General features: G+C 44.3%; 1 protein-coding gene and 1 non-coding gene across 8 annotated transcripts; both read right to left on the bottom strand.

The window, feature by feature from the left end:
* Positions 1-13,225: 13,225 nt before the first annotated feature.
* Positions 13,226-13,383, bottom strand: LOC115931794 (U1 spliceosomal RNA). The gene has a single exon (XR_004068245.1). It is a non-coding gene; the product is annotated as a U1 spliceosomal RNA (small nuclear RNA).
* Positions 13,384-39,639: 26,256 nt separating this feature from the next.
* Positions 39,640-152,479, bottom strand: SHLD1 (shieldin complex subunit 1). Of its 7 annotated transcripts, XM_063702445.1 has the most exons (4): positions 146,006-146,136; positions 127,754-127,935; positions 47,625-47,702; positions 40,398-40,531 (listed from the first exon to the last, which is right to left on the bottom strand). In XM_063702445.1, exons 1-3 carry the CDS (start codon positions 146,104-146,106, stop codon positions 47,656-47,658), a joined length of 330 nt encoding a protein of 109 aa, XP_063558515.1. In that variant the 5' UTR covers positions 146,107-146,136; the 3' UTR covers positions 40,398-40,531; positions 47,625-47,655. The 7 variants fall into 7 exon arrangements, with proteins under 7 accessions (XP_004061828.4, XP_063558514.1, XP_055228510.2 ...); XM_004061780.5 differs by lacking the exons at positions 47,625-47,702; positions 146,006-146,136 and adding an exon at positions 152,382-152,479 and having other exon boundaries at positions 39,640-40,531; XM_063702444.1 differs by lacking the exons at positions 47,625-47,702; positions 146,006-146,136 and adding an exon at positions 152,181-152,326 and having other exon boundaries at positions 39,640-40,531.
* Between the last annotated feature and the right edge of the window lie 127,526 nt (positions 152,480-280,005).

The following is a 280,005-nucleotide window of genomic DNA, read 5'->3' as shown; positions in this document are numbered from 1 at the left end:
GTAGCTGGGACTACAAGTGTGTGCCCCCATGCCCAGCTAATTTTTAAAATTTTTTGTAGAGATGTAGTCTCACTCTGTTGCTCAGTCTGATCTCAAACTCCTAGCCTCAAGCCATCCTCTGGCCTCGGCCTCTCAGAGTGCTGGGATTACAGGTGTGAGCCACTGTGCCCGGCCCAGCTCTCCCTCTCTTTCTCCCTCTCCTCCAGCTGACTTTCCTTCCATTTATATGCACTCAGTCAACTCAGAAAGAGCACCAAATAATTTTATATTGCCATATAAACATGTTACTGTCTGAAACTGTAAATTACTAATGGATGAGCTAGTCTCACCTTAATCTTTTTGTCTTTTAGAAGGCATTTTATCCTGCCAGTTATGAAAATAAATATTAGAAAACTTACTGGAGTTGGTCTCACTCCTCAAAGTACAATGGAGGCAGGATACACAGTTAATTTTGGAAAAGACAAAACTTTTGCAGAAATATGACCCAAGGGGCAATGTGGTATTACAGGCCCTACAGACTAAAGTAGAAACCTCAGGTACTATTAGGCCCCAGTCTACTGGAACATGGACCAGTTTCCAGCCTAGAGGTAAAAGAGGAACTAAAGAGGCATCCAGAAGATCTACCCAATTACAGCCCAACAAGAGAGTGAAGAATGGTCAGGTTGGCTGGGCACGGTGGCTCACGCCTGTAATCTCAGCACTTTGGGAGGTGGGCAGATCACATGAGGCCAAGAGTTCGAGACTAGCTTGGCCAACATGGTGAAACCCCATCTCTATTAAGGATACAAAAATTAGCCGGGCATGGTGGTGCACGTCTGTAATACCAGCTACTAGGGAGGCTGAGGCAGGAGAATCACTTGAACCTGGGAGGCGGAGGTTGCAGTGAGCCGAGATCACACCACTGCACTCCAGTCTGGGTGACAGAGTGAGACTCTGTCTTAGGAAAAAAAAAAAAAAAAAAAAAAAGGATAGTTAGGGCATCATGAAGGATGGGAGCTGCCTCCAGAGAAACAGCTTAGCCATTGAAAAATGAAGCTGAACCCTTTGATTCTTGAATTTACCCAAGGACTTAATGAAATTGATAGCATTCTTCAAAGCTAGAGTGGTGGCTTGTTTACATAATAATGTAGTGTTTTTATTGCAATGCTTAAACACAGTTTTGGCAGTGGGGTTGTGGAGAGAGAAAGAAACAGGGAGAGTACGTAAGAGGCAGAGTGTAACACGCAAGCTCCTGCCCTCTGCTGTGGGTAAACCCACGCAGTGGTCTTCATGGATGCTGCTGCTTCTTGCTTTGAGGAAAAAGGATACATAGATGATCATGCAAAGCTCAAAGCAGGCACTGAAATGCCAAGTCAGACAGTGGCCCGCAAAGCTTTCCTTTCCCTAACCTCTTTTATACTTCTCCTGATCCCTCTAGATGTAAGGAAGACACCAAGAAAACTTTGGGAGATAAGGAAGAAGTAACTCAGAGACCATGCTCTGTCTCCTTGTCATCCTGTTGTAAGCATCCAAATGACCCAGATTACATAATCTGCCTGCCCCATGAGTACCTAATTAACATCCCACCATACCAGATCCAAAAGTGAAGAGGTAGTTTGCACAAAATGTGCTATTAAAAAGTGCTATTGATGCTAGGAGGCTCCAAACCAATATTATTCCTGGAACCATTTCATAACGACTTGTTCCTGAAGACATCCAAGGGGACAGAGTCCATGACTGGAATTTCAGATCCAGTGCAGAGGTTCCCCCAGGGACACTGTTTAATTAAGAACCTTCTCAAGATCCCTCAGTTTATAGCCTGTGGGTTGTGGCCCCTAGTGGGCCGGTTCTGCTCTGACTCTGTCTGGAAACAGTACCTCTCATGATAACATCGAAGTGGACATTTCTGTGAGGACTGCAAAGTGGGTCGTGGGTTGGAAGGCCGTCCAGAGCTCCTGGGAGGAGGGTCTTGTTTATCTCTGGACCCTGACAGCATCTTGTCTAACCTCCGGGATGATTCCCTGGATCAGGATGTCTGCATTTCAGCTGGTTAAGGATCTTGTGGCATCACTTGACGGCTTCTACAGGTCTCATCTGTCCAAAACTAACACGTTTTGCCCCATTCCTATGGGCTCAGCCTTGCCTGAGTCTCAGAACCTCCCTTAGACTCTGTTAAGGGAGATACACAGAGTTCAGCCCCCCAGAGTTCAGTATCAGGTCACATTTGTAGGTGGTCTGGCCCCAACTGGAGTCTGAGTTCTTGTAACTAGTCTTGTTTCTGATTCATTTCTGACCTGTCCCCAGCCACCTCCACTGCAGTCCAAGATTGTGTAATGTATGGTGAAGAGTTTGAGACCTCAGGTCAAATCCCATTTAGGCCACTTACCAACTGTGTGATTGTGGAACAAGTGACTTAACTATGAAACTTGCCTTCCTCATCTATAAAAGAAGGATAACAATGCCAACCTCAGAGGCCTGGCCTGTGCAGGAAATGAGCTAGTTTTTGTAACCCCCTACTACTGTGCCTGGCACACGGTGGCATTCAAGACATGGCAGCTGCTATTGCGATTTCAAAACAATAGCAGCTTCATTGACATGTAATTTATACACAATGAAATACTTCCCTTTAAAGTGTAAAATTCAGTACTTTAGTATCTATGTAGAGTTATACAACCATAGTCACTGTCCAATTTCAAAAAGCTTTTCATCATCCCAACAAGAAACTCCGTATTTATAAGTAGTTACTCCCTATTCCCCCTCCCTCAGCTCCTGGCAACCGCTGATGAATTTCTGTCTCTATTGATTTGCCTATTCTGGACATTTTATATAATCATATAATATGTGGCTGTTTGTGTCTGGCTTCTTTCACTTAAAATAGTATTTTCAATGTTCATGCCAGTTGCAGCATGTATCAGTACTTCATTTCTTTTCATAGCTGAGTACTGTTTCATTATGTGGATATACCACATTTTGTTTACCCATTCATCTGTTGATGGACATTTGGGTTGTTTCTACTTTTGGGCTATTTTGAATGATGCTGTTATAAATGTTTGTGTACAACTTTTGGGGCAACATATGTTTTCATTTCTCTTGAGTGTGTACTTGGGAGTGGAATTGCCAGGTCATATGCTAACTTGTATGTTTAACTTTTTAAGGAACTGCCAAAGTGTTTATTACAGTGGCTGCACCATTTTACAGTCCCATCAACAACATATGAGGGGTCCAATTTCATTATATCCTCACTAATTATTCTTGTCTGACTTTTTGATTATAGCCATTCTAATGGATATGAAATTATATCTCATGGTGATTTGTAATTCCCTAATAGCTAATAATATTTGCATCTTTTCACATGCTTATTGGCCATTAGTATATCTTCTCTGAAAAAAATATATATTCAAATCCTTTTCTCATTTTTAAATTGAGTTATTTGTCTTTTTATTGCTAAATTGTGAATTGTTTTATATCTTTTGTATATGTCTCTAATCTGATATATGATTTGCAAATATTTTCTCCCACTTTCTGGTTGTCTTTTCAATTTTTTCATGGTGTACTTTGAAGCACAGAAGTTTTAAATTTTGATGCCATCCAATTTATCTACTTTTTCCTTGGTTGCTTTTGCTTTAGGTATTATATCTAAGAAATCATTGCTTAGTCTAAGGCTCGAGATTTTCTCCTATGTTTTCTTCTAAGAGTTTTATACTTTGAGGTCTTATGTTTATGTCTATGATCCATTTTGAGTTCATTTTGTATGTGATGTAAGGTAGGGATACAACTTCATTCTTTTGCATATGGATATCCAGATGAGTAAGCATTATTGTTGAAAAGAATATTCTTTCCCCCTTGAATTGTCTTGGCACCCTTGTGCCAATTTTACATAAATGTATGTTTTTATTTTTGTATTCCAATTCTATTCTATTGACCTATATGTCTATTCTTATGCCAGTACCACACAATCTTATTTACAGTAGCTTTGTGGTAAGTGTGAGTCATTCAACTTTGTTCTTTTTTTTTTTCCCCAAGACTATTTTGGCTATTCTGGACCCCTTGAATCTCCATACAAATTTTAGGGTCAGTTTGCCTATTACTGAAAAAAAAAAAGGGATTTTAATGGTGATTGCATTGTAACTGTAGATCAGTTTGGGGAACACTGCTATCTAAGCAATATTAAGTCATATGCTCCATTAACACAGGATGTCTTTCCATTTATTTAGGTATCATCTAATTTAACAACGTTTTGTAGTTTCCAGTGTAGAAGTCTTGCATTTCTTTTGTTAAATTTATTTTTAAGTGTTTTTTTGATGTTATCGTAAATGAAGTTATTTTCTTAATTTCCTTTCATTGCTAGTATATAGAAATGCAATTGACTTTTGTGTATTCTTCTTGTTTCTTGCAACCTTTCTGAACTCGAACTTATCAGTTCTGATAGTTGTGTGTGTGTGTGTCAGTGTGTGTGTTTGCATTTCTTAGGATTTTCTATATACAGAATTGTGTCATATGCAAATAGGTATATTTTTACTTCTTTCTTTCCAACCTGGATGCCTTTCATTTATTTTTCTGGTCTAATTAGCCTACGTAGTGCTGCCAGTAAAATGCTTAATAAAAATGGCAAGAGTGGACATTTTTCTCTTATTTTTGTTTTGTTCCTGATCTCAGGGGGAAAGCTTTCAGTCTTTTACTAGTAAGTATGATGTCAGCCACGGGCTTTTTATAGTAGTTCTTTGTCAGGTCAAGAAAATTTCCTTAGATTTCTAGTTTGTTGACTTTTTTTTTTTAAATCACAAAAGACTGTTAGGTTTTGTCAAACGCTTTTTCAGTATCTATGAGATGACCACGTGGTAGTTTTTTTCCTTTTATTCTCTTAATAAGGTATATCATGCTGATCGATTTTTAAATAATGAATAAGCCCTGCGTATCTGGGATAAATCCCACTTGTTAATGACATCTAATGCCTTTTATATATTGTTGGCTTCAGTTTGCTAGTACTTTGCTTAAGCTTTTTGCATGTGTATCATAAGTACATTGGCATTGTCTGGTTTTGGTATTAGGTTATCACTGGCCTGACAAGGTTGGGAAGTGTTCCTCTTCCTCTTCACTGCTTCTTCTTCTTCTTTTTTTTTTTTGAAAGAGTTTGTAAATTATTCATTTTAATTTTACTTTAAATGTTTGATGGAATTCACCCATGAAGCTATCTGAAACTAGGCTTTTCTTTGGGGAAAGTTTTAAAATTACTAATTGACTATTCTTTTCTTGGTATAGATCTGTTTGGATTTTCTATTTCTTCCTCTTCCTTTTTTTTTTTTTTTTTGTTTTGAGACAGAGTCTCGCCCTGTCACCCAGGTTGGAGTACAGTGGTATGATGACTGCTCACTGCAGTCTCAACCTCCTGGCCTCAAGTGATTCCCTCACCTCAACATCCCAAGGAGCTGGGACCACAAGCATGCACCACCATGCCCGGCTAATTTTTTCTTTTTTTTTTTTTTTTTTTTTTTTTTTTGTAGAGACAGGGTTTTGCTTCTTGTCCAGGCTGGTCTCGAACTTTTCAGCCCAAGTGATCTGCCCGCCTGAGCCTCCCAAAGTGCTGATATTACAGGCATGAGCCACCATATGCAGCCTAGGTTTTCTATTTCTTCTTAAGTCCGGTTAAGTAGTTTTTGTTTTTCTTTGAATTTGTCCATTTCATCTGTTTTCTTATTTGTTGGCATACGTTTACTCATAATATTGCCCTGTAGTCACCTTGCCTGACCTATCAGTAAGCCTATGACACAGCTGATCATTCTCTCCACCTTGAAATCCTTTTTTTACTTAGTTCCTGAGACACTGCACTCACCTGTTTCTCTGAGCTCTTCATTTCAGGTTCTTTTGTTGTCTCCTCATTCCCCAAATCTCTAAACATCAGAGTGTCCCAAACCTCAGCACTGGACTTCTTCTCTTCTCTATCCATTCTTCGTCCTTGGTGCTCTCATCCAAACTCTTGATTTTAAGTATCATCATTAATTAGGTGACATCTTCAAGATTTATAACTCCAATTCCAATTGCTCTTCTGAATTCTGGCTCAAATATGCAATTGCCTACCTGACATCTATACTTAGATGTTGCATATCCATTTCAGACCTCACCTGTCCAACACTAAACTCTTGATATTGCCATGTGAATGTGCTGTTCCCTTAGACTTCCTCATCCCAGTAAATGGTGTCTCCATAATTTCAGGTGCTCAGCCACAAACCTTGGAGTCATTCTTAACTCCTCTGTCCTCTCATATCCAATAGCTAATCTTTTTAAGAATCCTGTGGACTCAACCTTTAAAATATGTCCAGAATCTGGCCACTGATTTCCACCTCCATTGACTACCACCACTGCCACAGGTCATCATCAACCCTCACCTACACAATGAATGGCCTCCTCAGTGGTCTTCCTACTTCTGTCCTTGTCTCTTTACAATCCGTCCTCCATATAATATCTAAACAGAGTACACTAATGTCTTTAGTCAAGTCATGTCATTCCTCTTCTGAAAATGCCCTCAACAGCTCTCGTGTCACTTATGAGACAGAGTCTTTACAGTGGCTACCAGCCCTTTACAGTTCAGCTCTCAGTATGTCTCTCATGTCTCCTGCTTTCCCCCTCAGGTACTCTTCTCCAGGAACACTTGCCTCTGTGCTGTTCCTTAGACATGCCAAGTATTCTTCTATCTCAGGTCCTTTGCACTTACTGTGCCCTCATCCAGGGCCAGAGATTCTCATGCTCCTTCCCTCCCTCCTTCAGGGATTTCCTTCAATGCCACCTTTCGGTGTGGCCTTCTGAGATTTTCTCCCTCTCCCTTTGCCAGCATGCTCTATCCTTTCTTCTGTTCCATTGTTCTCCTAAGCACTTACCACCACCAGTAAAACACCATGTATGTTTTAATTGTTTGTTTCCTATCTCTCCCACTAGAGTCTAAGCTCCATGAGGGCAGGAGTTTTCGCCTGTTTCATTGTGTACTCTATTCCAAGCACCTAGAACAGTACCTGGCTCATAGTGGCTTATATGATGGTTCCCATATCTGGCTGTGCTTCGTTCATTCATTCAACAATATGCATATTGCATGTGCATGAATGAATGATGCACAACCAGGTATGGGAACCACTATTAGGGAGGGCATTCAAACAGCATGAGGGTAGGTGGTCTACTCCTGGGGCCAAAATTATGATATTGTGTGATTTGGGGAAAGGGGTACTGAGTGCCTACTGTGTGCATGACACTGTGGAAGACAAAACAAGACATTGACCGGACCCTGATCCTTTCGATCAATTCAATTTGACAAGTGAGCTCCTGCAGAAAGTCTGACATTGTGCAAGTTGTTGGGATTCAGGGACAACTAGGACACACAGTAACTGCCCTCAGTGAGCCTGTCAAGAATTCAAAGAAGCAAATACATTATTATAATACATGATTATGAGTGCTTCTTTGGAGGAAAATACAAAATACAAAATTGGGCCACTAGATATTTCAAAGGTTGGCAGGGGCCCTCAAGGCTTCCACTGGAGATGATTTTTAGCTGGCTCGTAAGTAAATATATATCAGAGAAGCTTATTATTTCATAGGATGATGAGTAACATTAAAGACAAAACAGTAGTTACAGGAAGTGTGCCACTCATCTTTGAGTTGCCTCATACCAGCTTGAGAGAGCTGATTGCTAAATTTTCAGAAACTTCAAGAGTTGATTAACATCATGTTGGTAGCTTGAACTTGGCCATGGTGGGAGAATACAGCACATAAACCAGGTGCATATTTATCAGGGTTTCCCTGCCAGCACCTACTCAGTGGAGCTGTTTGCTAAACATTTACCAGTGCACCGCTGAGCATAGGACAGATGTGTTCCCATGGTTTATACCATGGGATGGTCATAGCAGCTGTCAGTTAGGGACAATACACCTCGGCGATGGAATCTGAGCTGGGCCTTCCTGGTGGGCAAGACTTGAACATCCCAAAGTGAAGATACTGGGTGGAATAGAATCCCCCCAAAATTCAAGTTAATCTGGACCCTTAGAATGTGATCTTATGTTAGAAATAGAGTCCTTGCAGAGGTCACTAGTTAACGTGAGGTTATATTGAATCAAGACCTTAAATTCAACAACTGGTGTTTTTATATGAAGAGGGAGATTTGGATACAGAGACGCAGAGGAAACCCAGGAAAGAATGTCATGTGAAGAGGGACACATGGAGATATGTAGCAATTAGGTTGGTGCAAAACCAATTACCATTACTTTTAATGGCAACAACCGCAATTGGTTTTGCACCAACCTAATACAAGCCAAGGAATGCAGAAGATTGCTGCCAACCATCCGAAACTGGGAAGAAGCAAGGAAGGATGCTTCCCTGTAGGATTCAGAGAGAACACAGTCCTGCTGAAACCTCGATTCTTGATTTCAGACCTCTAGCTTCAGAACCGTGAGAGAATAAGTTTTAAGCCACCAAGTTTGTGATAGTTTGTTACTGCAGCCCAAGGAAACTGACACAGAATTGGATGAATAAGGAAAAAGAGGTGGGGATGTAGAAGGCATGCCCAATGGATGGGGAAGGATAAGAACCGTTCCCATGTATTGAGGGCTTCTATAAGCCTCCTCCATTCCTACGATGTGCTTCCTGCATCTTAAACATCATTTCTGTGAATCCTTAAAATACTCCTATGAGGCAGAGTTCATTATGCTCGTCTTGAAGATAAAAACAGCACAGTTAAGAGATGTTAAGCAGATTGGACATGGTGGCTCACGCCTGTAATCCCAGCACTTTGTGAGTCGAGGCAGGTGGATAACCTGAGGTCAGGAGTTCGAGACCAGCCTGGTCAACATGGTGAAACTCTGTCTCTACTAAAAATACAAAAAAAAAAAAAAAAAAATAGCTGAGTGTGGCGGCAGGCAGCTGTAATCCCAGCTACTTGGGAGGCTGAAGCAGGAGAATCACTTGAACCTGGGAGGCAGAGGTTGCAGTGAGCCGAGATTGTGCCATTGCACTTCAGTCTAGGCAACAAGAGTGAAACTCCATCTCAAAAAAAGAAAAAAAAAAGCAATTTGCTCAAGGTGACACAGCTATTTATGACAGAACTCTGATTTGAAACAACCTTGTTGGCTTTTAATGCTCACATTCCTTCCTCTGCCTGGTTGATGTTCTCTCCCAGGTGGGCAAGAACCATCTCAACAATCTCAAGTGATGGAGATGGAAATGAGATATTAAAATCTTCAATGTCTACATCAAGGATGAAGGACAATGAGATTTTAGGGCCCAAGTAGAGTTCAATATCTTTTGCATTGCAAAGATCACCTCAACCTGGTAGAAAGATTCGGAAGTCATTAAAGAATAACACTTCAAGTAATCACAGACATGCTAAGAAAAACTCTATAGGGGAACTGAGACCCTTTGTATTGGAGGAAACCCACCATCATGTTAAGAAGAGATAGAGCAGCTGAGGTATATGTTGATTAAAATCTTTTCTCCCCCCAAATGGTGCCTTTTATGCAGCATTGCAGTCAAATGTCACAGTTAAGGGAATAAAAATCTGGTTACTAGAACAGCAGGCCACAGGGAGACAACATTGTGCACATTTGTACACATAAGACAAACTTCGACTGTGAAAATGTTTCCAACAGAGTTAAAAGGGAAGAATCACATCAAGCGACTGTGGTGAGTATTGCACTGCATTCAGGATATATTTAATGGATAAAAAGCCAGTGACTAGCCAGGCACAGTGGTGCATGCCTATGTATAGTCCCAGCTACTCAGGAGGCTGAGGCAGAATGATGGCTTAGCCCAGGAGTTCAAGGCTGTAGTGCAGTGAGCTATGATCTCATTTTACCATTAGGATTTCATTTGAATTTGTATATGGATAAGGGTGATCAACCAATTATGTAATATAAGGGAACATTTCTAACACAGGTGCACTAGTTAAATGGGAGGAGCATATAACTATAATTTTCTGAATTCCTCACCTTACCTTGTTTACAAATACGTAGCCTACATATGGGATATGATTTTTCTCATCTAATTACTAAATTTATTAAAAGTCTAACATTAAAAATGATGACATTTTACCTATTTTTTTTTAATTATGGTGGTTAGAATGTTTTAATCTGTGATTCTAACTCTCTGGGGTCTGAAGTTGGCTTAGCAACAAGAATTGGCTTCCATTAGGCCCATATCTCACTGGAGTATTCAACAGAGAGATAAAAAACTAGTAGCCCGAGGGCCAAGCTTGGCTGTCACTAAAGCGAGTTATGTTTGGCTCTTACTGGTTGTGTTAAACATTTGAATTCAAATGCCTTTAGTTGAAGTTTGACGACACTCTGTCTCCACCACTCTTTATGGTCTCACATCCAGCCCAGTGCCCATAGTTTGTCATCTAGGTGGCCCTTGAAAACCTTTGCTTCTGCTATCGTTGAAGAGAATGCTTTGTTGGACTATTTTTCCCATATTTGCAGAAATATTTGTTATTTTGATTATGCTTCTAATTCCTACAGAAGGCATATTAGTTATTCATACTTCAGGGTGAAATAGTTCAGTTGGATCGCTGTTCTCTTCAAGTCTAAAGTCCAGCCTGGAGAATCCTGGAGTTTTTCTGGTAGGGAGTGTGTATCCTTGAAGCTTAAATGATTAAGGGAAAAGGGTAAGCCGAGACGGACCAGGTAGAAGGAAACTTTGGGTGGTCAGAGCACCAGGCCAGGAAAGAGGGAGTCCCCACTGATGACCTGATGAGTAGTGTGGCCATGAGAAAATTCCTTCCCAGCATTTCTGGACAATTTATGTACTCTTCTACATCCCAAATTCTGAGACAAATCAGTTGAGAAAATGGAAAAAATGTATTGCAATTCTGCGAGAATTAAAGCTTAACAATCAGCAGAGGCCCCAGTGGTTTGAGAGATTCATCGAGGGATCCACTGAAGGCAAGATCAACTGACACAGCTGTTGAAGGTTGAATCAACATTTCTGAGAGCAAGGCAGGGAGCACATGTAGAGAAGGTGCCATGGGCTGATCAGTCTGCCTTGCTTATAACTGATACCCTGTTAAAAGCATGTGTTCCTGGCCCTGTCTGCTGCTAACTGGGAGGCGTTCTTGCAAATAAAATAAATATTAAGAACTTTACACTTTTTAGGTCAGGTGCGGTGGCTCACACCTGTATTCCAAGCACTTTGGGAGGCTGAAGCAGGTGGATCACCTGAGGCCAGGAGTTTGAGACCAGCCTGGCCAACATGGTGAAACCCTGTCTCTACTAAAAGTATAAAAATTAGCGGGGCATGATGGTGGGTGCCTGTAGCCCCAGCTACTGAGGAGGCTGAGGCAGGAGAATCACTTGAACACAGGAGGCAGAGGTTGCAGTGAGCCAAGATTGTGCCACTGCACTCCAGCCTGGGCGACAGAAAGAGACTCCATCTCAAAAAAACAAAACAAGAGAAAGTTTTAAAAATAAAATTGAAAAAAGAACTTCGCACTTTTTATAGCATACTTTACACAGACCCTAAGAGTGATGTTCCAAGAAATAACAACTTTTGGAAGCAAAAAAATCTATAAATTGATGATTTTGAATTGCAATTTCTATGTAATGCTGTTAACTTTGCTGGGCTAGATTTGAATGTTAGATTATTCAAAAACTACTTAGTAATGTTTGCTAGCCTTTGACAAGGTTTGGATATTTGCTATAGGTTATAGTTCTTTGTAAATACTACTAGATAGAATATTTCTTATTTATTAAAATATGTTAAATCTAGGCAGGCACGGTGGCTCATGCCTGTAATCTCAGCACTTTGGGAGGGCGAGGCAGGTGGATCACTGGAGGCCAGGAGTTTCAGACCAGCCTGGTCAACATGGTGAAACCCTGTCTCTACTAAAAATACAAAAATTAGCCGAGCGTGGTAGGGGGCACCTGTAATCCTAGCTACTCGGGAGGCTGAGGCACAAGACTTGCTTGAACCCAGGAGGCGGAGGTTGCAGTGAGCCGAGATTGTGCCACCGCACTCCAGGCTGGGCTAGAGAGCCAGACTCAGTCTCAAAACAAACAAACAAACAAAAAATGTTAAATCCAGAATAATGAGTAAATAACTTCTGATTTCTCATTTCCAAGTTCTAAGTATTAATATTTATTGAGAATTTGAAAACACTACAAAAAATGAGAATATAAAAAGGTGAGTAAGAGTCTGTTTTGAAACTTTGCCTCAGGCCAATCTTGTTCCTGGAGGAAAAATAATGGTCTCCAGGAGGCATGGGTTTCTACCAGGAAGCGAAGTTATTGAGTAAATGTCACAGGCTAAAGAAGCCACAGGGATTTGCTCTTGTTTGTCTATCTCCCGGGTTCTCAATTTCATCTAGAAACATCACTTGACTTTTATCTTGGCTGACAAATCAGCTCATGTACCTAAGGAAGCTTAACTGAACGTGGCAACCCGAGCTGCTGTTTTGGTCATGGAATCAGATGTCTTTTACTATTCTGAGGCCCAAAGAGCCCAGGGTGAAATAGCAGGATCTGCGGCTTCCCATGTGCCAACTGCATGTTTTCCAGCCCATACCAGTTCCGGTGGAACAAGATGTGATCAACCATATCAGGTTCTCTAAGAGCAGTGATCGCTCTTTTGAGAAGAAACTATTCTTTACCACCATTGTGATGAATTGTGAGACAAGTGTCTCCGCATCTGATGCCCTCTCATCCCGGGATGCTGGCAAGCAAAGACAGAGAAGGAATGAAATTTATCAGGCACATGTTTAACTTCTCACTTCGACCCAAATCAAAATGGAAGCCTTCTTCGTTGCTTATCAAAGCCCATAAACCAACAATATTGAGGTGTTTTCTAGCAAGGACAAAGTCGGAAAAAAGCTCATGTCTCTTATACTTTAAGGAGTATAATAGACAATGATTGGCCTCTGTTCTGCAGCCTTTTTAAAAAAAAACAGGAGAGCTGGGCGCGGTGGCTCATGCCTGCAATCCCAGCACTTTGGGAGGCCGAGGTGGGTGGATCACGAGGTCAGGAGATCGAGACCATCCTGGCTAACACGGTGAAACCCCTTCTCTACTAAAAAAAAATACAAAAAAAATTAGCCAGGCATGGTGGCGGCTGCCTGTAGTCCCAGCTACTCGGGAGGCTGAGGCAGGAGAATGGCGTGAAGCCGGGAGGCGGAGCTTGCAGTGAGCCGAGGTTGCACCACTGAACTCCAGCCTGGGCGATAGAGTGAGACTCCGTCTCAAAAAAAACAAACAAACAACAACAACAACAAAAACAACAAAACAGGGGATAGTGAGAACATACTTCCCACTGCCGCAAATTATGCAGTTGCATTTCCCACATTTGGGGAAATCACAGGATCAGCACCTCCGGAGTGCAATGGAACCTCACCCTGGGAAAACCACCTTCATGATCATGGTGTCTCCCCTGCCAGGTAAGGATCTGTTCCACTCACGTTTTATGTGTGTGGCCAGAGGAGGGAAAAATTAAAATTAAATTTTCTTTCTAGTCTAAAAGGACCACTCATTTTGATATAACAAGATGTGTTGATTGTTATATCATGAATATAATTAGATATAGATGTGCATGCAAAGTTTAGATCCCGTAGCTGTGGATGATGTAGATGGAGTGGATGATGTAGACGGAGTGGATGATGTAGACGGAGTGGATGATGTCGATGTAGTTGACATAGATATTGTAGATGCTGTAGAGGTAGCTGTCGATTACGTAGATGCCAATGTAGAGTAGATGGTGTAGATATATACACAGATTTAGATAGAGTAGATGCAAATATAGATGCAGATGTGCATGGCATAGCTGTAAATATGGATGCAGATGAGGTAGGCGACGTAGATTAGGATTTCTCAACCTCAGCACTATTGATATTTTAGGCCGGATATATCTTTGTTGTCAGGGACTATCCTGTGCATTGCAGGATTTAGCAGTATCCCTGGGATTTAGCAGCATCTCTGGCCTAGATGCTGAGGGCATTTCTTCCCCCAACCCTGAGTTGTAACAATAAGAAGTCTTTCTGGAAGTTGCCAAATGTCCCTGGGCAAAGTTTCTCCAGTTGAGAACCACTGGTACAGAAGGTGTAGATAAAAATGTTCATGTAGATAATGATGTGATATAAGCATAGGTATAGGTGATGTAGATAGTAAAGATGAAAATGTAGCTGTAGATGATAAAGCTGTGAACACAGATGTAGGCAGAGTATGTGTAAATATAGAGGCAAATGATGTTATAAGATACAGCCTATAGATAAATGATATAGCTGTAAACATAGACATAGATGACGTATTTGATATAAATAAGATAGATGTTATAAACTTTATGATCTGGGCAGAAAAATATAGGTGCTGATAATGCAGATGGCATTTCTTTGACCCCCTTTTGTTTTGTCTTGTTTTGTTTTGTTTTGAGATGGAGTCTCGCTCTGCTCCCAGGCTGGAGTGCAATGGCGAGATCTCGGCTCACTGCAACCTCTGCCTCCTGGGTTCAAGCGATTCTCCTGCCTCAGCCTCCCAAGTAGCCAGACCAGCCTGGCTAATTTTTGTATTTTTAGAAGAGATGGGGTTTCATCATGTTGGCCAGGCTGGTTGGTCTGGAGTGAGCCACTGCACCCAGCCTGACCCCACTTCTGGAAAAATTTCCAGACTGTGGATAAGCAGCGTCCTGTTAGGAATAGTTTAAGCACAGTATAGCCTGGAGACTGAGAGACTGCCCAGGTGACCTATTAAGGTTCTTTTTGATGAAACCTCCTGATCCTGAGATATCACAATTTCTATTAAAGGCTGATACTCAGGGTGAAAAAGAAAAAAAAATGAATGATGAAAACCAGCAAGACATGAGACTCAAAGATATCCCTTCATTAATATAAGATCACATGGGAAACCTCAGATGGTCTTTCAATTCCTTCAGTAAATCTTAGTAGGATGTTCATACACCAGACAAAACTAAGCAAGTGTTTCTGCTTTCCCCACAATCCCAGCCTCTTACAGACATCCCCAAGTTGCCAACTCACAACTAGCTGACCCACAGTTTAAGCAAATTCTATCCATGGTCCTGAAGGAACCCGACCTATGTCCCAGAGAAGAGAAACATTCTATTCTCCCAAGGTCATGGTTCTCTACCAATCCCAGACTCAACACATTTAGCAAATTGTAAACCTCTCCAAATCATTTTTCAGGACCTGCTGAAAGTGCATTGGCTGTGAACTGTGGCATTTCCAAAGATCCAGGACATTTGCTGAATAGAAGGAAATGAGAGTTAGTCAATTAGTCAGCATTTATTCAGTTATGCCAGGGCTGTGGTCAGGGTCTATGGGCTGCTGATGAGTTTTCTGGCAGGGTTGAAAGAAGATTAAACCTGAGTGACTCTGCAACATGGGTGGAGAGTTATTGAGCAGTAAACAGTGAAATAAGCCACCTGTACCAATTAGAAATCTGGTGGAGGATGTGCACCTCCTGACTGATTCTGGGAAGAATTTTTTTTTTTTTTGAGATGGAGTTTGTTGCCCAGGCTGGAATGCGATGGTGCGATATTGGCTCACCACAACCTCTGCCTCCCGGGTTCAAGCAATTCTCCTGCCTCAGCCTCCTGAGTAGCTGGGATTACAGGCATGCACCACCAAGCCAGGCTAATTTTGTGTTTTTAGTAGAGACAGGGTTTCTCCACGTTGGTCAGGCTCGTCTTGAACTCCCGACCTCAGGTGATTCGCCTGCCTTGGCCTCCCAAAGTGCTGGGATTACAGGCGTGAGCTACCATGCCCGGATGATTCTGGGAAGATTTATGCTGGGCTTTGAACGAATGATGAACAGGAAGTTTGTCCACAAGTCTGGAGAATGAGAGTGGACACAGTACAGCAGATGTTTTGGGTGCCCTGCCCGTGCCCCCTCGGGCCTTAGCATTCTGTGCCACAGCACCTGACTTTCAACTGCCAGCATCTGCCTCTTTGCCCGAGGGCTTTGTCTGGTGGCCAGAGCTTGCTTTGCCCATTCACACAGCAAGCTGGAAGCACTTGGAAATTAGTGCCCTCCCAGTTTCAGTCTTTAACAAAAGATGGATGGGGACTGGTGTTTAAATACCCTAGCCGCCTTACTCCTTTTGCAGGATAACTTTGAAGCTTACAATCTGCACTGGCTCCAGTAGGCTTAAGTTCCAGATGCCCACAGTGGTAACTTGCTTGATAGTGTACCTTTTATTGCTTCTTTCCCTCTCCTGTCTCAGTTCCTTGCTTTCCCACTCAAATAAACTACTTGCACTTGAATTTGTGCCTGAGAGTCTATTTCTGGGGGGAACCTAAGACACACAGGCCGTGGATAGATTCTCTGAAGGTCCTTCTGGCTCCTTATTTTCTATCTTGATATCCATTAAGGCAAACAGAAAGCAGAGAAGGCAGGATCTGCCAAACTTTCTTACCTCAGCCCAGAAAATTCAAGGGCATCTTTTCCTGGCAACGAAGAAACTCTGTGCCTTTGGGAGCAGCTGCCACAGTGTCAGCTCTGGCCTCATGTTACTTAACCACAGACATCAACACCTCCCCTTATGGAATTTGAGAGGCATCAGAAATACACTGAAAGAACAATGGCAGAATCCTGGCTGTCACCTCAACGCATCTCTCATGTTCCAGTTCATCTCTGTCCCAGTCTGATACATGGCAGCATGACATACTTTAAAGTGCATGTCTAATCACTAATGGAACCCTTGGAGAAGAAGTTTCCAGGCCCCTGGAAGCTAACTGCACACTAAGCATCTGAGCAAAAGTCAAGTGGACAGATTGATCTTTGGTTTTCCCCCAGACATTGGGCCAGAAGGAGGCAATCAGTGAACTAGCGAGACAGAAGAAGAAATTCTTTCCCCTTCAGTGAGGTTAAAGCCTTTGCAAACTCAGCACTTAGAACAGTGCTTTTTGTGGGGGGTGTAACTCATTTGAGGAGTGATAGGAAATGCCTCCATGTTTTGCAGAAATAAATAACTGCCAGGCACAGTGGCTCATGCCTCTAATCCTAGAATTTTGGGAGGCCAAGGTAGGAGAATTGCTTGAGCCCAGGAGTTCAAGACCAGGCTGGGCAACATTGCAAGAGCTCGTCTCTACAAGAAATTAAAAAATAAAAAACTAGCCAAGCATAATGGCTCATGCGTGCAGTCCCAGGTACTCAGGAGGCTGAGGCTGGAGGATTGCTTGTTCCCAGGAGGTCAGAGGCTGCAATGAAACGTGATAATGCCACTGCACTCCAGCCTGGGTGACAGAGTGAGACCCTGTCTCAAGAAAAGCAAAACAAAAACAAAACTGTTGGTGATGTCTATATGCTCACAGAAATTCAAATGGAAAGGTGAAATAGTCATTTGAGGTTGTGGGGGTTACTTAGCATCCTAATGCCCTTCCCTCTGTGATGTGGTCATGAAGGCAGGCAGGATCTACTTCCCACTATAGAAAGGAGCCGAGCCAGATGCCCTTTCACTGGTCCCTGGCCACTAGAGGACAGTCATATTATCTAGTCTCAGCAAATCAAATGCTCCCACCCAGGATGAAGGGGTGGCCTGCCCCTCCACACCTGTGGGTATATCTTGTCAAGTGGGACAAGAGACTGAGAAAAGAAATAAGACACAGAGACAAAGTATAGAGAAAGAACAGTGGGCCCAGGGGACCGGCACTCAGCATACAGAGGACCAGCACCAGCACCGGTCTCTGAGTTCCCTCAGTTTTTATTGATTACTATTTTCACTATTTCAGCAAGAGGAATGCAGTAGGAGAGCAGGGTGATATAGTGAGAAGGTCAGCAAGAAAGCATGTGAGCAAAGGAATCTGTGTCACAAATAAGTTCAAGTGGAGGTACTATGCCTGGATGTGCATGTAAGCCAGATTTATGCTTTTCTCCACCCAAATATCTCAGTGGAGTAAAGAATAACAGAGCAGCGCTGCTGCCAACATGTCTCGCCTCCCGCCACAGGGCGGTTTTTCTCCTATCTCAGAATAGAATAAATGTACAATCGGGTTTTATACCGAGATATTCGGTTCCCAGGGGCAGGCAGGACACAGTGGCCTTCCTCTTTCTCAACTGCAAGAGGCTTTCCTCTTTTACTAATCCTCCTCAGCACAGACCGTTCACGGGTGTCAGGCTGGGGGACAGTCAGGTCTTTCCCATCCCACGAGGCCATATTTCAGACTATCACATGGGGAGAAACCTTGGATAATACCCGGCTTTCCAGGGCAGAGGTCCCTGCGGCTTTCCGCAGTGCATTGTGCCCCTGGTTTATCAAGACTGGAGAATGGCGATGACTTTTACCAAGCATACTGCCTGTAAACATTTTGTTAACAAGGCACATCCTGCACAGCCCTAGATCCCTGAAATCTTGATTCCATACAACACATGTTTCTCTGAGCTCAAGGTTGGGGCAAAGTTACAGATTAACAGCCTCTCAGGGCAAAGCAATTTTTCAGGGTACAGGTCAAAATGGAGTTTCTTATGTCTTCCCTTTCTACATAGACACAGCAGCCGTCTGATCTCTCTTTCTTTTGCCTACACCAGGACTTTTAATTTAGACTCAGGGATAGTTTAGAATTTCAAGCAGCCACGGCATCTGGCTCCTGTGTTCAGTTGTGTTGATGTCCAGCAGCCAGAGTGGCAGCAGAGCCACAGTTAGGGACATCCTACCCAGACTGTCCCTGAAGCATGGCCTAGGCTGTGTCCTTGCTGCCTGGCCTCCCTCAGAGCCTGCCTGATTTCAAAACCTGGTTACCCATCCTGTCAATTCTGTTAGCCACCTACTATCCTTCTATTAAAGTCAGCCAGAATCCTCTTCTGTTATGTGCAACTGAGAACCCTGAGTGGCATAGAAATTGATATCCCATATACACAGAGCTTCCTCTGGAGGTCAGAGACCTGGGCCCTTGTCCAGGAGGCATCTAGATAGTTGTGGGGGCTTTTGTCTCCATCCCTTCAGGGGCTTGACTGCATAGTTGCTGAGATTATTTTTCTGTTCTATGATTTTTCTATGATTCTTCCTAAAATGTTGGCCAGTGAAGACCCAAAGCTACCTGAGCTTCTGTAGCCTTAGTGGTGACGAGTATGGAAAAAGATGTCATTGTGTGACAGCCACAGATGGGTCTGGTCCAAATCAAATCACTTGAGTATCTCAAGTCATATTCAGTTCCTCACTTTCCCACTATGCCCACTATATGTCTGCATAGGTCCCCGAAGAAATGAATGTACCTGGTAAACACTGCTTTGGCACATCAAGGGCAAGAACATCCATGGTTCATTTAATAACATGCACAGATATCTGCTCAATGAATGGGCCCATTGGAGACAAAGAGAACCAGAGATGATAAGACAGTGAGAGTGACTGGCACTTTTTTAATACGTGGTAATCTAAACAGTTCTGGCGCCCTGGCAAAAAGTCTGGGGAATGTAAATGTGCCTCTAATAGGCATAGATAATGGGCATTTTTAGGGGGAAGAAGTAATTTGTTTTTAAGCCACAGTCACACTGTGGCATAAAGCAAATGCATGGAAAAACTGCTTGAAGCAATATGGGTCAGGAAACCTTTTATAGTTAATGGTAAACCAATCTATTTGGAGAGCGGCTTAAAAACAGCTTTTAAAGGAGAGAGAGACTACTATAGTTTGGCTTAAAAGGTATGTCAACCAAATGCAAAATCCTTGTTTGAATCCTGATTCAAACAAACCAACTGTAAGAAGGCATTTTTGAGACAATCGGGGAAAATTGAATATGGACTAAATATTAGATGATGTTCAGGAATTATTGATTATTTTCTTGGGAGTATTATATTCTGGTTGTTTTTAAAAAGTACAAGGCTGGGCACCATGGCTGATGCCTATAATCCCAGCACTTTGGGAGGCCGAGGCGGGCAGATCGCTTGAGCCCTCTCATGAGTTCCAGACCAGCCTGGGCAACATGGTGAAATGCTTTCTCCACCAAAAATACAAAAAATTAGCCGGGTGTGGTGGTGCATACCTATAGTCTCAGCTACTCGGGAGGCTGAGGTGGGAGGATCACTTGAGCCTGGGAGGCAGAGGCTACAGTGAGCCAAGATCACACCACTGCACTCCGGCCTGGGTGACAGAGCAACAACAACAAAAACATACTTATCCATTGGAGATACATGCTGAATTTGCAGCTGCAATAAAATAATGCCGTAGATATTATTTTAAAATACTCTAGCGCAGTACTACTCAAAGTCTGAGGATTGGGGCCAGTTTGCAAATTGTGTGCTCTTGGTCTGTAATAAGTGCAGAAATTGACAACAAATATTTAGAAATGGCTATAGTACTTTGACATTGCCATGGCATCCAAGTAGTGAGTGGTGGACTCTAATGAGAATAGAACTTAGTTTGGGTGTTGTCAAACCTGCATGGTGTGTTATGTGTGGCTTGGGTGTGAGCTGTGTGCTGGTATTGGTCCATGGCAGATCGGAAATTGAACAAAAGAGTCCTTAGCTTGAGGAGCAGTGTCTTGGCGCGCGCACGCACACACACACACACACACGCACACACACACACACACACACACACACACACACACACACAGAGGGAGGTGGTGGTGGGTTCTGCTGAAAAAGAATGGCAGAAAGCTGATGGCTGTTGAACGTAGGTGATCAGTACATGGAGTTCATAATACAATTCTCTCTATTTTTGTGTATATTTGAAAATCTACATTATTTGGTATATTGAAAAGTTTTAAAAATCAGCCTGTTGATGGAGATATTTAAAAATATACATTTTAAATGCATATATTTACATTGAAACATACTGTGTGTGTGTATTTCAAATAAAATAACGTAGAAATGACACATAGAACACACAGCTCCCGGGGTATTATACATAATGATTCAAGTAAAACTTTCTTATTTTACAAAAGAAGGCTTAGGTAAACAAACAATGCCATTTGCCAGATCATGAGCTTGGTGAGCTTTTATTATATAATAAACTCTAATTACATAATAAACTTTTTGAAGCTATGGATCTGGTGAGATACAACTTCTGTGTCTCCATAGCACTCCACCCATGATACTGCAGAATAAACAGTGCCTATTAAACATTGGTTGATAAACAAACTCAGGAAATGAACTGTTATGGACAGCAGTTGAATTCTCCGTGCAATAACTCCACACTGCTCAATTAATTTGAAAATTAGTTTCCCGAATCCACCCTCTTAGAGATTTGTCACAGAACCTTTAAGCCTGAGGGGGACTGGGAGCTTTGTTAATGTCCTCATTTGCAGACACGGAAATGAAGTTCAGAGGAGGTAGATGAGCCTCACTGGACACCCTGCTTGTTAATGGAAGTGCTTTAGCCTCTCACACCTGCAACTGGACTCTTCCTTCCACCATGATGTCTTTCAGAAGGTACGAACCCATCTCCGACACTGGCCCCTTGCTCTTGGTTTTAAAATTATAGTTTCAGTTGTAGGTAAGAGAAAGACGTTGTCAAGCTGGCTCCACCAGGAAGCTGAAAAGGAAGCGCGAATACAGAAAAAAATTATGTCTTGGTTGCTATTTACCCAGCACTAGTCTGTGCCTGGTATGGGTGGTATAAGCTCTCCAGCCTTCAAGAACTTTCTGCCTGTTCAAGGAAGGCAGATGTACACATGTTAACAGTTAAAGGACAGTCCTGCTGTGTAGCAGTTAAAGTGCAAATGAGTAGTTGGGTAGAGTCGTGGGAGCTAGAGAAGGAAAGGAATGTTTTGGCGGGTCCAGTCTCAGAAATGTGGAGAGGGCAGGACATCTGGGTTCGATCAGTGTGGACCTGTGGTGGGGCTTCCTTTTGTTGGCATTAAGGAGCTTTCTGTGGGGGGATGAGATAGGATACCCTCGGTGATTTGGGAAAATCAACGTGGTAGCAACAGTGCACGGAAGAGGTTGTAAAGGGGAGAACTGGCAGCAGGGAAAACCTTCAGGAGGTCCTTAAGGAGATGAAAATGATGCAGGTGATGGTGTTGGGAAGAAAAAGACAAGGCAGGTGTAAGAGGTTGTGTGTGTGTGTGTGTGTGTGTGTGTGTGTGTGTGTGTGTTTGAGACAGGGTCTCACTCTGCCCCCCAGGCTGGAGTGCAGTGGCATAATCATGGCTCACAGCAGCCTCTGTCTCCCAGGTTCAGGTGATTCTCCTACCTCAGCCTCCCAAGTAGCTTGGACTACAGGCACACGCCTCCGAGCCCAGCTAATTTTTTGTATTTTTTTGTAGAGTCAGGGTTTTGCCATGTTGCCCAGGCTGGTCTCAAGATCCTGGGCTCAAGCAATCTGTGCACCTTGGCCTCCCAAAGTGCTCTCTGGCTGGGTGCGGTGGCTCACACCTGTAATCCCAGCACTTTGGGAGGCTGAGGCGGGCAGATCATCTGAGGTCAGGAGTTCGAGACCAGCCTGATCAACATGGAGAAACCCTGTTACTACTTAAAATACAAAATTAGCCGGGCGTGGTGGCACACGCCTGTAATCCCAGCTACTTGGGAGGCTGAGGCAGGAGAATCGCTTGAACCTGGGAGGCGGAGGTTGCGGTGAGCTGAGATCACGCCATTGCACTCCAGCCTGGGCAATAAGAGCAAAACTTCGTCACAAACAAACAAATTTAAAAAAACCACTATATACTAGGTGCTGTTCTGAATACTATATAGATGTTCCTTGATTTAATATGAGGTTATATCCCGATAAATCCATCATAAATTGAAAATATCTTAAGTCGCTTGATTTAGAATATTTTCAATTTATGATAGGTTTATGAAACTGTAATCCCATCAAAAGTTGAGGAGTGTACTGAATGATTTCATGCCATTGTAAAGATTAAAAACCTTAAGTTGAGCCATAAGTCAGGAACTGTCTGTAAAAATCTGAACTCATTTGTGCCTCCTGAACTAAGCACTATTGTTATTCCTGTTTTACAGTTGAGGAAACTGAGGCACAGTCAGGTTAAATAACATGCCCAAGGACATACACTAATAAATGGCCAAGTCAAAATTCACACCCAGGCAGGCCGCCTCCTGTGTCTCAGCTCTTAACCACCACTTCTTGCTGTATACAGTGAGACATTTAGAAGTAAAAGTCATAATGAATCCACACTTCGTCAAGCCTGAGTGACTTAGAAAATGTTAGTGCCATGGATAGATTAGAGGCATCAAATGAGAATATTAACTTGTGGGAAAGAGGATACATTTGATTTTCTATACATTTTCTTTAAAGTGACAAGGACACATATGAGTAGAATGTTCCATGGGAAATTAGAGTTATATAGGATAGAAACTTGGTAAAGACTTGAAAATTGGCAGATGAATAATAGCTGGAGTTTTGAGGGAAGATAAATTCAAAAGAATGATGATATGGTTTGGCTGTGTCCCCACCCAAATCTCATCTTGAATTGTAGCTCCCATAATTCCCACGTGCAGTGAGAGGGACCAGGTAGAGATAATTGAATCATGGGGGCAGTTTCCTCCTTACTGTTCTCATGGTAGTGAATAAGTCTCATGAGAGCCGATGGTTTTATAAATGGGAGTTCCCCTGCACAAGCTCTCTTACCTGTCACCACGTAAGATGTGACTTCGCTCCTCATTTGCTTTCTGCCATGAGTGTGAGGCCTCACCAGCCATGTGGAACTGTGAGTCAATTAAACCTCTTTTCTTTATAAATTACCCAGTCTCAATATGTCTTTATTAGCAGCTTGAGAACAGTGTAATACAAATGGCAAGTGTGAAGTTGAAGACTATGGAATTGCTAGTTCTTGGCTATTTTGACCAACAAAAATAGCGGTTTCATACGGATCAAGCAGGGCTCAAGATTGTGCTTCAGGGAAAAATGAGAGGTTGAGGTCAGGAGGGAGAGGGACTGCTTGGGAGACAGACATTCAACAGGGAGTGGGGAAGATTTAGATCACACCCTTTTACATTATTCATTTTTAGATTACATTTTTGTTTATTTTTGAATAGGCGAGACCGACATATAGCTGATCATTCAAAAAGAGATTTTTATCTACCAGCATTACCACCTGCAGGCAACAGAATCCACTGTAGGGGTGAAGGGAATTTTTCTTCCCCTGCTTCTGAAGGTTCAATAATTTGGGTCTGTAAAACAAACAGACAATAGACAGATTAATAGAAGAAAAGGCATATAAATTTATTTACATGCAAATGCACAGAAGCCATACAAAATATGAGACTCAAAGAAGAGCCAGATGACTGAAGTTCTTATACCATATGGAAAGAAATACGAGCTTGGGGCTCCTGGGGGTAGGTGGTAGCAGGTTATGGGAGGGTGAAGGGAAGAAAGGCAAGTCAAGCAAAGCCTGTCTTACTATGCAGATGAAATCTCTCAGATAGCAGTCCTGAGAACAAAATAGACGGCAGCCTGTGGTAAAGGTTTCTCTGTCAGACCTTTAAAAGTATCAGGCTGGGCATGGTGGCTCACACCTGTAATCCCACTGCTTTGGGAGGCTGAGGTGGGAGGATTGCTTGAGGCCAGAGGTTCAAGACTAGCCTGGGCAACATAGCAAGACTCCATCTCTAAAACAATTAAAAGAAAATTAGCTGGGTTTGGTGCCATGTGCCTATAATCCAAGCTACTCAGGAGGCTGAGTTGGAAGGATGACTTGAGCCTAGGAGTTCAAGGTTGCAGGGAGCCATGATCATGCCCCTGCACTCTAGCCTGGGCGAGAAAGTGAGACCCTAACTAACATAAATAAATAAACAAAAATAAAAGTGTCAGACCACCAGTCTCATTTTCCTGTGAGTTACTCTTTCCTAGATATGGATAAGAGAACCTCAGAGAAAGCCTGTGCCTGCATCTCCTGTTTGCTTTACTAATGTAGATAGATGTAAATTTCTTTTACAGGAGGGTAGCTTTTTCAGAGCTATTCCCATCTGCAGCTTTTCTGAATAACCAACTTGAAATATGCCAAAGAAGTATATTTTGGGGTGGCATATTTTGGTTTCCCACACCACTCTAGCTAATTTAAGGAAGAGGGATTTGCTAGAAATGCATCAAAATGTTGAAAGGGCTACAGGAATAAGCTATAGGCTGGGATTATAGCAACAACTTTCCAGCTCACACCACAGAACTAGAATGGCAAGGGAAATGTGGCTGCCTCTGACTTCTGTACGAGGCTTCCTTCATCCTGGTCAGGAAACCACCCTCACCCTCACCAAGCCCTGAATCACACCACCTCTGCCACAGTCAAGAAGCTGTTGTTGCCACCCCTCCAGAAATATGCTATTTCCAATTGCCTCAGCTTCAACAAAATGGATGCCCAAATGCCCTGCCTGTTTCTTCACAGGTCATCTCTCAGCCTCACACTTGTGTCTGGTTGGCAGAGCCAAGTCCTGTGTGTACAGCACATTGACAGGGGAAGCTGGGAAAGGTGTTTCCCAAGGCTGGGAAATATCTAAATGTGGAAAGGTGTTCAAAAATATGTGAGCAGGCCGGGCATGGTGGCTCATGCCTGTAATCCCAGCACTTTGGGAGGCCAAGGCGGGCAGATCACCTGAGGTTGGGAGTTCAAGACCAGCCTGGCCAACATGGAGAAACCCCATCTCTACTAAAAAATACAAAAATTAGCTGGGTGTGGTGGCGGGCACCTGTAATCCCAGCTACTCAGGAGGCTAAGGTAGGGAGAATTGCTTGAACCTGGGAGGTGGAGATTGCAGTGAGCTGAGATTGTGCCACTGCACTCCAGCCTGGGTGACAGAGCAAGACTTGGTCTCAAAAAAAAAAAAAGGAAGAAAGAAAAAGAAAAATATGTAGCAGATCCAAGTGATAGATGTTCATAAAGAAATATTATTGAAAAATATTCTCAGCAAGGCACAGTGGCTCACACCTGTAATCCCAGCACTTTGGGAGGCCGAGGTGGGCAGATTACCTGAGGTCAGAAGTTCGAGACCAGCCTGATCAACATGGAGAAAACCCATCTCTACTAAAAATACAAAATTAGCTGGGAGTGGCAGTGCAAGGCTGTAATCCCAGCTAATCGGGGGAGCTTAGGTAGGAGAATCGCTTGAACCTGGGAGGCAGAGGTTGTGGTGAGCTGAGATCACGCCATTGCACTCCAGCCCGGGCAACAAGACCAAAACTCTGCCTCAAAAAAAAAAAAAAAAAAAGAAAAAGAAAGAAAAATATTCTCACCCTTTGTGGGAGATCATTTTAGAAATGGCTGCCAATGAATCATGCCTCCTTGTGTTACATGCCCGCGTGTAGTGCTTTCCCATAATGACTCTGAGTATGGCCATGTGACTTGCTTTGGCCAATGGGGCATGTGATGTAAGCAGAGGCTTGAAAAGTGCTTGTGTGGTGGGATATGCCCTCTAGGAACTCTACCTCCATGTAATGCCCCAGTCAACACCAGCCCTAACTACCAGAAATGCAAACAAGGCCATCTTGGAGCATTCAACACCAGGTGATATAGCAGATGACTGAAACTGCATGAGTGACCCCAACTGCTCAGATGAAACTGGCCCAACTTGTTGACCCTCAACATTTTAAAATTAAACTTTTTATTTTGAGATAAATGTAGACAAATGTGCAGTTGTAAAAACTGACAGGGATCTTGTTTATCCTTTACCCAGTTTCCTTCAATGATATCATTATGCAAAACTGTAGTATAATATCTACAACAAGGATATTGCCGTTGATACTGATAGCTCTTATGCCAGTTTCTCCATTTTGACTTGTACTCACTTGTGCATATTTAGTTCTATGCAATTTTGTCACATATGTGTAAGTTTATGTATCCACTATCATACAGAATAGTGATATCGGTGATTTTTACAGTTTCTCTATTTTTGAAGAACCAGCTTTTGGTTTCACTGATTTTCTTTTATTTTCTTTTTTATTCTTCTTCTTATTTTTTTTTGAGACAGAGTCTCACACTGTCACTCAGGCTGGAGTATAGTGGTGCACATGTGGCTCACTGTAGCCTTGACCTCCTGAGGTCAAGTAATTCTCCCTCCTCCGCCTCTTAAAGTGCTGAGATTACAGGTGTGAGCCACTTTGCCCTGTCTGATTTCCTGTATTGTTTTCTTTTTCTCACATTTGTTGATTTCTGCTCTTATTTTTATTATTTCCTACTTTCTGCTTACTTTGGATCTATTTTGTTCTTCTTTTTCTAATTTCTTGAACTAAGAACTTAAATTTGAATTTGTTTTCCTAATTTCTAATGCAAGCATTTAGTGTTATAAATTTCCCACTCAGCACTACTTAAGCTGCACCCTTCTTTAAAATGATGTATTTTTTCATTTTAATTCATTTCTGTGTGTCTCCCCTGCAACACTTTCAGACTTCACCTTTGACTCATGGGTTTAGAAGTTTGTTCATTTATTTAGAAGTGTGTTACTTAATTTCCAAGTGTTTGAAGACATTCCTGTTATATTCTGTTATTGACTTCTATTTTGATTCCATTTTGATTGAAGAAAATCTCTGTATGATTTCAATTATTTTAAATTTATTGAGGTTTGTTTTATCATTCAGGTTATTGTCTATCTTGCCGAATGCTTTTTGGAGGCTTGTACAGAATGTATGTTCTACTATTGCTGGATAGAATATTCTATAAATATCAGTTAAATCTTGTTGATTGATGGTGTTGTTCATTTCTTCTATATATTTGCTAATTTTATGTCAAGTAGTTATATTAATTGCTGAGAGCAGGGTGCTGAAGTTCCCAAACTATAATTGTGGAGTTCTGTTGCTTGGTGCATATACATTTAAGATTGCTTTGTCAGATTGATTGTTTCATAATTGTGTAATATGTTTTCTTTGCTTTGAAGTTCATTTTATATGATATCAATATAGTCACCCCTGTTTTTTGTTTATTTATTTATTTATTTATTTATTTAGAAATAGGGTCTCACTGTCACCCAGGCTGGATTGCAGTGGTGCAATTATAGCTCACTGTAGCCTTGAACTCCTGGGCCCAAACAACTTTCCACCTCAGCCTCCCTAGTAGCTAGGACTAACAGGCTTGTGCCACTATGCCCAGCTAATTGAAAAAATATATTTTTTAAGAGATGGGGTCTGGCTATATTGCCCAGGCTAGTCTCAAACTCCTGACCTCAAGTGATTCTCTCATCTTGGCCCCCCAAAGCACTGGGATTACAGGCACCACTCCCACTTTTTTACAGTGAGCCACTACTCCCATTTTTTTACAATTAATTAATGTTAGTGTAATATATATTTTTCCATTCCCTGAATTTAAACCTACCTGTTGTTATATTTGAAGTTAGTTTCTTTTAGACAGTATATAGTAGGGCCATGGTTTTTTGTTTTTTGCAGGAGGGGAGTATTCTGACAATATCTATACTGTAATTTGTGTATTTGGACTGTATACATTTAAAGTGATTAATGATATGTCAGGGCTTAAGTTTGCCATTTTAGTATTTCTTTAATCTGTTTTTTTATTTGCCTTTCTAGGAGTTACTTGAACATTTTTGAGGGTGTCACCTTGGTGTTTTATTTATATGTGTTTGCATAAATCATTTTGTATAGTTTTTTTTAAGTTGTTGCTCTAGGTATTAAAATCATACACATATTTTATTGCAGCATCCTATATTGACATTTTATCACTCAGTGACGTACTGAAACACTACTTCCATTTAGGTCCCTTTACCTGTGTGTATGGGAGGAAAAAATAAACTGACTGCTTTCTCCTACTCTACTCTCATACTCAACACACTACACACTTCTGTGATCAGATACGAGAATGTTTTTCCTTATACCAAGCAATTCTCCAGCAGACACCGAGTGTGCTAAAATTTAACTCAATTCTGACACTATTTACCTAGAGATAGCATCAGATCCTGCAGGTTAAGGGCCCAGTCACACAACACTGACCCCCACTTCAGACACCAACCTCATGCCCCACATTGTCACCTATACTTCTAGCTATGAATTGGGATTTCCAAAACCCTCTCTCTAGGTTTGATAATTTGGCAGCATGGCTCACAGATCTCAAGGAAACACTTACATCTACTGGTTTATTATAAAGCATATGATAGACCGGGTGCGGTAGCTCACGCCTGTAAATCCCAGCACTTTGGGAGGCTGAGATGCGTGATCACTTGAGGTCAGGAGTTTGAGACTAGCCTGGCCAACAAGATGAAAAAAAATACAAAAATTAGCCAGGCGTGGCAGTGCACGCCTGTAATCCCAGGTACTTGAGAGGCTGAGGCAGGACAATCGCTTGAACCCAGGAGGTGGAGGCTGCAGTGAGCTGGGATCATGCCACTGCACTCCAGCCTGGGGGACAGAGCGATACTCCATCTCAAAAAATAAAATAAAATAAAATTAAATTAAATTAAAGTATATGATAAAGAATACAGATCAACAGCCAGATAAGAGAATCATAGGGCAAAGTCTGTGGCAAGGGCTGCAGAGCTTCCCTGCCCGCTCTGGGTACATCATTTTCCTTGCCCCACCACGTGTTCAGCAGCCCAGAAACTCTCTGAACCCTGTAGTTCAGGGATTTTTATGGAAGCTTTATCATGTCTACATGATCTATTATTAACCCAGTCTCCAGCTCCCCTCCCCTTACCAGAGAATGGGAGGTGGGGCTGAAAGTTTCAAGCTTCTACTTATGGCTTGGTCTTTCTGGTCACCAGCCTCCATCTAGGAATCCACCAAGAGTTGCCTCAATAGAACAAAAGACCCTCCCATCCCCCAGGAAACTCCATGGTATTAGGAGCTCTGTGTCAGGACCTGGGCTTAAAGACCAAATATTACACTGCACTCCAGCCTGGGCGACAGAGTGAGACTCCATCTAAAAAAAAAAAAAAAAAAAAAAAAAGACCAAATATTAGAACAAAAGATGCACTTGGCATGTCTTTTGCTCAGGACTTTACAATGGTTTTAGCAGCTCTGTGTGAGAAACTAGAGCCAGAGACAAATATGTATCTTTTATTACATCACGATATCGTAACCTGCCTCTTTTTAAATATAATTACCTCAAATATTTCCTCTGCATCTATTAAGCACCACAATAGATGTTGTATTTTTTGCCTCAGCTATCAAATATGAGTTAAGAAGCTCATAAGGAGAAGAATAGTCTATTATATTTTCTTTTCTTTTTATCCCTTCTGTTTTCTTTCTTTTCTGAACTTCCAGTCTTCTTTTGGCATTTCTTTTCTGTTTGGAGAGCTTCCTTTAGGCATTCTTTAAGGGTAGGACTGCTGGCCACACATTGTCTTATTTCTCCTTCATTCTTAAAATACAGTTTCACTGTATGTAGAATTCATGGTTGACAGTTCTTCTCTTTCAGCACTTGAAAAATGTTGAGCCACTTCATTCTGGCCTCCCTGGTTTCAGATGAAAAATCTGTTCTCATTCAAACTGGCATTTGCCTATAGATAATGCATTCCTCCTTGGTTGCTCTTAAGATTTTTTTCTTTCATCTTCAGAAGTTTAATTATAATGTGTTTTGGTGAAGATTTCTTTTGATCGGTCCTATTTCGGGTTCACTTAGCTTTGTGAATCTGTAGGTTTCTGTCTTTCACCAAATTTGGGAAGTTTTCAGCCCTTATGTTTTGAATACTTGTTTAGCCCTCAAATCTTTCTGGAGTCTTTCTGGGGCTCTGAATGTTAGGTCTTCTGTTATTGTCTCGTAGTTCCTTCCTTCCCTCCCATCCTCTACCTCATCCATCTTCTCTCTGTTGATCAAATTGAATAAATTCAGTGGAATTGTCCTCAAGGTCAGTGACTTTATCTTTTGTCATCTCCGCGCTACTGCTGAGCCCACCTGGTGAGTTTTTAAATTTTGTTGCTGCGTGTTTCAATTCTGTGATTTCCATTTGGTTCTTTTTGTAACTTCTATTTATTTGCTGAGGTTTTCTATTTTTTCATGTTTCAAAGGATTTTATAATTGCTTACTGAAACTACATTATGGGAGTTGCTTTAAAATCTTTGCAGATAGTTCCACCATCTGATTCATCTCACTATCAATGTCAGCTGAGTGCCTTTTCTCGCTCCAGTTGTGATTTTCCTGGTTCTTGGTATGACAAGTCATTTTCAATTGTATCCTGGACATTTTGCACATTATGTTACGAGACTCTTGATTCTATAAAAATCTTCTATTTTAGCAGGCAGCTGCCCTGTTTAGGTTTATGGTGTCAGTTTTGCCTACTTTTGTGGGCTATAGTTTTAACGACAGTTGTGTTTTCTGAGCCTTCGCAGTGCTATTCTGGTCTGCTTTGCTCTTGGGGCTCTGCTTAAGCTCCTACTGGGTTGCTACATATGGTGCCTACAGAGGCAGAAGGCACTGCTCTAGGTTGACTGGTGTTATTATGTGGGTGTGGGGGATGCCCTAGATCGCCTTCTGCCTCTGCATGAATGGCTGAAAGACACCAGACCTGCTGGCACTGCTTGTGCAAGTGAAGGAGCCTACCTGCTGTCACCTGGTGTGGAGCAGTAGATGACCTGGCCTGCATGGGTTTCACTGTTACCACTAATACGGGCAGATTGAGCCCCCTGCTGCTGGTGGAGATGGGATGTGAAGTGGGTTGGCCTGTTTGGATTCTTCTGTTGCCACTGCTGCAGGGATACTGGCCTGCTGCTGTCTGTGGCTGTGGAGTAGGGGAGTGGTTGGAAACTCATTTCTGCTGGTGCTAGTGCTGTGAGCAGATTGGGTCCACCACTGCCACTGGGTGTGGATCTCCTCACTGAGCTCTCCTTTCCTGGTCCCTTAGCCAGAGGGAGAAGACCCCTTCCCCCTTCCCCCTTCCCTCTTCTTCTCCCTTCCCCCTTCTTCCCCCTTTCCCCTTCTTCCCCCTTCCCGCTTCTTCCCCCTTCCCCTTCTTCCCCCTTTCCCCTTCTTCCCCCTTCCCCCTTCCCCCTCCTTCCCTTCCCTTCCCCTCCCCTCCCCTCCCCTCCCCTCCCCTCCCCTCCCCTCCCCTCCCCTCCCCTTCCCTCCCTTCCCTCTCTTTCTCTCTCCTATGCCTGTCTGTGGTTTCAGGCTGGCTGGTGTCCAGGATATATGGAAGATAAAGAAAATCTAGAAAACCAACTGTCGGGTTATTCTTCAAGTCCTGAGTCCCTAGTCCGTCCATCTTCTTTCTGCCATTCAGAGTCCTTTTATGATTGCTGAATTCTTTCCGTGGTACTTGGTTGTGTTTAACAAGAAGCCAGAAAAAGTAAGTCTATAACATCTTCTCCTGAAACTGGAAGTTGCCTCAGGATTTTTACCAAATGCTTGTTGGTTTAAGCCAGGGGTTCCCAACCTAGGTCTTCCAAATTCCAGCAGCTTCTTGTGTTTTGGTTGTGGGTCTAGAAGATGGTACTAAAGGGGAGAGGAAAAGCTGAATAGAAGTAAACCATGATTAAATCAAGTTTTTAAAAGTGCATGAATATGTGTGTGTGCACAATTTTCTTAAAATAATGAAGACCTTTAAATATATGGTGAAAAAGAGAGAGGAAAAAGGAGAGGGCTTGAGGATATGAGATAGTGGGAAAATAATATGAAAATCAGGGCAGGGTTAGACATTTTTGCATACCGGGATTCTAACTAGAGCAACTGACAATTGCGCACCTGACATCCTAATGGTCCTCATGCCTTCTAGAGAAACAATGTAACAATAATTAATCAGGATCCCAGGAGGAGCTTGTAAGGGCAACCAGAAAAGTCCCACAGTTTGAATACACATTAATTACATCCTCGTGAAATAATATGTGCTTAAGGCATCTGACATTCAGCTGCAAATGCTGAAGGAAGAGGAGAAAATAACAAAGAGAGCAGGAATGCTAAACTGTGTGCCTTCGTCAGTGCACTGCCTACTGAGACAGCAGATGGAAAGGATTCACTTGGGAGGATTTGGAGAACTCTTGGTTCGGTTGCTGGTAAAACTGCTATCTCTGATGCACAGCTTTCGGGGATTTAAGAAAAAGGCAATGAGAGAAAAAGGCCTTTGGGTGTTAAACAAGCAAACAGGCCTGGTCTGGTCCACAAGCATATTTGCAGAGAGAATCATCTATCCCAAAGGGGCCATCATTCAGATGGCCTTAATATGTTCTTTCTCTGACTGTGACCTTGCTCATGAGGACTGAGTTCTCAGATACACAGGGAGGGTGATTTTCCACTAGAGAAAGAAAGCAAAGTGAGAGAGAGCCATGTACTGTGAAGTGACCTGACAGAATGAGAATTGAGAGGGGAAAAGGAATAAACAAGTATTTTGAGACAAAATGCATATGCCTATAATCCCAGCACTGTGGGAGACCAAAGCAGGAAGATTACTTTTGAGACCGGGAGTTCAAGACCAGCCAAGGCAACAAAGCAGACCCTATCTCTCTCTCTCTCTATTAAAAAAAAAAAAAAAAAAAAAAAAAAATTAGCAGGGCATGGTAGCATGCACTTGTGGTCCCAGCTACTTGGGAGGCTGAGGCAGGAGGATTGCTTGGACCTGAGATCAAGGCTGTAGTGAGCTATGATCACGCCACTGCACTCCAGTCTGGGTAACAGAGTGAGACCTTGTCTCTAAATAAATAGTTTGAAAATTTCATACATAGAAAAGTGGAAAGAATAGTGAACCTTCATATACTCATCATCTGGATGTGATAACTTGTTAACATTTTGTCATATCTGCTTTATCTTGTTTCTGTTGAAATATATTTAAAGTAATTTACAGATGTTAAGATATTTTAGTTTAAATATTTCAATATATATTTCTAAGAAATAAGGCTATTTTCTCACAAAACCACAATGCTTTTATCACATATTTATGGTATCTTTCACTCTAAATTTTAAATTTGGTCAGGTGCAGTGGCTGAGACCTATAATCCCAACACTTGGGAGGCTGAGGCAGGAGAATCACTTGAGCCCAGGAGTTCAAGACCAGCCTGAGCAACACCGTGAGACTCTGATCTATTTAAAAAAATAAGTTTAAAATTTTTATGTAGTTAAAACTGTTAATCAGGCATGGTGGCTCACACTTGTGTAACCCCAGCACGTTGGGAGGCTGAGGCGGGTGGATCACCTGAGGTCAGGAGTTCAAAACCAGCCTGACCAATATGATGAAACCCTGTCTCTACTTAAAAAAAAAAAAAAAAAATGCAAAAATTAGCCAGATGTGGTGGTATGCGCCTGTAATCCCGGCTACTCAGGAGGCTGAGACAGGAGACTCAATTGAACCTGGGAGGCAGAAGTTGCAGTGAGCTGAGATCTTGCCACTGCACTCCAGCTTGGGCAGCAAGAGTGAAACTCTGTCTCAAAAAACAAAAAACTGTCAATCTTTTATTATTTCGCATTGCTATCGGTTTTAGGAAGGCCTTTCTCATGCAGGACTATAAAAACACAGGTATATTGTCATCTGTAACTCTTATAGTGTTATTTTTTACATTTAGATCCTTAATCCATCCGAAATTTTTTCTCTGTGTATAATGTGAGGTAGGGATCTCACCATTTATTGGATATTTAGGTAATTCATCCTTTACCAGCACTTAAAAATGTTAGCCATAAATTTCCATAAATTTGAACACCTATCTTATTCTCTTGCTTAAAATCCTTAAATCACTTCACATTGTTCTTAGAATAAAATTCAAATTCCTTCCCTTGGCCTAAAAAACCATAGCCTGCTTCTGAAATTCATCTACCCGTCTGCCTCTGAGGGTTGTCCTCCAGCCACATGGGACTCCCTCTGTCCAGACACTTCAGCTCATCCCAGGCTGAGTTTGCACTAACTTTGCACATATTGTTCCCTCTGACTGGATGCTCCAGCCATTGTCTGCCTGGCCCTGTGACTCCTGCAGCTGAAAGCTCAAATGCCACTTCTTCAGAGTCTTCCTCACACCAGTCTGTCCAGAGTGGCCACCCCAGGCACTACCATGTCATTCTTTATTATCCCAGGGTGCTTCTCACTATTTGAAATGGACTTGCTTTTGTCCATCACCCCTCACTAGCAGGAGATCTTCCAGGTCTGGTTCACTGCTGCGGCCCTAGCTGTAGTAGAGATTTGGTCGCAGTCCTGGGATGACTACATCTAATCTGTGCTTTCCCATAGATTACATAGCACAAGCCTATATATTTACAATTTAAAAGTGGATTAAATGAACAAAATTAAATTTATAATAGTGCATGTGACATACAGGTAAGTAAAAAAGTATAAAAGTGGTGTACCCAAAAATGACTAAAGCTTGGAATTCAGTGGGATGAATTACTGAGTCAAAGATATCCTCTAGGCCAGGTGCAGTGGCTCACACCTGTAATCCTAGCACTTTGGGAGGCAGAGGTGGGTGGATCACCTGAGGTCGGGAGTTCGAGATCAGCCTGGCCAACATGGGGAAACCCCATCTCTACTAAAAATACAAAAAATCAGCTGGGCATGGTGGTGGGCACCTGTAATCCCAGCTACTCAGGATGCTGAGGCAGGAAAATCACTTGAACCTGGGAGGTGGAGGTTGCAGTAAGCCAAGATTGCGACACTGCACTCCAGCCTGGGCGACAGAACGAAACTCCATCTCAAAAAAAAAAAAAAAAAATCCTTTTATAATTTTGATAGAGGTTGCCATATTCTACTGAGAAAAGCTATAGCAATTTACATTCCCACTGAGAGTCAATCAGAGCATTTTTCTCTTCGCATCGTGGCCAGCACTAGATTCCTTTTAACTTTTTACAGCCCTACAAAATATAAGAATCAAGAAACAAAACGCAAAAACGAAGAATATCTCATTGGTGTTCAAAGTTGTAGTTCCTTATGTTTGAGTGTAGTGGCACGTGATTTCATGATCATTTTACATATATATATATATTCTATATATATTCTTAACCACCTGTTCATGTCTTTGGTCAACGCTTCCATTCGGTTGTTTTTCTAATAATTTGTACAACTTGTTTCTTGAAAAAGTTCCTCTGTTAGACGTGTTCTAAGTATTTTTCCTAGTTCTGATCTTGCGTATGGCTAGGCAGTTATTTTTATCAAATTTGTCCTTTATGATTTTTAGGTTTTGTGTCAGTCTTAGAAAAATCTTCCCTGTTCCAATATATCTATATATAGATATCTCTATTTATGTATCCATATCACCTGTGTTTTATTCTAGCATTTTTGTTATTTTATTTTTTTATTTTGAGTCTTTAATCCATCTAATATTCATTTTGATATGAGAAATAAGATGGGGAATCCAGCCTTTTTCACTCTCCCTCCCCCAATATGGGGAGCCAGTGACTAAGAGCAGTTGCTAAAACCTCCACCTTTTCCTTATGGGTTTGCAATGCCACCTTTGCCATATACTCAATTTCCATAGGCATTTATACCTATTTATGGACTGTACTCTTTTCTTTTGTCTATGCCTTTTTTGCTGCTTTAATTACTATAGAAGTAAAAATGTTTTCACATTTGAGAAGGCTAGTTCCTTCTTTTAAATTTTTTGGCTATTCATGCATGTTTAGCTTTTTAAAAGAATTTGCACTGTGGCTGCAGGGTAAAGAGAGGCAAAGGTAGATATGGATTGACCAGATGGAAGTTTCTTGCAGTATTCCAGAAGAGCAATGGTGGGAGACTAATGGAGTATGATGGATCACCTATCCCACTTGATGTGGTTTGGCTGTGTATCCACTCAAATCTCATCTTGAATTGTAGCTCCCATAATTCCCACGTGTCATGGGAGGAACCAGGTGGGAGGTAATTGAATCATGGGGGTGGGTCTTTTTCATGCTGTTCTCATGATAGTGTTAAATAAGTCTTGCAAGATCTGATGGGTTTATAAAGGGGAGTTCCTACACAAGCTCTCTTGCCCACCGCCATGTAAGACGTGACTTTGCTTCTCATTTGTTTTCAGCCATGATTGTGAGGCCTCCTCAGCCATGTGGAATTGTGAGTCAATTAAACATCTTTCCTTCATAAATTACCCAGTCTTGGGTATGTCTTTATAAGCAGCATGAGAACAGATTAATACACCACTGAATTCCAAACCTTAGTCATTTTCAGGTATACCACTTTTATACATTTGGACATATATGTTACCTGCACTATTACTAATTTTTAAATTAATTCAGTCCAGTTTTAAATTTCAAATACTAATATTAGGCTTGTCCTATGCAATACATCTGAAAGCATGGACTAGATGTAGTAGTTCTATTTTTCTAACATATTAAACTGAATAGATTACCAATTAAAATAAACATTGTTTTTCCATGTAGTATCTAAAATTATTTGTGCTACTAGCAGTTTGAGAAACACTGGTCACAGCAAACTGTTCTCATCGGTTCTCTACTTAAAAGGGGGCCTGGGCTGGTGGGTAATATCTGTTGCTTGATCAGGATGCTGGCTAGACAGGCAGGTTGTTTGTGAAAATCATCAAGGTGTTCACTTGTATGATATATGTATGTTTCTGTGTAATCATTATTATCCAATAAAAAGTTTTAAAAGCTTTAAAAAGTTTAAAAAGCTGGCCGGGCACAGTGGCTCACACATGTAATCCTAGCACTTTGGGAGGCCGATGTGGGAGGATTGCTTGAGGTCAAGAGTTCAAGATCAACCTGGCCAACACAGCAAGATCCCATCTCTATTTTTTCAAATAAATTATTTTAAAATAAAAAAGCATAGCTCTATTGTTTTATGCTAATTACTGGTAATAAGATCTGTTACATGGGCCTTTACATAGGTTATGCAAAGAAACAGACTAATGAAATGAGTAATAGCACATGAATTTAAGACATCGGTAGGAGTTCTCTTCTTAAGGGTTCTGATGTTTCTGCGCTCTTAGTTCTGATGTCTCACAAAGACCTGAAAAGAGCCACAGATGATATCACAGGCCAGTCATAACATGCATGAGATGGTATAATGTTGGTGAATTTATCTGTAGGGCAGAATTAGACAATAATGCCAAAGGCCAAAGCCTCAATATCCTTATCTGTTAGCCTTTATTAAAGATTCACAGAAATAAATGGAAAATGCCATCCTAACCTCACAGAGATCAAATTAAGCAGTGAGTTTGCAGGGAATCAAATATCTTGTATTGACCTGTCACAAACACTTATTCAGATGCAAGTAAACACATACCACACTCTTTTTAAACCTAAGGTGATTCTGGCTTTGAGACTTCTAAATTCTCTACTTTTGGGTTATCCTCTCACTGGGCACTCTTGGCACACATATTAATAAAGGTTATGAAATGTTTGACACTAAAACCTCATTGCCAAATAGAAGCTGCTGCTTCCCAACATGAAGATTCAAATAATTCGTATTTTTTGTCCTTTTAAAAACAACATAAAATAATCCAGTTTCCTTCTGTAGGTAGCCATGGAGACTAACTGCAAACATTGCAGTGACTGAGTCATACTAAAAATGATAGCATTCTTCAAGGACATCTATTAATATGCTTCTCATTAAAAAAACAATAAAGCTAGCTATCTTAAAATTTAATTGTCAGGTTTTCAATTATAAGTCCCCCTGGCTTCACGATTATTTGGGGGCCCGTTGAATAGGAAACGCCCATGGAGAAAGAAGCAGATGATTGCTTGTCAGAGGAAAACCTGAAGTCTTGTTTTCTCCAGTGTCTCTCAAAGACCTGTTCATTTCCTATTTCTATCATTTGGGTCTCCTTCCAGGGGGTGCCTCTACACTTCAATCTGGAACACTGTTTCTTACACCTAATCTCCCCAGCACTGGAAGCCTGAGTGTGAGTGTGTCATTCCTAACCTTTAAAAGGCTTCTCTCTCCATCCAAGAGTCCCCGGGAGACCTTCCTGAGATGGCACACTCACTCTCAATGTATACTTTAAGGCTGACCCGTTTGCATAATCCGCTTTCTGGAAAGCTTTTGGAATCTTAGGCCAATTAAATTTCACCTCAAGTGTCTCAAAATCTAGTTGCTCAGGGCTGCCAGCTTCTTTTGTTGTTCCCCCCAACCCAAAGGCAATATAACCCTTTTTGCCAGTGCAATTTGTTGAAAGCACTGCTGAGATAGGGATTAGCATGAGGCTTCCAATTGCAGCTTCAGAGATCCCGGTGCCAGGTGATGTAATTCTACCAACTGAGTCTCAAATGGGGGTTCAGGACACAACCCGCAGAGTGTAGCACCTGCCAGTGCAAACCTGCACTGGCTATTTAAAGAGCTCCCTGGTGAGGAAGGGCTCATGCCTGAAGGACAGGGACAAGGTGGCCAAGAAGTCCTGCTCTGGGCAAGCCTTTGCAAATGGAGCTCAGGGTGTTGGAGGCAAGGACAGGGCAGGGGTGAGGGGCCAAGCGTTCACAAGGTGACAGAGGCTGCAGGCAGGCAGAATACAAGAGAAAGTAGGGCCCCACCTGGGCAAAGGATTATTTATTCTCTTCAAACACAACTTGACAAGGCCACGTGGCATCAGCCTAGCGTAGCATAACTGTGCTTACATATACTGTGGTGGGTGGTGCACATTTGTTCCCTTCTCACCTTTCACATTTGCAATCTGATAAAAGACAAGAGATTTTAAAAAGAATTGTGAATTTTAGCTGTTATTTTAGATTGTCCAAATGTTCCTTCCACACCCAGTTAGTATGATAAAACATGGATTTCTAGCTTTGGAGAGGAGGCAAGGGTGTGATCAAGATGTGATATACTTTTCTAAACTGTATTTCAATCTTTATATTATTTTAGGACATGTATTCTCAATTACATGGTCTCAGTTTTACAACTTGATATAATTCCTTATACCTGATTCGGTGTAGAGCTTTGTATCCTTCTAAAACCTCATCTCACAGAAGCATGTTCTCTCAGGCTGAATTCTCCTAGAGGTAGACTCTGAGTCAAGGATTCAGATATAAGAGGTTTATTAAGGAAAGGCTCCCAGAGACACCAGTAAATAAACGGGAGGAGGACAGGGAAAGGGCTTAAGCCCAGCAAGGGTGTGACTTCATGTAATGTCCCAGCCTCAGGCTCATCTAAAGGAAAGGGAGTGCTAGAGCAGAAATTACTCCTCAGAGAATGTCCTTCCTTGAGGCAAGGGAGCTGGGCTTTTGACTCGTAGCCCAGTCAGTCAGTGGCCTTGGCCAAGAGGACGGAGAACTCCCAGACCCTGCTGGCTCTCCATATGGGCTGACTGGCTCCAATACCAGGTCACAGGTGCCAGCCTTTAACCTCAAAGCACTTAATTGGGATTGGGCACACAGAGCTGGCCAGAGACCCTGGGGGATCTGGGTGGCCACCAACACTGCTGGTCATGGCGCAGCACCTCCATTACTACCCTGCACACCGCCCGGCACCAGTTACAGGTCTTTCATTACATTCTGCTGCAAGAGGAAATGAGTAATATCTTTTGACAGTCCTGGGTTTGGCTTTTCATCATCCAAAGATGTACTTCCTTCCTCCAGTGGGTAGAAGTGGGTGTCCCTGCAATGCCTCTGTAAGACTGAGCAGCCGTCCCGGTTGAAGATCACCCGGGCCATTTGAAAACTGCGGAGGGCATACTTTTGGCTCTCCTGGCCTCTTAGTTGAGTGATTTTCTGAGACAGGCACTTGCAGACAGATGCAGAGAGTGAGTTTGCAGAGCCTGGCTGTGGATGGCCAAACATTTCATAGAATCTATCCAGGGATTTCCGAAGGCCATCGTCCTCTTCCTTCTCTGACTGGCCTTTCACAGCAGGGTCAAGCCAGAAGTTCTCAGAGGTCCAGGAGTTATTTTGTTCTATATTTAAGTTACTGGTGTCTGCAAGACAAAACATATTCCAATACTCAAACACACAATCAAAAATATCAGAAAGCAAGCCAAGAGCAGATGATGTCTATTTTCAGTTCAACATGCTTACTGTTCCTGAGTAACTGGCAATGGGAAATATCAGCTGATTTCAAAATCTGTTCTCACCATCCTGAGGTTATGCCACTTGCTTGCTCACAACGAGAACATATTACTTGTGTGGACCAAGGATTCTTAGCCCGATGTCCCTGTATAGAAATTCAGGGTGCCTGTGAACTTGGATGTAAAAAATATACATATATATTTATTTATTTTCACTAACCACAACCTGAAATTAAGCATTTCCTCCCATGATGAATGTAGGCAGCAAACCACAGTATTAATAGCAGTACCTGTAACTTTGTCACCAATAGATCTCAGCTGTTACAGGAAAAACTTGGGACTGTAGTACCTACCCCCAAACTGGGAAGGTGCTGAAAGACCAAAGAATAACTTGGACAAGTCCAGCTTGATGAGTAGTTGAGTTTACTAGGACTTATAACAGGGCACTCCTGGATGGCAGCAGGATAGCTCTAGAGATCCGTGCGTGTGCACGATGGGACTGTTTTCCTTGGTAGGTTCTCAGATTCTCTCCGGGATGTCTGGGTTCTCAAGGACACCTACTCCTCAGCTGGGCACCATGGCCTTGGCTCACTGCTCAGCCTTCAGGGTTCAAGCAGCTACATACACTCTTAAGTCACCTGGTGGGGGACCCACTACACACTACAACAACTATTTTCGTATCATATTATAGTATGTTGAAGGTGTTTTAAATTTTTATGCTATCACTATGCTATGGACTGAATTGTGTCTGCAAAAAATTCACGTGTTGAAGCTGTAACCCCCAACATGACTATATTTGGAGAGAGGGCTTTTTAGGAGGTAATTAAAGTTAAATGAGGTCTATAGGTAGAATCCTAATCTGATAGGATTGATACCTTATAAGAGGAGGAAGAGAAAAGGAGATCTCTTTTTTCTTTCTCTTTGCAAGCACTAAGGAAAAGCCATGTGAGCACACAGTGAGAAGGCGGCTGTCTACAAGCCAGGAAAGGAGCCCTCACCAGAAGCTGACCAGGCAGGCACCCTGCTCTTGGACCTCCACGCCTGACCCTGATATAAGCTTTTATAAATCACTAGCTTTGACATTTCCCTGCCCCTACGAACTCAATCAGTAGCTATAATAAACATATCTGTACTTGCCAATGCTGAAGTAAGGTGCATGGTACAGTGGGTGGAGCTTTAGGAAAGGAGGTAGGATTTTGGTTTGGGCCCTAGTTTTGCTACTAGCTGGAAATGACATCTTGGACAAGTCATACAACCTTTCTGGGCTTCAACTTTCTCAACTTTAAAATGAGGGTTTTACTAAACAATCTCTCTTCTAGAATGTCTATGGTAATGTAAAGATCAGAGAAATAGATTATCCGGAAGTTATCAGCACATTCTAAAAGAACATGGACATGTGTTCTTTGAGTCACACGCAGGCCTACACATGGACAAGCATTCATCCATTCAACACTTATTTATAGAAAGCTGATATTAAGGCAACTCATTACAAGTTGTTGAAGATATACAGATGGATGCTGAAGATCATGTCCCTCATCTGAGGTACTTGGAATCTAAGTAGGAAGAAGAGACATCGTTACAGACATTAAACAACTGAAATATAGTCACAGGATGTACATAGATATGAAATGATGTAGTGACATTAACTGGGACACTGTGGACTCAGTGGAAACACGCAGTGCAAAGGTAGCAGAATGAGTGCATGCTCCCTCTTCAGAGGAGGTGACCTGCAATCTTATTCTGAAAGGACCATGCAATGGAGAAGCAGGGCTGATGAACAAAAGGCCAGTGGCAAGAAGAAATAGAAACTAAATGTCTCCTTGGCTGGTTCCAGTTCTCCTCCTCTGCCAACTGGCCTTTCTTCAGCAGCCTGAGACCCAGCCTGGAGGCTCAAGGAGAGAGAGAACTCAGAATGGCCAGGGGGCACCCAAAACAGAGAACACGCTTTGTAAAAAATTCGATAGCAGGGATGGTATTTCCACTACACTAGTTTCCAGAAAGCTTAAAGCTATGTCCCAGGCCCGTCATTTTTTTTTTTTTTTTTTTTTTAAAGAATAGTAAAGAAACTTTCCTTGACCTTGCTATGCCCAGAGCTTTTACCCAAGTTCTTCCCAAGAACACTATCACTGGACTGAAGCCTCCAGGATGGGTGGAAGGGGAGGGAGACAGATGCTGGTCTCTTTCTTGTTCTGATGGCATAGAAGCAGCAGGAGAGGAGTTCTTGGCCTGTACTCTTCAGAAGTGCCAGGTTTGTGAAAACCAAGGAAGGACTGAGCTACTGTCCCAGAATGAAGGAGGCTAAAACAGCCATGACAGCCAAATGCAAAAAAAAACTTTTTTTAAACTTCATCTTTTCATTGTAAAGCACATTACTGGGGCAACTGGAGAGCTGTGAATGGGGTCTGAGGATTCGATGGTAGTAATGCATCACTGTTAATTTCTTGATTTTGATTATTTTATTGTTTTAGAAGAGAATGTCCTTGTTTGTAGAAAAATCAGGACTGGTGGCCTGATTTTTTGTGAGCAAATCTCAAATAATTCATGAAAAAGGGCTCTTTGTTTTAAAAAATTGTTTTAAAAAATTAAACCTCTGGGGGGATAGATGTAAAAACTTCCTTTGCTGGCCTTCTTTAATATCAAGCAACCAAATAAGAAGCCTTAGCTTGGGTAATTGCCTAACAAATGATGTTGCTGTTAGAAAGCTGAAGGCAGAAGGAGAGGGAATGGGGTCCCGTGATGGCAGGATGAAGGGTCCCTTCCTACCTTCTTCCCCGCAGATGACCTTGTCCTGGGTAGGGGTTGGGGGGTGGTGGCTGGAAGACAGAAGCTGGGAAGGGCCAATGGGGTGGGTGGGAGAGAGCGGGGGATGCCCACCAACAATACTGGGAAAGTTGAACCCTCAAAACTGTCCACGTATAATAGAAAACGCCAAGCAACATGGCACGTACTTGGTAAGTAAATTGTCAATGTGCTTTGATATGCAGGATTTAAAATTTTCATCTGTGTTTCATTTAATTTAAAAATTTTGAAATCCAGTGTCCACAAAAGAGGCTAAAAGCTAGCTGTCTCCTATACTTTTCATGCACATGTCAGGCAGTCTGCCAGTCGTCTTCAGAGAAACAACCCTTCCCCTTCAGAAGACCAATGACATACGGGTTGAGTCATTTACTATGTCAGTTATTTTGAATGCTGCCTGCAGTCCACTTCAGTTTTTGATTTCCTTTTAAAATTTGCTTTACTACCAACTATAAAGCCTCCTCTCTAATCATAAGGCTGTTGTAGCTTTTGGATGTCACCATTTCTTTGCCAGCAAATGCAGCTAATTGCTTTTCCTTTCCTGATGTGTCCATGTGTGGAAAGAAGGATGGCACTAGTCAGTTCGTGCTCAGTGATGCATCCTCCCAGTTACGTTCAAACCCCACCTTATTCTCTCTGTTGGTATATTCCAACCTTGTAGAGCTGTCAAAGGGGGATAGCAATGTCTTCAGGGAGAGTCTAGGGATGTTTTTGTGTCAGGGATTGCAAAGTGCTACTTGCACTTAGTGAGTGGGGTCAAGGATGTAAACATTCTACAGTGCGCAGGACAAACAAAGAATGGTCCATCTCCCAAATACCAATAATGTCCCCCTGCCCCTCCCCCCTCCCCTGGGTCAAAGGATGGATCTTGAAAGGAGTGGGAACTCAATGTTGACTCCCACTGCACTGTAATATGTTGATTTGCCTTGAGCTCCCTAAGAGACTTTTGCTGTTGGTCCCCATTCCCTGCACAGCACCCTTCTTGATGGTACCTATTCGAGTTACACATTTTCCCTTCTCAGATCATGAGATGGCTTTTTTACCCCACAACAATGGTTGAGGGGAAACACCATTGGCCCTGGTCCCAATGATTCCGGTATTATTTAAATTGAATGGAACTTCCCTTTTTATATATTTTCCATCATGAATAGGATTTCTTTAGAAATTTACAAGAAGAAAAGGAGCAGGGCAGGGCTTGATATCACAATGCTTTTGCGTGCATCCAATTGTTAAATTTTCTCTTTGCCAACAAGAAAAGGGATAACATATAGATACTTCAGATTCCTTTTGAGGTGAAGTCTTACTCTGTCACCCAAGCTGGAGTGCAGTGGCATGATCTCAACTCACTGCAGCCTCCACCTCCTGGGCTCAAATGATCCTCTCACCTCAGCCACCCGAGTAGCTGGGACCACAGGTGTGTGCCACCATGCCTGCCTAATTTTTTGTATTTTTGGTAGAGATGGGGTTTTGCCATGTTGGCCAGGCTGGTCTCGAACTCCTGGCCTCAAGTGATTTGCTCACCTTGGCCTTCCAAAGTGCTAGGATTATAGGCATGAGCCACCACGCTCAGCCTGATACTTGAGATTGTTATACACCTAAAAATACTTTTATATATTTAGGAATTGTAGGTGCTTATTTGAATTCAGAAGACAGTCAACTGGCATGGAGCACTTGAGATTAATAGTTGTGTTCTGCAAGAGATGCCATTAGCCTTTAGAAACCCAGATATCTAATGAGGGATTCTTCCAGAGAACTTTCCATGGCTATTTCTGTGGTTCATAAATGCACAGCAGGGTTTCATCTCCGTGAAACATTTTTGCCTTCAACTGTAACAAGTTTCTACTAAATAGATTTGATATTTAGAATTCTGCCTTCTGCATGCATCTGAATCAATAGCCACCCACCCACCCTGCTTGATTGTCCAGAGTTTCTTTTACTAGCAATTGCTGATTAAGAGGACCTATGTCTGGTTTCAAGGATGTTACAGAGCTGAAAGAAATCTAAGACTTTTTTTTTTGAGACGGAGTCTCACTCTGTCGCCCAGGCTGGAGTGCAGCGGCGCGATCTTGGCTCACTGCAACCTTTGCCTCCGGGGTTCAAGTGATTCTCCTGCCTCAGCCTCCTGGCTAGCTGGCACTACAGGCACCCGCCACCATGCCTGGCTAATTTTTTGTATTTTCAGTAGAGACGGGGTTTCACCGTGTTAGCCAGGATGGTCTCGATCTCCTGACCTCGTGATCCACCTGCCTTGGCCTCCCAAAGTGTTAGAATTACAGGCGTGAGCCAGGGCACCTGGTTTTTTTTTTAGACAGGGTTTTGCTCTGTTGCCCCCAGGTTGGAGTGCCATGGCACAACACAGCTCACTGCCTGAGCCCACCTTCTGGGCTCAGGCGATCCTCCCACCTCAGTCCTGAGTAGCTGGGTCTACAGGTGCATGCCACCAGGTCCGGCTAACTTTTTTCTATTTTTTGTAGAGACGGGGTTTCACCACGTTGCCCAGGCTGATCTCAAACTCCTTAGCTCAAGTAATCTGCCCGCCTCGGCCTCCCAAAGTGCTGGGATTATAGGTGTGAGATACAGCACCTGGCCAAGACTTAAGTTTTTAAAAATGAAAAAGTATCAGGATTTAAGGAAAGAAGGAGTATGTGGCTTATTAGGTTTCCTTCTATGCTGCTTGGATGGGAAGCTGTCCCTTTTTCAGGGCCCTGCATGGCACACTCCTAAGTTCCCAGGCCCTGCTTCCTTGGTTGGTCTGTTGGAGGCTCCCTGGGCTTGTGTGGCTCTAAAAATAGTCATGGGTCCCCTTTTAAACTAATGTTCATAATGGACTTATATGTTTAAAACATTTTAATTTGGCCGGGTGTGGTGGCTCAGCACCTTGGGAGGCCAAGGCGGGTGGATCACCTGAGGTCAGGAGTTAGAGACCAGCCTGGCCAACATGGCGAAACCCCGTCTCTACTAAAAACACAAAAATTGGCTGGGCATGGTGGTGGGCACCTGCAGTCCCAGCTACTCGGGAGGCAGGAGAATCACTTGAACCCGGGAGGCAGAGGTTGCAGTGAGCCGAGATTGCACCACTGCACTCCAGCCTGGGCGACAGAGTGAGACTCCGTTTCAACAAAACAAAACAAAACAAAATAGAAACAAAAACAAACAAACAAAACCTTTAATTTACAAATTAAATTGCAAATGGGAATATAAGATTTAGTTTAGACTTAGGTAAGTAGCAATACCAGTAAACTTAAATTACGTAACTTTTTGCAACCACAAATCCTGTAATATGCTGTACAGTAACAAGTGTTGGCATTATCAGTTGAACTGCAAATATAAAATGCTTCTTCCAATTAAAAAATAAAATTAAAAGAAAATTTTTTTTAAAGTCACAGGCATGAAAATGACAAGGTGAACCAGGGAGTAGTGGGGGATGTTCCAGTCATCAATGATCACTTATCAGCAACTCTTGATGCACTATTCATCTTATGACAGAAGTCAGACTTCAGAAGCCTCACCATGCCCTGGATAAGGTGCCTCCATGTGTGATACTATCATTTTTAGTATATGAGGGGCCACGGGCCATGGATCTGGGCTAGTCTGCATCTTCCTGCTCCACGCCTCACTTTTTTCTCCTTCATTCCTTCTTCTACCCCCTCACTACTGCCACCCATTCCATGCTCCATGGAGGAAAGGAGGAGGGAACAGAATCATTGGGTGAACAAGATTCAGTCCCACCTCCAGCCCAGCCCTATGGGCTGCATGAGAGTCTGACTAGCACCTACCACTCTGTCTGTTTCACTGCCTCCTTCGTAAATCTGGCTTCCTTCCTGAGCCTTGAAACAAACTTCTCTTTAGAATCTTTGCACTTGCTGTTGCTCTGCCATCGAACATGCTTGCTCCACATATCATGCCCTCTAGGTCTCTGCTCAGATGTTAATCAGTGAGGCCTTCTCAGTCAGAATGGGCCAGGTTATGCTGCCTAACAAGCAAGCCCCAAATATCCAGGGCATGAAACAGTAAAGGGTTAATTCTCATTACCCAGAGATCTGTGTCATACTACAAGTATACACATATACAAGTAGATCTGTTCATCCTCACCCTCACTCCAGAACCCAGACCAACAGAGCAGCTACTTATCTCAACATTGCCTAGTGACTGTAGCAGAGGAAAAAGAGTATGGGGAAATCAGCAGGGACTGGGACAGCTCTATTACTTCTGTTCATATTTCACTGGCTAACGTGAAGTCATATGGCCAAGCCTGATTTCAAAAGGATGAGGATGAAAGAATATCCTGTAGGGAGAGGCAGAGAATATTGGTGAACAATAATTCAGTTTACCATACATTTCCTGGGCACACTATTTCAAACTGCATTTCTCATATTCACATCAGCCAAGAGTTAGAAGCAACCCAGCTATCAACAGATAAATGGATAAATAAAATGTGGTTGGCAGGCCAGGTGCGGCGGCTCATGTCTATAATCTCAGCACTTTGGGGGGCCAAGGAAAGTGGATCTCTTGAGCCCAGGAGTTCAAGACCAGCCTGGGCAACATGATGAAACCCTGTATCTACTAAAAATACAAAAATTAGCCAGGCGTGGTGACATGCACCTGTAGTCCCAGCTACTCGGGTGGCTGAGGCACAAGAATCTCTTGAACGCGGGAGGTGGAGGTTGCTGTGAGCCAAGATCATCCCACTGTACTCCAGTCTAGGTGACAGAGCGAGACTCTGTCTCAAAAATAAAACAAAATAAAACAAAATGTGTTAGTATGTGCACACAATGAAATATTATTCAGCCTTAAAAAGAAAGGACACTCTGACACACGCTACAACATGAACGAACCCTGAGGACATTATGCTAAGTGAAATAAGCCAGCCACAATAGGAAAAATACTGTATGATTCCACTTTTGATGAGGTACCTAAAGTGGTCAGATTTATAGAGACAGGGTTGGGTGCTATGGCTCACACCTGTAATCCCAGCACTTTAGGAGGCCAAGGCAGGAGGATCACTTGAAGCCAGGAGTTTGAGACCAACCTAGGCAACATAGCAAGATCCTGCCTCTACAAAAAAAAAAATTAAAAATTTAGCTGGCCATGGTGGTTCATGCCTGTAGTCCCGGATACTTGGGAGGCTGAGGTGGGAGGATCACTTGAGTCCAGGAGATCAAGGCAGCAATGGACTGTGATCACGCCACTGGACTCCAGCCTGGGTGACTGCACAAGACCTGTCTCTTAAAAAAAAAAAAAAAAAAGAGTCATAGAGACAGAAAACAGAATGGTGGTTACCAGAAGCTGGGGAGAGGGGAAAAGGTGAAAATGTAGATTTAGTGTTTAATGGGTACAGAGTTTCAGTTTTACATAATGAGTTCTGGAGACTGGTTGACAACAATACAAATGAACTTAATACTACAGAACTATATGCTTCGAAATGATTAAGACTTCATGTTATGTGCATTTTATCATAATTTTTAAAAATTACATTTCTCCCACTCCCCTGAGTCTTGGCTGTCGCTATCTCCCTTCCCTGCCTTATATTTCTTACAAAGCTAATATCTAAAGTCCCACTCATAGCTTGATTGCCTTTCTTGGGTTTCTGTGTTCTGCTAGTTTAGAAGCCTTAGTAACTTAAGGAGGAATGCTTCTACCAAGGAACACAATTTTATCATAGCAGAAGTGGAGGCTGGGCGCTGTGGCTCACACCTGTAATCCCAGAACTTTGGGAGGCCAACGCAGACAAATCACGTGAGTTCAGGAGTTTGAAACCAGCTTGGGCAACATGGCGAAACCCTGTCTCTACCAAAAAAATACCAAAAAACATAAGGCCGGGTGCGGTGGCTCACACCTGTAATCCTAGCACTTTGGGAGGCCGAGGTGGGCGGATCACTGGAAGTCAGGAGTTTGACACAAGCCTGACCAACATGGTGAAACCCCATCTGTACTAAAAATACAAAAATTAGCTGGGCATGGTAGAACATGCCTGTAATCTCAGCTTCTTGGGAGGCTGAGGCAGGAGAATTGCTTGAACCCGGGAGGTGGAGGTTGCAGTGAGCTGAGATCACATCATTGCACTCCAGCCTGGGCAACAAGAGCAAAACTCTGTCTAAAAAAAAAAAAAAAAAAAAAAATTAGCTGAGCATGGCAGTGAATGCCTATAGTCCCAGCTACTCGGGAGGCTGAGGCAGGAAGATTGCTTGAGCCTAGGAGGTGGAGGCTGCAGTGAGCAGTGGTCACACCATGCACTCCAGCCTAGGCGACAGAGCCAGACCCTATCTCCAAAAAAAAAAAAAGTAGAAGTGGAGACTCTGCTATTATGAACAGGCAAATAAAAGGTGGTTGCAGTGCTGGCTAGGGTGTTTATCAAAGATCACCCTGAGCAACAGAGGCAGGGGACATAGTCTAGGGAATCCCCAGGCAAACCTTCTGACACTAAGGGGCAGGTTAGTAGATGACAGCAGCCCAACCCTGGCCACACTACTGAGGGTATACTTACATCAGTAATAAAAGTTTGGATCACTCTGTCACCTAAACAATGCAATCAGTCAAAGTTTTAGATTAAGGACAAAACAGATAACCGTGGCCTTGTAACTATTTTCATAAAAGGTCTTGAATGAAAAACAACAAACCTAATATCACCTAAATACATACACACACACGATTTGTTTATTATTTATTTATTTATTTTTGAGATGGAGTCTCGCTCTGTCGCTCAGGCTGGAGTGCAGTGGCGCGATCTTGGCTCACTGCAAACTCCGCCTCCCAGGTTCAAGCAATTCTCCTGCCTCAGCCTCCCGAGTAGCTGGGACTGCAGGCGTGCACCATCACACCCAGCTAATTTTTGTATTTTTAGTAGAGATGGGGTTTCGCCATGTTGGCCAGGCTGGTCTTGAACTCCTGACCTCAAGTGAGCCACCATGCCCGACCATTTGTTTATTTTCTATCTTCTCCCACTCAAGGATTTTTGTCTCTCTTGTTACCTGCTGTTTCCCCAGGGCCTAACACAGTGTCTGGCACATGGTAGATACCCAGTATATTTTAAAATTTGGATGTTTTTATTTGATGAGTTTTATTTTCATAGGCATAATAAACCTTTAATACACAATAGACCTCTTTCCTGTATGTTTAATAATTCCAGAGCCCAGGAACTTGGTACATTTGTGGAATGAATAAACAAATGAACGAAACAAAGGTAACCACTTCTGAATGAGAAACACAAGCAACAAAAGTTAAAAATATGAGTAGCCAAACTCCTCTCTAGTCCCAACACACATAATACTCAGGGATATTTCCTAAAGACTGACATAGTTCAAAGATTTAAAGAAAAAACTTTATAATAGCAATAAAAGTAAGGAAGTCTACACACTCTAATGAAAGTGATTTGAGGCCAGATGCAGTGGCTCATGCCTGTAATCCCAGCACTTTGGGAGGCTGAGGCGGGTGGATCACTTGAGGTCAGGAGTTAGAGACCAGCCTGGCCAACATGGCAAAACCCCGTCTCTACTAAAAATACAAAAGTTAGCCGGGAGTGGTGGCATATGCCTGTAATCCCAGGTACTCAGGAGGCTGAGGCAGGAGACTGTCTTGAACCCAGGAGGTGGAGGTTGCAGATCACACCACTGCACTTCAGCCTGGGTGACAGGGCAATACTCTGTCTCGAAAGAAAGAAAGAAAGAAAGACAGAGAGAGAGAGAGAGAAGGAAGGAAGGAAGGAAGGAAGGAAGGAAGGAAGGAAGGGAGGGAGGGAAAGGAAGGAAGGAAAGGAAGGTGATTTGAGCAACATAATGCATCTAGATCTGTACTGTCCAAGAAAGAAAAGAAAGAAAGAAAGAAAGAAAGAAACAAAGGAAGAAAAGAAACGTGATTTGAGCAACATCATGAATCTAGTGCCTCTAGATCTGTACTGTCCAATACAGCAGTCAGCCACTAGCCATATGTAGCATTGGGCACTTGAAATGTAGCCAGTCTGAATGGATCCATAAGCAGAAAAACCAGACTTCAAAAACTTAGGATGAAAAAATAATATTGTATTAGTCCGTTCTTGTGTTGCTATAAATAAATACCTGAGATTGAGTAATTTATAAAGAAAAGAGGTTTAATTGGCTCATAGTTCTGCAGGCTGTACAAGCATGGCGCTGGCATCTGCTAGGCTTCTAAGGAGGCCTCAGGGAGCTTTTATTAACGGTGGAAGGTGAAGCTGGAGCAGGCATGTCACACAGCCAAAGTAGGAGCAAGAGAGAGAGTGGGGTGTGAGACGCTACACTCTTAAACAGTCAGGTCTCATGAGAACTCACTCACTATTTCGAGGACAGCACCAAGCCATGAGGGATCCACCCTCATGGCCCAAACACAATACTACTCAGGGATATTTCCTAAAGATGTTAATTAATTTAATTTTAATTAAATTAAAATTAAATTAAAAATTTAAAAATGCCCCCCCCCCCACCAGGCCCCACCTTCCAACACTGGGGATTACATTTCAACATGAGATTTAGAGGGGACAGACATCCAAACGATATCAAATATATATCTCAGTAATTTAAAAATATCAATTACATGTTAAAATGAAAATATGTTGGATATATTGAGTTAGATAAAACATATTATTAAAATTAATAGTTTAGGTTTTTATTTTTTCTTCTTTTTTGTTTTATGTTTTAAACTATAGCTACTAGAACATTTAAAATGACCTATGTAACTCACATAATATTTTTATTGGACAACGGCTGGTGTAGACTTCTCTTTTTTTTTTTTAAGGAGACAGGGGTCTCACTCTATTACCTAAGCTAGAGTGCAGTGGCATGATCATAGCTCACTGCAGCCTCGAAGTCCTAGGTTCAAGGGATCCTCCCACCTCAGCCTCCTGAGTAGCTAGAACTGCAGGCATGCACCACCATGATGCCCGGCTAATATTTAAAAATTTTTTGTGGAGATGGGGTCTCACCATGTTGGTCAGGCTGGTCTCAAACTCCCGGGCTTAAGTGATTCTCTGGCCTCAGGCTCCCAAGTAGCTGAGATTACAAATATGAGCCACCATTCCTGGATAGACATTCTTTATAGTTGTGGTTTAAGAAAGCTTTGGTTCCAATAATCTTTCCTGAAGGTTTGTGTTGAAGCTCCCAGAGATCAGGTGGCATTCGGATGGCAGCCATGTTGATTTGTGCTGTGCTACAATGTCCCCCACTGTTAGAGAGCATGAGACGTCCATACTGGTTGGTCTGTGTGCTGTATTGTCCTCCTTGGCCAGCTGCCCCTGGAGACCACTCCTGCAAAGAAGCAAGGACCAGCCTTCCAAAGTGGCCCACTTGTCCCTCCCTTTCATACTCAATAATTATGGAGCATCGACCAGCCAAGGCACAGGTTCAGCTCAGTGAAGGATGGCCAAGTTCCAGGAGGCAATGCAGAGTAAAGCCGGATGAGAAGTAAAGCTGGGACTGGGCGCCAGGTGCGGTGGCTCATGCCTGTAATCCCAGCACTTTGGGAGGCCCAGGCAAGAAGATCGTGAGGTCAGGAGTTAGAGACCAGCCTGGCCAACATGGCGAAACCCTCGTCTCTACTAAAAATACAAAAGTTAGCTGGGAGTGGTGGCACACACCTGTAATCCCAGCTACTCGGGAGGCTGAGGCAGGAGAATTGCTTGAACCCGGGAGGTGGAGGTTGCAATGAGCCGAGATCACACCACTGCACTCCCACTTGGGTGACAGAGCAAGACTCCACCTCAAAAAAAAAAAAAAAAATTAAAACTAAAAAAAGCTGGGACTGGGAAGGCAAGTCATCCTCAGACAGACCAGGTCGAGGAAGAAAGTTACTTCAGGGAGGGGAAGCCCAGTGCTAGGTGCAGACATGAGAACGCCCAAGAGCCTACTGAGAGGTGGTCTGGAAGGTGCAGAGAATCCTTACAAGAGAGGAAGAAATGGGGTTAGGCTCTGGAGGGCATGGGGGCTAGACTAAGAAGCCAGGTAAACACTTCTGCTAACCTTTCAACTTCAGGCATTCCTTTCCATAAAAGTGTGCTCTTACTAGAGGGACTGGTACTCAATAGAGTGACTGGAAAGTTTGCCCAGGACAGTCGTGGTTTAGGCCTGTTGTCTCAGTTAATTATTATTATTATTATTATTGAGACGGGGTCTTGCTATGTTGCCCAGGCTGGTCTTGAATTCCTGGGCTCAAGTGATCCTCCTGCTCCGGCCTCCCAAAGTGCTGAGATTACAGGCATAAGCCATCACCCTAGCCTCAATGAATTATTAATGGCACCACTTTTCATTTTCTAGAGGGCCCTGGATCACACAATTTATTACATGTATACATGTATCATGACACATTATGCAACCTGGTGCTGGAGGAGTGGGGCTGATATACCTGGGTTAACAGTGGAAAATTCCTACCACACAGTTATGTCCCAGAGGGCTGAGATTTGATGCTGGAAATCATCCCAGTCCATGTTATAAACAATAAGGTGTCTACAGACTTTTGTTTTTGGCTAAACCTCCATGGATTTGTCCTATGACACTCCAAGTCAATCCTCCTTTCCTTTTCCCTGTTTTCACCACTGGCATTTCTCCCACTTCCTAGCTGTATAAACCTTTTGGTTACTGTCCAGCAAGTGAATTGGCCCTGATTCACTCTGAACCATCGGCACCTCGCTGGAGTTCTCTTTCTGGTTTAGTCTGGCTTTTCCCTGCTGCGTCGTGACACCAGGGTTGGAGTTCTAGGGCACCTTACATCCTATCTTATTACTTACATAAAATTAGTGACAGAAAAACAATAAGCTTAAGCTTCCTTTTTCCTAATAGCAACCCTGCCATCCACGATTCATATATTTTAGAATTTGCAACTGTTCCTTTAAAGGACAAAACCACATCCTCACAAAGTGAGAGTGTGTGGATATCAAGATATTTAATACAAATTAACATTTCAAAGGGATGGGTGGTTTGGTCAGGTGCTTTTGAAACCACAGTCTCTGTACTTGTTTATATCTGAAAGTTCAAACTGGATGAATCACCCAGAGGGCAAGTGGCATATGCTATCACCCTTCATCCTAATGACACACAGATGCCATGAGCAGAGGACGCGGTCCTCTAAGAGGCCACCACGGAGGAATAAAATGAATGCCGGAAAAAAAACAAAGACAGGTGTGTTTAGTAAATAGTCCTAAAAGTAGGCGCCAGGGCAATTTAATAAGACCAATGTTCTGATTTGTAAGTAATCTTCTACTTTGGCATTTTATATTTTTCTTGAAAAATTAACACAGAACTGTAACATCCAAGCTCACACCACCCCAAATTGGCAATGAACACATTGTCCCATTTGCTTCAAAACATTCTTCTTATTAAACACTTAAAGTTGACTGTTTCTTCACAGATATTATAGGTTGGTGCAAAAGTAGTTGTGGTTTTGACATTGACCAAAAGCCCCTCCCCCACTTTTTAAAAATTAATCTTGGCTCATTGCAATCTCTGCCTCCCGGGTTCAAGTGATTCTTGTGCCTCAGCCACCCTAGTAGCTGGCATCCAGCTAATTTTTGTATTTTTAGTAGAGAGGGGGTTTTGCCATGTTGGCCAGGCTGTTCTCAAACTCCTGGCCTCAAGGGATCTGCCCGCCTCGGCCTCCCAAAGTGCTGGGATTACAGGCATGAGTCACCGTGCCCAGCCCTCAGCCCATTTTTGATACCATATAAATATATACACACATACACACACATATATATGTATCCATATGCAAGAGTGTTGCTTTGTGTGTGGTAGTCATTTTAACTTTCAATATGCAAAGTTTTGCATTTTGTTTTCAAAATACAAAGTTTTGCATGCTACTTTATGATGTTTTACTTTTAGCCATTGCTGATTATGTAAAACTGCTCTATAGTATTCTAATATAGGAACATGCTACATTATTTTTCATCCATTCCCTTCTGATAGACAGGTAGGCTGTATTTAATTTTCACTATCACAAATAAGGCCTCAGTGAGCCTCCTGATAAATACCGCCTTGTGCACATGTATCAGGAGACTTTCTCCGGAAATACATCCAAAAGGAGAATTATGGAATCCAAGGGAATGTGCATTTTCAACTTGACTAGATCCTGCCAAATTGCTCTCCAAAATGGTTGTAGAATAACAATCACACCCCCACCAGCAGTGTTTGGGTTTTCCTGTTTCTCCACATCTTTGCCAAATTCTGATATTGTCAGACACTGAAGTTGTATCTCCAATTTGGGTTTCCATTTCCCTGACAACTTCTATGGCGGAGCTGCTTTTCATACAGTTAGGGGCCACTTGCGTTTCCTTTTCTGTGAACTGCTTATTCATATTCTTGACCATTTTCCTACTTTTTTTCACTCTCTCTTATTATCTTATTTCTTTTTAATGGCATACAAAATGAATTACACAGAAAACATTTTTGTCTGATTTCTCTGATTAATCTCACAATTAGATTATTTCCGTCTCTTACATGGAAAGCGATAAAAAGTAGGTGAGGGTGAAACAAGGACCTCCGGAGAAGCCACAGGGTTTGTTTTTGTTTTCTGAAGCAAAACAACCCTCACAGCGTCGGCTTATCACCACCAAAGGTGATACTGGTTTTCTATTCTATTTAATAAAGAAGTCATGTACCAAGCTGGATCCAAGAGCAGGGAAAATATCCAGCTCTACTGTGTCTTATTTTCCAGATAAGAAAATTGAGACCCAGACCAAGTCTCCAGAATCACTGGAAGAAGGGGTTGGCAATTAGAACACAGAAAAGGTCTATCTGCTCATTAATTTTCTTCATTAATATGATCTTCATACCAAGATATGCAATAATTAACAAAGAAAAAAAAAACCCTAATATGATCTTCATATGGCTATCATTTGACATCATTAGAACCAGAGCTGGTGATGATGGGCCGAGCAGGGGAGTTCGAGGGCTTCCCTAAAGGATTCAGATAATAAAAATTTAGGAACTACTGGCTTACGGCATAAAAATGATTAATAATCCTCTGTCTTCTTTTCCATGAAACTGAGGCTTACCCCGAGGCTTGTTTTAAAACAGCGTGGTTTTGCATTTTGCAATAAAGGAATAACCAAGTTAAAGGATCGGAACCTAACACTTTATAGCTAGAAAAGCCATGGGGAATTATCTGGATCAACTCTCCCACTTTCTGGACCTTGCAGCTTCAGCTGGAATAAAGCTATGGTTCCCCCGATCCCGTCCACGTGTGGGGAACAGCTCTCAGGAGGCAAAGCTGTCAGACAAGAGAACCAGGGAGGCAATTTCCTTCAGGAGCCATTTGGAGCCAGAAGCTTCACTGAAACACTTAAAACAATCATTCAGGGATGTTTTTCCCCAGTGGTTTTTAAACTTTCATTTCACACGGGAGGTTTCAGCAGAGATGGTAAGCAGCACTTGCGAGTAGAAAGGAAAAGCAATTGAGTTGGATCTTGGTTGCTATGGCAACATTGCTATTTTGATTACGACTGTTTACTGCGGCCGAGTTACATTAAATGTCAGCAGCTAATTAAGATGATGCTTCAAACGTCAACCTTACCCGTAAGAAAAATATAAGCACTTTAAAAATGACACCAGAGGGTTGCTTGATACATATTCAGCAGAGAGATAATTCCCCGTTTCCTGGGGAAGCAGAAACCTGATCCTTTTTCCTTCAAGACGAGATTGTGGGCCTCCCACAATCTGTCCAAATTAACAAGTCAATATTTGGTAGTTCTAAGATTTAAAGAGAAACAGAACAAGATTTCTATCAAAACAGAGCCAGTTTCAGTGTTGACATTTGCAATAAGCCTTTCCCAGAGAAGGTAACATCTGTAATAGATGAGGAAAGTCTGGCGTTTTTCCATATGCCATAGAAGTTTTGTTAGATGTGGATTTTTGTAAACAGATTTCATTCCATATCAAGTCGACATTAAGTATATCTATGAAGTCAGGGAATGGCTTGTAAACAAACACACTAGAATGTACTGATACAGCCGAGCACTTCCCTTTTAAAGTAATCACCCCAAGGGCCGAGCTCTTATTTGTAAAATGACATAGCTGAGAACCTGTTGGAGCCCCTTAGGAGTCATCTTCACTCCCTCTGGAAGCTTCTTATGAATGTCCTCATTGGTGACAAATCTCCATCCTCAGGGGACGGAATCTCCTTTTTAGAAACTGTTAAGAGGCATGAGGAGTGAAATCTGTAAATAATGTAGGTGATCAAGCAGGATAACATGGCCTGGGGTGAAAAGCAAGGTTTGTCTACAAAAGAAAATTGATTTTCTTATGTTACACATGCTGGTTCTCAAAGCAGTTTTCGCAAAGGTATTCTAACATCAGTTCTGTGCAATGCAGGCAACACAGTTTTACTTTCAAATATGTTACCTTGTAAGGTAGATTTAAGTTCTGGCCTTTGGAAAAGTTCATTGCCATAGATCAGAAATCTGGTTTTGTCCTAAGAGAAGAGATGTCTGTGAGCATGGACTTGGGAAGAAGCCTTGAGTTTGAGTCCTAGCAAGCCCTTTACTGGCTATGAGATCCTGGGCAAGTTACTTCACATCTCTGAATCTCCATGTCCTCGTCTATAAGATGGGGATAATAACAGCTCCTACCTCATAGGACTCTTGTAAGGATTAAATGATTTATTAGCAGGAAGCCCAGCACATAGTAAGTGCTCAGTAAATAAAAGATACTTTATAATTAGTACCTTAGTAACAAGAATAGTACCCACAGCAGAGCTGTTAGAGTATTAAGGTACTTGTTCTTTAACATCTGGGATTTTTCAAAGTGAATAGTGAATGCTTCTATTAATATATGTCTGGCCGGGCACGGTGGCTCATGCCTGTAAGCTCACCATTTTGGGAGGCCGAGGCAGGTGGATCACCTGAGGTCAGGAGTTTGAGACCAGCCTGGCCAACATGGTGAAACCCCATCTCTACTAAAAATACAAAAAATATTAGCCAGGCATGGTGGCGTGCACCTGTAGTCCCAGCTACTTGGGAGGCTGAGGCACAAGAATCATTTGAACCCAGGAGGCGGAGGTTGCAGTGAACCGAGATCGCACTACTACACTCCAGCCTAGGCGACAGAGTGAGACTGTGTCTCAAAAAAAAAAAATATATATATATATATATATATATATATATATGTCTACTACACAGTGATAGATATTATATCAAAAGGAAACTCCAGACAAACAAGCATTTATTTGTAACTGTAACTGGAAGGAACATCAGCCTTACCAATAGCTACTGCCCCATCCTGGCATTAGAGTTGAAGGGATGAATCATAGTGAACATTACCCATCTCACAGCAGGAGGACTATGATTATACAGAGGTCCCTGGTGCACCCTCTGCAAAGTAAACATGATCCTAGTGTGGGCAGAAACAGCAGGTGCCTCAGTGTGTGGGAGTGTCACACACAGAAGCCCAGGCTGGTAGAGCCCTCCAGCCATCCCCAAACACATCCCTCTAAGGGGGACCAGCACCAGGATGTGGGTGGGACTGAAATGACTCAACCTCCAGAGAGCCTGATGGTGGCAGTGGTTTTTGTAAGTTGATGACAGCTATAAATCAAGCAAAGAGCTTCAGGAAAATTTGAGTTAGTAAATACACTGAAGACGAGAAACAGGCAGCATTAAAAATAAAACAAAAAATTGTGAAAATAGGCAGAGAAGATCTAGAGTTCACAGAATGACTGCTGGCTGAGTCAGAATCACAGCGCTGAATTAAACAGGCAAGACAAGAAGGAAACACCATGAGATCAGTTATAGGAGATCACTCTCAACACCCATGCCTCCCATTTACACTTGAATTTAAGGAGAGCAAAGCTTTGAGCCTTCTCTCCTGAAGCACATAACACTGGAGAACACAGAAAACTCAAAGAAACCGGAAAAAAGCCACAAAATCTAAAATTTGCGTAATACAACTTACGCAGAAAAGGAATATAGACAGAAGAGAAGTGAAAACTGAGGCTAAGTGACAGAGAAAGATGGGTTTGGGATGCATTTGTGTTGGGAAACTTTCTAACATGAGTTATTAAGGGCTAGAAGTGAGGAATACATGGAATTGTATTTCCACCTTCGCGAGGATACCTCTAGTGTGGTCACAGAAATAGTTACTTATTTTTGACAAAAGAATATGGTAGACAAGATATTCTGAAAATCCTTCCTGTTACCAAACATCTAAAACTGTTGGATAAAATATTTTTGAAAAATCTTTTAAAATGTTTGACTGAGCTGGTAACAAAGCAAGGAAAGCCTGTAGAGACCAAAAGCGAAATGAGAATAGAAGTTCTGAGAAGTCTGCAAACCCTGAGCTGGTGTGTAGACCTAGCATGTCAGCTTCAACGTCCACACAGGGTTCAGGACACAAAGCCTAGGGCCATGGCAAGGTGGGGGTGCTTAACAAGAAATCACCACATAAAGCTGAGAGCCCTGAAGTTACGCCACCAGAGAAAAAGTGAACTAGAGAAAAAAATACACCTTGTAAAAGGTTATAGTAAAACAAAACAAACAAAAACTTGTCTTGGCCTTGGCTCTGGGCAGAGAGAGAGAGAAAAAAAAGAAATATCTGCCCCAAGATTTAACCTGATAAAAGAAAATAAAAGGAAAAAAAAAAAAAGAAAAAAACAGTTGATCATGAGCCAGAACTCACATGTGTTTGTGCTCAAATTGAAACTATTTTTGTGGTCTAAAAACCTCCAAGCCAGCTATTTATTTTAATATGGTTCCAGACTGACATGCCCTCATATGTCTAGTGAAAGCAAGTGTAAACCTTAGAGGGATGTACTTTCAACCAAACACCAAAAGAAACCATCCACACAGAGTTCCATTGAACATGAGCTCAAAATGCACAGGGAAAAAACAAATCTACCTTTACTGAGTGGGAGTAAGCAAAATGAGCCAGCAAACAAGGCCCATAGCGGCTTCAGATACTGGCGTTAACACAATCAGGATATAAGGCAAATATGCTTAATATGTTAAAGAAATAAAATGGGAAGTTGAAAGTTTGAGTAAGGAACAAGAGACTACAAAAAATGAACAGATAAATGAGAAAAATAAACAAAAAGCACAATGAGAAAATGTTAAATTACAGAAAAAGAAAAAATATAGTAATAGGTATTTATACCTCAGCAAATAGGTAAAACAAGACTAGAGTCCAGTGGAAAGATAATTAGAAAATAGAAATCAGAGTTGAAGATACTACCTATAATTTAGCATAGAGAGAGAGATAGAGAAAAAAATAAGAGATATGGAAGTCAAAGTGAGATGGTCCAACATGCATGTAATTGGAATTTCAGAAAGAGCTAACAGAGAGAACGAAGGAAAGGCAATGCACAATGAGACAACGAGTTAATGGGTGGGAATTTCTCAGAACGGATAAAGCACAAATCCTCAAATTTATTAATCACAATGTTCTGTAAGCAAGAAGGCAATGAAACAAGACCTTCAAAGTTCCAAGAAAATAATTACCAACTTAGGGACGTGCAGGCAATGGTGAAGGAGTTAAGACATCAGTCTCTTAACTGGCCAGATCGACCAAAATAATAAATGTCATACCCAGATTGCCCTTATATCCAAAGCTCATTTTCTAAAAGTGCTTGAAATAGACAATATTCATATCACTTAGGCTGATGTACAGAAATTTTATCTGAAGGTAGAGGAAGGAGCTACATACAATTTCAAGGTTTTCTATTCCTTTAGTGACACATCTGTTTAATTCACCAAGGTAGTCCAGCTATCCTTGAAACAGTATTCCAATGCTAGACTTTGATCTCAAATCACACGTGATCATCTTAAAAGTATACAGTTCATCTCCACTCTATATTTTGTTTCTGAAAGTTTCATTCCATAATAAGCCAGTTATGCAAAATCATTCAACTTCAAAGTTGTTCTAGGTTGGTTTTATAAAAATTGTAAAGGCTATTAATGTTTTGTAGACAATGTTCTCTTTCTCCATAGTCAACTATTTCCATTTGTTTTTTAAGTAACTTTATCTTCCTAACTCAGCTCATGCGTGCTGCTCTAATAGCCTCTGCATTGCACTACTGAGTGTGCAGCCATTGGCCCACAGACAAAGATATCTATTCCAAACACTCTTTTGGAAAAAAGGGAAAATAATTATTTCTACTCTTTCATGATATTCACTCTTTGAAGAGATCATGAGAAAGAAGCTGTTTAAGCTTCAAGAAAGCAGTTAAATGTTCTTTTAGTCAATAAATTATGCCAATCATAAGATAAACAGAGGCAGAAATTATGAGTCATGGAGTTATTACTGATAACATTTACTGCCTTATTAACATTTTAGAATTTTCTGTTATCTAAGGTTCTCCATAAATTTCATTTCACATATAAATGCATAAACCTAAAAAGGAATACAAATTTCAAGGATGCTATGAAGAAGAAAAAGAAACGAAAAATAACCTAATTATACTGGTCATTCTGGATGACTAAATTTTTTTGACCTCTAAGTGGCAAAACCTCAAATGCATTTGAAGCTTTAGCTCCTAATGGGGCCCCCAAAACACCCATGCACACAATAAATCTTTCATGCAAATTTCTGTTTTTCTATATTTTGATCTAGGTAGTGGTTATGTGGGTATACACCCACATATATAAAAATTCACCAAACTGTAACACATAAGATTTATGTACTTTACTATATGTAAATGGTATTCCAATTAAAAATATATTTATGTATACATAAGCATGTGCACACAAACACACATGCACACACTGTTTTCAGTCGCTGTTTTCAGTAAGTTATGGATGTGGCATAGAAATTAAGTTTTTTCAAAAAGATTCCTAGATGGTTCTCATTGGTAACCACTATCCTAAGGCTACTGAAACATGCCTTGACAAGACATTCACTAAATATTTGTTTCAGTGAATGAATAAATGAATGAATGAACAAAGAAACTAATAAATATCTTTTATTTATGGTTGTAGGTGTTCCATTGACTAAGGCCAGAACAAGCCCTAAGAATATTAAAAAAAAGAAATAGCAATCCAGATAATGTTCTAAGCACTTTAAATGCCTTACCTTATTACAACTCACAAAAGCCCTATTACGTAAGTTGATTCTTCTGGGTTTTTAGTTACAACCAACATAAATCACTTTGGCTGTTTCAAGCAAAAAGACATATTAAGGAACACATAGTTGACATCATTGTTAGGAGAGCTGCAGAAACGGACTTTAGGCCTAGCTTTTAGGAATTACTTCTTAAACCATTCAGCAGAAATGAACGGCCAAAGGGGCTGTTGCCTGGATCACTATTAAGAACCTAAAGAATTAGGAAGCTGCTGGTTCAGATGTTGCTCCAAACTAACAATCTGGAAGCTTCCCAATAAAAAAGCTGACTGTTAAATCAGGACGCTATCACTACAGCGACTAGTTCCAGAACGATGCTGCCTCTGCCACTATCCATACCAGCAAAAAATGAAGGTCCTATGTCCCATCTCTCATCCCACACAATCTAGATCTGAATTCAAAGGTTTATGGAAATGCATTTAGTTAACAAACCCTGAACACTAGCTTTGAGGGATTCTGGAAATGGAAAGTTTCCATTCTCTGTCAGATGAAAAAAAAAATCAAGCTAAAAGGGGGTTGGGATAGGTATTGAGTGGACTAATCAACAGATTCACAAATTATGAAACTGAGGCACAGAGATTACGAAACTTGTTCAAAGGCATGCAGCTAGCTAGTTAAGTGGCAGAGCCAGGATTCAAACTCAAGAAGTATGGCTCCAAAGACTAATAAAGCATGCAAGAAAATAACAATATGGTGAACAGGCAAGCTCATGGGGATGAAGTCTCTAGTCATACATACTTTTGCTCATAAATAGCAACTTCTAATTTACTGTACTCAATTATCCTGCTATTACCTCTAGGAATTAAAAGTCTCACAGTTTCTCATCTTCAAAATGCAAACAGATGTCATTAATTTACTTGAGCATTTTATTCTGGTCTAGAAAGTGTTCTCAAGTATTGTGGGGGTGCAGGGACAACCTGAAAAAGGTTCTTCCACCAAACAGTGACTGGAGACATCCATTCCCAGGCTTCAATAACCACCTCCTACTGCCAGCTCCTCACATTAGTTCCATGGCACAAATGAAAAGAATACTTAAAAGTATCCTGAAGTTATTTTAGGAGTTTCTAATGGAACATCTTACTAATCCTACATCAACAAAGTTTGGGAAGCTATGTTGGATGCAACAGAATGACAGTTATTTAGCCTCTGCTTTGGAAAGCTGACCATTCTATAAGCTTTTATGGTCTAGGGAGCTTGAGACTAAAGCTTGCGGTGTATTTTCTGTTATCTGAACATGTACTTCCACACATCTGTGGTATACTTTGGTCTGCTTTTCTGTCTGTCTGTCTATCTATCATCCATCTATCTATCTATCTATCTATCTATCTATCTATCTATCTATCTATCTATCTATCTATCTATCTTTCTATCTAATTTATCCATTCATCCATCTCTTCATTTACACATTCATCTCTTTATGACCCAGATATAAGAATAAAAACATTAAACTGTATCCAAAATATCAATATGTATAGGCTAAAGCTGGAGAGGAGTGAGAAGGGTCAGTTTCAAATCACAGGATAGAAATGTTGAATATTCCCCACAAAGGAGAATGTGTCAGCTATTTTTTAAAAGATTATAATTTTGAGCAGAAATCCTTCTAGGGGCAAAGCAAAGAGAAAATATTTCATTTGACATGACAAGTTATAAAATGCAAATCTGCCAGTTTTGGAAGGGTAAATATTTGCTGAAGATTAAGTACATGACAAAGGTACGTCATTAAATCTAAAGAAATTAAAGAGCTCAATTTAATATCACATGCATCTACTCCATTTCTAATAAGCATACAACCTCAACTAGCATGAGCCACAGTCCAATCTATCTCCATGGTGTAGGAGGAAATGATAGATATCTTCAGCATGACTTCCAGCAAGGTGAGTCTGAGTTAATTACTCCAGGAGCAAGTTAAAATGGATTTAGTTAAACACATGAGCCTGACACGGACGTCAGCCACATGCTGGACAAAATTTAATATTAATCAAATGCACATCAAACTATCAGTGACATGTACACAGAAGCAGGGCTGCTTAAAATTTATCTTTTATTTTTAATTATTTATTTATTTTTGAGACAGAGTCTCACTCCATCACCCAGGCTGGAGTGCAGTGGCGCCATCTCAGCTCACTGCAACCTCTGCCTCGCTGCAACTTCCACCTCACAGACTCAAACAATTCTCCTGCCTCAGCCTCCCGAGTAGCTGGGATCACAGACACCTGCCACCATGCCTGGCTAATTTTTGTAGTTTTAGTAGAGATGGGGTTTTGCCATGTTGGTCAGGCCGGTCTTGAACTCCTGACCTCAGGTGATCTGCCTGCCTTGGCCTCCCAAAGTGTTGGGATTACAGGCATGAGCCACTGCACCCTGCCAAAATTTATCTTTTAATTCATAACTAATTTTTATTTTTATCTACATAATATATACTCATAGCTTTTAAAAGTCAGATGAGACTAAAAGTCTTACAATGAAAAAGAATAGTTTTCTATTCCTTCCATTCTCCTTTCCATTTCCCATAATCTACCACTCCAACTTACTATTCCTTTTGGCTTTTAAAATCTTTATATGTCTAATTAATATGCTCATATATGATAATGTATCAGTTTTAGACATTATGTGTTGACATCCTATTACAGCAGGTAAGCATATAAGTCTCAGGCACACACATGCACACAAACTCATATATGCACAGATACGCAGGTGCTTCCCTTGCCCCATTCTCTAAATATGCTCATATCCAATTTTTATTAGAGCAATATTCAGTGTTTATACTATTATAACTATACAAAGATTGATCACTACTAAATGTACTATGTTTCATTTACTGTACAACGTTATTGTTTCTGTGGTAAATAGGTATTTTTTTTCCGTCTTTGCCTGCTTTGTTTTGTAACTACAGCTGATCCTTGAACAAGGTGGGTTTGAACTGTGCAGGTCCACTTATATGAGAATTCTTTTCAATAAATATATTGGAAAATGTTTTGGAGATTTGCAACAATTTGAAAAAACTTGCAGACAAATTGTGTAGCCTAAAAATATTTAAAAAAATAAGAAAAATTAGGTATGTCATGAATGTGTAAAATATATGTAGATACTAATCTATTTATGTTGTTAATCCACTGTTCACATGGTCTGCAAGGCTTCTGGTCAACAGTAGGCTGTTAGTAGTTAAAGTTTTGGGGAGTCAATGCGGCCATAAAAAGGAAGGAGATCATGTCCTTTGCAGGGACATGGATAGAATTGGAAGCCATTATCCTCAGCAAACTAATGCAGGAACAGAAAACCAAACACCGCATGTTCTCACTTATAAGTGGGAGCTGAATGATGAGAACACATGGGCACATGGAGGGGAACAACACACAGCGGGGCCTGTTGGAGGTGCGGGGTGTGTGGGGGGAGGGAGAACATCAGGAAGAACAGCTAATGGACGCTGGGCTTAACACCTAGGTGATGGGATGATGTGTGCAGCAAACCACCATGGCACACATTTACCTATGTAACAAACTTGCACATCCTGCACATGTAACCCTGAGCTTACAATAAAAGCGAAAGAAAAAAAAGGTTTTGGAGAGTTAAATTATTATTGCAGGTGGTGGGCGGAAGGGAGGCCAATACTCCTAACCCCTCTGTTGTTCAAGAGTCAACAGTATCCTAATTTTACCCATACCCTCCAATAGCCTCTCAATACAAATTTCCACATGTAGCCTGTTGCGACAGCTCCTCAGGACCCCAGCCCTCCCGGAGAATCTTCTGTCCTATTGCTCCAGTTGGCCTGGCTGCCCTCCAGGCTTGCTCCATAGCTGCTGACCTGGGCCCCACTCAGTTCCACTCCTATATTTCTTGTATGATTTCTAGGATGCTTTCCTCTGCCCCATTGCCCCATTTTCCATTTTTTTGTTTGTTTTGTTTTGTTGCAGATTTCTCCTGCTCCATCCTTGTCTCTGTTTCTTTGAAGTTCTTTATTTATTAGTCTTGGTCTCTATATTTTGTAATAGGGGATTTCCTCAAATAGCTGGTGATTTTTGGCTGTGAGTTCAAATCTAAGGGTGAGGCATTAAAATGCTCATTGGAAGCTCTTGCTATGGGTAGGGCTTATGGTCTGGGGAGTTTCATATAGGATGACTGAACTGTTTTTCCAGAGAGGGATCCTCCCACGTCCTGACTGGCCAGTGACAAGTAAGGATGGTGTTTTAGACAGGAAGGTCCAGGAGGAGAAGGTGGCATTGAATCAGAGACATAAATGCAAGGAGGGAGCGGGCAATGCAAATATCCGGGGTAGGCAGATTCCAGGCAGAGGAAATGGCAAAGGCCATGAGATGGGAACAGCTTTGCAAGGATGAGAGGCCACTGTGGCTAGAGCCATGGGAGCAAGGGGGAGTGCAGGAAGGAGGACGTGCACTTCTGGTATATGGAAACAACTTTCACACAGACCTGGTCAGGGACATTAAAAAGCCAAATATTAAAATATTCCATGATATTGTGTAAAAATGAATTGGAATCATTTTTTACAGTATTTGACATCAGACATGGAAAATCACTACTGATTTGCCTTTGTTTGGTTAATCAGGCAGGCTAACAGTTTTGTGCAATTATCTACTCTGTTCAACACTGAAGATTCTGAAAAATAAAAAATTGGTATCTCATAAACATTTACACTAGAGACTCTCTGAATAAGATATAAATCTGTACACATGTCTCAGCTCAACCAAAGGAAACAGCTCATGTTGTTGAGAAAAATCAAAAGCTTAAAAAAAAAAAAACCAGTTGTCAAGGCAATGAGAAAAAAAAATAGACAGAAAATAGTTTCTATCTCAACCACTGTTACATAGTGAAGCTGAATAACTCCTGGTCCTGTTTTGGAAGTTTTATTTAACCTCCGATCAGTCATGTTAGTAGATTGAGGCATGAATGGAGAATCCAGGGGCAACTTGCTAGCATAAAGCCCCTTAGGAAAAATGTGAGCTCTATGGTTTACAGGTGAAGGCAGGAGAATGATTTTCTTTCTCTAACAATTTTTCTGCAACTTTTCCAGTATAACACAATTTTGCAGAGAATTTCCATTTATCAGCTAGATACCAAATGGCTGTTGAGAGACCAGAAGGTCAAATAACTTGTTGGAGGATTTCCAGATCCTTCTCTTTGAATTTCTGTAATTTCAGAGAGTGACTCAGAGTTGACTTTAAAGGCCATCTGTGCTCCTCCACCAGCCCCCACTGCTGAAAGCCCTGGCACTCACATGCTGCCAAACACATCCTCAACTCTCTGCTTCCCAGTTTTCTTCACCTGGAGGACTCCAATGCTCCCTGGGGACGCTGTGCCCATCCCCTCCCCTAGGAAGCCTTCCCCAGTTCCCCAGGTAGAGCTGGCCAGCCCCCACCACAGCTTCTGCAGTGCTCAGTAGATGGTACTTGGCAGGTCTTACCTCCCATTGAATATCTGTGTTTGTTTTCTTATGGCACGGGGACTTCCCAGAGGCAGGGACCCTGTTCTAGCTATGGTCTCCTGGCACAGGGTGATGGTAGATATTTTTTAGTGAATGAGAATGAATGAATTAGTGTATAGCCCTAGCTTTGAATGTGAAAGAACAATCCCAAATCACCATCAACACAACTAGTGAGAAGAATCTGGAAAGCTAGATAGTACAAAGGGGAGGCAAATGTGTCTGTTCCCAGCTCAACCCCTAGCCAGCAGTGTAGAGGTAGACTTCTCTTATTTCCCAAACTGTGTCTGCAGAATACCACCTATGTTCTCAGGGATGGTTGTGGGGGTTCCATGAAAAAAAAGGACTCCATTTTCTAATAAGTTTGAGAAGGGTAGCCTGCTATCATCTGAATGTGTTCCCCTATTCATATGTTGAAATCCTAACCTCCAAGGTGATAGTATTAAGAGGTAGGGCCATTGGGAGATGATTAGGTCATGAAGGAGGAGTCCTCATGAATGGAACTCATAAAGGAGACCCCAGAAAGCACCCCTGCCCCTTCCACCATGTAAAGGCACAACTAGAAGGTGCCCTCTGTGAACCAGGAAGTGGTCTTCACCAGATGCTGAATCTGTTGGCACCTTGATCTTGGACTTCCCAGCCTCTAGGACTGTAAGAAATAATATTCTATTGCTTATAAGCCACATAATCTACAGTATTTTGTTATAGAAGCCCAAATAGACTAAGACACAGGGTGAAAAACATTAAACAGATCTTTACCAAAGACCTTTGCACAACAGTATCTAGCCCACAGAACTGTAAGAGGATAGGATGAGGCAATCCAGGCAAAGTGCTACTAAGCTTGATTAATACTAACTACTGTTTTCGTCACCATTACTCTTCTCAAACATCTGTACTTCTGTAGATTGTTTTTGCACATTGAGGACAAGTACTTTTAATTAAAAAAACAAAAAAAGAATGCTACTTGACTCAGCTCATTAGTCAAATTAGAATGCAACCCAGCTGGATGAGTTTGTAGCATTTTTTGCCTATATTATTATATAAATAATCTCTTTCCTAAGTTCTTCTGCATAAAAGTCACACATGCTAATTTCTCTATTGAAAAAAATTAACTTGGAAAAGTTATATTTGAAGAGAAGGACTCACAGGATAGGAGAACCCACTCCTGGAGGCAGGAAGACTCTTCCATAAACCTTTCTCCTGGAGGCAGGGAGCTCTGTTCCTTGCTAAGTCTTGACACCCTCCCGGCCTCCAGGAGAAGGCTCAGACAGGAATGGTAGCTCCCGATCTGCTTTCCCCAAAATTGAGCACTGTTCACTGAAAATCAGCAGAACATAAATATCACATCTACAAAGTAGGCAGATATCTGGATCCTAAGGGTCACAAAGCTGAAGGGAATCAAATGTAAATACCACTTGAAGTTTCGCCTCCTCAATGCCAATGACAGAAGTATTATCTGAGATGAATGGGGTTCCAGAAGAGAGGGTTATAGGACCACTTTAGGTAACTGAATGTAGGCTAAGCATTAGACCAAATGGAAATGACAAAGATGTGAATCTAAATTATGTTTCTTTTCTCTTTTCTGGACAACTATTCCGCCCCTCACCTGCCCCCTCTCTCTTTCTCTCTCTTTTTCTCCCTATCTCTGTCTAGACATGAATCCAAATTATGTTTCTTTTCTCTTTTCCAGAAAATTATTTTCTCTCTCTCTCTGTTTCTCCCTGTCTCTGTCTCTCTCTCTCTCTGTCTCTCCCTGTCTCAGTCTCTCTCTCTCTCTGTTTCTCCCTGTCTCTGTCTCTCTCTATCTCCCTCTTCCTACAGGCAGCAGGACACTCAGTTAGATGGACTCTGTTCAGGACAGACAGTAATTTATAGCAACATAATTAAGCAGAGGCCTAGAGAGATAATGCAAATGTCACATTGCCCTCAACCAGGGCAGAGCGGAACAAACAAAACAATGTACCCATTAAGGTCTTTTAAAGGTCAGGAGAAACAGTCTGTCACGGTTGCAGGAGTGATTTTTCTTCTTACCAATGGACAACCTCATTTAAATGAGTATTATTTCAATATTTCGGAAGTCCGAAATAATCTGTACACCAAACCCGAGTTGTGAGTTTACCTATATAATACACCTGCACGTGTACCCCTCAACCTAAAATAAAAGTTAAGATACTAAAAAACGAATAAATATTTCAGGAGTCTAAAGCAAAACTGGGGACAAGCTCAGAGGAGTCTCGTGGAAAAAAAGTCAAAAAGGAGAGAAGCCAAGGAGTCTATTTTAGGACTGTTTTAGGAGTCTATTTTTAGGAGGAAAGAGCAAGAGTACTAGCACTGTATGGTGTATGCACCAGGAGCACAGCAGCCCAGGAGCTCCAGGTCAGGAGAAGGAGGACACGTCAGCCATGCAACACTGGCCAGTCACCGCATGGTTCCAGAAATGTAAGCAACAGCACAGCCTTACGCAACTGCTCAGATACCCTCTACCTGGAAAAGCAAATCTTCTGTTATAATTCTCAGGAGAGGACCAGGATTAATGGGATTTTAAGATCTAAAATATGTTGGATACCTGCTTTTTTTCCCCATTTATTTATTTATTTATTTATTTATTTATTTATTATTTTGATTTCCAGCTTTTAAGTTCAGGGGTACACATGCAGGCTGAGCAGGTTTGTACGATCCCTGCTTTCAGGATGAGACTGAGGATGATTATATTAGTAGACTGCATGGTTTTACCCCGGAAGAATACTTTCTTTCGTGATTTGGAGCATAATGTATATACTAGCCAAACTAATCTTAAAAATTTAAGCAGTAGCTGGGTGTGATGACACACGTCTATAGTCCCAGCTATTCAGGAGACTGAGGCAGGTGGATCACTTGAGCCCAGGAGTTTGAGACCAACCCAGGCAACATAGCAAGATCCTGTCTCTAAAAAAGAAAATTAAATAAATAAAATTTAAGTGGTGAATAAGAGGAGCTGAGTTACAAATTATGGCTTACTATTTTCCAGCAAGACATGAAAGCCCCGATCTTAATCCAAGTTACACCTTTGTATTTGGAGTAAAGAAAATCAAAGTGGCAACACATGCAGTTCCACTCTGCCCGAGGAGCTTTTAACAATGTGGAGAAGTCTGTCTCCTGGATTCACTTCCATTATTCTCAAGAAATGAAGAGAGGCCCAGGGCAGAGGCTCATGCTTGTAATCCCAGCACTTTGGGAAGCCAACGTGGGCAGATCACTTGAGGCCAGGAGTTTGAGAGCAGCCTGGCCAACATGGTGAAACCCCATCTCTATTGAAAATACAAAAATTTGCTGGGCGCAGTGGTGCATGCTTGTAATCCCAGCTACTTGCGAGGCTGAGGTGGGAGGATCACTTGAAGCAGGTAGGCGGAGGTTGCCAAGACAGCTCCACAGCATTCCAGCTTGGGCAAAAGAGCAAGGCTCGGTTTCAAAGAAATGAAAAGAAAGGGTGGGGAACACGGGGCAGAGAGCATGAAAGCACATGTATTATAGGAAAAGCCAAAGAAGAAAAAAAAAATACAACAAAATAGTAAGAGCTTCCCTCTGTAGAAGGATTATGAGTGTTTACCTTTTTCTTCTTTGTGCTTTTTTCACATTTCCTAATCTTCTACAATGAACATGTAAACAAGAAAATTGAGAGAGAGAGAGAGAGATCAAAGGGATTCGGCAACTGAAATGGAGACAACTCCAGGGAAGCAACACAACTACTGTCACTTAAAAGCGAATATTTGCTGTTGCCTCAGGTAGGGCTTCTGTTCATCTTCCTGTTTCTTCAAGGCCACAGTCCATCACTTGTCCAGTATTTATTAAATGTTTGCCAAATCTGGCCAGTCACCGCATGGTTCCAGAAATGTAAGCAACAGCACAGCCTTTCATATCTCCTGAATGGAGATATGAAAGGTGGGCTGATGGCTTCAACAAACCTGTGGTCAAGGAATATTCAAAATAAATAAAATACCTAAAGTAGTATTAACCTCTAAACTATGCTCTTTTGATGATGGCTGTAAATTAGAGCTTACAGAGAACAGAAGCTAGAGGTGCTATAAAGACTTCACTGAGCCAAGAAACCTGAGTTGACCCCCAGAGGAGGTGGGGAGTTGGATAAATGCTTATGGTTCTTCACAAAAAGACCATGGCTAGGCTGAAGTATCTCAACAGTTTCTTTTGGTAGATAATAAAGTTCTGCTTAAAGACAATTAAATACTTGTGTGACCTTTAACCTTGGATCACTGTCATTTTCAATGGTCTGCACTGCTGTGGTGTTCCTTTTCTCATAAGTCAGCACGAAGCACCCACCTAGAGGTGAAGCACAGAAAGATGGTGACCAACTCTTCCTTAAATTATTGCAATGCCTTATTTTCAAACTGATTTTTTTTACTTTTTATTAAATTATAACGTGCGTATATCAAAGTGCCTAATGCATAATGTAGTCCCTAAAAAATTAAATAAATAAATAAAATTTAAGCGGTAATAAGAGGAGCTGAGTTACAAATCATGGTATATAACATTCATGGTATACTAAATCATAAGCTCTATTAACTTTCACAAACTGAATATACTCAGTATAATCAGCACTGAGATCAAGAAACAGAACAGCACCAGAACCCCAGAAGACCTCCTTCTGCCTCCTTTCAACTATTACCTTCTAAGACTTACCACCATTCTAACACCCACATTGCTTTTTTTTTTTTTTTTTTAAGACGGAGTTTCACTCTTGTTGCCCAGGCTGGAGTGCAATGGCGCAATCTCGGCTCACTGCAACCTCTGCCTCCTGGGTTCAAGCAATTCTCCTGCCTCAGCCTCCCGAGTAGCTGAGATTACAGGCATGTGCCACTACGCCTGGCTAATTTTGTATTTTTAGTAGAGGCAGGGTTGGTCATGTTGGTCCATGTTGGTCAGGCTGGTCTAGAACTCCCGACCTTAGGTGATCTGCCCGCCTCAGCCTCCCAAAGTGCTGGGAGTACAGGCGTGAGCCACCGCACCTGGCCACATTGCTTTGTCTTTTATACTTTATATAAATGGAATCATGCAGTATGTACTCTTTGCTATCTGGCTTCTTTCACTCAACCTTATATGCATACAGTGGCAGTTCGTTCATTTTCAATGATGAATAGTATTCCGTGATGTGAACACACTACCATTTATTTATCTGATAAAGGGCATGTATAGAGTTTCTAGTTAGGGCCGTTATAATGAGTGTTGCTGTGACTATTTCAGTGCATGTCTCTCCATGAACATACGGATGCATTTCTCTTAGGTACTTACCTGGGAGTAGAACAGTCTATGTATGCTCACTTTTGAAGATACTGCAAATAGGTATAACAGCTTATCTGAGAACTGAGGGCCCAGTTCTGCTTTTGCCTGCTTTTAGTCCTAATGATGGGGTTCTATACCAGATCTGTACCAAATCTTATCTTCTATCACCCAAGACTGAAAGACTCCCAAACCATTCTATTGCATCTACCTTAAAAATATTATCTTCACAGATATTGCCTGTGTTTTTTTTTTCCTAAAGAAGAGGCTGTTAACCAAGAAGGGTAGAATAAATTATATTGTAGTTCAAGGCAAATTCTATTATAAAGGACAAGCTGCCTAGCAAAACACAACTTATAATTACATTTAACTTCAAAATAAATCAAATTATTCATACAAACCCAACCACTCACTGGTAAATTAATGAAAAACATGACAGTATTGAGCTTTGAATTGCTTCTATGCAAACCCCCAAACTTAAATTTAGGTTATTAAGGCCGAAAAGAGGCAATTAATTTGCAACAAATGCATCCGTAAAAACCTGTTACAACATGGCTGCGGAGTTAATCTTCTCTAAGTTTATAAAGACCATCTGCCCAATTTTTTTGCAGGTTTTCCTTTAGACAATCCTATTTAGACAGTCCCTCCAGACTAATTGCTTTCTTGCTTTTTGAGGGGAGAGGGAGATTAGTATCTTTTTCCAATATCTCCAGTATATAAGCTTCATAAGAGCTCTGTTATCTCAAATGTTGAGTTTAATTTCCTTTCCAGAACATATTTGTCAGAACGTTAAACCTCAAATAAAAAGATTAGTGAGTAATAGTAGGGCTTAAATAAATTAAGGCTTGTAGGCTATGTTGCTACTTTCTGTTTCCAAAAGATAATCTTTTTTCATGTTATTAAACATCATTTGTGACCTTTAAAAAGAACTCCCTGAACTCATTAATTAATAATAAAATCTGGCTGGGCATGATGGCTCACACCTGTAATCCCAGCACTTTGGGAGGCCAAGGCGGGCAGATAGATTGAGCCCAGGAGTTGAGACCAGCCTGGGCAACATAGTGAGACTCTGTCTCTACAAAAATAATTCAAAAAATGAGCCAGGCATGGTGGTGCATGCCTGTAGTCTCGGCTACTCGGGAGGCTGAGGTGGGAGAATCACCTGAGCCTGGGGATGTTGAGGCTGCAGTGAGCCAACATTGCACCACTGTACTCCAGCCTGGGTAACAAAGAGAGACCCTATCTCAAAATAATAATAATGACAATAATAATAGAATCTGGCTAGACTATCACATTAGTGAAATGATATAAAATGACATAAAATCATGCCAATTTTCAATTTTAAGACCTGATAATGCCTATTACACATCTTCAAAATTACTAAATCGATTTGAAATGGTACAAACTACAACCAAATATATTTTACTTGGCACCATCAATTTAAGAAACTGCAAATCAGCACAATAAGGACAGTGAAATGAGAAGCAAAAGAATTGCAGAAAAAGAATAATTCCCCCAATATTACTATATTCCTTATGGTGACAGAAGGAAAAGGAAATTTGTTCTTCTTGGTACAAGACCTACTTCCATGCAAGTGGAAAGGGTGGCTGCTCTAATGATGGGGGAATGGAGTCATCAAGAAATGACTCCTTCCAGCGGTAGGAAATGGTTTGAGGGGCATGGAAAGGAACCTCATAGGCCCTTCCATGGCGCCTAGAGTCCCCATTCTGCAGGCCTTTAAGGTTACGATATGTTATAATGTATTATGACCAACATATTTATTCATTCAACAAACAGCTATGAAAGACCTATCACCTACTACACACTGTTCTAAGGTCTAGAGACTCTGTGATGACTAGCACAGATATGGCTCCTGACCTTATGGAGTTAAAGATCTAGAAGAGGAGGTAGAACCCAGGATAAATAATTATACAGATAAATTCTAATAAGTGACACAAAGGGTGTCCCCAGAGGAGATGACAGTGACTAAATCTAGATGTATGTTGAGGGGAGGCAAGTCAGGGAGTGACTTGGTTACATACAACATGCAATATAGTTAATCAGTGTTGAATATGCTGACTCTACTCTTTATAAGTAACACCACCTTTAACCAAGGAAATGATATTCATCGTATCTTTGCATCAGTCATTTCAATGCAACTAATTTTTTGAGCACTTGTTTTTATTTCAACTACTTGGAGGTACCACGAAGGAATGCAGAGATGACCATGGTGTAGTTTCTACCCACAAAGAGTGAATGATCTGGTCTATAGAGGAAGTGGTCCACAAATAACTGGCAAGACCACGGCATGAAGTGCACCCTAGTGAAGCACGCACTGTAATGAAGTACGTGTCGAATCAGCCGTAAGGGAAGCTAACTGGAGGCAAGGGAAATCTGCAGAGAGCAAGGGGATTCAGGCTGGATCCTAGGACTATATAGCATTTCTCCAGGCCTAGGAGGGAAAGGCACTCCTGGGAAAGGGAAGAGGTGTGAAAAGTTGAAAACAAGTGCAAAGGTCATTGTGTATTTGGTGAGCAGGCTGCAGACTGGCAGAATGGCAGGGGAGGAGGGTATGGGGACAGAGATGGGGGGCCTGTGGGTGAAGGCAGGTGGGCCAGACTGTGGGGGCCCATGACTCCAGGCTGAGTGGGGGCTGCAGACCGGGGGTGCCATAGGGCACTGTGCAGAGCTCTTCCACTTGACCTCTGGTCTATATCTGCTCTCCCCGTCTCCACCCTGCTCTGCCCTTGGGAGGCGGACTACATGGACTATGGCTGATGGCTGCCCTTGCCCTCCAGCTTCAGGTTGGGAGCCAAGAGGAGGCCTGGCAGGAGGTGGAAGGAGGGAGGAGGCAAGGGTGGACTATTTACGTCCTCGGATCCCTTCCTGGGCTGGTGGCATCCCTCCAGCAGACCCACAGCTCCCATCAGACAGCCCCTCCACACACCTGCTGCGAGCACGCACTCTCATGGTGGCGGGCCCCAGGCTCTGTGCTTTCCCTGTGGGTGCCCACGCCCACTCATGCCTTTGTACATAAGCTCTTCATTAAGCTCTCCTCACTTTACCTGGTTGGACTGTTTTATCTCTTCTCTGCCAGGACTTGAGCTGACACAGTCAAGCAGCAAGGAAATGGGGTGGGAGTGGGGGCTACTGAAGGCATTAGGGGCAAATGCAGAGAGGGAGGGTCTGGGAGAAAGAAGGGACTGGGGGATGGTAGGTGGTGATGTGGTGAAGGGGGGGATATGAGGGAGGGGCGATGACAGACTAGCCACAGACCACAGCACTTACGTGAAACCTATGTGTGCCAGGCCCTCTTCCCCAGGCTTTCACAGAATTCATTTAACCCATGCAGATTCTGTATGAGGCATCCTATTTAACAGATGAAGAAACTGAGGCACAGAGAGGCCAAGTGACTTGGTCAACATCCCAAACTAGTAAGTGGTGAAGTTCAGATTCAAACCCAGGCGAGTCCGGTACCAGAGTCATATTCTCAACTACTGCACTGAACTGACTACTCTGACTGAGGTCAAGGAGGAGGACTTCAGAGCTGGAGATGTTGGGGGAGGCAAGGGGCTGTGATGGCAACTCACAGGAAAGCCACCTGTGAGGACTGTCAAAGGAAAGCCACTTGGAGAAGATCTTGCTGTCCTATACAAACTGCCTCAATGACAATGCATAATCTTTTTCTTTTTTTTTTTTTGACAGTGCATAATTTTGTACAGGTATCAGAATGGCAGTAATCCTCAACGATTTGGATCCTTGTATTCAAACATATTACAATTAGCTCTGCTATAATAACTATGTTCCTAAGAACTTCACATTATAAAAAAAATCATATAAATAGCTATTTCAACATGGGAAAAGGAGGGCTGTGGTTACAGAGTTGATAAAACTAGATAATTTTTTCCTACAGGAGCTTCAACAACAAACGACTTAATTATATTTTGTTACCATCTGCAAATAATGAACAGCTTGATCAGACCAACAAAAGAGAAATAAAAGCAAAACCTGAACAGCACAGAAAAATAACCTGCAGTTGTATTCACACCCACTGATGGTAGAGAACAGTGCTTGATGCCAGCTGGCCTCCTACCACTCATACAGTACCTCCATGTGGCCCTATACCCATGTGCAGCCCTTCCTTCCTGTGGGCCAAGGGGCTCTCCAGTGGCACTCACATCCCAACCCTGAGTGGTCCAGAAAATTCAAGCCCCACTCCCCATGTCGTCAGTTGCATAATACTCAGTTCTGAGAATGAAAACTTACACTGTCAGGAAAATATTGATCAATATCATTTAAGGTCTCTTGCAGCAGATAAGATCACAAAAACAACCATGCTCTGGAAAACAAGGAGTGGTTGATAAATGTAACAATAGCACAGCACACCCTATTACTTTTTTCTTTTAGAGACAGGGTTCTGCTCTGTCACCCAGGCAGGAGCGCAATGGCACAATTATAGCTCACTACAGCCTTGATCTCCTGGGCTTAAGCCCAGCCTCCCACCTTGGCCTCCCAAAGCATTGGGATTACAGGCATGAGCCACCGTGCCGGCCTTGTTATTTTAAGTGGCATATCACCATCTTAATTCAGGTTGTCTTACAGCCACATGCCAACATGGCTATTAATGTCAGAAACTTCCACAGCAATCACTTTCCTCTCTTTACGGAAAGACAGAAAGGGAAAATGCTCCCTAGCCAGACCTATGTATTTTTCATTTGCACTGCGGGCTGTTAAATGTGCTAGCTTAACCAAGACTGTAATGAGGACTCCATTAACCAGCTCTTAGAAACGTGGTCAGCTAGGAGCCTGCAGCCACCCAGTGGGCGTTCAATAACAGCTACCAACTGTATTGACTGGCCTCGACCTGATTCTGTTGTTTCTGAATAGCCTCATGCTGGGTCCCACATATGTAAAGACAGGATGAGACAGAATGGTCCATTTCTGAAGCTGTTCACTCTGCGGCAAAGGCAGGTTGCTGCGATTATATGCATGCTCATTTTTTATGTGCAAGAGAAGGCAGTCAGCCGACAACACTTGTTAATGAATGATGTTCTATACCTTCATAGTCATAGAAACCAACAAAGGCTGAATCTATTTTGAATTATTTATTCTTTCAGCTTCCAACTGCTAATAAAGGAGTACATCTTCTCTTTGGGGTATAACAGGAGGGACTCAGTAAAGTAGTTTGGAAAGGACATGGTTTAGCTAAGCTATCCTGTGGTTTTGAAAAGGAAGCTTCGAGTGACCGTAGCAGTCAAAGTATGTACAGAAGTCACAAGAATTCATCCACAACTTTAGATTTGAAAAACAATCTAAATGTTAGGATTTGGAAAAAGCAGTATGAATTTTAGGATCTTCGAATAAAACTGGGAAGACACAAACTTCAATCCATGTTACAGAAAATTGGAGATTTTGTCATCAAATTGTTCCTTGGGTACATTTTTTTCCCTTAAAAATGCAACCTTCATCTCCTGAAGTTGAGGTTGGGAGCCAGGTTTGTCCCAAAAAAAAAAAAAAAAAAAAAACAACAACAACAAAAACATAGCTCTTCAATGATCATAGAAGAGAAATAATAATTAATTATTCATCATTTTGCACAAATTTCCTGAGCAGCTACTGTATGCCAGGCTTATTCTAGGTGCTGGAGATACAGGAGTGAATAAGAGAGACAAGCTACTTGCTCTGTGGAGCTTATATTCCAGTGGTGAAACAGACAATAAACAAATAAATAAGGAATTTAACCACAGGCAGTGATAAATGCCATAATGAAAGACAAAATAGAGGAAGGGGATAGAGAGCAAGGTGAATGGAGGCCCAGGTTGGATGGGGAGGGCAAGAAGGCTTCTTGGAAGTCACATCTGAGCAGAGATCTGAAGAAAGTGAGGGAACAGGTCTTGCTGTAGTGGAAGAACATTCCAGACTAAGGGACCAGCAAGTGCAAAATCCCGGAGGTGGGAGTGAGCTTATGTGTGAAGACCAGAAAGAAGGCCAGTGCGGCTGGGAAGAGGTGGGAGAAGCAGTCACAGCCAGGCAGGGAGAAGCCAGATCCTGTGGGGCCCAGAGAGCTGATGGAGCAGCTTGGATTGTGTCCTAAGCGCACTGAAAGGTTTTAAGCAGGTGGAAGTGACATTCTGGTGCTGCTGCTGGAAAGGAGACCAAGGAGGGCAGGCATGGGACTGGAGCCCAGGTACCAGGCTACTGCAGGAGTTGTGGAAGATGGTGGCTGGGGTTTGGGTAGAGTGGAGGAGGTGGTGAGACATTACTCTATTCGGAACACATTCTAGAGGTGGCCTATGGGGACAGATGCATGCGGCGGAGGAAGCTTGCCCATGCAACCCAGGATGGCTTTGAATGCAGCCCAACACAAATGTGTAAACTTTCTCAGAACATTATGAGATTTTTGGCTGGGCACGGTGGCCCATGCCTGTAATCCCAACAGTTTGGGAGGCTGAGGTGGGCAGATCACTTGAGGACAGGAGTTCGAGACCAGCCTGGCCAACATGGTGAAACCCTGTCTCTACTAAAAATACAAAAATTAACTGGGTGTGGTGGCGGGCGCCTGTAATCCCAGCTACCAGGAAGGCTGAGGCGGGAAAATTGCTTGAACCCGGGAGGCAGAGGTTATAGTGAGCTGAGATCACGTCATTACACTCTGGCCTGGTGACAACAGCAAAACTCTATCTCAAAAAAAAAAAAAAAAAAAAACAAAAAACAAGTCTATGCTAGACCAGGCACTATGACTCATGCCTTGGGAAGCCGAGTCAGGTGGATCACTTGAGGTCAGGAGTTTGAGACCAACCTGGCCAACATGCCAAAATCCTGTCTCTACAAAAAAATACAAAAGGGACTGAAGGCAGAGGGGTGGAGGGAAGAGGCCTGAGGCCTGAGGTCAGTAAGAAGTGCCTTGAAGAGCCAGCAGAGGAGGATGAGAAACAGCAGCCAGTGAGGGCAGGAGGAGAAGCTGAGGGAGGGGTCCCAGGAGCCAAGGGAAGAACAGGTGTCCGGGAAGGGAGGGATCAACGGTGTAAAATGCTGCTGCTTGGTCAAATACAAAGGACTGGGAACTGACCACTGGATTTGGAAGGACAAAAGACACCACAGTTCCATAACAATAGCAGTGGTGGAGTATATATGGGGGTGGGGGGTGGGGGGTGGGGGGGGGGAAGGCAAAAGTGTGACTGGAGTGGGTTGGAGAGAAATCGGGAAGGTAAGAGGTGGAGAGAGTGAGTATAGACAAATAAGACACATCTTTCATAGCCTTCTGCTATAAAAAGGAACAGAGAAACAGGGCAGGATCTAAAGAGGAACCTGGGGTCATGGATTTTTTTTTTTTTAGATGGGAAATATTACATCATCTTTGTATGTGGCCAAGAATTAGCCAGTCAAGAGAGAAAGATCGATAATGCAGGAGTGAGGGGTTAACGGTGGGTGTGAAGTCCATGACTAGGAGAGAGGAGATGAAGATTAAGTGGAGGGGCTGGCCCTAAGCAGGGCATAAACAACTCACCCACTGTAACAGTCTTCTTGGGGGCTGCTCCCTGCTTCTCAGGTACGATAAGGAACCACACAATTTGTCTCACTGCTGGGACTTAGGGACACAAGCACACACACTCACACGCACACACAAAGCAACACAGCTCTGAGCACTCACTTTATTCATTTATTTATTTTTAGTTAATTAATTTTTTTGAGATAGAGTCTCACTCTATAGCCCAGGCTGGAGTGCAGTGGTGCGATCTTGGTTCACTGCAACTTCTGCCTCCCAGGTTCAAGTGATTCTCCTGCCTCAGCCTCCCAAGTAGCTGGCACTACAGGCACCCACCACCACGCCCGGCTAATTTTTTGTATTTTTAGTAGAGATGGGGTTTCATCGTGTTGGCTGGGCTGGTGTCAAACTCCTGACCTCAGGTGATCTGCCCGCCTTGGGCTCCCAAAGTGCTGGGATTACAGGCATGAGCCACCATGCCTGGCCTTGAGCACTTACTTTAAATCTCTCAAGAAAATTAAATTAAATGAACAACTGAAGCAGTAAATGTTAGTTCACCTGAGTCAACACAAAGAACTTTTAGTTAACAAACTTTGCCTGGCCAGTCGCCTATGAGGTAGCCAGCATCCAGGATGGCTCCTCACCTCCTGGCACTCACACCCTCAGGTGGTCCCCTTGCATGTGGTCCCAGGGTTGGTCTGTATGACTGTTGAGTGCAGCAGAGGTGATGGCCCATCATGTCTGAGATCAGATCATGAAAGACTCCAGGGCTTCTGTTTGGCTGTCTCCCTCTCTCACGACTCACTGTGGGGAAGCTGACTGCCACAGTTCAAGGACACTCAGCAGCCCTGGGAGAGGCCCATGTGGAGAAAAACTGAAAACTCCAGCCAAGCGTCCGGTGGCAGTCTTCTCCGAAGCAGCTCTTCCAGCTCCAGGGAAGGTTTCACTTGGCGGCCACCTCATGACAGACCCTGAGCCAGAACTACCCTATTAAGCCCCTCCTGGATTTCTGATCCTCAGAAACTCTGATATGATCGATGTTTGTTGTTTCAAACCATTGAGTTTTCCAGAAATTTGTTATTACTCCCAGCTGATAACTAAATCCCCTATCCCTCAATATCCAGTATACTATAATCAAGTTTTTTGTTTTGTTTTGAGATAGAGTCATGCTCTGTCACCCAGGCTGGAGTGCAGTGGTGTGATCTCAGCTCACTGCAACCTCCACCTCCTGGTTCAAGCGATTCTCCTGCCTCAACCTCCTGAGTAGCTGGGATTATAGGTGCACACCACCATGCCCGGCTGATTTTTGTATTTTTAGTAGAAACGGGGTTTCACCATGTTGGCCAGTCTGGTCTCGAACTCCTGACCTCAGGTGATCCGCCCACCTCAGCCTCCCAAAGTGCTGGGATTATAGGCGTGAGCCACCACCACGCCCAGCCTTAATAAGTTTAAACAAACTATATTTTACAGGCTAAAAAAATGTTGGTCACAGACTTCCAGGCAATTTTTAAAGCCCCATGTTTAATATATTTGTCATTGGTGGATCTGTAAATTTTTATTTTCTCAGTTGATTAAGCACAGATATTAAAAGATTTTCCACAGGACTAGAAGTTGCTGCCTTAACATCCAATACTTAAGCAAACCGTGGATATCAAGGAAGGACTGGGAAGCTCTTTATTTTATGGGACTTTAGGGGAACTGCCTTCCTAGCAGGCTCTTCCTGAGCAGTCTGCTGGAAATTCTTTGTGTAGCTCTAAGACAGCCTAGATCTAGGACAATATATCAGGTTTTTAGGTAACAGCCTGGTTGGCTTTGTCATCCCTGGTCTCTTTCTCCAGAACACTGTAAATCAAAGGCCCAAGCTAAAGCTTGTACATCAAACCTAGAGACAAAAAGGAGAAAAGATCAAAGGAGACATAAATAAAACTTTTCCCTGTGAGACAGTATGGCAGCAGGCTAAGCCATCATTTAATATCAGTCTGAAATAATATTTTCCCTTCTTCACTTTGTGAACTTTGCCTGGTCTTTCACAACTATCCTTTTTTAAACCTTCTCATGTCAAACAACTCTGAGTTTGCCTGGTGAAAATGTCACTGTGGAAGAATTTCTTTTAATCTGAACATCTTGGAGGCTGGTTTCTTGGGTGTTCTATCACTGGGTGGTGAACTTCAAGAGGGCAGACACTGCCTTTAATTCACACTTCATCCCCAGGGGCTAGCATAGTGTCCAGCACATAGCAGCTGCTCATTGAATTTTTGCTGAAAAAATGCACTGAATTTGCTTTCCGTCAAGATCTACCAATGAATCAAAGAGTATCTGTTGAGTGTTTGTAGCATGGTGCAGGGAACCATCAGGGACATGAAGCTGAATGTGACACATATTTGAAGCATTTAAAAAGACTGGCTGGGCATGGTGGCTCACGCCTATAATCTTAGCACTTTGGGAGGCTGAGGTGGGCGGATCACCTAAGGTCAGGAGACAAGCCTGGACAACCAACATGGTGAAACCTTGTCTCTACTAAAAATAGAAAAATCAGCCAGGCATGGTGGCACACGCCTGTAATCCCAGCTACTGGGGAGGCCGAGGCGGGAGAATCGCTTGAACCCAGGAGGTGGAGGTTGCAGTGAGCTGAGATCGCAGCACTGCACGCCAGCCTGTCTGGGCGACAGAGCAAGACTCCTTCTAAAAACAAAACAAAAAACAAACAAAAAAAAACACTGTCAAGTCCTCATTATGTATCCACCAGAACTCAGTAATTTTTTAGGCACAACACAAAGGTGTGGCTGTCTTAGCAAGTTACATGATGATTTTATTGTTGTTTTTAAGAGACCGGGTCTCACGCTGTCACTCAGGCTGGAGTGCAGTTGCACCATCATGGCTCACTGCAGCCCTGGCTTCCTGGGCTCAAGCCATCCTCCTGCCTCAACCTCCCGAATAGCTACGACTAAAGGTGTACTCCACCATGCCTGGCTAATTTTTTATTTTTTGTAGAAATAGGGTCTTGCTGTGTTGCCCAGGCTGGTCTCGAACTCCTGACCTCAAAGGATCCTCCTGTCTCAGCCTCCCAAAGTGTTGGGATTACAGATGTGAACCACCATGACTGGCCTACATGACGTTTTAATATGACAATAGCCAACATGATAATAGTCGATGTTGTTCCTACAGTGCATGAAATCAGTAAGCATTCATTGAGTACTTCTTATATGTGATGAAAGTGAAGCAATTACAAAGGCAAACATTACAGTTAATAAGCAAAGTTTGGAATGAGAAATAACAGATAAGGGTAAGAGTGTGGTCACACCAGATCAATCTGGTTCAACTTTTACGTAACAAAGTTGTGAGTTGTTTTTCAGTTGTCACGGACCCTCAGGTCTCATAACCTGAGCATGCCCAGATGAACCAAGCATGCAACCATGCTTAGTTCCACTAGGGGGAACCTAAGTGCTCAGACCGAGGAGTGGGACTGAATTAAGAAGCAAACACTGGCGGGGCACGGTGGCTCACACTTGTAATCCCAGCACTTTGGGAGGCCAAGGCGGGCAGATCACTTGAGGTCAGGGGTTCAAGACCAGCCTGGCCAACATGGAGAAACCTGTTTCTACTAAAAACACAAAAATCAGCTGGGTGTGATGGCACACACCTGTAGTCCCAGCTACTTGGGAGGCTGAGGCCCAAGAATCGCTTGAACCCAGGAGGCAGAGGTTGCAGTGAGCTGAGATCATGCCACTGCATTCCAGTCTGGACGATGGAGCAAGACTCCATCTCAACAAAACAAAACAAAACAGAAGTGGACACTGCATGGCAGGATCCAGGATCCAATCAGATTGAGCCCTAGAGTCACCCCATGGTGGATTCCAGTCAGATCATGACCCCCAACATCATCACCTTATTGTAAGATCCAATCAATCACCTCATTCCAAGATCAATCCAGTCACCTCATTCACGCCTCATTACCATATGCTTATAAACCTCAACCCAGGCCCCCATTTGGGGAGACAAATTTGAGCATTTCCTCCTATCTCCCTGCAAGGACCAAGAGTTCCTGGATCATATGACCTACCTACCAACCAACCCAGTATGTGATTCCAACCCTCTTATTTCTTGGCAACTCTGCATTATTTAACCTATAAAATGGGGACAGGATCCCTGCCTTTACTTACTACAGAAAAATGTTAGACGACAAATCTAAGTAAACAGCCTCTGGCAATGGCAGAGTTAACTATACTAAAAATACAAAACTTAGCCAGGCGTGGTGGCAGGTGTCTGTAATCCCAGCTACTTGGGAGGGTGAGGCAGGAGAATCGCTTGAACCTGGGAGGCAGAGGTTGCAGTGAGCCGAGATAGTGCCACTGCACTCCAACAGAGCGAGGCTCTGTCTCAAAAAAAAAAAAAAAAAAAAAAAAAAAAAGAAAGAAAAAGAAAAAAAGGAGAAAAAGAAAAGAAAACTGGACAAAAAACAACTGCTTTCAGATCCTGGTCACAGTTAGTATAGGACTGTGATCACTGAGAGAAGGGACGCAAGATGTGCCTACAATTGCCCCCAGTGTTCTGCCGGAGGCACTTCCTAGACCACAGTGCAGGGAAGGGGAATCCAAACAGAGCACAGCAATCTCACTGCCTCACAGCAGTTTCCTCAGCAAAGAGACAGAGATCAGTTTCAGGTGCCTGGAATTTCTGAAGCTGAGTCCTGGAGATGAGGGAGCTAAACAGAGAAAGAGCTCCAGAAATCAGCATAGGGATTCTTTTGAGTATTTCACAGTGAACACTAAGTCATAATGCCAGGCACAGCCAGGGGAGCTGTGAGCTGAACAACTTCCAGAACTCACACAGGGCTGGGAGACATGCAAGTTCTGACAGCCAGAGTGAGATGACTGTTGAATTCCTGGGATATTCAGTACAGATCCAGAAAGGCTAAACCTTGGTAGCAAGCTAAACTAGCTACAGAGTACAGGCTATTCAAAAAATCTCCCTAGTGAGTTTAGGCTGGATGCAGTGGCTCACGCCTGTAATCCCAACACACACACACACACACACACACACACACACACACACAGAGAGAGAGAGAGAGAGAGAAAATATCCCGTGAGCTTAAAAACAAGTCTTGAAAGGATCGAGTTGATAAGCAAGTAATTTAACTGCCTGCCATAACAAACTTTGATACTTTTTATAAAAAGGCAGCAAAATACAGACACTCTACAATGTAATATCACTAAGTCCAGCATCTCATAATTACTAGACATGGGAAGAAGCAGGAAAATGTTACCTATAATCAGGAGAAAAATCAGTCAACAGAAACAGATCTTGAAATGATAAAGATGATGGAATTAACAAGGACGTGAAAGCAGCTAATATTATAAATATCCTCAAGGTTTTATTTTCATTTTATTTATTTATTGAGATAGGGTCTCACTTTGTCACCCAGGCTGGAGTGCAGTGGCACAATCTCGGCTCACTGTAGCCTCCATCACCTGAGCTCAAGTGATCCTCTTGCCTCAGCCCCCAAGATAACTGGGGCTACAGGCAGGCACCAACACGCCCAGCTATTTATTGGTATTTTTTGTAGAGACAGGGTTGCCATGTAGCCCAGGCTGGTCTCGAACTCCTGAGCTCAAGTGAACCACCCGCCTCGGCCTCCCAAAGTGCTGAGATTACAGGTGTGAGCTACTGCACCCAGCCTATCCTCAGGGTTTTAAAGGAAAACATAATGTATGACAAATAGGAATATCTGTGATAGTTTTTAAACTGGTCCTTTTATACTGTCAGGCATTTTAATCATAATATTAGTTCTTGAGTAGAATGCAGAATCACAGAAAAAATATGAACTGGAAACAAATCAGGAGAGCAACTTCCAGTTCTCGTTCTGCCACTATTTCACTATGGTCCTCAGATTTTCACTTGCATTTTCCAAAGCTCAGTTTCCTCATCTGTGAAATGTAGATATTGACCTCAACAATCTTCCTTTTTAAGACTCACACTGCCCCTTGTTTACCCACAGACAGTGAATCTCTCATGCACCCAAATTTATTCATTCAGCATTTCAGTAGAAAGCAACCTTTTATTTTTCAAATTATTGTTGGCAAACCCTGAATATGCGCAGTAGAACTTTACTATTTCTGAAGGGGAATCTTCAGTGACTCTTGGTTCTCTCTGTCCTGGCAATCTTTACTTAAAATAAAAAAAACTGTCATTCAAGGAAAATGTGTCTTTCTGGAACTACATTTACAATAAAATCACAAAATAATTTTTAAAAAATATAGAGTTGAAATTTTAAAATAATATTTACATTTGCAGTTAATTTCATGACCAACAATTCATGGGCTGTGTATTCTACCAGTTTATGCCATTTCTTTTTCTTTCTTTTTTTTTTTTTTTTTTCGTTTTTTTGAGGCAGAGTCTCACTCTGTCACCCAGACTGGAGTGCAGTGGTGCGATCTCAGCTCACTGCAACCTCTGTCTCCTGGGTTCAAGTGATTCTCATGCCTCAACCTCTGGAGTAGCTGGAATTACAGGCACACACCACCACACCTGGATAATTTTTGTATTTTCTGTAGAGACAGGATTTTGCCATGTTGGCCAGACTGCTCTCAAACTCCCGGCCTCAAGCAATCAGCCCATCATGGCCTCCCAAAGTGCTGGGATTACAGGCATGAGCCACTATACCCAGACCTCATTTCTTTTATATAAAAACAAATTCCTAAGTATGGGAATTCCTAAGACAAGAGGCTATAGGATCCAATAAAGTGGGATAATACTGAGAAGAGACTTTCAGTGGTTATGGGGAACTTTATGAAGATAGATCATGGGTTAGCAAACTTTTTCTGTATAGGGCCAGATAGTAAATATTTTAGGCTTTGTGGACCTTCAATGCCCAGTTACATCTTCTTCTTTTTAAAAATAATCATTTTAAAATGTGAAAGTCATTATTAGCTTGCAGGCTGTACAAAAACAGGCATAGGGTCAGAATTGGTCCACAGGCCAGAGGCTGCTGACTCCTGCTCTATGGTCTTATTTACACATCATTGGCCTCCACCTCACACTTCACTGAATTAGAATCTGTATTTTAATAGGATCCCTGGGTGGTTAATAGTCACATTACATTTTGAGAAGCACTGCTCTAAGGCAGTGGTTTTTCAGCGTGGCTGCATATTAAAAGCACTTGAGCTTTTACAAAATCCTGATTCCCAGGCTGCCCTCTATACCAATTAAATCAGAGCTTCTGGAGATGAGTCCTGGGCATCAAGATCATTAAAACTCGCAGGTGATGCTGATGTGCAGCCAAGGTTGAGCACAGTGGTTCAAGGGGCTCATTTAATGCAATCCAACAAGTGTATCTGCTAAGGAGAGAAAGCAGCTCAATTCTCCCCCAGGGCCGCTGTCTTGCAGGCATGAATGGCTTCTGGAACCACAGAAACCCCCAAGGAACATAAGTGATGAAAAAGAACACTGGAGCAAATTCTGGATGTTTCCTTCCAATCCTCTGGTGTTGTGTGGCATCAGAAGAAGTAATTTTGGGGCCGGGCGCAGTGGTTCATGACTGTAATCCCAGCAATTTGGGAGGCCAAGGTGGGCAGATCTCTTGAGCCCAGGAGTTCGAGACCAGCCTGGGCAACATGATGAAACCCATCTCTACAAAAAATACAAAAAAAATTAGTGGGTGTGGTGGCATGCGCCTGTGGTACCAGCTACTCAGGAGGCTGAGATGAGAGGATCACTTGAGCCTGGGAGGCAGAGGTTGCAGTGAGCCGAGGAAATTGCACCACTGCACTGCAGCCTGGGTGACAGAGTGAGACCCTATCTCAAAAACAAAAAAAAAGAAGAAGAAAAAGAAAAAGTAATTTTGGAAATAAAGTACTTGAAAGGATGTTAGCAATTTTACCTCAAAAGTTAAAATCTAGCTGAAAGTAGACAAGTCATTCATCTTTTTCAACTTTGGAATTATGTAAAAGAATTAATTCAATTCTATAGGGACTGTGCTCAGAAGAATTTTAAATTCTAGAACATTTAACAAAAAATATACAGATATTCCTAAATAAGCCACCACTGAGTGGTCAATATTTTTCTTTAAGATTCTTGGGTCCCATAAGACAATTTCACAGATGAAGCTTACTTTTGCCAGTGTGAGTAAATATTTAACACTTTCAAAGATGCTTCCTGGATTGATACCCAGGCAGCCATAAAGGAAAAGCAGTAATAATAGGTGTTCTGAGGGGCCGGGCGCGGTGGCTCATGCCTATAATCCCAGCACTTTGGGAGGCCAAGGTGGGTGGATCGCTTGAGCTCAGGAGTTCAAGATCAGCCTTGGCAACATGGAGAAACCCCATCTCTACAAAAAAATACAAAAATTAGCCGGGCATGGTGGCACACACCTGTAGTCCCAGCTACTCTGGAGGCTGAGGTAGGAGAATCGCTTGAACCAGGGAGGCGGCGTTTGCAGTGAGCTGAGACAGTGCCACTGCACTCCAGCGTGGGAGACAGAGTGAGACCCTGTCTCAAAAAAAAAAAAAAAAGAAAGAAAGAAAAGGAAAAAGGTGTTTAAGAAAAGCAGGCTTGTGTCTTAGTTTAAAAGCCACTTAATTCAGTTTTTTGTTTGTTTCATTTTTGCTCTATAAATGGAGGAAATAGTGCCGTAAGTATGTTACTATTTCTCTTGCTCTTTTCCAATATTTGCATTTTCTCCTCTTCCACAGAAAGGTAACAGAAGAGGCACTTCATCAGAGAATTAAGTTTACAAGCAAAAGAAAAATGTATTAATTTACTCCTTTAATACCAAAATTCTTCCAGACTCTACACACACATTGCCTTATCAGAGAAACCTATTCAGGCCATCATATTTTAATCACACCCTTCATCTCTAACACTGCTTTCCTTTCTTCACAGCACCAGCTGTTACAGATTTCTTTTAGTGTCTATATACCCCTTCTGCCCCTTCCAACCATGATCCTAAGAACTAGAATTATTTATTTATTTAGAGACATAGTCTTGCTCTGTCACCCAAGCTGGAGTGCAGTGGCACAATCTCGGCTCACTGCACCTCCACCTCCTGGGTTCAAACAATTCTCCTGCCTCAGCCTCCCAAGTAGCTGGGACTACAGGCACGTGCTACCACGCCTCGCTATTTTTTTTGTATTTTTAGTAGAGACAGGGTTTCACCATGATGGTCAGGCTGGTTTTGAACTCCTTAGCTCAGGTGATCCGCCTGCCTCGGCCTCCCAAAATGCTGGGATTACAGACGTGAGCCACAGCACCCAGCCAAAGAACTAGAATTTAAAAAGCCCTTTAAAGACCAGGCATGGTGACACACGCCTGTAATCCCAGCACTTTGGGAGGCCGAGGCGAGTGGATCACTTGAGGCCAGAAGTTCGAGAGCAGCCGGGGCAACATGGTGAAACCCCATCTCTACTAAAAATAGAAAAAAATAGCCAGGCATGGTGGCACACACCTGTGGTCCCAGGTACTCAGGAGGCTGAAGTAGGAGTGTCACCTGAGCCTGGGAGGTCGAGGCTGTGGTAAGCCATGATTATATCACTGCACTCCAGCCTGGGTGACAGAGTCAGACCCCGTCTCAATAAAAAAATAAAAATAAAAATAAAAAGCCCCTTAAAGAAAGGCAGAGCCTTTGTCTATTTTGTTCACTGTGTATCCCCAACCCTAGGAACAGGGTCTGCAGCATAGTAGATACACAATAAGCATTTCGCTAATGACTGAAGGGACAACATTCACAACCCTGCAAAGAAGCTAGCTATCAGGGTTCAGGTAAACAATCTAACATAATACGGAGAAACAGAAAAGAACTCTGCATTTGGTGAGGCATAATACCTGGTGAAAGTAATACACACGGCAAAGCTACTTCTTATTCATGATGATTTATTTTATAAAGTAAAGACACAACTGTACTGAGCTCCTGAGGACTTCTGGCTCTGTTGTCTTACAAGAGGCCACTCGTTCACTTGTTCAAAAATTGTCGGAATTTTTAGAAATGGAAAGAAGGACTCTAAAGTTTCATATATCAAAACCTCTAAGTGTCTGTTATTAATAATAGTTCTTACCATCTTCCAGTTGCCTGTTAAGCACTGAGCACAGTAATCAGTGCATTGTATACTAGATACATAAAAGTTTTCCAAGCAGTGGCCTATGGACTCATGCTAGGCCATGATGAAACCCTTACTAGTCCATGGATACGTGAGACAAAAACACTAGGGACTACAGAAAACTGATCTTTATTTTGGGATTAGGTCCCTCTTTCATTTTGAATGTTAAAATATCCTTTCTTTTATGAAATGCTAATAGATTTGTGGAGATAGTGGTATAGGTTGTTTTTAAGATTTTTGCTTGGCAAAATAAAAGGTCGGGTCCTCAAAAAAAAAAAAAAGAAAAAGAAAAAGAAGTTCCTAGACTAGGACTCACAGATACATATTATCCCACTTACCCTTCATAGCAATCCTATGAACTAAGTATTAGTAATCCCCATTTTACAGATGAGAAAATTAAGGCTTAAGAGAAAGTAACTCGCCTTCGGTCATACAGCCGGCAGGGGTGGAGATGGGATTTAGTGCAGGTGTTCAAATTCATTTTTTTTTTTTTTTTTTCAGAGACACGGTTTCACATTGTTGCCCAGGCTGGAGTGCAGTGGCATGGTCATGGCTCACTGCAGCCTCGACCTCCTGGGCTCAAGTGCTCCTCCCACCTCAGTCTCCCAAATAGTTGGGACCAAAGGTGTGCACCACCACACCTGGCTAATTTTTAAATTTTTTTGTAGAGACACAGTCTCACTATGTTCCCCAGGCTGGTCTTGAACTCCTGGGCTCAAGCAATCCTCCCTCCTTGGTCTCCCAAAGTGCTGGTTTTACAGGCGTGAGCCACCATGCCCAGCCTCAGGTCTCCAGCTTGAAAACACATTTTTTTGGTCTACCATTCTACTGCCAGAAGAGACCAGTCTGGTCCTAATACACTTAATGTCAGAGATACATTATTTAGAGAACTGGAAGAGAAGGGAATTAAAAAGCTGTCCTTTTTAATTAAAACTCCTGAGGTTTGTGTCTATTTTGTGAGATTGCACCTTTCTGGGGGCATATGTTTTCTAATCTGATAAGTAAAGTTTCCACTCTCAGTTGCTGGCTGTGGCTCTCCTGTCCTATGACTTCGCAAGATCACAGAAGGAAGGTGCTCTCTCCAAGAATTAAGGGAGTCCTGGAAACATCTGTCTTGGAACTGTCACTTATGGAGTCATATGACCTGGGACATCTCTCTGAGCTGTGGTTTCTGGTATGTAATTTGTAATACGTAATTTGTAATTTGTAATTTGTAATTTGGAGAGAATCCTGCCTGGCTGCAGGATTACTATATGGATCAAATACTTGGCATCGATCAGCCCTCAGTAAATGTCTGATCAAAAGTAGATGTATGAATGAACTAATGCTATATATTACTGTTGCTGGAAAATGAAGTGTCATATATGATATATTATTATTAGGTCATCAGCACTTCCCAGCATTGGATGATCATACAGGACGATCTTAAAGCCAGGACATCTGCAGAGTTAACAAAAGATTATATAACAGAATTATCTTTTTTTTTTTTTTTTTTTTTGAGACAGAGTCTCACTCTGGAGTGCAGTGGCATGACATCTGCTCACTGTAACCTCCACCTCCTGGGTTCAAGCGATTCTCCTGCCTCAGCCACCCAAGTAGCTGGGATGTAGTTACAGGCATGCACCACCATGCCTGGCTAATCTTTGTATTTTTTGTGGAGACATGGTTTCACCACACTGGCCAGTCTGGTCTCAAAACTCTTGATCTCAAGTGATCTGCTTACCTCAGCCTCCCAAAGTGCTGGGATTGTAGGCATGAGCCATCATGCCAGGCCTACAGAAATACATCTATTGGTAGGGGAAATAGAAAGAATCAATGGAACACCTGTATGTACCTACTGTTCATCCTTATCCCACTTAAAAAATATATGTGCAATGGCAGAGTAACGGAATATTTTAAGACTTAGAAAGACTCTAGGCAACTTAGGCAAATGCTCTCATTTCACAAAAGATAATTAAATGGCTGGGAAGGTCCCATAGCTAATTAGAGGCAATAATGAGATTAGAACACCTATCTCCTAATTGCCACCTAGCCTAATGCTAAGATCACTCTACCACAGTATCAGTCCCCTTAGTTACTCGATGTCTAAGGTGGTCCATTACTGAACAATACAATTTTTTTTTTTTCCGAGACAGAGTCTTGCTTTGTCACCCAGGCTGGAGTGCAGTGGCACGATCTTGGCTCACTGCAACCTCCACCACCCGGGTTCAAGCAGTTCTCCTCCCTCAGCCTCCCAAGTAGCTGCGATTACAGGCGTGCAGCATCACGCCTGGCTAATTTTTGTATTTTTAGTAGAGATGGGGTTTCACCATGTTGGCCAGGCTGGTCTCGAACTCCTGACTTCATGATCTGCCTGCCTCGGCCTCCCAAAGTGCTGGGATTACAGGCGTGAGCCACTGCGCCTGGCCGAACAATCCAATTTTTGACAAAGGTGTAGTATGTGATAAACTAGATATGCCAGAAAACTGAAATAACAATAAGACCTGAGTATGTGACATCACTGTGTACAGCAGGGTTTCATACCCTCAGCACTATCGGGCTAGATAATTCTTTGTTGGGTGGGGGAACTATTCTGTGCATTGCAGGATATTTAGAAGCATCCCTGGCCTCTCCCGACTATATGCCAGTAGCATCCTATAGCTTTAACAACCAAAAATGTCTCCAAACTCCACCAAATGTCCCCTGGTGGTGGCAGCACGGGGCAATGGCCACTGGTTGAGAACCAATGGTGTAGAGGAAATATTTAAGTTGTCTATACAACTGAGGAAGGATGGATGCAGTTGTACAATGTGGGGTAACAGTGGTTAGAAGATAATTCATCCAGCTAGAGCTGGAGCTGCAGAGCTTTGACTGTATTGGTTGTTTTTGGTGGCAGAGTGACAATAACCTCTGGAGCAAGCTGGACTACACAGAACTGGGGACCCACTTCAGGGGAGGCAGCCGGCTTTTCCTTTCAGGATGCTGCTAATCAGACACTTGGCAGTAGGGTGTGACATAAGGGGAAATGAGGATTTAACTGTGAGCTCAGAGCAAATACATCTAATTCTAAGAGTGTATTTAAGGAGAGCCATATCTATGAATGCTGTCAAGATTCACTCTAAACCACAGTTAGTATTTGTTTCATGGAATTAAAATGAGTTTCTTATTTTTGTGCAAACATGTACGTTAAGATCCTTTCCACTATTTAGTCATACATTTAGTTCTTTGGTGATTTTTAAAAGCTGTCCTTTTCATCACTTATGAGCATGGTTTTAGAAAGAAAAATCCACCCCCAACATTTCTCACCTCCTCTTATGAGAAATTATTCTTTTTTAGTTCTACCTCTGGAAGTACATTCTCATGAGGTATGTGCCACAACTCTGTATCTGCCACTATGGCAACTCATAAAAAATGCCACCCCCTTAAATTCCTTCATGGCATATTAATTTGATGTTCTAAAACAAACATTTTACTGTGAATTAATTCCTAACCGAGAATATTAACCCAACTAAACTGGCTTCTGTAACACTTTCACCATCTGTAAGAATGTTTCTTGTGCAAATAAAGGCGATCTTTTGTTACTTAGCAGCCATTAAATTTCATTAAAATATTTTCTGCTTAAATCCACTAAATCACTAATATTCAAAATACAACAATATAGTTACCAAGTTTGACTCCATGAATGAGAATATTCCTTCACCAAATGCATTAGATAAGCTGTCTAAGAGGAGATTCCCTGCAAGATTGTTTATGAGTAAAAACGTGGGTCAATCTAAACATCCATCAATAGACATCTCGTTAAATAAACTATAATCCAATCATACAATGGGATACTATGCAGACATTAAAAATATGAGAGAGCTACATGTACCAACATGGCAAGCTGCCTTATTATAGCAATAAGTGAGAAAAGGGCAAGATGCAAGATAATATTTTGGTAAAATTCCATTGGTATTTAGAAAAAAAGATACATGTGCTGTTTGTGTGTGTACAATATACACACGTATATATGTATGTATGTCTATCTATATTTATGTATATAGATCTGTAGGTGTGTATATGGAAGGATACACAAAAGTTATCTACAATAATTACCTCTGGGGAGAAGCATGAAGACCTAGGACTTTAACGTTTCTTTTTTTTTTTTGAGACGGAGTCTTGCTCTGTCACCCAGGCTGGAGTGCAGTGGCGTGATCTTGACTCACTGCAACCTCTGTGTCCCAGGTTCAAGGGATTCTCCTGCCTCAGCCTCTCGAGTGGCTGGAATTACAGGTGTGTGCCACCATGCCCCGCTAATTTTTATATTTTTAGTAAAGACAGGGTCTCACAATGTTGGCCAAGCTGGTCTCGAACTCCTGGCCTCGCGATCTGCCCACCCTGGCCTCCCAAAGCGCTGGGATTACAGGCATGAGCCACCGCGCCCGCCCTTACATTTCATTTTATACTCTTTTGTACTATTTATTTTTATAATGATTTTTTAAAAGAAAAGGATGATTAGCGCTTTATCATTAAAAATAGGCTAACCTTATCACAAGTGTCACAACAATGATACATATACCCACCTGGGGACCTTCATCCAAAGACTAGTAGCAGTAAGTCTACAAAAAGAAGAGAGATTTCCTCTTTCTAGCTCATTGCTTGAAATCACTTCTGGTTTCTAGGGAGCATAAATTCTGAGGCTATATTCTCCAAAAGGAAGTCGAAGGGGTACCTCTTTTCCAACAATGTTAAAGTAATTCTAGGGTTAATGTTTTGCCAAATTGGGAGATTCCACAGAAATATGTCCCAGTGACTCAGGAGGCTGAGGTGGGAGATCACTTTAGCCTGGAAGTTTGCAACCAGCCTGGGCAACATGACGAGACCTCAACTCTACAAAAAAAAAATGTAAAAACTTAGCCAAGCATGGTGGAACACACCTGTAGTCCCAGCTACACAGGAGACTGAGGCAGGAGGATGGCTTGAGCCCAGGAGTTCAAGGCTGCAGTGAGATATGATCGCATTATCAAAAGAGAGCAAGATCCCCAATTCAAAAAAAAGGAAAAAAGAGAAAGAGGAAGAAAGAGAGAGAAAGAAAAGAAGGAAAGAAGGAAGGAAAGGAAGGAAGGAAGAAGGAAGGAATGAAAAGAAAAGAAGGAAAAAATAAACAGGGTTCTGTAACTTATGAAACTGCTTTGAAAACTGGGATGGGTATTACGAGAAATTTTCAGAAGTTAGGAATTTATACTACATTTTCAGGTTTTTTTTTTAATTAGGATGATATAATTGTGCCAATTTTGAATCACAATTTGAGCTAATCATACATAACCAAAGTTGCCCTCAGCCCAGCACAAGAGAGGCGTACCAGGCAAAGGCCACCCAGGAGGGCAAAGCCCTGCAGGGCTCCAGCTTAAAGCAGTGGGCATGGGCCTGGCTCACAGCTACCAGCCAGCTGATTTCTAAGCCAGTGCATTGAGGAATAAAATGAGAATTCAAGGCCAAGATTGCAGGTACAGGTTACACGACCACTCACTCACTCTTCGGTGCTAAAATCCAGTCCTTCAGTGGAAATACATAATACATGGCATTCTAGTGGAGAGGGTGGTGACAGAGGGCTGGCAACCATCACTGCCACCACTCTGTTCACATCCCTTGGGTGCACAGAAACAACAACACAGGATGTAAATAAGAAATGTTGGTATCTTAACTGATCAGCGCATCACGGGCAGCCAAGGTGGTTAACAAAGCCAACTCTCCCTTCATTCTGCAATGACATGGTGATGCTGAATCTCTCTGTCCATGGCCAGAAGCAGGCGCCACTGCCCTCAACAGCTCCTGGGACAACACTGCAGGCCTCTGCTCCACTTCTATCAAAATTCTATTGTTTTGTTTATTTTAGCTTAAGCCTAATTCCTTCAGAACTTGGGAGGTAGTTTATCAAAACTGCATGCCTGACTGGTAGGAGAGGAAATGAACACAAGGCATTTATTGCAGATAATCCACTTCCCCACTGTAATACAGGAAAATGATCAGTGCTTCAAAACCATCACAAAGGATGGGGTAAGTGATAGAGGGACGGGAGATAAGCAAATGTTCTAGTTTTCAAATGGAAGGAAGAAGACACAATCCACAAATCCATATACTGTGGACCATTAGCATGATGCGTAAGCAACAGTTTTAAAGTTTGTGGGTGGAGATTCTCACTTATGTCAGCTACTATATGTCCACCCATCAGGTAGATATTATTGTCCCCATAAAACAGATAAAGAAACACCAAGTAAAAAATTATAAAGCAGCCAGATGTGGTAGCTCACACCTATTATCCCAACATTTTGGGAGGCTGACGCAGGAGAATCACTTGAACCCAGGAGTTCTAAACTAGCCTGGGCAACAGAGCAAGGCCGCATCTCTAAAAAATATTTAAAAATTTAAATCAAAAAACATGTTTAAAGCGATAATGCCCTTCAAACCCCAAAGGCTGTGCTTTCTCCCCATTCAATAGAGAAATGGAGGTCACCAGACCCAGCCGTCACTCCTGCCATATTAAAAACAAATTTAGGCCAGGCGCAGTGGCTCATGTCTATGATCCCAGCACTTTGGGAGGCCAAGGAGGGCGGATCACCTGAGGTTGGGAGTTTGAGACCAGCCTGGCCAAAATGGTGAAACCCTGTCTCCACCAAAAATACAACAATTAGCTGGGTGTGGTGGTGCACACCTGTAATCACAGCTACTCGGGAGACTGAGGCATGAGAATCACTTGAACCCAGGAGGCAGAGGTTGCAGTGAGCCGAGATTGCGCCACTGCACTCCAGCCTGGGAAACACAGCGAAACTCTGGCTCAAAAAGCAAAACAAAACAACACAACACACAAATTTAATCAACAGTTCAAGCATTTACATTCCTATTTTGTTGTCTGCCCCAAATAATTTACCTTTCCCTTTTTTAAGAAATTGAAAAATGTACCACTTATAGAATGGCCTAATTTCATAATATAAACAAACAAAAAGGATTAGGGGGCTCACGCCTGTAATCCCAGCACTTTGGGAGGCTGAGGCGGGCGGATCACCTGAGGTCTGGAGTTCAAGACCAGCCTGACCAACACGGAGAAACTCTGTCTCTATTAAAAATACAAAATTAGCCAGGCATGGTGGCACATGCCTGTAATCCCAGCTACTTGGGAGGCTGAGGCAGGAGAATCACTTGAACCCAGAAGGCAGAGTTTGTGGCAAGCTGAGATCGCGCCACTGCACTCCAGCCTGGGCAACAAGAGCGAAACTCCATCTCAAAAACAACAACAACAAAGGATTAAGACTTTGATTGATAAAGAAGATTAAGGAGGGGAAAACAGAATGTTACTGCAGCTTCATGACTGTTAGACCAAGAGTTGAGCATGAAGGCACAACCCTCCTAGGCCAAGATAGTATTATTCTCCTGGGAGACAAAAAGGGCATTTGGGGTTAGTATTGTAAACTCTTGTTTTTCCTTCAGCTGGTCACTGTGGAATGCTGCCAGGCCTCCTGCTGCCTGGACTCCACCAAGATTTCCTGTTCAGGGCAAAGGCTTTATTTTGCCACCAGCACACAGTTCTGTGTTAGGTAAACAAAGTGCTGGAGTCTTTGAATATGTAGAATCTCTTGGGTTGATTTGCTTTCCCCCTTGCCTTCAAACACTTCAAGTTTTCAAAGTCAATAGGAAACATCTCATGCAAAATTGAACAAGAGGCTCCTTCTTCATGCAAACTTTTGTTTGATGCACAGGCATAACTTTCCATGCCAGTCCTGAAATGGAAAGTGGCACTGGCATTCATGATTAGGTGACAAAAATGAATGACGGCCACCTTCATCAAGTATGATTTCTGCAATGGAATTTTTAGAGCACATATTATGTTAGGCCATAACTGAAATGTTCTTGTACGGTCACATATGAAGTCAAAGATAATGAACGATCACAGGATGTGGCAAACCCTGAACAAACAAAATTAGCCTGCAGGTGCCACAAGGTCATGTAAAAAACACACAGGAGCTAGATTTTCTTTTTTGTTTTTTGGGGTTTTTTTCTAGTTTTTTTTTTTACACTATACTAATGTCTTACACTAATTGTATATATATATATAGTGTTTTTTTGCAATATACAAATGTCTTAACAGTAACTATATATATACAAAGACCTATAGTAAGTTACTATATATATAGTAAGTACGGCTCATTGCAACCTCTGCCTCCTGGGTTCAAATGATTCTCATACCTCAGCCTCCTAAGTAGCTAGGATTACAAGCATGTGCCACCACGCCCAGCTAATTTTTTTTTGTATTTTTAGTAGAGATGAGGTTTTGTTATGTTGGCCAGGCTGGTCTCAAACTCCTGGCCTCAAGTGATCTGCCCGCCTCAGCATCTCAAAGTGCTAAGATTACAGGTGTGAGCCACTGTGCCCGGCCATACAGTAATGATATTGATCTCGCCATAAGACTGGATAACTTCCTTAATGATCGAAGGGGCAGAAGACAGGCCCTCAACCTCCAAATAGCAAGTCCACACCACCTGCTCTTTCGTCATTCTTGTTTTCGTTTTTTTTTTTAATCTTTTTTATTTTTTTGAGACAGAGTCTCACTCTGTCATCAGGCTGGAGTGCAGTGGCGCGATCTCGGTTCACTGCAACCTCCACCTCCCAGCTTCAAGCGATTCTCCTGCCTTAGCCTTCTGAGTAGCTGGGACTACAGGTGTGTGCGACCACGCCCAGCTAATTTTTTCTAATTTTTAGTAGAGATGGGCTTTCACCATGTTGACCAGGATGGTCTCGATCTCTTGACCTTGTGATCTGCCTGCTTCGGCCTCCCGAAGTGCTGGGATTATAGGTGTGAGCCACCGCGACTGGCCCTTGTTTTTTTTTAAATGTTAAATCTAATGCCTAGAATTCTGGAGACTCCCCTGAAGCCACAGGCTCCCACATTTGGGAAAGCTTTCATTCTTTCTATCAGATTTTCAAAAGGATCTACAGACTGGGCTTGGTGGCTCATGCCTATAATCCCAATGTTTTGGGAGGCTGAGACGGAAGGATCACTTGAGGCCAGGAGTTCAAGACCAGCCTGGGCAATATAGTGAGACCTTGTCTCTACAAAAGAATTTTTTTAAAAAATTAGCCAGGCATGGTGGTACTCATCTCAAGTCCCAGCTACCTGGGAGGCTGAGGCAGGTCTGCTAGAGCCTAGGAGTTCAAAGCTGCAGTGAGTTATGATCACGCCACTATACTCTAACCTGGGTAACAGAGCAAAACTTTGTCTCAAAGAAAATGAAAAAGAAAAAAAAAGATCTGCAATCAAATAAGGTGAAGAACAAATGTATTCACAAGGCCCCCTGGTCTTCAGGAATGCTGGATTGAAATACGGCCCCTCTTGAGTTGCTTATTGACCGTATATTAAAGGCAAGAACAAGCCCAGAACAGCGAGAAGGGAAGGCCGGGACTGGTAATCAAGCCAGATGGAAGCCAGAGCAAAATGGAACCCATTTAACACTTTGTCTTGGTCCTGGCCCTGCAGTGAGTGATGAAGAATTCTTGGTATAATCATTAAAAGAAAGCTCAAGAGGCCGGGCACAGTGGCTCACGCCAGTAATCTCAGCACTTTAGGAGACCAAGGTGGATGAATTGCTTGAGACACTGGGCAACGTGGCGCACACCTGTAGTCCCAGCTACCCAGGAGGCTGAGGTGGGAAGATCACCTGAGCCCAGGAGGTCTAGGCTGCAGTGAGCCATGATCACGCCACTACACTCCAGCCTGAGCAACAGAGTGAGACCCTGTCAAAAAAATGAAAAGAAAAAGAGAAATAGGAAGAAAGGAAGGAAAGAAGAAAAGAAAAGACATGGATATAGCTTGGAGGGGAGGTGGTGATGACATCGACGGCTAACATGGATCAGACACTTACAAAGCACCAGGTACTGCTCTAAGCACTTTGTAAGTATCACTGCATCTCATACTAACCCTAGTACCTTATGATGTAGGTACTAGTATTATTCAAAGTTTCCAAATGAGGAAAGTGTGGCCCAGAAGGATTAAGAAGCTTGCCCAAAGTCACAGAGCTACTGGGTAGCAGATCTGGCCCCAGGAAGTCTGACTCCTAACAGTGTCTCAAGAGACCCAATCCAGATAGAGGCCACCAACAGGAAAGCAGGGCCTGAAGGACCAAGGACATCCTTTCACAAAGCTGAGAAGGTGCAAAGAGCAAGCATGGTGGCTGGGTCAGGGAAATTGCAAGGAAAAATAAGCAGCAATACAAGGGAAGTTGGGATCTGGACATGCTTTTTCTTTGGATCCTGGCAACTTCCTGGGCAGGAGAAATTCCTTAAAAGGCCCTCACAGGACTCTAACTTGTTTCCAAATCCAAACTTATCTGTAAGATAGAATAATGGTATAATAATAACAATGGGTAATTTTTAAAAACAGTGTATGCATTTTTCCTGTGGTAAGTTTAGAACCATCATTCAATTCAATGAGTACCCACTGAGAACATCCAATGTAGCACACACAGTACTAGGCACAATGCTTTTGAACATGGAACTTTATAGTGGAGACTTATGTAACTTCCATAGCACATTAAAGACCAAATGTTAAGACATTTCCAAATGTTAAAATAGAGCACTCCTCCTAATTTTCCCATCTATGGGATACAGGGGGCGGGGGAATCAATCTCCCAGGTTATTCCTGTGAGAGTACTCTAATAAATTACTCTGTCTTTTGTACAGGGTCCTCTCCTCCCTGCTATATCTTCAGGAGCCACTCCCATCTTCCAGAGGAGCCCTGCCCTGTGCACACTTGAGCTGTGGCTTCTTCCTTCCAGTAGAGCCCATCTGTCCTGGCCTTTGAAGGAGTTAATCAAGCCATATGTCAAACATTTTCCATTCTCCCCTCTCCAGGCCACTGACAGGACTGCACGTCCTGGGGCCATGTAAGTAGTCCTGAGCCCTGAGCAATGAATTGTGAGTAGGATACTTGATGCTCGTTCACTTCCAGGGCAGAGCATTCAACTGCCAATGAGAAGCCCTTCGGAGTTCTCTTTTTGCCTCTGTAAGGCAATAGCAACATTCAAGATGGTGGCTGGGCCAGGCATGGTGGCTCATGCCTATAATCGCAGCACTTTGGGAGGCTGAGGTAGGTGGATCACTTGAGGTAAGGAGTTTGAGACTAGTCTGACCAACATGGTGAAACCCCGTCTCTGCTAAAAATACAAAATTAGCTGGCCTGGTGGCACACGCCTGTAATCCCAGCTACTTGGGAGGCTGAGGCAGGAGAATGGCTTGAACCTGGGAGATGGAGGTTGCAGTGAGCCAAGATCGCACCATTGCACTCCAGCCTGGGTGACAAGAAAGTCTGTCTCAAAAAAAAAAAAAAAAAGATGGTGGCTGTTAGGTCCCTAAACAACTAGCCCTCTGACAGTCCAAATGAGCATGAATGAGAAATAGTCTATAGTTTTTTAAACAACTTCAATTTGGGAGTTGTTACCACAGCATAATTTAGCCTTTCCTGATGCACAGTCTTTCAGTGATGCTCAAAATTTCTGATCCATAGTCATCACCTCTTCTTCCTTTTCAGGAGATATAGACATACACACACACATGTGCGTGTATGCATGCACACACACACACAGGTATAGATACAGATAAAGATGGATTTATACATAGATGTAATTTTTTTCTTGTCATCTCTTAGAGTTTGAGGTAGGAGAAAAGGGATGGAACTGGTGTGCCCTACAAGTCACCTTGATCCAATCTCTGTACATAAATTCTTTTTTTTTTGTTTTTTGAGACAGTCTCGGTCTGTTGCCCAGGCTGGAGTGCAGTGGCACAATCTTGGCTCACTGCAACCTCCGCCCCAGGTTGAAGCAATTCTCCTTTCTCAGCCTCCCGAATAGTTGGGATTACAGGCGTCTGCCACCATGCCCAGCTAATTTTTGTATTTTTAGTAGAGGGTTTCATCATGTTGGCCAGGCTGGTCTCGAGCTCCTTACCTCAAGTGATCCACCCACCTCGGCCTCCCAAAGTGCTGGGAGTACAGGGGTGAGCCACCATGCCCGGACCTATAAATTATTTAAATACAAAAAATAAATAGAAGTTGTAAAGAGCCTTTAAAGAAATCTCACAATTTGAATTTGGAAATAAACAGATAGAAAAGTTTTTTATAGGAAAAAAGGCACAAATGATGTCTTGGAGTATAAAAAGCAATGTGCTTTGTATGAACTTCCAAGACAGTGTGGGAAGAATCTTTGCTGTAGCTCAGGCAGCCTTGAAACTATTGACATGTTTGGGCTGCAATTATTTGTTGTGGGAGAGGGTGGCACTGTGCATTGTATCATGCTTAGCTTCATCTCTGGCCTTTATGCACTACATGCCAGTAGCACTGCCCCCTACCCAGTTGCAACCACCAAAAATGTCTCCAGACATTGCCGAATACCCCCTGAATGACAAAATCACTTTCATTTGAGAACCACTGCTCTAGCAATAATCACGTATGGCCTTAAACCCTTTCTTACAGAATTGGGTCACATTTTCCATTCAAAAGAGATTAGCTCTTTCATGTTTATGTACTGACACAAGTATGGTTCCAATGCCATACAACTGGGTCCAAGACAAATCATTCCAGGTTCTCATGTTTAGGTCAATGATACCTTACCACCTTTTCCAGAATTACTTCTAGGGTATGAATCTTGAGTTTGTAAGTATCCTTTTAAAAAGACTTACACTTCATGAAGGCAATTTGAAAGGAATATGGTACTGACCCTATAGTAAGAAGGCCATTCCCTATCTGCACATGCCAATCTCTCGTCAAGAGCTGAGTCAATTCCTTCACTCTTTGAATTTGAGCTGGCCTGTGATAACACAAGGCTGGGCGCGGTGGCTCACACCTGCAATCCCAGCACTTTGGGAGGCCAAGGTGAGCAGATTGCTTGAGCTCAGGAGTTTTGAGACCAGCCTGGGCAACATGGCAAAACCCTGTCTCTCCAAAAACAAACAAACAAACAAAAAAAATTAGCCAGGCATGGTGGTGCATGTCTGTAGTCTCAGCTACTTGGGGAGCCAAGATAGGAGGATTGTTTGAACCCGGGAAGTTGAGGCCGCAGTGAGCCAAGATGGTGCCAATGCACTACAGCCTCAGGGACAAAGTGAGACCCTGGCTCAAAAAGAAAGAGAGAAAGAAAGCAAGAAAGAGAGAGAGAGCGAGAGAGAGAGAATAGGGGAGGGGAGGGGAGGGAATGCAACAGAAGTGAGGCTAGCCTTTAATTTTTTTTTTTTCTGAGACAGAGTCTCGCTTAGTCATCCAGGCTAGAGTGCAGTGGTGCGATCACGACTCACTGCAACCTCCGCCTCCCAGGCTCAGGTGATCCTCCCATCTCAGCCTCCTGAGTAGCTAGGACTACAAGTGCATGCCACCATGCCTGGCTAATTTTTGTATTTGTATTTTTTTGTAGAGACGGGGTTTTCCCATGTTGCCACGTAGAGACTCACAAATGGTCTCAAACTCCTGGGCTCAAGCGATCCACCCACCTTGGCCTTCCAAAGTGTGGGGATTACAGGCATGAGCCCCCACAACTGGCTGAGGCTAGTTTTTAAGAGAACTGAGGGAGGCTGAGGTGGGCGGATCACGAGGTCAGGAGATCAAGACCATCCTGGCTAACCCGGTGAAACCCCATCTCTACTAAAAATACAAAAAATTAGCCAGGCACGGTGGTGGGTGCCTGTAGTCCCAGCTACTCTGGAGGTTGAGCCAGGAGAATGGCATGAACCTGGGAGGCGGAGCTTGCAGTGAGCCGAGCTCTTGCCACTGCACTCCAGCCTGGGCGACAGAGTGAGACTCCGTCTGAAAAAAAAAAAATAAGAAAACTAAAATGTTAGGCCAGGCGCAGTGGCTTACGCCTGTAATCCCAGCACTTTGGGAGGCTGAGGCGGGCGGATCACAAGGTCAGGAGATTGAGACCATCCTGGCTAACACGGTGAAACCCTGTCTCTACTAAAAATACAAAAAATTAGCCAGACGTGGTGGCAGGCGCCTGTAGTCCCATCTACTCAGGAGGCTGAGGCAGGACAATGGTGTGAACCCGGGAGGCGGAGCTGGCAGTGAGCCAAGATCACACCACTGCACTCTAGCCTGGGTGACAGAGCAAGACTTCGTCTCAAAAAAAAAAAAAAAGAGAACTGAGAGTTTCTACTTTTCTTCTCTTGGAAGGCTCACTCTTGCGACTTTCCCTCTCAGAACTCAGCCACCATGTTGTCAGAAGCCTGAGCCACATGGGCATGGAGAGACCATAGGTGGCCACTTCAGCTGACAGCCCAGCTGGGCTCCCAGCCGATGACTAGCATCAACTATCAGCCACGTGAATGAGCAGCCTTGAACATTCCAAACCATTCAAGCCCCCAGGTGACTGCAGCCCCAGCCAATATCACATGGACCATAAGAACCACTCAGCTGAAGCACATCAACCCACAAAATTGTGAGAGAGAACATAATGGTTGTTGTTCCACACCACTAAATTTTGGGGTAGTTAGGCAGCAAGAGATAACCACAACAAGGCCTCTGATTCAACTGCTGTTGATGACAGAGAACAGAGGGTCATATCTACATATATAATAGGCATAGAGCCTAAGCAGTAGCCCAGGAAATAGTGAACAAAGAGGCCTGGGACACTGGCAAGCCTAGGACTGCAGATATCAGTGAAATCAAGTGACTGGATGTTCGTGAGTAGCAAAGGCATTATAAATGTGAGTTATTAAACAAGTTAGACATGTCTCCAGTCACATATGATTTGACTAAACATACAATTTTTATTAAACAAGTTAGACATGTCTCCAGTCAAATATGATTTGACTAAACATACAATTTTACATGCCCATCACTGTCACAGATACTATAATACTGTGTCTAGTAAGTAAGTAGGGACAGTGTGCTGGGACTGGGACTATATGGGACTTCACACATATTCTTCTTCTTCTTTTTTGAGATGGAGTCTAGCTCTGTCACTCAGACTGGAATGCAGTGGTGTGTTCGTAGCTCACTTGCAGCCTTGACCTCCAGGACTCAAGCAATCCTCCCACCTCTGCCTCTTGAGTAGCTGGGACTACAGGCACTCGTCACCATGCCCAGCTTATTTTGTTTATATTTTGTAGAGATGGGGTCTCACTATGTTGCCCAGGCTGATCTTGAACTCCAGAGCTCAAGCCATCCTCCTACCTCAGGCTCCCAAAGTGTTGGGATTACAGGCATGAGCCCCTGTGCCCAGCCCACACACATTATTCTTAATCCTCACAAGAGTATAAAATGTAAGCATACTAATCATTCCCTTGCTCCCCTCTCCCTCTTTCCTTTCCTAATTCCTTTCCTTCCCCCTTTTGTTTTTCCTTATTTTATCAAGAAGAGTAGTTTTAAATTTTTAAAATCACAGCATCCATTGTTAGATGAATAAAGCTTCCTATCATTACTTTGGAGCAAAAGATAGAATCCAGAGCTCTGGGTCTGTTTTTCTTCCAATTCTTCCTAATATGCTGAGAGATATGCAATAATACTTCTCATTTTCCTGGCTAGTTACAAACAACTTCAGCTTCTCATGCCTGTTGAAGGTTGAGTTAATATTTGAAAAGTGATATGCCGATTTACAGTCTAAAACTGTAGACTGTAAAACTGCAGCCAATTATCCTTTAACTCACCTCTCCACCTTTTTTGTTTTTTTTTTTTCTGAGACAGGGTCTTGTCCTGTTGTCCAGGCTGGAGCGCAGTGGTGCAATTATGGCTCACTGCAACCTCCGCCTCTTGGGCTCAAGCAATCCTTCCACCTCAGCCTCTAGAGTAGCTGGCACTGTATGCGCATGCCACTCTGCCTGGCTAATTTTTTGTATTTTTTTGTAGAGATGGGGTTTCTCCATGTTGCCCAGGCTGGTCTCAAACTCCTAGACTCAAGTGATCCACCCGCCTTAGCCTCCCAAAGAGCTGGAATTACAGGCATGAGCCACTGCGCCCGGCCTCATCTCCCCCTTTCTAACTCACCCTGAAAATGTTTCAAATTCAAATTTAGGGAATTAGCTATGGGTTTTAAAGCAGAGATAAAGCAATGGAAAACCATAGGGTGCCTTTCATATAGACCACAAAAGAAAAAACTCTAGAGGGGCAACTCAAATCATAGTTTAGCAATTATCTGTTTCTTATTATGATTTTTCTATGCCTTTTTATAGTAATATATTAATAACATTAATAACTATGACCAATAGTTCAATTAAAAAAATACTTTAGATAATTTTGAGAGTGCTCACAGTAAGAAAACTCTGAGGTCTTGTAATAAACAGCTATAAAAATGTTTTGTCTAAGATCTGATTAAAATTTGGATTATTGCTCTTTTGCTTTGGTAAATGTATAACAACATTCTAATTTCTATTCCTTAAGTAATGATTTCTAGCACCACCCAGAATGTACTAGCTTCAACAGCTAATCTTTACATAGAGAATTCTGACGTGGAGAAATAAGTAGATATCTGCTCTTCCCGGAATAGATGATATTTTCTTTCCTTTTTTTTTTTTTTTGAGACAGAGTCTCGCTCTGTTGCCCAGGCTGGAGTGCAGTGGTGTGATCTCGGCTCACTGCAAGCTCTGCCTCCCGGGTTCCGGGTTCATGCCATTCTCCTGCCTCAGCCTCCTGAGTAGCTGGGACTACAGGTGCCCGCCACCAAACCCAGCTAACTTTTTTTTTGTATTTTTAGTAGAGACGGGGTTTCACCGTGTTAGCCAGGATGGTCTCGATCTCCTGACCTCGTGATCCACCTGCCTCGGCCTCCCAAAGTGCTGGGATTACAGGCATGAGCCACCGCACCCGGCCAATAGATGATATTTTTTGTAATGAGTTTGTTCATTTCTATTTGTTCTGTGTAGTTATGAAACTTATACAGCCTGATTTTTTTTTTTTTTTTTTTTTTTTTTTTTGCGAGACCAGAGTCTTGCTCTGTCACCCAGGCTGGAGTGCAGTGGCATGATCTCAGCTCACTGCAACCTCTGCCTCCCGGGTTCAAGCGATTCTCCTGCCTCAGCCTCCCAAGTAGCAGGGATTACAGGCACGTGCCACCACATCCAGCTAATTTTTTGTATTTTTAGTACAGAGGGGGGTTTTGCCATATTGGCCAGGCTAGTCTTGAACTCCTGACTTCAAGTGATCTGCCCACCTTGGCTTCCCAAAATGCTGGGATTACAGGGATTAGCCACCGTGCCCAGCCTATACAGCCTGATTTTATCACTTTGGTTTTGTGTGTGTGTGTGTGTTTTGTTTTGTTTTGTTTTTGTTTTTTTTGAGACAGAGTCTCACTCTATCCCTTAGGCTGAAGTACAGTGGTGCGATCTCGGCTTACTGCAACCTCTGCTTCCTGGGTTCAAGTGATTCTTGTGCCTCAGCCCCCCGAGTAGCTGGGATTACAGGTGTGTGCCACCACGCCTGGCTAATTTTTGAATTTTTAGTAGAGACAGAGTTTCACCATGTTGGCCAGGCTGGTCCCGAACTCCTGACCTCAGATGATCTGCCCACCTTGGTCTCCCAAAGTGCTGGGATTACAGGTGTGAGCCACCAAGCTCGGCCATCACTTTGTATTTTAAGTTTACATATCTTATTTTCCCAACTAGACCATCAACTCCATGAGCACAGGAATCCTGTGTTCTCACTGATTTATATCACCCTCAATCTGTAGCACGGTACAGAGAAAACAATTTTAAAAATGGTCTCATTCATTTCACTGATTAGACGTCTAATAAACATAGTATCTAATACAGTCTCACAAACATGGCTTTGCTTAAAGACACCCCAGATTAACAGGGATCCTTCATCATAAGATTATTTGTAGAATACAACATAGGAACACCTTTCAAATACAAATCAAAGCACTTTGCAAATAAGAAGGCATCTGTTGACAAATAGACGTGACACTCACAATGAAGAGATTATATAAGAACAGGATTCAATAATTTGCCTAAAATTATATCCAAAGTTAGCAGAAAATATATATTTTCATAGCAAATGCTAAGAAGTAACTCTATAGATACTTTTGGTCAGTGTTAATCCGAATAACTTCTCTGTAAGGGGCCTGTCCCAGGAAAAGTCACTTTTTTGCCTCGTACTGAGCAACATAAAGAAGTGGAAGTCTTAGACTCCTGAAAGGAACTCAAGAAAGAAGTGAATCCAGAAACCAACCCCAGTAGCAGCACTAGTTGTAACAGCAGTGGTTGTAATGACAGCTAGCCTTTGCTAAGTATACTCAGCTCCAGGTGTCTCACTCAATCCTCATGACAACCTACGAAGCAGATAGTGTTATTGTGCTCATCTTATAGATGAGGAAACTAAGAAAAACTGAAGTGCAGTCACTTGCTCAAGGTCAGAAAGCTAGCATGTTTAGCTAGCTATAGAATCAAGGTCAAAACTCAGACCAGTCAGGCTCCAAAACAAACAAACAATCAGAAAATGTAGAATGTGATTTTTTCTTTTTTAAGTGAGGGGAACATCTAAAACCAGAGAGAAAGGGGCAGCCTGGCGTGGTGGCTCAGGCCTGTAATCCCAGCACTTTGGGAGGCTGATGTGGGCAGATCACCTGAAGTCAGGAGTTCAAGACCAGCCTGGCCAACATGGTGAAACCCTGTCTCTACTGAAAATACAAAAAAATTAGCCAGGCATGGTGGCATGTGCTTATAATCCCATCTACTCAGGAGGATGAGGCAGGAGAATCACTTGAACCAGGGACGAAGGTTGAAGTGAGCCGAGATCGTGTCACTGCACTCCAGCCTGGGCAACAAAAGTGAAAGAAAAAAAAAAAATACCAGAGAGAAAGGAATACAATGATTAAATAAATAACATTGAGACAACTGGCTTCCATTTGGAAAACAATAGAGCTATCATCTTGTTTCATACTTTACCCTAAAATAAAGACTTCAAAGTTGAAAATTAAACTTTTAAAAATACTAAGAAATGGAGGTGCCTATTTATATAATCTTGGAAAGCAAGAATGGTTTTCCTAATTTTATGCTAAAGCAGAAGCATTGATTGATAAGCTTGACTATATAGGAATCTAAAATCTCTATACATCAAAAAAAACCCACAACGTGAGCCACTGTGCCTGGCCTAATGTGGAAATTTAAAAGGCAAGTTGCAGAACAGCATGTTTTTGTTACAGGTTTTTTGTTGTTAAAATCTCTACATAAACAAATGTACTAAAATACATAAATTTACATGCACATATTTATCCACACTAAAATATATTTATAGGTACATCAAAAAAGAATACATACAGACCTCCAAATAGCAAAAACAATTCCGAGGAAAAAAAAAGTTGTAGGACCCACACTTCCTGATTTCAAAACATAGCTACAGTAATCAAAACAGTGTGGCACTGTCATACAGACAGACATACGGACCAATGGAACAGGACAAAGACCCAGAAATAAACCCTTACTTATATGCTCAAATGATCTTTGACAAGGGTGCCAAGACTACTCAATAGGGAAAAGAAGGTCTCTCCAACAAATGGTGAGGGGAAAACTGCATATCCACATGCAAAAGAACAAAGTCGAGGCCAGGCGTGGTGGGTCACGCCTGTAATCTCAGCACTTTGGGAGGTCGAGGTGGGCAGATCACTTGACATCGGGAGTTGGAGACCAGCCTGGCCAACATGGTGAAACCCCGTCTCTACTAAAAATACAAAAAATCAGCCAGGCATATTGGCGCACGCCTGTAATCCCAGCTACTCGGGAGGCTGAGGCACATGAATCTCTTGAACTCAGGAGCCAGAGGCTACAGTGAGCCGGGATCATGCCACTGGACTCCAGCCTGGGCAACAGACCAAGACTCTTTTTCTATTTTTTTTTTTTTTTAAAGAAAAGGGCAGATCACCTGAGGTCAGGAGTTCGAGACCAGCCTGGCCAACATGGTGAAACTCTGTCTCTACTAAAAATTCAAAAATTAGCCAGGCGTGGTGGCACACACCTGTAATCCCAGCTATTTGGGGGACTGAGGCATGAGAATCGCTTGAACCCAGGAAGCAGAGGTTGCAGTAAGCCGAGATCATGCCACTGTACTTCAGCCTGAGGGATAGAGTGAGACTCTGCCTCAAAAAAACAAAAACAAACAAACAAAAAGATAAGAAGAACAAACTCAAAACCTTATCTTACACAATATATAAAAATTAATTCAAAAATGGATTAAAGACCTAAACATAAGCCCTAAAACTATAAAACTCCTAGAAAGCACAGAGGAAAAGCTTCATGACATTAGACTTGGCAATGATTTCTTAGACATGACACCAAAAGTACAGGAAACAAAAGCAAAAATGGACAAACTCAAGAACTTTTGCACATCAAAGGACACAATCAACAGAGTGAAAAGGCCATCTATAAGAAGGAAGAAAATATTTGCAAATCACATATCTGATAAGAAGTTAGTATCTAGAATACATAAAGAACTCCTACAACTCAATAACAAAAAAAATCAACCCAATTTTAAAAATAGGCAAAGGATTTCCATAGATGTTTCTCCAAAGATGGTATGCAAATGGCCAATAAACATGTGGAAAATATGTTCAATGTTACCAATCATCAGAAAAGTGCAAGTCAAAACCAGAGTGAGATATCACCTCACACCCATTAGGATGGTCACTATCAAAAAAGTAGAAAATAACAAGTGTTGTTGGCAAGGATGTGGAGAAACTGAATTGTGTATTGACCTGTAAAAGTGAATTGCATTTTTTTTTTGAGAGTCGAGTTTTGAGAGTTCTTTACATATTGTAGAAACTAGTTCTTTGTCAGGTATGGGATTTGCAAATATTTTCTCCCAGTCTGTGGCCTGTCTTTTCATTCTCTTCACATGGGCTTTCACAAAGCAAAGGTTTTTAATTTTTATGAGGTCCAATTTATCAATGTTTGGCCATATTTTTCAGTTCTATCATTTATATCATTTCTTTTTTTTTTTTTTTTTTTTTTTGAGACAGGGTCTTGCTTTGTGGTCCACACTGGAGTGCAGTGGTGCAATTACGGCTCACTGCAGCCTCTACCTCCAGGACAATAGCGATCCTCCCAGCTCAGTTCCCGAAGTAGCTGGGACTACATGAGTGCCCCATCACACCCAGCTAATTTTTGTATTTTTTGTAGAGACGAGGTTTCGCCATGTTACCCAGACTGGTCTTGAACTCCTGGGCTCAAGCGATCTACTGCCTCAGCCTCCCAGAGTGCTAGGATTACAGGTGGAAGCCACTGTGCCCAACTGACTTGCTTCTTTTTATAACTTTTATTTATTTGCTAAGATTTTCTGTTTTTTCATTATTTCAAGAGAACTTATAATTGATTGTTCAGGCATTTTTATAATGGCTGCTTTAAAATCCTTGTCAAATAAGGTATTTCTCTGTTGCTCAAGATGGCGTATAGTGGCACAATCACAGCCCACTGCAGCTTTGAACTCCTGGGATCAGGCAATCCTCTTGCCTCAGCCTCCCAAGTAGCTAGGACTAAAAGTGCGTGCCACCCTGCCTGGCAAATTTTTTTATTTTTTGTAGAGACAGGGTCTTACTATATCATCCAACGTGGTCTCAAACTCCTGGCCTCAAGTGATCCACCTGCCTCAGCCTCCCAAAGTGCTGGGAGTACAGGCGTGAGCCACCGCGCTCAGCCGTGACTGTCTTTTTTCATTCAAGTCGTAATTTTTTGGTTCTTGGTATGACAAGTGATCTTTAGTTGTATCTAAACATTTTGTCTATTACATTTAGAGAATTTTGGTCCTACTGAAATCTTTTATTTTGGCCAGGCGTGGTGGCTCACACCTGTAATCCCAGCACTTTGGGAGGCCAAGGTGGGTGGATCACCTGAGGTCAGGAGTTCAACACCAGCCTGGCCAACACGGTGAAACCCCGTCTCTACTAAAAATACAAAAAAATAGCCGGGCATGGAGGCAGGTGCCTGTAATCCCAGCTTCTCAGGAGGCTGAGGCGGGAGAATAGCTTGAACCCAGGGGGCGGAGTTTGCAGTGAGCTGAGATCGCACCATTGCACTCCAGCCTCGGTGAAACAGTGAGACTCCAACTCAAAAAAAAAAAAAAAAAAAGAAATCCTTTATGTTAGTATGCAGGTCCTGGCCTACTTTTGTGATTGTGGTTTCAATGAAAGTTTAATTTTCAGTGCTTTTGCTGTTTTTGATCTGTTTGATTTATCTGGAACTGCTGAGTTTCCACAGGCTCCTGCTAGTGCTGCCTGAAGGAATGGAAGATGTTTTCCCAGGCCTCATGCTCAGAGTATGGGAATCTCTAGGGGAGGAAGGAAGTTTCAGGCTCCCTGGGAGGAAGAAGGTCCCTGGGTTGGGCTGTCTGAGGTAGTGGGATCCCCTCTGCCAGTGCCCCCCAGCTCCCCAGTGAATGTAGGCAGGGGAGGGAGGCTCTGGCCCAGGGGAACAAAGAGGCTTCCCAGGCCAGATCATTTGTTGAACTGGCAGAATCCTCCCACATGTGCATGCTTGCCACAGAGCTCTCATTCAGCAGGGGAAGGAAGTCCCGGGCCCTCTGAAGGTGAGCACTTCTTCTGGCTACTTAGTGGCCTCCTATTAATCTCCCCCTCCCGGGGGCTGGGCTTTCCTGGTCATGTTGGATAGATAACCTGTCAGTCCTGGGGAGAAGGCCCCGGGCCACCTTCTTGTTGCTAGGTTGCAGGTTAGGATGCACCGGGTCTGGGTCACCTTCTTCAGTTGGGTAGGAGGACAGAAGACACTCGGACACCATATTGTTCCTCCAGTCCTGGGGCCCCAAACCAATTCACCTTCTTACTAAATCTCCAAGTTCTCCTTTGGTTGCCTCTTGCATTTCCAGGGTTCATAGTTGCTTAGCAGGGAAGAACAAGGAGAAATAGTTCCATGCCATCTTATTAGATTACAAGTTCCAAAAGTTTTTTTTTTTTTCAATTTTGTGATTACCTTTTTTTTTGGTTTTTTTTTTTTAGATCAAGTTTTGCTCTTGTCACCCAGGCTGGAGTGCAATGGCACAATCTCAGCTCACTGCAACCTCTGCCTCCTGGGTTCAAGCGATTCTCCTGCCTCAGCCTCCCTAGTAGCTGGGATTACAGGTGCCCACCACCACGCCCAGCTAATTTTTGTATCTTTAGTAGAGACAGGGTTTCACCATGTTGGCCAGGCTGGTCTCAAACTCTTGACCTTAGGTGATCTGCCCACCTTGGCCTCCCAAAGTGTTGGGATTACAGGTGTGAGCCACTGCACCTGGCCAATTACCCTTTAATGGTACTATAATTTCATCAAAAAAGTAAAATTTATATCCTTTGGTCTTATCTTTGCCAAAAAAAAAAAGCACAACTTTTATTGGCAAATGTATAAAGAAAAATCAGACATCACTTTTTCTTTTCTTTTTTCTTTCTTTTTTCTTTTTTTTTGAGACAGTCTCACTCTGTCTCCCAGGCTGGAGTGCAGTGGCTCGATCTCAGCTCACTGCAACCTTCTGGGTTCAAGTGAATCTCATGCCTCAGCCTCCCAAGTAGCTGGGATTACAGGTGCGTGCCACTATGCCCAGATAATTTTTTGTATTTTTAGTAGAGACAGGGTTTTTACCATGTTGGCCAATCTGGTCTTGATCTCAAGTGATCCACCTGCCTCAGCCTCCCAAAGTGCTGGGATTACAGGCATGAGCCACTGAACCCAGCAAAAAAATTAGACATCACTATTCATGTGTGTATTCTAGTCTGAAATCAACCCAGCTGGATAAATGAAAAAAGATTTCAAATTATATAATTCATGTGCAGTGAATATAACTAACGGTGACCTTAAGAGAAATTACCTCCTTGGATTTCAGTTGAGTAAAATAATCTCTGAGAACTTTTAATTCTACCTCGAGTAGGCACAGAACTCTGCAAAGAATAAATGAGAAAGGTTTAACACACATCTGGTACGTTTAAATTCTTTTTCTCAGTAAGGCTCAGGAAAGTATAACACGTAGCCACCAGAGGGCAGTAGACTCAAACACTGTCTGATAGCAAGAAATCTCCAGGCACCACCTCCAGGCCTAGGCTCAGAGCAGCTCTCTGGGTATTATTGGCTGAAAACATGCAATATTATTTTAACCAATTTTTCCTCAAACTCTACTTCTAAAATGGTGTTAGTCTGAGGGTCACTTCCTCATCTTATTTATACTGCATTTTACAATCCCTAATATTTTCCAATTTGTAAAAGAAAATTCTGGACAAAACAACAACTACTGAATATATTATGAAGAAATGGGGGTACACCTCTGTTTTTTTGTTTTTTACAATTTATTTAAATTTGCCCCTCAATTATATTATTTTTAAGAAGGAAAAAAACCTCACATACTTAAAATATGGAATACAGTTGTCTTAAGAAAATAGCTTTGAAAGCAATTTAGGGGTATCCTTAAAGCCATAATTGCATACATGGTTATTACAGAAATATTTGCTAAAAAAGAAACAACTCCACTAGGAACATGCTTTCTTCATGATGGGGAAATGTAGGAATAATATTCTATTCTCAGTAGCATTATATCTCCTTACAGCTGTTCATTTCTCTACTTGTTTTCTTTTCAAGGAAAAAAAGCCAGGGGCTTTTGAGAGAGACTAGTTGACTTTCTAGTCAAGAGTTAAACAAATCTGCAGGGCTTATGTAATAATATATGCTTTTAACTTAGAAATTTTATATTATCCTACACAGATCACACAGAGCTTTAAATTTTATGATAATTTTACAAATGGATGAGCAGGGCGCTGTGATAAACACTTGATCTCCATTTTTAAACCTTATCAAGTTTCACTTATATGTGTTTTTCATTTATTCATTCACCAGCCTTTACTGAGCACCTACCATGTGCCAGGAACTGACTGACCCTTATTCCCTAGTCACACCAGGGTCTAGGCGTAGCAGGCAGAAGCTGCAGGCATTGTGTGATTAGGCCAGGCAGTGGGCAAAACATGAACCTGGTCAGTCAAACATGGGGGACCCAGGAATGAACATAAAAGCCTTTATCCTTAAAAGTTATGTTCTAATAAGCTGGGTTTTTGAAACTTCAAGCATGTTACCAAAAGCCAACTATCAAAAACTCCAGGGAGCTAAAAGGTTGGCCAAGGGCAGCCACTCAGCAGACAAACAGCAACTTCAAGGGCAAAGAGCCAAGAATAAGAAGAGTTCTGGCACCAGATGAGAAAATTTCTTCTGGGTAGAAAAAGTGATCAAGGGCTTCACTGATTCCAGCAAAGGGAGTTAAAAATTCCTGACTTGTTTTCTTCCCTGGGTTTTCACATAAGAAGTTGGATCCTACCTGGTGTGAGAAATTTAACTGAGAAGGCAATGCCTTTGTGGGGACCAAGGCCCTTGGCCCCCTGGAGGTTTGTTGAAAATCACTGACATGAGGCAGATTGATTGATGGGAGAAAGGCATACAAATTTATTTAATGTGTATACACTGAAGCCTTCAGAATGCAAACCCAAAGATACAGGGGAAATTGTCCATTTTTATGCTTAGGTTCAATAAACTATGGACTTTGTTGTAGAAATAAGACCTTCATATTTCTACAACAGCAGAAATAGCAGTGTGGTCAGGAGGCACACATGAGAGGATCCTGCCAATTCAACAAATGATCTGGCTTGAGAAGCCTTTTTGTCTTCCTGGGCCAGAGATTCCCCTTCCCTGCCCATATTCACTGGGGCAGATGGGAGGCACTGGCAAAGGGGAATCAAAGTGTAGAAATATGATTGAACAAAAAAGGTAAGATCTAATGTTAATAGATTCAGTGGGGAGCCCAGCAAGGCCTGTCTGTCTAGATTCTTCTTGGCCTCTCTGAGCAGCACTCCTTCCTTCGGGGCATGGGACAGGACCTTCTCTGAAATGGGGGTCTTATCACCTACAGTCAAACAAGGTAGGTCAGATAATTTTTCTTTTCTTTTTTTTTTTTTTAATTTAAAAGAGATGAGGTCTCATTCTGTCACTCAGGTTAAAGTGCAGTGGCACGACTGTAGCTTACTGTAGCCCCAACCTCCTGGGCTCAAGCAATCCTCCCACCTCAGCCTCCTAAGTACCTGGGACTGTAGGTGCATGCTACCATGCCCAGTTAATTTATTTTATTTGTAGAGGCAAAGTCTTGCTATGTTGGCCAGGCTGGTCTTGAACTCCTGGCTTCAAGCGAACCTCCCGTCTCGGCTTCCCAAAGTGCTGGGATCACAAGGGTGAGCCACTGCACCCAGCCAGATAATTTCTTTATGGCCAAGTTTTACCCAGAAAGGCAGAGGGAAAATTAGAGTAATATTTTTAGGTTCTATGGCTGGTTTGGAGAAAGGGGGTTCTGGTTTCTATGACCCGCCTTGGGCAAGAGGGATTCTAGCTTGTATGGCTGGCCTTGGGTGGAGAATGAGACTCAGACAAGAGGGCAAACAAAGGTCAAAGGAAAACTTTTGCTTCTGAGGCTGCTGCAGAGACCTTCATTTTGGGGTACTGCTTTCTGAGCCCCAACACCTTCTCTCCAATTAGTGCACAAGTAGTTCAAGCTTCTTCCACAACAGGAGGATGGGAGAAATGGAAAGAAGAGCTCAGTGAACAGTGGGCACAATGCTGGTCCAGTGGACCAGGAGTCACAGTCACCCTGACAGGGTACCAATATCGGCTTGAAGATACTGACTTAGTAGAAAGATGCTAGCTCAGACTTAAAGAAGTAACTGCAACTATTTAAAGCTTCTTTTTTTTTTTTTTTTTTTTTTTTTTTTTTTGGAGACGGAGTCTCACTCTGTTACCCAGGCTGGAGTGCAGTGGCACGATCTCGGCTCACTGCAACCTCTGTCTCCCGGGTTCAAGCAATTCTCCTGTCTCAGCCTCCCGAGTAGCTGAGACTACAGGCGTGCACCACCATGCCCAGCTAATTTTTGTATTTTTAGTAGAGACGGGGTTTCACTGTGTTGGCCAGGCTGGTCTCGAACTCCTGACCTCAGGTGATCCGCCCACTTTGGCCTCCCAAAGTGCTGGGATTACAGGCGTGAGACATCGTGCCTGGCCTAAAGCTTAATTCTTAATGCACAGTATGTAATCATACCTAGATGTCTGCATTTCTTTAAAGGTCTGCCTTTGCAGTCAACCTGACCCAGGTTTGAGTCTCAGATTTCCACCAGTCTGTGGGTAACATTAATACGAAACGAGCCTCTCCAAAACTCTGTTTTCTCATGAGTAACGAGATCATAATAGGATTTACTTCTTGGGTGTGGCTGTGAAAATCAAAAGAACAACGTGTGTGAAATGCATAGCATGGTGCCTGAAATGTAAGTGCACAACAAATGGAAAAACCAGCCATCTTTTGGTCTTCCCTTGTGTATAGCCTTTATCTTATAAATACATAACAATGAATGAAACTAGTGACGGTGTCTGTTTGAAATGGGAGTCTTATGGCCTACGGTCTTTGGGATTGACTATTGTAATCAAGTTGTTTCCTTGTATTTTAAGAAGATACAGCTGAGTAAAAAGTCAGATGAATGCTTACTTGAAGAAGCCCTTGAGAGGAGCAATCAGGCCAGAACATGAGGTCACACTGCTGTGCACCTGGACTCGGCAGATAAGTGCCCCGGAGGTGTGGCTTGAGACAGTAACATGGCCAGTTTTTCAACTCAGTTGGGATTTCTTTTTAAAACTGTGACTGCAGGCAAAGTACACAGAAGTAAATAAGCCTCTTCCCCCATAGCACGTGCCCTTGAAACTTAAGAGTGAGAAACAACGAGAGATGTCACAGGTGGCAAATAACATTCTTGAGCTTTGAAAAATAATTCTGGGCCGGGCGCGGTGGCTCACGCCTGTAATCCCAGCACTTTGGGAGGCTGAGGCGGGCGGATCACAGGGTCAGGCGATCGAGACCATCCTGGCTAACACAGTGAAACCCCGTCTCTACTAAAAATATAAAAAATTAGCCGGGCGTGGTGGCAGGCGCCTGTAGTCTCAGCTACTCGGGAGGTTGAGGCAGGAGAATGGCGTGAACCCAGGAGGCGGAGCTTGCAGTGAGCCGAGATCACGCCCCTGCACTCCAGCCTGGACAGCAGAGGAGACTCCATCTCAAAAATAAAAAAAAAAAATTAAAAATAAACAAATAAATAAAATAATTCTATTATTATCCTCTCCAATGACTATTTAATGTGACACATAATTTAGCAGTACATATTGAAAGTTATAGAGAACTAGACTTTTTTAGTTTTAAAGAAGGGATAGAGAAGTTACAGTTAGTCTGCACAGAGGGTCACCCAGAAAATAGGAGTTGCCAGGTTACTACATGGCCTTGGGTGATTTTCTTCATTATCCTGGGATTCAACTTCCCCATGTGGAAAATGAGAGGATTAGCTGGGCTCTGTGGTTTTCTTTTTTCTTTTTTTTTTTTTAAGACAGTCTCACTTTGTCGCCCAGGCTGGAGTGCCCGTGGCGCCATGTCGGCTCACTGCAACCTCCGCCTCCCGGGTTCAAGCAATTCTCCTGCCTCAGCCTCCTGAGTAGCTGGAATTACAGGCTCACACCACCAACCTGGCTAATTTTTGTATTTTTAGTAGAGACGGGGTTTTGCCATGTTGACCAGGCTGGTCTCAAACTCCTGGCCTCAAGTGATCCACCAGCCTCGACCTCCCAAAGTGCAGGGATTACAGGCGTGAGCCACCGCACCTGGCCACTTAGTGGTTTTCGAACTCCTCCTGGTCCTGGCACCCTTTCTTTGGATGAATGCCTGCCTGGATGCACAAGGTAGAGCATCCAGGGCCCCACAAGCTCATGACCCCACTCAATCTCAAACTTGTAGTTCCTAAAGAGCTGTGAGGAACCACCAGCTCAGAGACTGTAACCTTCTCTAACTCTGTGAGCCTTAGTCATATACGCTTATGGTTTATCCTTCACACCTCAGGCCATACAATTAAAATTCACTGCTGCCTTCTAACAGCAGCATGCAAAGAGCTCAAAATCCGATTTTGGAGCTGAAAGTTCAGTCTAGATAGCTGAATCGGCATAACTCAATCTAGGAGGCTGGGCATGGTGGCTCTTGCCTATAATCCCAGCACTTTGGGAGGCCAAGGTAGGTGGATCAACTGAGGTCAGGGGTTTGAGACCAGCCTGGCCAACATGGTGAAACCTTGTCTCTACTAAAAATACAAAAATTAGCCGGGTGTGGTGGAGGGCTCCTGTAGTCCCAGCTACTCGGGAGGCTGAGGCAGGAGAATCCTTGAAACTGGGAGGCGGAGGTCGCAGTGAGCCGAGATCTTGCCACTGCACTCCAGCCTGGGTGATGGAGTGAGACTCTGTCTCAAAACAACAACAACAACAACAACAAAAAACCCAAATCTAGGAAGAGGCAACAAAAGCAGAGAAGCACTGCCACACAGAATACCCAAACCTTCCAAATAAAGCCCATCTACTTGGTATCTGATAAAATGTACCCAATTGTGTCCTCAGTTATTTCTCAGAGAATTGGTTCAATAACCATTGTTCCCTTCTTTCCTTTCCTCTCTGTACTCTCTGTATCTCAGGTTCAGTCTAGTGACTGGGTATTAGCCACTAGGTTGGATATCACTTAATGCAACTATAAAATGTCTTTAGCATTTTATGTATATATCTAAAATATACCCTGACTCCTATTTTAAAACTACAACACCACATCAAGAATTTGACAACTAGTATATAAATTTTATTTTGAGTTTTTTTATCTAAGAGCTTATAATTCATTCCTTTTGGAAATAAAATTTTATAGAATTCCAAAGAAATATGAATTATAGAGAGGAAGACAACAAATTTTTTTTACTCTTAAATACTAAATTCCTTGGATGAAATGCCTAAATACACAAGTTACAAAATGGGCTTTGAAGAGTGGGATGTTGACAGATCCCCAGAATAAGACTAAAGGTGCATTAAATCACTATTTACTTTAAACTTATGACTGCCTGCCAGCTATGGCCTTTAATCATCAAAGACTTATTGTGTTTAACATTCAATTTGCTGTCTACATGCAACCAATTTCCCCGACACTGCTCTTAGGCAGAAGTTCAAGTTTGAGGAAAGGGCTGATATTTCCTACATCTGTATTGTTAATGTCTAACAACGACTTCAGAGAAACTCCTTGTCCTATATTAGAAAGTACCTTGGATGCTCTCCAGGACAAAGGTTCCAGAGGGCGCAGGTGAGATACGCCACATGAGCTACCCAGAGTTTATCAAGCTCCAGCAGTACATGTGGGACTGGGCCTTCGGGTGACCTTTGTGATCTTGCTTTTGAGAGGTTTAACCAAGATCATCTGTTTCTTAACTCAGCTCTTCCATTCTGTATACTCTGTGCTTCCCTTGAGCCAAGCAGCAAACGAGAAAGAAAACAAGTATCTAACAGGCAGGGTGTTCAAGTCCAGCAGCAAGTCTGTACCCGGGACTAATTAATGGATTCAATTCAGCCATCTCTGGAGTGGACTGGAGTTGACCAGGGAGGAGGGGGCACATTCCAGAGAGGGGAACAATGCAGCTAAGACATTAACAGTTGGCTCAGCCTAAAAGCAAGCCCGACAGGACTGGCAGGCCTGTGTTAATGTGCAGTTGGACAGCAGCAGGGGCCTCTATTCAGCTCGTGTGCACCTGTACAGTCGTGCCAGTTGTTGAAATATTGCAATACTGCTGTATTGGTTATTAAATATTTTGAACAAATATTCCAGGCAGCAGATTACACAGAGTCCCGAAAACAAGGCAGAGGAGCTTTTTGATTGGAGCTGGAAGGAAAGAAGTAGTGTAAGATTGGCCGGGTGTGGTAGCTCACACCTGTAATCCGAACACTTCGGGAGGCCAAGGTGGACAGGTGACTTGAGGTCAGGAGTTCAAGACCAGCCTGACCAACATGGTGAAACCCTGTCCCTACTAAAAATACAAAAAAATAGCTGGGCAGGGTGGTGGGTGCCTGTAATCCCAGCTACTCAGGAGGCTGAGGCAGGAGAATCGCTTGAACCCAGGAGGCGGAGGTTGCAGGGAGCCGAGATTGCGCCATTGCACTCCAGCCTGGACAACAGAGCGAGACTCAGTCTAAAGACAAAAGTAGTGTAATATGACATCTCAAAGGGACCTAAACAGAAGAATGTTATGGAAAAGGTGTTCCAGGAACACTCTATATTTTTCTTTGTTTAGAAAGAGGGTCTCACTCTGTCCCGCAGGCTAGAGTGCAGTGGTACAATCATAGCTCACCGTAGACTCGAACTACTGGGCTCAAGCAATCCTCCCACCTTGACCTCCCAAAGTGCTGGGATTATAGGCATGAGCCTCTGCACTCGCTCTCAGGAAGCCCTGTTTGGCAGTAGCAGGTCTTCTGCCATATCTCACTAGGAAGGGCTGAGGGGAGGATTTTATAATCCTGCACCTGCCTTAAGTGAAAAGTTGTTTATTTTACCATCATTTCATGAGGAGTGGCTGGGTGGGAACTTCAGGCCAGATGGACTCTGTCTTTACTGGACAAATATAGCCTAGTTTTACCCATCTTTACATATCAGACTGGAATGACTAAGGCTTTTGAGGTTTTTCTAACACTCTCAGATTCTTATCAGCCCAATAGTTTTCTGGAAAGTGCTCTTAAGTCTAATGTCCTTGCTACTAATTCGCTCCTCCAGGGTATGAACGGTGATGCGGCAGTTGGGCACATAGCATAAGGACAGAGAAGCGTCCATCCAGTTTGGCTCCTAGGGAAGATCATTGGCATCTGAGTAAGGGCAGGCTTAGTCCAGAGGGGAATGAAGGTAGAGGCCATGTGCCTGGGAATGAGGAGCAATCCTGAGATGAAGAAGTGAGGAGGAAGGCAGGCAGCCCCTTCAAAAAGCCTGGCTGGGAAAAGCAGGGCAGGGATAGGCCCATGGTCAGGGGCAGCTGCAAGGTGAAATGGGGAATCCTTTACACAAGTTAAGCCTAAGCCTGGGCCCATGTTCTTGTAACTGGGTTTTGCAGTGGTCCTTGCTGCATCCTAAATCTAACGTCACCCTTCCTTGGCCTACTACTCTTCCAGGGGTTAGAACTGTGATGCTGACTCCAACCTGGAAGCTGGGACCTTGCTACCCACTGAGAAGGCACCTGCACACTGCCTGCCACCTGCCTGGATTTCTGGGTATTCTCTCCAGCGTGCCTGTTGCTGGGCTGTGCTGTGCCACCAGAAGACTACGCCACGCCTCCACTGTGAACCCCTTGCCAACTCTGTGTCTGGATTTTGACTGAAGAATTTGATAACAGATGATATGACTGAACTCTTACGGTCAAGCCGGGTGCACTGGCTCACACCTGTAATTCAGCACTTTGGGAGGCTGAGGTGGGCAAATCACTTGAGGCCAGGAGTTTGAGACCAGACTGGCCAACATGGCAAAACCTTGTCTCCACTAAAAATACAAAAATTAGCTGGGTGTGGTGGTGCACACCTGTAATCCCAGCTACTACTGGGATTCTCAGCTTCCCAGGAGTTCAGGACCAGCCTGGGCAACATAGTGAGATCTCATCTCTAAACAAAACAACAACAAAAAATTTTTTTTAATTAGCTAGGCAGGATAACACACGCCTATAGTCTTAACTACTTCAGAGGCTGAGAAGGGAAGATTGCTTGAGTCCAGGGGAACCACAATACTGCACTTCAGCCTGGGCAACAAAGCAAGATCATACCTCGAAAAAGAAAAAAAAAGTGAAACATTTCCTTTGGATTCAGTCAGCTCTGTCATTTGCTAAGTGACACTGGGAAAGTTTCCTAACTTTTCCAAGTTTGTTTCCTCACTTATTAAATGGGAATGATTTCCACTTCTCAGGTATGTGATAAGAATTAAAAATGGTGATGTTTGGGCTGGGTGTGGTGGCTCACACCTGTAATCCCAGCACTTTGGGAGGCTGAGGCAGGTGGATCACTTGAGGTCAGGAGTTCAAGACCAGCCTTGCCAACATGGTGAAACCACGTCTCTACTAAAAATATAAATATTAGCTGGGCATGGTGGTGCACGCCTGTAATCCCAGCTACTCGGGAGGCTGAGGCAGGAGAATTGCTTTAACCAGGGAGGTGGAGGTTGCAGTGAGCCGAGATTGTGCCACTGCACTCAGCCTGGGCAACAGAGTGAGACTCTGTCTTGAAAAGAAAAAAAAAAAAGTGATAATGTTTGTGAAATATTTAGCATGGAGCCTGACAGTATAAAACCTGACAGGTAGTAAATGCTCAATAAATGGGAGTGATCACTATTAATGTGCCCTAAAACACTGCAGTGTGGAGTATGCAGAGAGCAATTATCACACCCAGAGCCTTCCATGGGGTAGGATGAGTAAACCAATGTGAATTTTTTTTTTATGTTTACTTATTTATTATTATTATTATTTTTGAGTCGGAGTCTTGCTCTGTTGCCGGGGCTGGAGTGCAATGGTGCGGTCTTGGCTCACTACAACCTCCACCTCCTGGGTTCAAGTGATTCTCCTGCCTCAGCCCCCCGAGTATCTGGGATTACAGGCGCCTGCCACCACGCCCGGCTAATTTTTGTATTTTTGTTAGAGACAGGGTTTTACCATGTTGGCCAGGCTGGTCTAGAACTCCCGACCTCAGGTGATCCACCCGCCTCGGCCTCCCAAAGTGCTGGGTTTACAGGCATGAGCCACTGTGCCCAGCTAGAGGTAATTAAGTTTTGAGGGTGGAAGCCTCATGATGGCATTAGTGCCCTTATAAGAGACATGAGAAAGAGGCTCTCTCTCTAGGCCATATGAGGACACAGGAAGACGGTGGCTGTCTACAAATCAAGAACAGGGACAGCACCAGACACCAAATCTGCTGGCACCTTGACCTTAGACTTTCCAGCCTCTGGAGCTGTGAGAAGCCACCCAGTGTATGGTTTTGTGATAAAAGCCTGAGCTGGCTGGGTGCAGTGGCTCACGCCTGTAATCCCAGAGCAGTGGCTCATGCCTGGGATGACCACAGCGGGTGGATCACTTGAGGTCAGGAGTTCAAGACCAGCGTGGCCAACATGGTGAACCCCGTCTCTACTAAAAACACAAAAATTAGCCAGGTGTGGTTGCGCTCACCTGTAATTTAGCTACTTGGGAGGCTGAGACAGGAGAATCGCTTGAACCTGGGAGGCGGAGGTTGCAGTGAGCTGAGATCACGCCACTGTGCTCTAGCCTGGGTGACAGAGCGAGACTCCATCTCAAAAAAAAAAAAAAAAAAAAAATCCTGAGCTGACCAGGCAGTACTGCAGTGTGCTGAGCACCCCAGCTGATGAGGAATTGGATCTCCTGAGAGTCCACTCCCTGCCACACACTATGCCTCATGCACTACCTTGTACAACCTTATAACCTCCCCAACAAGGAGGTGCTGTTATCATCTCCATTTTACAAATGAGGAGACAGGTACAGAGGGGCTAAGTGGCTTGCCCAAAGTCAAACCAGGGGAAGAAGCAGAACCAGAATTCCAGCCAGGCTGTCTAACCCAGCACGACCACCACTACTACCGTGTAAAATGGTTGTCTTAGCGTTTGAGTACCCCTTCCCATGTTTAGACATGGGTTCCCCAAACAACCTTTTTGGCATAGAATATCCATATTTTTAACAAATACCCCTACATAAATATTTCAACATGCTCCTTATTTTTAGAGCTGTCAACCAATTCCAATTAATAACAGTTGCTTTTCTACAGATTAGTCAACTAACAGGCAATAAAAAGTAAAAACTGAGTCCACACTGAATTCCCTAAGGGAATAGAGCCATTGCCTTGAAGTATTTCAACATGCTAATACTTCTAAAGTTCTGTTCAAACTGGATATGGTTGCTCACTCCCATTATCCCAGCACTTTGGGAGGCCATGGTGGGAGGATCACTTGAGGCCAAGGGTTCGAGACTTGCCTAGGCAACACAGCAAGACCCTGTCTCTACAAAAAAATTAAAAAAAAAAAAAGCCATGTATGGTGATGTGAGCCTGTAATCCCAGCTACTTGGGAGGCTGAGGCAGGAGGATAGCTTCAGCTCAGGAGTTCAAGGCTGCAGTGAGCTATGATGGCACCACAGTATTCCAGCCTAGGCACAGAGCAAAACCCTGTCTCTAAATAAATAAATACATACACAAACAAAGTTCTGTTCAACTGCCTCCATTCACTCATTCTAAGAAATGCTGTTGCTACCCAGGGATGATGAACAAAATCAGTTTTAGGGATGGAGAGTCATGTAGAGGCAGCAGGATGGCAGGGAAAAAAGGGAAGGTTAAAGGAACTAAGATGTTAAGTCTAGAAAGGAAAAGGATAAAGAATTATCTAATTCTTGGTCAGTGATATGGTTTTGATTTGTGTCCCTGCCCAAATGTCATGTGGAATTGTCATCCCCAGTGTTGGAAGTGGGGCCTGGTGGGAGGTGATTGGTTCATGGGGCAGTTCCTCCTAATTGGTTTATAGCACCATCCCCTTGGTGCCGAGTTCTCATGAGATCTGGTTGTTTAAAAGTGTGTAGCACCTTCCCCCTCTCCTTCTTCCTCCTGCTTCAGCCATGTGAAGTGCCAGCTTCCCCTTTGCCTTCCGCCCTGATTGATGCCTAGCAGGTGCTGCTATGCTTCCTGTACAGCCTGCAGAACTGTGAGCCAATTAAACCTCTTTTCTCTATAAATTACCCAGTCTCAGGTATCTCTTTATAGCAGTGTGAGAATGAACTAACACAGTCAGGTACTAAATTAAACAGGAGACTTACTGATCCTGATTACTCTGTGTCCTGAAAATCAGAAGAGAATCCCAAACATATTTCTCCATAGAATTCTTGAAGGCAATGACAGTTACACGTCCTACCTGTAGTCATCACTGAATTCATCATCATTAAAGCCTACATTTTCTTAGTACCCACAATGAGTTCTTCTAAAAATATATATTTGGATTTGTTTTTTGTTGTTGTTTGTTTTTTGTTTTGAGACAGAGTTTTGCTCTTTCACTCAGACTGGAGTGAAGTGGCACGATCTTGGCTCACTGCAACCTCCACCTTCCGGGTTCAAGCGATTCTCCTGCTTCAGCCTCCAGAGTAGCTGGTATTACAGGCGCCCGCCACCACACCTGGCTAATTTTTGTATTTTTAGTAGAGACAGGGTTTCGCCATGTTGGCCAGGCTGGTCTTGAACTCCTGACCTTAGGTGATCCACCCACCTCGGCCTCCCAAAGTGTTAGGATTACAGGTGTGAGCTACCACACCCGGCCGTTTGGATTTCTTAATATTAACAACAACAACATTGACTGAGCACCCATCGATGTCAGAAAAACCATGCTAAGTGTCTTATAGGTTTACCTTAAGCTAAACCTGACTGGGTGGAGCAAGCATTCTGATCACCATTTTGTAGACGACTCTGGAGCTCAGAGGGGTTAAGGAACACACCCCAAGTCACATAGCCAGTAAGTGGCAGAGCTGAACTTTAAATCCAGGTCTGTGTGATAAACCCAGGGAATTAACCAAAACTAACAAGAAATAAATGAATAAATAAATAAGTCCAGGTCTGCGGGCCTCCAGACTCAGATCAGGTAATTAATATGAAAGAGAGGGCTTTACCACTAAAGATGGTCACTACCTACGTCAGGGAATTATCATTAGTTTAAATAATAGATGTTTCGGCAATCTAGTCAGGAAACCTTGTAGAAAGGTTGTTACTTAAATCCACAGCATACTTCATACAAGGAATGCTAAAGTCTCTGTTTTTATTACTCATCACACATAACAGGCCCACATTGCTATTTTCTGAAGTTTTAAAAGAACAAAACAAAAAAAAATTCCACTCTCTCTTTGTTGAACCAAATATTCCCCTGCTTCTGAATTCATTTTGAGGGAGATTAGAAAGAGACCTGAGATTAACAGCAACAATAACAAAAAGACATCCAGGAAACAGCTCCTTGTCATTGCTGTGCCAGGCAAGCTGTCCTTTGAAGTTCCTCCTGAAAGCTTTGCTTAGGTAACATGTTTTTCTGCCTAAGACAATGAAGCATTCTCAGAGATCTGCTATTGGAAGAGAGAGAAACAAACTATCACACACCCGTATTGCTGCTAGTTGTTTTTAAGTTAGTTTGTTTTAAACTCTGCTTATTACCTGGATCCACATCAGAAGAATAAGGAAAAGAATGGAATTCCAAAGAACTGAAAGCCTCGCTGTTGGCTTCTTGGCTGGGTCTCTGCAGGACGTAATCTCTTATGTCACACGCTGATGGCAGGTCCAAAGCACTGCTCTCCTCTGACAGGCTGCCTGAAGTGGCGTCCCTGGCTGCCATAGTCCTGCCATGGAAAAAAGAAAACAATTCAGTACAAAAGGCACCACATAACAGGATCCTTCATTGGAGACAGAGCTTGAAGAATTTTCTTTTTTATTTTTATTTTTATTTTTGTAGAGATCAGGTCTCACTAAGTTGCCCAGGCTGGTCTTGAACTCCTGGGCTCAAGCAATCCTCCCACCTCAGCCTCCCAAAGTGATGGGATTATAGGTGTGAGCCACCATACCCACCCAAAAAATTTTAAAGGTCAAACAACAGTGAAATCAGAATGATTTACAGTAGTCCCCCCTTACGTGCGGTTTTGCTCTCTGCAGTTTCAGTTGATCTCACCCAACCGTGGTTCAAAAATATTACATGGAAAACTCCAGAAATAAACAATTCATAAATTTCAAATTGTGCACCATTCTGAGTATTGTGATGAAATCTCATGCTGTCCCACTCCATCCCACCTGGGACATTAATTACCCCTCTGTCCAGCGTATCTGAACTGTACATGCTACCTGCCCCTTAGTCATTCAGTAGCCTTTTCAGTTACCAGATGGACTGTTGTGGTATCACAGTGCTTGTGTTCAAGTAACCCTTATTTTACTTACTAATGGCCCCAAAACACAAGAGTAGCGATGCCAGCAAGTCAGATATGCCAAAGATAGGCCACAAAATACTTTCTTTAGGCAAAAAGGTAAAAGTTGGCCGGGCACACTGGCTCACACCTGTAATCCCAGCACTTTGGGAGGCTGAGGCGGGTGGATCACCTGAGGTCAGGAGTTCAAGACCAGCCTGGCCAACATGGTGAAACCCTGTCTCTACTACAAATACAAAAATTTAGCCAGGCTTGGTGGTGGGTGCCTGTAATCCCAGCTACTTGGGAGTCAGAGGCAAGAGAATCCCTTGAACTCGCGAAGCGGAGGTTGCAGTGAGCGGAGACCGTGCTATTGCACTCCAGCCTGGGCAACAAGAGCAAAACTCCATCTCAAAAAAAAAAAAAAAAAAAGGTAAAAGTTCTCAACTCAATAAGCAAAGAAAAAAATCATATGCCTAGGTTACTAAGATCTACCGTAACAATGAATCTTCTATCCGTGAAATTGTGAAGAAGGAAAAAGAAATTCATGTTAGTCTTGCTGACACACCTCAAACTGCAAAAGTTATAGCCACACGGAGGTTGTAGTGAGCCGAGATCGCACCACTGCACTCCAGCCTGGGCTACAGAGCAAGACTCTGTCTCAAAAAAAAAAAAAAAAGTTATGGAGTTATGGCCACAGTACATAAGTGCTTAGTTAAGATGGAAAAGGCATTACATTTGTGGGTGGAAGATATGAACAGAAAAGTGTTCTGATAGCAATGTGTTGTACCAGAAAGCACAGAACCTACACAAAGACATCAGCAAGGATCCCCCGAAACAAGTGACACCAAGCCATTTACTGCAAGTAAGGGACAGTTACACAGATTCAAGAATAGGTTTGGGCTGAAAAGCATAAAAATTACTAAAGAGGTTGCATTTGCCAGTGAAGAAACTGCTGCAACATTTTTAGCAGACTTGAAGAAGTAGATTAAGGAGAAAAGATACCATACACAGCAAGTCTTCAACTGCAATAAAACTGGCCTCTTCTGGAAGAAGATGACCAATAGAACCTACATTCATAAAAGTGCAAAGGAAGCACCAGGGCATAAAGCATGGAAAGACTGGAAAGTACCAGATTAACTCTGGTACTCTGTGGCAACGCTGCAGGGCATATGATAAAGCTAAGCATAGTGTACAGAGCAAAGAACCCATGTGCCCTCAAAAGCAAAACCAAAAATTATTTATGCTTGTGTTCTAGCCATATAATCAGAAAGTATGGGTGACAGCTGTCTTGTTTATAGAATGGTTCCACCAATGTATCAATGGTTCCCAGAAGTGAAAAAATATTTGAAAGAGGAAGGGCTGGAATTTAAGGACATATTAATAATAGATAATGTACCTAACCATCCTGAATCTGTTTGCCATGAAAATGAAAATGCTGAGGTTGTATTTTTACCTGCAAATACAACCTTTTGCTTCAGCCGCTTGACTAGGACATCATTCATTTTCTCAAGGCCACATACATCTGCCTGGTATTTGATCACATTCAACAGCAATTGATGCAGACCCTAAACTGGAAATAATGTAGTGCTGGAAATCATTCACTATTGCTGATGCAATAGCACTCATCAAGTTGCAATGGATGAATTAAACCATGCCTGCTGGAAGGACTGACGGAGTGGAAGTTGTGAATGATTTTAAAGGCTTGCCTGAAACTGATAGAGGAATTAGGAAAATCATCCATGCAACAAGACAAGTTGATGGAGAAGGATTTGCTGATATGCTTGATGAAATAGAAGGACATACTGAAGGCCATTGAGAAGTGTTAACAAATGAGGAACTGGAAGAACTCTCATGTCCTCCACAGAGGAAGAGGAAGATGAAGAAAAAACTAAAGCAGAACCAGCCATGTGGACATTACTAAAATTCGCTGAAGTGTTTCAAACTGCACAGACATTAAAGCACAAAACTATGGCATATGATCCTCAGATGGAATGCAGCTTAAAATCGCCTACAACTTCGCAGCAACACTTTTGAGTTACAGAGAAAGGCAACAACCTCTGATTACAATGTTCTTCCAAAAGTTTTCATCAAAAAACACTATCAAGGATCCCCAAGCATTGAGATCTTCATGGCTCAATGATCCAGGATTGCCTGAAGCAGAGGATCCTCCTTCTGATGTAACCTCAGAAAGTCAATAGTAGCCGAACACTAACAGTGCCTGTGCCATTCACCTCCCTTCATCTCATCACATAGGTAATTCCTTTTTTTTTTTTTTTTTTTTTTTGAGAAGGAGTTTCACTCTTGTTGCCCAGGCTGGAGTGCAATGGCACAATCTCGGCTCACTGCAACCTCCGTCTCCTGGGTTCAAGCGATTTTCCTGCCTCAGCCTCCCAAGCAGCTGGGATTACAGGCATGTGCCACCACACCTGGCTAATTTTTGTATTTTTAGTAGAGACGGAGTTTTGCCATGTTGGCCAGGCTGGTCTCGAACCCCTGACCTCAGATGATCCACCCGTCTCAGCCTCCCAAAGTGCTGGGATTACAGGTGTGAGCCACAGTGCTCAGCCACGTAGGCATTTCATCATCTCACATCACCACAAAAAGAAGGGTGAATATAGTACAATAAGATATTTTGAGAGAGAGACCACATTCACATAACTTATATTACAGTATATTTTAATAACTGTTCTATTATTAGTTTTGTTGTTCATCTCCTACTGTGCCTAATTTGTAAATTAACCTGTATCATAGGTATGTATATATGCATAGGAAAAAACGTAGTACATATTGGGTTCAGTACCATGTGCCATTTCGGGCATCCCCTGGGGGGTCCGTAGTCCACCTCAAGGGTAAGGCAGGACTGCTGTACTTTCCCCTGCTATTGATGGTCATTAACTCGGTATTTGTTTACCCTGTTTTCTTCATCATGAGAAAGAAATGCTCTCAGCAGAAAAGAAACATTAATAATTTCAGCTGGAAAATAAACTGCATGTCAGAAAAGGGAATGGTTCAATCAGAGAGCACTCTCTCAATGAAATACCACACAGCACTGTAATTCAAGGCCTACAAGAATATTTGATAAGGCTGGGTGCAGTGGCTCACGCCTGTAATTCCAGCACTTTGCGGGGCCGAGGCAGAAGCATCTCTTGAGCCCAGGAGTTGAAGACCAGCCTGGGCAACATAGCAAGACCCCATTTTTACAAAAAATTTTAAAAATTAGCCAAGTATGGTGGCATGTGCCTGTAGTCCCAGCTACTCAGGAGACAGAGTTGGGAGGATCACTTGAGCGTGGGAGGTCAAGGCTGCAGTGAGCTGTGATTGTGCCAATGCACTCCAGCCCGAACGAGAGTGAGACCTGTGTCTTACCAAAAAAAAACAATTAGATGAGAAGAACTGTCCATGATACGTTAAATGTGGTGAGCATAGCCGCCTTCCAAGCAGTTGACCTGGGCTTGATTCCCAGCCAATGTGCCCACGTGCATACACACACATGATATATTCAATGTAAAAAGGTTCTAAAACATTAAGTAGAGTTTGATCCAGATTATATAAAATAAAATGCCATGTGTAAGATGTATGTGTAAGAAATATAGATAAAGCTAGGAGGAAAAATGTCTAGAAGGGTATATCCAGTGAATTAATTTCACTAGTTATCTGGGTAATATGATTACAGGTGATTTGCATTTTCCTCTACGGACCAAATATGCAGTCAGTCAATTATTTAATGTGACAGGCCTGGTGCCAGGCACTGGGAACACAAAGGGGAATGTCACAGACCCTTCCCTCCTAGTTTGGAGTGACCCAAACACAGACACATATCTTGTTAACACAGTGAGTTAAGACAGAAGAGCCCAGAAGGGGCAGGAGGCTTTCTGGAAGAGGTTCTCCCCAAGCGTGGGGCAGGCCAGCCATGGCTAGGGGAAAGTGTGCACTCAGGAAGAACCAGCTCGGACAAGCACAGTGCCACAGCGTATCAGGGGTTTAAAGTGAGTGTCAAGAATTGGCTGGGTGTTGTGGCTCAAGTGCTGTAATCCCAGCACTTTGGGAGGCCAAGGCGGGTGGATCACCTGAGGTCAGCAGTTTCAGACCGGTCTGGCCAATATGGTGAAACCTCTTCTCTACTAAAACTATAAAATTAGCTGGGCATGGTGGCATGCACCTGTAATCCCAGCTACTTGGGAGGTTGAGGCCCAAGAATTGCTTGAACCCAGGAGGCAGAGGTCGCAGTGAGCTGAGATCACACCACTGCACTCCAGCCTGGGTGAAAAAGCAAGACTCTGTCTCAAAAAAAAAAAAAAAAAAAAAAAAGAATTCGTCACTCAGTGAGTAAATGGGAAAGGACAAACTCTGTGGTCTCAGCTGGATGGCTATAGAGCCCTTCTCCTGTAGCCAGCTCTGGGAAGGCCTGGCTGCTATCAGCAACTTGGATACAAAGACTCTAGTTAAGCTCTGGAAACCTCCAAGGTGGCTTAGTGGATTCAGCATTTGAACATTACACTAGGTGTTCCCTACCCCTCCATTACTCTCTGACTCATAAGTTGCTGTCATCAATAACTCTTATGATAGCTGGCACCAGGTGTCATGAGTGCCGTGGGCACATGCAGAGCAGTTATCAGGTCAGATTTGCAGATTTGACAGCTGGGTAGCAGGTGGACTTGTCGCACTTAAGCCTGGTGGCAGGCAATCTCATGAACAAGAATTCATTCGCCTGCAGTGGTCCAGGTGGGAAAGGAAGAGCACATGAATGAGGTCAGGGACCCATGGGTCAAGAATAGATTAAGAGAGATTAAGAATAGATTTACTAACTGAAATGAGAGTAGAACTTAATAAGTGAATAAAGAGGCCAGGCGCGGTGGCTGATACCTGTAATCCCACCACTTCGGGAGGCTGAGGCAGGAGGATTGCTGCTCAAGAATTTGAGACCAGCCTGGGCAACATAGCAAGACCTTGTATCTATTAAAAATTTTAAAAATACATGTTAGCCAGGCAGAGTGGTGCATGCCTGTAGTCCCAGCAACTCAGGAGGCTGAGATGGGACGATCGCTTGAGCCAGGCGGTCGGGGATACAGTGATGCGAGATTGTGCCACCGCACTCCAGCTTGGGTGACAGAGCGAGACTCTGTCTCAAAAAGAAAAGAAAGGCCGGGCGCGGTGGCTCACGCCTGTAATCCCAGCACTTTGGGAGGCCGAGGCGGGGGGATCACGAGGTCAGGAGATCGAGACCATCCTGGCTAACATGGTGAAACCCCGTCTCTACTAAAAATACAAAAAATTAGCCGGGCGTGGTGGCGGGTGCCTGTAGTCCCAGCTACTCGGGAGGCTGAGGCAGGAGAATGGCGTGAACCCGGGAGGCGGAGCTTGCAGTGAGCGGAGATCACGCCACTGCACTCCAGCCTGGGCGACAGAGCCAGACTCCGTCTCAAAAAAAAAAAAAAAAAAGAAAAGAAAAAGTGAATGGAGAAATGTGTTAAAGAGGAGCTGAGAGTCAACAAGGAGAGACAGTTTCAGTGACTGGGTTTTTTATTAACTGGGTTAGAGATGACAGGAAAAGAAACAGTTTTCAGAGGAGGCAATATCCAAATTATGGCATCCTATACGGCTGTTAAAATGACAGTCAGAACTTCAAAGATCTCAAAAACATACGTTTGCATGAAAGAAGTAATTTCAGACTGGGCATGGTGGCTCAAGCCTGTAATCCTAGCACTTTGGGAGGCAGAAGTGGGAGGACTGCTTGAGGCCAAGAGTTCAAGACCAACCTGGCCAACACAGCCAGACCCCGACGCTATAAGAAGAGAAAAAATATCATTAATTTAAAAAAGAAGTAATTTCAGAATAACATGAGCAGTGTAATCGTAAGAGTAGTTCCCATTTATTGAATGCTTGTTAGAGGCCAGGCATTGTGCTAAGAGCTTCATCTGTCACAACCCTATGAGGCAGGTAATCCTATCGGTACCCTCTTTAACAGTCAGACCCAGACACAGAGAGAAGTAAAGTCACTTGCCCAGGGAAACACATCTCGAAAGCAGCCAAGCTAGGATGAACGCAGCCAAAAGTCCTCCCAGCATCCTGTGTCTGCATAGCCCCAGTGTTGCAGCCTAAACTACCACGCGATTAGGCAAAGATAGGAGGCATATTAAAACAAATCAACAGTGAGACCTGGCAAGACCTTTTTGTTTGAGGACACCCAGTCACATGCTGTTGTACACATTCGCTCAGGCTGAGAGTGAGCCAAGCTATCAGCTGGCTGGTCTTGAAAGGAAGGAGTGATCAAGGTTCCTAAAGAAGCAAGAACATCCTGTCTTTTCACAGGTTCTATATTAGCCAACCAAGCCTGAAGCTTCAGCAAACACCTCTGCACCAGGCAACTCTGTCCTCCCCCTTCTCCCTTCATGTTACCTAACACTCTGCTCTGGAGGCTTCTGGAAGGGAACAAACGGGTCAATGAATGATGCTGGCATATCCTGCCTGCCTGCAAAGGTGCCGTGAAATCAACCATCAACTGAGAGTGTCATCAGCAATATGAAATGAATGGAATCCTTTTTGAAGACAAATAGCACATTGAAGTGATACCTATATTTTCTTTGTTTTCAGAATCACTTAAATGCCAAATACATCACAAACTGGGAACTGGACCACAAAAAGAAGACATGTCAGCTGGGCGCAGTAGCTGATGTCTGTAATCCCAGCACTTTGGGACCCCGAGATGGGCGGATCATGTGAGGTCAGGAGTTTGAGACCAGCCTGGCCAATATAGTGAAACCCTGTCCTCTACTTAAAAAAAAAAAAAAAAAAAAAAAAAAAGGATTTGTGCGTATAAAATACATTATTTGGGACTCAGTGAATTTGTACGGAAGTAAAAAACCAGAAGTGGAGGCAGATTAAACCCTTCCTGTGGTGTGAACAACCTTGGGCCAGCAAGTAGAATGTAATTATTATCCTTTGTCCCAAACCTTTTGATAATGTGGTTCAACTTCCTTCTCTAGAAGTGCTTATTTTCCTCTCTTAAGGGTGATTTAATTACGTGGCCTGGCGTGGTGGCTCACACCTGTAATCCAAGCACTTTGGGAGGCTGAGGTGGGTGGATCACAAGGTCAGAAGTTTGAGACTGGCCCGGCCAATATGGTGAAACCCCGTCTCTACTAAAAATACAAAAAAAATTAGCCGGGTGTGGTGACGTGCACCTGTAGTCCCAGCTACTCAGTAGGCTGAGGCAGAAGAATCACTTGAACCCGGGAGGCGGAGGTTGCAGTGAGCTGAGATCGTGCCACTGCACTCCAGCCTGGGTGACAAAGTGAGACTCTGTCTCAAAAAATAAATAAATAAACAAATATGAAAAAAAGTTATTGTAGCTCTCCCTCTCCCTCTCCCCACGGTCGCCCTCTGATGCCGAGCGGAGACTGGACTGTACTGCTGCCATCTCGGCTCACTGCAACCTCCCTGCCTGATTCTCCTGCTTCAGCCTGCCGAGTGCCTGCGATTGCAGGCACGTGCCACCACGCCTGACTGGTTTTCGTATTTTTTTTGGTGGAGACGGGGTTTCGCTGTGTTGGCCGGGCTGGTCGCCAGCTCCTAACCGCGAGTGATCCACCAGCCTCGGCCTCCCGAGGTGCCGGGATTGCAGACGGAGTCTGGCTCACTCAGTGCTCAATGGTGCCTAGGCTGGAGTGCAGTGGCGTGATCTCGGCTCGCTACAACCTCCACCTCCCAGCCGCCTGCCTTGGCCCCCCAAAGTGCCGAGATTGCAGCCTCTGCCCGGCCGCCACCCCGTCTGGGAAGTGAGGAGCGTCTCTGCCCGGCCGCCATCCCATCTAGGAAGTGAGGACCGCCTCTTCCCAGCCGCCATCCCATCTAGGAAGTGAGGAGCGTCTCTGCCCGGCCGCCCATCGTCTGAGATGTGGGGAGCGCCTCTGCCCGGCCGCAACCCTGTCTGGGAGGTGAGGAGCGTCTCTGCCCGGCCGCCCATCGTCTGAGATGTGGGGAGCGCCTCTGCCCGGCCGCGACCCTGTCTGGGAGGTGAGGAGCGTCTCTGCCCGGCCGCCCCGTCTGAGAAGTGAGGAGACCCTCCACCCGGCAACCGCCCCGTCTGAGAAGTGAGGAGCCCCTCCGCCCGGCAGCCGCCCCATCCGAGAAGTGAAGAGCCCCTCCGCCCGGCAGCCACCCAGTCTGGGAAGTGAGGAGCGTCTCCGCCCCGCAGCCACCCCGTCCGGGAGGGAGGTGGGGGTCAGCCCCCTGCCCAGCCAGCCGCCCCCTCCGAGAGGGAGGTGGGGGGGTCAGCCCCCTGCCCGGCCAGCCGCCCCGTCCGGGAGGTGAGGGGCGCCTCTGCCCGGCCGCTCCTACTGGGAAGTGAGGAGCCCCTCTGCCCAGCCAGCCGCCCCGTCCAGGAGGGAGGTGGGGGGTCAGCCCCCCGCCCGGCCAGCCGCCCCGTCTGGGAGGGAGGTGGGGGGATCAGCCCCCTGCCCGGCCAGCCGCCCCATCCGGGAGGTGAGGGGCGCCTCTGCCCGGCCGCCCCTACTGGGAAATGAGGAGCCCCTCTGCCCGGCCACCACCCCGTCTGGGAGGTGTACCCAACAGCTCATTGAGAACGGGCCATGATGACAATGGCGGTTTTGTGGAATAGAAAGGGGGGAAAGGTGGGGAAAAGATTGAGAAATCGGATGGTTGCCGTGTCTGTGTGGAAAGAGGTAGACACGGGAGACTTCATTTTGTTCTGTACTAAGAGAAATTCTTCTGCCTTGGGATCCTGTTGATCTGTGACCTTACCCTCAACCCTGTGCTCTCTGAAACATGTGCTGTGTCCACTCAGGGTTAAATGGATTAAGGGCGGTGTAAGATGTGCTTTGTTAAACAGATGCTTGAAGGCAGCATGCTCGTTAAGAGTCATCACCACTCCCTAATCTCAAGTACCCAGGGACACAAACACTGCGGAAGGCCGCAAGGTCCTCTGCCTAGGAAAACCAGAAACCTTTGTTCACTTGTTTATCGGCTGACCTTCCCTCCACTATTGTCCTATGACCCTGCCAAATCCCCCTCTGCGAGAAACACCCAAGAATGATCAATAAAATAAATAAATAAATAAATAAAAGATTAAAAAAAATAAAAAAATAAAAATAAAAAACAAACAAAAAAAAGTTATTGTAAATATTCTTTTTTTTTCTGGGCACAGTGGCTCACACCTGTAGTCCCAGCACTTTGCGAGGCCAAGTTGGGAGCATCGCTTGAGGCCAGGAGTTCAAGACCAGCCTGGGCAACATAGCAAGACCTTGTTTGTAAAAAAAATTAAAATAATAAATAAATAAACATTCTTTTTCAATACTGGAGAGTAGGGTTCCCTGGGTTGCAGGCACAAGAAGTCTCTAAGTATAGGGCATAAAAACCTGTTTACCAGGAGGAGACAGCCATTCTTCTATTACTCTACAGATTCTTACAGACCTACAAATACAAATCAATCAAGGTGCACACAAAAGAAGTGATTTAACTTCACTTATTTTTCTTCCATTCAGCCACTTCCCTCCAAATATTTTGCATGAAAAGTTTCAAACATCCATAGAGCTACCCCTAGACTCTTTCTATGATTTGCTTCATCACACAACGATCCATCTATCCAACTTTCTACCCACTCATCAATTCATCATATTTTTAAAACACATCATTCCCATTTATATCTTAATAAAAGGTCTGATGCCCAGGCTGGAGTGCCGTGGTGTGATCGTAGCTGACTACAGCCTCAACCTCCTGGGCTCAAGTGATCCTCCTGTGTCGGCTTCCTGAGTAGTTGGGACTGCAGGCATGAGACATCACACTTGGCAAAAAAAATTTTTTTTTTTTTTGAGACAAGGTCTCACTATATTGCCCAGGCTAGTCTTGAATTCCTGGGCTCAGGCCAGCCATCTTCACACTCTGGCTCCCCAAAGTGCTGAAATTACAGGCATAAGCCACCTCACCTGGCCTTTACAATCTGCATTTTTGAACACTCTGTTAGCTGAAGGAAGCATGAATTGGAGAACCATACTCATTTGTGGAGTTAAAGAGAATGGGTTTGAACCCCTGCTGTCACTTTTTAGCTGTGTTACTTTGGACAAGTCACTTAACCTGTTCTATAAATAGACAAAGAAATGTATATATATATGTGTGTGTGTGTGTGTGTGTGTATATATATATATATATATATATATATATTTTTTTTTTTTTTTTTTTTGAGACAGAGCCTTGCTCTGTCACCCAGGCTGGAGTGCAGTGGCATGATCTCAACTCACAGCAGCCTTCGCCTCCTGGGTTTAAGCAATTATCCTGCCTCAGTCTCCCGAGTAGCTGGGATTACAGGTGCATGCCACCATGCCCAGCTGATTTTTCTTTTTTTTTTTTTTTTTTAGTAAAGATGGGGTTTCACCATGTTGGCCAGGCTGGTCTTGAACTCCTGACCTCAAGTGATCCACCCACCTCAGCCTCTCAAAGTGTTGGGATTACAGGCGTGAGCCATTGCGCCCGGCCAGTTTCCTTGTCTATAAAATGGCTTGATGATGTAAACCAAAAAGTATCTGAGACAGGTCTCAATCAGTTTAGAAGTTTATTTTGCTGACTTTAAGGACATGCCCAGAAGAAATAAACACAGAATCACAGGAACTGCCGGTGGTCTGTGCCTTCTTCCAAAGACGAATTTGAGAGCTTCAATATTTAAAAGGGAAAAGTGGGCTTAGGGGAAAGAGGAAGAGTATGGTCGTCCATGTGTCACAAGAGAAAAGGAACAGGCAGGAGAATCGTCAATTACACATTGGTCTCATGCTCAGTAAATGGGCACTTACAGAAGATAAGATGAACATACAATAGCTACCTGTGGAGATATTTAACCTTTTACCTGTAGTACTCTACTTAGGAACAAAAGGAAAGACAGCTTCTTGCATGACTCAGCTTTCAGCTTAATTTGTTCCTTTTGGCAGAGTGAACTGGGGTCCCGACTTTTTATTTTCCTTTTGCAATGATAATACTTATCTTAGAGGCACTGTTCTTTTTTTTTTTTTTTTTTTTTTTTTGAAATGGAGTTTTGCTCTTGTTGCCCAGGCTGGAGTGCAATGGCGCAACCTCCGCCTCCCAGGTTCAAGCGATTCTCCTGCCTCAACCTTCCGAGTAGCTGGGATTACAGGCATGCGCCACTACGCCTGGCTAATTTTGTGTTTTCAGTAGAGACGGGGTTTCTGCGTGTTGGTCAGGCTGGTCTCGAACTCCTGACCTCAGGTGATCCGCCTGCCTCGGCCTCCCAAAGTGCTGGGATTATAGGCGTGAGCCACTGTGCCCAGCCACAGACACACTTCTTCGTGGCAATTAGGTGCTATTTTTTTTTTTTTTTTTTGAGACGGAGTCTCACTCTGTCACCAGGCTAGAGTGCAATGGCGCGATCTCGGATCACTGCAACCTCTGCCTCCAAGGTTCAAACAATTCCCCTGCCTCAGCCTCCCAAGTAGCTGGGACTACAGGTGCGCACTACCACACCTGGCTAATTTTTTGTATTTTAGTAAAGACTGAGTTTCAACATGTTGGCCAGGATGGTCTCTGTTTCCTAACCTCGTGACCCACCCGCCTCAGTCTCCCAAAGTGCTGGGATTACAGACGTGAGCCACCGCGCCTGGCCTGTGGTGCTATTTTTACTTTCTCTTTCACAGTCTGCTGCCTTCATATGGCGGGAAATGACAAGTGCCTCCCCCACAATAGCCAAGGGACTCAGCAAGTACCCAAAAAGTGTTGAGCAGGCACTGGTCCCCAAATCCTGCAGGTGAGAAAGACTAACATTTTTGTTATTAAATGTACCTGCTGGTTTGCTCACTTTTATTTCTGCCATTGGCCAAATGCTCACCCCTCTACATCATTACCCACTCAGAGAGTATGGCTGGATTCCCAGATCCAGTGGGGCCTGTGGGGTTAATTCGGGCTAGGGTGAGTTCAGAAGTGACTTAGGCATCAGCTTGTTATTTATTTATTTCTAATTCCCTTCCCTTAAAGGCATGTTGTGAAAAATCTAAAGAGAGAAGGTATTTCTAAACCAAAACTGGTGTCAATAAATAAAAGAATATTTTTTTTTTTTTTTCTGAGACAGAGTCTCACTCTGTCACCCAGGCTGTTGTGCAATCTCGGCTCACTGCAACCTCTGCCTCCCAGGTTCAAGCAATTCTCTTGCCTCAGCCTCCCGAGTAGCTGGGATTACAGGTGCCCACCACCACACCCAGCTAAATTTTATATTTTTAGTAGAGATGAGGTTTCACCACGTTGGTCAGGCTGGTGTTGAACTCCTGACCTCAGGTGATCTACCCGCCTCAGCCTCCCAAAGTGCTAGGATTACAGGTGTGAGCCACCTGTAATTTTTAGTGAAAAAAAAAATACTTACCTTCTAGAGATGTCATAAGAATTATATGAAATTAATACATGAGGCCGGGTGCAGTGGCTCATGCCTGTAATCTCAGCACTTTGGTAGGCCGAGGCAGGTGGATGACTTGAGGTCAGTAGCTCGAGACCAGCCTGGCCAACATGGTAAAACCCCATCTCTACTAAAAATACAAAAATTAGCTGGGCACGGTGGCGTGCACCTGTAATCCCAGCTACTTGGAAGGCTGAGGCAGGAGAATCGCTTGAACCTGGGAAGCGGAGGTTGCAGTGAGCCGATATCACACCACTGCACTCCAGCCTGGGCGACAAAGTGAGACTCCATCTCAAAAAAAAAAAAAAAAGAAATTAAGACATGAAAAATATTTAGCACAGTATCTGTGGCTCACTAATGGCTAGCTCTGATAAGTAAAATAGTAATCATTAAGAAACAAATTACAGGCTCCTATCTTCTCAGCCTGCCTCTAGTTCACTTGCTCCTCTGTTTCCCATCCAGGGGCCATTTTGTTTCTTTCATCCTTTTTTTTTTTTTTAATTTTACTTTAAGTCCTGGGATACATGTGCAGAAGGTGCATGTTTGTTATGTAGGTATACATGTGCCATGGTGGTTTACTGCACCTATCAACCCGTCATCTAGGTTTTAAGCCCCACATGCATTAGATATTTGTCTTAATGCTCTCTTTCCCCTTGACCCCAACCCGTAACAGGCCCCAGTGTGTGATGTTCCCCTCCCTGTGTCCCTGTGTTCTCATTGTTCAACTCCCACTTATGAGTGAGAACATGTGGTGTTTGGTTTTCTGTTCCTGTGTTAGTTTGCTGAGAATGATGGCTTCCAGCTTCATCCATGTCCCTGCAAAGGACATGAACTCATTGTTTTTTATGGCTGCAGCTTCTTTCATCCTTATCCAGTACGTTCTATGATCCATAATCTTGTTAATGTCCTAAACTTCCCTCCCCCTCCCCATTTTGTCTTTTCATCACACCCCTTTGGCAAAACCCCAGCCTAGATGAACTCAACCACCTCCTCACTCTCCATGTGAGTCACCAAACAGGGCAGATTGGCTGTGCTCTAGGTGAATAAGTGTCAACCTGAAACAGGCTGTCTCACTAAATGAATACTAAAATGCTTATTTCATAACTGTCTCTTCTCTTCTCCTTGACCACTTCATGTTTTCTCCACTCTTCTTCAATGCAGACCCTCCTCCAACACTCACACACCTTCCTCCTCTTTTTCATAGTCACCTTGTTTTTTTTATTTTTATTTTTTAGACAGAGTCTCGCTCTGTCGCCCAGGCTGGAGTGCAGTGGCATGATCTCGGCTCACTGCAACCTCCTCCTCCCGGGCTCAAGCAATTCTACTGCCTCAGCCTCCCGGATAGCCAGGACTACAGGTGCATGCCACCATGCCCGACTAATTTTTGTATTTTAAGTAGAGACAGGGTTTTGCCATGTTGGTCAGGCTGGTCATGAACTCCTGACCTTAGGTGATCCACCCGTCTCAGCCTCCCAAAGTGTTGGGATTACAGATGTAAGCCACCAAGCCCGGCCTCATCTTGGTTCTTAATTCACACACACACACATACAGAAGCCAGCAGAGAGGAACTTCCTAAACTCCCCTATCAAACATAACAAAGCCTCCCACACCTGCACTCCACTTCACCTCTCCTTGCAACTGCGGAGCTGACCCTCCCCTAGCTAAGGCCCCCCTCACACACACACACCTGGGTTTTACATCCCATTCTCTAGACCTTTCCAGAAGTCTTCAGCAACAACAATCCCTTCTCTCTTTTCTGTTCGACTGGACCTTTCACTTAAACTCTTCAACATGCCCAAATCTCCCCCATTTTCAACAAAAAAGAGGATGTTCATTGGAAATGCCACTTAAATATTTAAAGATAAGGAGACATGATGTCTGCAATATACTGTCAAATATAGATGTATATGTATGTGTGTGTGTGTGTGTGTATAAAAATACAGAGACAGAGAATGATAAAGTAAATGGTTAAATGGTGCAAGTGTAGATAACTGATGAATCTGGAAAACATTATTTGGGAATTCTTTGTACTAGTCTTGCATTTTTTTTAAGATATAAAATTATATCAAAATAAAAAGTTGGCTGGGCACAGTGGCTAATGCCTGCAATCCTAGCAATTTGGGAAGCCAAGGCAGGTAGACTGCTTGAGCCCAATAATTTGAGACCAGCCTAGGTAACATGGTGAAACCCCATCTCTATAAAACAAACAAACAAAAAAAAAATTAGCAAGTCGTGGTGGCAAGTACCAGTACTCCCAGCTACTTAGGAGGCTGAGGTGGGAGGATCATTTGAGCTCAGGAGGTCGAGGCTACAGTCAGCTGTGATTATGCCACTGCACTCCAGCCTGAGCAGCAGAGCTAGACCCTGTCTAAAAAATTTTTAGACTGTAATCCCAGCACTTTAGGAGGCCAAGGTGGGTGGATCACTTGGGGCCAGAAGTTCGAGACCAGCCTTGCCAACATGATGAAATCCCATCTCTAGTAAAAATACAAAAAATTATCTGGGCGTGGTTGTGCACACCCATAATCCCAGCTACTGGAGAGGCTGAGGCATGAGAATCGCTTGAAGCCAAGAGGCAGAGGTTGCAGTGAGCTGAGATTGCACCACTGTACTCCAGCCTGGGCAATAGAGCGAGACTTTCAAAAAAAAAAAAAAATTAATTAAAAAAAGGTGTCGGCTGGGCACCGTGACTCATGCCTGTAATCCCAGCACTTTGGGAGGCCGAGGTGGGCGGATCACGAGGTCAGGAGTTTCAGACCAGCCTGGCCAACATAATGGAACCCCGTCTCTACTAAAAATACAAAAAATTAGCTCGGCGTGGTGGCGGGTGCCTGTAATCCTAGCTACTTGGGAGGCTGAGGCAGGAGAATCACTTGAAGCCAGGAGATGGAGGTTGCAGTGAGCCAAGATTGCACCATTGCACTCCATCCTGGTGGACGGCACGAGACTCCATCTCAAAAAAAAAAAAAAAAAAAACTTGTCAAGAAAGAAAGATGAGAAAAAAAAAAAACACATTTGACATCTGCTCTCCTCATAGCCAGTCCCCTCTCCCCTCCACAAACTTCTCAAAAGACCCCACAATTGGCTCATTTCCTCAACTCATAACTTGTAGGTACTTCTTTTCTTTTCAGGATGACCTTCCCAAAGCTTCCTCCCACCTCTTTGCCTGTTCCTATCCTCCATCTCAAAATGGACTTCCTTAAAACTTGGCCCAAGGCCAGGTGCAGTGGCTCACGCCTGTAATCCCAGCACTTTGGGAGGTCGAAGTTGGTGGATCACGAGGTCAGCAGTTCGAGACCAGCCTGACCAACATGGTGAACCCCCACCCCATCTCTACCAAAAATACAAAAATTAGCCAGGCATGATGACGGACACCTGTAATCCCAGCTACTCGGAAGGCTGAGGCAGGAGAATCGCTTGAACTCAGGGGGTGGAGGTTGCAGTGAGCTGAGATCGAGCCACTGCACTCCAGCCTGGACAACAGAGCGAGACTCCATCTAAAAAAAAAAAAATACAAAAAAAAAATACTTGGCCCAAAGCTCACTTCCTTCCCTTCCCTTCCCTTCCCCTCCCCCTCCCCTTCCCGACCCCCTCCCTTCCCCTCCCCTCCCCTCCCTTGCCCTCCCCTCCCCTCCCTTCCCTTCCCTTCCCTTTCCTTCTCTGAGACATTAATTACCACCAAGAAACATCTCTAGCCCAAATCCCCCCACCTTAGCTTGTACCTCAGGCCCCCTCACTGTCCCTGCATCTGACATAATGGACCTCCTTCAGGTTCTCCAATTTACCCTGCTTCCTCCCACTGCACCTGTCCTTCCTTCCAGCAGAGGTGCATCTCCCTCTCCTGGATAACGCTTCTAACACATGGAAGAGGAGGAAACGTTTCTCAATTCACTCTATGCATCCTGTATTACCCTGACATCAGGGTATTTACCTGCATCAAAGCCAGGTAAAGATAGCGCAAGAAATCAAATCTAGCAACATATAAGAGGATCATACTCTATGACTACATGGACCTAATCCCAGGAATTCAAAGTTGTTTTAACATTTGAAAATAATTGATGTGGACTGGGCATGGTGGCTCATGCCTGTAATCCCAGTACTTTGGGAGGCTGAGGCGGGTGGATCACCTGAGGTCAGGAGTTCAAAACCAGTCTGGCCAACATGGTGAAACCCCATCTCTACCAAAAATACAAAAATTAGCCAGGTGTGGTGGTGGGCGCCTGTAATCCCAGCTACTCGGGGGGCTGAGGCAGGAGAATTGCTTGAACCTGGGAGGCGGAGGTTGCAGTGAGCAGAGTTGGTGCCACTGCACTCCGGCCTAGGCAACAAGAGTGAAACTCCATCTCAAAAAAAGAAAAGAAAATAATTGCTGTAATATGCTACATTAGTAGAATAAAGGACAAAACCCAAAACAGATACACACACATATACACACACACACAAGTTTTTGACAAAGTCAAACACCCTTTCATGATTAAAATACTCCACAAAGTTAGAATAGAAATAAACTTCCTCAGCCTGATAAAGGGCATTTTTGAAAAACCCATAGTTTATCAAGCAGGTTGCTAAGTAAAAAAATAAAAAATAAAGAGAGAAAAAGGCTGGGCATAGTGGCTTACACCAGGCACTTTGGGAGGCCAAGGTGGACAGACTGCTTGAGGCCAGGAATTCGAGACCAGCCTGGCCAACATGGTGAAATCCCATCTCTACTAAAAATACAAAAAGTAGCTGGGTGTGGTAGTGTACTTTGTAATCCCAGCTACCCTGTAACTCTCCTGCTAAGGCAGAAGAATCACTTGAACCCAGGAGGCAGAGGTTGCAGTGAGCCGAGATTGCACCACTGCACTCCAGCCTGGGTGACAGAGCAACTCTGTCTCAAAAAAAAAAAAAAAGAAAGAAAGAAAAAAAGAAAAAGGAAAACCCATAATTAATACCATACTTCATGGTAAAAGACTGAATGCTTTTCCCTCAAAGATTAGGATAAGGATGTCTACTCTTATCACTTCTATTCAATATTGTACTAGAAGCCTTAGCCAGGGCAATTAGGCAGGGACATTCAGATTGGAGAGGGAGCAGTAAAACTATCTCTATTAGCAGATATGATCTTACATATAGAAAATCCTAGGCCAGATGTGGTGGCTTATGCCTGTAATCCCAACACTTTGGGAAGCTGATGGAAGACGGAGGTTGCAATGAGCCGAGACTGTCATTGTACTCCAGCTTGGGCTACAAGAGTGAGACTCCATCTCAAAAAAAAAAAAGAAAGAAAGAAAGAAAGAAAACGAAAATCCTAAGGAATCTGCTAAAAAAAATCTTATAGAATGAATAAAGTTAAACAAGGTCACATGATACAAGATCAATGCAGAAAAATCATTCATATTTATGTATGCTAGCAATAAATGATCTAAACACAAAATTAAGAACACAATTCCATTTACAATGGCATAGAAAAGAATACAATCCTAGAAATACATTAAAGACATGTAAGACGTATACTGAAAACTATTTTTAAATGTTGGAAGAAATAAAAGATCTAAAGGAATGGAAAGCTATCCCATGTTCATGGATCAAAAGACTTAATATCTTAAGATGGCAATTTCCCCCAAATAGAAATATCTTTGATATTTAGGTCACTAAAGATCAATATAATGTTTTAAATTTTTTTTTTTTTGTAAAGATGAGGGTCTCACTATATTGCCCAGGCTGATCTCAAACTCCTAGGCCCAAGCAATCCTCCCATCTTGGCCTACCGAAGTGCTGGGATTACAGACATGAGCCACAAAGAAAACCTGAAAAACTAGTTCAGGCCATGATGGAAAGGGGGGTCAGAGATGCCTCCTTATACTTTTCTCTCTTCGAAGTGTAGGCACAACTGACCAGCCTTAACATTAAAATAGAGATCATAAGACTGACAAAACAGATTCTTCATAGCGATAAGATACGCAACTCCAACCTGACTCTGGTATAGCATCACATGACCGCAGGCCCTGAAGGAAATCAAAGGATTTTACCCCAAAATATATTTTCTTTGTCATAGTTTGAAATGGCTCTGCAAAGCCATCTTTTGAGGGGACATTTGCATGCTATCAAAATGTTTTTCCCGCCGGACATGGTGGCCCATGCCTGTAATCCCAGCACTCCAGGAAGCCGAGGTGGGCGGATCACTTGAGGTCGAGAGTTTGAGACCACCCTGACCAACATGGAGAAACCCCATCTCTACTAAAAATACAAAATTAGCCAGGCGTGGTGGTGCGTGCCTGTAATCCCAGCTACTGGGGAGGCTGAAGCAGGAGAATCGCTTGAACCTGGGAGGCGGAGGTTGTGGTGAGCCTAGATGACACCATTCCACTCCAGCCTGGGCAACAAGAGTGAAACTCCATCTCAAAAAAAAAAAAAAAGAAAAAGAAAAACAAAATGTTCTTCCCTTACTACAGTAGCCCCCAACCTTTGTGACACCAGGGACCAGCTTCATGGAAGACAATTTTTCCATGGACTGGGGGTGGGGGGACGGTTTTGGGATGAAACTGTTCTACTTCCAATCATCAGACATTAAATTCTCATAAGGAACGCACAACCTAGATCCCTCGCATGTGCAGTTCACAATAGGGGTCACACTCATATGAGAATCTAATACCACCACTGATGTAACAGGAGGCAGAGCTCAGAGACTAATGCTAGTTCGCCTGCCACTCACCTCCAGACTGGTGCTGGTCCATGGCCCGGGGATTGAGGATCCCTGCCTTAGTAGGTCTCATCCAGAAGGCTCTTTTAAGGCCTTGTAAGAGATATTTAGTACCTATTCTCTCTAAAGCCTGTTACTTAGAGGCTTCATCTATACAACAAGAACCTTGGCTCCCACAACCCCCCTTAACTCAAGCATTTCTTTTCTTTTTTCTTTTTTTTTTTGAGACAGGGTCTCACTCTGTTGCCCAGGCTGGAGTGCAGTGGCACGATCTCGGCTCACTGCAACCTCCACCTCCAAGGTTCAACCGATTCTCCTGCCTCAGCCTCCCGAGTAGCTGGAATTACAGGCATGCGCCACCACGCCCAGCTAATTTTTGTATTTTTAGTAGAGATGGGGTTTCACCATGTTGGCCAGGCTGGTCTTGAACTTTTGACCTCAGGTGATCCACCCGCCTCGGCCTCCCAAAGTGCTGGGATTACAGGCGTGAGCCACCACGCCCGGCCCAACTCAAGCATTTCTTTATGCTGATTTCAACACTTCAGGCAAAGCAACCAATTGCCAATCAGTTTGAATTCACCTATGACCTGAAACCCTCTCCCCAAACATTTATACATTTTGAGGCCTAAAATGTATAAAACCAAGCTGTAATCTAACTACCTTGCGCACAAGTTCTCAGGACCTCCTGATGCTGTGTTACGAGCCATGGTCACTCACATTTGGCTCAGAATAAATCTCTTTAAATATTTTACAGAGTTTGGCTTTTTTCATCAACAATGGGAAAGGAGGTCAGACATACCTTGTTATAACCACCTCTTTTCGGAGTTTAGGCACAAATGACCAGCATTAATGTTAAAAATAGAGATCATGGCCAGGTGCAGGGGCTGACACCTGTAGTCCCAACACTTTGGGAGGCTGAGGCAGGAAGATCACTTAAGCCCAGGAGTTCAAGACCAGCCTGCGCAACATGGTGAAAACCCGACTCTACAAAAAATACAAAAACTAGCCAGGCATGGTGGTGCCTGCCTGTAGTCCTAGCTACTCAGAAGGCTGAGATGGGAGGATTGCTTGAGCCCAGGAGGTTGAGGCTGCAGTGAGCTGAGATGACACCACTGCATTCCAGCCTGGGTGACAGAGCAAGACCCTGTCTCAAGAAAAAAAAAGAGATCATATGACTGACAAAACAGACTCTGTGGCAATAAGATACCAAATTATGGCTAGGTGTGGTGGCTTATGCCTGTAATCCCAGCACTTCTGAAGCGGCGTCGTTTGTCTGCGGTAATACCCAAGGTTCACTGTCTCATGACAAGGAAATCAAAGACGCTAACACACAAGGAGTGTGTTTAAGAGAGGAAAGTTTAATACGCGAAAGAGAAAAGCTCTCCCATGCAGAGGGAGGGGGGTTCCGAACGGATCTCCCCCATTTGGGGCAAGATGAGGTTGGTTTTATAGATGAGCTTGAGGAGCCAGTGTCTGATTTACATAGGGCACAGAGAGAGGGTTGGTTGGACCAGGTGTGCCTTTAACAAAGCACGCTAAGAGGCTGGCCATCCCACCCTAATCTTTTATTATACAAATAGAGATTTAACCTGGCCAGTGCCATGTTGCTTGTACACGTGGCGACAAAGAAAAGGGAAGAGGAAACCTCTATGTTGAATATACCTGGCTTCCAGAAATCCCTTTTCTAGTGGCACAGCGGCCGGCATTTACCTATGCAAGTTTCCAGCTTGCTTATCTATGCTTGCAGCTTGATTTTTCAGGCTGTTTTTTGTTAGAAATAATTTGGGGCTGCTTTTTATTAAAAGGAAAACTTTACCAAGGACTCCCTAACCCTCGCTAACAGCCTAATTAATTTCTTTTTAGCTTCTGTATCACTTTGGAAGGCCGAGGTGGGAGGATCCTTTGAGATCAGGAGTTCGACACCAGCCTGGGCCACATGGCAAGACCCTGTCTCTATGTTTTATATTTATATATATTGTTAAAAAAGATACCAAATTATAAACAAGACCTAGGCCATGCAAGACATAGGTTAGGATACATCCTACAGACCATAAAATCTTGTTAAATGTGATTTTCTTTTTTTATTAACCTGGTATAATGTGGCTTATCTTCCAACCTGACACTGGTATAGCATCACATGACAGATAGCAAACCCTGAAGGAAATAAAAATATTTTATGTAGGCCAGGTGCGGTGGCTCATGCCTGTAATCCCAGCACTTTGGGAGGCAGAGGCGGGTGGATCACTTGAGGTCAGGAGTTTGAGACCAGCCTGGCCAACATGGTGAAACCCCCCCGTCTCTACTGAAAATACAAAAAATTAGCCAGGCATGGCAATGCGTGCCTGTAATCCCAGCTACTCCGTAGGCTGAGGCAGGAGAATCGCTTGAACCCAGGAGGTGGAGGTTGCAGTGAGCTGAGACTGCGCCACTGCACTACAGCCTAGGTGACAGGGCAAGACTCCATCTCAAAAACAAACAAATAAACAAAATACAAAAATTAGTCAGGCGTGGTGGTGCACACCTGTAATCCCAGCTGCTCCAGAAGCTGAGACGGAGAACTGCTTGAACCTGGGAAGCAGAGGTTGCAGTGAGCCGAGATCGCACTACTGCACTCCAGTTTGGGTGACAGAACAAAGACTCTGCCTCAAAAAAAAAAAAAAAAAAAAAAACCCCAAAATATATTTCTTTGACATATTTTAAAATGGCCCTACAAAGCTACAAAGCTGTCTTTTGTAACAGAAATTTGCATCTGTAGAGAATCTCCATTAATGCAGCCAGGATTTCCTTTTCTAGGCCTTTCCCAGATCCAGGAAAGATTAATTCTGACACCTAAATTTCCAAAAAGAGACATTTACCATCTATTCTCTCTTTTTTGTTTTTTTTTTTTTTGAGATGGAGTCTCACTCTGTCATCCAGGCTAGAGTGCAGTAGCGCGATCTCAGCTCACTGCAACCTTTGTCTCCTGGGTTCAAGCAATTCTTGTGTCTCAGCCTTCCAAGTAGGTGGGATTACAGGCGCACGCCACCGTGCCTGGCTAATTTTTTTATTTTTCGTAGAGATGGTGTTTCATCATGTTGGCCAGGCTGGTCTTGAACTCCTGACCTCAAGTGATCTGCCTGCCACGGCCTCACAAGGCGTTGAGATTACAGGTGTGAGCCATGGAGCCCAGCCCATCTCTAGTCCTGGCGCCTAGCCCATCTATTCTCTGAGGCTGCTACTCACGCTTCATCTACGTAACAAGGACTTTGAACCACACAACTCCCTTATCTTAGTTCAAGCATTCTTTTCTACTGACTTCAAGTCTTTAGACAAAGCTTAACTCTCTCAAGCAATTGTCAGCTCAAGAATCCCTAAAATCCACCTAAGACTTCTAAGACCACCGTTGGACATATCCGCCTTTTTGGGTCTAACCAAGGAATACCTTCCATGTATTGATTTATGTCTTTGCCTGTTAACTCCTGTCTCCCTAAAATGTAAAAAAACAAACTATAACCCAACTGCCTCGGGATCACTTACTAAAGACTTTTTGGGTTTGTGTTTTCTCTCTGGGCCATGGTCAATCATACTGGCTCAGAATAAACCGCTTTAAAATAGTTTACAGAGTTTTATTTATTTGCTAACAGTCTGACACATGATACAAAGACAAGCTTTGAAAATATTATACATAGTATAAGAAGATAGCCGGGCGTGGTGGCTCACACCTGTAATCTCAGCACTTTGGGAGGCTGAGGCAGGTTGATCAAGAGCTGAGGAGTTCAAGACCAGCCTGGCCAAGATGGTGAAACCTCGTCTCTACTAAAAATACAAAAATTAGTCGAACGTGGTGGCAGGCGCCTGTAGTCCCAGCTACTCGGGAGGCTGAGGCAGGAGACTAGCTTGAACCTGGGCAGCAGAGGTTGCAGTGAGCCAAGATCGTGCCACTATACTCCAGCCTGGGCTACAGAGTGAGAGTCATGAGACTCCGTTTAAAAAAAAAACAAAAGTCATGAAAGAAGCTAGTCACAAAAACATTGACATTATACTTAATGAAAGAAGCCAGTTGCACTGTATGATTTCATTTATATCAAACGTGCGAATTGGCAAGGCTATACAGACAGAAAGTATACTAGCAATTGTCTAGGACTTGGAGCGGAGTGGACGTGATGAATGTAGAATGACTGCTACTGGAGGCAGGATTTTTCTTTGGAGTGATGAAAGTATTCTAAAATGAGATCACAGTAATAGATGCACAATTCTGTCAACAACAACAAAAAAACCCTTAATGTTACCCTTTATTATTTATTTTTGGGTACGTTGTCTTGCTCTGTCTTCCAGGCTGGAGTGCAGTGGCGCGATCTGGGCTCACTGCAGCCTGGAATTCCGGGGCACAAGCGATTCTCCCACCTCAGTCTCCTGAGCAGCTGGGACTACAGGCGAATGCCACTATGCTCGGCTTGATTTTTTTTTACGCTTTAAATGGGCAAATTTTACGTAGTAGGTGAATAGAAATTTCCCAAGAAAGCTGTTTTTTTGTTTGTTTGTTTTTTAGCAGAACCTCCTGAAGTGGCAGGTCACTGAAAAAATTAAAAAAAAAAAACAAAACCGAAGCTTATCCATACTCACTATGCACAAATTCCCAAAATTCCCCAAAGCAGAGGCTGCAGACACCGTGTGTTGGGGCGGAAGGGGCGGGGAGCTAGCAGGAAATCCTGATATGCCTAGGAAAGCCTCCATAACTTCCTAATTGAGAGAGAACGATCAGATGCATTGCTGTGACCCCCGCCCCCACCACTCCAACCCCCCGCCATCCCATCCCGCGCTTACCTCTCTCCAAAGCACTCCAGAAAACTGACGTGAAAAGCCGCCAAGCCCCCCAACACACTCACCATCCGCAACCGGAACGCGGAAGCAATGGCGCCATCTTTTTTATGGGAAATGTGAGGTTCGAAGGAAGTCACCGGAGCCATCCTTACTGCGGGCAGTGAAGGGCAATGGAAGCCGGTCGCGGCCATGTTGACTGAGGCTTTTGGCCTGTCAATGAGGCTTGCCACATGTGGCTATTTTGGGCAATTTCCTGAGGAGGCTTATCGATAAATGTGCTTGGTAAACACTAAGGGAACAGAAAAAATATTCGAAAATTTAAATGTTGGCCGGGCGCGGTGGCTTACGCCTGTAGTCCCAGCACTTTGGGAGGCTGAGACGGATCACTTGAGGCCAGGAGTTTGAGACCAGCCTGGGCAACATAGGGAGACACTGTCTCTACAAAAAAAAAAAATGTTTTTAAATTAGCCAGGCATCGTGGCATATGCCTGTAGGCCCAGGTAGTTGGGGGGCTGAGGTGGGAGAATTGCTTGAGCCTGAGAGGTCAAGGCTGCAGTTGGCCATGTTCTTGCCACTGCAGTCCAGCCTGGGCAACAGAGCTAGACCTTGTCTTTAAAAAAAAAAAAAATTCGTCTGGGCTCAGTGGCTCACGCCTGTAATCCCAGCACTTTGGTAGGCCGAGGCAGGAGGATCACCTGAGGTCGGGAGTTCGAGACCAGCCTGACCAACAGAGAAACCCTGTCTCTACTAAAAATACAAAATTAGCTGGGTGTGGTGGTGCAGCCTGTAATCGCAGCTACCCGGGAGACTGAGGCAGGAGAATCACTTGAACCCAGAAGGCGGAGGTTGTGGTGAGCCAAGATGGTGCCATTGCACTCCAGCCTGGGCAACGAGAGCGAAACTCCAACTCAAAAAAAAAAAAAAAAATTCAATGTCTTGGAGAGGGTGGGGTGGCATGCCCCTGTAATCCCACTGCTTTGGGAGGCCAAGATGGGAGGATTACTTGAAGCAAGGAGTTCAAGACCCACCTGGGCAACACAGTGGAGACCTTGTCTCTACAAAATGGTTTTTTTTTTTTTTTTTTTTTTTGAGACGGAGTCTCGCTCTGTCGCCCAGGCTGGAGTGCGGTGGCGCCATCTCGGCTCACTGCAAGCTCCGCCTCCCGGGTTCACGCCATTCTCCTGCCTCAGCCTCCCAAGTAGCTGGGACTACAGGCGCCCGCTACCACGCCCGGCTAATTTTTTGTATTATTAGTAGAGACGGGGTTTCACCGTGTTAGCCAGGATGGTCTCGATCTCCTGACCTCGTGATCCGCCTGCCTGGGCCTCCCAAAGTGCTGGGATTACAGGCGTGAGCCACGGTGCCTGGCCTACAAAATGGTTTTAATAAATAAATAAATAAACTTAAATGTCTACATTTTAAAAATATGAAAAGTAGAAATTAAAGACGAGGATGAAAATATTGTAATATTCTGATGCATGCAGATAACTACATAACTGCCACAACTGCAGGACCACAAAAAAGAGACTGTCTAAAGACGAAATTACAAAATTAAGATTTAGCTTAAAGATCTAATTGGCTTTTGTTTACAATTCTAGAATCAGGCAGCATCTCATTCTATAAGATTGAACGTTCCAGTGAGCTGAGCAGACAAGGTTAGCTTCATAGGCAGAAAAGGGGCTAAAGAATGCAGAAAGAGATTTGAACAAAAAGCAAATTGATCGTTCTTTTTTTTTTTTTTTTTGAGACAGTCTTACTCTGTCGTCCAGGCTGGAGTGTCCTGGTGCGATCTCAAATTCCATATCCTGAGTTAAAGTGATTCTTGTGTGTCAGCCTCCCTAGTACCTGGATCACAGGCATGCACCACCATGCCCGGCTAATTTTTGTATTTCTAGTAGAGACAGGGTTTTGCCATGTTGGCCAGACTAGTCTTGAACTCCTGATCTCAAGTGATTTTCCCTCCTGGGCCTCCCAAAGTGCTGTGATTACAGCCGTGAGCCACCGCACCTGGCCCTGCAAATTGATCATTTCAAAGTTACTTTCCTTGTAGGGTTAAAACAGAGGAGACTTCCTTATTATATTTACTCAGATTGACTGGAATCTCCCGTTTTCTGGAAGATGGGCTTGTTTCAAAGTTCAGTTTGATTACATGGCACTTAGCACAAGTAACTCAGTTCTGATTTGGCCTGGCCTGCTGGGGCCTAGTGGAGGAGGTCAGACCAAATCAATTGCCTCTTATAAAATTTAACAAAACTGAGGGCTATTTTCCCCTTTCACCATTTTCTTGAAAGAGTAGTGTATACTCATAGCCTCCTATCGATGCCTAAATTGGAATAATAACCCATAAATTAGGAGTCCTGGACTTAAGATAAATATTTTACCTATACACTATTTTCTTTTCCTTTTATTTATTTATTTATTTTTTTTTGGAGATGGAGTCTCACTGTGTCGCCCAGGCTGGAGTGCAGTGGCACTATCTTGGCTCACTGCAACCTCTGCCTCCCAGGTTCAAGCAATTCTCCTGCCTCAGCCTCCTGAGCAGCTGGGATTACAGGCATGCGCCACCATGCCCAGCTAATTTTTTTATTTTTAGTAGAGATGGGTTTTCACCATGTTGGTCAGGCTGGTCTCGAACTCCAGACCTCAGATGATCCGCCACCTTGGCCTCTCAAAGTGCTGGGATTACAGGTGTGAGCCACCATGCCCGGACTTTCTTTTCCTTAAATACTCCATGCTTGCCTTCTCTCAATTCTGAGCTCTTCCCCCATGCAATTTCTTCCCTTACGAACACTCTTCTCTCTTCTTTGATGTTTATCTTCCTTACGATCTCAGCTTTAACCAATTTTTCCTCCAGGAACCTTCTCTGACTTATCTGAAAAGAGTTAGTTGTCCCTTGCAAGAATAGCTCACTTTCCTCTGTTTACCCAGATTGCTCTAAACTCCTTTGTCCTTTCTGCTTTTCCCACCAAACTGTAAGTATCTCAAAGGCAAAGACCATGTTTATCTTTTTCTCTGCTTGTATTTCAGAGCCCAGCTCAGTGACTCACATATAAGTGACATCATTGTTATATGCACGAATAAATAAGTCTTTTCCCAGGTCTCACCTGTTCCCCACTCCTCATTCACACCCCACTCAACTTTATACCCTCCAAGAAATCTCAGAAACATGACTTCTTCATGGCTTGTTATCAGTGAAACAAACCTTAAAGCCTTTGCTAGTGTCTACCTTTGCTTGAAAAAAAAGTCTGGGTATAAATTAACTCTTATTTATTCTGTTGTGGCTTTTCCATGATGAGCCTTATCTTTCTTTCTGTGGGCTGCTGGTGCAAATTTCTGAAGTCGATAGTGACTTTTTTTGCCACATAAGTGTAACCACCCAACGGGTTCTTCTTGCCCGTTGCCTAGACACAGCCGATTTATCAAGGCCTGGGAATTGCAATAGATAAAGAGTAATAAATGCAGAGCCAGCTGCACAGGAAACCAGAGTTTATTAGTACTCAAATTAGTACCTGAAACTCAGGTATTGAGTTTTTTAAGGATAATTTGGTAGGTAGGGGGATCAGAAAGTGGGGAGTGCTGATTGATCAAGTCAGAGATGAAATCATAGGGAGTCAAATCTGTCCTGTTGCACTCAGTCAATTCCTGGGTGGGGGCCACAAGACCAGATGAGCCTGTTTATTGTTCTGAGCAATGCCAGCTAATCCGTCAAGTGCAAGGTCTGGAAAATATCTCAAGCACTGGTCTTAGTTTGTTGTTGTTGTTGTTGTGGAGTCTTGCTTTGTTACCCGGGCTGGAGTGCACTGGTGCTATCTTGGCTTACTGCAACCTCCGCCTCAGGGATTCAAGCGATTCTCCTGCCTCAGTCTCCCAAGTAGCTGGGACTACAGGTGCATGCCACCACACCCAGCTAATTTTTGTATTTTTAGTAGAGATGGGGTTTCATCAGGTTTGCTAGGCTGGTCTTGAACTCCTGACCTCAAGTGATTCCCCCCTCCCCACCGCCAGCCAGCTGCATGAATCCTAAACCATGATTTCTAACCCTGAGGCTTATTTACTAGTCCTGCAAAGGCAGTCTAGTCCCCAGGAAAGGGATTTGTTTTGGGGAAGGGTTGTTATCATCTTTGTTTCAAAGTTAAGCCATAAACTCCCAAAGTTAGTGCAGCCTACACCCAGGAATGAACAAGGACAGCTTGGAGGTTAGAAGCAAGATGGAGTCAGTTAGGTCAGATCTCTTTCACCGTCATAATTTTCTCAGTTGTAATTTTTGCAAAGGCAGTTTCATAAGCATGCCTCCGACCATACTGTCTTGCCACTTTTAGTTAGTCCATGCATGAGAAATGAAAACTAATTGAAATAATCATCACAACAAAATCTTGCCAGAGGCAACAAAATAGTTTATTGCATTCCCAAAGTAAATTATAAATTGTTTTAGATTCCCTTCTGTTTTGCCATTGATTATATAATGGCTGCATAAATTGGGTTATGCCATAATTTTATGAAGCTCTTCATATTTTGTTGATTCTCTGCCATCAGCTGAGCCAGCTACTTCAGCCAAATCTCTTTCAGCAGAAAAAGTCATTTTAGTTGAAAGACCAAAATAGCTCTTTCAAAGTAGGATGATGTTATTTGCAATTATCTTATCTCTCTTTGCCATTCTGAACCTTGATCTAATTACTTTCTCATCTAGGGACTTGGCTTTAAGAAAGGGATAAGGAAACATCACAAAAGTTCAAGGGTTAAGTATAATAATTAATGAGTCTCAAGGCATTTTTTTTTTTTTTTTTTTGAGACAGGGTCTGGCTCTGTTGCCGACGTTGGAGTGCAGTGCCACAATCTTGGCTCGTTGCAACCTCCACCTCCTGTGCTTAAGCCATCCTTCCACTTCAGCCTTCCAAGTAGCTAGGACTACAGGTACACGCCACCACCTTCAGCTAACTTTTGTATTTTATGTAGAGATGGGGTTATACCAGGTGCGGTGGCTCATGCCTGTAGTCCCAGCACTTTGAGAGGCCGAGGCAGGTGGATCACTTGAGGTCAGGAGTTCGAGACCAGCCTAGCCAACATGGTGAAACACCATCTCTACTAAAAATACAAAAATTGCTTGGGCATGGTGGTGGGCACCTGTAGTCCCAGCTACTTGGGAGGCTGAGGCAGGAGAATCACTTGAACCTGGGAGGTGGAGATTGCAGTAAGCTGAGATCGTGCCACTGCACTCCAGCCTGGGGGGCAGAGCGAGACTCTGTCTCAAAAAAAAAAAAAAAGGAAAAGAAAAAGGCTGGGCACAGTGGCCCACGCCTGTAATCTCAACACTTTGGGAGGCCAAGGTGGGTGGATCACAAGGTCAAGAGATCGAGACCATCCTGGCTAACATGGTGAAATCCCGTCTCTACTAAAAGTATAAAAATTAGCTGGGCGTGTTGGCGCACGCCTGTAGTCCTAGCTACTCGGCAGGCTGAGGCAGGAGAATCACTTGAATCCAGGAGGCAGAGGTTGCAGTGAGCTGAGATTGCACCACTGCACTCCAGCCTGGCAACAGAGCAAAACTCCTTCTCAAAAAAAGAAAAAAAGAAAAAAAAAGACATCTTAGTGCTTTTTCAATCATGCAATAGTCTAAAGGCATAATTAAACAGTAAGTTGACAGCCAAGAAGAAAAAATATCAGATGGACTGTAAACTCCCAGTTTTTTTTTTTTTGTTTTTTTTTTTTGTGAGACGGAGCCTTGCTCTGTCACCCAGGCTGGAATGCAGTGGGGCAATCTTGGCTCACTGTAACCTCTGCCTCCTGGGTTCAACCTATTCTCCTGCCTCAGCCTCCCAAGTAGCTGGGATTACAGGCGCGAAGCCACCATGCTCTGCTGATTTGTGTATTTTTAGTAGCAACAGGGTTTCACCACGTTGGCCAGGCTAGCCTCAAACTCCTGACTTCAAGTGATTTGCCCGCCTTGGCCTTCCAAAGTGCTGGGATTACAGGCGTGAGCCATCGTGCCCTGTCCAGCACTTGCAGAGTGTCTCGCTCAGTAACTTCTTGTACATTTATAATGAACATAAATGAAGCCATCCTCACAAGGTTAAGAATTCTGGGCTGGGCTTGGTGGCTCATGCCTGTAACACTAACACTTTGGGAGGCCAAGTATGTGAAGCCAGGAGTTCAAGACCAGCCTGGGCATTTTTGTAGAGACATCAGCTCTACAAAAACTGAAAAAAATTAGCCAGGCACAGTGGTTTGTGCCTGTAGTCCCAGCTAATTGGGAGGCTGAGGCAGGAGGATGACTGGAGCCCAGGAAGTCAAGGCTACAGTGAGCTATGAGTACACCACTGCATCCAGCCTGGATGACAGAGCAAGACCTTGTCTCAAAAAAAAAAAAAAAATCCTGGGCAGACATATAGTTACAATAATTAGCATTAATCACTAGATACTGACCATTTGCAACCCCCGTTGTTCCTACGGATAGGATTTCTGAGGTTAGAAGCATAAGACTTTTCTTTAAGATGGATGGGATCTCTGACATTAGAATCATAAGGCTTTAGTTTAAGATGTTTTTCAGATCCCACATTCCAATGAAACGACTTATGCCTATCAATTTTAAGATCCCCCAACAGAGGAACCAAATAAGCCTGAGAATACAGTTTCTTTTACTTTTTCTTTTCTTTTATTTTTTTGAGACAGTGTCTCGCTCTGTTGCCCAGGCTAGAGTGCAGTGGCGCGATCTCAGCTCACTGCAACCTCCACCTCCTGGGTTTAGGCGATTCTCCTGCCTCAGTCTCCTGAGTGGCTGGGATTACAGGTGGGTACTACCACACCCCACTAATTTTTCTAGTTTTGGTAGAGACAGGGTTTCACTGTGTTGGCCAGGCTGGTCTGGAGCTCCTGACCTCAGGTGATCTGCCCACCTTGGCCTCCCAAAGTGCTGAAATCACAGGCATGAGCTATCACGCCCAGCGGAGAATACAGTTTCTTTATCTCCCTGTCTGTGACTTCTTCCTACAGTTTTCCACCAGTCAATGACTTCCACACTTTGGCCCACTTCAAAACCCTTATTAGTCTTATCCCTAAACTCCTCAGGGAGACAGAGTTGAAGTTCCCCTTCCATCTCCTCATTCGGCACCCTATAAACTTTTTTCTCTGCTACAACCTGGCATCTTGGTGTACTGACTTGCCATGTGCATCTGGTAGTGAACCTATTGCAGTTACGTAAGTGTGGACCGTAAGAACTAAAATCAGTATTAACACAATGCTAGGCAAGTCGTAAAGACTTTATAAACACTACTTGGTGGATATTCCATGATGCTAGGAAAAAGAATCCATTTCTTGGCACCTCAAGTATGTGAGGTCTTAATAAAAAGCATGAGATTTCATTACGCTAGGGACAGACATGACTGACTCATGGCCCAGAGCCACCCTCAACTATGGACATTCAAGAGTGAAGCAGCAAATGCCCCGAATGTGGAGTTAGGAGGCCGAGCTTGAATCCTGGCTTTCTTACTAACCAATTGTATGACCATAGCCATTTAACCTCTCTGAACCTTAATTTTCTCATCTGTAAAAAGGGAACAATAAAGCCGGGTGCGGTGGCTCACGCCTGTAATCCTAGCACTTTGGGAGGCCGAAGCAGGTGGATCACGAGGTCAGGAGATCGAGACCATCCTGGCTAACACGGTGAAACCCCATCTCTACTAAAAAAGAAATTAGCAGGGTGTGGTGGCGGGCGCCTGTAGTCCCAGCTACTCAGGAGGCTGAGGCCGGAGAATGGTGTGAACTCAGGAGGCGGAGCTTGCAGTGAGTCGAGATAGCGCCACTGCACTCCAGCCTGGGTGACAGGGCAAGACTCCATCTCAAAAAAAAAAAAAAAAAAAGGGAGCAATAAATGCTTTTCAGGACTATGAAAATAATATTGCTTAATGGAGTAAGTGACAGACTATTGGCCAGCAATTCTAAATTTATTTTGCTCCCAAATTAATTATTTCAACCATGCTAGAAATAATGAAAACTATGGTATGTTAGCAAAAAACAGATGTAATTTGAGGATAACTTTTTGTCAAAGAAACTGATGATGCTTCTGAATACTAAAGAATAATTTGGGCCGGGCGTGGTGTCTCACACCTGTAATCCCAGCACTTTTGGAGGCCAAGGCGGGTGGATCATGAGGTCAGGAGTTCGAGAACAGCCTGGCCAACATGGTGAAACCCTGTCTCTACTAAAAATACAAAAATTAGCCGGGCTTGGTGGCATGTGCCTGTAATCCCAGCTACTCGGGAAGCTGAGGCAGGAGAATCGCTTGAACCCGGGAGGCAGAGGTTGCAGTGAGCCAAGATAGCGCCACTGCACTTCAGCCTGGGTGACAGAGCGAGACTCTGCTCAAAACAAAAGAATAATTTGATTCTTTTTGATTCTTATGTATTTATTGAAATGTGCTATCTCATCTTAGGGGAACCACTGCAATGCTTAGAAATCAGTATGTACAATATGGTGATAAAGACTTTTTTTTTTTTAAGATGAAATTTTGCTCTTGTTGCCCAGGCTGGAGTGCAATGGCACAATCTCAGCTCACTGCAACCTCTACCTTTCGGGTTCAAGCGATTCTCCTGCCTCAGCCTCCCTAGCAGCTGGGATTACAGGCATGCGCCACCATGCCTGGCTAATTTTTTTTTTTTGAGATGGAGTCTTGCTTTGTCACCCAGACTGGAGTGCAGTGGCGCACTCTCAGCTCACTGCAACCTCCGCCTCCTGGGTTCAAGCAATTCTCTGCCTTGGCCTCCCAAGTAGCTGGGATTACAGGCGCCCACCACCATGCCTGGCTAATTTTTGTATTTTTAGTAGAGACGGGGTTTCACCATGTTGGCCAGGCTAGTCTCGAACTCCTGACCTTGTGATCCACCTGCCTCAGCCTCCCAAAGTACTGGGATTACAGGTGTGAGCCACTGTGCCCGGCCGGTGATAAAGATTTTTATGTGCTTATAATGCTGCCTATCTTCAAGTTTTTTTTTGTTTTGTTTTGTTTTGTTTTTGAGCTACAGTCTCATTCTGTCGTCCAGGCTGAAGTGCAGTGTACAATCTTGGCTCACTGCAACCTCCCCCTCCTGAGCTTCAAGTGTTTCTCCTGTCTCAGCCTCCCTAATAGCTGGGACTACAGGTGCGTGCCACCATGCCCTGGTATTTTTTGTAGATTGTAGAGAGGGTGTTTCACCATGTTGGCCAGGCTGGTCTCAAACTCCTGACCTCAGGTGATCCACCTGCTTCAGCCTCTCAAAGTGCTGGGATTACAGGCACGAGCCACCACGCCTGGCCTGGGCAATGACTCTTTGAAGTGATTCCAAAGGCATGGGCAACAAAAGCAAAAATAGACAAATGGGATTACATCAACCTAAAAGCTTCTGCACAGCAAACCACAAAGTGAAGAGACAACCTACAGAATGGGAGAAAATATTTGCAAACTATGCATGTAATAAGGAGTTAATATCCAAAACACATAAGGAATTCAAACAACTTAATGGCAAGGAAACAAATGACCTGATTTTAAAATGGCCAAAGGATCAGAATAGACATTTCTCAAAAGAAGACATACAAATGGCCAATAGATGTATTAAAAAAGTTCAACATCATTAATAATCAAGGAAAAGCAAATTAAAACCACAGTGAGATATTACCTCACACCGGTTAGAATAGTTGTTATCAAAAAGACAAACTGTAGGCCGGGCTGGTGCAGTGGCTCACGCCTGTAATCCCAGCACTTTGGGAGGCATAGGCGGGTGGATCACATGAGGTCAGGAGTTTGAGACCAGCCTGGCCAACATGGTGAAGCCCTGTCTCTACTAAAAATACAAAAATTAGCCAGGAGTGGTGACGGGCACCTGTAATCTCATCTACTCGGGAGGCTGAGGCAGGAGAATTGCTTGAACCCAGGAGGCCGAGGTTGAAGTGAGCCAAGATCATGCCATTGCACTCCAGCCCGGGTGACAACAGCAAGACTCCGTCTCAAAAAAAAAAAAAAATAAAAGACAAAAAAAGAAAAGACAAGAGGTAACAAGTGCTAGTGAGGATGGAAAAGGGAACCCTTGTACCTGTTGGTGAGAATGTAAAGTAGTATAGTCATTTTGGAAAGCATTATAGAAAATCCTCAAAAAATTAAAAATAGAACTATCATAAGATCCAGCAATCCCACTACCAGGTATATATCCAAAGGAAAAGAAATCACTACCTCATAAAGATATCTGCACTCCCATGTTCTTTGCATCACTAGTCACAATAGCCAAGACATGAAATTGACCAGGCTGGGCACGGTGGCTCACACCTGTAATCCCAACACTCTGGGAGGCCACAGTGGATGGAACACTTGAGGTCAGGAGTTTGAGACCAGCCTGGCCAACATGGTGAAACCCCGTCTGTAATAAAAATACAAAAATTAGCTGAGTGTGTTGGTGCATGCCTGTAATCCCAGCTACTCAAGAGGCTGAGGCTGGAGAATCACTTGAACCCGGGATGTGGAGGTTGTAGTGAGCCAAGATCACACCTCTGCACTCCACCCTGGGCAACAGAGTGAGACTCTGTCTCAAAAAAAAAGAAAGAAAGGAATAAAGACATCAGTCTAAGTGTCCATCAATGGATAAACTGATAAAGAAAATATGGTATATACAAACAATGGAATACTATTTAGCCATAAAAGAAAACTCCTGTCATTTGCAACAACACGCAGTGAACCTAGAGGACATTATGTTAAGTGAAATAAGCAGTCACAGAAAGACAAATACTGTGTGATCTCACTTAAATGTAGAATCCAAAAAAGTTGATCTTGCAGAGGTAGAGAGTAAAATGGTGGGCCGGGCATGGGGGCTCATGCCTGTAATCCCAGTACTTTGGGAGGCTGAAGCGGGCGGATCACCTGAAGTCTGGAGTTGGAGACCAGCCTGGCCAACATGGTGAAACCTTGTCTCTACTAAAAATACAAAAATTAGCTGGGCATGGTGGCATGCACCTGTAATCCCAGCTACTTGGGAGGCTGAGGCAGGAGAATCACTTGAACCTGGGAGGCAGAGGCTGCAGTGAGTTAAGATTGTGCCACTGCACTCCAGTCTGAGTGACAAAGCTACACTCTGTCTCAAAAAAATAAAAATAAAAAAAAAAGAGAGAGAGAGAAAGTAAACTGGTGGTTACCAGGAGAGGAGGTGGTTGTGAGGAGGACAGTCTGGAGAGATGATGGCCAAAATTCCAGTTAAATACGAGGAATAACTTCAAGAGATCTGTTATACATTGTGGTGGTGATAGTCAATAATACACTGTATTCTTGGAAAATGCTAAGAGGGCAGATGTGAAGTGTTCTTACCACAAAAGTGAAAACTATGTGAGGCAATGCCCATGTTAATTAGCTAGATTTAGTCATTCCATAATGTATGTGTATTTTAAAACATCATGTTGTACATGGCAAATACATACAACTTTATCTTTCAACTTAAAAAGCATATTAATAGAAACATCTCACCGTCAAAGATATAACAATCACTCAGTTTTTTTCCTCTTTTTGAATATCCACTTGTTTTTTTGACAAATACCTTTGAGTGGATTTTTTTTTTTTTCCAGATATGGTCTCACTCTGTTGCCCAGGCTGGAATGCAGTGGCATGATTAGAGCTCACTGCAGCCTCAACCTCCTGGGCTCAAGTGATCTATCATCTAACACACCTGAGCAGCTAGGATTACAGGAGTACATCACCATGCCCAGCTGATTTTTTTTAAATCATTTTTTGTAGAGACGAGGTCTCACTGTGTTGCCTAGGCTAGTTTCAAACTCCTGGACTCAAGCAATCCTCCTGCCTCAGCCTCCCAAAATGATGGGATTACAGGCCACCACACCGGATCTCTTCATTGTCCAATCCTGGCAAGTGTATTTCTCAATGCTCCTGACTGCAAAGGTCTTTAAAAGCATTAGGCAAAACCCAGTAGGTCTAAGGAAAAGAAGGAGGGTTTAACTACACAGTAACGTGAAAGACGCTCTAAACACATACGGGAGCCACATACAAATCAGGCAAGGTCAGATGATACCCATATTATGTAAAGAGGTGCTTCCCGCAGAGCTGCTGTGGAGAGATGTCATGGTCAATTTGTTAGATGGGACAGGCAAAGTTCCAAGACATTGCATGAATATGCCTGGAAAGACTGTGGTCCAAATACAGTGCTTATCTCCAGAAAGCAGGATTGGGTGGGGCTGGGTCAAGAGAGGACGCTATGATTTCTTACTTTATAAACCTCTATGTTTTAGATTGTTTTGAATTTTTTTTTTTTTTTTTTTTTTTTTTTTGAGACAGGGTCTCCTTCTGTCACCCAGGCTGGAGTGCAGTGGCTTGGTCTTGGCTCATTGCAACCTCTGCCTCTTGGGTTCAACCTATTTTCTTGCCTCGGCCTCTGAGTAGCTGGGATTACAGGTGCGCACCACCATGCCTGGCTCATTTTTTTGTATTTCTTAGTAGGACAGGGTTTCACCATGTTGGCCAGGCCAGGCCGGTCTCGAACTCCTGACCTCAAATGATCCTCTTGCCTCAGCCTCCCAAAGTGCTAGGATTACAAGCATGAGCCACAGTGCCTCGCCTTTTTTTTTTGTTGTTGGGGACAGAGTCTTACTCTGTCACCCAGGTCAGAGTGCAGTGGCACGATCTCGGCTCACTGCAACCTCCGCCTCCCAGGCTCAACTGATCCTCTCACCTCAGCCTCCCGAGAAGCTGGGACTACAGGCACACACCACTACGCACAGCTAATTTTTGTATTTTTTGTTGAGATGGGGTTTCACCATGTTGTCCAGGCTGGTCTCGAACTCCTGAGCTCAGAGATCCAACTGAGTATCCCAAAGTGCTGGGATTATAGGCCACTACACTCGGCCTCAACTTTTTTCTTTTTTTTTTTTTTTTAATAACAAGCACATACTAATTTTGTAATTCAAAACAATTATAATAATGTTAATAATAGCTAAACTTGGTAGAGTATTCCAGAACTGTAATAAGAGCATGATTTACATGAATTTCTTTATCTACTCTTCACTACAGTGCTGTGATTAAGATATTGTTATTCCCTGGGTTCATTCCCCAGCACCTCTTAAAAAAAAGATACTATTATTATGTCCCTTTTACAGATGAAGAAACTGAGGCAGAGAATGTATTAATAGATAAGCCGTGACAGAGCTCATATGTGGCAGAGTTGGCTAAAAAGGTATTAAAATACTAAAACTGCAAAGAGCCGGGCGTGGTGGCTCAAACCTGTATTCCCAGCACTTTGGGAGGCCGAGGCGGGCGGATCACGAGGTCAGGAGATCGAGACCATCCTGGCTAACACGGTGAAACCCCGTCTCTACTAAAAATACAAAAAATTAGCCTGGCATGGTGGCACGTGCCTATAGTCCCAGCTACTTGGGAGGCTGAGGCAGGAGAATCGCTTGAACTCAGGAGGTAGAGGTTGCAGTGAGCCGAGATAATGTCACTGCACTCCAGCCTGGGTGACAGAGCAAGACTCTGTCTCGAAAAAAAAAAAAAAACTGCAAAGAGTGCTATTATCTCAAAAGGAATAACAATTACTATTCCCAATCTCAGAAAATAATTTGAAAGTTAGTATTAATTGAAGAAAAAAATTGAACCAGAGCATGTTGAACTCATGAATTATTAAATCATTAAAATAGATACAGCAGACAACCCTGTACTGGATAGCTGTGACCCAAATCCTCTGTGTGTTTTAGAAACATCTCTCATGTGTATTATAACAACCCCAGTGTCAGAGTGCCTCGTTGCTAAAGTGGCTTTCTTAAAGCCCAAGCCATGGAAAATCACTAATAAAAGCATGAATGAAAGAAAAATGTGTAATTAAGAAACTCAGATGCCCCAACTCAATTGAAGTAGAAAATAAAAATCTGAAAACATCGCTTTCCTTAGGCTTATTATCTTTAATTGGCTTCCTCCTTTGTTGTGGATGGCCATATAGACTCAGGAGAGAGGCAAAGTGCTAACTTCATGTCTCCTGCAAGCCACAGCACCAGCTCCTGGGGCTCCTGTTGTTCCTGTTCTATAAGAAGGAGGTAGCCGGGCATGGTGGCTCATGCCTGTAATCCTAGCACTTTGGGAGGCTGAGGCGGGTGGATCACCTGAGGTCAGGAGTTTGAGGCCAGCCTGGCCAACATGGTGAAACCTGGTCTCTACTAAAAATACAAAAATTAGCTGGGTATGATGGTGGGTGCCTGTAATCCCAGCTACTCGAGAGGCTGAGGCAGGAGAATTGCTTGAACCTGAGAGGTGGAGGTTGCAGTGAGCCGACACCATGCCACAACACTCCAGCCTGGGTAACAGAGTGAGACCCTGTCCCCCCCAAAAAAAAGGAGGTAATAAGACCTTTTCTCTGAAAGAGAAAAGCACTTAACCTGCTGTCCACTAATAGTGTCTAGTTGTAAATACTCATTATCAGTAAGTCCTTACAACTGACTGAAGTCAGCATACTTTTCAGAAAAACGGTGAGCCAGATGTTTCTAAAGTTCCAAAGGGCAGAGCCAGCCTCTCAAAAGGATGAAGTGGGTGGCTACCCACTAATACCCACAAATTACCTGATTCCTATTTAACAGGTAATTTGAACAGCGCAGGGTAGAACATCCTGCCCAAAGTATCTTTTTCACTCTACGTACTTGCAGTTCCACCATTAGAAATGCATTCCTGGCCAGATGCGGTGGCTCATGCCTGCAATCCCAGCACTTTCGGAGGCCGAGGCAGGTGGATCACTTGAGGCCAGGAGTTGGAGACCAGCCTGGCCAACATGGTGAAACCCCATCTCTACCAAAAAGTACAAAAAATTAGCCAGGCATGGTGGCACATGCCTGTAGTCCCAGCTACTCAGGAGGCTGAGGCAGGAGAATTGCTTCAACCTGGGAGGCAGAGGTTGCAGTGAGCCTAGATTGTGCCACTGCACTCCAGCCTGGGTAACAGAGTGAGATTATCTTAAAACAAAACAAAATGAAATGCATTTCTTTGAGTCCTGTGGAGTCCCCCTTCAAAATGCAAATACTTTCACATCAGCTCTCTGCATAGGCAGTAAGTTTGAAGCTGGGTTATTAAAATGATGCCTAGAAGTCTCTCCCAGAGTCAGGGGGTATCGGAGGCTTCTCAGGAGGGAGACACAGACCTTCTTGCCTAGAACCAGCCCTATGGATCTAAGGGCTGGAAGACTTCCAGGTCAACATAACCCACAGAAACAAGCCCACGCTGACAATCTACCTTCAAACAGCAAGGAAATCTCAACTCTGGCTGGGTTCTCCCTGACATCACATCCTTCCCTACCTGAAAACAGCAGTTTCCCAACAAACAGCAGCTACCCATCAAAGCAGACCAGTGACTCCATAGCAGCTTTTCGGTCTTCTGGCGCACAGCCCTGCAGACCCACAGAGCTGGGGCTCTGGCAGTACTTAGATGCAGACATAGCTTTCCAGGCAGGACACCTGAGACTTTTCCTTCCCCTGAACCCCAGAGGACTGGCTTTTTTTTTTTTTTTTTAATTTTTTATTGATCATTCTTGGGTGTTTCTTGCAGAGGGGGATTTGGCAGGGTCACATGACAATAGTGGAGGGAAGGTCAGCAGATAAACAAGTGAACAAAGTTCTCTGGTTTTCCTAGGCAGAGGACCTTGCGGCCTTCCGCAGTGTTTGTGTCCCTGGGTACTTGAGATTAGGGAGTGGTGATGACTCTTAAGGAGCATGCTGCCTTCAAACATCTGGTTAACAAAGCACATCTTGCACCGCCCTTAATCCATTCAACCCTGAGTGGATACAGCACATGTTTCAGAGAGCACAGGGTTGGGGGTAAGGTCACAGATCAACAGGATCCCAAGGCAGAAGAATTTTTCTTAGTACAGAACAGAATGAAGTCTCCCATGTCTACCTCTTTGTACACAGACACTGCAACCATCCGATTCCTCAATCTTTTCCCCACCTTTCTCCCCTTTCTATTCCACAAAACCGCCATTGTCTTCATGGCCCGTTCTCAATGAGCTGTTGGGTACACCTCCAAGACGGGGTGGTGGCCGGGCAGAGGGGCTCCTCACCTCCCAGTAGGGGCGGCCGGGCAGAGGCGCCCCTCACCTCCCGGACGGGGCGGCTGGCCGGGCGGGGGGCTGACCCCCCCACCTCCCTCCCGGACAGGGCGGCTGGCTGGGCGGTGGGCTGACCCCCCTACCTCCCTCCCGGACGGGGCTTTTTTTTCTTTTTAATAATATTGTCGTTACAGGTTTGCTAATCTTTTCTATGGAGCATTAGTCAGTATTCTGCTCTCATTAAGGATGCCAAGGTCCTAATGCCTTTTCCCCTTTACAGAATAACTTAGCCATGTTCACATTCTCTTAGCATGTAATTTACCATCCCCTAAGGCCCAGGGCCATTCTTATGAGCCCTGGGCATGAGGAGATTTTCTTTTTTTTTTTTGGGATGGAGTCTCGCCCTGTCGCCCAGGCTGAAGTGCAATGGCGTGATCTCAGTCATGGCGTGAGCCACTGCACCCAGCAGAGGAGATTTTCATAACAGGAAACGATTCATGTGTATTTAATCTGCTGATTGCATGGAGTAGGGGTGGGGTTGTGGCAAACAAGGAACAAACAAATTGCAAATGTTTAGATATCTTCTGCACCCACAGCCGCTTCAGACGTAGACAATCTGCGTCCTACCCTCTTCAGAGAATCATCTCAGAGATTAATAGCATTAGGACTTTGAACTCTGAGCAAGGGCTTAGTCACCCAATCATGTTACAAAAAGTAGAGAGTGTCCTCTGAATGAAGGTGATAAGAAAAACTTACCACCAGCCTTCCCCTAACAGTTGTCCGTAATGTCCCTTTCAGAAACTTCTGAGTTTTTCTACCTCTCTCTGTGTCTGATGTTGCTTACTTGTTTTACTTGACAAACTTAATGAATTGAACATACTTTTACAATTTGTATTTATTTTGAGACAGGATTTCACTGTGTCACCCAGGCTGGAGTGCAGTGGCACGATCATGGCTCACTGCAGCCTTGACCTCCCAGGATCAAGTGATCTTCCTGCCTTAGCAGTCCACCCTATTCTCCCTCCCCACTTCCCACCAAGTAGCTGGGACTACAGGGCATGTACCACCATGCCTAGCTACACAGGGAGTTTCACTGTGTTGTCCAGACTGGTCTTGAACTCCTGGGCTCAAGCAGTCCTCCCACCTCAGGCTCCCACAGTGCTGGGATTACAGGTGTAAACCATCATGCCTTGTCTATGCTTTTTTTTTTTTTTTTTTTAAGATGGAGTCTCGCTCTGTTGCCCAGGCTGGAGTGCAGTGGCATGATCTCAGCTTACTGCCACCTCTGCCTCCCAGGTTCAAGCTGTTCTCCTGCCTCAGCCTCTCTAATAGCTGGGATTAAAGGTACATGCCACTGAGCCCAGCTAATTTTTATATTTTTAGTAGAGACAGGGTTTTGCCATGTTGGCCAGGATGGTCACGAACTCCTGACCTCAAGTGATCCACCCATCTCAGCCTCCCAAAGTGCTAGGATTATAGTTGTGAGCCACTGCACCCGGCCTATGCTATTTTTAGTAGTAATTAAACTGCTTTTTGCTGACCATCCCTTCATTTCTTTCCTCCTTATGGATCTGTAGGGAAAAAGTTCCCATAATGACAAAGTCAAATTAGAAGGGACTCCTTTGCGTGAGAAGACAATAAAAAGTCAAATAACTCTATTCTCAAGAACTGCCAGGGAAAAGTCACTCATAGGGACAACAACTCCTTTGTAAATTCATCCTCACCAGCTGCACTCACTCAACAGAGTCTGGTCTTTTAGCCAGATACAGGCTCCTCCCCTCCACCAGGATTATTTTAAATTTCCCTCTTCTCCTTCGCAGCTGTTGACTTGCTTCCTCATGCAATTAAACATCCAAACCCATCCAGATCTGGGCCACCTGCTCCTCTTTCCCTTCGTTTAGCACCAAAGTTGATGACAGTCCCTTTTTGTCTTCTTATGCCCTATCCTCTGTCCCAGCATGTTCACAGGATACTCATGCTGTTCGTTTTCTTCCCTTCCTTCTCCTCTCCTCTCCTCCCCTCCTCTCCCCTTCCTTCTCTTCCCTTTTCTTCATTTCCTTCGCCTTCTCTTCCTTTCGGTTCTCCAGCCAATTTCTCCCTCTCAACTTGTTCAATAGACAGATAAGGGGATTAACCCCTTTATCCATAACACATGTAATACATGTTGCAAATTATTTCCTCCAAGTCATTTACCTGTCTTTTGACTTTATTTATGGTGGGGTTATTTTTTAGTTTGCTTATTGTACTTTTTGTCATGCAAAATTTCTTCATTTTATTGTGTGCGTGTGTGTGTGTGTGTGTGTGTGTGTGTGTGTGTTTTAAGACGAAGTCTTGCTTTGTCACCCAGGCTGGAGTGCAGTGGCGCGATCTCGGCTGACTACAACCTCGGCCTCCCAGGTTGAAGCAATTCTCCTGCCTCAGCCTCCCAAGTAACTAGGATTACAGGCGCCCGCCACCATGCCTAGCTAATTTTTATATTTTTAGTAGAGATGGGGTTTCACCTTGTTGGCCAGGCTAGTCTCAAACTCCTGACCTCAGGTGAGCTGCCTGCCTTGGCCTCCCAAAGTGCCGGGATTACAGGTGTGAGCCAACATGCCTGGCCTCTTCTTTTTAAATTATCACATTTATTAATCTTTTATTACATCTCAACTTTGAGTTAGAAATGCCTTTTTCCACCCACAAGATATAAAGGAATTCACACGTTTTCTTCTATAAAACATGATGGCATAGTTATTGATAGCACTATGAAAATAATGCAGTACCAAAAATAAGTGAGAAATAATTTGTGGGATTTCCACTGCAATTTAATCAGAAGTAAAATATAAACAGAGATGCCCCAGAGGCAAATTTGGTATGCCTTTGATCAGAGATTTGAACAAGCAGAGCTGATGCCAGGTCAAAAGATGAGGTAGGTATTCAAAAAGACCCAGAGGAAGCTGAAACAGGGAGTTGAGGAAGACATAGGCATCTGGAATTGACAGAATATAAATGCAGGTGAGGCTGACCACGAGAGCAGGGAGAACAGATAATTTCGGATTAGCTTCAGTTACATATAATGGAAAACTTGCGCATGTAGAAGATTTTTTTCTTCATGTAAAAAAATCAGCACTGGACCAGGGACAGCTGGTCCAGTGCTGATTACAAGCTTCATTATCATACCAGACTAAGATTTCTTCTATCTTGTTGCTTTGCCATTTAAACACGTGGTTTCTCCTTCATGACCCAAAGCAGTTGCTTGAGTTCAAGCCATTGTGTCTGCATTCCAGCCAGGGGGAAACAGGAAGAAAGAATGATGGTCATGCCTGCCCCTTTAAGGACTGGTTATCAAATCATGTACAAAACTTCCAGTTATATCCTTTTAGTCAGAACTTCGTCATGCGACCACATCAAACTTGGAAGACAGGCTTGGAAATGTAATCTTTACTCAAGGAAGCCATGTGCCCAGTTAAGTTAGAATGAATAATAGGGTTCAAGTAACAGTCTCTGCCCCAGCATATAATCAGAAGAATTAAAAGAGGAGCTGTGTTGCAGGGAATGAAATTTGGAGAAAATTCATAGATTGAGCCAATCTTCATATTTCTAGTCCCCACACCAAGACTGCTGAATACTACACAGCTGCAGTTAGTGGCCACGTACGTGACCACTGACCCTCAAGCAGACCCTGGCACCTCGGTTAATTGTGCACTGGTACCTGGTCAGCTTGCTCTTCCAGTCCCATGAAGCCTGCTTTAAACCTTCACCATCTCTAAAGCCATTGTCTTCCTCCTTCTCTGACCTCTGCCAACCTGGAGAAATGGATGCTTTCAGGCATGAGGTACCTCAGCTTCCCATCTTCTTATTTACAATCTTATCTCCATCCTTCTCCCCTACAACACCTATCTTCTAGGGTTTTTGTTTTTGTTTTTAGTTTTTTTGAGACAGTCTTGCTCTGTCGACCAGGCTGGAGTACAGTGGCGCAATCTCGGCTCCCTGCAACCTCCGCCTCCTGGGTTCAAGCAATTCTCCTGCCTCAGCCTTCAGAGTAGCTGGGATTACAGGTGTCCACCACCATGCCTGACTAATTTTTGTATTTATAGTAGAGATGGGGTTTTACCATGCTGGCCAGGCTGGTCTCGAACTTCTGACCTCAGATGATCCTCCCACTTCAGCCTCCCAAACTGCTGGGATTATAGGTGTGAGCCACTGTGCCCAGCCTGTAAAGTCTTAATTACTTAGAATGCCACCCCCCTCTGTGGTTTTCTTGATCTGGTCCCTACCCACCTCCCCTTGATTGAGTAGGTCTAGGATGGGGCACAATGATTTGTGTTTCTTTTTTTCTTTTTCTTTCTTTTTTTGAGACAGAGTCTTACGCTGTCACCCAGGCTGGAGTGCAGTGGCAGGATCTTGGCTCACTGTGAACTCCGCCTCCCGGGTTCACGCCATTCTCCTGCCTCAGCCTCCCGCGTAGCTGGGACTACAGGCGCCCGCTACCATGCCCGGCTAATTTTTTGTATTTTTAGTAGAGACGGGGTTTCACCGTGTTAGCCAGGATGGTCTCGATCTCCTGACCTCATGATCCGCCCACCTCGGCCTCCCAAAGTGCTGGGATTACAGACGTGAACCACCGCGCCCTGCCAATAATTTGTATTTCTAATGAGCTGTCTGATGATGCTGATGCTGCCGATCCACTTTGTGAGTAGCATTGGTACAGTCCTTTTCCTTCAGAACATTTGTCTCCGTTTGTAATGATAGATCCCTTCCATTCCTTAATTAAGTGGTTCTCAAACATTAGTGTGCACCAGAATCCCCTGGAGGCCTCATTAAAACATAGGTCACTGGCTTCCACCTCCAGAATTTCTGATTCAGCAGGTTTAGAATAGGACCGAAGAATCTGCATTTCCAACAAGTTCCCAGGCGATGCTGATGCCACCTGTCTGTGGAGCACACTTTGATAACCACTGCCTTAGTGCAGGGTTTCTCAGCCTTGGCACTATTGGCATTTTGGGCCAGATCATTCTTTATCGTACAGGGGTTGTTCTGTGCGTTGCAGGCTGTTCAGCAGCATCCTTGGCCTCTACCTATTAGATGTCAGTAGCAGCCCCTGCAGTTGTGACAAAAATGTCTCCAGATACTCCCAAATGTCCCCTGGAGGGCAAAATTGCCCCCTGGTTGAAAACCGCTGTCTTGGAGTGATTATCTGATTTCTAACCATCTCCTTGTTCAGTCTCTAAGTTTCACAAGAGCAGGACCTTGTTTTTGTATTCCCAGTACTTGGTATAGACACTCAACAGATATTTGTTCAACAAATGAATGAATCTAAGCCCAGCAGAGTTTGCGGCCCTTTCATTGTTTCTGCTGTAATCCCTTGCTTCTATCCTTTCTCTCATCACCAAAAAGCACGAAAGAAATCTCCCTGCTGCCACTCTATTCTGGAACGAAAGGATAAACTTCCGGGCTTCTTTGGCCAGGAACATAGGGGCCGAACACATTCCCCAGTCTCAGGCCTTTGTTTAAGAGGGCTGGTCTGTCTAGAGGAATTATATCAATTGTCCCAGAGAGGGAAGAGAAAGCAGTTTTCTTTTTCTAGGATAAGGTCAGGTGTGCGATGATGGATTCCCCACCCTGGACACACTCACCCCCCAACACTAGGAGAAGAGATGGATCCAGCCCCTGCCTCTGCAAGAGCTCCTGGGAGGTGGCAGGACTTCAGTGGGGGAGGTCTGTGTGGATGGATGTCTATGGAGGATAAAGTAGCAGTGAGGGTTCTGGCGACCAAACCTGGGGTCATTGAGCAGCTCCATGGCCCAGAGCAGCAGAACATATAGGTAGTGACTATGCTTCCAGTCTTCTTTCTGTTCTTTTATAATATACACTGTGCTTCTGAAAGTGACATTCTGTCAATCATACTTTAAGCAAAAGAACAACGCAATAATGAGGATCTCATGAACTGTGGCAGGCTGGGAGAAAGAAGAGATTTTGTGTCAAGGTGCTGCTGCTCCCCAGTGTCAGCATGACATTGAGAGCTGCCTGTTATAGCCACAGCTTTGAGCAGCCCAATCACAAAGACAGCGAGGCTGAGGATCTGGCAACCCTGGTAGACAGCAAGCAGGAGTCAGGAAGCTTGCAGAATTGGCATCACAGTCTGTTCTTGCCTGTGCATATCCTGCCTTCCCTCCTACTGCCACATATCTCTAAATTTGGGGTTGCTTCATGAGCTTGTGCAGTTCTAGCTAAGGCAGTTAGGAAATACATTGTTCCACCCCGGATTGTCTTGAACCACAAAGGCCTTACTCTATGGCCAGCCAGGTCTTCAAGTCAGGTTTTATGAATGCCAGAGGGTAGTGGAAGACTTGTTCATTCACCTGTGGGGAGATTAACAATCACTGCTCTTTCAGGGCTGTGAGAAGGAAATTCTTACAAGGGGCATAGTGAGGGCAGAACTTTCTGGCTCACTGAGAATCTGAGTGTAATTTTATGATGCTTTTCTGGACTAACGGACTCTTTGGTGATATGTAATAGAAGTTATTTGAGCTAGCTTGAGAGACAATAGGGAATTTATTGTACGTATATTGGCAGCATTCACAAGACCAGGAGCTGGATGTAGGAGGGTTTCAGAAAGGGAGGGACCCTAGAACAGAAAGCAATCTCTCATCTCTTATTCTCTTGCCCATTCTCCTGTCTCTCTCCTAGTCTGTCTGTCTGTCTGTCTGTCTCTCTCTCTCTCTCTCTTTCTCCCTTTCTGCAGAAAGGCTTTCTTTGCTTTCCCTACCCACATGGTAAACTATGTCCCTGCAAAGTTTCCAAGTTCACATGTGAAAGCTCCAGCCTTCTGCAGACACTAATCAACGTGCTCTCTGTTCCCACACAAAAACTCAGGGAAAGAGAATCTGATAGGGCCATGCACGGTGTCTCACGCCTGTAATCCCAGCACTTTGAGAGGCCAAGACAGGTGGATCACTTGAGGTCAGGAGTTTGAGACCAGCCTGGCCAACATGGCTGACTGTTTTAGTAGAAACCCTGTCTCTACTAAAAATACAAAAATTAGCCAGGCATGGTGGTGCGCCTGTAATCTCAGCTACTTGGGAGGCTGAGACATGAGAATAGCTTGAACTTGGGAGGTGGAGGTTGCTGTGAGCCAAGATTGCACCACTGCACTCCAGCCTGAGTGACAGTGAGACTGTCTCAAAAAAAAGAAAAAAAAGAGAGAGAAAGAGAGAATCTGATGGGTACAGCATGGGCCAGGTGCCCAACTTGGGTCCAGCCGGCTATGGGTGGTACAAGCAAGGCTGCAAGGACCCATCCTAAAGAGGGGGCAGCTCCTAGATACATGCTGTCTTAGACTGGGTTCTCCCAGGAGAAGACCTTGAATCAGGATTTGAGTAGCAGGTTATTTGTGAGGAAAGTCACCCTCTTCATTCCCTTTGATTGCCTGCAAGGGTTCTCCATTTGCCAGATTCTTAAGCTGGAAGGCAGTGAAGCCCAGGGACACAGCAGGATGGAGAAGGGCACAAGTGAGTCTAAATGGGCACACAGAAAACATGAGTTGGGCCTTTCTCAAGAGAATCCTATTTTTTACATACCCTAACAAAGATTTGAAAAATAAAATATTCCATTTGTTTAGTTGTAGCTAACTGTAGCATTGAGGCATGGCTAACTTCCCACTTCACAGTTATCATATTTGAGTTTTGAATAGTCTATTGACATGGCATGTATCACTGTTTCATACAACCTGGGGTCATAAGTGTCAACAAGCCTGGTGCAGCTGTTCATGCCTGTAATCCCACCACTTTGGGAGGCTGAGGTGGGAGGATTGCTTGAGTCCAGAAGTTCAAGGCCAGCCTGGGCAACTCAGTGAAACCTATCTCTACAAAAAAGTTTTAAAATTAGCTAGGAATGGTGGTGCACATCTGTGGTCGCAGCTACCTAGGAGGCTGGAGTGGGAGGATCACTTAAGCCCGGAAGGTCGAGGATGAGATTGATCAAGTGAGCTGACTCAAGTGAGTGAGCTGAGATTGCACCACTGCACTCCAGCCTGGGCAACAGAGCGACACTGTCTCAAAAACAACAAGTGGGGGTGTGTTGCTGGGCATGGTGGCTCACACCTGTAATCCCAGAACTTTGGGAGGGCGAGGCAGGAGGATTGCTTGAGCTCAGGAGTTCGAGACCAGCCTGGACAACATGGTGAAAACCCGTCTCTACAAAAAAATTAGCCAGGTGTGGTGGTGCATACCTGTAGTTCCAGCTACTTGGGAGGCTGTGGTGAGAGGATCACTTGAACCCAGGAGGTGGAGGTTGCAGTGAGCCAAGATGGTGCCACTGCATTCCAGCCTGGGTAACAGCAAGACCTCATCTCAAAAAAAAGTGTTAACAGATTCCTGGCCAAATTGAAAGCGTATTCAGATTTATATAAATATGATCCAGGCCTGCAGTAACAAACTTAAGCAGTTCAAGTGTCAGATGCGATGTTTATGTTATACCCTGTGTGAGTCATTATGCCCTAAGCAGAAGGAAAGTTTATTTTAGGACAGTGATCTTGGATTTTGTTCTTCATCTCTTCATGTATTGCTTCCAGAAGGCACTGCCCAGGACTTCATTTAAACCCCCATCACATTGATCCAGTCTCAGTTCATAAGGACTTGTAGAAATTAATTCTTCCCAGCTTTCACAATAAGCCTCATGCAATATCTAAAATAAACAACCACCAAAAAAAGCTATTTGCATTAGTTTCCTATTACTGCTATAAAAAATTACCAGAAACTTAGTGGCTTAAAACAACACAGTTTGTTGGGTCAGCAGGGCTGAATTCCTTCTGGAAACTCTAGAGAAGAATGTTTCCTTGCCTATTCCAGCTTCAAGAGGCTACCTGCAGCTGGGTGCAGTGGCTCACTCCTGTAATCCCAGCACTTTGGGAGGCCGAGGTGGGAGGATTGCTTAAGCCCAGGAGTTCGAGACCAGCCTGGGCAGCATAGTGAGACCTCATCCTTACAAATAAAAAAAATTAGTTGAGTGTGGTGGGGTGTACCAGGTGCCAGCTACTTAAGAGGCTGAGGCAGGAGGATCCCTTGAGTCCAGGAGGTAGAGGCTGCAGTGAGCTGAGATTGCACCATTGAACTTCAGTCGGGGCGACAAGTGAGACCCTGTCTAAAAAAAAAAAAAAAAAAAGCTGGGCATGGTGCCTCACACCTATAATCCCAGCACTTTGGGAGGCCGAGGCGGGTGGGTCACCTGAGGTTGGGAGTTCAAGACCAGCCTGACCAACATGGAGAAACCCCGTCTCTACTATAAATACAAAATTAGCTGGGCGTGGTGGCACACGCCTGTAGTCCCAGGCAGAAGAATTGCTTGAACCTGGGAGGCAGAGGTTGCGGTGAGCCAAGATCATGCCATTGCACTCCAACCTGGGCAACAAGAGCGAAACTCCTCAAAAAAAAAAAAGTAATTAATTAATTAATTAATTAAAAAAAGGAGGCTGTCTGCACTCCTTGGCTTGTGCTCTTTCCTTTAGCATCAAAGACAGTGGTGTATTTTCAAGTCTCTCTCTTTCTTTTCTCTTCTTTCCCTCTGTCTCTGTTCCTCTCTCCCTCTCTCACTCTGCACCTGAACCCCCCAACTTCTGCTTTATTTATTACATCTTCTTCTGAGACTCTGGCCCTCCTATCTCCCTCTTATAAGGACCTTTGTGATTACATTGATCCCACTCAGCAAATCTAGGAGAATCTCCCCATCTCTCACTCACTTAACACCTCTGCAAAGTCTCTTTTGCCGTGTAAAGTAACATATTCACAGGTCCCAGGGATTAGGATGTGGATATCTTTGGAAGACCATAATTCTACCTATCACATTGTAATTAGGAGCATTCCTTTGGTACTGTAATTTATGAACACCCAAAACTAATTGAGAAGGAAGGGCTATATCATACTACACATTTTCAGGTGATGGTAGGAACCTCTTATAGCAGAAATTTCTAGGAAATGCAGTGGGGTGGAAAAGCACTCTGTTTTAGCCATTCATCAGAGGTACTCACCCTTTTGGAGTTAAGATTGACTTTGGGTCTGGATAGAGTTGGGTGCTGGAGAAAGCAGGAGAAGAGAGAGGAGGAGAAACTGGGGCAGAGATAACTGCTTGGGCTAGTTACAAAGTGTGGTTGTACTAAGACTTCCAAACAGAAAATTTGGTTCTGGGAGAGAAAAAAGGATGTTAGGCATTAGTGCTACATTAAACCCAATAATTCTCTTATTCGTTTGGGGCTGATTCTGCAGAGAGACTTCCTGCTTCATTGACACTTGGCTTTGCCAAATTTGCTTTTCTTAAGCTTCTTCCCTAGGCTGCTTTGCTTAGATTGAATATATTATTGAGTTTCAAGGAGGATCCATTATTATCAAAGTATGTATGTTTACCAATACTTCTCACTTTATCTATCTTGGCTCTATGTTAACAAACAAAGGATTATCTTTCCCCTTTACCCGTCTAAAGAGAAAAGAATAGTAATTAATTTTCTTCAAACTATGCAAACAGATTCAAAGGCTAGGGTCATTTTTATCCTCTCTACTACCTGAGAAACATTAAAAAGTCTTTTATGCCCAGTGTGGCGCCTTGTATTTTCCAGAGATGGCCACAATAATATCTGCCTTTCCCCTTTTCTTATAGTTCAACTGACACTCCTCTCATTGAGGTGTGACCTATGTTCCCTCCCCTTGAATCTGGGTGGGTTTGTGATTGTGGTGGAAATGATATCATGTGACTTCCAAGGCTAGATGATAAGAGTATAGCTTCCCCCAGGTTCTCATGGGATACTCACTGTTAGAACATGGCCGCCTTGCTGTGAGGAAGCCCAAGCAGCACTCTGGAGGCCATGTGTTGGTGTCCCAGCCAACAGCTCAGCTGAGTTCTCAGCCATGCCCTGCCAGACATGCGAGTGAGAAAACATTCAGATTATTTTAGCCAGAGCCTGCAAAGTCACTCCTTGCTGATTGAGTCTTTCCAATGAGGCCCCAGGCATTGTGGAGTCCAGACGAGTTGTCCTGGATTTGCTCTTTCTGAATTCCTGACCTGACCCATAAGATACATAGTCATGATAAAATGGTTGCTGTTTTATACTATTAAGCTTGGAGTCATTTGTGCTGCAGGGATAGTAATGAGAATACTCAGGTACATACAAATGTTGAAAGATAGTGGGCATTCTTTTTTTTTATTTTTATTTTTGGAGATGGACTCTTGCTCTGTCGCCAGGCTGGAGTGTGGAGTCCAGTGGCATGATCTCGGCTCACTGCAACCTCTGCCTCCCGGGTTCAAGCGATGCTCCTGCCTCAGCCTCCCAAGTAGCTGGGACTACAGGCACACACCACCATGCCCAGCTAATTTTTGTATTTTTAGTAGAGACGGGGTTTCACCATGTTAGCCAGGATGGTCTCGATCTCTTGACCTCGTGATCTGCCCACCTTGGCCTCCCAAAGTGCTGAGATTACAGGCGTGAGCCATTGCACCTGGCTGATAGTGGGTAGTCTTATCTGCAAACACAATAACCATAACAAGATGTCTGCAACTTACCACATTTTTCCCCCACCTTGTTTCTTTTCTTTCCTTTAAAAAAAGGAAAAAATCAGCTGGGCGCAGTGGCTCATGCCTGTAATCCCAGCACTTTGGAAGCCAAGCTGAGTGGACCTCACCTGAGGTCAGGAGTTCAAGACCAGCCTGGCCAACATGGTGAAACCCCGTCTCTACTAAAAATACAAAAATTAGCCGGGTGTGGTGGCAGGCGCCTGTAATCCCAGCTACTCGGCAGGCTGAGGCAGGAGAATAGCTTGAACCCGGGAGGTGGAGGATGTAGCGAGCCAAGATCCTGCCATTGCACTCCAGCCTGGGCAACAAGAGCAAAACTCTGTCTGAAAAAAAGGAAAAAATCTTTATGTTTTTTAGAGACAGGATCTCAAATTGCCCAGGCTGGCTAAGAACTCCTAGTCTTAAACGATCCTCCCCATTCAGCCTCCCAAGTAGCTGGGACTATAGGTGCATACCACCATGCCCAGATTCCAACTTGTTTCTTATCTTTATTTTATTAATTTTTTTTTCTTTTTTTTTTATTGAGACAAAGTCTCACTCTGTCACCTGGACAGTGGTATGCAGTGGCATGATCTTGGCTCACTCCAGCCTTGACCTCCTGGGCTCAAGTGATCCTCTCACTTCAGCCTCCGAGTAGCTGGGACTACAGGTACACACGACCATGCCCAGCTAATTTTTGTGTTTTTTGTAGAGACAGGCTTTCACCATGTTGCCTAGGCTGGTCTTGAACTCCTGGACTTAAGCAGTCTCCTGCCTTGGCCTCCCAAAATGGTGGGATTACAGGCATGAGCCATCCCACCCGGCCCAAGCTTGTTTGTTAAAATTAAAAAAAAAAAAAAAGTCTCAACCCCATTAATCTAATTCAGAAATTCAGAGCTGGCCTTTCCTTCTTTCCTTCTTCATCCAAGACAATTCATCTCATCTTTTTTTTTTTTTTTTTTTTTTTTTTTTGAGACAGAATCTCGCTTTTTCACCCAGGCTAGAGTAAAGTGGTACGATCTCGGCTCACTGCAACTTCCACCTCCCGGGTTCAAGCGATTCTCCAGCCTCAGCCTCTGGAGTAGCTGAGATTACAGGTGTCCACTACTATGCTCAGCTAATTTTTGTATTTTTAGTAGAAACGGGGTTTCACCATGTTGGCCAGACTAGTCTCGAACTCTTGACCTCAGGTGATCCACCTGCCTCAGCCTCCCAAAGTACTGGGATTACAAGCATGAGCCACTGCGCCCAGCCCACTTCATCTTTTCCCAGCAATTGATGTGGCCAGAGTTCAGTGCACTAGAGGTTTAGTGAAACCAAATAGAACCTGGAAACAAATCCCATTTAAAATAATAAGCTTAGTATTTTTCTTAATTTTTTAAAATGTGGTCAGTGAGGCAATAAATCAAGAAGGAAACCCTTTTGGTGGAGACAGGAGGTGACAGTAGGATGGGACAGAATCAGATGCCAAAGCTTGAGAATGAAGTTGCAAATGATGCCCAATTGGTAGAAAAATAGTCTTTTACTTTTCTGAGGTTTCTCCATCCTTAGAGTATTAATGATTATACATTTGTTGGAATGGAGATATTTTCTGAGATAATTTTCTGATCTATTTTGCAAGTTTAAATCCTACAACTCTCTGCCCAGTCTTCAAAATTATCTGTTGACTCAGACTTCAGGAAGTAATTATTTCCTGATAGAGTGCTTTGTGAAATATGATACAAGAAGGAAACCACTCTTTCATTCAACAAATATTTGTATTAGCTCTGTGGACCGGAGGGACAATAAGAAGAGATGATGGATAAGATGAGAATTTTGGGTACGGTAGACAATTGATTCAATCAGTCTAAACAAAGTGTGTGATTTAATTAAGTGGCCTGATACTGACACTAAGAAATTTGCTCATTTCTGGCCAGGTGTGGTTGCCAGAATCCCAGCCAGAATCCCACACCTGTAATCTGGCGGTGGCCAGAATCCCACACCTGACCTGTAATCCCAGCACTTTGGGAGGCCGAGGCAGGCAGATCACAAGGTCAGGAGTTTGCGACCAGCCTGACCAACATGGTGAAACCCCGTCTTTACTAAAAATACAAAAATTAGCTGGGCGTGGTGGTGCACGCCTGTAATCCCAGCTACTTAGGAGGCTGAGGCAGGAGAATTGTTTGAACTCGGGAGGTGGAGATTGTAGTGAGCCGAGATTGCGCCACGGCACTCCAGCCTAGGTGACACAGCAAGACTCTGTCTCAAAAAAAAAAGAAAAAAGAAATTTGCTCATTTTTCTGCCTAGGCATTTAATGTTACCCTGTGTTCTTTGAAATTCTTTTAAATAATGCAAAATAGAGAATTAGCTTTTTTTTTTTTTTTTTTTTTTTGAGACAGTGCCTTGCTGTCTTGCCCAGGCTGGAGTGCAGTGGTGTGATCATGGCTCACTGCAGCCTTGACCTCCCAAGCTTAAGGGATTCTCCTGCCTCAGCCTCCCGAGTAGCTGGGACTACAGGGGCACACCCCTACATCTGGCTGATTATTTTGAGTTTTAGTAGAGACAAGGTCTCACTATGTTGCCCAGGCTGGTCTCAAACTCCGAGGCTCAAGCAATCCTCCTGCCTTGGCCTCCCAAAGTGTTAGATTACTGGCATGAGCCAATGTACCTGCCTGAATTCACCTTAAATAGGTGAATAATGCCCCTTGAATATTTGTGTATATCAAGTACCTTATTCTTTCTTTTTAAAATTTAATTTAATTTAGTTTTTTAAAAATTTTCTTTACTTTTTTTTTTTTTTGAGACAGAGTCTCGCTCTGTCACCCAGGATGGAGTGCAGTGGCGTGATCTCAGCTCACTGCAATCTCTGCCTCCTGGGTTCAAGCAATTCTCTGCCTCAGCCTCCCGAGTAGCTGGGATTACAGGCGCCCACCACCTTGCCCAGCTAATTTTTGTATTTTTAGTAGAGACGGGGTTTCACCATCTTGGCCAGGCTGGTCTTGAACTCCTGACCTCATGATCTACCTGCCTCGGCCTCCCAAAGTGCTGGGATTACAGTCGTGAACCACCTCGCCCGGCCTCTTTTTTAAAATTTAAAACTATTATCTTTATTTTTTTCCAAAAAGCCTTTTGCTCTCCTGACAAGTACTTATTCTTTGAAATGGCGCTACTTATTCTTTTGAATGTTACTGCTTTTTCTGATAGGTAGTTCAAGAAAGCCAAGACTAGCTTACAAGTGTGCTGATGGCTACACACTGTGATTTTCACATTTTATTAACACTTGACTTCACTTAAAAAACCAACCTGTGGAAATAGCAGATTGAGAAAGCACGGATAATTGAAATTCTCTGACATTTTCTAAGTTGCGGTATTATACTGCCCACCTCCTCCCCACCAGCCTTCTACAGGTTGCAGGGGTTTGCTGCAAACAGGCTGAATACGGTTTTGCAACTGCCTCTCCCTGAGGTGCTGCTGTTAATCAAGAAAAGGTGATGGCCTTTGAAGACTAGTGGCATACATAATCACCCTCCTGACGCACTGATACCACTGGATGCTTCAAGGCCGGGTGCAGTGGCTCACACCTGTAAGCCCAGCACTCTGGGAGGCCAAGGCAGGCCGATCGCCTGAGGTCAGGAGTTCAAGACCGGCCTGGCCAAGGTGGTAAAACTCTGTCTCTACTAAAAATGGAAAAATTAGCTAGGTGTGGTGGCAGGTGCCTGTAATCCCAGCTACTCGGGAGACTGAGGTAGGAGAATTGCTTGAACCCAGGAGACAGAGGTTGCAGTGAGCCGAGATCGCACCACTGCACTCCAGGCTGGGTGACAGATCGAGACTCCATCTCAAAAAAAAAAAAAAAAAAATGCTTCAAATTTTGTCTAATTGATTCTATCCTAAGTAGAGATCAGAACTTTAGAAATCTTTATGTAGTTAGTTAGTTTTTGAGACAGAGTCTCACTCTGCCACCCAGGTTGGAGTGCAGTAGTGCCAACTCAGCTCACTGTAGCCTCTGCCTCCCAGCCTCAAGCCATCCTCCCACTTCAGCCTCCCAAGTAGCTGGGACTACAGGTGCGCAGCCCCACCATGTCCAGATAATTTTTTTGTATTTTTGGTAAAGACAGGGTTTCTCCATGTTACCCAGGCTGGTCTTGAACTCCTGAGCTCAATCAATCCTCCTGCTTTGCCCTCCCAAAGTGTTGGGATTACAGGCATGAGCCACTGCGCCTGGTCAGAACTTTAGAAATATTAACTCATTTAGTCCTTGCAACAATCATTAGGAGTAGATACTATTATTACATCCTGATTTTAAAGACAAGGAAACTCAGGCACAGGTAGATTAGGTGACTTGTCCAAGGTCACAGTGAGTGGGAAAATTGGGATTTGAACCACGAACTGTGGCTTCAGAGTCCATGCTCTTAGCAATTAACACCATGTCACTATTGAGAATTAGCTGGTGCAGTGGCTCACATCTTGGGAATGTGATTGCAGCACCTTGGGAAAGCCAAGAAGAAAGGATCACTTGACCCCATGAGTTGTTTTTGTCTTTTTGTTTTTTGGGTTGTTTTTTGTTTTTTCGTTTTTGTTTTTGTTTTTGACAGTCTCGCTCTGTTGCCCCGGCTGGAGTGCAATGGCGCATTCTCAGCTCACTGTAACTTCCTCCTCCTGGGTTCAAGTGATTCTCCTGCCTCAGCCTCCCTAGTTGGGAGTTGGGATTACATGCGTGCACTACCACACCTAATTTTTTGTATTTTTAGTAGAGATGGGGTTTCACCATGTTGGCCAGGCTGGTCTTGAACTCCTGACCTCAGGTGATCCGCCTGCCTTGGCCTCCCAAAAAACGGGATTACAGGCGTGAGCCACCCTGTTCGGCCAACCTTATAAGTTTGAAAGTAGCCTGGACAACATAGTGAGCTCCCCTGCCGCTGAACCCCCAACTCTGTCTCTACAAAAAAAAGAAAAAAAATTGTTTTCGTTAGCCAGCACCTCTAGTCCCAGCTACTTGGGAGGCTGAGGTGTGAGGATCACCTGAGCCCAGGAGGTTGAGGCTACAGTGAGCAGTGACTGTGCCACTGTACTACAGACTGGGCGACAGAGCAAGACCCTGTCTCAAAAAAAGTTGTTTTTGTTTGTTTGTTTGTTTTTAGACAGAGTCTCGCTCTGTCACCAGGCTAGAGTGCAATGGCGTGATCTTGGCTCACTGCAACCTCCGCCTCCCGGGTTCAAGCGATTCTCCTGCCTAAGCCTCCCAAGTAGCTGGGACTACAGGTGTGTGCCACCAGCCCAGCTAATTTTTGTATTTTTAGTAGAGATGGGGTTTCACCATATTGGCCAGGATGGTCTCCATCTCTTAACCTCATGATCTGCTTTCCTCGACCTCCCAAAGTGCTGGGATTACAGGTGTAAGCCACCACGCCTGGCCTAAAAAGGTTTTTTTTTAAGTTTATATCTCTCTTTCTTAAAAATATCACTCCAAAACAAAAATTCTAACAGGCCAAATTGATGGTGCATTTGGTCCTTGTCCTAGGCTCACCTACCTACTAATTGCTGGTTAGAAGCAATGATTTATAGCCTTTTGTACTTAATTTTGACCTACAGAACATTAGGACGTATTGTTTTGGAGAGCCCCTTCTTGGAAAGGATATGTTCACTGTTGGCATGCAGACCCTGCAGGATCTAGTTTGCACAGCATTTTCCAGTGAAACAGTCGGTTTTCAGAAGCTGCCAAGCTTCTGAGATAAAACCTGGGATAATGCTCATACCAGAAATATGTAAAGGGTGGATAATCTTCTCATGAACTGCAAACTGGTAAGCTGGACGGGCTTAACTGGTCACTTAAATGCATTCTACCATTCCATGATATCTCTATTTATAACTTTATATACCACCGTCTTTGGTGGTTATGCACTTATTGCTAACGCCAAGTGGGAAGTCTAAGATAATTATAGGGTAGATTCAGTTCATTTATATTGTCAACATTAGGTGGCTTGTCTGTGGCACTTCTCTTGAACATCTCCACCATTGCTTTACCACCACCCTCACCACACAATGAGTTAGTTTGGGAGGAAGCCCACAATATATTGCAGCTTCTTCCATCCAGAAACAGAGTCAAATTTTTTTGGTGTTTTGAATCTAGGCTTGGCTAAGTAACTTGCTTTGTCCAACAGCACATTAGCAAATGAGATGCAAACAGAGGCTTGAAAAACACTTGTGCATTGAGGCTTAGCCTCTTGTTGCTGGAAGCTCTTCTGCCATCACGTGAACAAGCCCAGGCTAGCCTGCTGGATGATAAGTGGCATGTGACTAAGTCATTCTGTCACCCCAGCTGATATCAAACCAAGTGCCAGACAAAACAAAGAATTACCTGGCTCAAAATGTCAACAGTGCTGAGTTTGAGAAGCCCAGAATGAACGACTAAATGAATGAATGAATCTGACGTGAAATTGACTGTGTTGTCCACTGAGTCATAACTTGCCCTAGCCTTGCTGCTTTATCTATTGGTTGCTTCTGGTTTCCAGCAGATGCTGCTAGTTCTACAGTGGGATGACAGCCAGAACTGGATGCCCATGACTTATCTTTACTGGCCACTTCCTTCAGGGGTCCCCAGTGTCCTCCTCCCACACCAGCCTCAGACTGTTGCCCTGAATTGGATGTGCAGACGATATGGTGTATTGGGTATCTTGCAATTGCCCCTTCAGATCCAATCTCGACCTTTCTCCATTCTGTTCTGCATCCTGGAAGGCTGACCTTTGTGAATGACTTCAGTGGGCTCCTTCCCTCTGCCTTCCCTTTGGATTCAGCCAAGGAGGGTACCGACGGGAGGTAAATAAGGCTGGAGAATTGATGTTCCTGGATTCCTCCCTGTAGATTGCTGTGTAGGTTGGCTTCATCCTCCTGCTGATGGCCTGAGCTTCTAGCAGAAGGTTGCTTCTAGCATAAGGTTGCTGGTCTCTTTAACTGTAACTACTACTGCCCCTTGTCCCTTCAGACCTAGGGATATAAAGGGCTTCCCCCTCTTGGTAGCCTCCTTTCACTGAACCATTCATTTTGGTTTCCCTTGCCTGACCCTCACCTTTGTAAACAGTCTATGAAATTCTCCTAATTACCCTATTTGCATGTGACATCAGTTTCCTGCTGGGAAAAACACTGCAACTCACAAGACTGCCATCTGCTTTACTTCAAGAAAGACCTGCAATCTGTGAAGACCTGTAATCTGTAAATACCTGCTGCCTTGTCTCATCCATTGTATTTGCTCATCTTAGATACTAAGAGCAACTTGGAGCAAGCTGAGTGCACCACAGTCTTTTGGACGATGGATAGTCTATGGTGTTAGTCCATTCTGAGGTGGACCACATAGTCCATGTCCCTTCCCTCCCATGCCACCCACTACCATATCTCACCAGTCTGAGCCCCAGGATTAAACAAGCACTCTTCCCAAGTGTTTCATGCTACCTAGGCAGTAAGCCCCAGGATCCATTGCCTGCTGAGTTGTGACATGTTGGACTTGAATGACCCATCCTTTCCTGACCTTCTGCCCAGCTCTGAATTCTGGGCACCTGCCCACTGGCACAAAATCTGCTGCAGCTTTGCCAAACGTGGCTATGTGCCTCGCTCCTGCTCTCTTAGCCTCTCTCTGCAGTATATATTTGATGTAATGTTATTACAGTCACATTAAAATGTGTGCTCATACAGGTTCCAGACATTATCAGATGCTTTCTCTGTCCTTTTGGTAAGATGTTCAGAGCATTCAAAGAAAAACAAAACGGAGAACTAAATTCAGTATCTTTATGTCAATTTTTTTTTTTTTGAGACAGATTTTCGCTCTTGCTGCCCAGGCTGGAGTGCCAGGTGTGATGGCTCATGCCTGTAATCCCAGCACTTTGGGAGGCCAAGGTGGGGGATCACTTGAGCCCAGGAGTTCCAGAACAGCCTGGGCAACATGGCAAAACCCTGTCTCTACAAAAATTAGCTGGGCATGGTGGTGTGTGCGTATAGTCACAGCTTCTCTGGGGAGAGGGGTGCTGAGGTGGGAGGTTAGCTTGAGTCCAGGAGTTTGAGGCTGCAGTGAGCTGAGATTTTGCCCTGCACTCCAGCCTGGGAGATAGAGTGAGATATATCCTATTTGGATTACTTATATCTTTTTTCTTTCATATGTGAGAAGATGAAAAACACAATTTTCAATGTTTGCCTTTATTACCAACTTTGTATTCTCTGTAAGTAGGCTACTTAATATATGGTCAGTATACACACAACACAGATGAACCTCACTAGCATGGTGAGTGAAAAAAGATAGGCACAAAATGATACACTGGCGGGGCACGGTGGCTCACGCCCGCACTCCTAGCATTTTGGGAGGCCGAGGTGGTCAGATTGCCTGAGCTCAGAGGTTCGAGACCAGTCTGGGCAATATTGTGAAACCCCATTCCTACTAAAAATACAAAAAATTATCCAGACATAATGGTGCATGCCTGTAGTCCCAGCTACTTAGGAGGCTGAGGCACAAGAACCTGGGAGGCAGAGTCTGTAGTGACCAGAGATCTTGCCACTGAACTCCAGCCTGGACAACAGAACAAGACTCTGTCTCAAAAAATAAAAATAAAAAAAAAGAATAAGAAAACTAAAATGTTAGGCCAGGTGCGGTGGTTCACGCCTGTAATCCCAGCACTTTGGGAGGCCGAGGTGGGTGGATCACAAGGTCAGGAGATCAAGACCATCCTGGCTAACATGGTGAAACCCTGTCTCTACTAAAAATACAAAAAATTAGCTGGGCGTGGTGGCAGGCACCTGTAATCCCAGCTACTCAGGAGGCTGAGCCAGGAGAATGGCGTGAACCTGGGAGGTAGAGCTTGCAGTGAGTCGAGATCGCGCCACTGCCTTGCAGCCTGGGTGACAGAGCGAGACTCCGTCTCAAAAAAAAAAAAAAAAAAAAAGTCAGAACAGATATGGTTGTAATTCTCTAAATCTAACTTTCCAATCACAATTTGTTAGAATGTGTTTCAAAGTTTCAAATTCTGCCTCGTTTCTTCAAGAGTAGATGGATGTTCCACTCATCTATGAGGACCTTCTAGGTTTGATGGGAGACGGGAGCCCTGCTTTTGCCCCGATGTGCCCGGTGGATATGGTCTTCTTTCCTCTAGACTGGGCTCTTGGTACTTGCCACTGGGTCTGTCTTCCTGTTTCCTGCCTCATCCCCTGTTCAGGGCAGACCAATTTCCAGAGTCTCTTCAATTCCAGTCTCTCCCACGCTGCAGTATGAGCTGGCGCTTGACAGGAACCAATATATAACAATTTCAACCACAGTACTAGGAATACGGGATAACCTGCAGGACTGAATACCTTCTTAGTCTGCTTAGGCTGCTATAACAACATATAATAATCTGGGTAGCTTATAAACTACAGACATTTATTTTTCAAAGCTCCAGAGGCTGTGAAGTCCAAGATCAAGGTGCTGGCAGATTCAGTGTCTGGTGAGGCCCTGATTCATAGATGGCACCTTATAGCTGTGTCCTCATGTGGTGGAACAGATGTGCTAACTCTCTGAGATCTCTTTTATAAGAGATCCAGGCTGGGCGCGGTGGCTCACGCCTGTAATCTCAGCACTTTGGGAGACTGAGGCGGGCAGATTTGCTTGAGCTCAGGAGTTTGAGACCAGCCTGGGCAACATGGCAAAACCCTGTCTCGACAAAAAATACAAAAATTAGCTGGGTGTGGTGTGTGTACCTGTAGTCCCAGCTACTCAAGAGGCTGAAGCAGGAGGATTGCTTGAGCGCAGGAGGCGGAAGTTGCAGTGAGCTGAGATCACGCCAGTGTGCTCCACTGTCTGAAAATAAAAATAAAAATAAAAGATCTAATCCTATTCATGAGGGTTCTACTCTCATGATCTACTCACCTCCCAAAGGCTCTACTTCCTAATAGCATCACATTGGTGATTCAATTTCAACACGGGAACTGGGAGAGCAGGGAGCAACACAAACATTCAGACCATAGCAGCTCTTGTAGGAATAACTTAAGATTCAAATCACTGGTGATTTGAAACATTGTCCCATTCTCCCAAAAAAAAGACCCTTAGACAAGGACTTGGGTACAGGTCATTTATTTGGAAGGAGATCCCAGGAAGCCCAGTGAGAGGGAAGGGAGGAGTCTCACAAAAGGGTAGATTAATAAATAAGTCCCCACTTAGGACAGCCCTAGCTCATTGGGGCCCCTCTGAGAGAATGGATAGAAGAAGCCTCAGAAACATCACACCAAAAGACTGGAAAGCTGTGGTATTTACATGCAGTTATAAACTGAATGTCTATGTATCCCCCAACTAAATGTATATATTAGGAACCTAAACCCCAGTGAGGATGTATTAATATTTAGAGATTGGACCTTTTGTAATTACAGTTGGCCCTTGAACAACACTGGTTTGAATTACTTGGGTCCCGTTATATGTGGAATGTTTCCAATAAAAATTAACACCATGTGTGCCTCTCCTGCTTCCCCTTCTACCTCCTTCACCTCCGCAACCCCTGAGACAGCAAGACCAATCCCTCCTCTTCCTCCTCCACCTCCTCAGCCTACTCAACACTCAGACAACAAGAATGAAGACCTTTATCATGATCTGCTTCCACTTAATGAAAAGTAAATATACTTTCTCTTCTTTATGGTTTTCTTTATCTAGCTTACTTTATTGTAAGAATACAGTATATAATACATATAACACACACTAACTGTTTATGTTATCTGTAAGGCCATCTATAAGGCTTCTGGTCAACAAACAATGGTCTATTAGTAGTTAGTTTTATTTTTCCATGTCCCAATTCCTTGAGGTAGTTAAGTTTTTGAGGAATCAAAAGTTATTGAGTTTTCAACTGTGTGAGGGGTTGATGTCCCTAGCCCCTGTGTTGTTCAAGGGTCAAGCATAAGGTTATCTGAGATCATAAGGGTGGGGCCCTGATCTGATAGGATTAGTGCCCTTATGAGAAAAGACACTGGACAGCTTGCTCTCTCTTCCCATGTGCATGCACTAAGGCCTTCTCACTAAGACCTCCTCACATGGCCTTTCCTGCAAGCCAGGAAGAAAGCCTTCATCAGAAACCAGATCAGCCAGAATCTTGATCTTGGACTTCTAGAATCAAGAACTGTGAGCAAATAAAATTGTGTTGTTTAAGCCACATAGTGTTTAGTATTTTGTTATGGCAGCCTGAGTAGACTAAGACATGCGTCATCTTTCATTATCACTGGTTGAAGATTTCCCTTGAGGGTGCTGCAGGTGGCTTGAGGTGGGAAGCCTTGTTAGCACATACAGAACCTTCCTCCCTGGCTGCAGGTGAACTGGGAGTGGAGCCAATGGCACATGGAAAGGCCACACTGAGTGTGCTGTCCCATTGTTTCTAATCTTCGACTTACAGATGCTGCCGCATTGACTATTCTATCCATGTGCTTGTTTTGCACATGTTGCTCTATAAATTAGGGATAAAGTTGCTCCATCAGATGGTATGGATGCCCAAATTGTTCCCCTAAAGAGATTATGTCCATTTACATTCCACCAACAATATCTGTTTTTCCACGCCCTTTCTGATACAGTTTATCAGTCATTTTGATCTTGCCAGCCTCGTAGGTAGAACAGTGTGTCATTGTGGTTTTCACATGTAAATGTCTTCTAACTCAGTGTAACAGAGTGTGAGGCAAAGGAGGGGGAAAGAAAGCTTCCCTGCTTCTTTGGCAACCTCAGCTCATACACGAATTCTTCACTGAGGACACGGATACACCAGCAACCTCAAAGGTTATAGTGTCTTTGTCCTGGTTAGGGCAGGAAGCAACTCCCCTTCAGTATATTGTCTGACTTCCCTGGTAACCATGGTAACAATGTCAGTGTCAACAAAGTCAGCAGAAGTAGCTTCACAAGCATCAAAGAACTTAGAACAGACTAAAGCCCAGGAAACTACAGTGGGAGTGGGGGCAGGGGTGGTGTAAGGGTACATACTGCATGGTAGCTATGTTTGTGAGCTCACCTAAGTTACTCCTGCTCATTTCCAGAAGAGGTAGATTCAGAGACAGAGAAAAGCCACATGTGCTGTTATAGAGTTCCTGTAATTTTATCTCCGAATTCGTTCTACAGCTATTTTACTAGGCTTCATCATAGACATATATTGCTGTACAAGGGAGAAGGACTCTAATATTCAAGCAGTTGAAAAACATTATTTGCTGTCAACTCCACTATTCCTACAGATGAACTAGAAATGGGATGACTGTGTAGAGCGCTCAAGGTCAAAAGGAAGGTTGCAGGGAATTTATGGGAAAATCTGGGAAACACAGATCTAAGGACATGTAGGCAAAGGGCTGTAAATGGATAGGACTGTATAGTGAGAGTTCTGGCCAGGCACAGTGGCTGACACCTGTAATCTCAGTACCTTGGGAGGCTGAGGTGGGAGGATCTCTTGCAGCTAAAGAACTCGAGACCAGCCTGGGCAATATAGTAAGACCCATCTATACAAAAAATAAAAAAGTTAGCTGGGCATGTGGTATGTGCCTGTAGTTCCAGCTACTCAGGAGCTGAGGTGGGAAGATGACTTGAGGCTGGGAAGTTGAGGCTGCAGGGAGCCATAATCACTTCACTGCACTCCAACCTGGGGGCAGAGCAAGACCCTGCCTCAAAAAAAAAAAGAAAAAAAGAAAGAAAAAGAAATTTCCCGGGTAAAAGTTTAAATGCCTATTCTTTCATTTTTAAAAAACATTTTACTTTTTCTTTTGAGTCTCACTGTCACCCAGACTGGAGTGCAGTGGCCTGATCATGGCTCACTGCAACCTCTGCCTCCTAGGTCCAAATGATTCTTGTGCCTCAGCCTCCCAAGTGGCTGGTATTACAGGTGTGTGCCACCACTCCCGGCTAATTTTGTTGTTGTTGTTGTTATTTCTTGTAGAGATGAGGTTTTGCTATATTGTCCAGGCTGGTGTCAAATTACTGGACTCAAGTGATCCATTCACCTTGGCCTCCCAAAGTGCTGGGATTACAGGCATGAGCCACTGCACCCAGCTGATTGTGTGGTTTAAAAACATAAATTATTTTATCAGACAATAATTCTGAGGGAGACTCCATTCTAGAGGCTGGAAAGTCCAAGATCAAGGTTCTGCTAGGCTTTCTAATGAGGCTGCAAATAGCCACCTTCTCTCTGCATGGCAGAGAGAGAGAAAGTGAGCTTTCTGGTGTCTCTGCTTTAAGCGCATGAATCCTATCAGAACAGGTACCCACCCTTGTAACTGAATTTAATCTTAATTACCTCCTTATATAGGACCTATCTCCAAATACAGTCATATTGTGGGTTAGGGCTTCAACATATGAATATAGGGGTGCACAATTCAGTCCATAGCAGGTGGAATAAACATATTTGATACAACTGAAAGGATAATTCATAAAGTAGAAGATAGGTCCGAAGAAACTATCCAGGATATAGCGCGGAAAGACAAAAAGACATAAAGCACACAAGACTTGAGGGGAGATCTAGAGGATAACGGAAGAACGTCTAGTATATATTTAACCCGAGTCTTAGAAGAAGAAAAGACAAAGAACGAGGCAGAAGCAACATTTGAAAAAAAATATACCTAAGAATTCTTGGAACTAATGAAGGACATCAACCCACAGATTCATGAAGCCTAACAAATCCCAAACAGTATAAATTTTTTTTAATTCACTCCTAGATATGTTATGAAGACACTTCAGAAACCAAAGAGAACAATTTTAAAGCATTCACAGGAAAAAGAGATTCCTTTCAAAAGACTTATTTACAGGAGCTGGAAGAGAATGGAATTATATCTTCAGTTGGCTGAAAGAAAATAACTGCCAATGTAGAATCCTACTGACGACAAAAGTATCCTTCCAGAACAAAGGCAATTACAAGTACAAGTTGGGGGTAAAAGGCAACATAAAGACATTTTAGACAAACTGAACAAGAAGACTTCAACCACCAGCAAACATGCATTAAAGGAAAATCTAACAGGCATTATTTCGGGAGAATGAAAATGATCCAAAATGAAAATCAGAGGTGCAAGAAGGAATAAAGAGCAAATAATTGCTATATATGTGAGTAATTTTAAATAAGTATTCAGTATACAAAACAAAAATAGGCGGGGCGCAGTGGCTCATGCCTGTAATCCCAGAACTTTGGGATGCCAAGGCAGAAGGATCACTTGAGGTCAGGAGTTCAAGACCAGATTGGCCAACATGGTGAAACCCCGTCTTTACTAAAAATACAAAAATTAGCTGGGCATGGTGGCACGTGCCTATAATTCCAGCTATCTGGGAGTCTGAGGCACAAGAATTGCTGGAACCCGGGAGGCAGAGGTTGTGATGAGCCCAGAACGCACTGTTGCACTCCAGCCTGGGCAAGAGAGTGAAACTCCATCTCAAACAAACAAAAACAAAATAATAATGTCACATGGAATCTTAACAGAATTAAAATATAAAGGGAGACAATTGTTTCAATGTCATGATGAAGATTAGAGGTTAGAGGATTTCAGATTTACAACAACAAAGTTATTTTATGCATGCATGTATGTATGTATATATGTATGTATGTATTTTTTGAGATGGAGTCTCACTCTGTCACCCAGGCTGGAGTGCAGTGGCATGATCTTAGCTTACTGCAACCTCTGCCTCTCAGGTGCAAGCGATTCTCCTGCCTCAGCCTCCCAAGTAGCTGGGATTACAGGTGCGTGCCACCATGCCCTGCTAATTTTTGTATTTTTAGTGGAGACGGGGTTTCACCATGTTGGCCAGGATGGTCTCGATCTCCTGACCTCGTGATCCACCCACCTCAGCCTCCCAAAGTGCTGGGATTACAGGTGTGAGCCACTGTGCCCGGCCATGTAATTTTTTTTTTTTTTTTTTTTTTGAGATGGAGTCTTGCTCTGTCGCCCAGGCTGGAGTGCCATGGCACGACCTCGGCTCACTGCAAGCTCCGCCTCCTGGGTTCATGCCATGCAATTTTTTAGAGATGAGGTCTTAGTAGGTATGTTGCCCAGGCTGGTCTTGAACTCCTGGGCTCAAACCATCCTCCTGCCTTGGCCTCCCAAATTGCTGGGATTACAGGCGTAAGCCACCACGCCCGGCATTCTTCTTTTCTTTTTTAAGAGTAGAAGTGTTTTTGTAGCAGTAAGGGTAGAATACCTAAAAATCAAGGAGAAAATTCAATGTTTGATTACATTAAGCATATTTCCAGAAGTATGGGACATGTCTCTAACTTGTTTCAACTTTAATATCCATTATGAGGAAATCAGGGGATAAGAGACATGTAAGACTAATAAAAAGAAATTCAGATCAGAATGAGAGAAGAGCTGGAAGACAGTGTGAGAAGGTCTAGTATATATTTAACACAAGTCTTGGAAGAAGAAAAGATAAAGAATGAGACCCTGTTCACAACCATCAATAATAAACAAAAGAACAAAACACCAGTTAAGCAGCCCACCCCAACAGACAAAGTAATTTGACTGTGGTTACCCTTGGTGAGCTCACACTCCCTTCTTTTGTCTAGGTACCAATTCTTCACTAAGTTTACATTGCAATTCATCTCCCCTATCTAATTAATGAGATTATATTCAATTTCTGTTCAGAAATTGTCTTATGTAAGAGTCAGTGTTTGGTGACACAAAAAAGTAGTAAAGAATCAAGGAACATCCAGGGTCTTTGGAAACTGCTGGCACATCAGATATCAGTGGCATTTCTGAGCCTGCTACCTGCTTATTCCTGGAAGTCTCTGCAGGGTTGCTGACCAGAGGTATCATTTTCTCTCTGACCTCCTGTCTCTCCTGAAGCTTTTGTTCCATGCTGATCACATTACTGGGGTGTTCTATTTTAAGGCTAACCTTAAATGACTTGAATTCTTTTGCAAAAGCAGAGTTGAACAATTGGTTTCCTTCCAGCAGGCCTTCTGATTTATCTGTTCCATCAATGGAGGGGACTGTCAAAAGGATGACCACAGCGTATGGTGGGAAAGTGGACAAGACCCTTCCGTTTTCAGGACAGGCAGCTATGTCCCAGCTTGTGCACAGCAAATCCTTGTGCCCCCAAAATCTGCACCTAGAGTAGTTTAACTTATTATTATTATTATTATTATTATTATTATTAGGGATGGGGGGGTCTCACTATACTGCCCAGGCAGGTCTCGAACTCTTGGCGTAAAGCAATCCTCCCGCCTTGGCCTCTCAGAGTGCTAAGATTACAGGTGTAAGCCACCATGCCTGGCCCATGGTGTAGTTTTTTTGTTTTGTTTTGTTTTTGTTTTTTGTTTTGTTTTGTTTTTTGAGACAGAGTCTCACTTTGTAGCCCAGGCTGGAGTACAGTGGAGCAATCTCAGTTCACCGCAGCCTCAATCTCCTGGGCTCGGATGATCCTCCCACCTCAGCCTCCCAAGTAGCTGGAAGTATAGGTATGAGCCACCATATCCAGATAATTTTTTGTATTTGTTTTTTTGTAGAGATGAGTTTTCACTATGTAACCCAGTCTGGTCTCAAAGTCCTGGGCTCAAGCAATCTGCACACCTCAGCCTCCCAAAGTGCTAGGATTACAGGTATGAGCCACTGCCACGGTGTAGTTTCAAATGGCTGCACATTTTCAATTTACTGAGGGGAGGCCAGGCAAAATATTATCTGACTTGGAGTAACTGTCATCAAGAAAGGAGTAGGCCGGGCGTGGTGGCTCACGCCTGTAATCCCAGCACTTTGGGAGGCCGAGACGGGTGGATCACGAGGTCAGGAGATCGAGACCATCCTGGCTAACACGGTGAAACCCCGTCTCTACTAAAAATACAAAAAATTAGCCGGGCGTGGTGGCGGGCACCTGTAGTCCCAGCTACGCGGGAGGCTGAGGCAGGAGAATGGCGTGAACCCGGGAGGCAGAGCTTGCAGTGAGTCGAGATCGCACCACTGCACTCCAGCCTGGGCGACAGAGCGAAACTCCGTCTCAAAAAAAAAAAAAAAAAAGAAAGGAGTGAGCTACTCTTGCAGCTCAGCCACATGAAGGATGAAGTCTCCAACTCCCAATCCCCCTTGAGCTTCTCTCAACAGCCTTAGGATATCTGGCTTCACAATCTCTTTGTCCCTTCATCTTTTCTCCACTGTTCTCTAAGCACTCTGTGGATTGGATGCCATCCACTTGCACACGGCCTTCTAACATCCATGCCACCTCTGTTTTTCTAGGCACACGTGTTAGCACTTAGGCGTAGGAATCCCCGTGAAACTGCAGTCTGAAAAGAGGGGGTAAAGAGATTTGCTCAGCAACATTTCCTGTGCTGTTCCCTTTTCCCACATAAGTACTTCAACATGTTTCTAGGGGGGGAAATATTTAGTCCCAAACTCTTCGGTCAAGGTAAAATCTATTTTTTTTTAGAACAATAGTTCAAAGTCTGGGTGCGGTGGCTCACGCCTGTAATCCCAGCACTTCGGGAGGCTGAGGAGGGCAGATCACCTGAGGTCAGGAGTTCGAGACCAGCCTGGTCAACATGGTGAAACCCTATCTCTACTAAAAATACAAAAATTACCTGGGCATGGTGACTCACGCCTGTAGTCCCAGCTACTCGGGAGGCTGAGGCACGAGAATAGCTTGAATCCAGGAGATGGAGGTTGCAGTGAGCCGAGATCACGCCACTGCACCCCAGTCTGGAAACAAAGTGAGACTCGGTCTCAAAAACAAAACAAAACAAAATCAGTAAATTGATTCAGCTGGGCACAGCGGCTCATGCCTATAATCTCAGCACTTTGGGAGGCTGAGGCAGGAGAATCACTCGAGCCCAGGAGCTGGAGACCAGCCTGGGCAACATAGTGAGACCCCATCTTTACAAAGCATAATAATAATAAATTAGCCAGGTGTGGTGGTGCACGCTTGTAGTCCTAACTACTTGGGAGGCTGAGATGGGATAATCACTTGAGCCCAAGAGTTCAAGGATGCAGTGAGCTATGATCATGCCACTATACTCCAACCTGGGTGACAAAGAGAGACCCTGTCTTTAAAAATAGATTAAAAAAATTAACTGATTCAAACATATTTTGAGTAAAATGTGCCCAAATCATGATTTTGCAATAAATGCTATGCAACCAACCACACATGATATTGGTAATATAATATAATATTTGCTATTATATAATACCATATGTAATAGATAACATAAAGTTATTGTGGTAGATTCAGAGCCCATGGATTATAAACCAACAATAAAAGAGCCAGGACTGAGGGATGACAAGATGCCAAGGAGTAAAAAGTCAATAACGTTTCAATTTCCTAAACCTTCACATTTTTTAGGCTTCCTGGGATGGTGCAGCTGTAGAGTTAGATTAACCCACGAATAATGTACCAGCATGGACCATTCTTCCAGCTTTCCAGTAGGGATGCAGCCAACAACTGTAACATCACCTGTGTCACTGATAAGGTAACTGATAGAGATTAGGTGGAACACCTACGGTTTTATCCCGTAAGTAAAGGATTCAAACCAAGTGGCATCCAATACTCAGAGGGATGTGCCAGGTATACCTTCTGTGAATTGATAGCCTTGCAATATTCTAAATGTGACCCTTCTTTTTCTCATATTCTAATGCTAATGTAACTCTTTGTTTTTCAGGGTTTTTTTCTCCAAAGACTAAAGTGTCTGAACACAAAATAAACACATAAACCTCACAAGGTAAAGAATTTTACTGGGTATGGTGGCTCATGCCTGTAATCACAGCACTTTTGGAGGCTGAGGCAGGAGGATTGCTTGACACCAGGAGTTCAAGACCAGTCTGGTGGCAACATAAAGAGAACCCCATCTCTACAAAAAGAAAACAAAAATAACTGGGTCCAGGAATTCAAGGCTGCAGTGAGCTATGATCAGGTCACTGCACTCCAGCCTGGGTGACAGAGTGAGACTGTCTCTTAAAAAACAAACCAAGGTGGTGGCTCACACCTGTAATCCCAGCACTTTGGGAGGCCAAGGCAGGAAGATCGCTTGAGCCCAGGAGTTCAAGACCAGACTGGCCAACATGGTGAACCCCTGTCTCTCCAAAAAATATAGAAAAACAAACAAAACAAACAAACCAAAAAAAAAAAACCAACTTAGCCATGTGTGGTTCCACACGCCTATGGTCCCAGGGAGGCTCAGGTGGGAGGAGTACTTAAGCCTGAAAGGTTGAGGCTGCAGTGAACCATGTTCACACCACTGCACTCCAGCCTTGGTGGAAAGAGTTAGACTCTGTCTCAAAAAAAACAAAACAAAACAAAACAAAACAAAACAAAAAAGCTTCACAAAACTCTTAGGGGTAGAAAGACTAGCCAAATCAGCCTTGCCTCTCCTATGAGTTTTTGTCCTAGTGAAATCAGAAATCAGATTTAAAATTATGACAATATCGGTCAGGTGCAGTGGCTCACGCCTGTAATCCCAGCACTTTGGGAGGTGGAGGCTGGTGGATCACCTGAGGTCAGGAGTTTGAGACCAGCCTGGCCAACATGGAGAAACCCCATCTCAACTAAAAATACAAAAAATTAGCCGGGCGTGGTGGAGGGCACTTGTAATCCCAACAACTTGGGAGGCTGAGGCAGGAGAATCGCTTGAACCTGGGAGGTGGAGGTTGCAGTGAGCCAAGATCATGCCATTGCACTCTAGCCTGGGCAACAAGAGCAAAACTCCGTCTCAAAAAAAAAAAATAAATAATAAAATAAAATAAAATTATGACAATATCAACCCTAAAGTATAAAAAAGAGTAACAAACAAACAAACAAACAAAATGGGAGCAGAGACAGACCACCTATTTCTTTTCCTTCTTCTTCGGTAGTGCAGGCAGTTTGTGGGTTAAAAGCCATATTACAGGAAAGCTACTTCTAGTAGAGCCACATTCCAGGAAAGTTGCCTGGGTCCTGGGTCTGTGTCCTGATGTGTACTACCGTAAGCACATTATGTATTGATAAAGGACATGCATGCACATACTTTTTAAGCCAGTTTTCTGTTACTATGTCCTGCCGCAGAATTTGAACGCAGAAAAATAATGGAAATCCAGCCACTCCCATCTGACCCATGAGTCTGCGTGGGCTGCCCAAGGATGCCCAGGGTGCTCCCACAGGCGGCCGCAGCCTGAGAGTTACAGCACCCCCATCCCCACCAGATCAGGGTTTACACTCTTCCTTCAAATCAGGAACTTGAAAATAGGCACCTTTTAGCTTTATTACACACTGGGTCAACAGTCTCCCTTAGGTACAATGAGCCGCAAAGCCAGCTAAAAGAAGTGACTGGGTTTGACAGCAGGTGAAAAAGAAAAAGGAAATTTTTTAAAAAAAAAGACAAGTGACTGGGAGCGGTTACAGAACGTGAGCTCTGCAGCAGAGCTGGGTTCAAAACCTTCCTCTATCACTTAGTAGCCATGGGACACTGGACAACTTACTTGATCGCTTCGATATGCTAATTTGAATTCCCCTAGAAGCAGGTCCTGAGGCAAGGATTCACATGTGAGTAGTTTATTTACCAGATGATCCAGAAAACATTACTAGGGGAGTAGAGAAAATGAGATCAGAAAGGGAAGGCAGACCACAGAGGAGAGGGCATATTACCAAGCAACTCACCACCGCGGACCACTGGAGCACTCTATAATTTTGTGTTTCTGTTTGTTTGCTTGTTTATTTAATAGAGATGGGAGCCTCACCATGTTGCCCAGGCTGGTCTCGAACTCCTGGGCTTAAGCGATCCTCCCACCTCAGCCTTCCAAAGTGCTGGGGTTACAGGCATGAGCCACTGCTCCCAGCCTCCACTGGGGAACTCTAGAAGACTGTGTATAACACACACCTAGGAGTTTTCTCAGCAAAGGGCAGGGGAGTTGTGTCATTATCAGCCATCGATTAACAGCTGCTTGGGGCAGAGAGGAGGACTAATTCCTTGACACTTCTCATCTGCCTCCCAGGGGCAAGTTAAGCTCTGGCAGCCACAGAAGGCCCTCAGGCAAATAGTTATAGCTGTGGGCAGTTGAAAATCTGGCCAGGGAGCCCAGAAATACTAAGGGCAAGGATAACAGTGCGGTCTGCATCTGCTACACCCAATGCATTTTCTGTCATTTCTAAACCCCCTCATAGGGCTAGCACTAGTCAATGGAAGCTGCTATCATTTCAGCCAAAATAGAGATGAAATTTTCTTTTCTTTTTCTTTCTTTTTTTTTTCTGAGACAGGGCCTGTGTCACCCAGGCTGGAGTGTAATGGCACAATCTTAGTTCACTGCAGCCTCGACCTTCTGGGCTCAAGCAATTCTCCCACTCCAGCCTCCAGAGTAGCTGGGACCACAGGTGCACTCGACTATGTCCAGCTAATTTTTATATTTTTTTGCGAGATGAGAGCTCGCCATGTTGCCCAGGTTAGTCTTGAACCCCTGGACTCAAGCAATCTGCCCGCCTCAGCCTCCCAAAGTGTTGGGATTACAGGCGTGAGCCACTGTGCCCAGCCTAGAGCAGTGAAATTGAAAGAAGATGTGGTAAACTGAGTAATGTCCTGTTTCCCAAACAAGACCACACCCTAATCCTCAGAATCTGTGGGCATTACCTTACCAGGACAAAAGTGACTGCCGATGTGATCAAATTAAAGATTTGAGATGGGAAGATTATTCCGAATTATCCAGGTGGGTACAATGTCATCACATGGGTCCTTATAGGAGCCAAGCAGGAGGATCAGAGTCAGAAAAGCAGACGTGATGATGGAAACAGATGTCAGAGTGACATGGGGCTATGAACCAAGGAACACAGGTGGCCTCTAGAAGCTGCAAAATGCAAGGAAACAGATTTTCCACTAGAGCCTCCAGTAGGAATGCAGCCCTACTGACCCATTTGAAACATCTGACTCCAGAACTATAAGATAAATTTGTAGTTTTTTGTTGTTTGTGTGTGTGTGTGTGTGTGTGTGAGACGGAGTCTCACTCTGTTGCCCAGGCTGTAGTACAGTGGCACGATCTCGGCTCACTGCAACCTCCGCCTCCTGGTTCAAGCAATCCTCCCGCCTCAGCCTCCCAAGAAGGTGGAACTACAGACAGGCATCACTATGCCCAGCTAATTTTTGTATTTTTAGTAGAGACAAGGTTTCACCATGTTGGCCAGGATGGTCTTGATCTCCTGACCTTGTGATCTGCCTGCCTCAACCTCCCAAAGTGCTGGGATTACAGGCATGAGCCACTGCACCTGGCCAAATTTGTGTTGTTTTAAGTCACTAAGCTTGTGGTAATTTGTCACAGCCGCAATAGGAAACTAATACAGAAAACTGGTCAGGAATAAGAATTGCTACCGCATAATAATATTTCCTGTGAGCCAGCACTAAGCACTTTAAGAATCTTAGGTCAGGCACAGTCTCACATCTGTAATCCCAGCACTTTGGGAGGTTGAGGTGGGAAGAGCACTTGAGCCGAGGAGTTTGGGACCAGCCTGGGGAACATAGTGAGACCCCACTGCATTAAAAAAAATACAAAAATTAGCAGGGCATGGTGGTGTGCACCTGTAATCCCAGCTACTTGGGAGGCTGAGGTGGGAGGATCCCTCGATAACAGGAGTTTGAATCTGAAATGAGTCATGATTGCACCACTACGTTCCAGCCTGAGCAACAGAGCAAGACCCTCTCTTAAAAAAAAATTAAAAGAAAAAAGCATCTTAATTGTTTTAATCCTTACACTGACTATAGGTATATTTGCTACGTGGCCTTGAACTCATCTTGCCATTTTGAATGTCCATTTATACTTCCTCTGTGCTATAGCTAAATGATAAAAAGCTTTTAATTAATTTTATTATTGTAGTTTCACTAAGCAAATAAGCAGTTCTCCTGTGGAAGAACATCTGATACCAAAAGCTTCCCTTCCTGCCAATAAAAGAGTGAAGGCTGACGCAGCTGCACTTGAAGCAGGTTGAATAAAAACCGGACTCAGCCCCTTTAAGTCCGGCTGATGACAAACGGGTGCTTTTTATCTTTTGCTGTTGCTCTGGCTCAGTACAGCCATTTAATTATTCATAGGAAGGCTCTTTGGTATTTTCACTGTAGAAGTCACATCTGAGACTTAAATCTTACTTCCACCAACTCCCGTGATGAAGTTTCCAGACTAATGAAAACGTCAGTGCTGTGACGTTTCCGGGACCCATTCGTTTAGCTCTGCAAGGAAAGCTAGACTTGGGCTTTCCATTGTTGGAGCATAAAGTTCCTCACTCACCAAAGCTGCCAGCAGGAAAATCCACCAGACACTTTAAGCTAGTGATTACACTGATGTAAATATAAACTTACCACGAATATAACAATGAAAGTTTTTGTATCCTTGGAAAAATCTTGGAGTGTGGAGAAAGCATCTCAATTACCTTGCAGGTCAGTGTGCAATTATATTAGGCTTTCTCACTCTCTCTCCCTCTTTGTTTCCCATTTCTTTCTAAATAGCACTAGATACAAGGGAGAAAGGCAACTGGGCTATTACTTCATTTAAGAAAGAAAGGATGGTTACTTTTTTTTTAAATTGTTATTAGGATTCTGTTTTTTGTTTTTTGTTTTTTTTTTTTGGTAGAAACAGGAGTCTCGTTGGGTTACCCCGGCTGATCTCAAACTCCTGACCTCAAGTGATCCTCCCACCTGGGCCTCCCAAAGTACTGGGATTACAGGTGTGTGCCACTGCACCCAGCCTTTTTTAAAAAAATAATTTTAATCACGGCTATAATCCTAGCACTTTGGGAGGATGAGGCAGGTGGATCACCTGAGGTCGGGAGTTCGAGACCAGCCTGACCAACATGGAGAAACCCCATCTCTACTAAAAATCCAAAATTAGCCAGGCGTGATGGCACATGCCTGTAATCCCAGCTACTCAGGAGGCTGAGGCAGGAGAATCACTTAAACCTGGGAGGCGGAGGTTGTGGTGAGCCAAGATCACACCATTCCACTCCAGCCTGGGCAACAAGAGCAAAACTCCATCTAAAAATAAATAAATAAATAAAATAAAATAGAGACAGGGTCTTGCAATGTTGCCCAGGCTGGTCTCAAACTCCTATCTCGGTCTCCCAAAGTGATGGGATTACAGGTGTGAGCCCCTGCCCTCAGCCAATGGTGACTGATTAACCAGAAAGGCATTCACTCAAGACTTTTAGATAGAGATCATTAACACTGTAAAGAGGGAATGAAAAGTTTGATTTTTTTTTTTTAATTGATCATTCTTGGGTATTTCTCGCAGAGGGGGATGTGGCAGGGTCATAGGACAATAGTGGAGGGAAGGTCAGCAGATAAACAAGTGAACAAAGGTCTCTGGTTTTCCTAGGCAGAGGACCCTGCGGCCTTCCGCAGTGTTTGTGTCCCTGGGTACTTGAGATTAGGGCGTGGTGACGATTCTTAACGAGCATGCTGCCCTCAAGCATCTGTTTAACAAAGCACATCTTGCACCGCCCTCAATCCATTTAATCCTGAGTGGACACAGCACATGTTTCAGAGAGCACAGGGTTGGGGGTAAGGTCATAGATCAACAGGATCCCAAGGCCGAAGAATTTCTCTTAGTACAGAACAAAATGAAAAGTCTCCCATGTCTACTTCTTTCTACACAGACACGGCAACCATCCGATTTCTCAATCTTTTCCCCACCTTTCCCCCCTTTCTGTTCCACAAAACCGCCATTGTCATCATGGCCCGTTCTCAATGAGCTGTTGGGTACACCTCCCAGACAGGGTGGCGGCCGGGCAGAGGGGCTCCTCACTTCCCAGTAGGGGCGGCCGGGTAGAGGCACCCCTCACCTCCCAGACGGGGCGGCTGGCCGGGCGGGGGGCTGACCCCCACCTCCCTCCCGGACGGGGTGGCTGCCGGGCGGAGGGGCTCCTCACTTCTCAGACGGGAAGGCCGGGCAGAGACGCTCCTCACCTCCCAGACGGTGGGCGGCCGGGCAGAGACGCTCTTCACTTCCTAGATGGGATGGCGGCCGGGCAGAGACGCTCCTCACTTTCCAGACTGGGCAGCCAGGCAGAGGGGCTCCTCACATCCCAGATGATGGGCGGCCAGGCAGAGACGCTCCTCACTTCCCAGACGGGGTGGCGGCCGGGCAGAGGCTGCACTCTCGGCACTTTGGGGGGCCAAGGCAGGCGGCTGGGAGGTGGAGGTTGTAGCGAGCCGAGATCACGCCACTGCACTCCAGCCTGGGCACCATTGAGCACTGAGTGAACCAGACTCCGTCTGCAATCCCGGCACCTCGGGAGGCCGAGGCTGGCGGATCACTCGCGGTTAGGAGCTGGAGACCAGCCCGGCCAACACAGCAAAACCCCGTCTCCACCAAAAAAATACGAAAACCAGTCAGGCGTGGCGGCGTGCGCCACTGGGCAGGTTGAGGCAGGAGAATCAGGCAGGGAGGTTGCAGTGAGCCGAGATGGCAGCAGCACAGTCCAGCTTCGGCTCGGCATCAGAGGGAGACAGGAGAGGGAGAGGGGAAGGGGGAGGGGGAGGGAGAACTTAAAGTTATCTTAAATATTAAAATCGAAAAGTTTGATTTTTATCCTCCTTGGGTCTTGTAGAAGATTCAGGCTCTTGATGTTTCTGAACTGTTGCATCAGCTACCTGTTCATTTATGTCTTCCTTTTTAGGCTGTAAATTCCTCAGGGCAAGTCCTCAGCCTTATTTATCTTTGTTTTCCCAAATTCCAGAAAATTCTGAATGCACGGAAGATATTTGTGCTTATTGAACGGCATGACAAGGTGACTGCATACATTAATACATGAGTAAATAAAGTTCATAGGTTTTCACTGTTGAATGATTCCAGGTATAACCGCATGTTCAGCACAGAGCCTGCTAGTGATCACTTGTTGAATACAACTAAAGGTAGCCGGGTGCACCGAGACCAGCCTGGCCAACATGGTGAAACCCCATCTCTACTAAAATACAAAAAATTAGCCGGGCGTGGTGATGCACACTTGTAGTCCCAGGTGCTGGGAGGCTGAGGCACAAGAATCGCTTGAACCTGGGAGGCAGAGATTGCAGTGAGCCGAGATGGTGCCACTGCACTCCAGCCTGGGCAACAGAGTGAGATTCTGCCAAAATAAAAAAAAGGAATATACATAAAGGTGAAGCTGTAAACTGGCAACAGCCTACCTGAGCCTTCTTTAGGACTCTCACATAGCCAGCCCTGTTTTTGGTGACTTCGTCCTTCACATGCTTAGTCATTATCATGCAATTTGACAAGTGTTCTTGTGCTCCTACAGAGACGCTGAAGAATCATAATGATACTCACACCTTTGTGCAGCTCCCAACCTGCACAAAACAGCTGCACTCCAACAACCAAACGGCATTGCATTTGCGTCCACTTCATGGCATTCCTGCCTTCACAGTAAAATCACATTCAGTACAGGTAAAATACTCTCTAAAATACTCTTTTTTTTCCCTGAAGATGGAGTCTTGCTTTGTCACCCAGGCTGGAGTGCAGTGGCATGATCTTGGCTCGCTGCAACCTCCGCCTACCGGGTTCAAGCAATTCTTCTGCCTCAGCCTCCTGAGTAGCTGGGATTACAAGCTCACACCACCACACCTGGCTAATTTTTGTGTTTTTAGTAGATACAGGGTTTCACCATGTTGGCCAGGCTGGTCTCGAACACCTGACATCGTGATCCGCCTGCCTTGGCCTCCCAAAGTACTGAGATTACAGGTGTGAGCCACCGTGCTCAGCCTAAAATACTCTTACAGGCGGGGCACAGTGGCTCACGCCTGTAATCCCAGCACTTTGAGAGGCCAAGGCAGGAGGATCATTTGAGTCCAGGAGTTCGAGACCAGCCTGAGCAGCATAGTGAGACCTGGTCTCTACAAAAAATACAAAATTAGCCAGGCATGGTTGTGAGCACCTGTATACCCAGCTACTCAGGAGACTGAGATGGGAGGATTGCTTGAGCCTGGGAGGTTGAGGCTGCAGTGAGCCGTGATTGTGCCACTGCACTGCAGCCTGGGTGACAGAAATGAGACTGTGCCTCAAAAATAATAATTTCATAAATAAATAAAATACTCTAAGAATAAGAGATACAGGCATAACAAAGAAATGAAGACAGGCCAGTTAAGTCAAAAAGAGGAGAAGAAAACAATAGAATGAGAACAAGTGAGCAAATCCTATAGTGCAAGGAATTTACCTGGCATTGAAAAGGGTAGAGAAGGCCAGGCCTGGTGGCTCACGCCCATAATCCCAGCATTTTGGGAGGTTGGGGGAGGTGGATCACTTAAGGTCAGGTGTTTGAGACCAGTTTGGCCAACATGGTGGAACTCCATCTCTATTAAAAATACAAAAAATTAGCCAGGCGTGGTGGCAGGCACCTGTAATCCCAACTGCCTGGGAGGTTGGGGCATGTGGATCACTTAAGGTCAGGTGTCTGAGACCAGCCTGGCCAATATGGTGAAACTCCATCTCTATTAAAAATACAAAAAATTAGCCAGGCGTGGTGGGCACCTGTAATCCCAACTACTTGGGAGTCTGAGGCAGGAGAATCACTTGAACCTGGGAGGCAGTGGTTGCAGTGAGCTGAAATTGTGCCACTGCACTCCAGCCTGGATGACAGAGCAAGACTCCATCTCAAAGAAAACAAAACAAAAAGAAAGAAAGATGAAAGAAAGAAAGAAAGATGAAAGAAAGAAAGAAAGAGAAAGAAAGAAAGAAAGAAAAAGAAAGAAAGAGAAAGAAAGAAAAGAGGAGAGAAAACAGCACTCTCTCTCTTTTTTTTTTTAGACAAGTTCTCACTCTGTCGCCCAGGCTGGAGTATAATGGCATGATCATGGTTCACTGCAGCCTTAACCTTCCGAGGCTCAGGTGAGCCTCCTACCTTGGCCTCCCGAGTAGCTGGAACTATAGGTACATGCCACCACGCCTGGTTAATTTTTTTGTATTTTTGGTAGAGACGGGGTCTCACCATGTTGCCCAGGCTGATCTCAAACTCCTGGGCTCAAGCGATCCACCCACCTCAACCTTCCAAATGCTGGGATTACAAGCATAAGCCACCTTTCTCCTTAAACCCAGAGTCAAAAACTGTTTCAAAAACAGAGCTACAGAAAGATTAAACGTCTGTGATTTTAGAAAATCACAATGAAAAGAGAAGAGGCTGTCATTTTGGCTCTTAGAACCCAGGGGTCTCTGATAGCATTGGGCTAGTTTTGAGATGCTTCTGTATAAGGTCATGATTTCTCAACTGGCTATAGAGATGCCTCTTGACTGGGTGACTTTGGGCAGGGTACTTGACCTTTCGTGCCTCTGTTTTTGCATCTATCTACATCATGAGATTGTTATGAGGACAGATGAAACAGTATCTATAAAGGGCCTAGAATGATGCCTGGTACATAGTAAGTGTGCTGTAATTATTATTTATTATTACATCTTTTGTTATTAAAGAGTAAATCAGCAAAATAAAATTCCGGTTAATTGTTGAACATTGTTTCACACATACATCAAACAAGTGAAAACATTTATAAACAAACAGCAACTTTATAGACAAAAAAAGAGGAAAAAAAAAAAAAGAAAGAAACCCAGCCAGATACAGCAGCTCACACCTGTAATCCCAGCACTTTGGGAGGCCAAGACAGGAGAATCACTTGAGCTTAGGTGTTCAAGATCAGCCTGAACAAAACAGTGAGACCCCCTGTCTCTACAAAAATTTTAAAAATTAGTTGTGCATAATGGTGTGCACCTGTGGTCCCAGGTACTCAGGAGGCTAAGGAGGGAAAATTGCTTGAGCCAGGAAAGTCAAGGTTACAATGAACACTGACTGCACCACTGCACCAGTCCAGTGAGACCGTGTCTCTAAAAAGAGAGAGAGAGAGAGAGAAATCTTTTGTATTTGGCCTATTTAACCATTTCGTACAAACCAACTACTCATAGTACAGCTTCATACATACACAAAAAAACTTCATAGATGCTCAGAATAATAGTTGTCCTTTTGCTTTTCTTTTCTTTTCTTTTTTTTCTTTTTGAGGTGGAGTCCCGCTCTGTCACCAGGCTGGAGTGCAGTGGCACAATCTCAGCTCACTGCAACCTCTGCCTCCCTTGTTCAAGCGATTCTCCTGCCTCAGCCTCCTGAGTAGCTGGGATTACAGGCACATGCCACTACATCCAGCTAATTTTTGTATTTTTAGTAGAGACGGGGTTTCTCTGTGTTAGCCAGGATGGTCTCCATCTCCGGACCTCGTGATCCGCCCACCTCGGCCTCCCAAAGTGCTGGGATTACAGTCGTGAGCCACCACGCCCAGGCTGCTATTCTTTTTATAAGGTTTTTTCCTTTGAGATTTTAAGGAACAAGGTCATGCCACAAGTAAAGTCGGAAGTAGGACAGAGAGCGCTCTGAAGACTGCTTTGCTCTTCCAAGATCATTAAGTGTGGCTGACCCCTAACAATATGTACAAAAATATAAAAGGTAAATTTAAAATGAAAAAAACAAAAAACAAACCCCCCCACCCGACCTTTTTTTTTTTTTTTTTTGAGATGGAGTTTTGCTCTTGTCGCCCAGGCTGGAGTGCAATGGCATGATCTCGGCTCACTGCAACCTGCATCTCCTGGGTTCAAGCAATTCTCTTGCCTCAGCCTCCCTAGTAGCTGGGATTACAGGCATGTGACACCACGCCCAGCTAATTTTTTGTATTTTTAGTAGAGACAGGGTTTCACCATGTTGGCTAGGCTGTTCTTGAACTCCTGACCTCAGGTGATCCACCTGCCTTGGCCTCCCAAAGTGCTGAGATTAAAAAGGCATGAGCCACCATGCCTGGCCAAAAATCTCCTTTGAAAGTACTTTTAAGAAAAAAAGCAGGGCCTTGGGATTATTCATTCTTTTTTCCTGTCCCGTTGCAAAGTCATGCTGCAGTTTTGGTGGGTGGTGGAAAATCTATGCCATCTGCTGGTGGTGCTCCCCCTGAGGATGGACAGACTCTGTGCTCCAAGGTGACCAATTGAGATTCTGAGAAGGCAGGTGAAGAGAATGGCCCCATGCTGCAGGGGGTCAGGCAGTGGGGCAGGGGAGTGCTGTATGACCTAGAGATATGATAAAAGTCTTGAGACTTCATGCCTTCTACCTGATCTCCATCTAGTACATAGATTAAATGATGTCCCCATCAGCTGACAAAGAACACTTGACACCCATCAAAAGTCATCAGGCATTTGTCGGGTCTTTTGTTGTTTTTTTTTGAGGCCAAGTCTCATTCTGTCACCCAGGCTGGAGTGCAGTGGTGCGATCTCAGCTCGCTGCAACCTCTGCCTCCTGGGTTCAGGTGATTCTCAGGCCTCAGCCTCCTGAGTAGCTGGAATTACAGGCGTGCACCAACACACCCAGCTAATTTTTGTATTTTTATTAAAGACAGGGTTTCACCATGTTGGTTAGGCTGGTCTCAAACTTCCAACCTCAGATGATCTACTCGCTTCGACCTCCCAAAGAGCTGGGATTACAGGCGTGAGCCACTGTGCTCGGCCATCAGGTATCCGTTGAGTCTTTGGCAAGGTCTTGGTGTCTCTCTGGGCCCAAGCCTGCTGTCTTTTGCAGCTTGGGGCACAAGGTTTCTAGAGTCCACTGTCCTCATGTTTCCCTTGGCATGTAAATAAATTCCCAGAGTGATTGCCAGAACTCAAATAAACAACCCTGCACTCAGCCTGAACTTTTTTTTTTTTAAGATGACCTCAGACAACCTTTCCTCCCCATTTTAGGTACACAGACCTTTTAGCACATGACCCTAAGGATTGCATCTTATGGTATTTGTACTCCTTATCCATATGTCTTGAATAAGAACCTCATAAACAGCCAAGAAGTGTGCGTCAGGAACAGTGATTCATGTTATTGTGCTGATGGACCTCAGTAGTGCCAGACGACTTGTGTGGCGTGAGCATCAGCCAATGGAATGGACACTAGCCCATCAGGGCAGATGCCTCTAAACAAACTGCACTGGTTTGTACTGGCAGGGCTCCACCATGCAGACAGCCACATCAGTAACTCTCTGCCAAACATCAGGAATACGTGCTATCTAATAGGGTTTCCCCCAAGAGCAAAATCTGAGAGAAGGGCGTGGATCCAGGTAGTTTATTTGGGAGGTGATGCCAGGAAGCAGGAGTAGGGAATAGGGAGAATGAAACCAAAAAGGGGGAAAAGCCAACACGAATTGTCTGAATGAGGTGTGTGAATCCTCCTGGGACCTTCGAAGGAACCATGAAGAAAGCACATCAAGAAGTGCTCCACTTACGCCAGGCGCGGTGGCTCACACCTGTAATCCCAGCACTCTGGGAAGCTGAGGCAGGCGGATCACTTGAGGTCAGGAGTTCGAGACCAGCCTGGCCAACATGGTGAAATCCCATCTCTACTAAAAATACAAAAATTAACTGGTACGGTGGCATACCCTTGTAGTCCCAGCTATTTGGGAGGCTGAGGCAGGAGAATTGATAGAACCTGGGAGATGGAGGTTGCAGTGAGCAGAGATCACGCCACTGCACTGCAGCCTGGGTGACAGAGGGAGACTCCATGAAGAAGAAGGAGAAGGAGAGGAAGGAGAAAAAAGAAGAAGGAGGAGGAGGAGAAGAACTCCGCCAGCAGATGGAGGCTGCAGCATCTAAGCACTGCTCCCATTCCACGTGGGGTGAGGGTAGCTCCCAGGTTGTTAATTCCCTGATACTTTCAGGTTGCACCTGAATTTGGCTTCTACTGTCTTAGAGAAGGCAGAGAGGTGTTTCCATATATGCTTGAGAAATAATACTGGCAAAGTGCACAGAACTGTCTATCAAAGGTTCACTGAAATCAGGTGAGTTGCAGAGATGTGACACCAGACATCACAAACGCTTGCTACAAATGCTTAATAAAAGTATAAATGAAGTGCAGCAAGAGCGTTGCACGGGCCCCCTTAAATCTTTGTGGTAGAAGACAGACGCTTATTGGCCTGTGCAACATCCCTTCCTTTGGGGAACCACTTTTTTCTCCACTTCAATGTGATTGCGTTGATTCTCTATAGTATGCAGAACAATAGCCTCTCAAACATATTCGTCTCACAGCCCCTGGAACTTGTAAACGTGTTAGATTACATGGAAAAGGGGAATTAAGTTTGCAGAAGGAATTAAGATTGCTATTCTAATCAGCTGACTTGGAGTGGGGAGATTATCCTGGATTATCCGGTGCACCCAATATAAACACAAAAGTCCTTATAAGTAGAAGAGGGAGACAGAAAAATGAGAACCAGAAAAATAAGAGCATGAGAAGGAGGTTGCTGGTGTTGAGGATGGAGGAATAGGGCACAAGCTAGGAGATGTAGGTGGTCCCTAGAAAGTGGAAAAGGCAAGGACACAGATTCTCTCTTAGAGCCTCCAGAAAGGAAGGCAGTCAAGCCATGACCTTGATTTTAGCCCAGTGATTCCCATTTTAGACTTGTGACCTCTAGAACTGGGAGGTAATCAATGTGTGCAACTTCAAGCCCCTAAATTTGTGGTAAATTGTTACAGCAGCAATAGAAACTAATAGACTCCACATGATTTGATGAGGCTGATGGGGCCATATCCTCGCCCCCAAAGCTGGGAACATGACCCAGTCATCCATCAGCATCCGTCGTGATTCATCCAAGAACAAATGCACAACCTAAGCAGGGCCTGGCCCTTTCCAATCCTAATGGGAAAGAGACATCCTCTTTAACTGGGATATGGTCTCTATGGCCCTTCCACCCTTGTAATTACATTGGTCACAAGATCACAGCAAGAAGGGGTAAAAACATAGAATATGTCTGTCTGTGGGAGGTTTTAAAAAGCCTGGTGCAGGCTGGGCGCAGTGGCTCACACCTGTAATCCCAGCACTTTGGGAGGCTGAGACGGGTGGATCACCTGAGGTCAGGAGTTCGAGACCAGGATGGTGAACATGGTGAAACCCCATTTCTACAAAAAAAATAAATAAAATAAATAAATAATACAAAAATCAGCCAGGAGTGGTGGCACACATCTGTAGTCCCAGCTGCTTGGGTGGCTGAGGTGGTAAAATCACTTGAGCCCAGGAGGCGGAGTTTGCATTGAGCCGAGATTACACCACTGTACTCCAGCCTGGGTAACAGAGTGAGACTCTGTCTCAAAACAAACAAACAAACAAACAAAAATCTAAATCTAAAAACAGGTCTAAAAAACATTATTTTGAAGTAGTAAAGGGTATAAAGGATACTTTAAGATGTCTGCAATCTGGAAATACCTGGGGGCTTTTTTGTTTGTTTTTTTTTACTTGTGACAAAATCACAATTCCTGCTAATATCATGGTGGTTTGTTGCCCACATTCATCATGGAAGGGGATGGTCAATTTCAGTTGGAAGTTAGTGAAAATAGGAATGATTCTTTTCCTAGCCAAGTTTGTGGACCTCCTAAATTTTATTCAGACTCGTTGGGATCCACAGATTCAGGCTCAAAAGTCCTGAATTGTTATTTCACTTTCCCTAAAAATAAGCCTCCCCCTCCCGCCCACCTTTTTGGTGTGCAAAAAAAGGCTGGAGTGCAATGGTGCGATCTCGGCTCACTGCGACCTCCGTCTCCCAGGTTCAAGCGATTCTCCTGCCTCAGCCTCCTGAGTAGCTGGGATTACAGGCATGCGCCACCATGCCCAGCTAATTTTGTATTTTTACTAGAGACAGGGTTTCTCCATGTTGGTCAAGCTGGATTACAGGCGTGAGTCACCGTGCCCGGCCTCTCACTTTTTTTTTAATGGAGTCTCACTCTGTCACCCAGGCTGGAGTACAGTGGTACAATCATAGCTCCCTACAGCCTCGAACTCCTGGGCTCAAGCAATCCTCCTGCCTCAGCCTCTTGAGTAGCTAGGACTACAGACACTCACTACTGTGCCTACTTTTTTTTTTTAATTATTATTATTTTGTAGAAATGGGGTCTTTCCTTGTTGCCCAGGCTGGTCTTGAACCCCTGGCCTCTCAAGTGTTCTTCCCTCGGCCTCCCAAAGCACTGAGATTAAAAGTGTGAGCTGTGCTTGGTTCAGTCTGGGTGAGCCTACAATTGAAAATACCTCACAGGGTACCTCGAAGCTGCTACCCACCTTTCTGGCCTACTACTCCACAGGACCCCTTGTCTCCATGCACTCTTTGTGTGGGCATAGCCAACTAGCCAACATTCACCCATTGGTGGGACAACAACAGAAGTATTGCTTATCATTATTGAGGGCTGACCAGGTGCCATACTCTTTTAAAGCATAACCTAATTTAATCCTGTGGCTGGGCATGGTGGCTCATGCCTGTAATCCCAGCACTTTGGGAGGCCAAGGTGGGTGGATCACCTGAGGTCAAGAGTTCGAGAGCAGCCTGGCCAACATGGTGAAACTCCATCTCTGCTAAAAATACAAAACTTAGCCAGGCAAGGTGGTGGCGCGTGCGCCTGTAATCACAGTTACTTGGGAGGCTAAGGCAGGAAAATCGCTTGAACCCAGGAGGCAGAGGTTGCAGTGAGTGGAGATCACACCACTGCACTCCAGCCTGGGCCACAGAGCGAGACTCTATCTCAAAAAATAAAATAAAATAATTTAATCCTTGTGACAACACAATGAGGCAGGTCCTACCATAATTCCCATCATATAGCTAATGCTCAGAGCAGTGGTGTGACTTGCCTAAGGAGAATAAGCAGTGAGGAGTCAGAGTCAGGATTCAAACCTGTTTGTCCAGCTCCAGACTCAAATCCTCTAGCCACTTCACAGAACTCTTTTGCTTGTTTTTGGGCCTCTGCGTGCATAACCATTTCCGTCTGCCTGAAACACCTGCTCTGGTCTCTGCCTGGTAAACCCTCACTCCCTTCAAATGCTGCCGGTGCTCCCCCTTCCCTTGGCCCCTGGGCCTCACTGGTTCAGTGCACACCAATCAGACTGCCAAGTGCTAGCACCTGCAACCTTTTGCCTGAGTGTTTTCTGAAACTGTTGGTGCCTGCTCTGCATACATACATCGAAGGGCTGAGTACTAGGGAATTAATGGCCCCAAAAGAGGCTCCCAACCAATATTGATGGAAGCAGATGCATAAATCCCCGTCCCTCCATCCCTCCCAGACACAATCTACAGTTTCCCAGCATCCCCGAGAAGGATAAAGCTCCAGCTGCCTACAATGGTAACTTGCTTGATAAGTTTGGTTTTTTTTTTTTTTTTGTAAACAAGGTCTGGCCTTGTCACCCAGGCTGGAGTGCAGTGGCGTGATCCCGGCTCACCACAGTCTTGACTTCCCAGGCTCAAGCAATCCTCCTACTTCAGTCTCCCAAGTAGCTGTGGCTACAGGCATGCACCACTGCTCCCAGCTAATTTTTGTGTTTTTTGTACAGATGGGGTTTCGTCATGTTGCCCAGGCTGGTCTCTAATTCCTGAGCTCAAGTTATCAGTCCCCCTTGGCCTCCCAAAGTTCTGGTTCTGGGATGACAGGTGTGAGCCACCATGCCCAGCCTGATTCACTTTTTTTTTTTTTTTTTTGAGATGGAGTCTTGCTCTTGTCGCCCAGGCTGGAGTGCAATGGCACAATCTTGGCTCACTGCAACCTCTGCCTTCTGGGTTCAGGCCATTCTCCTGACTCAGCCTCCGGAGTAGCTGGGATTACAGGCGCCCGCCACCATGCCCGGCTAATTTTTGTATTTTTAGTAGAGATGAGGTTTTGCCATGTTGGCCAGGCTGGTCTCAAACTCCTGACCTCATGATCTGCCCACCTCAGCCTCCCAAAGTGCTGGGATTATAGGCATGAGCCACCGCACACACTTTTACTGACTTCTTTCCTTTTTTCTGTCTCACTCTGTCACTCCCTTACTGTTGTTTCCTGGGAACATCACCTAAAACCATTGCTTGCACTGGAATCTCATCTCAGGGTCCACCTCTAGAGGACCCAAAGCATGCCTTCTCTGAGAAGCCTTCTTCACTTTCCCTAGCAGAGCTGGCTATTCCCTCTTCTGCCCATGGCCTGGAACACACTCCATGAAGGTCATATTCACATTGGCTTGCAGTAGTTAGTTGACATGTCAGGGTGTAGGTTTCCTAATGCTGCTATAGCATTACCACAAATGGAGTAGCTTAAAGCAATTTCATTTATTGTCTCACAGTTCTGTAGGTCAGAGCCCCACTCTCACAAACTCTGGCTCAACTGAGTCATCTGCTCAGGGCCCCAGAAAGCCTCACTCAAGGTGGTGACAGGGCTGGGTTCCCTACTGCAAGCTCTGGGGATGGATCCCCTTCAGGTGTTGGTCAAATTTAGTTCCTTGTGGTCGTAGGGCTGGCGTCCCACCTTCCTTGCTGGTTGTGAGCTGAGGGCCAGTCTTTGCTCCAAGAAGCTTCCTGCATTATTTCTCATGCTTTCCATGTGGCCCCTTCACAGGTCAAGTCTTTCTCACACTTAAAAATCTCCCTGACTTTTCTTTCTGCCACATCTGTCTGACTCCAGCTGGAGAAAATTCTGTTTTAGGGGATCATGCGATTAAATTGGGACCACCCAGATAATACAGTATGATCTCCCTATTTTAAGTTTTTGGGTTTTTTTGAGACAGGGTCTTGCTCTGTCACCCAGGCTGGAGTTGGAGTGCAGTGGCACGATCACGGCTCAGTGCAGTCTCTACATCCTGGGCTCAAGTGATCCTCCCAACTCAGCCTCCCAAGTAGCTGGGACTATAGGCCCATACCACACGCCTGGATACTTTTTTTTTTTTTTTTTTGTAGAGATAGGGTTTCACCACATTGCCCAGGCTGGTCTTGAACTTCTGGGCTCAAGCGAGGCCACCTCAGCCTCCCAAAGTACTGGGATTACAGGTACAGGTGAGTCACTGTACCTGGCCCATTTTCCCTATTATTCCTATTACTTCCTGGGGTTGCCTTCATATGGTATTTCTACCTGGTCTCTAGCTCCCCGTATGGATACAGCCTTTGCAAAAGTTTTTCTGTTGTTGTTAAATATATAATCAGGCCTCACTTGAGCCTGACCTGCTGGTCTATACCGCAGGTCTTCTTAGGATCAGATATCAATCTTTCTTCCCAGATTTATCCAGCACAGTTTGAGAAAAACAGTCCAATTACCTCATAAACTTCATGCTGAGGCTATAGATTTTCATTTCCTAATTTCCTCTGTTCCATTCTATGACTTCTTATTTCTTTTCCTAGCTCCTGGTCTGCCCTTGAAAGCACCGGTTGGAAACCAATTTCCGTTCCTTGACAAAGAAAACCCTGTTTACACTCAGGGTTTCCTACTCTGTTACATAAGGGTCCGACAGTCACATTTCCTCCTCATGCTGTACAAGCAGTTTATTTCAAGCTGCGTCTACACACAGCAACTGGACATTTGCAGAAATCTCAGGGCCATAGTCCTGCAGCATAGCCAGACCCAAAGCAGGGTACGTTAGGGTTCAAGGCCACCCTCTGCCCTCTACTTTCGAAGAAAATATCCTTGAGTGGTGGAATTTGGGTAATTTTAACTTTTTAAATTGATTTTTCTTTTTTTTTGAGACAGATTTTCTCTGTCTCCCAGGTTGGAGTGCAGTGGTGCAATCTCAGCTCACTGCAACCTCTACCTCCCAGGTTCAAGTGATTTTCATGCCTCAGCCCCTCGAGTAGCTGGGATTACAGGTGCGCCCCACGATGCTAGGCTAATTTTTTGTATTTTTAATAGAGACGAGGTTTCTCTATGTTGGCCAGGCTGGTCTTGAACTCCTGGCCTCAAGTGATCTGCCCACCTCGGCCTCCCAAAGTGCTGAGATTACAGGAGTAAGCCACTGTGCCAGGCCTAAATTTATTTTTCTGTTTTTCAAAATTACATAATCGTCATGTTTTACTTTTATACTCAGAGGAAAAAAATAAGCTTTGTTTAAAAAAAAAAAAATCAATGATCGAATCAGCCTCCCTAACAGCCTACCCAAAAAGAAGTCCCCCTTTAGTGTGACTGGCTACCTCTTTCCAGACAGAAACTGAGGGCCAGAGTGGGTAACCTGTGACCCAGAGTGGGTAACCCGTGGCCCAGAGTGGGTAACCCGTGGCCATCTGGCCAGTCAGTGGCTGACTCAGGTCTTCATGTGATGACCCTGGGCATAGGTCTTATGTAAAGGTGGAAACCCCTAGAAGCTGACTCTGAGACAAGGACTCTTGTGCAAGTAGCTTATGTGGGAGGTGACTCCAGGAAACACCAGTGGGGAGGAGGGGAAAAGGGAGCGGGGGCAGAGCGGTGGGGAGGGCGGAGACTGAGACAGAGAGTAGCTAATTAAGGGACTGGGGAGAAAGGGAGCTGAGCTGCATTTGTCCTCAGGGGACCTCTGGGAGCCAGTGTGGAACACACCTCTGTACGCTGCCTCTGCCGGGAAAGGCGGCTGGAGTGTTGAACATACCACCCCCCAACAGTCAGGCAGCAAGGGCTGCTTCCGGTGTGGGGCCAAATCCTGGACACTCTGGCCTGCCACATGGGTGGTAAAGTGGGCTCTGGCAGCAAGAGGAAGCCCTTGAGCAGCTGGCTTCCTCTTGTGAGGAAATAAGGGCCCCTACTTCCAAGGGGCCATGAGTAGGGCCCCGCCCAATGGAGAGGTCAGAGTGAGGGGACATGGTGGGCAAGAAGAGCACCTGCTACAGGTCTAACAGGGAGCAGCCTAAACCGGACCTAGGGGGCATGGAGATCCCTAATAGCCAAAGCCATAAAGTTGCACTGCTGGTCACAGTGCTCCAATCTTCATTCAAGTGAATGGATTACCTCCAGGAAATTAGTTATGAGAGGCAACACATTAATTCATGGCGCCCAGTACCATCTATGTCAGTCAGGATTCTTTGGCTGCAAGTGACGAAACCCAATTCCAATCAGACCCAATTCCAAGCAGACACAAAGGGAAAGAGGAAGGGTGCAACACTTCCTTGCATAAGCAGGAAAGGGAAAGTGCAAACTGTCTGTAATTCATCACATGGAGTGAGCACGAATTTTGCAATTTGTCTACCCAAAGGGAGTGCCTTTTTAAAACTTTTGCCCTAAACCATCTTCCTGTTAGCAGCAGCTCAGTTATTCTCAGGAGAAGGATACCAGGCACACAGAATGACAAGTGTCCTTCTCAAAACTGTGACAGATAAAGTAGCTGCCACCCAGCAGAAAATAATCCCACGACGGAATGGTAACTGTTGTGGGCCAAACTGTGTCCCTCAAGCAGATATGTTAAGGTCCCAACCCCTGGGACCTGTGAACGTGATCTTATTTGGAAATAGGGTCCCTGCAGATGCAACCAGGTTAGGATGAGGTCATACTGGATTAATGGGCCCTAATCCAATATGACTGGTGTCTTTGTAAGAGGGGAAGAGGCCAGGTGCGGTGGCTCATGCCTGTAATTCCAGCACTTTGGGAGGCCAAGGTGGGTGGATCACTTGAGCTCAGGAGTTCAAGACCAGCCTGGGCAACATGGTGAAACCCCATCTCTACCAAGAATACAAAAATTAGCCAGGTGTGGTGGCATGCACCCATAGTCCCAGCTACTCAGGAGGCTGAGGTGGGAGGATCGCTTGAGCCCAGGAGGCAGAGGTTGCAGTGAGCTAAGTTCACGCCACTGTACTCCAGCCTGGGTGACAGAGTAAGACCCTGTCTCAAAAAAAAAAAAAAAAAAAAAAAAAAAAAAAAAAAAAAAAAAGAGAGAGAGAAGAAACACAAGACACAGACACAAAAGGAAACACAGACACTCAAGGAGAGTGCCCTGTTGTGATGACAGGAATAGAGATTGGAGCAATACACACAAGAACCCAGGAATGCCCAGAAGCTAAGAAAAAGGCATGGAATAGATTCTCCCCCTAGAACATTCAGAGCACACGGTCCTGCCTACACCTTGACTTCTGGTCTCCAGAACTGTCAGAGAAGCCACTCAGATTGTGACACTTTGTTATGGCAGCCCTGGGAAACTGATGCAGGTGCTAACTTGACACTGGAGATCTAGAGGCAAGGAGGATGAAGTCCTGGACAGGACAAAGATCTGCGATGGGCTCAGCATGAGGACACGGGTGTAAAGGGAGCCTGTGCTGAACTGGAAGGTGAGGTGAGTGCGCACCCATGTGCCTCCCACCTGCGCTGCTGCCCATGGCCAAGTCTTTCTATGTGAGGAGTGACTTCCTACCCAAGCAAAGGTGACTAAGAGGAACAAAGCATCCCCAACGTTTCCTTTAGGTGGTTGCAGACCTTCTCTTCGAAGCCGTTACCTGAAGGTAAAGTGAAGGGGGGCAATGCTCTGTGGGAGGTCATTCCTTCAAATCTAGACGTCTTCTCATTTTCTTCGACTTCTGGGTTGAGTCTTCTTCTGCCACTCTGGCTGTAGCAATTTGACACTTAGCTAACCTTTGTTGAGTGCTCCCTATGTGTTAAGCAATGTTTGTTTTGTTTTGTTGAGAGACAGGTTCTCATTCTGTCGCCCAGGCTGGAGTGCAGTGGTGCGATCACGGCTCACTGCAGCCTTGACCTCCTGGGCTCAAGTGATCCTCTCACCTTGGCCTTCAGAGTAGCCGGGACTACAGATGTGCATCACCGTGCTCAACTAAATTCTTTCAATTTCTTATGGAGACAGGATCTCACTAGGTTGCCTAGGCTGGTCTTGAACTCCCAGGTACAAGTGATCCTCCTGTCTTTGCCTCCTGAAGTGCTGGAATTACAGGTGTGAGCCACGGTGCCAGGCCAAAGTCTTAAGTCTGCACTGTCTCATGCAATAGCTATAGCCACATGTGGCAATGTACATTTAAATTTAAATTAATTAAAATTAGATAAAATTAATCATTTAGCCCGGGCACGGTGGCTCACACCTGTAATCCCAGCACTTTGGGAGGCCGATGTGGGCGGATCACCTGTGGTCAGGAATTTCGAGACCAGCCTGGACAACATGGTGAAAACCCTGTCTCTACTAAAAATACAAAAAGTAGCCAGGCCTGGTGGTGGGCATCTGTAATCCCAGCTACTCCGGAGGCTGAGGCAGGAGAATCCCTTGAACCTGGGAGGCGGAGGTTGCAGTGAGTCAAGATCATGTCACTGCACTCCAGCCTGGGTGACAGAATTAATAATTCAGTTTGTTGGTTGCACTAGCTACATTCCAAGCACTCAGTAGCCAGTGGCTACTGTATCAGACAGCTTAGAACATTTCCATCATTGCAGAAAGTTTTACAGTGCTGTTCCAAGTCACTCACATGTATTACCTTATGTAATCATCACACCCCCTCTGAGGTAGGTTCTACTATCATCTTCATTTTAAAGTTGAAGAAATTGAGGCTTAGATCACAGAACAAGTAAGTCAGAGGAGCCAGGCTCGGCAGAGCATTCAGACTAGGCAGAGTTGAGGCACCACAGATTTCACCCATTTTCAGCAAGCTTGGCTCAGGTGAAGGCTCCAAGTAGCCTGTCCTTTCCCACTTTTTCCTGCACTTCCTCACTGTCCACTCAGAATTCCCAGTTCCCTTAAGGATCAGGAAACTAACAAGGTAAATATGTGTGTAGTACCCAAATATTCTGGTACTTCTCTTTCTTTCAGTTCTCCCCTTTCCAGGTAAATGATAGGATTATACTTCCTGAGCCCTCATGAGCCTTCCAGGCTCATTGTTAAGTGAATGATGTGACTAATGCTGGCCAATGAATTTAAGGCAAAGAGCCACTTCTGGGTTGAAGGTTTATGTATGTATGTATGTATTTATTTATTTATTTATTTTTGAGACAGAGTCTCGCTGTGTCACCCAGCTGGAGTGCAGTGGTGCAATCTTGGCTCACTGCAACCTCCACCTCCCAGGTTCAAGCAATTCTCCTGCCTCAGTCTCCCAAGTAGCTGGGACTACAAACATGGGCACCATACCTGGCTAATTTTTTTTTTTGGTTTGTATTTTTAGTAGAGATTAGGTTTCTCCATGTTGCCCAGACTGGTCTCAAACTCCTGGTCTCAAGTAATCTGCCCACCTCGGCCTTCCCAAAGTGCTGGGATTACAGGCGTGAGCCACTGCGCCCAGCCTGAGTTGAAGGTTTAATTGCTGGTGTAAGACTCTCCAGAGCTCTTTTCCTTCTGCAGTGACGGCCCGCAGTGCTCAAGATGGTGGTTGCTCCATTGGCCTTTGATCTAGAGGGAGGCTGATGGTGACGAGGCACAGAGCCCTAGCTAACCCCGGATGAACATAATGTTTCAAACAAAGATTCTGAGGCTTTAAGCACAGCATAACTCAACCCACACTAGCCAATACATACATACATACATACATATATGCATACATGCATACATACATGCATACATGCATACATACATGCAAAAGATGGTCGCTCTGAGACAACCTCATAGATGTAACCAATACAGAGACTTAAAAACTGAAACCGACAATTTTCTACTCTTCCTTCTGGAAGTAAAAAATATATGGCCGGTATGGTGGCTTACGCCTGCAATCCCAGCACATTGGAAGGCTGAGGTGAGAGGATCACTTGAGCCTAGGAGTTCAAGACCAGCCTGGGCAACATAGGGAGATCTTGTCTTTATTTTAAAAAATTAAAAAATAAGAAATGTATTTTTATTGCCAGCAAAGCCAGGCAGTTTGGTAGGATGCTTACACACCTGAGACTACTTATCATCACTCTTCAGAAAAATTGAATTTCATCCTATAACTACTGTCTTTGGATAATTTCTTTAGTTTAATGTGGAGTCCAATACTTTGATGAGGCAGACGTAGACATTGAGCTATTTCTTCTAAAGAGATAAAGAAAGTAAATCACATCATTTTGCAATCCAAGAGACACCATTAAATGAGAAATAGTGATATCAGGGATAAAAATTCCGGGAGGCCGAGGCGGGCGGATCAAGAGGTCAGGAGATTGAGACCATCCTGGCTAACATGGTGAAACCCCATCTCTACTAAAAATAGAAAAAGAAATTAGCTGGGCGTGGTGGCGGGCGCCTGTAGTCCCAGCTACTCGGGAGGCTGAGGCAGGAGAATGGTGTGAACCCGGGAGGCGGAGCTTGCAGTGAGCCGAGATTGCGCCACTGCACTCCAGCCTGGGCGACAGAGCGAGACTCCGTCTCAAAAAAAAAAATTCCAACACAGTAGAAATCCAGGCATTTCAGAAGTTTTATCTCAAGTAGGCTAATTGAATTCAACTAGTAGTCTTGATCACTATGATTACAAAAGGCAACAGACATTTCTGAAAGGAATGGTATCATGTCTTTTATTATTATTATTATTATTATTATCCTGAGATGGAGTCTTGCTCTGTTGCCCAGGCTCGAGTGCAGTGGGATGATCTTGGCTCACTGCAACCTCCACCTCCCAGGTTCAAGTGATTCTCGTGCCTCAGCCTCCTGAATAGCTGGGACCACAGGGACTCGCCACCACACCTGGCTAATTTTTGTATTTTTAGTAGAGATGAGGGTTTCACCATGTTGGCCAGGCTGGTCTCGAACTCCCGACCTCAGGTGATCCACCCACCTCGGTCTCCCAGTGTGCTGGGATTATGGGCGTGAGCCACTGCATCCAACCAGGAATGGTATCGTATGTTCTTTGTAGTTTCTATTCCCTGAGTCCATTATTAATAGTCAATCCATTAATAAACCAGTATAAGCCAAAGTGTGGAGAGGAACACAGAGCACATGTAATTTATAGTTCTGCTCACAAGGAATTTACAACCTATGTGAAGGGAACAAAGTAAAATTAATGAAATAATAGTGAACCATGGCCAGGCGTGGTGGCTCACACCTGTAATCCCAGCACTTTGGGATCCCAGCCAAGACAGAAGGATTGCTTGAGCCCAGGAGCTTGAGATCAGCCTGGGAAGCCAGGAGTGAGACCTCCTCTGTCTACAAACAATTTATTTATTTATGTATGCATTTATATTTATTTTTTGAGACAGGGTCTCATTCTGTCACCCAGGTTGTAGTGCAACGAACGGTGTGATCTCAGCTCATGGCAACGTCTGCCTTCCAGGCTTAAGTGATCTACCCACTTCAGCTTCCAAAGTAGCTAGGACTACAGGTGTGTGCCACCAAGCCCAGCTAATTTTTAAATCTTTTTGTATCTCACCATGTTGCCCAAGCTGGTCTCGAACTCCTGGGCTCAAGTGATCCACCTGCCTGGGCCTCCCAAAATGCTGGGATTACAGGCATGAGCCACTGTTCTCAAACTCACAAAAAATGTTTAAAAATTAGCCAGGCATGGTGGCACATGCCTGTAGTCCCAGCTTCTTGGGAGACTGAGGTGGGAGGATTGCTTGTGCCCCAGGAGGCTGCAGTGAACTGATTGCACCACTGTACTCCAGCCTGGGCTACAGAGAGAGACCCCGTTCAAAAAAAAGGAAGGAAGGAAGGAAGGGAGGGAGGGAGGGAGGGACGGAGGGAGGGGGGAGGGGAGGGGAGGGGAGGGGAGGGGAGGGGAGGGGAGGGGATAGTGAACCACTTATAAGAGTAAAAAATACAGATGCTCACCACTTTCCTCAGCATCTTTTGCTTGCACCTCAGCCAATTATTTCTCATTCTGTATCCATCTCTGAAAGGTCATATTATTAATTGAAATACTTCACTCACTCCCCATTTTTCATGCCATTTTCTGAATAAATGTGTGATCCTTCCCTCTAAATGGATGGAATATATTTATTGACTCTTTGGCTTTGGGTTTGTCCACATGACTTACTTTAGCCAGTGAAAAATGGGAAGTGACAATGTGCCAGTTTTGTACCTAGGCCTTAAGAAGCCACGTATGTTCCTGCCTGCCCCTCTGCTATAAGAATGAAGAGAACATGTGTAGGCCAGCCCTTTAGTTCCAGGAGGAAGATTAGAGATATATGGAGGCAAGTCAAGTCATCCCAGCTGAGCCTGCCTAGATCAGCTGACACCCAGACAACTCCCAGATGCATGAGCAAAATGGTACCGTATGTTATAAAGAATTTATGGGCTGGTAGTTACACAGTAATAGCTAACTGACCTACATGCTCTAGGTTGGATATAGCTGACTCTCACAGCCCTTGTAGTGCCTTATTGCAATTAGCTATCCATACATCCTGTCTCTTCTACTATATTGTGGCATCTTACTGGGATCTTTCATCTTTCTATCTCAGCACCTAACCCATCTCTAGCTCACAATGTACACTCAATATATGCTTGATGAATAAAAATCTGGGAGAAAGAATGAGTAAATGAATAGAATTAGCCATATGGATTTGGATTTCTGAATTGTCCTTGAACAATTCAGGCACGGTGGCTCACGCCTGTAATCTTAGCACTTTGGGAGGCCAAGACAGGTGGATCTCCTTGAGCTCATGAATTCAAGACCAGTCTGGACAACATGGCAAAACCCTGTCTCTACCAAAAATACAAAAAATTAGCCAGGCGTTGTGGTGTGCACCGGTGGTCCCAGCTACTCAAGAGACTGAGGTGGAAGGATCCCTTGAGCCTGGGAGTGAGCTGTGATCACACCACTGCACTCCAGCCTGAGTGACAGAGTGAGACCCTGTCCCCCCCCAAAAAAAAGAAAAATAAATAAATAAATTGTTCTGGTAGGTTCAAAAGAACTTGTTATGCAGGAAGGAGGCGGGAAAGTTTATGAAACTGCTTTCAAAATTTTAAATACTGTATAAATTATTACATGATTTTGTCTATACATATATTGAAGTTGTACATAAAATAACAATCATATCTAGTATATCTATTATTATAATAGTGCCTTTAACATCAGCTCCCAAAAAACAACCAGCCAACATACAACTTACCTTCAAAATGAAACATTTTTTCAGGTATTGATCAATGAAAAAAATATATTTTTTAAAATACTTGATAGAAGCCGGGTGTGGTGGCTCACGCCTGTAATCTCAGTACTTTGGGAGGCTGAGGTGGGCAGATTGCTTGAGGTCAAGAGTTTGAGACCAGCCTGGCCAACATGGTGAAACCCTGTCTCTACTAAAAATACAAAAATTAGCTGGGTGTGGTCTCACACACTTTTAAACCCGGCTACTCGGAATGCTGAGGCATGAGAATCTCTTGAACCTGGGAGGTAGAGGTTGCAGTGAACTGAGATCGAGATCCCGCACTCCAGCCTGGATAACAGAGGGACAATCTGTCTCAAATTAAAAAAAAAAAAAAAAGAAGAAGCCTGGGCACGGTGGCTCATGCCTGTAATCCCAGCACTTTGGGAGGCCGAAGCAGATGGATCGCCTGAGGTCAGGAGTTTGAGACAAGCCTGGCCAACATGGTGAAACCCCATCTCTACCAAAAATACAAAAATTAGCTGTGTGTGGTGGCGGCTGCCTGTAATCCCAGCTACTTGGGAGGCTAAGGCAGGAGAATCACTTGAACCTGGGAGGTGGAGGTTGCAGTGAGCCATGATCATGCCACTTCACTCCACTCAGCCTGGGTGACAGAGTGAGACTCCGTCTCAAAAACAGCAACAACAACAACCACAAAACAAAACAAAAAAAGAAACTTGTTAGATAGGAAATGTGTATTTGAGTCCATGGGGGAAAGAATTTGATTGATCTGGATAGTTGCTTTGCTCCCAGGAAAATGTTTTCACTCACCCAAAAAGCATGTGTCCCTTCCCAGGAACCAGGGCAAAGCACTAATGGCACTGTGGAGGGAGTTATCACAGGAGTGGCAGAGGACAAAGTGATCATGCATGTGGATACCTAGGGTTACAAAATCATCTGCTATCTTCCTAGGTAAATGTGTTGCTCATATGGGAGGAATGCACAATGGAATATTTTTTCTAAATAAAAAATTGATTTCCACAGAGCACAGTCACACTGCTGTTTTATAGATGGAAAAGTAAATTTCACAACTTCCTTGAAATAAAAACATGAGACTGGCCTAAAGTTTTCTAAGCAATTTTGCAGTAGTTTGACAACTGTTTGTCCTTCTTTTCCAGGGTGTTAAACTGGCCTCCATTTATGATGACTTTTAAACCGAAAGAAGAGTGTGTATTGTTTCTAGTAAAAGGAAATCTCTGATTTTAGAAATTTCCCTTTCACATAGCTCTGTATTTGCTATAGACTGAATGTTCATGTCCCCCCAAAATTCATACATTAAAACCTAATCCCCAATGCAATGGGCTAGGAACTGGGGCCTTTGGGAGGTGATTAGGTCATGAGGGTGGAGCCCTCATGAATGGGATTAGTGTCCTCATAAAAGAGACCCCAGGCCAGGTGTGGTGGCTCAAGCCTGTAATCCTGGCACTTTGGGAGGCTGAGGCAGGTGGATCACCTGAGGTCGGGAGTTCGAGACCAACCTGACCAACATGGAGAAACCCTGTCTCTACTAAAAATACAAAAATTAGCCGGGCATGGTGGCACATGCCTGTAATCCCAGCTACTCAGGAGGCTGAGGCAGGAGAATCACTTGAACCTGGGAGGTGGAGGTTGCAGTGAGCCAAGATTGCACCATTGCACTCTAGCCTGGGCAATGAGAGAAAAACTCCGTCTCAAAAAAAAAAAAAAAAAAAAAGAGAGAGCGACCCCAGAGAGTTCCCCTGTCCCCTTCTGCTATGCAAGATTATAGCAAGAGGCTTTATGAACCAGGAAGTGGGCCCTCACCAGAGGCTGAATCTGCTATTGCCTTGTTCTTGAAATTCACAGCTACCAGAACTGTGAGAAATAGATTTCTGTTGTTTATAAGCCACCCAGGCTATGATATTCTGTTATAACAGCCGCAGTGGAGCAAAACAGTATTTAATCACCCATTTAATGGCAAGTTAAAACAAAAGAATTTGGGATTTTAAAAAAGTCACAAATTGTGTTTTAATCAGATCATATTTTTTTGGTTTGTTAGCCTATTTGGAGGTGGTAAAACAAACAAAAGAGAAAAATTTTCAAGAGTTCTACATGAAAACTAAATCTATTTCCCACTGTAAGTCTGAAATTATGTTTCCTCCCCAGAGGCACACTCTCATAAGCATTTTACATGTTTTTAAATTTTAAACAAACACAAACCTGCTAACACCTGCTGTTTCATGTCTTGTCTTTTTCATGTGGGGAAAAAAAAGATCTTGGAGCTCATTCCATAAGTGACTTGCATTTCAACAGGATTCTTCAAAAGTGACGAGAAAACATAGGAAACCAACATCATTTTGAATCGCTTTCTCATGGAGCTGATTGGCAAGCATTCCTTCATGAAATCACTCAGCATGTAATCTGGCATTCATGAGCTGTATGTATGGAAAACTCAAGGAGTCTGAGGTGTGAGCAATCAGCTGAAGGCACATTTTGTAATGGCCATTGATTCTGTGAACATTAGCAGCATTAATACGTGCTTTGTGATAATAGAAGGTTTGTCATGATTTCAGTGTCACCATTGGAGATTATGAGGCATAGAAAAGTATAGAGCAGGGAAATGCAAATTAAAATAACAATGAGACACAATTTCAGAGCCATTAGATTGGCAACTTTTTCAATCCTGATAACACTAACTGTGGCGAGGGTGGAGAACCAGAAACAGGCTTTTATACTCAGTCTGTGGGAGTGAAAAATTGGAATAATTACAATAGAGAACAATTTTGCAGTACTTAGTAAAGTTGATATGTACATAATTTCAATTCAACAAATATACTTTTTTTTTTAAGCAGGTTTTTTTGTTGTTCTTTTTGAGACAGAGTCTTGCTCTGTTACCTAGGCTGGGGTGCAGTGGTGCGATCTCAGCTCACTGCAACCTCTCCCTCCTGGGTTCAAGTGATTCTCATGTCTCAGCCTCCTGAGTAGCTGGACTTAACAGGTGTGTACCACCATGCCCAAATAATTTTTTGTATTTTCAGGAGAGACGGGGTTTCGCTATGTTGGCCAGGCTGGTCTCAAACTCCTGACCTCAAGTGATCTGCCCACCTTGACCTTCGAAAGTGTTGGGATTGCATGCATGAGCCACCACACCCAGCCAAATTTACTTCTGTATAAATACCCAAGCAAGTTTCTTGAGCTTATGGGTCAGGCCGTGTGTACCTAAGCCTGTTCATTGCAACATTTCTTGGGATAGCAAAACAATGGAATACTACAGAGTAGTTAAAATAAATGCAGGAATTAGGCCAGGCACGGTGGCTCACGCCTATAATCCTAGCACTTTGAGAGGCCAAGACAGGTGGATCACTTGAGGTCAGGAGTTAGAAACCATCCTGGCCAACATGGTGAAACCCCATCTCTACTAAACATAAAAAAATTAGCTGGGTGTGGTGGCGCATGCCTGTAATCCCAGCTACTTTGTAGCTGAGGCAGGAGAATCGCTTGAACCCAGGAGGCGGAGGTTGCAGTGAGCCGAGATCGCGCTACTGTGCTCCAGCCTGGGCAATAAGAGTGAGATTCTGTCTTGAGAAAAACAAACAAAAACCATGTAAAAGCATGATATCATTTAAGAGAATTTGTAAAACACACAAATAATGCTTTGTGTTGTTTGTGGACACATATTCTCCAGCTGTCACATCCTCTTCCTGGCCTTCTCTACCTACCTCTGGCCCTGGGAAGCTTTACAGACTTTATCAGAGAACTCTTCTCTGTCTTTGGTTGGGTTCATCCAATGGGAAGCACCAGTAGGAGTCAGAGGGGAGGAGAAGAGACAGGCAGGGGGAATTAACTCTCTTCCTCTCCTTGCCTACTCCCTCTTTGCCAGGGGTTTGCAGAGGCTGCATTTGTTCACTGAAGACCACAAGTACTGTCGGTAACCCTCTGCTACAGTGGCAAGTCTTTCTGAGTTCTGTAGCAGGGGACCTCCAGTTGCTACCCCCAAGATGCTTCACCATCCCTTTCTGGGGTCCCTTATTGCAGCCTCTACATTTGCAAAGAGAACTTTTATGAAATTGTCTTCTGTGACCCCATTTGCACATGCCTGTGAAGGCCCTGAATGATGCACGTATTTATGTGGGGAGATTTAAAACTATGCTCATTAGTTGGCTGGGTATGGTGGCTCACGTCTATAATCCCAGCACTTTGGGAGGCTGAGATGGGAGGATTGCTTGAGGCCAGGAGTTCAAGACCAGCCTGTTCAACATAGCAAGACCTCATCCCTATTATTTAAATAAAAAGAAAAAGAAAAAAAGAAGAAAATAAAACTATGCTCACTAATGATCTGTCTCAGTTCAGGAAGCTGGTTACCTCTGCAAAAGGAAGTACAAGAAAGGATTGGGACAGGGTGGAAGGAGTTAGCTGTAGTTGCATAATTTTTTTAAAAATTTAATTTAATTAATTTATTTCTTTGACATTGAGTCTAGCTCTGTTGCCCAGGCTGGAGTGCAGTGGTGAGATCTCGGCTCACCGCAACCTCCACCTCCTGGGTTCCAGCAATTCTCCTGCCTCAGCCTCCCGAGTAGCTGGGATTACAGGCATGTGCCACCACGCCTGGCTAATTTTTGTATTTTTAATAGAGTCAGGGTTTCACCATGTTGGCCAGACTGGTTTCAAACTCCTGACCTCAGGCTATCCACCCACCTCAGCTTCCCAAAGTGCTGGAATTACAGGCGTGAGCCTCCGTGCCCAGCCAGTTTTATTTTTTTTAATACACTTTTTAAAAAACATCACACCAGAATCTATTGTGTAAAAATGTTCAAATCCATTAAATCTGAGTGGTTAATACATGGGTATCATATCATAATGATTATTATTTTTGTTTTGATTGCATTTTTTTTTTTGAAACAGAGTCTCCTTCTGTCACCCAGGCCGGAGTGCAGTGGCACAATCTCAGCTTACTCCAACCTCTGCCTCCCAGGTTCAAGCGATTCTCCTGCCTCAGCCTCCCAAGTAGCTGAGATTACAGGCAGGCACCACCATGCCCAGTGTACTTTTTGTGTTGTTAGTAGAGATGGGGTTTCACCATGTTGGCCAGGGTGGTCTCAAACTCCCAACCTCAGGTGATCCACCTGCCTCGGCCTCCAAAAGTGCTAGGATTACAGGCATAAGCCACTGCACCTGGCCTTAAAATATTTTTTAAAATATTCTCCTTGCATAATGAGGTTTAAAAAAATGAAGCGTTTCCTAATTCAGAATGATACAAGGGTGTCACCTGAGGCCCAAGATGTATTGCATGTGTTGGAAAGTTCTCCCTCACCTGGGATGCCCCAGATCCTTTCTTCACCAGCACCTTCTTCAGAGACACAAGAGAGGCTGAGCATGGTGGCTCACACCTGTAATCCCAACATATTAGAATGCTGAGGTGGGAGAATCACTTGAAGCCAGGAGTTTGAGAGCAGCCTGGGCAACATAGCAAGACCCCATCTCTACAAAAAAAATTTTTAAATTAGCCCAGCATGGTGGCATGTATGTAGTCCTAGAAACTCAGGAGGCTGAGGCAGGAGGATTGCTTAAGCCCAGGAGGTCAAGGCTGCAGTGAGGCAAGACTGCACACTGCACACTCCAGCCTGGGCAACAAGATAAATTCTATACATGTAGATGAGGCAGTTCTGCCTCTTTGCCTAAAGATTGTGGGAAGTGTGCAACTGCAATGATAAAAAGGACACTCTATGTGACAGCAAGATAAAATTGGCTCTCAGTCAACTGTGAAAGGCATTGCATGGGTGACAGATGAGTGTTATTAACAGAACAGATTATTTGCTTCTTTCTATTTCTGCAAATTATTCTTGTTAACTACAATCTAAACTCGTCTGTTTCCATGTTGTTGAGGAAGTTCTCTGTGTAGCCAAAATAGGCACAAAACACTGTTGAAAATTGCACAATTGCTCAAATTCCTCGAGTAAAACATTTGGTACTCTTGAAATCTTCGAACTAGAGTCAAAGCCTATATTACTTTGCCCAGGGTAACTGGTGTATGCATGTGTGTGTGTGTGTGTGTGCGTGCGTGTGCATGCAAGTGCCTACATGCAGCAAACAAGTTACATTTATTTCTGTAAAAAAGTAAATAATACTGAAGTGTAGAGTTGATATGACAGCTTTCCTACCCCAGCCTTATCCAAGTCCCTTCCTTCATCAGAAATAAACACCGCTATTAATGAGACATGTTTTCTACTGGGCCATTTTCTATGCATATATAGGCATACCCACATATATTACCTTTAGTATTAAGGCTTTGATATCATGTTTGGTGTTCTACAACTTGCTTTTCTCTAATATGCAAAAGTTTGTATTTTTATTGATAAATTACTGTGAGACACACACAGTTCAAAATGTTGTGTATGGCCAGGCAAAGTGGCTAACACCTGTAATCCCAGCACTTTGGGATGCTGAGGCGGGTGTTTCGCTTGAGCCCAGGAGTTCGAGACTACCCTGGGCAACATAGCAAGATCCCATCTCTACAAAAAAATAAAAATTAGCCAAGCACAGTGGTGCACTCCTGTATTCCCAGCTACAGTCCCAGGAGGCTGAGGTAGGAGGATCATTTGAACCCGGGAGGTCAAGGCTGCAATGAGCCATGATAATGCCACTGCACTCTATTCTAGATAATAGAGCAAGTCCCTGTCTCAAAAAAAACAAAACAAAACAAAACAAAAAAAAACGCAGTGCATGTATTGCCCCATTTAATTCTCATTAACAGCCCTAGGAGGCACATAATACTATCTTTCCCATTTTACAAATGGGGAAGTGGATACTTAGAGCGCTTTAGGCGGCTTCTCCAAGGTCTGACAGACAGGAAGTTTCAGAAACATGATTTGAATCCAGACAGGCCCTCAGTGGTTACCCCTGAGCTATGTTGCTCTATCTTGCCATGTCACCACATATAGGTCTTTCTAATTGTTTTAGGTGCTGTGTGGTTTTTCAATAGAACAGATCAATCATAGCTTACATAACCATTCTTCCATGCTAGACATTTGTGTTGTTTCCAGTGCTTTATGACTCATGCCTCTTCTTGTACACACCTCTTCATGCACATGGGCAAATATTTCTCTGGAATAGATACCTGAAATTGGAACCACTGTGTCATAGGGCATGCATACCTAAAGTATTGACATATACCACTAAGTTCTTTTCAGAAAGGGCTCTGCCAATTTTCAGTTCCACCAACAGTAGGTATAGACATAGATGCTTGGTATTATTAGCGAGAATAACCATCCTCACAAACTCTGATTGCTACTGATTTTTAAGGTATTTTCTAAAGTGATAAGTAAAAAAATTTTTTTGGCAAAAAATATTTTATGAATGGTTGTGACCTCTATTTCCTTCCTGTTTAATGAGATTAAAATCTTTTCATATATTTATTGGACTTTTTTCTTCAACTTCTGTAAATTGCTGTTATCTTTTATTCAATTTTCTATTGATTGTTTTTATTTTTCTTATTGACTTGTTTTATATATATGTATACACACACACACACACACACACACACACACACGTATATGTATATAATGATTAAAATTCTTTTCCTGGCCAAGCATGGTGGCTCATGCCTGTAATCCTAGCACTTTGGGAGGTCAAGGTGGGCAGATTGCTGTAGCCCAGAAGTTTGAGCCTGGGCAACATAGCGAAAATCTGTCTCTACAAAAAATACAAATAATTAGTTGGGTGTGGTGGTGCGTGCACCTGTGGTCCCCAATACTTGGTGGGCTGAGGTTAGAGGATCACTTGAACCCAGGAGGTCAAGGCTGCAGTGAGCTGAGATAATAGCACTGCACTGCAGCCTGGGTGACAAAGTGAGACCCTGTCTCAAAATAAATAAATAAATAAAAATTTTTTCAGAAAAATAAAACTCTTTTTCTGCTCTGCACATTGTAAATACTTTTTCTCAGTTCATCTCCTGCTGTTAAGTTCATTTTTGGTGTCTTTGACTCAAGAAATGTTTAATTCTCATGAAAACAAATTCAATGGTCTTTTTGGGGGGAGTTCAGGGGTTGAGTCTCACTCCCCACTTTTAGAAAAACCTTTGTTTCTTACAACAAAAGTAAATATATAATACATGTTTATTGTAGACAATATAGGCACTACAGATAAATGAAAAGTAAAAGTAAAAATCAAGTATAAACCTATCCCTCAGTTACAAAGATTATTAATATTTTGGGTATTTCCTACTAGTACTTTAAACATAAGAACAGATATAATTCAATATTATGTATATTTAAAAACAGATATGGCCGGGTGCGGTGGCTCACGCCTGTAATTCCAGCACTTCGGGAGGCCGAAGCGGGCGGATCACGAGGTCAGGAGATCGAGATCATCCTGGCTAACACAGGTGAAACCCCGTCTCTACTAAAAATATAAAAAATTAGCCGGGCGTAGTGGCAGGCGCCTGTAGTCCCCACTACTCTGGAGGCTGAGGCAGGAGAATGGTGTGAACCCGGGAGGCAGAGCTTGCAGTGAGCCGAGATTGTGCCACTGCACTCCAGCCTGGGTGACACAGCAAGACTCCGTCTCAAAAAAAAAAAAAAAAGGATTCTGATGCAACTTTTAACGTCTGCTGACTATTTTAAGACACTCAAGAGTGTGGGGTAATTGTTATACATCAAGGAAAGCACTGGGTTCTTACCAATCTGGAGCAGGGCATGGTGGCTCACGCCTGTAATCCCAGCACTTTGAGAGGCCAAGGCAGGCAGATCACCTGAGGTCAGGAGTTTGAGACCAGCCTGGCTCACATGGCGAAACCCTGTCTCTAAAATACGAAAATTAGCCAGGCATGGTGGTATACGCTTGTAATTCCAGCTACTCAGGAGGCTGAGGGGGGAGAATCTCTTGGACCCAGGAGGCGGAGGTTGCAGCGAGCTGAGATCGCACCACTGCACTCCAGCCTGGGTGACAGAGCAAGACTTTTTCTCAAAACACCACCACCACCACCACCACCACCACCATCTGGGCTGGAGAAATGTAAAGGGGACATATCCAAGCAGTTGGTGGAATCTCCCTCTTCTGTTTCATGGTGAGGCAGGGATTCCCAGAAGAGCATGAGCCCTGTTTGTCTGGGATGCCTCTGCTCCCATCAGGGCCCTCTACAGACAGACAGCTCTGGTCACCCTTGTGTTGTAAACAGATCACCAAGGCCCCTGGTCTCCAGCCCTCCCTCCCTCCTTCACAGGCCCCACCTCAGAATTTAAACTTCATCTGGAACTTTTGCCTGAGCCCCAGATTCTCATGGGTCTCATTTGCTGTCTTGCTGCAGACAGTGAAGGAGCTGAGCACAAACTTCCCTTTATTTTCTTTTTCTTTTTCTTTTTTTTTTTTTTGAGATGGAGTCTCGCTCGGTTGCCCAGGCTGGAGTGCAGTGGCGTGATCTCGGCTCACTGCAAGCTCCACCTTCTGGGTTCATGCCATTCTCCTGCCTCAGCCTCCCAAGCAGCTGGGACTACAGGCGCCTGCCACCACGCCCGGCTAATTTTTTTGTATTTTTAGTAGAGACGGGGTTTCACTGTGTTAGCCAGGATGGTCTCGATCTCCTGACCTCGTGATCCACCCGCCTCGGCCTCCCAAAGTGCTGGGATTACAGGCGTGAGCCACCGCGCCCAGCAACTTTCCATTATTTTCAAAGGGGACATCATACTGAGTTTCTGAGGTTGTTAGAAAAATACATGATTTGTGCCACTAAAGTTAAAGATGGGGGCATTTTTTTTAGTGGACAAAAAGGTAATAAATTTTAGGAGCATTGTTTCACTCTCAAACATCATTATAATCATGCAGAAGGAAAGAAAACTAATCACTTATGGTTCCATCACCACCTGTTTTCACATTTTTAATGACAGTCAGCAAAAGTGGTAGGTTTAAAAGAACAATTATCAATTTCTTCTCACCTCGATTTTCTGCTAGTGAATTTCACTGTTGCGTCTTGAGTGCTTCTGTTGCAACACATGTGTGTTCATTTCTGCCTCTACATGTGGCCTCTCTCCAGCTATTAAGCCACCCACGGTTTAATTCATGTGTATCATCAGTTCATTAGGGAGTGCAAGGCAGAGGGGTTTTGAAAACTATTTTCATTCAATCTAGTGCGTGTGGAAAAAAAGAAAATTCTATTTTCTCTAATTGCATTTTCTACCATGCTCTTTGAATTCCCCTTCCCATCCTTCAGTGATATCTACCATAGATGCTACTGGAGCCGTAACAATACAGCTCTCAAATTCACACCAACTTCTTCTTGTTTTTTTGTTTTTTGAGACCGAGTCTCACTCTGTCACTCAGGCTAGAGTGCAGTGGTGTGATCTTGGCTAACTGCAACCCCTGCACTCCAGCCTGGGTGACAGGGCGAGACTCTGTCTCAAAAAAAAAAAGTTAGACTCTTCCTCTCCGAGAGCTGGAAATCTATGTTCCAGGATTCTCCCTGTTCCCCACCTCGCCCAGGTGCCTTTTCCAGCCTGGTTCTCCACTATTGGCATTCATGAGGAGAAGAGGCTCTGAGCTCCTCCTTGACTGCCCTCCTGGGAGGATTCTCCCAGGCTGGGCTCTGCAGCTGGAGGCCCCCATAGAGGCGGTGGGCTCCGCTGAGATGGTGAGTGCCATTCTTTCGGAATGCCACATGACTTCATGTAGGCCCTTTCTACTCCTGAGGTCATGCCTCAGGCAAAGGCAGTCAGGTCTCCCCTCAGCCTCTACCAGCCTCTGTACTCTAGCCTTTCTCCGGGGGAAGCTTCTCTTTGCTGGACACCACCTGGGCAGCCCTAGGTATCCACCCGCCACTCCACTTTATGCTCCTTCATAAGGAGGCATGGGACCCTTGATGCACTCTTCCTGCCCTCAGGCAAAGGGAAAGCCCTCATCCTCTCCTTGTGGGGCATGCTTATCCACAACAGGCTGCTTCATCAGGCCTCCCCTTTTCACAGTTTTTTATTCAAGAAGCACTGCCAGCCTCTGGCTTTATGAGCACTCCCAAAGTCCAGGGATATGTGTCAACTCTCCCAAAATCCCTGAATGTGTGAATATTCAAAACTGAGTCCCTGATAGCCTCCCAAAACCTGCTCCTCCTGCAGTCATCCTACCATAGCTAGTGGCAATTTCATCCTTCCAGATGCTCAAAACCCATGGAGTGATCCTCAGCTGGTCTCTCTTCCCCATACCCTATTTCCAATGTGACAGCAAATCCATCAGCACCACCTTCAAGATACATCCAGAATCCAACCACTTGTCATCACCTTCACAGCTATCATCTCTCACCTGAATTATTGTAATATCCTCCCAACACATCTCTCTGCTTCCAGTCTGCTCGCTGTATCAGTTATCCAATGCCGTATTATTCTTACTGAATATCCTTATTGGATATTATGGAGTACATTTCATAAGAAACAGCCACAAAACCTCAGTGGCCTGCAATACTAATGCCTCTGGGGTTAACTGGGGACCAGCTGATGGCTCACGCCCATGTCTGGGGATCAGCTGGTTGAGTTGACTGAGGCTATTCAGCTCTGCTCTGTGTGTTTCTCATCCTCCAGCGGGCTCGCCTGGGCAGGTTCTCGGGACGATGGCAGAGGCACAAGACAGCAAGTGGAAACCTGCAAGGCTCCTTGAAGCCTTGGCTTGGAACTGCTGTGCCATCACTTCTGTCTCATTATATGGGCCAAAGCAAGTCGTATGGTCAAGCCCAGAGTCAGAGTAGAAGGTCTTTACCAAGTACATGGCTGAAATAAAATCAAGTGGTAGGAAAGTGCATGTTGCCTCTTGTTGGGTGGAGCTGCAATGTGACAGCAAAGCATGTAGATGAGGGGAGGGATGAAGACTGGGACTTTCAACACAATCAGCTTCCCACATCCCTGCCCTGTCCAGCCTCCCATATAGCACTTCACTGCTTAAAACTCTCCCAACTATAAAACTCTTGGAAGAAAATTTAGGGAGAAAGCTTTATAACATTGGATTTGGCAATAATTTCTTAGATATCATGCCAAAAGTACAGGCAACAAAAGTAAAAATAGATAAATTAGGTTACACCAAAATTTGAAATTTCTGTGCCTCAAAAGACACTATCAAAAGACTGAAGAGGTAGCCTACAGAATGGGAGAAAATATTTGAAATTATATATGTAATAAAGTGTTGATATGCAAGCCATATGAAGGATTCCTACGACAACAAAACAAACAACCCAAATAAACATGGGCAAATAAACATTTCTCCAAAGAAGACATACAAATGGCCAACAAGCACATGAAAAGATGCTCAACATCACTAATCACCAGGGAAATGCAAATTGAAACCACAGTGAGATACCAGCGCTCCTTTCTGGAGGCTCTATGAGGAGAAGCTGTTTCTTTACTCATTCAGGCTATTGGCAGAATTCAGTCCCTTTCGGCTGTAGAACTGAGGTCCCCTTGCTGGCTGTGAGTGAGGGCTGTTCCCTGCTTCTAGAGGCTGTCCCTTGGCTTATGGCCCCCTTCCTCTAATTCAAAGCCCGCAATGGTAGGCAAGTCCCTTTCATGCTTTGAATCTCCCCTAGAGTCAGGATTTTGCCAAGGTGCCCAGGCTGGTCCTGAACTCTTGGGCTCAAGTGATCTGCCCATCTCAGCCTCCCAAAGTTTCTTTTCTACTTTTAAGGGCCCATGTAACTACGTTAGACCTGTCCAGACAGTCCAGGATAATTTCCTTACCCAAAAGTCCATAAATTTAATTGCATTTGCAAAGTCCCCTTTACTATGTAATGTAGCTTGCGCAGGTCTAAAACCAAGGATTAGGGAATTGACATCTTCAGGAGGATTGTTACTCTCCCTACCACTATGACCCCAGGTGAGAGCATCAGAAGAACTGCCCAGCTGAGTCCAACCCAAAGACTGACCCACAGAGACACCAGCAAATAAGATGAGTAGTTTGCTACTGCAGCAATAATGTACAGGTACATCATGACCACAATAATCTCTGATCACAAAGAGCCAAAGGAAAATGCCCTTGGAATATGTACTCAAAATGCAAAGGAGTCACTCAAACCTTGAAAGCTCTCAGAGACAAAGTTCTTGGGGCTCACTCAGAAACCTGATCCAATCTTCTTGCTGTTAAACGTTCCTCAAAATGAGAAATGGGTAATAAATCTTGGAAGGACAATGGATTCTCCAAATTAATTATCAGTAAAATGTAGAGGTTGGACTCAAAAGACCATTAAATGTCTACCTATGCTCCATGCTTTTCCGATTATCTCACACCCAGCAGCATGTTGAAAATTGGTTGTGGTGGCCGGGCGCGGTGGCTCAAGTCTGTAATCCCAGCACTTTGGGAGGCCAAGAAGGGCGGATCACAAGGTCAGGAGATCAAGACCATCCCGGCTAATAGGGTGAAACCCTGTCTCTACTAAAAATACAAAAAAATTAGCTGGGCGTGGTGGCTGGCGCCTGTAGTCCCAACTACTCGGGAGGCTGAGGCAGGAGAATGGCGTGAACCTGGGAGGCAGAGCTTGCAGTGAGCCGAGATCGCGCCACTGCACTCCAGCCTGGGCGACAGAGCAAGACTCCGTCTCAAAAAAAAGAAGAAAATTGGCTGTGGTGCCAGATGGGTCTCTTCAGGTCTGCCATTTGTCCTGCAAGAGGGTGGACACATTTCACATTATACAACATAGGTTGAGAAAAAGTCTTCATTGTGAAAAGGTGAGTTCTACAAGACCAGGATAGCAAGACAAAGTCACACGTGGTCTTCAGCCTCTCGTCAAATCAAGGACCAGTCTGCCATAGCCAAGACAACTGCTGGACACACAGTAGGCCCATTCCAGTGAAAGGACAGCACCCAAGCTCCAGTGCCTATTGGCCTGGGATACTTGGCCAGTGGGGAAATGCAACAGCCCAGGGACTAGAAGGTCCCCAGCTGCCCCAGCCGTAAGGCTCCTGATATTCCTAGACAACTCCATTTTACAGCTGACTTCCCAGATCTGAACCACTTGGTACCAGTCCATGCAATCCTTCGTTGACAAGAGCACTTTCTCATTCTTGCTTTTTATTGGGGAGGGGGTGGGGGGAATGGAGACTCGCTCTGTTGCCAGGCTGGAATGCAGTGGCGTGATCTCGGCTCACTGCAACCTCCGCCTCCTGGGTTCAAGCGATTCTCCTGCCTCAGCCTCCTGAGTTCAAGCAATTCTCCTGCCTCAGCCTCCTGAGTAGCTGGGACTATAGGTGCCCAGCACCACGCCCAGCTAATTTTTGTATTTTTAGTAGAGATGGGGTTTCACCATGTTGGCCAGGATGGTCTTGATCGTCTTGACCTTGTGATCTGCCCACCTCGGCCTCCCAAAGTGCTGGGATTACAGGCGTGAGTCACTACACCCGGCCCTCATTCTTGCTGTATAAGAAGAAAGACCACAGTAGGGAAGGGAGTTACTCCACTGGAATAGCACTCACACCATATCCATAGATGTCCTGGTCCTGACATATCTTCTTTGGGATTATGAGAGAAGGTGGGACTGCGTGGGATTATAAGAGGACGTGGTGACAGCCAAGCTCTTTGTGGAAGGGCAGAGCTACACTGCACAAGGATAAGGGGTGGAGTGAGGATGGAGGGTGTTAGCTGCCCTGCACACTGGTAGGAAGGGTTTACAGCTCTGTAGAGATAGAGCCTCTGAATGGGATGGCTGCATGTATGCAAATAGTTTGGGGCCCTAGGTATTACGCAGAGGACTTAACAAACAGGCTCCACCTAAACTTGAGGGGAGAAGACACTGGAGCTGGGTAGTAAAACTCTACATCTTCCAGTGGATCAGAAGGCAAGACATCTGGACTGAGTAAGCCCTGGGTGCTGGCATAATCCTAAAGAATTGCAGAGGAACCTCTTCACCAGAAAAATGGGGTTGAATTTATCTACCACTAAAGTCAATAGAGGCTGAACCAGATTTAATTTTATTTAGGAATATACAGAAAAGTGATGGGCGGGCATGGCGGCTCACACCTATAATCTCAGCTCTTTGAGAAGCAGAGGCAGGAGGATTGCTTGAGCCCAGCAGTTCAAGACCAGCCTAGGCAACATAGTGAGACCTTGTCTCTACAAAAAAATGAAAAAGTTAGTCCAGTGTGGTGGTGCACACCTGTAATCTCAGCTACTCAGGAGGCTGAGGTGGGAGGATCACTTGACCCTGGGAAATTGAGGCTGTAGTGAGCCGTGGTCACATCACACCACCGCACTCCAGCCTGGGTAACAGAGCAAGACCCCATCTCAAAACAAAAAGAAAAGGGCCCGGGCACTGTGGCTCAAGCTTGTAATCCCAGCACTTTGGGAGGCCGAGGCAGGCAAATTACCCAAGGTCAAGAGTTCAAGACCAGCCTGGTCCACATGGTGAAACCACATCTCTACTAAAAATATATTTTAAAAAATCAGCCAGGTGTGGTGGCGGACACCTGAAATCCCAGCTACCCGGGAGGCTGAGGCAGAAGAATTGCTTGAACCTGGTAGGCGGAGGTTGTAGTTAGCTGAGATCCCACCACTGCACTCCAGCTTGGGTGACAGAGCAAGACTTTGTCTCCAAAAAAAAAAAAAAAAACAAAAAACGAAGAAAAAAGTGACAGTTCTTAAGTTTGATTCTCACAGAAAAAATTCATACAGATTCATATATATGAGCATAAAATCATATTAATAAAGGGCCATTATATATAAGATGTAATATCCAAAAGAAAGGACAAGTAAAGGTTGTTTAGGTACTGAAATAGTGAGAGAAATCATTGACAGTGACAGGGTTCTTATATCCCCTCAGATCTTACCAGAAAGGCTGATGCTTCTTACTCTGCTTTGTTTTTGGTTTTTCGGGGTTTGTTTTTGAGACAGGGTCTTGCTCTGTCACCCAGGCTAGAGTAATCATGATTAGACAGCATAATCATAGCTCACTGCGGCCTCAACTTCCTGGACTCAAGTAATCCTCCCACCTCTGCCTCCCAAAATCCTGGGATTACAGGTGTGAGCCACTATACCCAGCCTGCTTTATTTTTTTTTTTTTTATTCTTGAGATGAATTTTGTTCTTTTTGCCCAGGCTGGAGTGCAGCGGCATGATCTCGGCTTACTGCAACCTCTGCCTCCCGGGTTCAAGCAATTCTCCTCCTGCTTCATTTTTATTATATTTTTTATTTAAAAAATTATTAACTTACAAAAGAGAGAGAGAGAGAGAGAGACGAGGTCTCATTATGTTACCCAGGCTGGTCTCAAACTCCTGGCCTCAAGCGATCCTCCTGCCCTGGCCTCCCAAAGTACTGGGATTATAGGTGTGAGCCATCGTGCCCAGCCTAGGCTGCTTTCTTAAAAGCCTCACTTAGTAGATCTTAGAGACTTTGCAAAGAAACATACTTCAGTAGTCTGTCATGTTGGAAATTGAAAGTCAACTTAAGCATCATGTCCAAAATTGCAAAAACCATCATTTGCCAAGCAGTTTGTTTTTGTTTTTGTTTTTTTGAGACAGAGCTTCAGTCTTGTTCCTCAGGCTGGAGCGCAGTGGCACAATCTCGGCTCACTACAACCTCCACCTCCCAGGTGCAAGTGATTCTCATGCCTCAGCCTCTGGAGTAGCTGGGATTACAGGATGCCAAGCAATTTGTTTTGAACAGTTGCCTTGCCTATGAAAGGCAGCCAGTAGAAGGTAACATGGTATTGTAGCAATGTAAACACAGACTATCTTCTTATAAACACATGCCCTAAAGACCATGAGCCGCTCATTCAACCTTGGGAGTCAGCAATTGCATGTGGATGTAATGATTGGAAGTTTTCAGATAGGAAAAAAACACAAGGTGTGTTTTTTCAGGGTGAACTAGGGAGATTAATGGTTACATTAATATCCAACTATTAGACATATTTACTGCTGCAGGAGAACCATCTCCTTACACCATAGCTTGGCCTCATGATAGTGGAGAAAATCACCTGCATATATAAATATGAAATGTGACTGACTATAATGTGGCTATAATGTTGAAGATTTTTAATGATCAGTCAAGGTCAATGGATTACAAGCTTTTGAAGTGTCTAAAGTTTGTCCCAGCCGACGATTATCTGGATAGAGAGGGACTTAGAGGAGTGTCTTAGTCTGCTTTGGCTGTCATAGTAAAATATCACAGACTGGGTGGCTGAAGCAACAGAAATGTATTTTCTCACAGTTCTGGAGGCTGAAAACCTAAGATCAGGATAACAGCAAGGTCAGGGTGTGGTGAGGGCTCTCTTCCTGGCTGGCAGATGGCTGCCTTCTAGCTGTGTGCCCACATGGCCTTTCCTCAGTGCACGCATGTGGAGAGACAGCAATCTCTCTCTTTTCCTCTTTCTATAAGGCCACCAGTCTTACGCCTCCACCCTTTTGGCCTCACTTAACCTTAGCATGAAACAATAGCAACCTACAGCAAGAGAGGTGTGGAATCTGCAGCTCAGAGCAAGGAGGGCTGGAATATTCAAAGGAGGCTTGATTATGTATTTATTTATTTACTTACTTTAGAGGCAGAATCTCATTCTGTCACCCAGACTGGAGTCCAGTGGCACGATCATAGCTCACTGTACCCTCAAACTCCTGGGCTCAAGCCATTCTCCCACCTTAGCCTCCTGAGTGGCTGGGACCACAGGCACACGTGACCATGCCAGGCTAATTTTTTTTTTTTTTTTTTTTAGACAGAGTCTCACTCTGTCCCCCAGGCTGGAGTGCAGTGGCGTGACTTCAGCTCACTGCAACCTCTGCCTCCTGGGTTCAAGCAATTCGCCTGCTTCAGCCTCCCAAGTATCTGGGATTACATGTGCCTGCCACCACGCCCAGCTAATTTTTGTATTTTTAGTAGAGACGGGGTTTCACCATGTTGGCCAGGCTGGTCTCGAACTCCTGACCTTGTGATCCACACTCCTCAGCCTCCCAAAGTGCTGGGATTACAGGCATGAGCCACTGTACACGGCCATTTTTTTATTTGTATGGATTTAGGAGGCACAAGTGCAGATTTCTTATATGCACATACTGCGTTGTGGTAAACCTGAGCTTTTAGTGTACCCATCACCCAAACAGTGAACATTGTACCCACTAGATTTTTTTTTTTTTTACGTTACAGGTGTGAGCCTCCATGCCTGGCCAGTAATTTTTTTTTTTTTTTTTTTTTTTTTTTTTTTTTAAGAGACAGGGCCGGGCACGGTTGCTCACACCTGTAATCCCAGCACTTTGGGAGGCCGAGGCAGGCAGATCCCGAGGTCAGGAGATCGAGACCATCCTGACTAACACGGTAAAACCCCATCTCTACTAAAAAAATTAGCCAGGCGTGGTGGCAGGCGCCTGTAGTCCCAGCTACTTGAGAGGCTGAGGCAGGAGAATGGCTTGAACCCAGGAGGCGGAGCTTGCAGTGAGCCGAGATCATGCCACTGCACTCCAGCCTGGGTGACAGAGCGAGACTCCATCTCAAAAAAAAAAAAAAATAAAGAGACAGAGTCTTGCTCTGTCTCCCAGGCTGAAGTGCAGTGGTGCAATCATAGCTCACTGCAACCTGGAACTCCTGGGCTCAAGTAATTCTCCTGCCTTAGCCTCTCAAGTCGCTAGGAATACAGGCATGTGCCACCACACCCAGCTAATTTTTACTTTTATTTTTGTAGAGATGAGGTCTCATTGTGTTGCCCAGGCTGGTCTGAAAACTCCTGGGCTCAAGTAATCCTCCCACCCTGGCCTCTCAAAGTGCTGGAATTACAGGTGTGAGCCACTGCACTCAGCCTACAATAAGTAATTTTTCAAACCTCATTCCCCTCCCACTCTCCCGCCTTTCAGAGTCTCCAATGTCTACTATTTCATTCAGAATGTCCATGTGTACTCATTGTTTAGTTCCCACTTATAAGTAAGAACAGGCAGTATTTGACTTTCTGTTTCTGAGTTATCTCCCTTAGGATAGTAGCCTTCCATTCCATCCATTTTGCTGCAGATAATATGATTTTATTCTTTTTTATGGCTGAGTCGTATTTCATGGTGTGTGTGTGCATGTATGTATACACTACATTTTCTTTATTCAATCATCCATTGATGGACACTTACGTTGATTCTGCATCTTTGCTATTGTGAATAAATACTGCTGCAATAAACATATGAGTGCAAGTATCTTTAGTATATAATGATGTCTTTCCCTTTGGGTATGTATGCAGTAGGGGGATTGCCGGGTCGAATGGTAGTTCTTTGAGAAATCTTCAAATCTTCAAAGAAGATTTTTTTTTTTTTTGAGATGGAGTCTTGCTCTGCTGCCCAGGCTAGAGTGCAGTGGCACAATCTCGGCTCACTGCAACCTCTGCCTCTGGACTTAAGCAATTCTCATGTGTCAGCCTCCTGAGTTGCTGGATTACAGGCACACACCACCACGCCGGGCTAATTTTTGTATTTTTAGTAGAGATGGGGTTTCACCATGTTGGCCAGGCTGGTCTTGAACTCCTGGCCTCAAGTGATCCACCCATCTCCACCTCCCAAAGTGCTGGGATTATAGGTGTGAGCCACCACTCCCTGCCCAAGAAAGACTTCCTAAAGTTAGGACTATCTTGGGACAATAAAGCTTAATTGTAATTTTCCTAAAGCATGAATACAGTCAAGTAAATCCCTTGTTCATTGGCTTCCCATTGCTCTTCAGAGAAATGCCCAGACTTTTTACCACTGTCTCCTGACCGTCCATTCCAGTGCTCTGCCTCATCTATTGCCAGGCTCTAATGCAATCCTACTGAGCTTCTTCCAGTCCCAAGGAGCTGCTTTCACCTTCAGGCATGTGCCTACATTGTTTTCTCTGCCTGGAACACTTATCCAACCAATACCTCACACTTCATCCCTCCACCCTCAGTTTGGGCCTGCTAGCTGATCTTATCCTTGAGGTCTCAATTGAAAGAATGCTTCCTCCAGCAACACATAACCTTATAACCTTCCACCAGGGCTGGTTATGTGTACTTTCTTTTTTTTTTTTTCTTTTTTTTTCTGAGACAGAGTCTCACTCTGCCACCCATGCTGGAGTGCAGTGGCGCCATCTCAGCTCACTGCAAGCTCCGCCTCCCAGTTTCAAGCAATTCTCCTGCCTCAGCCTCCCAAGTAGCTGGGATAACAGGCATGAGCCACCAGGCCGGGCTAATTTTATATTTTTGGTAAAGACGGGGTTTCTCCATGTTGGTCAGGCTGGTCTTAAACTCCCAACCTCAGGTGATCCGCCTGCCTCGGCCTCCCAAAGTGCTGGGATTACAGGTGTGAGCCACCACACCTGGCCACGTGTACTTCTTATGCTCACTATCCACCATGGTAGTGAGAATAGTATCATAACCTCCCACACACCCATCCCCTGGCTTCATTTGGTGATATAAATCATCAAATATTCCATCAGTGAGCTGAGATGGTGCCACTGCACTCCAGCGTGGGGTCCACACTCATATCTACAAGTGAATCTCTAACCACAGACTCACTATGGCTGACATTGTTTCCCTCGAAGCGAACTCACCCAAATGCATTGACAGACAGCCCAGATGTACCACTGATATGGTCTGACCTCATTGTAGGGCTCTTCAAGAGCTGGAGAACTGACAGTGTGCTGTTCTTAAAGGGAAAGAAGGGCAAGGATCTATGGCACCTCCAGGGGGAAGCTCTGGGCCCCACCCCAGCGCAGGCTTTGAGGGCATCTCAGGAAGTTTATAACAGGCTGCAAGAAATGTTTGTGCACGTGCAGTCTATGTCCCTGTGAGGCACACTGTACCAAAAGCTGGATCTAAGTTTAGGTCGTTTCTGAGATCTTCCCCCCTTTCAAGATCCTCTAAAAATAGCTTCTCTCTTACTTAGGAAATCTGTCTTGCTGTGGAACATAAATATGCTGATTTGAGTCCAACAGAAAGAAGCGCTACTGCCTGAGAGAAAAACCAGGGCTCTTAGTGAGGGACATGGGTGGGTAAGGAACTATCTGAAATTATTTTCCTTGTCCTTTAGAATGTATGCAGTGGCCCCCACCTCCCCCACCCCCAACCCTGGCAAGGTTCTACACTAAAAATGCAGTGGAGGGGGGCTTCACTGTTGAAATTTGGTGAATCTAGGAGGGAGATACGGGCAGCGTTCCAAGGCCTGCTTTGCAACACAGAACGTCAGTGAGAGAAATGCTGAAAAACAGAGAAGAGGAAGGGTTGATATTTCCATGTTGGCTGTTGATCACATTCAGTCTTGTTCAGTGAAGCCGCTTCAGGGCTGTTGCCATGGGAACCAGACGTGATTCAGTAGTTTGTTGAATGCAGCTTCCATGGGCTGAAGTTCTGAAGCTGTATCAGGGTTTCCCCCTCTTTTCAGGTGTTTTGAAGCTGCCAGAGTATTTTCTTCCAATACGTGTTTTTTTTTTTAATTTTTAATTTTTTTTTCTTTAACAATACAGATGGAGTTTCTCTATGTAGCCTAGGCTGGTCTTGAACTCCTGGGTCCAAACAATCCTCCCCCCTCAGCCTCCTAATTTTTAATGTTTATTTTGTGTAGAGACAGGATCTCACTACGGTGCCCAGGCTGGCCCAAAACTCCTCTGCTCAAGTGATGCTCCCACTTTATATGCCCAAAGTGTTGAGATTACAGGCATGAGTCCCTGTGCTTGACCCCAATACACGTGTTTTTATTTGTATTTTGTAATGTTGTCCTGTTTTAAAATATTTAATTTTACATTTTTGAGACAGGGTCTTGCTTTGTCTCCCAGGCTGGAGTGCAGTAGCATGAACATAGCTCACTGCAGCCTCCACCTCCTGGGCTCAAGTGATCCTCCCGCCTCAGCCTCCCAAGTAACTGGGACCACAGGTGTGCGCCACCACCCCTGGATAATTTTTTTAATAATTTTTTTTTGAGACAGAATCTTGCTTTGTTGCCCAGGCTGGAGTGCAGTGGCACATCTCTGCTCACTGCAACCTCCACCTCCCAGGTTCAAATGATTCTTGTGCCTCAGCCTCCCGAGTAGCTGGGACTACAGGTGTGCACCTGTATTTTTTTTGTATCTTTAGTAGAGATGGGATTTCACCACATTGGCTGGGCTGGTCTCGAACTCCTGGCCTCAAGTGATCCACCTGCCTTGGCTTCCCAAAGGGCTAGGATTATAGTTGTGAGCTTAAATAATATTTGCAGAGACAAGATCTCACTATGTTGCCTAGGCTGGTCTCAAACTCCTGAGCTCAAGCAGACTTCCTGCCTCAGCCTCCCAAAGTGCTGGGTTTACAAGTGTGACCCACCATGCCAGGCCACAAGTGTTTTTAATTTCACTATCTATGAACACACAAAACAGCTGAAATAAAATGGCTAAATGCAAGAGCCTAATATTTGTAGGATTTTAATTATTTTGTCAGGAATGAACTAATTTGGCACATTTCCCAGAAGGAGCCTGAGCTTGTAAATTGCATGTGGGTGCATGCTGAATTCTGCATCCCAATGTAAAAGACGGAGATCACCAAGGTCAGCCCTGATTTGCAGCCTTTGCTCTTTCCTGTCTGTGCTGGTTCAGGAAAACATTCATCATCGCGGTGACTTCCTTGTAACCTTTCCAAGTTCTTCACGTTCCTCATTTGTTCAGACTGGACAGTTCTCTGGTGAGAGTCTGGCCAGACATCTTGTCTCTTTAACCACCCAATGAGGTGTATCACCACCGGTTTCCTCCTTGCCTTCAGCCCTCTTAGTTGCTCACAAGACACACGTGGATAGGCAGCTGATACTTAAAAACTCTGATCTGGGATTCTTTCCAGAAATGCCTACAGCGGTCAGTGTGTAGAAATCAGCACACATTGAACAGGAAGCGATGAGGTGGGGGCTGTAGCAGTGGCCTCTGAAAGGACTGAGTTGAGATCCAGGTTTGGCCTCACAGTGACTTGTTTCCTTTTCCATGACTGCTTCCAGATTCCTGGGATGTGCTGCCCAGATTCCTCCTCGGGCTGGAAGGATTTCTTCTCTCAGCTGCTGGAAGTGTTGTCAGCTGATGGCTGATTGCCTCTCCAGGAACTGCCCTCTTCTAAAAAGAAAAGGGCCACCCACCCCACTCCAGGCTTTGCTTCCTTCCTGGGCATCCCACAGACCATACCTGGTTTGTGGAGGGGATGGGAGAAAGGCCTGGCCCCCTCACTCCCGCCCACCTTGCTCCAATGCAGGCGCGTCTGAAGGGTCACCTGGCTGGCTGCAGCCCTTACTCTGCCTCGCAGCCCAGCTTCTCCCTGTGCCCCCTCTTGCTATCGGGCCTTCCCTTCCACAGGTGCAGGTCTTAAGGACACCCCCTAATAAATCTGCATATGAATGCTCTTCTCAGAATCAACTCCTGGGATACAAATCTGCAACAACTCTGAACTTCCCAAAGGAAGTTCCTCCCCTATTTATGGAGTGCAATTTGGGAGTGATTTATTCCATACTCAGCCTCAGGTTTAAGGCATTAGGAAAAGCCAGCCTCTCCTCCTTCCCTGGGCCACAATTATTTCTGAATCAGGGCAGTGAGACAATGAGAAGCCGGCTGAAGCCTTTCAAAAAAGTAGCTTTCCGGTAGGGCGCGTTGGCTCACGCCTGTAATCCCAGCACTTTGGGAGGTCAAGGTGGGCGGATCACGAGCTCAGGAGATCGAGACCATCCTGGCTAACACGGTGAAACCCCGTCACTACTAAAAATACAAAAAGTTTAGCTGGGCATGGTGGCGGGCGCCTGTAGTCCCAGCTACTCAGGAGGCTGAGGCAGGAGAATGGCGTGAACTCTGGAGGCGGAGCTTGAGGTGAGCCGAGATCGCGCCACTGCACTCCAGCCTGGGCGACAGTGCAAGACTGTTTCAAAAAACAAACAAACAAAAAAGTAGCTTTCCTAATTTTCCAAAAGATCCACCAGAAGAGAAGTTTCTACATCATTGGATGTGAATGAGGAACATGCATGGAGCCTTTGATGAGGAAAGACGCTTGCTGAGATCACAGCCGACCTGGGAAGGAGAAGGCGAGAAATAATCACAAGATTTGACCTACTGGCTCACACTACACCTGCCCAGCCGCATCGGAATACAGCCTTCCCCTGGATTTCCCAATTTGTGAGCCAATATGTTTACTCTTAGGCTAGTTGACTTCAAGTTCCCCATCTGTAAAATGGCATTAATGATACTGCAGCCTACCTTATGGGGATGTTTTAGAGAATAAACCATCAATGCATTCAGCACATAGAAAGTGCTCCACAGATGTTACTGATTTTTTTTTTTTAAGACAGGGTCTTGCTCTGTTGTCCAGAATGAAGTGCAGAGTGTTGTCCAGGCTGGAGTGCAGTGGCGAGATCATAGCTCACTGCAGCCTCAACCTCCCAGGCTCAAGTGATCCTCCTGCCTCAGCCTCCTGAATGAGTAGCTAGGACTATAGGTGTGTGCCACTAAGCCTGGCTAATTTTTTGTAGAAATGAGGTTTCACTATTTTGCCCAGGCTGGTCTTGAACTCCTGGGCTCAAGCAAACCTCTGGCCTCAGCCTCCCAAAGTGTTGGGATTACAGGCATGAGCCACTGCACCCGGCCTGTTCCTGATTCTTATGATTTTCAAAACCCATGGCTGATTTACATGATGAAAGACAGTGTGTTTTCTTTAAGCATGAGTTCCTTGAAGGTACAAAGGTCTTTCTTTGACAACTGATACTTTCCTTCAGCCTGTACTTCGAAGTTTGATCCAGAGCTGAGATTTTCAAACAATTTTAAAGCAATGACCTTTTATTATTTATTACTATTGTTATTATTATTTTGAGACGGGTCTTGCTCTGTCACCCAGGCTGGAGTGCGGTGATGCAATTATGTCTCACTGCAGCCTCAGACTCCTGGCCTGAAGTAATTCTCCCACCTCGCCTCCTGAGTAGCTGGGACTCCCGGCACGTGCCCCCATGCCCATGCCTGGCTAATTTTTAAAATTCTTGTAGAGACAGCATCTTGCTATGTTGCCCAGTCTGATCTCAAACTCCTAGCCTCAAGCAATCCTCCTGCCTCGGCCTCCCGAAGTGAGCAGTGCCATTTTAAAAAATTGAAATCCTGGCCGGGCACAGTGGCTCATGCCTGTAATCCCAGCACTTTGGGAGGCTGAGGTGGGTGGATCACAAGGTCAAGAGATCAAGACCATCCTGGCCAACATGCTGAAACCCCATCTCTACTAAAAATACAAAAATTAGCCAGGCATGGTGGTGTGCACCTGTAGTCCCAGCTACTCGGGAGGCTGAGGCAGGAGAATCACATGAACCCAGAAGGCAGAGGTTGCCGTGAGCCAAGATCGCACCACTGCACTCCAGCCGGGCAATAGAGTGAGATTCTGTCTCAAAAAAAAAAAAAAAAATTGAAATCCTGTGTAGAAACCATAGCTATGATATACATAATAATAATTTTTAAAAACGTATAAAGCACTTACCCGGTACCATGCTTAGCATTTTACTTACAGATTCTGTGTGTACACTTGCGTTATATATGAGTCACTGAAACCTCCCAACAACCCCATGAGGTAAGCACTATTATTATCTCTATTGTAGTTCTTAGGGAGCCTCTCCCTCTGCACTCACAAGAGTGCAGAGGATCTCATGTGGAATTTGATGACTATGACTCTCTATTTACTCTGAATAATGGATACTTTGAATCAGCTTTGGGTCACAAGACTTTTGTTAAAAAGCAGGAAATAGAATATATGTAGGACAGATAGCCCAAAGTAATAACTACACACATACACACACACACACACACACAATATTCATTTCAGAGCTTTAGCCGGGTCTTTGTGTAGCTGACAGCAGTTGTTGAGAGGCGCAGCAGCTCAGTCACAGACCTCTTTCATATTCCAAACAGGCTTGAGAAGACACAACTGGAAAGGGGAAACGGGAAGGCAAATTAAGAAAAGGAATTAATATTGCCTTATATAGAAATGTGAAGGCCAGGCACAGTGGCTCACGCCTGTAATCCCAGCACTTTGGGAGGCTGAGGCAGGCGGATCACAAGGTCAGGAGATCGAGACCATCCTGGCTAACACGGTGAAACCCCATCTCTACTAAAAAATACAAAAAAAATTAGCCGGGCGTGGTGGCGGGCACCTGTAGTCCCAGCTACTTGGGAGGCTGAAGCAGGAGAATGGCGTGAACCCAGGAGGCAGAGCTTGCAGTGAGCCAAGATCACGCCACTGCCCTCCAGCCTCGTGACAGAGCGAGACTCTGTCTCAAAAAAAAAAAAAAAGAAATGTGAAATTGTATATTCATAGGGGAACGGAAACTGTGCAAATTATAGGGGGTGTTTGGAAAACATTTTACTTCCTCCATTTGCACTTAGACCGCACTGAGAATTTATGTTTGTCTTTAGGAGACTATGTGTGTGTGTTTGTGTGTATATGATCCTTCGGTTCCCTGGTGGGCAACTAAGAAATTAAGAGTCGTGCCCAGGCACAGTGGCTCACACCTGTAATCCCAGCACTTTGGGAGGCTGAGGCAAGTGGATCACCTGAGGTCAGGAGTTCAAGACCAGCCTGGCCAACATGGCGAAGCCCTGTCTCTACCAAAAATATAAAAAATTAGCCACGCATGGTGGCACACGCCTGTAATCCCTGTTACTAGGGGAGGCTGAGGCAGGAGAATTGCTTGAACTGGGGAGGCAGAGGTTGCAGTGAGCCAAGATTGTGCCACTGCACTCCAGCCTGGGCAACAAAGCTAGACTCTGTCTCAAAAAAAGAAATTAAGAGTTGTATCTGCAACTACACTGGTAGGAAGATTTGGAGTTAGGGCATCCACGTCCACACTGGACTCTTTGATGAGATTAGGAATGCCAAGACTTCGAGAACTGTCCTGACCCCCTTGCCCCAAGGCATTACTCCAGACCTAGTAAATCAGTTTCAGGACCATGTTCTCTGCTCAGGGAGGGACATAGACAAGGACCCAAAACTAAGTCCTGTGGGCAGGGGCTGGGGTTTTGAATGGGCTATAGAGCTATGCATGGCAGTCAAAGAGGATGTTTGACAGGAAGTAGGAAGTGAGTTGGTGGGGGAAGATTTAGAAACTGAAGTGTGCCAACAAGAAAACCCAGTGAAGATTTGAACTTTTCAGATTTTCCTTTTTTTTTTTTTTTTTTTGAGACAAAGTCTCCATCTGTCACTCAAGCTGGAGTGCAGTGGTGCCATCTCAGCTCACTGTAACCTCCACTCCCAGGGTCAAGCAATTCTCCCGGCTCAGCCTCCTGAGTAGCTGGAATTACAGGCATGCGCCATGATGCCCGGCTAAGTTTTGTATTTTTAGTAGAGATGGGATTTCACCATGTTGGCCAGGCTGGTCTCAAACTCCTGACCTCAAGTGATCCGCCCACCTTGGCCTCTCAAAGTGTTGGGATTATAGGTGTGAGCCAACATGCCCAGCCAGATTTTCCCCTTAACAAGAGGAAACTTCTTACATAGCCTAATTTTTATATACTTTACTCATATATTTCATACGTAGTTTGAGATTACCGCAACCATTTAATGAAATCTGATACACTCACATACCTTGTGAATCATGGAGATTTGGGGGGATGGGACATGGGAGACAGGCTGAAAAGTGGTGTGGCAGTCCAAGGCAAAGAAGTGAGAGACAGGGGAACTGGTGGGATCCAGGATGTGGATGTCAAACAATCCTTCAGTGCCCTACATATAATTCAAAGTGCTGTGCTTCAGGAATCCAGAAAACTGACTATTGAGTTATAAGCATAATTGGGCCAGACACAGTGGCTCTCGCCTGTAATCCCAGCACTTTGGGAGGCTGAGACAGGGGGATCACCCGAGGTCAGGGGTTCGAGACCAAACTGGCCAACATGGTGAAACCCCGTCTCTACTAAAAATACAAAAGTTAGCTGGGCATAGTGGCACATGCCTGTAGTCCCAGGTTCTTGGGAGGCTGAGGCAGGAGAATTGCTTGAACCTGGTAGGTAGAGGTTACAGTGAACTGGGATTGTGCCACTACACTCCAGCCTGGGTGACAAAGTGAGTCTCTGTCTCAAAAAAAAAAAAAAAAAAAAAAATTGGAAAGTTTATTTTGCAAAGGTTAAGGACCTACCAGTAACACAGCCTCAGGAGGTCCTAATGACATATGCCCAAGGTGGTCAGGGTACAGCTTGGCTTTATATATTTTAGGGAGACATGAGACAACAATCAATACATTTAAGATGTACATTTGTTCGGTCTGGAAAGGTAGAACCACTCAAAGCAGGGGCTTCCAGGTCTTAGGCAGATAAGATGCAAACGGTTGCATTATTTTGAGTCCCTGATCAGCCTTTCGCTGATTTACATACGAGAGCAGGGTAGAGGAATAGTCACTTATGCCTTAGCCTGGCTCAGTGTATCTGCATTTTTCCATAAACAGTAGGGCAATTAGATACACATTTGTCTCAGGTGAGCAGAGGGATGACTTTGATTTCTGGCCTTTGTCCCACACCTGTGAAGATAGCTTTCGATTTACATTGCCAGGGTGAAATCCAACAGAACTATTTTAGAGTAAAGATCTTGAGGCTCACAGGGAGTTTCTTTGTGGGCAAACTGCAAGGGAGGTATGTAGCTTTTTTTTTTTTTTTTTTTTTTAATCTTTGTAGCTATCTTATTTAGGAATAAAATGGGAGGCAGGTTTGCCTGACGCAGTTCCCAGGTTGACTTTTCCCTTTGGCTTAGTTACTTTGGCGTCACGAGATTTAGTTTCCTTTCACATACCCAGGTCCATAACATCCAAGTGCATTTTTTGGTAGGTGTTGCTGCATGGCAGGATGTCAAGGTGGCAAGAGAGAAGCGTGGTGTGGGGTGAGAAAGAAGGGGCTCCAGCTCAAGACGCCAGCAGCCAGTAGTGTCACTTCAGCCTCTTGGTGCCTCAGATTTATCTTCTTTACCATGAAAGGGTTGCAAATTTCACCATTAGAGATTCATTTTTGTATCCTAATGTCTTTCCTCCGGCTAAAATACACATACCAGCCAGGTGTGGTGACTCATGCCTGTAATCCCAACACTTTGGGAGGCCGAGGTGGGTGGATCACTTGAGGTCAGGAGTTTGAGACCAGCCTGGCCAACATGGTGAAACCCCATCTCTACTAAATATACAAAAATTAGCTGGGCATGGTGGTAGGCGCCTGTAATCCCAGCTACTCGGGAGGCTGAGGCAGGAGAATCGCTTGAACCTGGGAGGCAGAGGTTGCAGTGAACCGAGATTGTGCCACTGCACTCCCTCCTGGGCAACAGAGTGAGACTCCGTCTCAAACATAATAATAACAATAATAATAATAATATTAAAGCAAAACCAGGTGTGATGGCTCAGGCCTGTAGTCCCAGCACTTTGGGAGGCCGAGACGGGGTTCAAAACCAGCCTGGCCGACATGGTGAAACCCCATCTCCACTAAAAATACAAAAATTAGCCGGGCATGGTGGTGTGCACCTGTAATCCCAGCTACTTGGAGGCTGAAGCACGAGAATCACTTGAATCCAGGAGGCAGAGGTTGCAGTGAGCTGAGATTGCACCACTGAACTCCAGCCTGGGTGACAGAGGGAGACTCCATCTCAATAATAATAATAATAATCATAAGGCAAAAAGAAAGGTCTAATCATTAGGTATTTATGCTAAAGTGAACTTATTCAAGAACAGGCTTGGATGGAGGAGAAAAGATAATTGGAAGGGATGTGGTGTAGACCTCTAAGGTGGAGGATGAGCACAGAAAGGGGAGGTCGCACAGACCAACGTAAATGTTTGGTGAGAACTAATCACCTGAGTGAAGGAAAAATAAACAGATTTGACAGTGTCACCTTTTCAAGAGAATAAGGAAGTAGAATCTATATACATGTCACAGCAGTAAGAGTTGAGATTTACTAAATGTTTGTTCTATTGATAAACAGTTGCTACAAAAGCACCCTTGGGTTTCTTCCTGGGTTGTGGTGTGAGTCAAATATACTTTAGAGTGGAAAAACTAATTTCTTTATTCCTTTTTTCCTTTTCTCTCTTTCTTTTTATTTCTTTTTCTTTTCTTTTCTTTTTTTTTTTTTTTTGAGACAGGGTCTCACTCTGTTGCCCAGGCTAGAGTGCAGTGGCGTGTTCTCAGTTCACTGCAACCTCAACCTCCCAGGCTCAAGCAATCCTCCCACCTCTGCCTCCTAAGTAGCCACCATGCCAGGCTAATTTTATCTTATTTTTTTCTTGCAGAGACAAGGTCTCACTATGTTGCGCAGGCTGGTCTCCAACCCCTGGACTTAAGCAATCTTCCTGCCTTAGTCTCCCAAATTGTCAGGATTACAGACGTGAGCCTCCATGCCTGGCCTAATTTCTTTCTTTCAGTTTTTCTCCCTAAAATATATAGTTGTTGTTCCTTTTCTTTTCTTTTCTTTTTGAGATGGAGTCTTGCTCTGTCGCCCAGGCTGGAGTGCAGTGGCGTGATCTCAGCTCACTGCAACCTCCGCCTCCCAGGTTCAAGCGATTCTCCTGCCTCAGCCTCCCGAGTAGCTGGGATTACAGGCACACGCCACCATGTCAGGCTAATTTTTGTATTTTTAGTAGAGATGGGGTTTCACCATGTTGGTCAGGCTGGTCTTGAACTCCTGACCTCGTGATCCACCTGCCTCGGCCTCCCAAAGTGCTGGGATTACAGGCCCACGCATGAGCCACCACGGCCTCATTTTCTAATATAGTCATTCATTAAGAATGTAGGAGCCAGGTGCGGTGGCTCATGCCTGTAATCCCAGCACACTGGGAGTCCGAGAAGGGTGGATCACCTGAGGCCAGAAGTTCAAGACCAGCCTGGTCAACATGGTGAAACCCCGTCTCTACTAAATATACAAAAATTAGCTGGGCGTGGTGGTGGGCACCTGTAATCCCAGCTACTCAGGAAGCTGAGGCAGGAGACTCGCTTGAATCCAGGAGGCGGAGGTTGCAATGAGCCAAGATCACACCATTGTGCTCCAGCCTGAGCAACAACAGTGAAACTTTGTCTCAAAAAAAAAAAAAAAAAAAAAAAAAAAGAACGTAGGAAAGTTCTACTCTGTTTTATCAAAACTCCAAAACAAAAAAATTGGTCAATGATTTTTTAAAACAAAATTTTCAGGCCAGGTACAGTGGCCCAGGCCTGTTCAAGATCAGCCTGAGAAACATGGTGAAATCCTGTCTCTGCAAAAAATAAAAAAAATAGCTAGACATGGTGATGCAGGCCTATAATCCCAGCTACTTGGGAGGCTGAGGCAGGAGAATCACTTGAACCCGGGCTGTCAAGGCTTCAGTGAACCTAGATGGCACCACTGCATTCCAGCCTGGGCAACAGAGCGAGACCCTGTCTCGAAAACAACAACAACAAAAAAATTGAATTAGAAGTCATAGGTTTTTGGCTCGGTACAGTGGCTCATGCCTGTAATCCGAGCATTTTGGGAGGCTGAGGTGGGTGGATCACAAGGTCAGGAGTTCCAGACCAGCCTGGCCAATATGGTAAAACCCTGTCTCTACTAAAAATACAAAAATTAGCTGGGCATGGTGGTGCGTGCCTGTAGTCCCAGCTGCTTGGGAGGCTGAGGTAGGAAAATTGCTCGAACTCGGGAGGTGGAGGTTACAGTGAGCTGAGATAGCACCACTGCACTCCAGCTTGGGTGACAGAACAAGACTCCATCTCAAAGAAAATAATAATAACAATAATAATAATAATCATCATCATAGTAATAATAGAAGTCATAGGTTTTTGTTTGTTTGTTTTTGTTTTTAGACAAGAACTTACTTTGTTGCCCAGGTTGGAGTGCAGAGGTGCCATCTCAGCTGGCTGCAACTTCTGCCTCCTGGCTTCAAGCAATTCTCGTGCCTCAGCCTCCCGAGTACCTGGAATTACAGGCGCACGCCACCACACCCGGCTACTTTTTATATTTTTGGTTGAGATGGGGTTTCACCATGTTGGCCAGGCTGGCCTCAAACTCCTGGCCTCAAGTCATCTGCCCACCTTGGCCTCCCAAAGTGCTAGGATTATAGACATGAGCCACTGCATCCAGCCTAGATTTTTTTCTTTTTTAAGTGAGAATGTTGGAGGAGGTGACCCCTCAGATCTCTTCCAGCTCTGAGATATTTTGTTTTGTTTTGTGTCTTGCTTTACTTTCTGAAAGTGACAGTGTTTGAAGGAGGACCATGCCTGTGGGACCGAATTAAACAGAGCTCAGAGCTGGCCAATCTGTCTGACTCATTGAGAACAGAAGCACACACCCTGTTAGCATTTGTTGAGCAATGAAGACAGAGTTGCGTCTTGTGTCTCTTGTCTCATAGCATTTCTTAAGTTCTTTCAGAATTTCACCAGACACTGAATTCGAGATAGAGCTGATGTCTTTTTTTTCTTTTTCTTTTTTTTTTTTGAGATGGAGTTTCGCTCTTGTTGCCCAGGCTGGAGTGCAGTGGCGCCATGTCGGCACACTGCAACCTCCTCATCCCGGCCGGGTTCAAGCAATTCTCCTGCCTCAGCCTCCCAAGTAGCTGGGATTACAGGCACCCGCCACCACACCCGGCTAATTTTTTGTATTTTTAGTAGAGACGGGGTTTCACCATGTTGGCCAGGATGGTCTCAAACTCTTGACCTCAGGTGATCCACCCACCTTGGTCTCCCAAAGTGCTGGGATTACAGCATGAGCCGCTGCACCTGGCCAGAGCTGGTGTAATTTTCTACATAGAAGTTAAACTGGGTAACTCAGTTCAGAGCCCAGTACGAACAACCCCTTTAGAAGCAGCCAATCTGGAGGCAATATAGGTCATAAAAAAAAAGAAAAATAGAAGCAGCCAAGAAAATGGCCTTAGCAGCTACAGCATGCTTGGACAGTTTAGGGAAATCTCTTAGCCCAGTCATATGATTCTTATGGTTAAAACAATGACAGCAACAAAAATATTTCTCTTGATATTCTTTTAAAAGTTTTCATCGAGTCCTGAATAGGGACTGTATTAAAGTGGCATGAGAAAATGCAAAAGCATTTCAGCTCTACCTCAAGCTTTCTTCCTTATAGAAACAAATATAAACAAACAACTAACCACATTTCCTCCTCAACGTTTCCTCAGGGACAGATGAGCCTGGGAATTTTGCCCCTTATGGTATCTAGTGACTCACTTTTCTTTTTTTTTTTTGAGATGGAGTCTCACTCTGTCGCCCAGGCTGGAGTGCAGTGGCATGATCTCTGCTCACTACAAGCTCCACCTCCCGGGTTCACGCCATTCTCCTGCCTCAGCCTCCCGAGTGGCTGGGACTACAGGTGCCCACCACCATGCCCAGCTAATGTTTGTATTTTTAGTAGAGATGGGGTTTCACCATCTTGGCCAGGCTGGTCTTGAACTCCTGACCTTGTGATCCACCCACCTCAGCCTCTGGACATGCTGGGATTACAGGTGTGCACCGTCGCACCCAGCTGCATTTAATTTTTAATTTAACTTTATTATTTTTTTGAGACAGGGTCTCAGTCTGTCACCCAGTCTGGAGTGCAGTTGCATAATCACGGTTCGCTTGACTTCCTGGGCTTAGGTGATCCCCCCACCTCTGCGTCTTGAGTAGCTGGGACTACAGGTGCATGCCACCACACCTGGCTAATTTTTCTATTTTTGTAGAGATGGGGTTTCATCATGTTGCCCAGGCTGGTCTCAAACTTCTGGGCTCAAGCAATCTGCCCACCTTGCCTTCCCAAAGTGCTGGATTACAAGTGTCAGGCACTGTGCCCGGCCTCCAACATTTATAAAAGTCATAAATCACCTTTGTTGAGTTATAGATCTAGAAATTTTAGCTCACAAAGGAGCCTATATTCTTTGTGGTATCAAGTGACTCACTTTCTTTTTCTTTTCTTTTCTTTTTTTTTTTTTTGAGATGGAGTTTCACTCTTGTTGCCCAGGCTGGGGCTGGAGTGCAGTGGCGCCATGTCGGCTCACTGCAACCTCCTCATCCTGGGTTCAAGCGATTCTCCTGCCTCAGCCTCCCAGCTACTCGGGAGGCTAAGCAGGAGAATCGCTTGAACCCAAGAAGTGGAGGTTGCAGTGAGCTGAGATCATGCCATTGCACTCCAGCCTGGGCAACAAGAGCGAAACTCCGTTTCAAAAAAAAAAAAAAATTAGCTGGGCATAGTGGCACGTGCCTGTAATCCCAGCTACTAGGGAGGCTGAGTCAGGAGACTTGCTTGAACCTGGGAGGCAGAGGTTGCAGTGAGCCGAGATTGTGCCACTGAACTCCAGCCTGCGCAACAGAGCGAGACTTCGTCTCAAAAAATAAAATAAAATAAAATAAAATAAAATAAAATAAAATAAAATAAAATATAAAAATGCTGGAAAGCAGGGGCTTCAGTAAGTTTAATTCTCCGAAAACTTGCTGGTGATTTGTATGCCACACTTAGTGATTTATTAACAAAACAGAAGAGAAGCTGTTCAAGTTGTTAGAAGAGAATTCAAATTCCTGAGTTAGTTTTACCCAAATAAGTGACAACTTCAATCACATAATTATCGGGAGATCTGTTGTCAGCTCCGTGCATATGACCTAAGTTTTCACCTTAGAAACAAAAGGGAGAAGTTGTACTTTACAGGGTATGTTTTCTACATGTTGATAGTGTCAATGAAAAAAAATTTGAAAGTGTTGGAGCCCATTCTGGAGTTTCATGCATGCACTCATATAGCATTTGAGTTCAGTTCAAACCCTTTTTCACTCTACCAAGGTCCATCTCATGGGACTTTGGTCTTAGAGGAGGAATAAAAAGAGAACAACAATGAGCTCTAATATAAAACACAGGAAATGAGACTCGTGAGAAAGTTATTCTCGTCTTTACGTGTTCGGTTGAATGCCGCTGTGTCATGTAGGGCCAAGATTGCAGCAAAACAGGATCTGGGTCATTACACACTTTCCACTGAAGGGGGTCTCAAGAGCATCCTCATTTTGGGTTTGAGATGCCGATTCACCTTATCAGTATTTACTTTTTAAAAACTAGTTGGGTTTTTTTGAGACAGAGTCTCACTCTGTCACACAGGCTGGAATGCAGTGGCACAATCTTGGCTCACTGCAGCCTCAACTTCCCAGGCTCAAGTGATCCTCCCACCTCAGCCTCCCAAGCAGCTGGGACTATAGGTGTGTACCCCCATGCCCAGTTAGCCTTTCAATTTTTAGATATGGGTGGAATTGGGTATGACTGGTCATATCTAGCAGGATGCCCAGTTAGGAGAGAAGCAGTTTGTTGTTTATGTGGTGTTTGATTTGTCTAAAATCTAACAAGTTCCTAAAAAGTCTTTCTGTTTCCTCATTTGTGGAAAAATTGGATTGGCGTTATAACTGTGGGAATAACTGTAAGGACTGAGAGGAAGAAGGAGCTAAAAAGAGAACAAAGGAAACAAAAAAGCTTACTTCAGATAGGATGGTCAGAAAGTCTGCTTTAGTGGACAATAATTAAGCTAAGGCCCAGAGGAAGAGACAAAGCTAGCATGGGAAGAGTAGGGGAAGAGCTCCTAGGATGAAGGAACAGTATAGCAAAGACCTCTAGGCTGGACAGGACTGGCATTGTGTGCCAAAGACAGAGTGGCATGAAATGAGCTTGAGCTTGGGAGGATGGGTAGAAGCCAGGTCCTGTAGCAGTTTAGAGGACACTACAAGTTTATTTTTATTTATTTATTTATTTATTTTGAGATGGAGTCTTGCTCTGTCATCAGGCCGGAGTGCAGTGGCGCGATCTCAACTCATCCCAACCTCTGCCTCCTGGGTTCAAGCGATTCTCCTGCCTCAGCCTCCCAAGTAGCTGGGATTACAGGTGCCTGCCACTGTATCTGGCTAATTTTTGTATTTTTAGTAGAGACAGGTTTCGCCATGTTGGCCAGGCTGGTCTCCAACTCCTGACCTCAGGTGATTGGCCTGCCTTGGCCTCCCAGAGTGCTGGGATTACAGGTGTAAGCCACTGTGCCAGGCCTAAGTTTATATTTAGTTCTAAGTATAGTGGGAATCCAATGAAGGATGTTGCATAGACTGTGAGTGATCTGATTTTTATTTTTTAAGATAGACCTATTTTCTGGGTAGATAATGGGTTGGATAGGGCAAGGAGATGTGGTGGTAATGGAGAGGGTAAGGAGGTGGGGTGGTAATGGAGGTGGACAAGTTTGAAATGGCTTTGGATACAGAATGAACAAGACTTGTGATGAATTGGATGTAGAGAGTGAGGAGAAAAAATGAATCCAGATATAATGAAATTTCCTACTAGTGTGGTTAAATAGGAGGTGGTGCTACCTACAAGACAAGTAAGGCCTACTGTGGGAGAACAGGTTTGGGAATGGAGGAACCAAGGCGATACATTGTGCTATGAATTTCCTGGTTGGAATATTAAGAAGGCAGGTGAATGATAACAGTCTGAAGTTCCAGGAAGAGATCAGGGCTGGAGATATAAATGTTGATAATGCTGGTATCAAGATGGCATTAAAGCCATGGGATTGGATAAAATCATTCAGAAAGAGAAGAGAGGAGCTCCAGTAGTACAATTGCTTAATGTGCAGTACTTATATGACAGAAAGCACAGAAAGAGCAGAGATGTGGCTGGGTGTGGCGGCTCAGGCCTGTAATCCCAGTATTTTGGGAGACCAAGGCGAGTGGATCACCTGAAGTCAGGATTCCGAGACCAGCCTAGCCAATGTGGTGAAACCCCATCTCTACTAAAAATACCAAAACTAGCGGGGAGTGGTGGCACACGCCTGTAATCCCAGCTACTTTGGAGGCAGGATAGTGCAGAGGTTGCAGTGAGCCGAGACCCTGCCATTGCACTCCAGCCTGACTCCACCTCAAAAAAAAAGAAAAGAAAAAGAGAAGAGACGCAATGATTAAGATTCTCAGCTTTATTATTATTATTCTCTTTTTATTAAAAAGTAGAGATGGGAGCCATGCGCGGTGGTTCACACCTGTAATCCCAGCACTTTGGGAGGCTAAGGCAGACAGATCACTTGAGGTCAGGGGTTGGAGACCAGGCTAGTCAACATGGCGAAACTTCATCTTTATTAAAATGCAAAAATTAGCCAGCCACGGTGGCAGGCACCTGTAATCCCAGCTGCTCAGGAGGCTGAGGCAGGAGAATCTCTTGAACCCGGGAGGCGGAGGTTGCAGTGAGCTGAGATCATGCCACTGCACTCTAGCCTGGGTGACAGAGTGAAACTCCCTCTCAAATAAATAAATAAATAAATAAAAGTTGAGATGGGGGTCTCACTATACTGTCCAGTCTGGTCTTGAACTCCTGGCTTCAAGTGATTTTCCCACCTCAACCTCCCAAAGTTCTGAGATTACATGCATGAGCCACTGTGCCTGACCAGGATCCTTAACATTTAGAGGTTGGATAATGGAGGAAGACCTTAAATAGATGGCCAGGGAGATGACAAACAAGGAGAAAATGGCATCCCTGAAACCAGAAGGAAAGTATTTTCAGAAACAGTGAGTGGTCAATTCAGTCAATGTTGCTTAGAGATCAGAAAACACAAAACAGAAAAATGTCCAGTGGATTAGGCAACATGGAGTCCTTGTTGGCCATAATGAAAGCAGGTTCAGTGAAGTGGTGGTGGGGGCAAAAGCCAAGCCAGAGGGAAGTAGATGGCAGGCAGAGGGCATTCTCCCAAGAAATTTGGCCCAGATGAAAGTAGTTTAAAAAACCCTTTGCTTCTTCTCTGTGTGTTGTGAAAGAACAAAGCTCTAAGGTTATTGTCTTATTGCAGTCTGGTTTTCCCTTCCTGTTTTGATTGCAAAGTTCACTTTGCTTCAATTTTCAATTAACAGTAACTGGGAAATCATCTCCTTTCATCACAGCGTGAAACCTGCACAGCATTGTCCTGTAAAGCAACTACTAATTACATTGGCACAAGTAAACTTCCTGAAAGACTGTGTCCTTGTTGAATAAAGATATCATTCAAGCGACCCTGATTTCTTCTTAGAAGCTAAAAATATCTTTCCATCTTCTTAAAACCAATTAATTATTCAGGAGAAATATTCTCCTTCTAGTTTGGCCAAGAGATTGAAAATGACCTTTTAAGGGCAAGGGCAGCTTGTCTCCTTCTGTTAGTGCAAAAATAACATTGAAAGAGGAAAAATGGGTCGGTCATTCTCACTTCTGTTTTCCCTCCTCTTATCTTCTGCAACACGTGTCAAGGACAACCAGGTCTCAAGAAGCTCATCTCCATTCCCAGCTCTGGGACTCATATTAGTGCTTGAGTAGCCGGGCGCGGTGGCTCACGCCTGTAATCCCAGCACTTTGGGAGGTGGAGGCGGGTGGATCACAAGGTCAAGAGATCGAGACCATCCTGGCCAACATGGTGAAACCCCGTCTCTATTAAAAATACAAAAATTAGCTGGGCATGGTGGCGCATGCCTGTAGTCCCAGCTACTAGGGAGGCTGAGGCAGGAGAATCGCTTGAACCCAGGAGGCGGAGGTTGCAGTGAGCCGAGATCGCGCCACTGCACTCCAGCCTGGCGACAGAGTGAGACTCCCTCTCAAAAAAAAAAAAAAAAAATTAGTGCTTGAGTTTTCCTTAAAATGATCCTGGCTCCAATATTACATACCTCCTTTGTTTCCTCTTTTTTTTTTAGATGGAGTCTCGCTCAGTTGCCCAGGCTGGAGCACAGTCAGCGCACTGCAACCTCCGCCTCCCAGGTTCAAGCGATTCTTCTGCCTCAGCCTCCTGAGTAGCTAGGATTACGGGTGCACACTACCACTCCTGGCTAATTTTTATATTTTTAGTAGAGACTGGGTTTCACCATGTTGGCCAGGCTGGTCTTGAATTCTTGAGCTCAGGTGATCTGCCTGCCTTGGCCTCCCAAAGTGCTGGGATTACAGGTGTGAGCCACCGCACCCAGCCTCCTCACCTTTTTAAAATTAATTTTTAAAATTTTCTGTAGAGATGGGTTGTTACCATGTTGCCCAGGCTGGTCTCGAACTCCTAGACTGAAGTGATTCTTTTGCCTCAGCCTCCCAAAGTGCTGGGATTACAGGCATCAGCCACCATGCTTAGCCTGTCTCTTCTTTTCTCCCCTCAATATTAGCTTTCCCTTGGCCCAGTCTCCCACCACCTCCTGGTGTTCATACCCTTTCTCATTGAATAGGACTGACCTATGTGACCAATGGGATATTACAGAAATGACAGAGGATGGCTTCTGAGGCTAGCTCACACAAAAACATTGCAGCCCGATCCTTGTTCTCTCTTGGATTGCTTACTCTGAGGAAGGCGGCCATCATATCATGAGAACAGTAAAGCAGTCCCTCATAGGGAGGCTCTGAAGGTTCCGGCTAATAACCAGCACTATGTGAGCAAGCCCTCTTGGAAGTAAATCTGCCAGCCCCAGGCAAGCCTTCAGATAACTACAACCCCAGCTGACATCTTGTCTGCAGCCTCCCAAGAAACCCCAAGCCAGAACCACTCAGCTAAACTGCTTCTAGTCTTCTGACCCACAGAAACTGCAATATAAAATGTTTATTGTTTGAAGCCACTAAGTTTGGGGTGAATTGTTATATGGCAATAGATAAATAATACATCGCTGGGATTAAATGACTGGGAACAGCTTCATGACCTCCGGGAAAGAAAGGTTCACATATATTAAAGAGGATTGTTTTAAATTCAGGTATGTAATTGAGGAATTTTAGAAAACAGAAAACATGGGGTGAAGGATCCAAGGCAGAGGGTAAGGAGAGGAGACAGTTTTTCTGTGCATATGCATGTTTTGAGATGCAGGAAAGAGCAGAAGGGGCCGGGTGCAGTGGCTCACGCCTGTAATCCCAGCACTTTGGGAGGCTGAGGAGGGTGGATCACCTGACATCAGGAGTTCAAGACCAGCCTGGCCAACATGGCAAAACCCTGTCTCTACTAAAAATACAAAAATCAGCAGGGTTTGCTGGTGGGCACCTGTAGTCCCAGCTACTCAGGAGGCCGAGGCAGGAGAATTGCTTGAACCAGGAGGTGGAAGTTGCAGTGAGCCAAACTGCACCACTGCACTCCAGCCTGGGCAACAGAGTGAGACTCTGTCTGAAGAAGAAAAAAAAAAAAAAGGCCGGCCATGGTGGCTCACGCCTATAATCCCAGCACTTTGGGAGGTTGAGGCAGACAGATCACTTGAGGTCAGGGGTTCAAGACCAGCCTGGCCAACATGGTGAAACCCTGTCTCTACTAAAAATACAAAAATTAGCCAGGATTGGTTGGTGGGCACCTGTAACCCTAGCTACTTAGGCTAAGGCAGGAGAATCACTTGAACCCAGCAGGCAGAGGTTGCAGTAAGTTGAAATCACACTACTGCACTCCAGCCTGGATGACAGATCAAGACTAAGTCTCAAAAAAAGCAAAAGGAGCTAACATATAGTTGAGTAGGTCCTGAGAACTTGCCTTCAGATCAAACACTGCCCAGCCTGTATTTGTCAGGGCTTCTTACCTCCCTACACTTAAAAAAATCTTTTATTGATTACGTTATCATGGTAGATTAAAAATAACCCCCTGGGGAAGCCAGTTACCATGTGAGATGTCTGATTCTCTTTAACCCACCATGCTGTAAGGAAGCCCAATTTAGCCATGTGGAAAAGTACTTGAAAAGAGAAAACCAGCCTCAGCTGTTTCAGCCACTCCAATTAGCTACCAGGCGTGTAAGTAAAGAAGCCATCTGATCAATACCGATAAAGAAACCTGCAGCTCCCTCTCCCTCTCCCTCTCCCTCTCCCCACGGTCTCCCTCTCCCTCTCTTTCCACGGTCTCCCTCTGATGCCGAGCCGAAGCTGGACTGTACTGCCACCATCTCTGCTCACTGCAACCTCCCTGCCTGATTCTCCTGCCTCAGCCTGCCGAGTGCCTGCGATTGCAGGCGTGCGCCGCCACGCCTGACTGGTTTTCTTATTTTTTTGGTGGAGACGGGGTTTCGCTGTGTTGGCCAAGCTGGTCTCCAGCTCCTGACCGCGAGTGATCCGCCAGCCTCGGCCTCCCGAGGTGCTGGGATTGCAGATGGAGTTTCGTTCACTCAGTACTCAATGTTGCCCAGGCTGGAGTGCAGTGGCGTGATCTCGGCTCGCTACAACCTCCACCTCCCAGCTGCCTGCCTTGGCCTCCCAAAGTGCCGAGAGTGCAGCCTCTGCCCGGCTGCCACCCCGTCTGGGAAGTGAGGAGCGTCTCTGCCTGGCCGCCCATCGTCTGGGATGTGAGGAGCCCCTCTGCCCGGCTGCCCAGTCTGGGAAGTGAGGAGCGTCTCTGCCCGGCTGCCATCCCGTCTAGGAAGTGAGGAGCGTCTCTGCCTGGCCGCCCATCGTCTGAGATGTGGGGAGCGCCTCTGCCCCGCCGCCCCTTCTGGGATGTGAGGAGCACCTCTGCCCGGCCGTGACCCCATCTGAGAAGTGAGGAGCCTCTCCGCCCGGCAGCTGCCCCGTCTGAGAAGTGAGGAGCCCCTCCGCCCGGCAGCCGCCCCGTCTGGGAAGTGAGGAGCGTCTCCTCCCAGCCAGCCGCCCTGTCCGGGAGGGAGGTGGAGGGCAGCCCCTGGCCTGCCAGCCGCCCGTCCGGGAGGTGGGGGGAGCCTCTGCCCGGCCACCCCTCCTGGGAAGTGAGGAGCCCCTCTGCCCGGCCGCCACCCCGTCTGGGAGGTGTACCCAACAGCTCATTGAGAACGGGCCATGATGACGATGGCGGTTTTGTCAAATAGAAAAGGGGGAAATGTGGGGAAAAGATAGAGAAATCAGTTGGTTGCTGTGTCTGTGTAGAAAGAAGTAGACATGGGAGACTCCATTTTGTTCTGTACTAAGAAAAATTCTTCTGCCTTGGGATGCCGTTGATCTATGACCTTACCCCCAACCCTGTGCTCTCTGAAACATGTGCTGTGTCCACTCAGGGTTAAATGGATTAAGGGCGGTGTAAGATGTGCTTTGTTAAACAGATGCTTGAAGGCAGCATGCTCGTTAAGAGTCATCACCACTCCCTAATCTCAAGTACCCAGGGACACAAACACTGCGGAAGGCCCCAGGGTCCTCTGCCTAGGAAAACCAGAGACCTTTTGTTCACTTGTTTATCTGCTGACCTTCCCTCCACTGTTGTCCTATGACCTTGCCAAATCCCCCTCTGCGAGAAACACCCAAGAATGATCAAAAAAAAAAAAAAAAAAAAAAGATGCCATCTTTGGATGGACATGGTGGCTCACACCTGTAAACCCAGCACTTTGGGAGGCCAAGGCCTCACTTTGAGTGAGGCCAGGAGTTCGAGACCAGCCTGCAACATAGTGAGAACCGCCCCCCCCACACACACATCTCTATGAAAAATTTAAAAATTAGCTGGCAGTGGTAGCACATGACTATAGACCCAACTACTCAGGAGGCTGAGGTGGGAGGAACATTTGAGCCCAGGAGTTTGATGCTACAATGAGCTATGATTGAGCCACTGCACTCCAGCCTTGGTGACAGTGAGACCCTGTCTCAATAATAATAGTAATAGAGGAAGAAGAAGGAGGAGGAGGAGGAGGAGGAAGAGGAGGAGCCATTCTGGAAATCTGGTTCAGCTTTTAGGCCCACTCCAGCCCCAGCTGCCATCTTACTCCAACTGCATAGAAATCCTGAACAAGAACCTTCCTGCTGAGCCCAGTCAGCCTATAGAACTGAAAAAGATAATAAAATGGTGGTTTTAAGCTGCTAAGTTTTGGAGTGATTTGTTCTGTAGCAAAAATAATCAGAACAATGAAAGAAGGAATTAATCAGGGAAACACTAGGAATCCTTGTTTTGTAACAGAACCGTTTGGCTGTATGACCTCCTCCAGCTCAGCTTCTCAGGTTCAGGAGGAGAGGTAATAAACAGTAGTGCTTATGCAAGATTTTCATTTTACCGTGGCACATGAAGTGACATCAAACACCCTATGCATGATAAATGGGCATTTAATAAAATTGGGGCCAAGCGTGGTGGCTCAAGCCTGTAATCCCACTTTGGGAGGCTGAGGTGGGAGGATTGTTTGAAGCCAGGAATTTGAGACCAGCCTGGGCAACATAGTGAAACACCATCTCTGCAAAAAAATTTTAAAAGTTGGCCAGGCACAGTGGCTCAAGCCTGTAATCACAGCACTTTGGGAGGCCAAGGCAAGCAGATCACTTGAGGTTAGGAGTTCGAGACTAGCCTGGCCAACATGGCGAAACTCTCTTCACTAAAATATAAAAATTAGCCAGGCACGGTGACGCATACCTGTAGTCCTAGATACTCAGGAGGCTGAAGCAAGAACATTGCTTGAACCCAGAAGATGGAAGTTGCAGTGAACAATTTAAAAAGTTGCCAGACATGTTGGCCAGGCACGGTGGCTCATGCCTGTAATCCCAGCAATTTGGAAGGCCGAGGCAGGTGGATCATGAGGTCAGGAGATCGAGACCATCCTGGCCAACAAGATGAAACCCCGTCTCTACTAAAAATACAAAAATTAGCTGGGCGTGGTGATGGGCACCTGTAATCCTAGCTACTTGGGAGGCTGAAGCAGAAGAATGGCTTGAACCTGGGAGGCGAAGGTTGCAGTGAGCCAAGATTATGCCACTGCACTCCAGCCTGGTGACAGAGCAAGACTCTGTCTCAAAAAAAAAAAAAAAAAAAAAAGTTACCAGACATGGCAGAGAGACAGAGAGAGATCCTATCTCAAAAAAAAAAAAAAAAAAAAAAAAAGGAAAAAAGAAAGAAAGAAAAGAAAAAATTCTAATTATCTGGCCTACCTTGTTTGACTGTAGGCCATAAGACCCCTATTCCAGAGAGGGTCTTGCCCCACACCCAGAAGGAAGTAGTGCTACTCAGAGAGGCCAGGAATCTAGACAGACAGGCCTTGCTGGGCTCCTCACTCAGTCTATTAACATTAGATCTTGCCCTTTTTTTCCAGTTACCTGGCTGTTCATACTTTGTTGAACCCAAGCATAAAAATCGACATTTTTTCCTGTATCTTTGAGTTTTCATTCTGAAGGCTCCCGTGTATACATGTCAAATAAATTTGTATGCCTTTCTCCCATTAATCTGCCTGTCGGTGGTTTTCAAACCTCCAGGGGGCCAAGGGCCTTGGCCCCTACTGGAACATCCACATCTTTTTTGTTTGTTTGTTTGAGACAGAGTCTTGCTCTGTCACCCAGGCTGGAGCACAGTGGCACTATCATGGCTCAGTGCAGTCTGGATCTCCCAGGCTCCAGCAATTCTCCTGCCTCAACCTCCCATGTAGCTGGGACCACAGGCATGTGCCATCAGGCCTGGCTAATTTTTTGATTTTTGATTGTTGTTGTTGACATGGGGTTTCATTTTGTTGCCCAGCTGGTCTTGAATTCCTGATTTCAAGCAATCCTCTCAACTCAGCCTCCCAAAGTAAAGCCCCACATTATCTTTATTGTTAACTTTTTTCTTAGAATGCTGGAGGGTTTTTTTTTGTTTTTTTTTTGTTTGTTTGTTTTTTTCCTGAGACAAGTCTTGCTCTGTGGCCCAGGCTGGAATGTAGTGCGGCTATCTCAACTCACTGCAACCTCCGCCTCCTGGGTTCAGCCATTCTTGTGCCTCCGCCTCCGGAATAGCTGAGACTACAGGTGCTCGCCACTGTGCCCAGCCTAGAGTGCTGGAAGCTTTTAAAACCCATGGAGGCCAGGTGCACTGGGCCTTAGGACCCTCCCCAGGGACAGTCCTGCCCTATACACTCGAGTGTTACTGGTAAAGGGTCCGGATCCAGACCCCAAGAGGGGGTTGATCTCGGGCAAGAAAGAATTTGAAGCAAGTCCATAGAATAAAGTGAAAACAGGAACGAAAGAATGGCTACTCCATAGGCAGAGCAGCCCCAAGGTCTGCTGGTCTGCTGGTTGCCTTTTTTGAGATGGAGTTTTGCTCTTGTTGCCCAGGCTAGAGTGCAATGGCGTGATCTCGGCTTACCGCAACCTCCACCTCGCGGTTTCAAGCAATTCTCCTGCCTCAGCCTCCCGAGTAGCTGGGATTACAGGCATGTGCCACCACACCCAGCTAATGCTGCATTTTTAGTAGAGACGGGTTTCTCCACATTGATCAGGCTGGTCTCGAACTCCTGACCTCAGGTGATCCACTCACCTCGGCCTCCCAAAGTGCTGGGGTTACAGGCATGAGCCACCACACCTGGCTAGTTGCCCTTTTTTTTTTTTTTTTTTTTTTTAAAGACAGAGTCTGGCTCTGTTGCCCAGGCTGGAGTGCAGTGCTGCGATCTCGGCTCACTGCAAGCTCCACCTCTGCTGACCTCGTGATCCACCCGCCTCAGCCTCCCAAAGTGCTGGGATCACAGGCATGAGCCACCGCGCCCAGCCCTGGTTGCCCATTTTTATGGTTATTTCTTGAATATATGCTAAACGAAAGCATATATGCTAAACATGTATATGAATATATGCTAAACAAAAGCATGAATGTGGTTATTCATTCCTCCCCTTCTTAGGCCATATAGGGTTACTTCCTGATGTTGCCATGGCATTTGTAAACTGTCATGGCACTGATGGGAGTGTAGCAGTGAGGATGACCAGAGGTCACTCTCATTGCCATCTTGGTTTTGGTGAGTTTAAGCTGGCTTCTTTAAGACAAACTGTTTTATCAGAAAGGTCTTTATGACCTGTATCTTGTGCTGATCTCCCATCTCATCCTGTGACTTAGAATGCCTAACCATCTGGGAATGCAGCCCAGTAGGTGTCAGCCTTTTTTACCCAGCTCATATTCAAGATGGAGTTGCTCTGGTTCAAATGCCTCTGACAGAAGGAATGCTGAGGCCATGAAGCTTTCATAGAAACACAGAGGATTGGTTTGGAGAGCTTCTTGATGGCTGAACGTGTGGAGATTTCTAGAGGGTGATGCACCCAGGGAGGGCATGGAAGCTCCGCACCCCTTTCTTCATATCTATGCATCCCTTCATCTGTATCCTTTATAATAATAAACTGGTAAACATCACTGTTTCCCTGGGTCCTGTGAGCCTCTCCAGCAAATTAAAGGAACCCAAATTGGGGGTCATGGAGACTTCAACTTGTCGTTGGTAGGTCCGAAATTCCAGTGGCACAGACTTGCAACTGATGTCTTCTGCAAGGGAGGCAGTGTTGGGGACTGAGACCTCAACCCATGGGATCTGATGCTATCTCCAAGTAGATAATGTCAGAATGAAATTGTAGGGCCCCCACCTGGTGTCGGCTGCTTGGTGTATGAGGAAAAACTCCCACATATTTAGCCACAGAAGCCTTCTTCTGTGTTGACGATCGTTGTGGTGGTGTAAGAACAGTGGAAAAGCACAGTTTGGGAGAGTTTTTCCTGAAACACACCCTTACAGAGGAGTAGCCATTTCCAAGCAACAAAAAAATTGCTGTGAGCTCCATAGTCAATGCAAGGGAAGCCTTTAGGAACACTCAGCCTGGTAAAAAACATATATGACAGGAGATATCTGGGGGAAAAGAAGCAGAGGTGGGATCCAGGAGAGATCTCCTACTCAGCAAAGTTTGCGGGTGTTCTGCAGGCAGAACACTGGTTTCAGCCTGCTTTAGATCATTTTCGATCCAAGAAAGTAAATTTTTAAAAATTCTAGGTCTAGACATAGGATGGCCAGTTTTAATTTTGCCACAGGGAACACTGTAAAACAAAACACACTCCTGTCACTTCCGGGATTTTTTGTTTTTGTTTTTGAGACGCAGTTTCACTCTTGTTGCCCAGGCTAGAGTGCAATGGCAAGATCTCGGTTTACTGCAACCTCCGCCTCCCGGGTTCAAGCGATTCTCCTACCTCAACCTCCCGAGTAGCTGGGATTACATGCATGGACCACCACGCCTGGCTAATTTTTGTATTATTGGTAGAGATGGAGTTTCTCCATGTTGGTCAGGCTGGTCTCAGACTCCTGACCTCAGGCGATCCGCCTGCCTCAGCCTCCCAAAGTGCTAAGATTACACGTGTGAGCCAGCGCACCCTGCCGTCACTTCCATTTTAATGGATATTTTGATCCATAAAAAGTAGAAACTGTCTGGGCACCGTGGCTCACACCTGTAATCCCTGCATTTTGGGAGGCCAAGTTGGGAGGATTGCTTGAGTCTAGGAGTTTGAGACCAGCCTGGGCAACATGGCGAAACCCCGTCTCTACTAAAACTACAACAACAACAAAACCTAACTGGGTGTAGTAGCTTTCACTTGTGGTCCCAACTACTCAGGAGGCTGAAGTGGGAGGATCACACCATTGCACTCCAACCTGGGCAACGAGAGTGAGACCTGTCTGAAAAAAAAAAAAAAAGTAGAAACAAAAGACATTTATGGAAGGATACCTTTTTATGGGATAAATTTTGCTTTTTATTTTTTTTTTGTTTTGAGACAGAATCTTGCTCTGTCACCCAGGCTGGAGGGCAGTGGCGTGATCTCGGCTCACTGCAACCTCCACCTTCAGGGTTTAAGGAATTCTCTGCTTCGGCCTCCCGAATAGCTGGGATTACAGGTGTGTGCCACCACGCCCAGCTAGTTTTTTGTATTTTTAGTACAGATGAAGTTTCACCATCTTGGCCAGGCTGGTCTTGAACTCCTGACCTCGTGATCCATCCACCTCATCCTCCCAAAGTGCTGGGATTACAGGTGTGAGCCACCATGCCCAGCCAAATTTTGCTTTAGGAAGAACCTATCACGTTTCCTTTGTATTTATCAGTTTTCTTCTGGCTGGTGAGCTTGTTTTCAGAAATCATGACCCATTCCACACTGACTTTGGGAAAATTACTCTTCTGCTCAGGGTTCTAATGATTTTAGAGTATAGAAAGAGAAAGCCAGGCTGGGCTCACGCCTGTAATCCCAGCACACTGGGAGGCAGAGGTGGGAGGATTGCTTGAGCTCAGGAGTTCCAGACCAGCCTGAGTAACGTGGCAAAACTCCATCTCTGACAAAAGCCTGTAGTCTCTGCTACTTGGGGGGCTGAGACCAGAAGATTGCTTGAGCCCAGAAGGTCAGGGCTGCAGTGAGCCATGATCACACCACTGCACTCCAGCCTGGGTGATAAAACAAGACCCTCTGTCAAAAAAAAAAAAAAAAAAAAAAAAAGAGAGAGAGAAGAAAAAGTTACTCAGGTGAATAAAAATAAAGAATGGAATGGTGAGTTGACACAAGGGATGTCGTGGAGACCACAGTCTTCAACTTTCTGGGATGTTCTCTCTCTGCTTCCCTCTATACATCTGTTCTGCCCCTCTGTCCCTTGATCCTCTTGAACTTGGCCTGATTAGTTACAACCTCCTGCGCCAAATATCTAGCATTTTCTGAGAACAACCTTCTCAGTATCTATTATGGGTTGACTCATGTTCCTCAAAAACACATGTTCAAGTCCCAACCCCCATATCTGTGAATGCAACCTTATTGGGAAAGAGGGTCTTTGTAGATGTAATCAAATTAAGATTAAGTCATTAGGCCAGGTGTGGTGGCTCATGCCTGTAATCCCAGCACTTTGGGAGGCTGAGGCAGGTAGATCACTTGAGGTCAGGCATTCGAGACCAGTCTGGCCTAAATGGTGAAACTCCGTCTCTACTGAAAATACAAAAATTAGGCCAGGCGCGGTGGCTCACACCTGTAATCCCAGCACTTTGGGAGGCCAAGGCAGGCAGATCACCTGAGGTGGGGAGTTCGAGACCAGCCTGACCAATATGGAGAAATCCCATCTCTACTGAAAATACAAAACTAGCCGGGCATGGTGGTGCACGCCTGTAATCCCAGCTACTCGGGAGGCTAAGGCAGGAGAATTGCTTGAACCTGGGAGGCAGAGGTTGTGGTCAGCTGAGATTGCACCATTGCACTCCAGCCTGGTCAACAAGAGCAAACCTCTGTCCCCCCCACCCCCCCAAAAAATACAAAAATTAGCTGGGCATGGTGGCAGGTACCTGTAATCCCAGCTACTCAGGAGGCTGAGGTGGGAGACTTGCTTGTACCCAGGAGGCAGAGGTTGCAGCGAGCTGAGATGGTGCCACTGCACTCCAGCATGGGTGTCAGAGCAAGACTCTGTCTCAAAAATAAATGAATAAATAAAAAAGATAAAGTCATTAGGGTGAGCCCTAATTGGTCTCCTTTTCTAAGAAAAGGAGAAGAAACACAGAGATAGACACACAGGGAAGACAACAGGAAGCGAGATACACAGGAGAACACTGTGCAACAACACAGGCAGAGATTCAAGTGATGCCTCTACAAGCCAATAAGTGCCAAGCATTGCTGGGAGCACCAGGAGCTCAGAGAAAGGCATGGAATAAATTCTCCCCTACAGCCTTCCGAGAGATCATTGTTCTGCTGTCACCTTGATTTTGGACCTCTGACCTTCAGAACTGTGATAGTATAAATTTATTTCACTCTAAATCAGTGGGTTGGCCGGGTGCAGTGGCTAGCTGGGACTACAGGTGTACTCCACCATACCCAGCTAATTTTTTATGTTTTATAGAGATGGGGTTTCACCATGTTGTTGAAATGTAGAGATGGGGTTTCACCATCTTGTTCATGCTGGTCTAGAACTCCTGACCTCAAGGAATCTGCCCACCTCAGCCTCCCAAAGTGCTGGAATTATAGGTGTACACCACCACACCTGGGCCAAATTATGTTTAAAAACTGATCCCCGAATGCTCGGAGAGACTCATTTGAATAATACAACTGTGGCCAGCTCTGTGTGAATTACTCTTTCTCTGTTGCAATTCTCCTGTCTTGATAAATTGGCTCTGTCTAGGTAGCTGGCAAGGTGAACCTGTTGGATGGTTATATCCTGGGCTCCAGTGATCCTCCCACCTCAGCCTCCCGAGTAGCTGGGATTACAGGCATGCACCAGCATACCTGGTTAATTTTTTTGTTTTTAAATTGTTGGTAGAGACAGGGTTTCACCATGTTCCACAGGCTGGTCTCACACTCCTGGGCTCCAATGATCTGCCCTCCTTGGCTACCCAAAGTGCTGGGATTACAGGCATAAGCCACCTCACCTGGCCTTAATAAAATATCATAATTTCTCTATGACAAGCATTTGTACAAGATATGGTCCCTTAGGAGAAGAAACACTGTCTGGTTAGTAAAATAGTTACTCCAAGATGCAAGTATGCCAAACAAATTGGGCTATCATGGCTGAGAGTGGTGGCTTACACCTGTAATCTCAGCACTTTGGGAGGCCAAGGCTGGCGGATCACTTGAGGTCAGGAGTTTGAGACCAGCCTGTCCAACATGGTGAATCCCCTTGTCTACTAAAATTAGCCAGGCGTGGCAATCGCCTGTAATCCCAGCTACATGGGAGGCTGAGGCAGGAGAATTGCTTGAACCCGGGAGGCGAAGGTTGCAGTGAGCTCAGATCGCGCCACTGCACTCCAGCCTGGGTGACAGAGCGAGACTCTGCCTCAAAAAAAAACCATTAATCGGGGCCTTTTATGGAAGCAACAGGCAGCATAGAGATCCAAAAAGAAAAAAAAAAGAAAAAAAAGCTCACATCAACACTCAAAGATGTTATGTATAGTGTATTGTGTTTCCCTAATCAGATTGAAACAGCTGAAATGGGAAAAATCTTTGGGAGACTTTTTTTTTTTTTTTTTTTGCCATTCTTGGAATTCCTTCATGTTACAGTTGGGAAGATAGCCCTCATGACATGCAGAGCCCAGTTCTGAAGCATTCTACCTAAATAAATAAATGAAGCCTGAATTAGAGCCAGATTAGTAAATTCATCAATCATCTTTCAATTTAGGAATCGTACATGCAGGTAAATATTGAACAACTGGCTCTCCAAGGAGGATAGCCCTGACGAATGGTGTTTTCTGCTGGCTTCTGATTCCCATGATGGCCAATTTCAAGTCCCCAGGCTGAGGACAGTGAACTTGAAGTTGAGAGGAGATACGTGTACCAAGCATTTGAGCTATCTTCTGAACTGTATTGCTAAGGAGTCCGTTTTCATAGTAGTACTCGACATCTGCAGAGAACATAAAGGAAGAGTATTGTTTTCCGTAGACCAGGTATCTCACATAAGAACTGCTTCACAGTTGGCATTCTTTTTTAATCCTTACATTTAATGAGGGAGATACTATCTCAGTTTTATAGGCCGTAAAACTAAGGGCCTAAGAGAATTAGTGGTTTGTATAAAGCCGCACAGCCAAGCTGAACTAGGTACGTTATTTAACCTTTATGGCTTTTGTTTCCTTTGCTGTAAAATGTACTAACAATATTTCAAAGATGGGCCAGGCGTGGTGGCTCACTCCTGTAATCCCAGCACTTTGGGAGGCCGAGGCGGGTGGATCACTTGAGGTCAGGAGTTTGAGACCAGCCTGGCCAACATGGTGAAACCCCGTCTCTACTAAAGATAAAAAAATTAGCCAGGTGTGGTGGCTGGGGCCTGTAATCCCAGCTACTTGGGAGGCTGAGGCAGGAGAATCACTTGAACCCTGGAGGCAGAGGTTGCAGTGAGCTGAGATTGTGACACTGCACTCCAGCCTGGGCGACAGAACAAGACTCCATCTCAAAAAAAAAAACACGACAAAAACAAAACAAAACAAAAAAAACCCAAAGATGGTTGGGAGCAGTTAGTAAGATAATGCATGTAAAATTCTTAGCACATTGCCTAGTATGCAGTTATTCTCTACTTGAAATGGTAACAAGTGTTCATGATAGAAAATTAGAAAATACCAATATACCAAAAGAAGAAAATTTAAAATGCCATTAACTGCCAACAGTCTTGATGGAGAATTCAGTTCTGGCTTAATATGACTTATGAAAGGCAGTCCCAACATATGAAATGCTTTTTTCAATGATGAAGCATTTGAGCAATTGTTTTGTTTTTTTTTTATTTTTTTTCTTTCTTTTTTAGAGTCAGGGTCTTGCTCTGTCACCCAGGCTGGAGTGCAGTGGCATTATCACAGCTCACTGCAGCCTCAGACTCCTCAGCTCATGCCATCCTTTTGCCTAAGCCTCCTGAGTAGCTGGGACTATAAGCATGTACCATCACGCCTGGCTTTTTTTTTTTTTTTTTTTTGAGACGGAGGGAGCCTTGCTCTGTCACCCAGGCTGGAGTGCAGTGGCATGATCTTGGCTCCCTGAAACCTCCCCCTTCTGGGTTCAAGTGATTCTCCTGCCTCAGCCTCCCCAGTAGCTGGGACTACAGGCATGCACCACCATACCCAGCTACTTTTGTAATTTTAGTAGTGGCGGGATTTTGCCATGTTGGCCAAGCTGGTCTTGAACTCCTGACCTCAGGTGATCCACCCACCTTGGCCTCCCAAAGTGCTGAGATTATAGGCCTATTTTTTTGGGGGGGACACATGGAGTCTCTCCATTTTGTCCAGGCTAGTCTTGAACTCCTGGCCTCAGGCAATCCTTTCACCTCAGGCTCCCAGAGTGTTGGAATTACAGGTGTGAGCCACCACACCCGGCCTTGAGCAATTGTTGAATGCAATTCTGTTTGGATTATAATAAAAGTTGAGAGGCAGGGCAGGGTAGCTCAGGCCTGTAATCCCAGCACTTTGGGAGGCCAAGCCGGGCAGATCACTTCAGGTCAGGAGTTCGAGACCAGCCTGACCAACATGGCGAAACCACATCTCTACTAGAAAAAATACAAAAATTAGGCAGGAGTTGTGGTGCATATGTGTAGTCCCAGCTACTTTGGTGGCCAAGGCAGGAGAATTGCTTGAACCCGGGCAGAGGAGGCTGCAGTGAGCCAGATGGCACCACTGTACTCTAGCCTGGGCGACAGAGCAAGACTGACTCAAAAAAAGAAAAAAGAAAAAGAAAAGAAAAGCAAGCAAGTAAGCAAGATTGGGTTGTATACTGATGCATGCAAATTATTTTAAAAAATAAATTAGAGCAGGAATAATAATGTCATTGCCACTCACGGATGTTATGATATTCTGTCTGGGGTGGGAGTACCAAGAAAGGAGATGCAGCCAAGGCCCCAGGGCATTTAATAACTGTTGGATGAGACACCCATGGGTACACAGTGGTGTCTGTAAATGATATTTCTCATGAGTGTTGTAAGAGAGACAGGAAGACAGAACTGAGCTGAACACATTCACAGCTAGACAGGGAGAGCAAATGTGTTTCTTTCCAGCCTACTGTGCTGGTGGGTTCTCCTTGGAGCCTTGTGTTGAAAATGACTGTGGGGCCTCTTCTGCAGAGGTGCAACAGGGCTTCATGTTCATCACATCTGCCTCCTCCTCTTCCTCATATCGCATTGAGGCCAAAAGGTAGAGAATTACTTGAAGCAAGCAAAGGGAAGCCTTCTGAAACTATAGATTCATAATATAGTTTATGATATGACTTTGGTATATAGAACACAGAGAACATGCACCAATAGTATTTAAAAAGAGAGATGAAAAGAGACATCATAAAAAAAACAGAGATGAAAAGAAAACTGCATACTATATAAAGAGATGTGGGCATCTTTGTTTGGCTGAACCTGGTGAAACAGGAAATTTTCCTTGATCCCATCATGGGCCTCATGACAGGGATGCCTCGCTTACTCAGCTCACAGCTCTCAACCCCTCACAGGAGGGGGAGGATGCAGGTGAGCAGGTGCAGGTGCCACAGTGAGTGCTTTTGGGTGACAACAGGGGCAAAATTCCATGTGGGCCCCTGGCAGTGTCTAGCGAGGAGTACCCACGACCCCCAAGGCCCCAGAGGGTGTGTGTTATAGTGCTCTTTTAGCTTTGCCATCCATGTTAAACAGCTCAGTGAGCCCTCTCTTTTTTCGTGAGGTGATTGCTCTCTGCCAGCGAGGGCAAAAGGTCAATGTGACAGCCTTTAGCGTCCGCACCCGTGGCACCCGAGCTCTTGATTAGCATCCAGGAAAAATCAGGTCACACAAATGAACTGAAGAGTGGTGAATACAGAGGATTTTATTGCTGATGAAAGTGGCTCTCAGCAGGAAGGGGAGCCAGAAGGGGGATGGAGTGGGAAGGTGATCTTCCCCTGGAGTCCAGCTGGGGACGGAAGCAAGGTTGTCAAGCCATCCCTCTGAAGTCAAGCTGCTTCTCTCTGACATCAAACTGCAGTCTCTGATGTCCAGCTGCTTCTCTTCTCCCCTTCTCTGCCCTCTGCCAGTCAGGTGAGGGGTTTCCATGGGTACAGGATGAGTGGCAGGGTGGGTCATGGGTGGTTTTGGAAAAGGCAACTTTCAAGTGGGAAAACAGGAATGCATGTTCTCATTTTGGGTGAAGGTTCCAGGCTTGAGGGTAGGGCTTTACCAGGGACCCTGCCCTTTTCTGCCTACAATTTCTCTGACTCCTGTCCCTATCACTGGCATACTACAGATCAGCATTATTTTGAAGACAAAAAGAGATTTCTGGGTAACACATGAATCTTAGAGCTCTGAGTTCCTTAAAATTTTCAAAAGATGTTTTGATCTTCTAGGGAAAGAATTTTGGCTGTTTGCCTTATACTATGGGTCCTCACTTTGGTTATAATTCTATAATTTGAATCATGAATTGGTGATTTGAAAATGGCTTCTCTGGAGTTTGATCTGGGACCTAAGGACATAATCACTGATTTTAATGATGTTTTGATACTTTATTAGACAGTGATACCATTTTCTTTTATTTTCCTTTTTTTTTTTTTTTTTTTTTGAGACGGGGTCATACTGTCTCAAAGTGTCTTGGAGTATGGTGACGTGATCGTGGCTCACTATGGCCTTGACTTTTCAGGCC

The sequence above is a fragment of the Gorilla gorilla genome, chromosome 21 (assembly GCF_029281585.2).
Source record: "Gorilla gorilla gorilla isolate KB3781 chromosome 21, NHGRI_mGorGor1-v2.1_pri, whole genome shotgun sequence".
Taxonomy (NCBI): Eukaryota; Metazoa; Chordata; class Mammalia; order Primates; family Hominidae; genus Gorilla; species Gorilla gorilla.
Note: the sequence above shows the minus strand (reverse complement) of the source record. Positions and strands in the feature narration are given on the sequence as shown.

What these genes read in the sequence shown, in the direction of transcription:
- SHLD1 (XM_055372535.2), bottom strand. Translation starts at nt 146,106, where the DNA reads ATGACAGTCTCGGCTCATTGCAACCTCCGTCTTCCATCAGCTTCCCAA. An exon ending in TGGCCTAGGATTTTCTATAT is followed by an intron (nt 127,936 to 146,005) that starts GTAAGATCATAT and finishes TTTCCATGGCAG; the next exon opens with GACTATGGCAGCCAGGGACG. An exon ending in TTCTTCTGATGTGGATCCAG is followed by an intron (nt 40,532 to 127,753) that starts GTAATAAGCAGA and finishes TTTGTCTTGCAG; the next exon opens with ACACCAGTAACTTAAATATA.